The sequence below is a fragment of the Pleurodeles waltl genome, chromosome 5 (genome assembly GCF_031143425.1).
Source record: "Pleurodeles waltl isolate 20211129_DDA chromosome 5, aPleWal1.hap1.20221129, whole genome shotgun sequence".
In the NCBI taxonomy this organism is placed as follows: domain Eukaryota; kingdom Metazoa; phylum Chordata; class Amphibia; order Caudata; family Salamandridae; genus Pleurodeles; species Pleurodeles waltl.
In genome coordinates, this window is record NC_090444.1 from 43,650,642 (window position 1) to 43,938,999 (window position 288,358).

Here is a 288,358-nt window from a genome sequence, read left to right on the forward strand (position 1 = left end):
GGTGCACAGGGGTACCATCACTCTCAGGGAAGGCAAGGTATAACCTCCTCCAAATTGCATCATCAGGACTTAAGAACAGTCTATGTCGATGGAGTCCACCCTCTGTGTTTCTAGGAGCATGCTCGTCGCTGTGAGAGGAGTCCAGGAGTACCATTGTCGTCGACTTGGAAGGTGTCTGCGTGAGCAGGGGAGAGACTCTGTCACCCCACAGAAGATTTCTTTGGCCTTCTGTAGCAGGATGAAGACAGGGAGTCCCCAGAGCGTGCACACTGTGGAAACTGTTGCAGTTGCTGACTTGAAGCTGAGGTTGCAGAAGAAAACTATCTCTTGGGGATACCTTGTTGCAGTTACAACATTTCTTGGAACAGGCAGCGGTTGATCCGATGTCAGAGGATGCTGAAGTAGTTGCAGAGGATTCCTGAAGGAAACTTGCAAGCAGAATCTGAAGAGAACCCACAGGAGAGACCCTAAATAGCCCTGCGAGGAGGATTGGCTACCTTATCAGCTAAGGACCTATCAGGAGGGACATCACCTGCTGGCACTGGCCACTCAGAGCCCTCCAGAGTGCCCCCACACCTTGCAAAGCAAGATGGCTGAAGTCTGGGACACACTGGAGGAGTTCTGGGCACCACCCCTGGGGTGGTGATGGACAGGGGAGTGGTCACTCCCCTTTCCTTTGTCCAGTTTCGTACCAGAGCAGGGGACAAGGGGTCCCTGAACCAGTGTAAAATGGTTTATGCAAGGAGGGCACCATCTGTGCCGTTCAAAGCATTTCCAGAGGCTGGAGGAGGCTACCCCTCCCCAGCCTGTAACACCTATTTCCAAAGGGAAAGGGTGTAACACCCTGCTCTCAGAGGAAATGCTTTGTTCTGCCTTCCTGGGACTGGGCTGCCCAGATCCCAGGAGGGCAGAACCCTGTCTGTGAGGTGGCAGAAGCTGTAGCTGCAGTGCAAGCCTCAGAGAGCTGGTTTGGCAGTACTGGGGGTCCATGCTGGAGACCCCAGGATGCATGGAATTGGCTCCCCAATACCAGATTTGGAATGTGGGGACAATTCCATGATCTTAGACAGGTTACATGGCCATATTCAGAGTTAACATTGTGAAGCTACATATAGGTATTGACCTATATGTAGTGCACGTGTGTAATGGTGTCACCGCACTCAAAAAGTCCCGGGAAATGGCCCTGAACTATGTGAGGGCACCTTTGCTAGTGCAAGGGTGCCCTCACACTTAGTAACTTTACACCTAACCTTCAGCAAGTGAAGGTTAGACATATAGGTGACTCATAAGTTACTTACGTGCAGTGAAAATGGCTGTGAAATAGTGTGTGCACTATTTCACGCAGGCTGCAATGGCAGGCGGGGGAAGGGTTTGTCTGAGCTCCCTTTCGGTAGCAAAAGAAATGCTGCAGCCCATATGGATCTCCTGGAACCCCAATGCCCTGGGTACCTAGGTACCACATACTAGGGACTTATAAGGGGTGTCCAGTGTGCAAATTGAAATTGGTAAATGTAGTCACTAGCCTATAGTGACAAATTTAAAAGAAGAGAGAGCATAAGCACTGGGGTTCTGGTTAGCAGAGCCTCAGTGACACAGTCAAGCACTACTGACAACACATACATTAGGCCACAAACTATGAGCACTGGGGTCCTGGCTAGCAGGATCCCAGTGAGACAGGCAAAACACAGTGACATATAGGTTTTTATCTGTGAGCACTGGGGTCCTGGCTAGCAGAATTACAGTGACACAGTAAAAACACACTGGCACACTCACAAACAGGCCAAATGTGGGGGTAACCGTGCTAGAAAGATACTACTTTCTCACAGTACTGTTTCAACTAAGCGGAAAACACTCACAATAATATTTCAGTGCTAAAGACTGATGTTGTTTGCGAGTTGAAATGTGTCTTAGTCATACTTTCAAGTAGCTATTATTTGCTAATACAATGCCCCTTCCACTTGCATATAAATGAAAAGTCCTAATTGCCTATTTATATTGGGAGGGTTTCTAGAGTAATACTTTTTTATGTAATGCTACTTCTAAAATGTTTATTGGTTGTTAGCATGTAATTTTTGTTACTGTGCCCCATTGTTTAACTTCACACCATTCTCATTAAGCAATATATAATGTGGTGTCTTGGTTTGTTTGCCTCAGCTTTCCCCTTAGTCTTTTTCAGCAGTCTCTATGACAGATTCTTCTGAGGCATACTTGTTGGCAGTCTTCTTATTGATTTATACTATATCTTGATTTGTGATTCGGTGCTGAATTGAACTGAATAGCCATTTCCCTTTTGCCGTTCTGCAATGCAAATTTAACTTTAAATTTAAATGTATGTTTTGTACTTGGCCCCTGTGGGTTTTCCTGTGTGAGGTTTCCTTCAATTCTAAGGTCCGGATTTAGATTTTGGCAGGAACAGGTCCACTGGCACTTTTTTGATGGGAAACCCATCCACCAGTCTGTCAGTCCACCGCCCAATTTAATTGTTGGTGGTCCCATAGGCGAAGGACCACCCAAGTCCTGCAGACTTCACCAAGGATTGCCATTCGATGCGATGCACAATTGGAAATAGTGGCTGGCAGCCCATCAACAGTAAACATCATGCAGATTTGGATGTGCCTTACCACCAATCAAAAAGTGGAGGCCTAACCTCCACTTCTGAGTTAACAGATTGGGGGAGAATGAGGTAAAACACCTTTTTTCAAGAATCTACTTGTGTTTTCAACTGGTCAGGACCTTTTGTTGTTGCTGCCATTAGACCATGGAGAAAACACAACCTCTCCTTCAATGGACTCAAAAGTGGTGAACCAGCATTGACTGTGTACGTTGAGGGGTTACTGCACATGAGATTGGGATCACTGCAATCATATAGATGTCACAGTCAATTTTTTTAATTACTTTGACATGCATATGTCAGGACACGGATGAGGATACACTGGTACACAACACATATCGCACACATACAAAAATGTAATTATAGTGCCAGTTTTCTTGCCAAATAAATGCTGGTATGACAATGTTGATACAATCAAACTTTTCAACTATGTCTATGTGTGCATATTGCAAGGAGAGCAATACCGGTCTTTCATGCCAGAGCAGGGACTGGGGGTCCCTAAACCGGTGTAGACTGGATTATGCAAGGAGGGCACCATTTGTGCCCTTCAAAGCACTTCCAGAGGCTATGGGAGAATGCCCCTCCCATGCCTGTAACACCTATTACCAGAGGGAGAGGGTGTAACACCCCTCTCGTAAAGGAAATGCATTGTTCTGCCTTACTGGTATTGAGCTGCTCAAGCCCCAGGAGGGCAGAAGCCTGTTTGCGAGGTGGCAGCAGCTGGGGCTGCAGTGAAAACCTCAGAAGGCTGGCATGGCATTACTGGAGGTCAACTGTGGAGTCCCCAAAGTGCATGGGATTGTGCAACCAATACTGGAATCAGACACAGAGGTACTTTGCACCCAGCCTTCAGGGTCTGAAAGCAGGACATATAAGTGAGTTATTAGTTACCTGGTGCAGTGAAAATGGCTGTGAAATACTGCATGCACTATTTCACACAGGCTGCAATGGCAGTCCTGTAGAAGCCTTTGTATGGGCTCCTTATGGGTGGCAAAAGAAATGCTGCAGCCCATAGGGATCCCCCGATACCCCAATGCCCTGGGTACCTAGGTACCACATACTAGGGGCTTATAAGGGGGACCAATAATTCAATTTGGAGTGACATACTGAGTTAACAGTATGTAGTGACAAATTTAGAAACAGAGAGAGCATGAGCACTGGAGTTCTGATTAGCAGGACTCAAGTGACAATTTAGAAAACAGTGAAACACACTGACAAGTAGGCCATAAACCATAAGCACTGGGGTCCTGACTAGCAGGATCCCAGTGACACAGTCAAAAACACACTGACATCAGGCAGAAATTGGGGTAACATTCCAAGAAAGATGGTACTTTCCTACACAACCCTCCCCCAAACGAGGGACAATAAGGCTAACATTGCCCAGATGAGTCTTCATTGTTTAAGTGGAAATATCTGGAGAGTCCTTCTGCATTGGAGTGGTTACTCCTAGGTCTATGTTCCACTGTAAAGGCCATACCCTGTAAAGAAATGGACCACCTCAACAATTTAGGGTATTCTCCTTTCATCTGTTTTAGCCATAAGAGAGGTTTTTGGTCTGTCTGAACTATGAAGTGAGTCCCAAACAAGTAGGGTCTTAGCTTCTTCAGGGCCGAGACCACAGCAAAGGCCTCCCTCTCTATGGCTGGTCAACACTTTTCTCTAGGAGTCAACCTCCTACAAATGAAAGCACCAGGTTGATCCTGGCTCTCTGAGTTTAGTTGTGGTAACACTGTCCCAACCCCTACCTCAGAAGCATCTATCTGGACAATGAACTTCTTTGAATAGTTTGGGCTTTTCAGGACAGCTGCAGTACACATAGCCTGCTAAGCTCCTCAAAAGCTTTCTGACAGATGGCTGTCCATAATACCTTCTTGGGCATTTTCTTTGAAGTGGGGTCATTAAGAGGGGCAACAATGGAGCCATTGTTCTTAATGAACCATATGTAATATCGAGTGAGACCTGGGTCTGAGTGATGAGGGAGCCCAGTCTAAAATAGTCTGATCTTCCCCTGTAGTGGATCAATCTGTTCCCCACCAATTGGGTGTCCCAGATAAACCACCTTCCCCTGCCCTATCTGGCACTTTCAAGCCTTGATAGTGAGGCCTTCCTTTTGTACGGCCTCCAAAACCTTCCACAGGTGTACCAGAAGGTCATCCCAGGTGGAGCTGAATACAGCAATATCGTATAGATATGCTGCACTGAAAGCTTCCAGACTTTGGAGGACTGTATTGGTAATGCATCTTCTGATAGCTTAATCTGCCAGTACCTTGCAGTCAAGTCAAAAGTGCTGAGTTACTGGACAGATACCAGTGTATAAATAAGCTCATCTGCCTTGGGTATAGGGTGAGCATCACTCTTTGTGACTACATGACTACATTGAGCCCTCTGTAGTCTACAAAAAACCTAATTTCCCTTTTACCATTTTGACAATGAGGTTTGGGTACAAGCACCACTGGGCTGGCCTAGGGCCTATTTGAGTGCTTATTCACTCCTAAGTCCAACATCTTCTGAACTTCAGATTTAATACAGTCTCTGACATGGTCAGGCTGCCTATAAATCTTACTTTTGTCTCTAGTATCAATGGTATGCTCACCCCAAGTAGTTTGACCAGGTGTAAGTGAAAAGAGTTCAGAGGATTGGCCTAGGAGGATCTTGCAGTCCTCCTTCTGCTCTTCTGTGAGGCAGTCTGCAAGAACAACTCTCTCCATTGAGCTATCAGCTGCAGTGTTAGAGAAGAGGTCAGGGAGAGGGCCACTCTCTTCTTCCTGCTCCTCGTCAGTGGCCATGAGTAGGGTTACGTCAGCCCTGTAGGGTTTCAAGCGGTTTACATGAAGCACCCTAAGGGGGCTCCTTGCAGTGCCAAGGTCCATCAGGTAGGTGGCCTCACCCTTCTTTTCCACTTTGAGGTGTGGACCACTCCATTTGTCCTGGAATGATCTTGGTGCCACAGGCTCCAGTACCTCACTTTCCGTCCTGGGTGGTACTCAGTCAGGACAGCCTTCTGGTCATGGCACTGGTTTTGTAACTCCTGGCTTGCCTGAAAGTTTTTTGGGGATTTTTCCATGTACTCAGCCATTCAGGATGTTAGGCCAAGTACATAGTCCACAATGACTTTTTTAGGGAGACTTCAAGGGTTGTTCCCATCTCTCTTTAACAAGAGCAAGTGGACCCCTAAGAGGGTCACCATAAAGGGTCTGTAGCCCACTCCTTTCTGGGGTACCTCCCTGTAGGTAAAAAGGAGGCATGACAGTAGGACATCCTATCTCCTTCTGAGTTTTTCAGAGAGTCCCATTATCATGCCCTTGAGAGTTTTGTTAAAACTCTCAACCAGTCCATTTGTCTGTGGATGAGAGGGTGTGGTAAAATTATAGGTTACACCACACTCCTTTCACATTGCCTTTAAGTATGCAGATATGAAGTTGCTACCCCTGTGGGGTGCTATCACTTTGGGGAAGCCCACCCTGGAAAATATTCCCAGTAGGGCCTTTGCCACTGCAGGTGCTGTAGTGGTCCTTAGAGAGATGGCTTCTGGTTATCTAGTGGCATGGTCTACTACCACTGAGATGAATCTATTTCCAGAAGCAGTTGGAGGGTCAATGGGGCCACAAATGTCAAACCCAACCCTCTCAAAGGGCACCCCAACCACTGGTAGTGGAATTAAGGGGGCCTTTGGAGTGCCACCAGTCTTGCCACTGGCTTGGCAAGTGACACAAGAGGGACAAAACTCTTTAGTGTCCTCTGACATGTGAGACCAGTGAAAAGTGAGGGACCAGTCTGTCCCAGGTTTTGCTTTGCCGCAGATGTTCAGCAAGGGGAATGACATGTGCCAGTGTTAGGAGGAATTCCCTATACTGCAAGGGAATGACCAGTCTCCTGGTAGCACCAGGTTTTGGGTCCCTTGCCTCCGTATAAAGGACTTTGTTCTCCCAGTACACTCTGTGAAAGTCACTAACATCCCCTGCTTCTTGTTTGACAGCTTGCTGTCTCAAACCCTCTAATGTTTGACAGGTCTGCTGTGCCACACACAGTTCCTCCCTGGCAGGCCCCCCTGCACCCAAGAGTTCAGCTGTGTCAGCCTGAAGTTCCTCTGGTGGAGGTTCTGCACAAGGAGTGGACTCTTCCTCAATAAAAGGGGAATCTTCTGGAGAGGGAGGAATAGTCAGTCAGTAGGCCACACACAGGTCAGTGGATACCACTACTTTCTTTGGACCAGTAACCGACCCCCCCCCCCCAGTTGAGATTCACAACAGCCATGGGGTTACTAATAGTGTTGTTATGGACTTCAGCCACTTGGTACTGATAACCAAGTAGTTGTTGCTCAGGGGCTACCAGATTTTCCATCACCATAGTGACACTGACACCTGTGTCCCTGTAGGCCTCAACCGGAGCACCATTTATTAGGGGTGGATGCTGTATGTACCCATGTTAAGGGGACAAGCAACTAGGGTGGCAAGGTCAATGCCACCATCTGAGACTAAAACAGCCCCAGTGGCCCCCCTAACTAAACCATGCCCCACTACATTACCAAAAGTGAGCCCAGATACACCCTTAGATTGGCTATTAGTAGAGTTTTTTTCTCATCACCACTGGTATTACTAGGGGCACCAGTGTAAGCAGTGCGGGTTGTGGTGGTGGGAGGTTTGGTGTTTTTCTTTGAGCAAGCACTGTCACTTGCCCAATGGCCTTTGCTTTTACACAAATAGCACCAAGGCTTTTTCTGTCGGTTGGAAGAGGATTTGGACCCACCGCAGAGGTTTATTGTGGGCCTGATGAAGACTCTGACGTTTTATCTTTGTCCCCACCTTGTCATGTGACTTACCATCCTTCTTCTTGTCCTTGTCACCGCTTGTTTGAGCTTCTCTGCTTACCCTTGTTCTGACCCATTTGTCAGCCTTCCTTTTCAATTCTTGGGAAGACGTCAGATCTGAGTCTACCAAGTACTCGTGCAACAAGTCAGGCACCCAATTGTTAAGAATATGTACTCCCTGAATCAGATTATATAGACCCTCATAATCAGACACTTTGCTGCCATGTAATCAACCTTCTAAAACCTTCACTAAACAGTCCACAAAGTCTATCCAATCTTATGAAGATTCTTTTCTGGTTTATCTTAACTTGATCTTGTTTTGTTCAGTGGTGAAGCCGAATCCATCCTTGAGTGTTGTCTTCAAAACATTGTAATTATCTGAGTCCTCTTCTCTGACAGTAAGGAGTTTATTTCTCCCCTTGCCAGAGAAGGACAACCACAGAATAGCAGCCCACTGCATCTGAGGGACCCTTTGTACCTTACAGGCCCTCTCAAGTGCAGCAAGCCACTTGTAGATGTCAACCCCCTCCTTGTAAGGGGGAATAATTTTATGCAAGTTTCTTGAGTCAAATGTGTTCTCCCTAACACTATAGCTCCTGAAACTGTTATTGCTGCTGCCACCATGGGGAACTAACCCCAGCCCCTGCCTTTCCCTTTCCACAGCTAAGGCTTCCCTATCTAGGGCCAACTGTTGCTGTTGCAGTCTCAGTCTAGACTCCTCCAATCTCAGCTTTCTGAGTTCCCTGTCTAGGGTGTTATCCTCAGGATTCAATGTGTGGAACACTTCTGAGACAGAAGTGACATGGGAATGAGCATAGGGAGATCTTTCCCTAACTTAAGTAACCCTAGTGACCTGTCCTGTAGGTGTGAGGGGAGTTGTACCTGTGTGTGAACCCTTCCCACTGCTAGCTACACAAGGTGGTTTGTTAGGGGCAAGATCTTTGGCAGAGCCCTCCCCTGATTCTACAGGATGATCTCCTGACTCCAAGAGGTCAGAATCTCCCTCTACCTCCTCCTCCTGCTTTGTATGATCACCAGCATTCTCCTGATCATCCTGGAGGAGAGATTTAAAAGGAAATCCTTGTAAGGATTCTTCAGAATCCCTAGGCTTCTCTCTAAGCAAAGCCCCCTAAAACATTTAAAGTTTAGGTTCTCATAGGTAGTTTTGAGAACCGTAGGGGTGGCCTCAGACGAAGACATAGTGATAGAAAAGTTAGAGTAAAGTGAAAGGAAAGAACAGACCTACTTTATCTAACTTTTAGAATTAGAGTGCAAGTGAAATGACTAGGTATACTTTTTGTATAGCTCCAAGTATTAGAGTACACTTTCCTGTGTAAAGCACTGGTGACAGAGTGATAAGGTAATTGCAAGTACTTGTCCCACCGCTGCACCACCAAGGTAGGAGGCTGGCCTGGTTTGAAGTGGGTACCACAGGCACTTACACCTTATACCAGGTCCAGTTATCCTGTATTAGGGAAATGTAGGCAGTGTCTAGAAGGGAGGGCAGAAGCATGTCTGTGAGGTGGCAGCAGCTGGGGCTGCAGTGATAACCTCAGAAGGCTGGCATGGAAGTACTGGGGGTCCACTGTGGAGCCCCCAGAGTACATGGGATTGTACCCCAATACTGGAATCAGTATTGGGGTACAATTCCCAGCTGATATGCACCTTATTTGGCCATATTCAGAGTTACCATTATGTAGCTAGACATAAGTAGTGACCTATGTCTAGCACACATATAAAATGGCATCCCTTCACTTACAAAGTCTGGGGAAATGGGCCTGGACGACGTGGGGGCTCCTCTGCTAGTACAGGGGTGCCCTCACACACAGGTTCTTTGCACCCAGCCTTCAGGGTCTGAAGGCCTGACATATAGGTGACTTATAAGTTACCTGGTGCAGTGAAAATGGATGTGAAATAGTGCATGCACTATTTCACACAGGCTGCAATGGCAGTCCTGTAGAAGCCTTTGTCTGGGCTCCTTATGGGTGGCAAAAGAAATGCTGCAGCCCATATGGATCCCTTTGGAACCCCAATGAATCAGGAATAAAGGAGATGTGATTATGGTGCAAGTGATTCAATGGAACAGACAGAGTAAGTCACCTAAGACGGCTAATACTCAAAGCAAGGAATGAGGTCATTTAACAACACTAATTGCTAGCTATTGCATCCTTACTAGACAGACACCTTGATCCTGTTTTAGTCTACATTAAAACACATGCATACTCCTAGAAAAACATCCCAGCTAATGGAGGGCAACACAATGAGCTCCCACACCAACACATTTGTTTATGTCTGTCTCCAGCCAGGCCTGTCACCAGAACTAACTGTATGTCGGGCATATGCCATGCACAACAACATCTGGATGAGTGTTGAATGGACCAGGTGTAGGGCTTTTATATAAAGAAAAAAAACATAAAGAAAGAAGAAAAATTGGAATATGCTCTGAAAAATGATTTCTTTCTCTGTTATATCTTATATCTAAACATGGATGAGGGTGTGGCCTTAAAGAATTATGAGCTAGATAATGCCTCTTTACAGTATAGGAGCTCTGCAGTCATGTATCATAAGAGATGTGCTGCCTGCCAATACCCTGAAGTCCCTTGTCAGCTCTAACAAGGGACCAAAATACCAACAAGACCATCCGATGACTGCAGGAATATCTAAAAGAGACTCACATTTCATATTAGCATGCTAACATTTCCAAATGCCTGCCATCAAGAGGCAACCAGGGTGATTATAAGCACTGAGCGATGCTGGCTGTTGCGGGGCTGAGCAAGGGTACAGTTGAATTTGATTCCTTCAAAGTATCTAAAGATAGGCTGGCCCTCAGCGGAGGTTTTAGCAGGGGACCTCCATTGGAACTAAAACAACTGACTTGTGTACCAAAATAACAATTCACATTTTGCCTTAAATGACGATCTATCCACCTACACACGGACTGCATTGGACCAAGGAATGGAATTTTAGTTGCACCCCTAAAGAGTCTGTACAAGACTTGACCTGTGGACTGACCACTGTCAGATCAATGTGAATTGCACAACCTAATCCATAAGTAATGTAACCTATAATAGTGGGTTATTTGAAATCGATGACATTTGTTAACCGGAATGTCTGGTCTCATAGCCAAGCAGTAATATTCTAAAATAATGGAATACATGTTTTTGTTATTAAAAAATCTTCTTTTGTGCACTTCTACAATATTCCTGATTGCCAATTGGTCTGGGGTTGCTTTTGCTTCCATTCAAAGGTAATGTGGATAGTAAGGGACATAGTTATACTTGTTTTGCGCCAAATTTGCGTCATTTTTTAATGCAAATTCAGTGCAAAACTAACTCCATATTTATACTTTGGTGCTAGACGCATCTAGCACCAAATTTATGGAGTTAAAGTCATTTTTTGGACGTAGAAACCTACTTTGTATCAATGAGATGCAAGGTAGGCGTTCCCATGCAAAAAATTACTCTGTGGCCTTTGTGCCATATTTATCCCCCCGTACTAAAATCACACAGGAAGGGGAGGAGGGGTCACTTTGCACCATTATTTAACGACTGGGTCAGGGCAGGCATTAGGGAACCTGCGGGTCTATTTCCATGGTGGAACACCATGGAATAAGCTCACAGGTGCCCTCCCCAGGCCCCAGGGACACCCCCACCCACACCACAGACAACAGAGGACGGGGGGCCCCATCCCAGGTAAGTATAGGTAAGTGCAGGTAAGAATTTCATTTTATTTTTTAAAGTGCCATCTGGGGTCCTGAAATGGGCCCCTCTACATGGAACTGGGTGGAATGGCTATGCCCAGCGGACACTAGTCCCATTGGGGTGGTGGGCATGACTCCTGTCTTTTCTAAGACAGGAGTCATGTGGTATGGATGGTTTTGTGTCAGAAAATGACGCTAGGCTGGTTAGAGTCATTGATTTTACTCTAACCTGCCTAACGTCATTGTTGATGCAAAACCCCCTTCTCCCGTACTGCCAACCCCACCCGGCTAATGTCATTTTTTGTTTACGCTAGAGTACCCCTTGCGCCGGCTTGCACCATTCCATAAATATGGTGCCCGGCTGGCGCTCAAGAATGGTGCAAGCCGGTGCAAAATGTTTTGATGCAAAACTGCGTTAGTGCACCTTTGCACAAAAAGTATAAATATGCCCCTGCATTGTGCAGTTTTGCACCAAAACTATAAATATGCCCCTAAGTTTGGTCTGGGTTGTTCACAATGGAACAGAACAAAGGCTTATTTGCAAAAGTCTGGTCTTTGCCTGGAGTAGTACAGTGAACTTCCCAATGAACAGGAACCTGGCCCAGCATAATTCCCACTGGAGAAGATCGATTGTAGCACTCAACCCTTTACAGTTCTGTTTTCACAGTGAGACAGTCTAATTACTCCCAGACATGGGTCAGATGTACTCTATAAGCTAGGTCTCAGGCTTCAAGCCAAACATGATCCTGAACAAAGCTGAAAACCAGGGGTTGGTTTTGTTCCTCTTTAGTCTTTTGACTGGAGAGTCCCGATTGAACCAGGATCAAGGATGTTTTGCATAAGATTGGTACATGTACGAGTGGCATAATCAGAGATGAATTCAGTGGCCTGGAAGGTGGCCCAGAGGGAGTGCAAGCAACTAAGCTTAATTTAAATAATCTACTGACCATTGTTTGGATTTCTTCCTTGTAGACCAGGTCTGTTGTCACCTGTGCCATGGCTGTTATATCCTGTGTCAGCCTCTTTCACCCTCGTTATTCACTGAATAAAGAAGACCCTTTTTTTATTTTAAATGCACAAGTCCCTCAAATTATGTCTCACAAATTATGTAAATTATGTAATACATATCACCTGTTCACCTGTAAGAGGTGCTCCTTTTCTGTGTGGTAGTGATTTCTTGACTTTTGCTGGACGCCTATATTTTTGCTGGCTTTATAAATGTACTAATAGGTGATAACATGCCAGTGCTCCCTCTTTAAACATAGTCAAATTGGCACATTCTTAATGGGTATATTTAAACCAAATATAAGTCCATAGATTATGGTACCAAATGTACCCAGAGAATGTCAGTTAAATGACATTAGTGGACTGCAGCACCTATTGTGTCATCCACTGACAGTGTAAAATATGGATTCAGGCATACCAATGTAGCATGACTGTGGTACTTTAAACACTGCAATTTGATGAACCCTGCTTTGTCCAACCAGACTGCTGTCATTCAGTTTTACATATATCACTTAGGGCACATTTGAAAAGAAGGGAAACAGAATGCCAAATAAATTCTTGCATATGTACTGCTGGGTTGCTGGAAAAGCCTAATTTTTCTACTAGACTTTTGTCTATGGGTTTATAGTAAATGTGGGCATTGCCCTAACCTGGATTTTATGTTAGATGTGTCAGAACATTAGGACTACTATAGTACACTCCCAAGAATACACCTCAGCCCCCAATGCCCAAGTCTAGGGAGGCTGAAGACGTTTGTCAACTTATGAGTGCCAAAGTAGGTGGGGTTGGCCCTAGGAACTTTTACACTATTTGTTAGGACATGCACAGGAGCCATTCCCACACACTAGCTTATGTCTGGCATCTTTTCAGGCTCCCAGTTCAGAACACTCCTGGATCTGATGAGAATTGTACCTGCTGTCTGTGGGCTGAGAGGAGCCCTGAAAAACTGGACCTACTCCCTCGTGTACCTTGAATGGATGAATGGACTCCAAGTGTCATAAGGCTAACATCCTGTTCAAGCCACAGTGATACAACAAGCTATAGCAGAACTTTATTTTAAGGGGCCAGCTAACAAGTGGCAACTGTACCTGGACAGTGCCCAGCTGTTGGCCTCTGCCAAATGCCCTGTGAGCCTCTAAGGTCTTCTCCCGAGGTCCTGGGGAATTTTGGAGGTGTACTCCTGTAGTGGATTGGGACTTAGATAAATTATTTTACCACGACTACCCTGGTTGGTGTACTCAACTCTCTTTCCAACATGGCCAGCCTCAAACTAGGCAGGTTCCCAGGCCCAACTCTCCACCTACCTCTGTTAGCCCTTAATCAGCTCCAGGATCTGTGTTCTTCCAGGCCCTCTCTCCTCTGCTGCATTCTTCTTCTGCTCCCTGTTTCTGCACCACTCTTTTCTCAAGCCTCTTTCTGCTTTCTTTCCTGCCCTTTTTGCTGCGGCTGTTCTCTTTTCTGCCCTGCTCTCTTTCCCATCCTTTTAGCTGCTCCTGCTCTTAGCTGCCCTTTTTGCTTCTCCTGTTTTCTTTCCTGACCTTGTTGCTTCTGCTCCCACCCATTTTCCTCCCTTTTTCTTGCTCTGCACATCAGTGTTTTCTCTACTGCTTCGTTCTTACCTTATTCCTTCATTCTCTTCTGCTCTCTTGTTGCTTCTTTCCTCTCTTTTAGTCCCGTTTGCTGATACCCATTTCCCACTCCTTTCTCCCACCTACTCAACCCTCTGTTAACCAGACCTCAGTGTCAATGTTTTAACCCAATACAAATTACATGTTGAATTGGATACACCCTATTGGCAAGGCCTGATTTGTTCATACGGACCCGGTATATGGTACCCAGGCACCCCACCAATGAATTTAACCCCAAGCGTGGTGCATGCTGACTAGTAGCCCAGCACAGATTGGACAGCTACTACGACGTAGAGGACTTTGATGGGCCCCTGACCTCTGAGGTCAAGTTTGTTCCCCATCTCCTGTGGACCGATAAATCACCACAAAGGAACCCATGTTGACCACAAGACAACCAGTGCATCCTTTGAGCATATTTTGTGCCTGCAACCCACACCATTGATGTTTATGGAATTCATCCTGTAAAGTGTAGCTCTTGCCTTAAAACACTATGGTGGCCAAGTAACTATCGAAACTATCCTTTCTGGTCACCTAGACCTCTGTCCAGGAAACCCGGGCAGGGAATGCCAAACTAACTTTTACACACTTTTTTAACATTTTCCAAACTTTCTGTTGACTAAGGCTGTGATTGATTTAAAAGTTATTTATTGCTTTCAAAATCTATATCTCCAGAACACTCCAGTGGAGTTTGGGCCATATTTATACATTTTGACACACAACTGCGCTAACGCAGACTATTATCTTAGGCACATATTTCTACTTTTTAGCACTGCATTTGTGTTATTTCTTTACGCAAAAGTAGCGCAAACTTGCAACATACAAATAATTTTTGCAAATTTGCACAGCTTTTGCATCAAGAAATTATGCAAATGCGGCACTAAAAAAAATATACATCTGGGCCTAAGTTCCCTGTATCCGTGTGTTTATGTCAGGACAAATAATCATTCACATGGACAAACCCAAATGGGCCATTCTGCTACCAGATTGCACTATCACAAAACAGGGTCTTCTAGTGACATTTAGGATTAGGCGTTGAAATCCTATCATTGAGTAGCATGCCCCTACGACATTGTTTTCTTGGGCACAATTGCCGGGACTGAGCTATTGCAGTTAACATCTGTGTCACATTGGTGCCAACTGTTGGAAAATGGGTTATTGGTAAGGGCAGGTAAGTACCTACACTTAGCAATAGGCAACTAACCTCCACTTAGGTCCAGTTAGGTCTCAGTAAATTAAACCCAGGTCAACCCTTGGTAGCGTGGCAACAAGCGACAAGGCTTAACTTAGGAGACTGAGTTTAAAGCATTAAAATATTACAAAACAGTAATTAAATAAAACACAGGAAACAGTTTAAAAATCCCAAACCAATTTATAAAAATAGATAAAAATGTTATCTTTAAAATGACACAAAAATGAATTAAATTGGATAAGCGGAACCGGAGATATGAATTTTTAAAGAATGTTTTTTAGCACCTAGAAACAAAAAGTGCCAATCGGGTCATCTGGTTGCACCTCGACCGGGGCAAGTCAAAGTTTAAGGCCGACCGCGATGGAGCCCTGCTCGGCTACAGCTCGTGGGAGGCCTTGGTCAAAAGTTTATCTTCGGACTTAGGGGGTGATTCTGACCCTGGCGGTCATGGACCGCCAGGGCCAACGACCGTGGGAGCATCGCCAACAGGCTGGCGGTGCTCCCATGGGCATTCTGACCGCGGCGGTACAGCCGCGGTCAGAAACGGGAAACCGGCGGTGTCCCGCCGGTTTCCCGCTGCCCAAGGGAATCCTCCATGGCGGCGCTGCTGGATTCCGACCCCCTTACCGCCAGCCTGGTTCTGGCGGTCTTGACCGCCAGAACCTGGCTGGTGGTAAAGGGTGTCGTGGGGCCCCTGGGGGCCCCTGCAGTGCCCATGCCAATGGCATGGGCACTGCAGGGGCCCCCTAACAGGGCCCCACCAAGATTTTCAGTGTCTGCCAAGTCGCACCCCTTCCACTCCGCCGGCTCCATTCGGAGCCGGCATCCTCATGGAAGGGGGTTTCCCGCTGGGCTGGCGGGCGGCCTTCTGGCGGGAAACTCAGAATTACCGCGGCGGTCTTTTGACCGCGCAGCGGTATTCTGCCGGCGGAACTTTGGCGGGCGGCCTCCGCCGCCCGCCAAAGTCAGAATGACCCCCTTAGTCTCTTTTCTGAAGATTTTCCTCAGCGTGACGAACCTGCCAGTCCAATCCAACCTCCTGGAGCCCTTCTCCGGATGCGCATCACGGGAATCCTCGGTGGAGATTTTAACCTTCGGACTTAGTCGTTTTTTCAAGGTAAAAATCCTTCGACCGGTGTAAACCTGGATCTTGATCCGACGTCCCTGGAGCCCTCCTCGGATGCGCTGGCTGGGAGGTCCCGGTCAACTTTTTACCTTCGGACTTTTTTGGAGATTTTATTCACTGGGACGAACCTGCAAATCATGCCGGGTCGTGCTTGAGGCAAGCCAGCTAGAGTTGCTGCGGCGGGTCGGTCCCTCTATGGAGCTTTTTTTCAAAACTTCTCCAAACTTCTGGGGCTTCTCCCAGATGTTCTTTTCAGGTTCTTTTGGGGTCCACAGCTCACCCCAAGGGTCCAGAAACTCTGAGATGATCCTTGGGGGTGTGGACTACAACTCCCAAGATGGCGTCTAAGTAAGACGCGGACCCGGCAACACGCTGCCGTTTCTCGGAAGAGAAAGATAACATGGTATTTGGACCATTTGATCAAAATGATGTGATGTCATAATATTGAATACTGCATTGCCTTGAGAAAGCCCCAGGTAAATTTACCGCAAGGGGCGAAACACGTGTTGGCTGCTACATTTGGATATATCTATACGCCAGTGATTATTTAACCATCAATTATCATGACAGGAATGGATTTGTATACATTTTGAATAAAGACCTTCTGGATATATAAAATAACTCCTTTTGGCCACTGGGTAGTGGTCATCTGGTTGATTTCTTCAGGGGTTGGTGCAGAGGACACTGGTTAGCAATTTGTCACCTGTAGAAAACAGGAAGTGCCTCCCTGAACCAGTTGAAGCCAGGCAAAGTCCTTCTTGTGGTGAAGCCCAAGTGTGCAGCTGGTGCAGTACTTCTGAGTGCAGGTTCAAGGTGCAGGCCAGGGGTCCAGCAGGGCAGTCCTTCTTCTTCTGTAGTTCTTCCTGGTAGGGATGTGGTAGGGAACTCAAGTGTGGGTGCAGGTCTGCCAGTTTTATCCTTGCTCCTGGGTGAAAAACATGGGGTTCCTGATTCTCCAATCAGGTGCAGGGTCCTTCCCCCTGTGATGACCACTTCCTGGGAAGTGTGGCAAAAATCAATCCCAGGAGGCAACATTCTTCAAAAATCCATCATGGCTGAATCAGATTTTTGGAGGTTACATCTGGCTGAGCCCACCCACTGGTGTGGCTAAAAATCATAAACACACCCCTCTCCTGCCCTCTCCTAATCTAATCAAGGGGGCACCTAGGTGTCTGGGGTTGGAGGATGTGAGGGTGTTGCTGGGGTGCTCCAAATGTCCTTCTCTGCCTTTGAAGACCAGTTTGGCAGCCATCCCCTTTCCTGCCTCACCATCTGCTGAGGGGTAATTCCCTCCCACAGTCACATCTCTTTGTGTGAAACCAGGCCACTTCACACCTCATGAAGGCAGCCTGGCCGGGCTGCCAGAGGCTGGCCAATCAGAGCACAGCAGTAAAAACAATGCAGGGCTGAAATTGGCAACTTTTCAGGTAAAGTTTAAAACTCTTTACCTGAACAAGTTATATTAAATCCCACAACTGGAAGCTGTGGGATTTATTATAACAATTAATTTTATACCAAACTCTTGGTATCCATTACTTAAGGGGACTTTAAAAATTAAAATAAAGTCTCCCCGTTCTTGCCTATGAAGGCCATTCACTACAATGAGGGAAACATGAATTTTGCTGTTTTTACCTCACCAGGGCTTATAAAACTACATTTATAAGGTCCCTGCTTATAGTTACATGGCACCCAGTCCTAGGGGCACATAGGGCACATCTTACTGGTGACCTATATGTAAAAATAAGGTAGTTTAAGACTTTGGAACCACTTTTAATTCCAAAGTCGAATTTGCATATAACTTTAATTTAAAACCAACCAGCAAGACAGGCATGCCTTTAAAATGACACTGGGCACCTCAGCAGTGCTGGGTGCACTACCTATGGTGTGGTCCCTAAACCTACATGCCCTACCATATACTAGGGACATATAGGTAGGTTAACTTAGCCAATTATAATTTGTCTAATTTGCATATTGATTTTACACAGAGCACAGGCGATGGGACTGGTTAGCAGTACCCAGGGCACCATCAGAGTCAGGAAAACACCAGAAAAAGTGGAAAATGGGGGCAAAAAGTTAGGGGGCCCCTGCAATCAGCCCTGTTTTCTCAAACCAACACATTTTCAATAGGAAAAGGGTCAGCATGGGATCCCTCCTCTTTGTGAATTCATGGTCACAAACTATTTCTGAGCATGACGTTGTGCAAGGAACCACTGACTGTTTCATTAATACTATTTTAGTGACCATCACACCTAGCTACATATATTTTCTCCCCCTAACCCTGTGCCTCAGGGGGGATGGACATGCAACCACAAAGCTTTGTCCAGCTGTACATGGATTTAGTCAGTGTAACACAGGTAAGGAGGCCTGCTAACTAGTAGTGAGTCAACCATTGGTCAATCACATCTACATGAGGCACAGGGTTAGGGGGAGAAAATATATGTAGCTAGGTGTGATGGTCACAGTGTAGATGACAGACATGTAATTCAAGCTTTCATGTGTGCCAAACTACACAGACCCCTTATGATTAGCAACTGCATACCATCCTGCTAGTTCCATATACAAATCACAGGTCTTGTGTGCCTTGAAGTTAATCCCAATGATAGGGATTAGGTGGCCTGGCACATGTTCAGTACTTGCAGCATTTGTAATGTGACCAATAGCACTACATATATGCACAGATCAGTTAATTTGGTACACACCTTGTTGTGCATTGCTGTGCTGTTAGATAGTTTATGGGTTGGCTGCATTGGCATGTCATTCCTCAGGGACATTCTATCATCTGTACTGTGATTTGGACTGCATGTGCTATTTGCGAGGAAGTGTTAGATTATCATCTGTACATGCATCACACAATGATGACACTAATGTTTGCCTATCTCTTTTTTACAGCTACCCACATGAATGCCCAGGAAATTTGTGAGTTTCAGAGGGGGGCAGTGCAGTATAGGCACATCCTCGATGTGGACGCTGGGTATCGCATGATGGGAAGGTGCTATCGTCAAGAAAGAGCCACAGGAGCATGGAGGGCTTTTAGCCAAGAGGGGCCAGCATTGGCCACAACTGGTGTCACTACCACCCCGACTGCAGGCACAGTGGACACTGGAATCTCAGCCACTCTAACTGGACCCTCAACATCAGCAGCACAAGGCACAACTGCTGCACCATCTATACCACCACACCCAAACACGCACCAGCACCTGCAACATCCAGTGTGACACAAACCACCACAGCAGGTGGTATGGACATGGCCGCATTGCGCCACCTATAACAGGACATGTGAAGGATGATTAGGCGCATGGACAGTCTCCAGCAAGAGGTGTCCAGCAACAGCAGGAGACTGAAGTCTATAAAAAAAACTCTGAGGAGGGCAAACCTCTGAGTACAGTTTTCCCTCACCCCTAATTCTGTCCCCTCCCTCCTCTTTCCTCATGCTGTTTTTTAGTGGGTTTAGGGGGTTTAGTGATAGGTTAGAGTAGACTATTAGTTTAGATAGGAAAGGTGGGTTGTGGGGAGTTATATTATTCTATGTTGGTTCATTTTGTTGATGTTGGGGTTTATGTGTATTCCAGAAAAAAATTAAATAGAAAAAAATAAAAAAAAATATATATTTATTTAGCATTAGTTAGTATGTGTTTAGGTAAGTATTTGTTGTCCTACACGTGTCCCGTCATATAAGGGGGTGGAGGGTTGATATTTTGAGTGTTTAGTTACATGTGGTAAGTAAGTTTAGCATAATGTAGTTAGGGCCAGTTGTGGGAAATGTATAGTTAGGACAGGTTAGGTTAGTGTATGTGTTTGACATAGTTTAAGTTTTCTTTCATACATATGTAATAAAGGTTTAGGTACTCCTTTACGGTATGTGTCATATGCTTGGGGATCTGGGCCTTTGCATGACTGTACAGTGGGTCCTGTGTTGGAATCTTGGGCACTGTGGGATGTCTGCCTGCTGCCTGATGTTCATGTGAACCCTGATGAACTGAGTGGTGTCATAATCTTATGAAGTTCAGTATACATAAATCAGACCTATGAGTTGTTTCATTGTACTCCCAGGTGACATTATTGTCCAAACACTCTTACACATCCATTCCTGCAGTATGGTGTGGTTGTGGGATTTAAGTTTAGAGTCATATGTCACATACACAATAATTGTCTTGTAGGGGATGTGGGCAGCATTGAGTTTCATCTTGTAGATACCTTGGGTCTGACATATACCATTTTTACACAGCATTATACTGTTTGGGATACTTTATCTTCAGAAATAAGCCACATGCAGCACAGATGATTGTAAAATCCAGACCCTTGTGTATAGATATCAGCCCACAGTCTTTCTACACTATTGTATTGACATTCTTTGGCCATTCACATGTTACTTGCATCACAAAACTCCTGCACGGTAGATGTGTCACATTACACAGAGACAAAGTCGTTGTGTAGGTGCTGCTTATTTTAAAGTGCTGTAGTGCAATATTTACATAGTCCAGGATTCTAAGTCCATTAGTGTGACGCATTTTATTGTGATGCAACACAAGTGCAATGTTGAGGGATATGTCATTGGACATGCTGCGATGGAGTGTCATTTAGTGCAGAGGAACATGAATTGCCAATTAGGCAGTGAGAGATAATAGTGAAGGTTATGAAGAGCTTGGTACATATGGCCCTGAATACTGTTCGGACATGGCTCAACAAAACTGTGGACTGTTTTGTTACCATGTATTACCATATCTAATACATCACATTCCTGGTACAGTTACAGTTTGTTCAACGTGCATTCCACATGCCCACAAACATTGCATGCAGCATCTCACGTCATTTGCTACTGTCACTCCAGAGCATTGAACTGTACACATTTCTCAATTTGGTACTCACCAACAGGGCCACCAATCACCACACCCAGGTGGTCCAGCAAGTCCTGCTCTTGGCCCACCAGGTCAGCCCAGTGATGCTTCAGCTGGTGCTTATTGCGTGCGGTGTTAAAAATCCTCCTCAGGTGGAACAGTACCTTTGCCCACCGCAGCCGTCTTGCCTCCATGATACCCCTGTATCACACAGCCCCCAGCCTCCAACATCATGGGGAAGAAGTGGCACACCAGCCACAAAAATGCCCAAAGCTCCTCCTCACCCATGCTCCCCAGCCGTGCCCTTCCCAACATCATACAAAACCCTACTTATTAAAGTAAATAGGGAAAAACAGGGAAAGTAGGTAGAAAAAAGGAAACTTATATAACCCAATTAAAGCCCCAAACTACCCCAACTAATCCTACCCACAAACAGATTCCCAACAGTACAAATACAAATCTAACTACAATAAAAGACACAAAACACTTACACAGGCACAAAAAACAGTTACTAAACACCAAAAGACAAAATATAGACCACACAAGAGACAAAATTACAAAATCCACAGAGAAACAATCCAACACGCAGCCACACAGCCTAGAAAAATCACAGACTGCAAAGTGAAGGTGAAAGTACACCCACTGTCTCATTTCTGTAAAAGGATATCCTATTACATCACTTCCTGTCTCATTTGCGGCCGTTTTTTTGTCTTGCGTGTACATTTTTGATGCTTACGTAGTTTTTTTTACGCATATGCATCAAAAACCCACTCATTGATGGATCAATACATTTTTAATGGTATCCACATTCCTGGGGTGCGCTGGTGGAATTAACGCTTGGGACCCATTGATGTATATTGTGCGTTTGTGTAATTTTTAACACGTTTGCGTCAATATTTCTGACTCAAGCTGTGTTTGCGTCATTTTTCATATTTTAACATGCATGCAGCGTATAACTAGACAAAGATAGGATGGTATGATCTGCAGTGTGTGTTCCAGTGTTTGGCCACATGCGGCAGACCATGCTACTGCAGCCCACAATACTCATATCGGTCTGCAGGATTAGCTTTCTTAACTGACGCAACAGCAGCGCAAACTTTGGAAATTAAAATCGAAATTTTAAGTTTACGCAGGTGTTGTGTCAATAGAAGACAGCAAGGCTATGCTACAAAAATATGAATCATGGCCTGTGTGTTTTGTGTGTGAATTGACTGTTAAAACTTTTTGTGTGCTTCTGTTGGAACGGCATGCAATACATTTGACATAATGTTCATGTATGAATTTGTTACTAATAGATATCACCTTCAGATGACAATCAATAAGGTACAACATTCATGATACATGTTTGTAATAACTGTTGCCTCCTTTGCTGTGTGTAGTTGCTTGCCTTTGGGAACAATACATTTCCCATGACAAACAATACACATGAAAGATCGAGGATGGCTGATGAGGGCTATGTCTGATATGTTACCCCTCACATGTCATGAATTGTTGGCTACCACTTCATGGTCACTTGTGTGTATACTACAAATGAGTCAGGCATTGGAACATGTTTGGTAGGTACAGTGTTTGTGACACAGAGCCTCAAATCCAATCATAACATTGTTATGTACACCACAGTTTGACTAATGTAAATGACCTATGTTCCTCCTGTGGCTGTGGTGGACCAGCTGCCCAGGCTGCATGTGTTCACATATTTCCAGTGGTTCATTGCACAAAAGTGTCCAGTTCAAGTGTGTGCCCATGTGTACCCTGTGTCAGTATTAGCTCCATGGTTATGTTCAGGTCTAGTCAGGAGTCTGTGGAGCCAACCCTTGAGTTAACAGAGTATCTTTCAAAGCAGATTTGACCTAAAGCCAAAGATCACCTAAAGGCATGCAAGGAGATAGGGCAGATAAGGTACAGCAGAAATTACAGAAGAGTGACGACAGGGCAACCTTGTTGTGGTCAAATATGTTAAGGATCATTAATAGACAAACATGCAGGTGTCATCACCACATTTGTACACAGGGTAGGGATCTGAACTTCCCACAGCAACAGGGAACATCAGTGCCTCTGTGCAGATTAATCTCACAGCTAGTCACCACGCAAGCCCCATCCAAAGGTGGGGGCAGAAGTGAATCTGTGTCTGGACCGCCAGGGCACAAACATGTATTGTCCTTACATACAGATTACCAGCCCTTGTTTGTTGGGCAGGAGGTACAGTACCAAATCCAGGCATACAGCCATAGCACACTGTCACTGTTTGGCACTAATGAATACATGCAAAACCTGACAAAAGATGAGGGCTGGATTCGCCCCCTGGAAAACATGTCCCAGTACAAAATAATAAGTAAATTAAACCATCCTCTACAGTTGAGGACTGATCGTAGACTTACCAGACACAATACCCCAAGAGGAAATGGAGGGTTTGGAAACCAACTATGAGGGGAATGTAGGCACAGGAAACAGCTCTGGTTAACGCAAAAACTGGAACCAGTCTGGCTAACAGGAAGCATGCTCTGTCAGAACAAACATGAACAAGGCAGAAGAACAGGGAGCAGAGTCTGACGGGAACAAGCAGGAACAACACTGTGGAAACAAAGAGCAGGTTCAGGAGCAAGGGCAAGGCAGAGTCAAATGACTTGGCTGCATGAGAGAGCTCACAGGTGTGTGCAGCTTCAGTCTCTCAAAAGTCCTGGAGTAGATAATCCAGTATAAGGGGCCAACCGGACTTTTCCCATGGGAAGCAATGGACAGAAGATTACAGGTCTTACTGACTACCAGGCAGTGCATTATGGGACCTGAAGTCAATGCAGGTTGATGAAGTTGAACTATGGCATGCCATACTGAAAAGGGAAGCACACAGGAGTCAGAATGGGAGTCTGGATAAGTGTAGATGATGATTCCCAGGGTACAGATAGTCCATTTACAGCACCCCCTAGAGAAGGGTGGGCAGAGACTTAAAACATGGCAGGACGTATTCCCTGGGATGGACTGTGCAGGGCATGTCTTGTGAGCATTGCTTGTCATACCTGAGACACTCGTGCTATCTGTTTTCAGGATTGATGCACTTCTTGTCACACATGCTCCTTGCAAAGATAGATGATGTCACACTTACTGATGTCAAGGGTCTGGTCATACATTCCTGTTGCCAATGCTATTTCACATCAACTGCCTCATGTATGCTTCATTTTTTTACCTTATGAATGATGCAAACCATTTCTGGGGAATATAGGAGGCTGCTTCCGGTGATGTCCAGGCACCTGAATCTGGACTTCAGGATGCCAAAAGTCCATTCAACTATGGTGCCTGTCCACCGATGTGCCTCATTATAGGCACCCTCTGCTGCTGCACTTGGGTTGGCATGGCTGAATCCCGTAACCCTGATCAGCTGAAAGGTAAAATAGGGGTAAGTATTTTGTGGTTGTTTGCACCAGGAATGTCATTTTGCATGGCAGTTGTTATCTTGTGTCGTCTGTGACTCATATATGTTTGTGGTATTGTGTGGGATCCTGGGCTTCTGTGAGGTTCTTTATGCATTGGGTTGTTTGACTTGAAAAACTTGTGTTTGGCTAATTGACCTAAGATCTCTGGTATATTTTCAAACTTACAGTTCAGTGTGTAACTCCCATGCGTTATGTAGTGAGCAAGATGTTTTAGTGTGCGTTCACTGGAGGTGACATGATACTTCCACATGCAAAATAGATTCCACTGTGGTGGCGACATGGTTGCACTACATGGCCTGGACATCCCATCCAATTAGACATATGTCATTGCAGAAGAAATGCAACAGTGAGGCCCTTTGATGAGGCTTGGTGACAATGCACAACACATCTCCATAAGTTGGCAGCACTGAGGTGTTCAGTATTGGCAATGCACAATTGTCCCATGTGTGACTAGTTTTATGCAAATATTTTTTGTTTCCTTTTCCACTTGGCTCATGTGCAACCGTGCACCTACACAACTGAACTTGCTCCAGGTGAGCTGGCTAACTTGGTTGTGGAGGTGGATGTATTTGTGGAGGAAGGTCCATCTCCCTGTACATTTGTTATGTAAAGTGGGCATTGTCTCTTTCAGTATGTGCAGCAGTGTGCACTTTACATTAGTGTCACATCAATATGTTTTCATAGCACAGTCCACTTCCTTATTGCTAGCTGGCAATGTCACCCCAGGTGATGTGTGATGTTGGGACTGCCTCAGTAATTCCATGTCACCTTCATTTGAGTCAGCCTCATCATGGTATGTGTTGCATGGTGTTTGACCTGCAGCAACAAACATTGCACACCCCTTACACAGTACATATTGCTTGGAAGGGTGTGGGATTGACTATGTGGCCTTATGTGATATTGAATGGTTAATCTTCCACGTTGTACTGCAAGTGCAGGCCATGTCATTGTCACTGTGTGGTTTTAAAATGGTCCCTTGTGGCTCTAGAGTGGCGTCTATTGTTATTGGCAGCCGTCATTTGTCCATAGGTGTGAATCCCATTGGGTTAGGATATCAGACATAACTACCAGTGCCACACCTCAGTGTCTTCCTGGCCATGTGTCAATGTACTGGTGTATGTCTTGTGAGGCCTACAGGGTTGCTGTGCTGTGTGTATATTACTAGGTTTCTGGACATACCGACAAGCAGGCCATTGCCATAGCGTCCATCCTGGAAGTGCCAATTGATGGCGCTGTGGCAGAAGATGGAGGAATCATGTACACTCCCTGGATACTTTGCCATGATGTTGGTGAACAATCCCTGGTGATCAACAATGGCCTGCACATTGATAGAGTGGGTGTGTTTTCTGTTGCGGTATTGGTGCTCGTTGCAGCAGGTGGTACAATCCGGACATATGTGCAGTCAACACCACCAAGCACATGCAGGAAGCCATTTATTTGATAAAACCCCTGTTTGGTCTCCTGCTGCTTCTGCTGTGTGTTGGGGAAGCTGATGTGGTGGGGTGTGAGGGAGATGATGGCATCAAGAACCTTGGGAAGAAAGGCAGAGAATGAAGGCTGGGAGACCCCAGCAACCAGTGCACCAGTAGTTTGAAATGAGCCACTTGCCAACATGTGCAGGACAGCTAGCAGCTGGGTCTCCGGTGGAATAATGTGGGGTGTCTGCAGGCTGGCTGTTAACTGTTGCTGAATTCAGCACAGCAGCTGCTGTATGGTTGTCCAGTTGAGTCTGTACCTCGGGATGATATCCTGTTCCCTGAGGCCCAGGCGGGTTGTCCTGGTCCTGAATAGCCTCTCCTGCCTTCTGCGTTGCCTTTGGGGTCCAGGTTGGTGTGGTGGTAGTTGCTGCTGTTGTTCCTGTGCTCTACGTCGTCTGGCATGCTGCATGAGTAGCACCTCCATGTCATCCTTCTTGAGCAATGATGTTACTTTTGGGAGTTTTCCTTAAGTAGTGGTGTGCTTGCCCCATTTTAACGCCTGCCCTGACCCAGGCATTAAAATTTGACGCAAATCGGGCTTTGCTTCATTTTTCGGGTCCGCTTCCCAGCTGTGCGTCATTTTTGCCCGGTTGGATAAATATGGCGCACAGGTGTTTGAGTCATTTTTTGGATGGGAACGCCTATCCTGCATCTCATTGACGCAAGGCGGTTTAACGCATCCAGAAAATGATGCACACTGAAAGTTTGATGCTAGGCCGGTCTAGCGTCGCAAAATAAATATGTTGGTAAGTTTGTGCCGGATTAGCGTAAAAACAAATGATGCTAATCCGGCGCAAAGGGAGTATTAATATGGGCCTTTGATTGTAAAGGTCTCTAAAATTCATAGAAATATAAGCGATTTTTATAAATTGGTATAGTGTTACTTTCTTATTCTATTGTTTGGTGCTGTTAAATGCTTTACACATTGCTCCTTTGCTAAGCCTTACTGCTCACAGCTACATCTACCTACCCAGGATTGAGCTTAAGGTTATTTAAACATACCTGACTGGACCCAAGATGGTGTTTGCAAGTGTACTGCACAATAAGGTCTCCCAGCCATATCATATAGTACACACAAATCCTCATGCCCCCTCACCTCAAAAACGCAGCTGGCTCCCAGTTCAGAAGAGATGCCAGTTGGAAATCCTCACCTACACATTCAAGGCCATGCATGACTCTGGACCCACCTATATCAACCACCGCCTGAGATTTCACAAACCCTATAAACCCTTCCTCTCTGCTTCCCTTACGCCGGCCCATACCCCTGCATACAACGCAGCAGTGCCAGAGGACACTTCTTCTCCTACCTTGCAGCAAAAGCCTGAAACAACCTCTCCGTGTCCCTGAGGGCCTCCCAACACTACAGGAATTCCATAGGGTACAGAAAACCTGGCTCTTTGGCTGAGTTCCCGGTCCCTGCCAGGGCCTGGATACCACCCAAAAGACAAGTCATGCTCTACAAGTTGACTGATTGATTAATTGATTGTAATTGCACCTAAGACCTGCTGTACCTCGTTCATTATCATATGGATTTTGTGGTTATGGATACTATCTCTACCTACAACTTAAAAAATTCCAATGTCCTGCTCTCCATATTTGTATTTTGCATATTTTTCTAATTTGCTATGGTATTTGTATTGTTTTACATTTCAACTTTCTTACTATTTTGGTACGGAATAAATGCCTTATATATTGCCCTTAGTTAAGCGTGCCTGCTCTGTGCCATAGCTACCAGAGGTTGAGCTCAAATTAATTTAGTGATTTTGACGATTTACCCTGAGAATGGTCATGTTTATTCCTTGAGATGGATAGTCATTCCCCCTGAATAATGATCCCACCATCATACTGCATTACATCATCTATCCATACTTCCAAGTGTTATGTTTACAAATCAATGAATCTACACTGCATTGTAAAGGACTTGCAACACCGGCAGGCAGAACACAAAGTACAATCATACTGAAGCATATAAAAGATATTTAATAACAGGATGACACACCATCCACATATGAATAAGCCTACACATCATGCTCTTAAAATACCAGTACAAATCTAGACCAAAACGGCCTGCATAGTTACCAATTTAAGTACACTAATCAGCATACTTATAATTTCTTCTATTCAGCATGATTTACATCTTGCACACATGATGGTAGGAGGTAATGGTAATATGCTACCTTAAAAAGGTCTATTTAAGGTTATTGTGTGTGTGCATGTTCTAGACAACATTTGCCTACTACCTCAACTAAACTTCAACAAACGTTTTTCTTTCAGTGAACATCAATGCAATATTTATATATAGCTTAATGGTTACCTTGATGTGTAGATAGACGGGTGGATAAATAGATAGATAGATCTTATTTTTTACACTGTTTTAAGTGACTTCAGTTGGTCAGATTCCTATACCACAGCCACTGCGTCATTTCCTAGACCTGGGTTACCGAGACGTAGGAATATTGATGCATTACAGACTTAACACAGTCTAAAAGATGTGTCACATATTGCCAAGCTCATAAATATCATAGTGTCAGTTGTAAGTCAGATTTTATGAAGGAACACCTACCTGCATACATCAAAATCTGTGTGGTTTTAGCGAAGGGATTTTCCGACACAGGTCTACAAAAACTGACACATTTGGCCAAAAGGGTTGCCTTGTAAATATGGAGTGAGGAATGCGCTGCCCCAGCATTAAAAATGATAATGCAGCAGTATGCAAGCTCTTTGTAAAAATGCCCCATAATTCCACAATCAATGCCTTGACCATGACCATACATATCATCACAAATTAGGCTATAAATGACACCACTGCTAACATTGCGACACCAGTGACATCATCTGGGTCATCACTGAATTGGAATGTGAGTTCTGATTGCAAGTTCTTGTTGAATGCTGGGTATGGTGTCTAAGGTTTACTAACCTAGCCAAAGGAGGAGGCCTGTGGGTTCTAGAAGAAGGTGTACTGAGCTTATGGCATTGTCAAAGGTGAGACCTATAACTCGATATTTCCAACAAAAATGCATGAATGAAACCATCTACACTCTTTTCAATACAATGGAAATAAAACAAATGAATAACCCAACACACTCAAAAGGCAGCACACAGAGCCAGTCACCTATGGCGCTGAACTAGATCAACTACTTTGTCATCCTCTTTACCTTTGCACATACCACACCTCAGTATGTAGAGCAACTATCCACAAAGACATTCATCACAAAGGAAACAAGAAATAATCAACCTGCCAACCAGAACACTTTCTTTGACATCTACAACACCACTCAGAACACCATGCTCACTGCAAATCGAATCCATCAAGCCAAAGCTCTCAGAACCATGGAAACACTCAAGCCCTTAACAAAAATAAATGTACCTTGTAAAAATAGGAGAAGATCAAATCTCCTGGATGACTTTGCAGTACTCAAAACATTCCACTCTAGTCTCCAAGGTCTTATTTTCACAGCCCAAACCTCTTAGTACAAGACCATCGCCATTGATGGCTCTCAAAACTGGACCTATCCTCTTATGCAATGCATGATGCCTGTATGCCATCCATCATCATCAAGAAGACTGGCAACATCAGATCCACCATTGTAGTACTACAAAATGTACAAAATGTGCAGTCTTTGAATCAGGTCCTTTCAGGGCCCTGCGTCTCTTTTGGACATGGCATATGGAGGGAAGAATAACTCTTAGGAATTCTAGCTACCTCAGACTACCTAGAATTGTAATTGTAGTTATGGCTTACTTTTGGCTTCAATTAGTTCTGATAGAAAGGTAAAATGTGTAAATTGCCACTGCTCTCATATAATTATCAGGGATACAGGGATATTCCTGATATGGTGGATAGACAAAGAGGCATGCCTTCACTTACTTTTACTCCTTTGAGTCCATTCAGGGTCTCACTACTGCACACTCCTCAAAGGTGTCCACCTCCAGTAGAAATTATACTCAAAGAAAAAGCATGTAATACCCATTTGACTACCCCACTCCACCTTTGAACGCTGTCTGTCACCTGACTTTTTCCTTGTTCCAGGTACTACCATGCCACTGTCCCCGATTATATTCTACACCTAGACTCACTTTCTGCATCTATACCTCCCTCTTTACCCCTACCTTGCCTATAGCTATAACTGTCCATCTTAATATTTACTAGCGATATCCACATGGTGCTGCCCAATGCCTCTCACACCATCCTTTTTTCAGTCACACAGGCAGCACTCATTTGTCCACCACATCCACCATATTCACCACCATACTACCTTCCATTATATCTGAACTATGCCCACATAGCAAGGTTCAACAACCAGTGACCCCACTCCTCAACTACCATCCTCACAGATCTTTCCTAAGGCACAAGGGACTAATAGTCCAAAATCTCTACAACATCAAATCCTGTTCCCATTATCTTCAAAAGCAAAAGTTTCTGCTGCTGCAAAAGTGGAAACCTCATCTAACTTAAAAGACACTACTTTAGCAAATGGCAAATGAGCCCTTCCATTCATATTTCATTGTAATCCTCATTGAAATGTTAGAATTATAGAGGGGGCTAACAACTTTTTATTTAAGCATTGTTCTGAAGAACATTTAGTAAATTGTGCTCAGAATATCACCCATGCCTATTAATTTGTTTTTTGGGCAATTGATGTACTAAACAAAGCAATTAAAAAAAATACTTTAGCTGTCTAACATTGCATTAGTAATGGTTCATTGTCTTTGACTTCTGCTTTGCCTTCTTCTGCTATCCACATAGAAAACCAATGGCATTTCTCATTCACTTATGGGAGGGCTCCAACAGTTTTACAGAATATCCTTCTAACTTTTTTTTAGATCCTCAAAAAATAATCAACAACCTAGTTTTTGAAGAACAGATCTGCCTTTTTTCAATATGTTGATAACCTGATATTTGTTTTTGTCACTCAGGACCAATGCAAAGTCGACTCAATCTATCTGCTAACTGAATTGGCTAAGACAGGGCTTAAGGCTTCAAAGCAGAAATTAAATCTCCGCTGAGTAGAGCCACCTGTCTGCACATTGCATCAAAGCAATCCATAGGTTTTTCAAGGTAGGTGTCTCTGAAAGGGTTTTGTCAATGAGACTGCTAAGAACACTGCTTTGTCTTCAAACCATGAAACTACAATGTTCCTTGTAAGCCCTGACAGATATCTTGTGCCTATATTGAAATACATGTATCCATTACAGGAGAAGTCACCTGAGAATGAAAATAGTAATTGTAAAAAGAACCCTGATGAGGTATGGAGCAATGAATCAGGGAGAGTGGTGGGTACTTCTTGCTCCCTAAATGTAACCATATCTACCATGGCTATATTGGAAGAGATGGTATGAGTTGTGCTTCAACAAATCACTGGCTTTCCCTTTTCATTGCCCACAAATTTGGAAAAGGGATTAAGACCACTTTTGGGTCCCTTTGCCCCTTTGCAGGTGGACTTTCTTCAGATGCCCAAACATTGGTCCTACTTCTTTGTATTATGGATTGTATTGATATTATCTTGTTGGATCAAAATGTGCTCTTACTCTCCCAAAGGCACTATTACCGAAGGTCAAAAAGCTCCTTAGGAACTTCTTTTACTGTTTGGAGATTCCATTAAGGCTTACCAATGAGCAAGGGGCCCACATTGGCTCCTCTGTAGTGCAGGCATTTTGCAAGGCTCTAGCAATGAAGTAGTATTACTACTGTGTTTGCCACTCTAACTGGAAAAGTTCAGCACTAGAATTATATGTTAAAAAAAACACTGGACTAATCAAAACTGATATCCACCTTCATTGACCGGAAGCACTGCCTTTAGCACTCAAGTGAATCTGAGTCATTCTACCCAAGAAAATCAAGCTGACTCCCTATAAAGTATTCATGGACTGTCCCATATTACTACCCTTAAATCCTCCAATCTCTTTATCTGCTTGTGAATTACCTTTGGATAATGACTCTTTAATACTGCAGATAACTGTTTCACTGTCTGCACTTTCTGTTGTCAGGTACATGAAGCCTTGCCAGAGTGCCCGACTGAATCCTGTCATGATCTTTAGTCTGGTGGGTGGATCTATATAAAGGTCAACCAACAAAATGTCTTAAAAATTTAGAGGTCGTGCTCCTGGGGGGTCTAATTTATGGATGCAGGGCTAATTCACCAATCTTGAAAGGACACAACAATAAGTGGGTTATACCCCTAAAAGCCTGTGATATAGCAAAATGAATTGACCAGGAGTGTAGGGTAGTCCTACACAATATACAAATAAACCCCAGATGGGTTGTTGTCAACCTAAATAGGGCCAGACTGCCAAAGGTAAACTGGCTATAAGTAGTATGATTATGTCTGCACTTGGGGCGGAATGTCTGCTCTTAAGTACAGGTGCTATCAGATCGGTATGGTGAAGTGTCTGTCGGATTCAACCTGAGATTTTTACATAAACACACAGACAAAAGCACACACTCTCTTCTTTCTGTTTTGAAGGTGTTAAAACATGTTGGTTGTTTTACAAAATAATTAATTTTAACTATCCCTAACAATCCACACTCATTTCCCTTTCTATTTCTGCTTAAGTCCTCCTCATGTCCTGCTTAAATGTATTTAATTGATATTTAGGCATTTTACAAACTTGCGGAGCTGATGCTAACTTCTTATTGAAAAGTTGGAAATAAAGGGTTTGAAGACATTTTATTAGATATATCACATGGCATGTGAGACGCAGTGCAATGATTACACATCCCATTTCCTTGGATGGAGTTCACCACTCTTCAGCGAGTGATTGCAGGGTAGACTGCCAAACTGACTTAACAGAAGGACATGTCCATTAAGTGGTTCCATCATAACTGTATGGTATGCTTTCACAGAAATGCATATTCTCCAGATTACTGTGTATCAAAGAGCTACTCCAGAACTCGGATATGGTGTCCCAGCACTACACTCCTGGTACTGAATAAAATTACTACTCAGGTTTAGCCACAGTGGGTTAAATTGACAATTGTCATGATAAAGCTATGTTTACTCAAATGTGTGAATCACAGCCGCACATTACTGCATCTTTTGCTTGAATGTGAATTTACCTTGAAAAAATAAAAGACAAGAGGCGTTTGGCAAAACAGAAACAGTTGGTTTCTGTTAAAAATGGGGTCTCTGGTTGGCAGTGAGTTTGCACTCTGTCCAAGCAGGGACCCCACTCTGGTCACGACAATGGAGATACACACTTAGATAAACCCTGCTCACCCACCTTGGTAGCTTGGCACAAGCAGTCAGGCTTATCTACAAAGGCAATGTGTAAAGTATTAGTACCAACACACAAGTAATACAGTAAAAACACTACAAAATGGACACCACACCAGTTTCGAAAAATAGGCAATATTTATCTAAATCAGACAAGACAAAAACAACAAAAATCCAACATACACAAGTAAAGTTATGAATTTTCAAAATAATAGAGTTTTACTCCACACCCACACACTTTTTGGACCGGTACTGGTGGTTACTGACTCTTGGCTGTGCCCTGGGTACTGCATATCAGTCCCAGGGCCAGTGTTCTGTGTAAAATGGATATGCAAATTAGGCTAATTATAATTGGCTATGTTAACCTACCTATAAGTCCCTAGTATGTGGTAGGGCATGTCGATTTAGGGACCACAGCATAGGTGGTGCACTGCTGAGGTGCCCATTATCATTTTGCCTTACTGGCTGCTTTTAAATTAAAGTTATATGCAAATTCGACTTTGGAATTAAAAGTAGTTCCAAAGTCTTTAACTACCTTATTTTTACATATAAGTCATCCCTAAGATGTGCCCTATGTGCCCCTAGGGCTGGGTGCCATGTAACTATAAGCAGGGACCTTATAAAAATAGTTTTATAAGCCCTGGTGAGGAAAAAACAGCCACATTCATTTTTCCCTCATTGTAGTGAATGGCCTCCATAGGCTAGTATGGGGAGACTTTATTTTGGTTTTAAATGTCCCCTTAAGTAATGGATACCAAGAGTTTGGCAGTTTCCAGTTGTGGGATTTATTATAACTTGTTCAGGAGTTTTAAACTTTATCTGAAAAGTTGCCAATGTCAGCCCTGCATTTTTTTTACTGCTGTGCTCTGATTGGCCAGGCTGCCTTGATGAGGTGTGAAGTGGCCTGGCTTCACACAAAGAGATGTGCCTGTGGGAGTGAATTTCCCCTCAGAAGATGGTGAGGCAGGAAGGGGGAGGGCTGCCAAACTGGTCTTTCAAAGGCAGAGAAGGACATTTGGAACAACCCAGCAACACCCCCACACCCTGCAACCCCAGACAACTAGGTGCCCCCTTGATTAGATTAGGAGAGGGCAGGAGAAGGGTGTGTTTATGATTTTTAGCCACACCAGTGGGTGGGTTCAGCCAGATGTAACCTCCAAAAATCAGATTCAGCCATGATGAATTTTTGAAGAATGTTGCCTCCTGGGATTGATTTTTGCCACACTTCCCAGGAAGTGGTCATCACAGGGAGAAGGACCCTGCACCTGATTGGAGAACCAGGACCCCCTGTTTTTGACCCAGGAGCAAGGGTAAAACTGGCAGACCTGCACCCACACCTCAGATCCCCATCAGATTCCAACAAGGAAGAACCAAAGGAGAAGAAGGACTGCCCTGCTGGAGCCCTGGCCTGCACCTGGAACCTGCACTCAGAAGGACTGCACCAGCTGCACACTTGGGCTTCACCACACGAAGGCTTCAACTGGCACAAGGAGGGACTCCCTGATGCTACAGGTGAAAAATTGCTAACCAGAGTCCTCTGCACCAACTCCTGAAGAAATCAACCAGCTGACCACTGCCCAGTGGCTAAAAAGGAGTTTGCGCCAGGTGCATTCTGGGAGTTGTAGTCCGCACCCCCAAGGACCATCTCAGAATTTCTGGACCCTTATGGTGAGCTGTGGACCTCAAAAGAACCTTAAAAGGACATCTGGGAGAAGCCCCAGAAGTTTGGAGAACTTTTGAAAAAAAGCTCCGTAGAGGGACCGACCCGCCATGGCAACTCTAGCCGACTTACCTCAACCGCGACCCAGCCTGATTTGCTGGTTCATCCCGGTAAAGAAAATCTCCGAAAAAGAGACTAAGGGGCATATTTATACTCCGTTTGCGCCGCAATTCCGACGCAAAACTAACTCCATATTTATACTTTGGCGTTAGACGCGTCTAGCGCCAAAGTCCATGGAGTTTGCGTCATTTTTTTGCGTGGACACCTACTTTGCGTTAATGAGATGCAAGGTAGGCGTTCACGTCTAAAAAATCGACTCCGAGGCATGTGCGTCGGATTTATACTCCCGGGCAAAATTCATGCCCGGGAGTGGGCGGGTCAAAAAAAATGACGTACGGCCGCTTTTGCACCGTTTTTTTGCGCCTGCAAAAGGCAGGCGTTAAGGGACCTGTGGCCTGATTTGTGCCCCCCTACATGCACTATGACAGAAGTCCCCTGGGCATGGCCATTGGGCAAGGGGGCATGACTCCTGTCTTTGCTAAGACAGGAGTCATTTCTATGGGGGTTGGGAGTCGAAAAAAATGGCGCAAATCGTGTTGAGGCGAAAAAATTGCCTCAACCTGACTTGCCCCATTTCTTGACGCCCAAGCCCCATATCCCCCTACGCCGGCGCTGCCTGGTGTATGTCGTTTTTTTCCACGCACACCAGGCAGCGCCGGCGGCTAACGCCGGCTAACGTCATTGATTAAATACGGCGCCCGCATGGCGCTTTAGAATGGCGTTAGCCGGCGCTAATTATTTTGTCGCAAAACTGCGTTAGCGCAGTTTTGCGTCAAAAAGTATAAATATGGCCCTAAGTCCGAAGGTAAAAAGTCGACCTGGACCTCCCAGCCAATGTATCCAAGGAGGGCTCCAGGGATGTCCGATCAAGATCCAGGTTTACCCCGGTCGAAGGATTTTCACCTCGAAAAAACAACTAATCCTAAGGTGAAAATCTCCACGGAGGATTCCCGTGACGCGTATCCGGAGAAGGGCTCCAGAAGGTCGGATTGGACTGGCAGGTTCTTCCCGCTGAAGAAAATCTTCAAAAAAGAGACTAAGGGGGTAATTCCGACCTCGGCGGGCGGCAGCCGCCCTCCGCCGCGCGGAGACCACCAAAAGACCGCACCTCGGTCAAATGACCGCGGGGGTCATTCTGACTTTCCCGCTGGGCGGGCGGGCGACCGCCAAAAGGCCGCCCGCCCGCCCAGTGGGAAAGACCCAGCAACAATGAAGCCGGCTCCGAATGGAGCCGGCGGAGTTGCTGGGGTGCGACGGGTGCAGTGGCACCCGTCGCGATTTTCAGTGTCTGCTTTGCAGACACTGAAAATCATTATGCCAGTGGCATGGGCAGTGCAGGGGCCCCACGACACCCGTTCCCGCCATCCTGTTCCTGGCGGTAAAAACCGCCAGGAACGGGATGGCGGGAAGGGGGTCAGAATCCCCATGGAGGATTCCCTGGGCCAGGGGTAAACCGGCGGGAAACCGCCGGTTCCCCTTTTCTGACCGCGGCTTTACCGCCGCGGTCAGAATGGCCCAGGAAGCACCGCCAGCCTGTTGGCGGTGCTTCCGCGGTCGTTGGCCCTGGCGGTCCAAGACCGCCAGGGTCAGAATGACCCCCTAAGTGTGAAGGTAAACTTTTAACCGAGGCCTCCCGCGACCTGTAGCCCAGCAGGGCTCCATCGCGGTCGGCCTTAAACTTTGACTTTGCCACGGTCGAGTTGCAACCAGATGACCCGATTGACGCTTTTTGTTTCTAGGCGCTAAAAAAGCAATAATTCTTTAAAAATTCATATCTCCAGTTCCCCTTATCCGATTTTATTTGTTTTTGTGTCATTTTAAAGATAATAATATAATCTATTTTTATAAATTGGTTTTGGATTTTTAAACTGTTTACTGTGTTTTATTTATTTGCTGTTTTGTGATATTTGAATGCTTTACACTCTGTCTCCTAAGTTAAGCCTTCTCGCTCGTTGCCAAGCTACCAAGGGGTGAACTGGGTATAATTTACTGAGACCTAACTGGACCTAAGTGAAGGTTAGTGGCCTATTGCTAAGTGTAGGTACTTACCTGCCCTTACCAATAAGCCATTTTCCGACAATAGAAAACAGTGGGAACATCGTTGTTACACAAAGTACCTGGTTTGCATCAAAAATAAAGCTGCCCGGGTGAGTGTGCGTCAAATAAGTCAGCGAAGCATCGATTCCTTGCTCTTAAGTGAAGTCGTGCATCGTTTCTTCTCCAGTCGGGCAGGCGATGCATCGTTTTTCTCTCCCGCAAGAGAGCAATGCATTGATTTCCAGACAGGGCACCTCGGATCCACGCAGGTTCATAATGAGTTTGACGCCCAGCAATGTTGCATGAGAAATCTGGCTGCACAGTGATGGAAAACCACGCTGTGTGAGGTTTGCATCATTATCAGCAGCCTCAAGTAGGTATTACTAAAAGTTATATTTTTAAATTGTGAGTTAAGAGATACCAAACTCCACATCGCTATCTGCTCCTGAAAGGAAAGTGCACTTAAAAGTTAATTAAAGGCAGCCCCCATGTTAACCTAGGAGAGAGATAGGCCTTGCAACAGTGAAAAACAAATTTGGCAGTATTTCACAGTTAGGACATGTAAAAACATACCAGTTACCTAGGGCCTACCTTAAGGGTGCCTTACATGTATAAAAAGGGAGGATTTGAGCCTGGCAAGGGGGTTCACTTGCCAGGTCGAATTGGCAGTTTAAAACTGCTCACACAGATACTGCGTGGCAGGTCTGAGCAGTGTTTACAGGGCTACACATGTGGGTGACACAATCAGTGCTGTAGGCCCACTAGTAGCATTTGATTTACATGCCCTGGGCACCTCTAATGCACTTCACTAGGGACTTAGTAGTAAATCAAATATGCCAATCCTGGAAAAGCCAAATACCAATACGATTTATACAGAGAGCATATACACTTTAGCACTGGTCGGCAGTAGTAAAGTGCCCAGAGTCCTAAATCAACAAAAACTGGTCAGAAACAAATAGAAGGAAGGGGGTAAAAAGTTTGGGGATGACCCTGCAAAAAGCCACAGGTCCAATAGTGTCATTAAACACTGCAGCATGGAGAACAGAGACAGAAACGGGGTCTGAGAACTGTCTCAAAGTGCAATTGATTGGAGCAGTGTTTTATACATTTCTCTGTGCACCTTATAACAATTTTGGCATTCTTTTTTAGGTGAAGAATGTGAGCAGTGTTCTTAGAGTCATAAATAGGGTCTCTGATAACAAATGCAGGTGGGCCTCAACCTTGCTTGGACACGAGGGCCACTGGGCAAGATGTTCAGATGTCCAGGATGATGGGCATGTGGTTGGCATGTGTTACTGTGCCAGCAGTATTCAGATTGGCTAAAAGATTCTAACTTCCTGTGGCATCTGAATTTATGTGATCACCCCTCCGGCCATGTGTGCTTTTTTGCGGCCAGTCTCCTGGGATCGTTATGGTGTCACTGCACCTAACTGTGGGATTGATCTGAGCTTCCTATTCCTGTTGTACTGAACCTAGCCAAAATAATCAGCAGTTATTTTCTCTCAAGCCGGATGCTGCAGAGACATCTTCTTTTTTAGTGGGTGTTGGTACAATTCTGACAGATCTTCTCTGGGAATGACCATGGCAGGGGTATGTATGGTGATGAGGGAATAGAGGCCACATCATCCTGGGAAAAGCTGAGTGTAGGCAAACTTGCTACATTATCAGTAAGTATCCAACAGCTTGGGGGTTCCCTATTGCATGTCTGGAAAGTGTAGGGCTGTGGCACAGATTTTATTTGTTCTGAGTGGAATTGTTCCTTTACCTTTGAAACACAAGAAATACAATGTGAGTTTCCATGCAACTAGAGATTGCCCTTTCCCTTCTATCTACATATATCTATCCACGTGAGTATCCCAGATTTCTCAACATGAGGTATCTATGCTGTTATTCAACCCTCCCCTACGGGACTCATTTCCCTTTGTATTATCGAGATGGATGGTCCTAAACTGAAACTTCATGTCTGGGGTCAATTTGCTATTAAAGAAGACAGCCCCAGACATGCTGAGGGCCACCCTGGGACCACAGATGGAAGCAGAAGAGGATGTGTTTGTGCTTTGGTTTGGGCATTTTGCTACCTCTAAGTATCTCTTTACTAGGAAGTCTTGGAGCCAAACAGTATTTCCCCCTATGGTGCCCCTCCTGCTTCTCCTATCTAGCTCCATTTGAATATCGCTAGGCTCAGTGAAAAGGTACAGTGCTGTGGGATTGGTCTCATATAGGGTCAAATTTGCTACTACTCCATGGGGTTCTACTCTGTTGGGTTGTATTTTGACCCTCATCCTACATAGGTGTAGGTAGAGCAGGGCTTGGTTTTGTGGATGGAGATTTTGCGGGAACTGACCCAGGCTCATCAACCTCTTTTTGTGATATGCCTTTAGCCATTATCTCTAGGTCATGTAGCCCATTCTGTGGCAATAGTGACATTCTCTAAGGTCTGGCTGCTGCCAACCTCCATGGTGTCTGCCATTGTTGCTAGGTTTGTTTCAGTGGTTCTCCTTTCAGAACTGGTGCTCACGGACAATGTGGCCCCCCAAGGGTGGTCTTTTTCAATTTGTGTTGGACCAACTTAGAGTTGTATCTCTGGGATTGCCCCCTCTTTCCATTTTACTTTTCTTGTTTCTTTTTGTGATAGTGAAATATATGAGCTTTATCTCCTTCCAGTGTTTGGTGTCTAGCCCGAGCTACACTGTCCAATCCACTTTGTATCTCAGTGGGCAGTCCCTTATTGAAGACATTGTAAAAGAATATGAGCTGGGGGCTCGTATTGGTCCATTGCTGTCCTGTCTCTTATCCCCATCGTTCCCTCAGTCAATCCAGAAACTTGGTTATGGTCTCCCTAGGTTTCATAGTTACTGCCATTAACCTTCCTACATCTGGGCCGTCAGGGAACATTGCCCCCAGGGCGTCTATATTTGGTACTTGTACAAATTGAATGTGGCCCGTGTCATACTTGGAGGTTGTCAGCATGATTGCTGGGATGCGAGCTCAGGCAACATTGTGTTAGTCTGCTCTTTGATAAGACTACTTAGCAGACTTTTGACATCTCTTATCGCTAGGTTTATTCCTGCAGTGTTCTTCTGGAAACATGAGATCCATTTCCCCACCCTATCCAACAATGGGGGCAATTTGTTTTTTGCCCTACATTATCTATCCGTGGTACATAGATGGTCGCTGATATGCCCTTCTTCACTACCAAGTACATTTAGGTTTTGGGTAGCTCCACTGGTTTCTCCCTAACATAGCATTAACATCTTCTTAAACAATACTGCATGTAAGTGAAGTTCCACTTGGGATCTCTCCCACCATGCCAGATGAAGTCTTCTACAACGTCCATGCATTCTGGTTCAAAGGGTCCTTTCTCTAGCCAGTGTCTATCATACTGATTTCTTCCTCAGTCCAGTGGGCTTGCAGGTGACAAAATGGCCACGCAAAGGTTTCAGCCCGCTATTAGTTGAGATCAGTTTGTCTGTCCTGCAAATTCAGGAGGAGCATTAGACATCTTCATCGCTGCTCTCCTCATGCAAGTGCAAAGGTGCCATCTTGGTTCTCCTGAGTCTAAGTTTAGTTTGCACCAGGCTACCCTGGTGTCTTATTTCCTGGTCAGCCCATACCCTACATTGATGACCTGTTGTGACTCAGATCACAGCCAAAAGCCGGTCCACTAGTTCTGCCTTATTCCTGCTCTCCTCAGGTAGAAGGTGCGTCGCTCTACTTTTTCATTGTGCTTTCTGGGTTTCTCCCTCTCTCTCTCTCTCTTTCTATATTTTGCTAGTTCACGCCTTTACTCCCAGTCCTACCTAGGTTGCCTCCTTTGTTCTGAGCTATGCACTGTTCTTTATGGTCGGTCGGGACTTTCCCTCAAACTAGCTTTCTGTTGTTTCTTTGGCTACCTGTGCAAACCCTGTGTCTTCCCCCTCGTCATTGGATCCCAGAGGACTGGGACCCCTTCCCTTACCCCTCTAATTGTGTCACTATTCAGAACTGCTATTTATCTCCGTGTCATTTGAGTTTGTTCTCCGGAACAAGTGGGAATGCATGTTCTCTGTGCCACTGAGAGTTTGATAAGCTGATCGCGACAGACAGGGGGATGAACTTCGGGAAGCTCTAGCGCTGACTGCGGTGGTGCTGACATTGCCTGGGCCCTCTGGTCTGTTAGATTGTAATGCCTGGACCTAAAAGTTTTTTGTTTGGTAGGGGATCCTCCGGCTCCCTGTACCAGTAAATTGGTATAACCTAATGCGGGAAAGGCAGACTTCAGAAAGACCACCTCCATTCCTGTAAATGGCAGGGGAGATGCGGACACCTTGCTTGCTTGCTGGCTGTGGGATAACATTATGAGTCTGGGCCTCCTTGAAGATGGCCCATAGTTCTAATAGTGCTTCTAACCTGTCCATCTTTTGCCCTATGTACTTGGAGGCTAATTTACAAGCCCCTAGCACCACTGGAGCATCACTTTCTGTGACACTCTGGTGCCCATTTCCAAATTTACAAGGCAGTGCTAAGTCACTTTTTGGGTAAATGCCGCCTTGTGAATATGGGCCCCTGATGCAGTTGTCTGCCTTGCTGTGGGCAACACCCATTTCTTTTGACACTGCCTCAGATTTACGAGAAATTGTAAACGTGAGGTAGTGCCAAAAACTATTGCCACTCCAAGGGTTGAGTTAGAGTGGTGCGATGAGTAAAAATATATGGAGGTGATTTTAACCTATTATAAAGTTTAGCATTAGATACTATTACCTCACATAAGAAACAAGTTAAGCCCAAGGAACTAAGGGTCAGATTTAACAGCCCTTAGCACCACCAGAACATCGCTTTTCATGACGCTCTGGTGGCGCTCACCATTGCTCCATATTTCCAAGGAGGTATAACGCCACATTTTGTGGTGTTACGCCTCCTTGTAAATATGAACCCCTCTAATGTGGTTTTCTGCGTCAGAGGGTCGTGCAATGGTTGTTGCAGTGGGCGTTCCACTGTTACACCCATTGCTTTTGACGCTGCTTCAGATTTACAAGAGGTGGCGTTAGCATGGCAAAACGAGGAGGAATGCTTTTATTCCTCCTCGTTTTTTGCTTTTTCTGTGTTTTTTGCTTTTTTGCGTTTTTTGCTTTTTCTTTGTTTGCTGCATTCTGCAGCACTCATAGAAAAAGCAAAATGCCATGGATAATTGCTTATGTGCAGGAAGGTGCCCCTTCCTACACATAAACAATCATTCCGAAATGACGTTTTGGCATTTTGCAGTACACATAGAAGTGCCAATTCTCCATAATAGATTGTTTATGTGCAGGTTGGGACACCTTCCTGCACATAAACAATCACACCCCTCAATGCATATACACTTGCACTACAGTGCAAGGATGACTGCATTGGAGCAGCACCGTGCAGTGCCACTTTGGCTTAAATCAAGGCAAGAGAGATGGTGTACTCATTGAAGCTTGGAGAGACTGATGTCCTAGTAAAAGAGAGTATACATGATTCTCAGCTAGGTTCAAGGAATGATTCCTTGATGGTTTTATCCAATGGCTGTTCTGATCATGCAGCTTTGATGGAGTCAATACAGGGGTTTGATACACCTCAGATACCCAGGGGATAGAGCTTCCATGAAACTTATTTGGAATCTCAAGGCTGGGTAGACAAAATAAGAAAGGAAATCACACAATTTTGTATTGTTAAAAAGGGCTATATTAGCCCAATGGAAGTCACTATCATTTACTAAACTTGGAAGAAAAGCTTTGATAAAAATGACTGTACTGCCAATACAAAATGTGTACTTCTCAGCTCCCCTTTGTGTTTTATGCCTCTTTATTTCAGAATTCTGATTTTCTGTAATCTGATTTTCGACACTATTAAGAAAGCATTCATAATACAAATTCCCTGTAATCCATGTATACCTTTGGCATGTTTTTTTTCATGTGCAGAGGGCAGAGTTTAGATTCCCAAATTTATATGGCAGTGGTGGTGGTCTGATTGTCAGTATTGCAGCATTGGAAACCTCAAGCAGGACTCACTTTTAAGTATTCCTCTTGGTCTGTATGTGTGTCCTCATGTGTTCAATTATGTTAGTGTCAAAGGTTTCTTCCTTTGGCCAGGAAAACACGTGTGTTAGTGTATTAATGCCATTTGTGGCAACACTGCTTATGTTTTTTAGCCTATGTGGGGTACATGGTTTGCATGTGTTTTAGTGACAACTCCATGATAAGTTGGGCAGTTTTTAGGGGGCAGACACTCCTCTCGCTTTTATGGTTTTAGGGAACCTTAAGTTCTACTCTGGTCATGGGGAAATTTATACAAGGGGGATGCTAGTTCTCACTACGTTACTATTGGCTCAGCATTATTTACGAATGCATCAACATGAACATTTCACAAATAGCATGCATATGATGGGTCACAACCTAGAAGAAAGTGCAATTTTGAATTCAATCATCCTGAAATTCGACATCAAAATAGCGAGCCTTACTTTGGTATCAAATAGCAATTTGTGAGGGTTAGCAGCACCTTTATTCTACATCTACACATTGAGTCATTGATAAAATGTAATACTCAAAACAAAACACAGTTGCATTAATTTACCAGCTCCACAATATCAAAAAGATATCATGTTTCGACTGGAACAAAGAAAACCTGACAAAGCACTAAAGAGTGATGAATTTGTCAAAAATATCTTAGCCCGCTCCAAGTGCATGCTATCCTGTGACTAGGGGAAGCTCTGCACCGTTTCGGGCTAATTCAGCCTTATAGTCTGTCAATGGTGGCTCTGAGGCAAACGTAATAATAATTTATGCCGAAGAAAGTAGTAACTCCACAGCCAATAGGCGTCTCCTAGATCCAAATCTTTTTCTTCGCTAACATCCAAATTACTCTCGGGGGTCCTGTGTAGCATCTGCCTCATGCCCAGTGGTCCAAGCAAACAACACTTCTCAAATACCAAAAGTGTTGAGAAACAGGTAGCACTGAGGAAACTCTTTGAGACTAAAAAAAGCAAGATCAAGGTGCCAGCCCTATACCACACCCAGGGCCCATGCATACCATTTGTGTCACCCCCAGCAGTCCAAGCGGTGAGGATTCAACCCTGTATCGTACTCAGGGCCCATGCATACCATATGTGTCATACCTAGCGGTCCAAGCAGACAACAACTCTCACTTATTAAGGTGCCAGCCCTGTATCATAACTAGAGTCCATACGTACCATCTATGCCATGCCCAGGGGCCTAGGCGACAAGAACAGTCACCCTTCCTAGCATTCTGACTACAAAACAAAAGTGACCTCTGCTGGAACGCCTCCGAGGCTACCCTGCGAATACTTAGTTTGAACACATGAAATAGGTAACATGTCAGATTTCTGGCAGTGTCAGGGTGCACACGTTACATTTTTATGCCTCTTCCTAGCTTGCTATATGCCAAATGCTCTGAACTAAGGCTCTGATGTAGTCTTTACCATCTGATGGCGGCTTCAGGTTGTAACTCAACGCCATTAATTCAGCAGAACGTCCAAGCAATTGTGGCATCTGCTCACCTTCCTTGTTGCACAAATGTGAATCCGTCAGGGCGGGGTCCTCTTCAGCTCCAGTCGGGACCGGGGTACCAATCAGCAACACAATGGGCCCAGGAGATTGACCACAACAAGGCACACATGGCCGGAGGGTTTTGAACATTCCCAAAACACCATAAAATCATGTGGTAACTGACTTTATGGTGTTTTGGGAATGTGATCACCCCTCCGGCCATGTGTATTTTATTGGGGCCATTCTACTGGGACCATTGAGGTGTCGCTGCGCCTATCTGTGGGATTGATCTGAGAATACAGGGGAACAAGGCTGAGCTACTTAAAAAATGTATGTAACGCCAAGGGGCCGTGCACTATTCTTATTGTGTACACCGGGGGTACTTTATCCCACATGATACATGGTCACACATTCACCTTTCTCACAAACTACTTAAAACCTTGGTCCCTAGCTCTCTCATGTGGAAGAGCGAAGAAATTTGCAAACATGAATAAAAATAAAACCTCTAGTGCAAAATTAAACACATGAAAACTTGTGAAATGCTTTTTCTAAACAGATGCTAGACACAGCCTTTAACCGATTCTGTGCCGCGAACGTAATGGTTACGTCCTGCGGCACAGTGCTGCTGTGCAGAGGACGTAACCATTACGTCCTCGGCACACAGCCCAGAAGGAGCGCTCTCGCTCCCTCTGTGTGCTTCCCCCCACCCCCCCAAAGGCAGGGGGCAGATGGGCCTATTTTTTTAGGCCCACCTGCCCCCAAGGGGGGCAGAAGCCACTTAGACACCAGGGATAGTGTGTGTGTGTGTTAGTGGATGGGGGGGGGCCTTGGGCAAGGGTCACCCCCCCTTTGGGGGCACATGTACCAAGGCCATTTCTGCACCCCTTGGAGACAGATTGGCCTATTATTTTTAGGCTGATCTGCCCCCAAGGGGGGCAGAAACCACTAGAACGCCAGGGATATTTTTAAATTTGTTTATTTTTGTGGGGGGCGTCCCCTTGGGCACGGGGCGCCCCTCCCAGGGGGGCATTCACCTGTTGGCTATTTCTGCCCCCCTTGGGGGCAGATTGGCCTATTTTTTTAGGCCCATCTGGCCCCAAGGGTGGCAGAAGCCACTTAGACACCAGGGATAGTGTGTGTGTGTGTGTTAGTGGATGGGGCAGGGGGGCACCAGGGATAGTGTTGTGTGTGTTTTTTTGTTTTTTTTGTTTGGGGGCTGCCCCCTTGGGATAGGCCTATTTGTTTAGTAGGCCCATCTGCCCCTATGGCAGAATCCACTTAGGCACCAATTTCTAAATGTTTGATGGTGGGGTGTTTGTCAACTGATGAAGTATTTGCATTTGTGATAACAAATGTTTTCCTCCTTTTTGTTCTAGTTCAAAGCTTTTGCTTTATTTGCTGTGGCTCCTTGTGGTTTTGGCGGTGGTTGACCTGCGGTTTGCATAGTTGCATGTTTTAGGTAAGTAAAAACAATTTACTCCAAAGGAGTATTGTTGCCATGCATGAATGACATGTTTGTAGGGGGTGTACAAAATGCAGGATTGTGTGTGAAATTGTCCTTAGATTTGTGCACAATGATATTTGTTTTGTCTTATTTCTAATTTGCTTTTCTTTCAATCTTTTTAGTGGGATATCATTGGTGATTGCTGTGTCTGTGCAGAGTAGTTGCTGGTGAATCAAGCTTTTTCAGGCAAGTGAGCGGTATAGTTTTTGAGTTTATAACTCTTACTAATAAAGCTACACTTTGTTACTTATCTTACACAGTGCTGGTTGTTGGTGGTGAATTTGTCCAGTTAATTTTAGTAGGAAAGATCATGGCTAGCCACAGGATGACCACTCAGCAGGTGGTTGGTATGCTTTTTGAGTCATTTTCTGATCATGATTATGAGACGGACTCTGCATCTGAGGCAGAGGAGGAAGTGAGAGATTCTGGCAGTGATGTTTCTGTTGGAGAGGAATCTTTTGATGAGGAAGCCACACTCAGTGCAGATGAAGGGCCTGTTTTAGAGGAGGACACTGATGTGCCATTAGTGCAGCAACCTGGGGCTGAAAGGTTTCCCGTTATAAGACCTGATCTCTGGGTTGCCCCAAACATGGAGCAGCCAGAGTTGCCTGCCTTTACTGGTCTCCCGGGGTGTAGCGCCAATACAGAGAACTTTTTGCCTGTCAATTTCTTTGAGTTATTCATGGATGATGTGTTTTTGGAAGAGATTGTTGAGCAGACTAATTTGTATGCGGAGCAGCATTTGAGGGACAACGCTGCTAGACTTAGGCCACACTCTAGAGTTGCCCAGTGGATTCCCACAAATTTGGAGGAGATGAAAAGGTTTTTGGGTTTGACTTTTTTGTTGGGGTTGATAAGGAAGCCGTCACTGGCTTTTTATTGGTCTACTAGTCCCTTGATGGCAACAGCTATATTTCCTGCGACCATGAGTCGTAATCGGTATTTGCTTCTTCTTAGGATGCTGCATTTTGTTGACAATGCATTAGCCTTGCCATGAGATCACCCAGATTCTGACCGTCTTTTTAAGATTAGGCCTGTCCTTGATCATTTTGTAGATCGGTTTTCGGAGGTCTATGTTCCAGGCAAAGAGATAAGTGTGGACGAGTCTTTGGTCCTCTTCAAGGGTCGTTTGGTTTTTAGGCAGTACATTCCTAGCAAAAGGGCACGATATGGAATTAAATTGTATATGCTGTCTGAAAGTAGTACAGGATATGTGTATAGTTTCCGTGTCTACACTGGTAGGGATTCCAATATTGACCCACCTGGTTGTCCTCCCACTTTTGGAGCCACTGAGAAAATTGTGTGGGATCTTGGTAGACGCCTGTTTAACAAAGGTCACCATTTGTATGTAGATAACTTCTACACTGGAGTGCAGTTGTTCGAGGAATTGTTTAAAGTGGACACTGTTGCTTGTGGCACAATTCGTTGTAACCGGAAAGGCTATCTAAGGGAGCTTGCTTGTAAAAAACTTGAGAGGGGACAGTGCTGTGCCTTGCGGAATGATGAGCTGCTAGCTTTGAAATTTTCAGACAAGAGGGATGCCGACATGCTAAGTACCATCCACGATGAGAGTACTTCCCCCGTGACTGTTTGGGGCCAGGTTGCTGAAGTGCGCAAACCTGTGTGCATTTTAGATTATAATAAGCACATGGGAGGTGTAGATAGAGTTGATCAGAGGTTGGAACCTTATACTGCTATTCATAAGTCTTACGTTTGGTATAAGAAGTTAGCAATTCACCTCTTCCACTTAGCAACCTTTAATGTTTTTATTGTGTTTAGGGATAGGTCTCCAGAGTCAAAGATGACATTTGTGAAATTTCAGGAGTCAGTGATAGGGAGCCTTATTGTGGTGGAACAGGCCAGAGTTCCTAGAGAAGCAGTGGTGGAGGATGTGGCTAGATTGAAAGATCGCCACTTTGCTGAGCACATTCCTCCCACACCCAAAAAAGACTTTCCAGCTAAGAAATGTAGAGTGTGTTTTCGAAGAGGTATCCGGAGGGAGACTCGAATGTACTGCCCAGATTGTCCTTCAAAGCCTGGGCTGTGTGTGGGTGGTTGTTTTAAGAATTACCACACCCAGAAGAATTTCTGGGAACAACCATGAGTGTAAACTCATGTCTGTTTTGTATTTTCATGTGTTCAGTTTCATGGTTAGCATTTCTGTCATGTACTTAGTTAGAGCTTTTGTGTTTGCAGTTTTGTAATTCTTTCTACTTAGTTAGGGGTTCCTCTGTTTAAACAAAAAAAATAAAAATAAAATGATGCCATTGTGTGTGGAGTGGGGCTTGGCTGAGGGTGTACTTAGTGTACATATTGACTTGCTGTTGGCTACTGCAACACACTGACAGCCAAACACCAGTCCACACACTCCCATCAGCTGGTATGATTGTTGTATCAGGCATGTGGGCGTATGTAAGTGATGGGCCCTTGAGTGGCGCTGTCTGTCGATGTGAGTGTTGTAATGTGCTGGGCCCGTGGCTGGCGGTGTTAATGGTCTTGTGCGTGTCATGTATGAAAGGTGTGTGAATGGACTGTAAGGTGGTTGGTGCCTTGTCGCGGCTTTACAGCTCACGAGCTGTGAGTCATTGGTTCAGTTTTTTGCCTTTCAGTTATTAACAGTGCATTTCATTTTTGTGAAATCTCTTGTTAATAAAATTTGATCCACTGAACAATCACTCACCCTCGTGCCAAATCCAACCAGTATGTGTGGTAAAAATGACAAAACCTGCTCCGCTGTAATCAGGCGTCGCAGCACACCTGTGACACGCTAGGTGCCTCGGGTGGGACCCCGATGATGAAGCATGCCACCAACTTGGTTGTGGGTGAGGGGTCTTTTTCACATAACCTAAGTGCGTTTCTTTTCACAATTTTAGTGTTTGGCACATCACAGACGTATGTGGACACGTCAAAATGATATATTACAAAACTACCTGTGTTTGGGGGGGAGGGGGCACCTATGTTTTTGGTCCTACCAAACCCAGACATTTTTTAAAACTAGACAGCCCAAGGAGTCCAGGGATGTGTGGCTTGCGTGGATCCCCCAACATTTTCTTACCCAGACTCCTCTGTAAACCTCAAAATGTGCTTAAAAAAGCATATTTTCCTGACTCAGTCTCCAAAGTAAAATTACACCTCACTTATGTGGGTCCCCAAAGCAGAGTCAGCCTAGAGATGTATAAAAGAAGAATATGTCCTTATAAACTCGCTGTGCTATCCCTTCTATCTCTACAAGTTTTGGGCCTTATTCTGTTGCAGGCACCTGGCCCACCCACACAAGTGAGGTATCATTTTTATCGGGAGACTTGGGGGAACGCTGGGTAGAAGGAAATTTGTGGCTCCTCTCAGATTCCAGAACTTTCTGTCACCGAAATGTGAGGAAACTGTGTTTTGTTAGCCAAATTTTGAGGTTTGCAAAGGATTCTGGGTAACAGAACCTGGTCAGAGCCCCACAAGTCACCCCATCTTGGATTCCCCTAGGTCTCTAGTTTTCAAAAATGCACAGGTTTGTTAGGTTTCCTTAGGTGCCGCTGAGCTAGAGGCCAAAATCTACAGGTAGGCACTTTGCAAAAAACAGCTCTGTTTTCTGTCAAAAAATGGGATGTGCCCACGTTGTGTTTTGGGATATTTCCTGTCGCGGGCGCTAGGACTACCCACACAAGTGAGGTATCATTTTTATCGGCAGACTTGGGGGAATACTGGGTGGAAGGAAATTTGTGGCTCCTCCCAGATTCCAGAACCTTCTGTCACCGAAATGACAGGAAAACATGATTTTTTAGCCAAATTTTAAGGTTTGCAAAGGATTCTGAGTAACAGAACCTGGTCAGAGCCCCACAAGTCACCCCATCTTGGATTCCCCTACGTGTCTAGTTTTCAAAAATGCGCAGGTTTGCTAGGTTTCCCCAGGTGCCGGCTGAGCTAGAGGCCAAAATCCACAGCTCTGTGTTCTTTCTGAAAATGTGATGTGTCCACGTCGTGTTTTGGGGCATATCCTGTCGCGGGCGCTAGGCCTACCCACACAAGTGAGGTACCATTTTATCGGGAGACTTTGGGGAACGCTGGGTGGAAGGAAATTTGTGGCTCCTCTCAGATTCCAGAACTTTCTGTCACCGAAATGACAGGAAAAAGTGTTTTTTTAGCCAGATTTTGAGGTTTGCAAAGGATTCTGGGTAACAGAACCTGGTCAGAGCCCCACAAGTCACCCCATCTTGGATTCGCCTAGGTGTCTAGTTTTCAAAAATGCGCAGGTTTGCTAGGTTTTCCCAGGTGCCGGTTGAGCTAGAGGCCAAAATCCACAGCTAGGCACTTTGTAAAAAAACAGCTCTTTTTTCTTTCTGAAAATGTGATGTGTCCACGTTGTGTTTTGGGGCATATCCTGTCGCGGGCGCTAGGCCTACCCACACAAGTGATGTATCATTTTAATCGGGAGACTTGGGGGAACATAGAATAGCAAAACAAGTGTTATTGCCCTTTGTCTTTCTCTACATTTTTTCCTTCCAAATGTAAGACAGTGTGTAAAAAAGACGTCTATTTGAGAAATGCCCTGTAATTCACATGCTAGTATGGGCACCCCGGAATTCAGAGATGTGCAAATAACCACTGCTCCTCAACACCTTATCTTGTGCCCATTTAGGAAATACAAAGGTTTTCTTGATAGCTATTTTTTACTCTTTATAATTCAGCAAATTAATTGCTGCATGCCCGGTATAGAATGAAAACCCACTGCAGGGTGCAGGTCATTTATTGGCTCTGGGTACTTAGAGTTATTGATGAACCTACAAGCCCTATATATCCCCACAACCAGAAGAGTCCAGCAGACGTAAGGGTATATTGCTTTCAAGAATCTGACATTGCAGGACAAAGTTACAGAGTAAAACGCAGAGAAAAATTGCTGATTTTTTCACCTCAATTTCAATTTTTGTTTTTTTCAGTTGTTATTTTCTGTAGGAAACCCTTGTAGGATCTACACAAATTACCCCTTGCTGAATTCAGAATTTTGTCTACATTTCAGAAATATTGCGGTTTCTGGGATCCAGCATTGGTTTCATGCCCATTTCTGTCACTGAATGGAAGGAGGCTGAAAGCACAAAAAATCTTTAAAATGGGATATGTCCCAGTAAAATGCCAAAATTGTGTTGAAAAATTGGGTTTTCTGATTCAAGTCTGCCTGTTCCTGTAAGCTGGGAAGCTGGTGATTTTAGCACCCCAAACCCTTTGTTGATGCCATTTTCAGGGAAAAAACCACAAGCCTTCTTCTGCAGCCCCTTTTTCCATTTTATGAAAAAAACGAAATTTTCACTGTATTTTGGCTAATTTCTTGACCTCCTTCTGGGGAACCCACAAAGTCTGGGTACCTCTAGAATCCCTAGGATGTTGGGAAAAAAAGAACGCAAATTTGGCGTGGGTAGCTTATGTGAACAAAAAGTTTTGAGGGCCTAAGCGCAAACTGCCCCAAATAGCCAAAAAAAGGCTCGGCACAGGAGGGGGAAAAGGCCTGGCAGCGAAGGGGTTAATCTTGGCTGCTGGCTCTGGCACCAGGCACTGTGACGTCAGAAATTCATGTCAATAACATTGTAATAGATGAGTTATGAAGTCTTTTCTTTATAAGGGCCGATTTGTTGCATCACAAGCTGCGGGTTATAAAGAAATCAGTGACTGTTGTTTATACACACGTTACATAATCATATGTATTATAACTAATGCAGTTTGTGTATCTTTACACTGTCTATAGTTCTGATAAATAAATATAAAATTATTCTGAAGATGGGGACTCATTTCCCTTTGTCCATGCTCAGTGTTTGCTGGGACCATGTCTATGTCTGCTATTCTCACAGCATTGTGAGCATCATTCTGTGAGGGTGACCTTATCTCCTCAAGCATTAGTAATACGTTTATGATTCCGGGAGCGGCCTTCCAAGAAATACGTTCAACATGTCCAGGTAGCCATAACTAGTACATTTTGTACATCAAAAATATCTAAAAAGATATGTTTATTTAAATCCAATCTGCCAGCCAACTTTTTTGTAGCTCTTTGCTGAATGTGTCAGTCGAGCACGGCACAAAGATGAAAGTTAAAATAATTCACATTATCCAGTTTCATTGATGTTCATGAGGCAGAATTCCTTCTGCTACCAGCTGCAAAGGCTGACATGGGAACCTGCAAGAGGAAACACATTTGATATTTTAATTCCTGATACAAACCTTATAGGGACAGGGCTGCAATTCCTAAAAGTGGCAGATTGTGAAAGGAGCTCCATGGCACAGTTGCTGGATCACCTGATGACCACATCAGTGGCTTGTACTGTGGAAGAGTCCCTGCAAAGAGCCCCTCCAACACAACATTCAGGAGGGGTGCATGCATCTCTTCTTTTAAATCTGCAGGGAAGGGAGCATGCACACCTTCTTTCAGAACTTCAGAGAGGAGTTTATGCACCTCTTCTTTCTGGTAATCTTCATTACTCCTGGTCCTGTAGTCCTTGTCCCATTCATTATGAAATGGAGAGAAATCTCGAAATGACAGAAAAAAAAGAACACGAGGAATGCTGTGTACCCACCCCGCTCCCACTGGGGAGTACACAACCATGTACTTACCCAGCGTTCCTCCTGAACTACCAAACCCCCGACTGGAAGGCCGGCCGTCCGGGAGGGAGGGTGGGGCGTAATGAATGGAACCAGGACTACAGGACCAGGAGTAATGAAGATTACCAGTAAGTAACTAGACATTATCCCCAGGTCCAACCGTCCTCGTCCCCTTCATTACGAAATGGAGACTACCCAAGCCGAAAATGAACGGCCTGAGAAACAAAACCATCAAATAACCACAGAGACGAACAACAGGTACATGCCAAAAAGTCATTTAAGGAAAACTGCCTGAAGAACCCCTAACCCAAAATTAGGGTTATCCCCCAACACATTCTGAAGACGATAGTGAGAAACAAAGGTATCAGCAACAGCCCAAGTTGCCGCCAGACAAATCTCAGAGATGAAGACCCCCTTAATTTCCGCCCAAGAGGCAGCTGTCCCTCTGGTAGAGTGAGCCTGCAGACCTCCGACCAATGGAAAGAGAGGATGGCCTTTACCCCATAGAAGAGGATCCAAAGGAAAGAAAGAGAGAGTCAGATTTTCGAAAAGGGAGAGTCCTGTCAAGATAGACCAAAAGAGCCCTACGGACATCCAGCAAAGACCAATCCAGATCCCCTGCCCTAGGAGACCCCACCTGCAAGGAAGGGAGGACAATCTCCTGGGAACAATGGAATTGAGAAGCCACTGTGGGAACAAAGGATGAATTTATACGCAATAAAACGCAATCCTTGGAAAAAGACAAAAAGGGTTCCCGAGCGATCAAAGCACCCAACTCCTCAAAATGCCTAACTCAGATGATAGCAACCAAAAACAGAACTTTCAAAGTTAAAAACTTAATATCAGTGGTTTTCAGAGGTTTAAAAGGAGAGGACACCTAGGAACGAAGCACCAGAGGTAAATCCCATAAAGGAAAAAGAGGTTTCACCAGAGGTCGGGAAAGAGAAAAGTCTTTCAATAGACGAGAAACCAAATCTTCTAAATCTGCGAGATTACCCCATGGAGCCCGAAAAGCCTTAATAGCTGCCCACTGAGCACACAAGGTAGAGACAGACAGGCGCTTCTCAAAACCTTCCCACAAAAATTGAAGAACCGTAGGCAAGGAACAATCCAATGGAGGCAAACCAAGAGAAGAACTTCATTTCTGAAAATTACTCCAATGGCGAGCATAGGATTTCAAAGTAGATGGCCTACGGGATTGTTGAATGGCCACCGCTCAATGCCTGGGAAAGCCCTTGTGATGCAGCCCTTGCCTTTCAACTTCCCCACTGCACTGCATGACGTGGCCATAAATATGGTCCCCAGAGTCAAGAGAAAATAAGTGGCTTTGTCTGACATTGGGTGCTCTGCAGCTCTCTCCCAGTGCTGGTACACGTGTGACTGACTAGTGCACTATGCCATGTAGGTCAAACATGACCAATAAAACACAGGTAAAATGTACAGTTAGAATCCCTATAGGAATTCCAGACAACTTCTACATTTTCTGTAAGTGAAACAGGAATACAGGTCAAGTGATTATGGCACTAATCAATCAAGCATTTTTTAAAGCGCACTACTCACCCGTGAGGGTCTCAAGGCGCTGAGGGTGGGCTGCTACTTCTCGAACAGCTAGGTCTTGAGGTGTCTCCTGAAGGTTAGCAGGTCCTGTGTCTGTCGCAGGTGGATAGGAAGGGTGTTCCAAGTCTTGGTGGCGAGGTCCGAAAACAATCTGCCACCAGCGGTCATTCTATGGATGGGTGGAACGCTGGCGAGGGCAAGGTCAGCGGAGCGAAGCTGGTGAAGGTGGCGAGTCGGGGTGTAGGAGGTGAGTCATCTGTTGAGGTATTCTGGTCCGGAGTTGTGCAGTGCTTTGTGAGCGTGGGTGAGGAGCTTGAACGTGATTCTCTTGTTGACAGGGAGCCAGTGCAGGTCCCTCACGTGGGCTGTGATGTGGCTGTGGCAGTGGATGTCCAGAATGAGGCATGCGGAGGTGTTCTGTATGAGCTGCAGTCTTTTCTGGAGCGTGGCTGTGGTTCCTGCATAGAGGGCATTGCCGTAGTCCAATTTGCTGCTTACGAGGGCTTGGGTGACCATCCTTCTGGTTCCAGTGGGGATCCATCTGTAGATCTTCAAAGCAAGCGAGGGTGTTGAAGCAGGAGGAAGAGACAGTGTTGACTTGCTAGGTCATTGATAGCGATGAGTCCAGGATGAACTCCGGGTTGCGTGCGTGGTCAGTGGGTGTTGGTGCGGTTCCCAGTGTGGCAGGCTACTCCTGCAGGCAACATAGGGGGCCTATTGTATTCAATGGCATTCCCTCTTTCAATGCCTGGTCTGAGCAGGCGTTAAAAGTGGCAAAAAAATGACGGAAGGAAATCTGTTGCATTTCCTTGCGCCATTAGTTTGGCCCTTATAACGATAGAAGGCCCCCTTTCCATACATTATGCCTGGCACAGGCATAATGTAGCGCAAAGCGTTACAAAGTGGTGTAATGCATGAATTGTGCCACCTTGTAAATATGACATGGTCTTTTTGGCCTTCTAACGCCACATTAAAGTAAAAAAATTACACTAATGTGACATTAGAATGGTGATAGGGGCTCTTAAATGTAGCTCTATGTCTTTTCTTCTGATTTCAAAACGGTCATACAGACCAGCCTCTTGATAAACACTGCAGGACCATGTTTCTCACCTGAACATAAACGATGTGCTGCCTGTCACAACACGTTTTTCTTTCTTTTCTTTTTTTTTGTTTCTTTTTATCTTTTAATTTTGTGGGCCCCCCAATCCCAACCGGGGTACCCACAGCCTCCTTCTTTTTTTAAATGGAGCACTGGGAGGCAAGGCAGCTCTTTGCTAGCCAGTGAATTCCCTAGCTGGAGCAGAAGCTGGCAGTTTTTCTTTGCCTACCTATGCGATACGGTATGGTGTGCAGCTTCAATGTGTGCCCCAATCTAGTCACACTTCCATACGGGAGTGTCCTAAAGTATGCAAAAAAAGTGATGGATGGAATGCTTGAATACATCTCGATTATTGGTAATTACTCAGGCTGCACCCCAACTCACCATTATGTTGCACACTATGCAATCTCATTTTAGACCCATCTATACAAATCAATCTGGATCCTGCTCCAGTGGGAACAGTCCAGCTCAAACTGCCAAGTGATGTTTTTTCTTAACCAGAACACAAGTAACCCAGGACCAACTCTACCCTACTTAGGGCTCATCAGCCAGGTATAGCTTAGCTCTAGTGACACAGTGTGCATGGGACACAAAACTGTGCATACCCTTGCCTTTCAGGGCGACATACAAAAGTATACAAAAAAGTGATGGAATGAATGTCAGTCACTAGTAATTAATCAGGCTGCACCAGCCAGGTGTAGCTGGGTTCTAGTGGCACAGTGTGCACATGACCCCCAGCTGTGCATACCCGGCCCATTTCCGATGACACCCTTAACTAAAAAAAAAAGTGATTGATAAAATGCTTGAATTAATCTCAGCCACTGATAATTTCTCCGGTCCGTCATCCCAATCCATTTTAACTTTCCACACCATGGCATCTTAGTTTGGACTGAGCTTTACGCAAATAAGTCTTAACCCTACACCAATGGGAACAGTCTAGCCCAAACTGCCATGCCAGGTCCTCCCTGAGCTGGATCACAAACAAATCAGAACCATTTTCACCCTACTTAAGGCTCATCAATCAGGTATATCTTGGTCCCAGCTGTAGCCCCCTCTTCTGACTTTGGGGCCTCAGCGATGGACTCCAAGGGATGGGATCACAGCACATCATAAAACTCACAAAATGCACCCCTAAGCTAGTAGCCAGATTTTAATGAAAGAGGTGTCCACTCTTTTTTAAATTTATTTTTACCCTGGTACTGTGGTATTACTAAGGCAACAAGAAGCCAACATTTTTAAAAATGTTAGCTCCAGGACCCTCACAAGGTTAGCGGGTCACGATATCCCTACCTTGGCCCCTTATATTTATTTTAATTTTTATCCAGGACAAGCGGACTGAGTCCTGAATGACTGCCAACATCTTTGTTGATGTGGATGGCAGCAAATCATATTTAGCATTTTGATATGTCAGTCCTGTGTGAGTTCCTCAACACTGTCGGGCACATTTAGTAAAAGTGGCACTACACCCCTTAGCGCCACCCTAATGCCACCACATGTGAACCGTGGTAAAAAAATGGCACACCATAGTGGTAGTTAGGGGATTAGCGTAAGAAATTGTTATGCTAGTTCAGAGGTTTGCAAATATTAGCATCAACTATTTTGATGCTAATCCATCAAAGCTCTTTGAGCCCTATTGTAATCAATGGTGTGCCTTCTTTTAAAGCCTGCTCTGAGCAGGCGTTAAAAGTGCCATAAAGAATGGCAAAAAGAAATCTGGCACAGGCATAATGTAGCGCAAAGGGTTACAAAGCAAATGCATGCATTGCACCACTTTGTAAATATGGAGCAGGGATTTTGGCCTCATTGGGCCACATTAGCGTAAAATAAAATATGCTGATGTGGTGCCGGGAGCCGCTAGGGGCTCTTAAATATATACATATCTATACATTTGAACTTTAACATAAGTAACTACTATAGTGTGACCCAATTCTGAAATACATAAGCCCCTTCCTCCTTAGTGGTGTGCACTGCATTTTCTAGGTGTGTATTCGCTACATCTAAAAGACAGAACTACAATTGTAAATTCCTGAGAACCCAGCAATATAAATACACATACAAAGCAATGTGTTTCTATTAAGTGCTAATTGTCTAGCACCCACCTATATTTTCTAATGGCAGTGGCCTCAATTTATTATAAGTCCCAATTGAAACAAAATCCATGTCCTACTGGAAAGCAAAATATTTTGATATTTAACAATATTTTTACTGTACTGTTCAAAATCATATTCAAAGTTTTACTCAATTCCTTGTTTTATTAGCCACTTAGAAGCTCATAATATGTCCTTATATTAACCATGCTTTGTTGTTTCTGATTTCTTTCGGATTTACTGCTGGTATTGGCACCACCAGTTTTCATCTACAAGTTCAACCACTTTCATGCATAAGTTCAATAGTTCCCATCTGCTAGATTTTCAGATAAGTATTTAAATTATATAGTACAAGCACCTTCAACATGTTACCCCAAGTGATGCGATAACAGTTTAAGTTTTGTTAGTTTGTTTTTGCAGGTAGTTGTAGCGTCCACAATGAATACCGTGAAGAGCAACTAAACCCTACGGATCTGACATCTAAGCACAAACCCATCGTGAATACCGACCAGAGATCGCCAAGCATCCGAGCCACGGTATGCAGGAGAAGGACGTCAGAGCAGAACATCAGCATCAGCAGCTTAACAGGACACTGGAGCAGTACACCAACAGCAGCAGGTAAGCAGGATGCTAGAGCATGATGCCAACAGTTGCAGGTATGAGGAACACCAGAGCAGGACGCCAGTAGAAACAGGTGAGTACGATGGCAGACTCTCAGAATGACCAGCAGTCGTTCACAGTGCAGCACACAGCCTTAAAAGCTACGTGCTCCACTGATTAAATAAACCGCTCAGTCAGGTCGCTGCAATCAGTCAACCCTGCTACTGTGAAAATAGCTTGCAGTGCGTTTTCATGGTAAAGACATGTTTAACAATAAACATTAAGGTGGTCATTACGAGTTTGGTGGTCTTTTTATTAAGACCGCCGCAGTGGTGGCCGCCGAAAGACTGCCATGACGGTGAAAACGAGACCACTGTATATTGAGTTACAAAAGAAAAACCAACAAAAAATAGCCACAAATCCAACACCGCCAGGCTGAATGATGGAGGGAGAGAGGCAGTCCTACCCCCCACACCGCCTGCCATATTCCATTCTACAAATCAGCACAGTGGTCTCTGTACGGCAGTGAACCATTGGCGGTTCGCACTACCATGCAACCACACATTGGGTACTATTGCTTCCTATGGGAGACTGGGGCCCATGATGAACGATGCTGGGGGTCATCACCGCCTTCATCTGCCCCCTAACTCATATGTCTCCTGACGATCTCCATGACGTGGGCTGCTGTGAACTTTGTGCATGTGTGCAGGCATGTGTGTGCGTTGGTATGGGTGTGTGTAAGTGTGGGGCTGTGGTTGCATGTGACAGGAATGCTTTTTTACTGTCCTGGGGTGCTTTACCACCAGGGTTTTAGTGGAGGGGCGACCGCCATGCAAACCCTGGCGGTGTGCAGCTTCGTAATCCGGTTGGTAGTGCCATGCTTCCCACCAACCTAGAGAAGGGACTGCAGCGGTGAGCCTGCCACCTTCACTGCAGCAGTCCTTGCACCACCAAACTCGTAATGACCACCAATATGTCTAACTTTGGAATAACATGCACCTTGCCTTTCGGTCTGTGATTCCTACTTCAGGATGGCTTACTAATATTTAAAAGGAGAGTTTCGGCCTGTCAAAAGGGGTTAAAATGTTCAGTTTAAATGTGCATGGTTGTGCTACACATGGCAGGCCTGATGTCATGTTTGCATTGTCACTGTAATGGGTAGCACAATGGGTGCTGCAGACCACTGGTGACATTTAACTTACTAGCCCTGAGTACCAACTAGATGTATGCCAATGTCATCATGTTGAGAGGAGGCACTGGTAATTAGGGGTAAGGTGAGTTATACAACCAGCAGAACAAAAGTCAAGCCAAAAATCTGTTGGTACTCCAAACAAAAGATGGTTCATTTCCAACATGCACCCTCGTTGGCTAGATGGCCTTTCATGCACAATCAGTGTGAAAGCATTGGCTAAGTCTCTACAATGTATAATCTTCGCTTTATACAGAAGTATTCACAGAGAGCCCACTCCCTACATACATTCAAGCCGCATTACATGGCCAAGTCTAAAATACATGCCTTTGCTCTGTTGCATACTCTTTGCAGGTATGCAACAACTCATGCTCAGTCAATAAGACACGGTTGGCGAAGCCTCTACAATACACAGCTTTTACTTTCAATGGAAGACTTCAGAGATAATCCCCTCCCTCCAGACATTCAAGTCCCATTAGGTGGCTAAACCCATACTAAGCACAGCCTTCACTCTGTTCTGGATAACCTTGGGATAGGCAACCTCTAGTGTCCAATAAATGAGATGCAAATGGCCAAGACCCTACAATTAAAGCCATCATTTTGCAGAGAACCATCCCCCAGCAGACAGTCAAGTCCTATTAGGTGGCAAAGTACCTACTAAACACAGCCATCACTTTGTACAGAAGTCTTCACGGAGGTCCCGCTCCAGCCAGACACACAACCCTAACTAAGTGACCAATTCCCTACTATGTATGTCCCTTGCCATGTACAGGATCCTTTGTAGGAGACTGATCTCTCATATACAATCAATGAGCTGCAGGTGGCCAATCCCCTACTATACACAGCCTTCACTCTGATCCTTTCCTCCATGTCCTTTGCAGGAGGAGGTTATAGACAGGTCTAGAAATATGGAGTTAAGTTTTCGCTGAATTAGCATAAAAAATGACGCTAATTCAGCGCACACAGAGTATTAATATGGGCCAGACTGTGTTAGGTCCTGCTATTTGTGGACCAACTAATTGATTCTGATATTATCTCCCTATGTTTCTTTGTTTACATTATACAGCGTCTTTATATGTTTGTGAAGTGGAAAATAGGGAGCCATTATTGCATCTTTGTCAGAAATTATTAAATAATTTTGATTCTTTTGCACAATTCTGTGTTTTGGCACAGTTTCCTTTTTTATATATAGTTTTCATTAATTTATGGAACATTTGAATATTTTCTCCCGGAACCATTGTTGTTGCTATAAGGTTTAATTGCCCAGGGTCTGGGTTAGCATGGTTGCCCCAGTTGTTTTAAAACCACTCTTAGAAAGTTGGCATTTTCGTGGCCTTATCCCTCTGTGCCTTCAGCCTGCCCTAGGTCACATGAATTGGTGTAATGGACAGTTAGGGCTTTGTGAATTCATCCTTGACAGTCCCAAAGTAGAAGGATTAGCACAGCCTAAATAGCCATAAAGTTGCTTGAGGAGGGGTGGAACTGCACCCTATCTCCTCAAAATAGGTTTAACATCCCTGTGTTGGCAACGTAGCCAGCAAGGAGACAGGGCCTGGGAGAACTTTAAAGAACCTTCTAGGAGAAGGGTGCCAGGGTATAAAAATTGGTCTCTCAGAACCACACTTCAGTTCAGTACTGGACCTGCAGAAGGCAGAGAGAAAGACCCACACCTGAACCCAGCCTGAGTGAGTCCTGAACTCCAAAGAGGTCTCCATACAGCCCATGGTCCAAAAAGTGACCAGATGCATACCTGCGGCTCTACCTATTGGATGTTTGTTGATTTGGTATCAAATAATGTGTTATAATGTACTCTTTTTTTCTAAATTTGTTTAGGAATTTTATTGTGTTGTGTTTTCACATTGTTACTGTTTGTGTGCTACATAAATACTTTACACATTGCCTCTGAGTTACCTTGGCTGCTGCAGGGATTGTGGTTGTTCCTTGACCAGGGCTCACATCCCAGTCAACTGACAACCCAGTTTCTCTTAGGGGGCAGTACAGTTTTTTTGAGGATGTTAACTTTGTCATGCTGTTCTCCAGCATGACCAATTAAGTACACCTAAAAAGTGCTTTTTCAACTAGTATGGTACCCTTGATACTTAAAACAGTAAAATAGGTTATGACAAATAATTTGTGGTATTGGGAGGATGTGTGGCTCTGAGAAAGAGCCATTGTGTTAAAGGTGTGTTGTGCACATGAACTAGAGAGAGCACAACAGGACAATAGATACCCAAGACGTGCCACAGTTCTGTTCTCTAACCCTGGGCTAGCACACTTTCTGGAGCCATAAACCAATGCAGTCACACTTGCAACATATTGCAAAGGTTTCTGCGTAGTATTCAAGGAGATTTTTGCACAAGAAGGGGTCCCTTATATCTCAGAAACTATACTGAAAGGTAATGTACTGTTTGCAAGTGTACTACAGAAAATATTTTCTCTTTTTTATGCCAGCCTCAGTAAGGTGTAGGATTTTGGTGCAAATCTATGTTTGCCACTCTTTTCAGATATGGATTTGAGTCAAATCCATGTTTGGATGCACTGGAATGCCACACAGCACCCATGGATTGCCCCTTGACGATCCATGTCAAGGGGAAGCACATTTGAATGCATTCCATTAGTTTCAGTTACAAACCAATACTGATTGTGATTTTTGTTGCTTTATGAATACCAATATGAATTTTGTGTTGGGTCTGCATTAATAAGTAATGTAAAAATGAAGCTATATCTTTGAAAACCTGGCAGAAATCTACTGTTAGATGTGCTTGTTTTGTACTTATACCAGTAAAAATAGTAGACTTAAGGCCTGATTTAAGAGGCCCTAGCGCCACCTTAGCACCGCCATAGCGCCTTTTTCTTATGCCAAGGCAGTGCTATAGTGGCTTTTTTGCACGGGCCATATTTACAAAGTGGTGCAATGCATGCATTGTACCACCTTGTAAACCGCTGTGCCACATAATGCTTGTGCCAGACATTATTTTTGCAAGGGGGGGTGTTCCCCAGTTAGGGGGGCTTAAAAAATGGCACAATCTAGGAGAGTTCCTTGCACCATTTTTTAGGCCCTTTTAACACCTGCTCAGAGCAGGCATTAAAAGAGGGCATGTCATTGAATACAATGAGCCCTAAGTACTCTGCAGGAGTAGCGCCAAATGTTGGCGTTACTTCTGCAGAATACACCAATAGCATCAGAAATTCTGCTGCTATTGCCCCCTACGCTGCACCATGGATTGCTGAGATTTCCTTGAGCGATAGTTTGGGCACTTTTAACGCATACTCATTGCAGGCATTAAAAGGGGGCATGCCATTCAAAAGAATGGGCCCCACGTACTCTGCATGGGTGCCGCCAAAAACTCTGACACTATTACCCCCTTCCCTGAGCCATTGTGCACTGTATTTTATATACGGTGCACACAGGATGGTGGGAGGGGACGCCAAGGGGTGCGAAGAAAGTGCCACTACACTGGGTGCAGCGCCACTTTTCTTAAATCAGGCCCTTTCTTTATTGGATATATAGACTGCTCTACTGATCTTTATGATACACTAACATAAAGAGATACACATACACGTTTTTCTATTTTTTTAATAAAAAACAGGTGGTTCTAAAAAGATCCTTTTCTTTGGATTTAAAACGTTTTAAACTTGTTTTATATTTTTTAACTTGTTTGGGGTTCAGATAAAAAAACACGGGATCTGAAGAAGAAGATTAAAAAAACTATTTCTTCCTGGGGAACTGGTGTTCCAAGAACAACATGCCCCTCTTTGGTACACTTTGGTTCCCAGCAACTAGCAACCATGACCAGAAATAAATGACCATGTGCCAGTAAGCACTATTCAAATCCGACTACTTTGCAGCACTTGGAATGGCACAATATCCCCAGTCCAAAGGAGGGCCCAATAATGGAAGTAGATGCCTCTTGAGGTGCTTCACTCTTACAAGGAATATGGGTTGCCAAGCTAGCATCTACATGCACAATCTGAAATGCCATATGAGTTTTCTGTAGATACCCCTCAAAAAAAGTGAATGTGATAGTTATGCAGGATAGGGAATCCCTGATGACCCTATGAGTCTCCTGTTGCTCCACATCCATCTCTTCTTCTATCATCTTCGGGGCCATAAACATAAAAGATGAGAGTTTTTTTGTGTTTTTCTATGTTGTAGTTGATTTTCATATTTTCTGTGGTTTCTCTCAATTTGAAGTTTGTGGTGGAAACAGGTGTAAAACTGAAAGGATAACCCAGAATGCTATACATTTCTGAAAAGTAAGGACGATTTGGAATGTGCAATGACCATATTTACAAGAAAGTGGTGTATCACTAGTGATGCCCACTTTTCTTGCGGCCCCCTTGCGTCCACTAGCACCACCACGATAGAGCCGTATTTACAATACAGCACACCATGGTGCATGTTAGCGGCAATAGCATAATTTTTTTGACGATATTGTAACGTTATACTGTATTAGCATTTAAAAAAACAACGCTAAACCAGTAGGGTGTTTAGAGGCCTATTGAAATCAATGGGAGCTTCATTTTAATGCCTGTTTCAAGCAGGTGTTAAAAATGACGCTAGAAATGGCGCAATGGAATCTTGTAGATTCCATTGTGCCATTTGTAGCAACCCTTTAACAAGGGAATACCCTCTTTGCACATGTCATGCATATATTATGCATGATGTGGTGCAAAGGGTTCACAAGGTGGCACAGACCTGGTTTGCGCCACCTTGTAAATATGGCGCTATGGTAGTGGCCAATTACGTCACATTTGTGGCAAAAACTTTGCTGAAAATGTGGCGCTAAATTTCATGATAGAGATTCCACAACCCATAGACCCAAATGGACCGGGGAACTAATAGTTATAATCAGCAATGTTCATGTCGATTTCAATACTTTACAGAAACGATTATGTTAATTCTCACAGAGTATTCTAATGACAATGCATGTAATATCCAAAGAAAATGTTTAAGGACATTTCCAGGTTTAAATATAATAAGCAGCCTATTTAGAAAATTGGTGCATGATATAACATTGAAGTGAATTAATTTGTATTGAATAAATGAAAAAAACATGGTCTCAGTGAATGGAGTGGACACGTGGTGCTAATGGTGAAAAGTGGCCAAAAAAAGTGATCAATTTTTAAGCTACTTGAGAAAACGAGTCTTCAACCGGAACAAGGAGATATTTATGAACACAAGTAGACAAGAAGGCTGTAATTTAGAGAATGGTAGTAATGACAATCGAACATTTGGAAAGAAAGAAAAAAAATAGAAACACCAGGTGGGAAGAATGAATACAAAATGAAAAGTTGATGAAATATTCACATTTAAATTGGTTAAAAGGGGGCTCAGAGATGCAGCGATACTTGAGGGTCCAAAGCCAGCCCAGTTGATTCCTAGGTAAGTATGGGAAAAAGAAGTGGGGTAGACCACCACTGCTGGGGGCAGAGAAGGGATACAGTTCACAGGAATTATATGTACAAGATCAGAGTGAACCTGGGCTCCACCGGTATGAGATGTCAGCATCTGTCTGTTGTCAGAAAGAACAACCATTTGCAATGCAATAAGTCTTGCATCAGTGAGAGTTAGAGCTGTTGGTATTAAAAATGATAATGACAACCTTGCATTTGGGAACTTGTAAATATTTAGCCATGCAGTGCATTAATCATTTATGAGAAATGACCTGTGTTTCGTGCATTCATTCATACACTTGGCATTAGACTGTAATGGTCTGAACAACCCCTACAGAGCACCATAGTAAAGGTGCATTTGGAAGAAACATGGTCATGTAACCATGTATTCAACCCCTAAACGGCATAATCACATAACTAATAATGATAAAGAACATTGCAGCGTAAACATATAATCAGCCCATTGAGGGCATAGTGTAACACACATTTTCAGGTCTAGCAGGCCTTTTAAATATAATTTAACTGTGGAGTCAGTGGCACAAGGATGCAGTGCAGCAGGTTGTTACTAGATGTCCCTTTAGAGTCAACAGCAGAAGTTGTAGTACCACTGGTCGTGGCTAGATGTCCCTGTAGTGTCAACAGAAGATGGTACAGTACCACTCGTCTTGGCTAGATGTCCCTGTGTAGCCAAAGGCACTCAGTGTCACAGAACTCTGCCAGAAGGTCAGAATTTCCCTCAAACCCCAAAAAGACTTGAGAAGTGCACATTCCTCAGTTACATGGATGAAATATTTAGCCATGCTGTATTAAACCTGCATCAGAAATAAAGTCTGTTTGTGCACACATTAAACCTTTATCAGTAATAAACTGTGTTTGTGCATTAGCAGAAGGTGCAACACCACTGGTCATGGCTAGATGTCCTCGTGGAGCCTACTAAGTTAGTAATGCCATGGGACAATTAACTTCCTCCTGTCCTTGGAGAGCATAGTGTATTACACACTTGCAACCAAAAAAAGGCTGTCAGCATAAAGCGCTTATTACACAAATTACTCTCAGCTGTGAGAACAAAAGTTCCAGATATAAGCAAGTAAAAAAAAAAAACACTGAATGGTGGAAGAGGTTATGATTTTTGGGCCCCCTTTAACCTAGTGTGACCCACAAGATGGCCTGGACAGAAAGAACACATCGTTTTGAATGTGTTGGTGGTGGTCCAATTCCCCTAGGACCACCACAGGCGGAGGTATGGTCAAAAATGTTTTGTAAAAGGAATGCCTGCAAAGCATTATGGGGTGAGTGATGTGAATATTGTAGTAACGCCTCTCCCGCTGTGCGGGGAGAGCCCCTGTTGAGGATTAATTTCTGAGTCAATTTCATGCTATAAAAAGCCACAAAAAATTAACAAAACCCATGCACAACACAACTACTTATAATTACTGATTATGTAAATTAAGCACCAAGTTAAAGGCAAACGCGGAAAGCGAACTGCACGCGTGAACACTACTGCTTACTGACAAACAGGAGAAACAGGGAACAAAGAACAAGAGTTCTTCCAAACAACAGAAAAACATTCCAGGCGTAATTAAACTGTACCTGGCCGGTGCTCCTTAGCCAAGTGCAGGAAGTGACGTATCGGCTGCCAAACTAGTTAGGAGGCCGAAAAACAAGAGCAACACTGCCTTCAACTGATGGTAAGCGACAGGCAGCTGCAGTTGGGATCAAAGTCCTATACTCCTTCCAACAGGTGTTTCAGACAGCACATGCCCGTTGTCTAGGCTTGACCTAAAAAGGACATGTCCGAGAGTCAGGGTGAAAATGGGCTTAAGAAGGCAGTGAAGGGAAGAGAAGTGGGGAAGTCATCCATCTGGCACCATGCAAGATTAGAATAGTGGTGGATTACCACTTTCAGAACGTTAACTATATATATCTAACAGTGAATGAGATTTAAACATTTTTTACCAGCTTAATTGTTACAAATCCAGGGCCGTATTTACCGAAAATTCATGCAACACAATGCAGCAAGTCACCTTGCTGCACTGCACTACGTGAATGTAACATTGCACAGCGCCTGCACACTTGTGGCTGCTTAGCACCAATGCAAGCACTCTTGCGCCGTTGTGTAAAGGTGCCTGAACTTCATGGAAAAGCACCTCTATTCGTGGGTGTCGCTGGGGATTCTCCGCTTCCCCTCTGGTGCCTCTTGTCTGCAGTGGTTCCTGGGGGGTGAAGGCACTGTCAGTCCCCTGGCCATGGTGTCTGTTGGGCTTCTTTCCCCCGGTGGCTTTGCTGCCATCTTTCTGCTTTGCATCTCCGGGTGATGTTGCTTGTTTGTGGTTTTACTCCGGTGGTCGTGGTTTTATGTTCCCCTGGGGTTGCTTGTGGGCAGCCTTCGTGGTTCTACTCCGGTGGCGGCTCTCTGTCTCATCTTGTCTGGCATGGGCTGCTGTGCTTGGGCTTCCTGGGGTTCTGACTGTCACTGTGTGGTGTTTTAGTCTGCTTGCCTTTGGTTCAGCTCCTGTGTTTCTCTGGGGGTTACTGCTGTTCCCCTTTTCTCTGTTTTGTTGGCTCTCTCTTCGTTAGGGGGGTGGCTGGGGGTCCTTGGCACTCGTGGGCCTTGGGTCCACGTCTTGTCTTTTTACGGCTCTTTTTGTGACTCCTTTTTTATTCCGTTAATTACAAGGCATCCTTTCCTGCCTTTCGTTTTCTGGGTCAGGATGCATTACATGGGGTACATTATTTATTGCATGCAATAAATAACACATATTACAAGTTTATGGAGATTAACATGCAGATTCTGCAGTTTAATGGACTGCCTGATGTGCACCCTGCCAAAATTGAACAATGGTTGAGTTATTTAACATATCTGATAAATATCGGATGCCTTAAATACCTTCAAACTTTTAATTTCAACCTATGCATAAACCTATGCCTGCAAAACATCTGTCTCATTTATTAGCCCGCAAAGAGATGTACAACAATAATGTATACAATTTGTTAAGCTTCCCAAGATATAGCAGTCCCAGCTCAGTGTGACAGACATAATGAGAACATCCAAAGGGAACTGATAGTTGTCTTCCTTGAAAGGTATTTTCCGCCCTCTGAAAAAATTTCCACTTCTGAGTGGCCCCAATGCCTAGCTCTACGTGTGACCACAGAAACCTACTCTTGTAGAAAGCAGTTTTTTCATGTTTTAGGCCTACATATGTAGGAAAGTACCATCTTGCCTGGCATGTTACCCCCATATTTCACTGTATATATGTTGTTTTAGTTGTATGTGTCACTGGGACCCTGCCAGCCAGGGCCCCAGTGCTCATAAGTCTGCCCTGTATGTGTTCCCTGTGTGATGACTAACTGTCTCACTGAGGCTCTGCTAACCAGAACCTCAGTGGTTATGCTCTCTCTTTGCTTTCCAAATTGTCACTAACAGGCTAGTGACCAATTTCACCAATTCACATTGGCATACTGGAACACCCTTATAATTCCCTAGTATATGGTACTGAGGTACCCAGGGTATTTGGGTTCCAGGAGATCCCTTTGGGCTGCAGCATTTCTTTTTCCACCCATAGGGAGCTCTGACAATTCATACACAGGCCTGCCACTGCAGCCTGAGTGAAATAACGTCCATGTTATTTCACAGCCATTTACCACTGCACTTAAGTAACTTATAAGTCACCTATATGTCTAACCTTTACCTGGTAAAGGTTGGGTGCTAAGTTACTTAGTGTGTGGGCACCTTGGCTAGTGCCAGGTGCCCACCTGGCACTAGCCAAGGTGCCCCCACATTGTTCAGGGCAAATTCCCCGGACTTTGGGAGTGCGGGGACACCACGCGTGCACTATACATAGGTCACTACCTATGTATAGCGTCACAATGGTAACTCCGAACATGGCCATGTAACATGTCTAAGATCATGGAATTGTCACCGCATTGGGGAGACAATTCCATGATCCCCCGAGTCTCTAGCACAGACCCGGGTACTGCCAAACTGCCTTTCCCGGGGTTTCACTGCAGCTGCTGCTGCTGCCAGCCCCTCAGACAGGTTTCTGCCCTCCTGGGGTACAGCCAGGCTTGGCCCAGGAAGGCAGAACAAAGGACTTCCTCAGAGAGAGGGTGTTACACCCTCTCCCTTTGGAAAAAGGTGTCAGGGCTGGGGAGGAGTAGCCTCCCCCAGCCTCTGGAAATGCTTTGATGGGCACAGATGGTGCCCATCTCTGCATAAGCCAGTCTACACCGGTTCAGGGATCCCCCAGCCCTGCTCTGGCGTGAAACTGGACAAAGGAAAGGGGAGTGACCACTCCCCTGACCTGCACCTCCCAGGGGAGGTGCCCAGAGCTCCTCCAGTGTGCTCCAGACCTCTGCCATCTTGGAAACAGAGGTGCTGCTGGCACACTGGACTGCTCTGAGTGGCCAGGGCCAGCAGGTGACGTCAGAGACCCCTTCTGATAGGCTCTTACCTGTGTTGCTAGCCTATCCTTCTTCCTAAGTAGCCAAACCTCTTTTTCTGGCTATTTAGGGTCTCTGCTTTGGGGAATTCTTTAGATAACGAATGCAAGAGCTCATCAGAGTTCCTCTGCATCTCTCTCTTCACCTTCTGCCAAGGAATCGACCGCTGACTGCTCAGGACGCCTGCAAAACCGCAACAAAGTAGCAAAGACGACTACTGCAACCTTGTATCGCTGATCCTGCCGCCTTCTTGACTGTTTTCCTGGTGGTGCATGCTGTGGGGGTAGTCTGCCTCCTCTCTGCACTAGAAGCTCCGAAGAAATCTCCTGTGGGTCGACGGAATCTTCCCCCTGCAACCGCAGGCAAGGTCCCCTCTCAGCACGATGAGCGTGGTCCCTGGAACTCAGCAACTCTGTCCAAGTGACTCTCACAGTCCAGTGACTCTTCAGTCCAAGTTTGTTGGAGGTAAGTCCTTGCCTCCCCACGCTAGACTGCATTGCTGTGTACCGCGTGATTTGCAGCTGCTCCGGCTCCTGTGCACTCTTCCAGGATTTCCTTTGTGCACAGCCAAACCTGGGTCCCCGACACTCTAACCTGCAGTGCACAACCTCCTGAGTTGTCCTCTGGCATCGTGGGATCTTATTTTGTGACTTCGTTGAGCTCCGGTTCACTCCTCTTCGTAGTGCCTGTTCCGGCACTTCTGCGGGTGCTGCCTGCTTCTGTGAGGGCTCCTTGTCTTGCTGGGCACCCCCTCTGTCTCCTCACGCAATTGGCGACATCCTGGTCCCTCCTGGGCCACAGCAGCATCCAAAAACCCTAACCGTGACCCTTGCAGCTAGCAAGGCTTGTTTGTGGTCTTTCTGCGTGGGAACACCTCTGCAAGCTTCTTCACGACATGGGACATCCATCCTCCAAAGGGGAAGTTCCTAGTCCTCTTCGTTCTTGCAGAATCCACAGCTTCTACCATCCGGTGGCAGCTCCTTTGCACCTCCTGGGCATCTGCCCAATCTCGACTTTGTTGCGACAGGTACTCTCGTACGGAAATCCACTTTGGTTGCATTGCTGGTGTTGGTCTTCCTTGCAGAATTCCCCTATCACGACTTCTGTGCTCTCTGGGAAACATAGGTGCACTTTACACCTACTTTTCAGGGTCTTGGGGTGGGCTATTTTTCTAACCCTCACTGTTTTCTTACAGTCCCAGCGACCCTCTACAAGCTCACATAGGTTTGGGGTCCATATGTTATTCGCATTCCACTTTTGGAGTATATGGTTTGTGTTGCCCCTATACCTATGTGCTCTCATTGCAATCTATTGTGACTGTACATTGCTTGCATTACTTTCTATTGCTATTACTGCATATTTATGGTATTGTGTACATATATCTTGTGTATATTTAGCATCCTCATACTGAGGGTACTCACTGAGATACTTTTGGCATATTGTCATAAAAATAAAGTACCTTTATTTTTAGTATATCTGGGTATTGTGTTTTCTTATGATATTGTGCATATGACACCCGTGGTATAGTAGGAGCTTTGCATGTCTCCTAGTTCAGCCTAAGCTGCTTTGCCATAGCTACCTTCTATCAGCCTAAGCTGCTAGAAACACCTCTTCTACACTAATAAGGGATAACTGGACCTGGTACAGAGTGTAAGTACCCATTTGTGCCCACTACAAGCCAGGCCAGCCTCCTAAAACATATTATTGTGAATAAATTTGTGTCAAATCCAAGTCCCTCATAAAATAATTAAAGCAATTCAAGAGACCCTAAACGCTATTAACAGTCCTGGCCAGCAGGACTGAATCATCTGCATGCATCATGGGGATATGGTGTTTGTCTAACTTGCATATGTGTTTCCAATTGCTCACTAAGGGGCATATTTAAAAGAAAGTGGCGCATCGGTCCTGATGCCTCACTTTTCTTGCATCTCCCCATCCTACCTAGCAACACCATGGTTATGGTTGCGCAGTATTTACAATACAGCGCACCATGTGAGTCGTTAGTACAATAGCATCAAAAAATTTTACGCTATTGTAGTGCTTTGCTGCAGCAGTATCAAAAATGTGGACACTAGTGCACCAAAGCACAGGGAGTCCCATTGTTAAAAATGACAGTAAATAATGCACAGTGAAATGTTGTACATTTCACCATTTTGTTGGCAATGTGAGTTCTCTATCACTTCCAGGATGTAAACCAGTTTTAAGTTTTCAAACTAAAGGGATTGATTTAGTGGTTATCAACTTATTAAAGTGCATTAGGCTGTAATACATTTGTGATACAGAGGGTGGGATATCAGTCTCAGTTTTGATGGCGTTCCCATCCAACAAACTCTGAATCAGTGAACAAGTCATGGGTGATGCATATCTGTTCAGGCTTTTAGTTTGCTTCTCACATCAATGCCCTGATATTGATGAGGTGTTTTGCTCTTGTAGTTTACAGTTGGGAAGAAAGAACGATGCACTGGTAATGCTGGGTTTGCTACCTGGTGCTTTCCTTTATGTAAACACCTGATATTCTTTTGTAAGTACTCAAACGATTCTGGTGTCATCTCCTCTTGAAATGTAGTTCTTAGGACTGTTTGGCATAGGTTATCAGTCATGCAAACTGGAATTTATTCAATAACTTTGCCACACTTCACAAAACATCTTATTGTTTTCAACAACATTTCAGGAATTATATGTAACAACACTTCTAGGGGAAAACACAGAACATTAAAATTACAATTTTCAACATAAATATCAGAATTCATTATTAAATGTATTCATTTCTAATTACATGTTTCAAATATACTTTCTGGGGGGCGGGGTTTGCCTGAAAATATATATTTTGCTGTATTTCCCTTATTTAAAAACTTTGCAAATGCCACATGTCCAAAAATCATGAACTATATCCAAATGTTAAACAAAACCATTGCTCACTCTTTAACCTGTAGAAAAGGGTCAGTTTATAACAGTTTTCTGAATGGATCAGATTGTAAACTGCCATGTAGCATGGAAAAGAGGGGTTGCTTTGTTCAGCACATTGGCTGGAATGGTGTACCTGTCCCAAGACATAAATAGGACTGATAAAGTTAATAGCCAGGGACAGAAGAGAGAACACAGGAATGATCAATTACTCATCTCTTCATGGGTTTTTGCAAAGCCATAGTGATATCCTTGTTCCTCAGGCTGTAAACGATGGGGTTCCATAGTGGAGGTCCTATAGTGTAAAAAACAGCAATTATTTTTTCCTGATTTTCAGAGTTTTTTTGCATGGGTTTCATGTACAAAAAAATAGCAACACCATACATTAGAGAGATATTAATCAGGTGAGAAGAACAGGTGGAGAAAGCTTTCTTTCTTCCTTCTGAAGAGCGGATTCTAAGGATGGCCATAATTATGTTGACGTAGGAGAGAAAAATGATAAGTAGTGGTATCACTCCAGCAAGGGCTCCGACCAAGAGATTTATTGCCCGAATAATGGAGGTGTCAGCGCATGCCATCTTTATGAGAGTCATTACATCACAAAAAAAATGGTTAAAAACATTGCGACCACACAGTGGCAACTGCAGTGCCACAGCTGTTACTGGGATTGGGAACAGAAGGGCATTTACCCAGCAAACAACTACCAATTTACAGCATGTCAATGTATTCATAATGCTTGAATAATGTAATGGAAGGCAAATAGCCACATAGCGATCAAAAGCCATGACTGACAGAAGGACACTCTCCACACATGCTAGTGCCATGTAAGCAAACATCTGTGTGGCACATCCAGAGAAGCTGATGCTCCATCTCTCCATAAAGAGATGGATCAGAATATTGGGGACAAAGACAGATGAGTAAAGAGTATCCAGGAAGGAAAGGTTGCAGATGAAGAAGTACATTGGAGTGTGAAGATGAGGCTCAATGACACACAACGTGATCAGGATCACATTCCCACTGACAGTGAACAAATATACAACCAGGAAAGTCACAAAGATGACTATCTTTACTTGTGGGTCATCAGTGAGTCCCAACATAAAGAAGCCGGTCACATGACTGCTGTTCCATGTCTCCATTGTGTTATTTTTCTCTTACCTGTGGGAAAACAAACATGGAAACTCAAAGATCAGTGCACCAAAGGTTTGATGGCAACTATCATTTGCCATATAGCCCCTTCTTCTCCCATGCCTCAAACTTACCTCTCCATGCCCTTCTTGAATAGAAAAATATTGACAGAGCAGTATGATTGTGCAAGATTAATTCAATATGAGCAATTATTTAAAAACATATATACTTCACATTTAGGCCCAATTGTATGAGATGTTGGCTCAGAGCAGTGCAGCAGTGTTCCTTGCTGTGCTGCTCGGCAAGTGAAAGGGCAGCAGCCTGGTTCCAATGCAGCCACCCTTGTACCATGGAGCACCATGGTGCAAGGGTGCCTGTGTTAGATGCAGGATTGTTTTTGTGCAGGAAGGGACACCCTTCTGGCACAAAGACAATCCTGGGAGGCTTTTTCCTCTTTTATTGTGTGCTGCAGCACACATAGAGGAAAGAATGAAGAGAAATAGTGACATTTCACCTCATTTTGCCTCCCTTAAGGAGGTGTAAGGTTATCAAGCATGCCCAGGTTTACAAGGTATTGTCAATTTGGGGATGCGTCAAAGTCTATGGGTGTTGCGTCTTGTACTGCTGTGTCTTACTCCATATTTATTAGCCCTTTCAACTCCACACAAAGTGGCTTTTCATGGCCTCATAAATATGATTTGGCAGCACAATGCCTCATAAATGTGGGTGCTGATATTTTTTGGTTTTAGAAACCCCTGCATAATACTGACAGTGCATAGCAATCTACTTACATATCAGGGGAGTTCCATAAAGGCTCCAGCACTCAAGTTTGCTAAGAAACATAGGCTCATTATCATTTCAACCGTTCACCATTGGAGTGTTTGGCATTTCCATTCAGCAGCATTAAAAAATATATATATTTTTAAGTGGTTCAAGCACATATGTTTTGTCTTTTTGTGCACCCTAGCAAAAGATGTGTTTTGTTTTGGCACATTCAGGGCTAGGTACAGCTGCAAATCCCACATCAAACTCATTCCGGTATGAAGATATCAGGAACAATGTGAAGATTTTATAATTTTCTTCATAACAAATTTGATCAATATTTTGATTAACTTCTCATTTAAAGAAACATAAATCCTAATATCTGGAGCCTGTCAAGACCAAAAATATGTGGGTTTTTCTTATGAAATGCAGATCACAAAGTCGTGGCAGTCTACTGTTTATGTTGTTTTGTAGTTGGCACTAGCCTTGCAAAGAATGTAGTTCTTTGGTTTCTTCACTCGAGCAGTAGACCTTCTGATTGATCAGAAGCAAGAGGCAGACTCATTATTTGAGGAAACAAAGGCAACAATTCACTCAAGAAATCAGAACTTTAGGCAGAGGGTAGTGCACTTAGACCCTAAGCACAGTTGATATCAGTTGGAAAAAAATGGACTTTAGGGTCAGAACTTGGGGCCCAAGTTACATATTGGTGGGATGTATACTCTGTTGCGACATGCCACCAATATCAAGGTCTACCAGCATGATTTAATTGTTTGTGGACCTTCAGTTTGGCCATGGTGGAGATTGCTCAGCTTGCTCTGTGGCCAAACTTCTGTGATTGCCTTAGGGCCATTGGAAAAAGGGATACATGTCCGCCCACTCAATTTAGATGGGCATACATGTAGTCAGTTTCTTCTGTTCCATCCCACCAGGTAAAACCTGGTGGCATGGACCAGTAAAATCATTATAATGCTTCCTTGCCAGGGAAGAAGATTCCCATGATGGGGGGAGCATTGTATTTTTTCTTTTCAAAAAGAAAATTGCATTCTGGGTTTTTCTTTTTGAAATGATAAAAAATACTATTTGATATAACGCTGCTTCCTCTCTTTAGCAAAGAGTAAAATGCATTGATAGGAACCACTGTGACACAATATATACAAAAAAAGGTAAGTAAACAGTTAGAAAACAGTGCAATTAGTGAAAATCACAATAGTTAGAAATGGGCCTGGGGGAACACAAACCATATACTAAAAAAGTGGACTGCGAATGTCGGTTTCCCACCTAGGCAAGTGTAGTGTGAAGAGGGGCACTGGGAGTATTAGAAAACGCCAAAGGTAAGTAATAGAAATCACCCCAGAGCCCAAGAAAGTAGGAATAAATCACAGGAACTTTCCTAGAACACACAAGAAAATGAAAACGAAGATAATGCAAGAACCAGAAGAGACTACAAGACACCAACAGTGGATTCCTGGACCTGAAGACGTTTGGAAGCCCAAGAAGCACAGAAAAGTCCAGGAAGAACAGGAGTCCTGCAAACCTGGTTGAAGGTGCTAAAGAAGAACCACCAGTGGAGTGCTGAACCCAAGAAGATGGATGCGGGTTCCTGATTGGTGCAGATGATATCCCACGCCGGATGGATGATTGCAGTCTGGTTTTCATTGCTGGATTCCACCAACAGGCCTTGGTAAATGCAAAGTTTGTGTTTAGCAGTAAATGGCGCTGCCCGGGACCGGGAAGGACCAGGTTGACTCCATGCAGGAGTGGGAGTCAGAGGGGGCTCCAGCAGTTCACAGAGCCCAAAGAAGACCAGACAGCATGCACAGGAGTCCCACAGCATGGGGACAAAGAAGGTGCAAAAGGGAGGCCAATGCAGCACTACACAAAGGGATGCCACGCCGCCGGAGAACCACTCAGGAAGCTGTGTGTCACAGGAAGGAGTGATGGGGGCCGGAGCTGCATGGTGCATGAAGAACTTCGTAGAAGGATGCCAACAAGCTTTGGCAACTGCAAAACACTTGGTGCATGGATGTGCTGTCTTGTGTGGTGAGGCAAGCTCTTACCTCCACCAAAGTTGGAAAGAAGGACGTCAGGATCATCAGGACCACTTCAGTCTACCACCTGTGATGCTGGATCCATGCACTTCTTCAGGAAAGGGGACCCATGCCACAGGTCATCGCTATAGAGGGGTGCCTGTTGAAGCAAGGGAGATTCCTTTATTTTTCTTGTGCAGGCTGAAGACAGGCAGTCCTCGGAGGATGCATGACCTGGAAACAGTTGCAGTTGCTGGCAGGAGCTGAAGATACAATGTTGTAAAAGTCGTCTTCGCTTTTTTGTTTGTTCAGATGCAGTTTCTTCATGAGAGGGCGAAGTAAAGAATGCAGAGGATTCCTGCTGGAGTTCTGCAATCCTAATCTGAAGAACCACCCAAGAGAGAGACCCTAAATAGCCCTGAAAGGGGGATTGGTCAGCTAAACAGGTAAGCACTTTCAGGGGAGGGCTCTGGCCACTCAGATGCGCCCAGATTTCCCTGCCAACTTGGAATCCAAGATGGCAAAACCCAGGGACCCTCTGGAGGAGCTCTGAGCACTACCCCTGGGGGTGGTGATGGACAGGGGAGTGGTCACTCTCCTGTCCTTTGTCCAATTTCACGCCAGAGCAGTGACTGGGGGTCCCTGAACCGGTGTAGACTGGATTATGGAAGGAGGGCACCAAATGTGCCCTTCAAAGCATTTCCAGTGGCTTGGGGAGGCTACCCCTCCCAAGCCTGTAACACCTATTTCCAAATGGAAAGGGTGTAACACCACTCTCCCAAAATAAATCCTTTATTCTGCCTTCCTGGGCTTGAGCTTCTCAAGCAATAGGAGGGCAGAAACCTGTCTGAGAGGTGACAGCCGCAGTGGCTGCCCGGAAAACCTCAGAAGGCTGGAATGGCAAAGGAGCCCCCAGAGTGCACGGGATCATACAACCAATGCTTACAAAAGCCTTATGGTATGATTCCAACATGTTTGATACTAAACATGCCTATGTTTGAGATACCATTATGTAGCTGGACATAGGTAGTGAGCTATGTCCAGTATACGTGTAAAATAGCGTCCTCGCGCTCACGAAGTCTGTGAAAATGGTCTCGGGGGTTGTGGGGGCACCTCTGCTAGTGCAGGGGTGCCCTCACACACAGGTACTCTTCACCCTGCCCTCAGGGCTGGAGGGCCTGCTATAGGGTGACTTATAAGTGACCAGGTGCAGTGCAAATGGCAGTGAAAGGGTGCATGCACCTTTTCACGCAGCCTGAAATGGCAGTCCTGCAGAGGTCTTTCCATGGGCACCCTATAGGTGGCAGAATATATGCTGCAGCCTATAGGGATGCCTTGGAACCCCAATGTCCTGGGTACCTAGGTACCATATACTGGGGACTTATAAGGGGGTACCAGTATGCCAATTGTGGGTGAAATACTGAGTTACCAGTATGCACAACCAAATTTAGAGGAGAGAGAGCATAGTCACTGGGGTTCGGGTTAGCAGGATCCCAGTGAACACAGTAAAACACACTGACATCAGGCAGAAAATATGGGTAACACTGGCAAAAAGAGGGCACTTTCCTAAACCTATGAGTCTTTATTATAAGAAGTAAGATCTTCAGGTGTATAATGAGGAGGTGGGGGCCCACCCCGTTTTATTGATGGGAATCTGGTGCCTGGATGCCATGTGCGTGGATGGGTGCCCACTGACTTGACCTTGTGAACGACCCTACACCATAACTCCATTTTGCTGGCTATCGAGGTTGATGGATCTAAGATTCGATGAGTTGTGGCTCTACTCTGAATATTTAATCTACCATAGCCATCAAATCATCTGTGAAATGTGGGTGCTTCTGATGGAGCATGGTGGTTGTGTTGTGGGTGGAGGTGTGTGTTGTGTGTGTAGGGTGCAGTGTATGGTGGTTGGTGTGGTGGGGTTTTGTTGTGTGTGCTGATGGTATCTGGTGTATGTGTGCAGTGGTGATGTCTGAATTGTGTTGCTGGTTCAGTTGTGTGCTGTGTGATGGTTGAGTAGTGTGTTGGTGCCTATGGTGTCGACATGCAGTGTCCTCCGTAGGTGCGCTCCTCAATGTCACTTTTGGTAGTTGTGGTTGCAAAGGATTGTGGGAGTGTGTGAGGGTGTGTTATATACTTCAGTGTGTAGGTGTGTGTGGTGTGTGTCAGGTGTGGGGTATTCAGACTGTCCAATGTGATGTCGGGTTCTCGTGAAGGTGATTTTTTGCCCACAGCATTTTCGCACTGCCAATGGTTTCCTGCCGTGCAATGACTACTGTGCTGATTGGTGGGCCGTAATATGGATGGCAGGGTGTAGTCGGCGTGGTGGTGCTGGTGGTGGGACCATCTCTCTCCCGCCCTCGGTCGACCTGGCAGTCTGGGATTGTGGCTGTATTTTGAGGGGCTTCAGTTTGTGACTCGTAATGAGTCCCAAAGCCTCAAATTACAAAACCTTTTCTTAGTTAGGACAATTGGTTACACCCACTCAGACGAATCTGTGGTTAAAATCACACCTTCAGCTGTGAGTTTTTGCAGAAGATTTTTTAATTATCCCTTCCAGTCAAAGGTAGAGGTCTTACCTTATGTAAAATGGGAACAGCATTTCTTTTTCAGTTTTAAACTATGCTCAAAGCCTTTAACATTACCTATAGTATTTGTGAACACACTAGGAAATGGTTCAATTATTTCAGATCATTATCATTGTTGAGGTTCAGAATAGGCATTTCACCAAGCACAACAGGTCCATAATGACTAGGACACAAATATATACCTAACTTTGCCAAATCTCTCCATTTCAAAATGTCCTGTTCATTAACAGCAACATAACGTTTTGTGCTAGTTTCCCTACCAAGACACTCAAGAGAAGACATAAAATATCCTAGTAAATCTACATCCTATTCTCTGAATGGTTTCGGGTTAAAATCAGCAGGTATCAGTTCTGTATCTTTCGGCTACCATTTGTAAAAGGTGTTATCACTTAGAATAGTGACTGGTGCACCTGAGTCTGCCATCACAGTTATAGTTTAACCATTGATTATCACTTGACAATGTGCTCCTTTAATATTTTTACCTTCAGCAACACTTAACAGATGCCTTTTATTAGAATCTATTGTTAGCAATACATTGGTAAACATTCACTCATTCTTGCAGATTCTCCTCCTCATTAGCTAATATAGCATTGTTGATCCTCATTTTGTTAGGAGCTCCAGCAGATTCCCTACAAACAGACTGAAAGTGACCATTATTACGGCGCCGGTTATATTTTTTTTCCTTGTGAAGGACATGACAAAGAATTCCCCATGTGATTTCTAGATCCACACCTGTAAAAGTTGCTGCTGTTTTTTCTGAATTTATTTTCTTACCTCAAAGCGCATATAGAAGCTTCTTCTGAAATGCAATTAACTGGTGACAAACCTACTTGATTAGAATTATAATCTCCACCATGGTTCAACATCACTTGTGTGGTTACAATAGACCTCTCAATACCTTTGGCTATGTCTATGGTCTCTGACAATGAAGGATTCCTGCATGTTAAAAGCCTTTCTTGTATTTTTTTTTAATAGCAATTGAACACAAATTGTATTCTTATGTAGATGTTGACATTGTTCTGAAATTCAAATTTGTACGCTAGAACTCTCACTATAACAAAGTACTCCTCAACCGTTCCATTATTAGATTGTTTGCATTTGAAAGAAGTTATGTCTTCCCAGAAGAACACTTGGTTCTTCTGAGTACTGCCTGTGCATACGTTCTTTTGCCTCTAAGTATACGTTCCAAGGTGTATTTTTAGTAGTTGGTTCTGGTATAATAGGAAGATTATCAAAAACTCTCTGTTCAGCAATACCCAAATGATTGAAAAGTAGGGCCATCTTCCTGACTGGTGAATAAATATTATGTATATTATATGTATATTATATTATGTAAATAAAGTTATGTAGTTCTCAAATATGCACAGTCACTCTTTCCATTTATTATCAGGTTTACCATGTTTTTGTAAGAAATTACTCCCTGTGAAGTGACCATGAAAAATTAAATAGTATACTGTAGCAAAATGCTTAAATTATATGCACCCAACTGTATTTAAAAAGAAAGACAGTATAGAAGGAGAAATGCTAGTTGCCTTTAGACGTGTGACACAACAAAAGATAAATCTATCTATACAGAACGCTTTTTTTACATTTTTCTTCTGGAAGGTTAACAAAAAAATTGCTGTTTCAAATAAGTTGCACCAGGAACTCTTAATGAATGTCCACCAATATTAAAGAAAATCACATGAGCAGGACATCGTACTATAATTTAAAGATCCTGATCCAAGATGGCTGCTGTCGTAAACATGATGACTGAGCATCAGATAAAGAAACAAAACACTCTCTGATGGAGTACTGGCGGAGACAGACAGGCACGTCACAGGACACTACAGCGGATGTCGCTCTCTCCAATAAACAATGCAGCAATTTAAATGCGCACTCTCCATAAACAAGGCATTAGTTTAAAGAAAAAAAATAAAACTGCTTCCGCAGAATCCATAAAGCGCAGGTTGAACCAGAAAAAAATAAGGTGGCGATTTTCACCCACTCCTGGTACCAGATGAACTATTGGCAACAGGAATGAAATCAATCCACTTGAATCGTTTATCCATGAAGGTACTTTATTATGCCTCAGAGGAAACAGCAAACTCATGATGAGGTACATCGGATCAGTCCGGAAGCAACTGCTGTTACAATACATGGACCTCACAAAATGCTCCTCACATAAGATTCCTATTACATCTCAATACAAATATAATGCATGTTAAAGAAACAACACAATATAGATGCCTATCTAATGCCTATGTACTGCAGAGGGGCACGTGACCCCTACCCTAAGTAATTAGGAGGCCCCATGTCCCCATCCCCAAGGCTGCATCACATTAAATGGGTAAGGTCTTGCAGTCTCTTTCTCCGTGTCATTTTTTGAGGGCCTTTGGACCCAATCCTTTGGGGATGTATGATGGAACGACCATGCATGCCTGAACAACGTGGTCGGAACAGCTGATTTTTCGTTGTAAAAGCATGCCTAGTAAAGGCATGTGTGGAACGGCATGCAAGGTTTTTGCATGCCTCCCCCCACCCACCTTATAAACACAACTACTCCGACCCGCCCTAAAAATACAACTACCCAACCCCCAACATGCCCTAAAAATAAAACGAACCCAACCCCCTACCTGACCCAAAAATAAAACTACCATGATAACCCCCACCCACCCTGAGCCCTAAAACCTACCCCAAACCCCTACCCGCCCTAAAAACAACTGACCCTCACCCCTAAAAACAATAGTACACCGACCCTCGCCCTAAATACAAAACTACCCTGACCCCCCAACCCGCCCCTTAAAAAAATAACCCAATCATCCCCGCCCCTACCCCTAAAAACTACTCTACCCCTAAAACTACCCTCAATCCTCTTCCAGCCCCACTTACCTGACCGTGTCCTACCCCGACCCCCACCCTTAAAAACAAAACTACCCTGACCCCCACCCCTTAAAACCTAACCCCCCACCCACCCTAAACACAAAATTACCCGGACTCCCCAAGCCTGACCCTAAAAACCCACCCCCCACCCGCCCTAAATACAAAATTACCCCAACCCCCACCCCTAAAAACAAAATTACCCGACCCTCACCCCTGACCCAAAACCCCCCTGCCCTAAATACAATATTACCCTGACCCTTCCACCTCACCCCTAAAAACAAAATTACCCCAACCCCACCTAAAAACAAAACTACCCTAAAAACTACCCCCAGGCCCCCTTACCTGACCACGTCCTCTCCTGATGCTGACTCCCTTTTCCTCTGCCTTAACCATGCATGTGCATTGTTTAGCACATGCGTGGTTAAGGCAGAGAAAAAGTGAGTTGTTGTACGGTAAGCATGGTGATGGCATTGTGGTAAATGCATCTTGTTGTATTTGCCACGTTGTAAGTGATGTTTCCACTCTTTGGGAGCAATTTACTTTTTGAGGAGCGGGGGTAGTGCAACCCCCCTCCTCGAGCCATAACATGGTCCCAGGTACCCTATCATCCACGGCTAAATCAATTTTTGGTTGATGTGGGTTCCCAGGTCCCACCCAATGAGAGCCATCGGGCTCCCCAACAACAGTAAGGGACCTTGGGCTCCCCTGCTTGCACCTATCCCGGGTCTGGCGTGAACCGGCTAAATTTGTTTGCTTTCACCGAGAGAAGGCTCTTTTCTTTCCTTTCACCACCTGGGCAATTACTCTACTGCAGGCATTTGACCTTGATTTTATGCTCAGGCACTTGAGCTTCAAACAGTCTTCCCCAGCCCATCTCACCTGCCATCTTAGACAGCCAGCAACTGAGTCTAAAATGCTAATATTCTGTTTGGTGCCTGTCTCAAACAGCCACTCCTGGATTCCAACAGGTTTTAAAATTAATTCCACCAATGACACTGGGTAAGCTCAATATCAATCATCTCAGTAACATTTGCCTTCAATATTTATTATTGAATGTGAGGTATGTAGCTCTAGGTGACTGAGAAAAATACAATTTCAGCCCAGTTCTCTAAGGGGTACTTTTAGTGAATATTGATCTACAAGTTGGTGGCAAATAGGACGTTTAAACTGTGGGATGTCGACAGAGGGATGTCAAGGTTATAGACGTGTAAGAAAGCACTTTAACTCAACCACTGTTTCACTAAAATGTTGTTGTTTTTTAGAAAAGATCAACATGGAGTGCGGATGAGTATTTTCTTTCTCCACATGTTCTGGTGTCATTAGCATTCTGCCTTTTTCTTTCATAAATAGATGTTTGTCTAAAATGTAAAGTATGTTCTTATGGTGACATGGGTGATTGGAGTAGTTATTGTATGGTTTTAGGGTATATTTTCTGGCTATTAATGTTTTGAATGTTAAAGGTCTCTGCTTCCTGTAGTGCTTCTAAAATCTGATATTAACTTTGGGCCTGATTTAGAGTTTGGCAGATGGGCAGTTCGGGCTGGACTGTTCCCATGGGGAACAGGGTCAAGGCTGATTTGCATATGCCTGGGTCCAAACTGGAACGGCATGGGTAGCAAAAAAACAATGGACTTAAGCCCAGATCTCTGTACTGGGGGTGAATGTTTGACATTGTTCAGCATTCTGTCCATCACTTGTTCTTTTTTGCATTTGCTGCCCCAAGTGGGAAGGGTATTCCCAGACGTGGGTCCCATGCTCCCCATGCCACTGGAATCAAGCTAGCCTGGCTGGTGAAGGGTGATATCCTGAAACTAATCCTAGGATGCTTTTTTTTCCAGTCCAGGGAGGACCTGGCTTGGCATTTTGGGATGGACTGTTCAAATGGGTAACATGGTCAAGACTGATTTGCATATGGCTGGATCCAAACTGGAACGGCATGGGTAGCAAAAAAACAATGCATTTAGGCCCAGCAGTCTGTACTGGGGATGAATGTTTGACATTGTTCAGCATTCCGTCCATCACTTGTTCTTTTTTTGTATCTGTCACAAACGTGACCAGCATACCAACACTACTTTACAATCTAAATGTGTAGGAGGCTGGTCTGGCTTATAGTGGGTACCTGATGGTAGTTACACCTTGTGCCAGGTCCAGTTAGCCCTTATTAGTAGATTAGTAGTGTTCTAGCAGCTTAGGCTGATAAAGGTAGCAATAGCAGAGCAGCTTAGGCTGAACTAGGAGACATGCAAAGTTCCTACTATACCATTTATATCATATAGCACTATATTATAAGAATCACAATACCCAGAGTTACTCAAAATAAAGGTACTTTATTTTAGTGATAATGTGCCAAAAATATCTCAGAGGATATACTCCCTTAGGAGGTAAGTAAACACATAAAATATATACACAAACCAAAATCAGGTAAGTAAACAGTTAGAAAAGTAGTGCAAACACTGTAGAATACAATAGGATGCACTAGGCCTAGGGGCAACACAAACCATATACTAAGAAAGTGGAATGCGAACCACTTAGGGACCCCAGGCCTAATGTAGTGTGTAGAGGGTCGCTGGGAGTGTAAGAAAACAATAAGGCCCATATTTATACTTTTTGAAGCAAACCAGCACCGGCGCTGGTTTGCGGCAAAAAATGTACCGCCGGCTAGCGCCATTCCAACGCATCAGGCGGGTGCCTTATTTATGGATTGACGTTAGCCGGCGCTGCGAGCTGGTCAGAGTAAAAAAAAATGACTCTAACCAGGCAGCGCTGGCGTAGGGGAAAATGGGGGTTGTCCGTCAATAAAAAGGTGCAGGTCAGGTTAGAGTAAAAAATCATGGCTCTAACTGGACTTGTGCCATTTTTTGACGCACAACCCCCATTGAAATGCTCCTGTCTTAGCAAAGACAGGAGTCATGCCCCCCTGCCAATTGGCCATGCCCAGGGGATTTCTGTCCTCTGGGCATTGCCATTGGGCACAGTGGCATGTAGGGGGGCCTAAGTTAGGCCCCCATGCCACTAAAAAAATAAAAAATAAATACCTTCCTCAACTTACCTGTACTTACCTGGGATTGGTCCCCCCATCCATGGGTGCCTCCAGGGGGGTGGGGGTGGCAGGGGGTGTCCCTGGGGGCAGAGAAGGGCATCTGTGGACTGCTTCCATGAACAGAGACTACGGAAATTAGCCCACAGGTCTCTTAACGCCTGCCCTCACCCAGGCGTTAAAAAACGGCACACATCAGGCTGGGCGCCATTTTTTGAGGCCCGCCCCCTCCTGTGTGTCAAAATGACACACAACTATAAATAAGGCGCACAGGCCTTAAAGTCATTTTTTGGATGGGATTGCCTACCTTGTATGTCATTAACGCAAGGCGGTTTCCCACATCTAGAAAATGACGCACACAGAGGAATTTTGACGTTCGTGGGGTTGTGCGTCATAGTATAAATATGGTGTAAGGTTTGCACTGAATGTGCGTCAAATTTTTGAGTATAAATATGCCCCTAAGGGTGTCAAGATACCCCACCCCAAGACCCTGAAAAGGAGGAGTAAAGTGACGCTACTTCCCCAGAAACACACTAAAGTTGTAGTAGGAGATTCTGCAAAGACCACAACAGACTGCAAAGCACTGAAGACGGATTCCTGGACCTGAGAACCTGTAAAGGAAGGGGACCAAGTCCACGAGTCACAAAAGTGTCCAGGGGGTGCAGGAGCCCACTAAACCCCAAATGAAGTTGCAAAAAGGCTGCCTCTGGGTGGAAGAAGCTGAAGATTCTGCAATAACAGAAGGTGTCAAGAACTTCACCTTTCCACAGAAGATGTCCCATGCGTGCTGGAGGATGCCGAGTTGTTTCTTTGGAGAAAGATCACAAACAAGCCTTGCTAGCTGCAAGGATTGCAGTTGCAGAAAATGGGTGCTGCGGGGGCCCAGGAAGTACGAGGAGATCGCCACTTGGAAGTGGAGACAGAGGGGGCCTTCAGCAACTCAGAGAGCTCATGCAGAAGAAGGTAGCACCTGTAGAAGTACTTGAACAGGGGTTCAAGAAAACTGAGCATGGTAGTCATCTCAACACTACAAAGGAGGGTCCCACGAAGCCGATGGTCAACTCAGTGAGTTGAGCAATGCAGGACGGAGTGCTGGGGACCTGGGCTGTGCTGTGCATCAAGGATTCCTTGCAAAAGTGCACAGAAGCCCTAGCAGCTGCAGTTCATGCAGTACACAGGATTACTGTCTGGCGAGGGGAGGCAAGGACTTACCTCCTCCAAATTTGGACAGATGGACCACTGGACTGTCGGGGTCACTTGGGTCTAGCACCTGTGTTCCAGGGGACCCAGAGGACTGGTGAAGCTGAAGTTTGGTGCCTGCGGTAGCAGGGGGAAGATTCCGTAGACCCACAGGAGATTTCTTCTTTGCTTCCAGTGCAGGGTGAAGGCAGACAGCCCCCAGAGCATGCACCACCAGGAAACAGTCGAGAAAGCCGGCAGGATTAGGCGTTACAATGGTGCTGGTAGTCTTCTTGCTACTTTTTTGCAGTTTTGCAGGCATCCTGGAGCAGTCAGCGGTCGATCCTTGGCAGAAGTTAAAGAGGGAGATGCAGAGGAAGTCTGGTGAGCTCTTGCATTCGTTACCTGAAGAGAAACCCACAGGAGAAACCCTAAATAGCCCTCAGAAGAGGATTGGCCACCTAGTCAGGTAAGCACCTATCAGGAGGGGTCTCTGACATCACCTGCTGGCAATGGCCACTCAGAGGCCTCCATTGTGCCCTCACACCTCTGCATTCAAGATGGCAGAGGTCTGAGACACACTGGAGGAGCTCTGGGCACCATGTCCAGGGGTGGTAATGGACAGGGGAGTGGTCACTCCCCTCTCTTTTGTCCAGTTTCGCGCCAGAGCAGGGTTTGGGGGATCCCTGAACCGGTGTAGACTGGCTTATGCAAGGAGGGCACCATCTGTGACCTTCAAAGCATTTCCAGAGGCTGGGGCAGGCTACTCCCCCCAGTTCTTAACACCTATTTCCAAAGGGAGAGGGTGTAACACCCTCTCTCAGAGGAAATCCTTTGTTCTGCCTTTCTGAGACTGTGCTGCCTAGACCCCAGGAGGGCAGAAGCCTGTCTGTGGGTTGGCAGCAGCGGTAGCTGCAGTGAAAACCCCAGAGAGCTAGTTTGGCAGTACCCGGGGTCCATGCCGGAGCCCCGGGGTGCATGGGATTGGCACCCCAATACCAGATTTGGTATGGGGGGACAGTTCCATGATCTCAGACATGTTACATGGCCATATTCGGAGTTACCATTGTGAAGCTACATATAGGTATTGACCTATATGTAGTGCACGCGTGTAATGGTGTCCCCGCACTCACAAAGTCTGGGGAAATTGCCCTGAACTATGTGGGGGCACCTTGGCTAGTGCCAGGGTACCCTCACACTTAGTAACTTTGCACCTAACCTTCACTAAGTGAGAGTTAGACCTATAGGTGACTTATACGTTACTTAAGTGTAGTGTAAAATGGCTGTGAAATAACGTGGACGTTATTTCACTCAGGCTGCAGTGGCAGTCCTGTGTAAGAATTGTCTGAGCTCCCTATGAGTGGCAAAAGAAATGCTGCAGCCCATAGGGATCTCCTGGAGCCCCAATACCCTGGTTACCTAGGTACCATACACTAGGATTATAAGAGTGTTCCAGTGTGCCAATTAGAATTGGTGAAAATGGTAATTAGCCTATACTGACAATTTTAAAGGCAGAGAGAGCATAGGCACTGAGGTTCTGATTAGTAAGCCTCATTGACACAGTTAGTCACTACACAGGGACACACATTCAGGCCACAAACTATGGGCACTGGGGTCCTGGCTAGCAGGATCCCAGTGAGACAGGTAAAAACAAACTGACATACAAGTAAATTTGGGGGTAACATGCCAGGCAAGATGGTATTTTCCTACACATTGTCAAACACTTAGGTATCCTGGAAGATGGTGTAGAAAAAGTAGATGAACACAAAGGTTTTGCCATTCAAGGTCTGCTCACCCTTCTCCAGTGCACCTTTGATTGCACCCAGTGCATAGTGTTTAGGTCTTAAATCATCCATTAGCCATTTAAATCATATAAACTCTCACTGTCTCTTAACCTCATACCTAAACATACCACTGCCTCAACCTTCATTCAGTGAGTTATAACACCGAGGCCCTCATTATGACCATGGCGGTGGGTGATAAAGTGGTAGTAATACCGCCAACAGGCCGGCGGTAAGTACCGCCAAATTATGACCATGGCGGTGATAAGTCCCATGGACAGCCAATGTACCACACTAACCGCCACGGTGGAGACAACAGCCACCATGGCATTAACCGCCAACAGCCAGGCGGAAGACAAAGTACCGCCCACCATATTTTGACCCTGCAATCCTCCACCTTTTCCTAGGCAGTACCAACGCCAGCAAAAGCTTGGTGGAAACAGAGCTCAGAAGTGAAAGAACTCACCATTGGAGACTCAGGGAAGAACCACGCCGCCATGGAACCCGAACTGCATGTTTTCCTTATGATCTTCTACGTTATGTTCCACCTGGAACGCCGACGAAGATGATAATGGTGAGTACAGCTGCCTAGCACACAAGGGAGGGTGGAAGGAAAACAAGAGTGACACCCACACGTACAACACACACCCGACACATACACACCATACACACAACCAGCTGCACAAGAAAAAAAAATTGTCCCCGAAAAATGGGAAAATAATGCAAGGACAACAGGAATTGACTAAAGTGATTGTAATCAGATCAACATCAAAATTAATAATTCGATTTGTCAATGAAACAGATATGTGCGCATATACACAAAGGGACACTGCTCAATCCAATGTTCAAAGGGCCCACATGGCCACAGGGCACAGTCTAAGGCCCAACTCGAATCCTGACCACATCCGAATAGTACACTGCAGGAGCATTAGTTTGCAAATAGGCAGGCACCTTGGGGGGCACCTCAGCCGGATGCAGGAACAAGCCCACTGGTTCTGGAGGAGGCAACATGCCCATTGCTTTGTCCTGGGGAGTGCATGGCCCCAGTCTCAGGAGTGGGTGTCTTGCCCACTGGTTCTGGAGGGGGCAACATGCCCACTGCTTTGTCCTGGGAAGTGCAAGGACACAGTCTCTGGATTGGGTGTCTTTCCCACCGGTTCTGGAGGGGGCAACATGCCTATTGCTTTGTCTGAGGGAGTACAAGGCCACAGTCTCTGGAGTGTGTGTCTTGCCCACTGGTTCTGGAGGGGGCAGCCCACACAGTAGCCCCTGGAAGGTGGACTACATCTCGTCCGTTGGAGGTGATGGCTACATGGTGGTGGTTGTTGGAAGAGGCTCCTGGGCAGCTCCTGCACACACTGATGGCTGCATGGTGGTGGTTGTTGGAGGAGGCTCCTGGGCAGCCCCTGCACTCCCTGATGGCTGCATTGTGGTGGTTGTTGGAGGAGACTCCTGGGCAGCCCCTGCAGTCCCTGATGGCTGCACATTCACAGTGGCGGTGGGGGTCCTGTGACAGCTGGTGGTGGTGTTAGCCTGACAGCTTCCGCTGGCATAGAGTGCCTCGCCTCCTCCTGTTCATGGGTCTGGGATCCCTTACCCTTCCTGGCAGGGGTGGATGGGCTATTCCCCTCTCTGCCTGGTGGTGCAGGCTCCTTCCCCTTCTTCACAGCTGGTGCAGTCTCCTTCCCCTTCCTCACAGCTGGTGCAGGCTCCTTCCCCTTCCTCACAGGTGGTGCAGGCTCCTTCCCCTTCCTCACAGCTGGTGCAGGCCCCTTCCCCTTCCTCACAGCTGGTGCAGGACTCTTCCCTTTCATTCCTGGTGGTGCTGGCTCCTTTCCCTTCAGTGTTGTAGTATCCTTACCAGCATGAGTAGGTGTGCTACCACTGTCCCCGTGGACTATTTGGCTGAGGTGCTGGGCTGTGTCCTTGGTACCCTACCCATACATGCAGGATGGGGGAGGGAAGAGGTTAACCTGGTTAAGGAATAGCTTTTTAGGGCCATTGGGGAGGCACAAGGAGGAGTAATGGGAGTGGAGGATGAGGGAGTGGTTGTTTGAGGTGTATGTCTGCTGGATTTGGGTGCAGGTGCATGGTCTGTATGCTGATGTGAGGTAGATGGCTGTTGGGTGTCTGAGTGCTTGCGTTTCTGTCCTGGAGGAGGCGGGGACAGACACGGTGGAAGTGGACAAAGGGCACGCGTGCATGGATGTTGTGGAGGTGTCTGCCAGTGTGGTGTGTGTTCTGCTTGGTGTGGTGATGCTGATAGTGGATGTAGATGTAGTGCATGCAGGTGTGAGTGTGGACGTAACTGGGAGGGAGGTGGAGAAAGAGGAGGAGGGGAGACAGTGGAGGCTGTGAATGCTGTTGTGTCTGCAACGGTATGGGGTTTGTGTGAGTGCCTGTGGGATGAAGTGTGGTGATTGTGTTTGCCTGTGCCACTCTTGTGTTTTGCCTTGTGTGCATGCTCATCTGTCTGTGTGCTTGGGATGGGTTGGGGTTGAGGAGAATGGGACTGGGAAGTGGAAGTTGGAGGGGGGACGGTGGAAACACGGACAATGGCTGCCATCAGAGAGGAGGCCAGAGCCTGAATCGATCTCTGTTGGGCTTCCAAACCACCATGAATGCCCTCCAGGAATGAATTGCATTGCTGCATCTGGGATGCAACCCCCTGGATGGCATTCACAATGGTTGACTGCCCTACAGAGATGGATTTCAGGAGGTCAATAGCCTCCACACTCAAGGCAGCGGGGCTCCCTGGGGCAGGGCCTGGGGCAAATGAGATGCCTGCCCTCCTTGGTGAGCGGGCACAGGCAACTCGCTCAGGGGCTACTGGGAGGGCAGCGCTGGTACGGGGGTGGCAGCTGTACCTGCAGCTGGGGTGGTCAAAGAGGTGTCTGCCACCACCAGGGAGCTCCCATCAGAGGAGGTATCAGAGTCTGTGTTGTACCCTCCAGTCTCTGCGTGGTGCACCCCTCACCCTCTGTCCCACTTGTTCCCTCGATGTCGGTGGACTCTGCCTCCAGGGTCCTGTGGGATGCAGCTCCCTCTGTCCCCTGTGCCTCTGCTCCTCCGCCAGATGATGCTAATGCACACAAGGACAGGATGACAAAACAAGAAAGGGGGAGAGAGAGAGACAAAGGATACACTGTGCCAATGACTGCACCAACACCACCGTTGGCGCACACAGCACCCTCACACACAGGGAACAGGTCTACACACTATGCATTGCATTACCAGTGAAATGGCTAGTCACCAAGCCATGAGGAGGAGCACACACCGCCAACTGCAGCACAGCTGGGACCCACGCAGCCCTACCTAGAAGTGAATACTTACAAGCTAGGTTACCTGTATTTGCCATGCAACCATCACCCTTCAGAGGACCTACGTTGCTATGTCAGGCCTGGCCTTAGGGGCGCCCACTAACATACAACCACCACCCGGATACTACCCCAGCAGCCATAAGTTGTAATGATACCCATGTAATCACACCCTTGTGGCTGCTGTGATTCCCTCAAGCTCCCATCCAGCTCAGGGTACGCCACCGCCAGTATGCGGGCCATCAGGTTGGTCAGGGTCCGACGGGCACCCCTTCCTCGTTGGGAGGCCATCCCCAGCTGGGCCTTCGCGATCTTCCGTGCCCAGCGTCTCAGGTCCTCCCACCGTTTCTGACAGTGGATGCTCCACTTTCCATAGACCCCCAGGGTCCTTTGCGATGTCACGCCATAATCCCTTCTTTTGATGAGCGCTGACCTGCAGAGGTAATACATACAGGAGAACACCATTAAACAAACACTCCAGCCTGTCACACACATGGCCCACCATACCCGATCCCATCACCATTTCAACACACATAGGCCAGCTCACAACATGTACACCGCCAACAGACAATTCCCCCACCCCCCTCCCACCCTTAAATGATGCCTTCACACACATCTCCATGCATTCATGCCACATGCATCATGCCCACAGTGTACTCACCTGTTGGTCTGGAGGCCCATACAGCAGTCCGTACTGAGGTAGGACCCCATCCACCAGTCACTCCAACTCCTCGGAAGTGAAGGCTGGGGCATGCTAGCATTACCCACTTGTTTCCTCTACTTACTGTCACCTATGGATTATCATTTTACAGATGTTGGTGATATGACAACAAAGTTGTGATGTGATCACAACAGCTAGCAAAAGGTCATCCATTCATGCTCTCACTATGTACAGTTCATTTGCAATGGATGTAGCTGTTTCAATCAATACAAATTTGTAATACTTGAAATACTAGTAGTCGAGTTTTATCCAAGGGTGTTTATTGTAGTGCTAATAAATTGAGGGGAAAGTGCAATGGAATGGGGTGATGATGGAGGAAAGTCCAGGGTATTGTTGAAGTCTGTTTGTAGCACAGGTGCAGTGTCTAAGGGGACATAGGAAGTGGAGCAATGGCAGTTCAAGGTGGACAAGGTGAGGGAGTGGGACACAAGGGGGGCCGTCAGGAGAGTCTAATTTCCTGGCGGTGGTCTTGGCAAGTGTCTCTGGCTTCTGTCTGGGTCACTGGCAACGTTTGCGGGGTGGTTCACCTTCTGCAGGGGGAGGGATGCTGGTGTGACACTGCCTCCCTCATGATGTTGGCCTGTCTGCCAGCACCCCTGCAATAGAGATCAGGGTGGTATAATGGCCTGCAAGTCCTCCCTGATCCCCTGCTCCTGTCCATCCTGCAGCCGCCTGTTCTCCTGCATGTTGTCAAGGATCTGGCCCATCATTTCCTGGGAATGTTCGTAGGCTCCAAGGATCTCTGAAAGTGCCTCCTGGAGATTTGGTTCCCTGCTCCTGTCCTCCCCCTGGCGCAAAGCAGTCTTCCCAGTTTCCCTGTTGGCGTGTGCCCCTTTCCCCTGAACGGTATGCCCACTGCCACTGACCCCAGGTCCCTGATTGTCCTTGGGGCAAGGTGTGGCCTGGGGTCCCCGTACAGGTGGGCACACTGCTGATTGACTTGTCCTGGGGACAGAGGTGTGGGTACGCTGGCTGGGTGCTGTGGTGTTGGTTCCTGATGGGGTGGTCTGTGAGTGGGCTTGGGTGACAGGCTGTCCAGTGGTCCCTGATGGGCCAGGTAGGTCCTCCAGATCCAGAAGTCCAGAGTTACTGTCATCACTGTGGGCCTCTTCTGTTGGAGGACTGGATAGTGGTGGCACATCCTCTCCACTGACATTGACTCGGGTACCTGTGGGGATGTAAATGATGTATTATGCTTCAAGTGTCTGACATTTGTAGTTCCGTAGCTTCCCCTCTATGGTTGGTGTTGGCCGCCAGCTTTTGCTTGTGTATAGTGATGTATCGTGGGATTGTTAGTTTCCCTATGCTGTGCATGCTTTAGGGATGGGTGTCCATGCAGGGCTGGGAGGGCTGTCCATGCAATCGTATAGCATGCAGGACTTGGCATTGTTGTTAGTCTTATGTGTAGGCAGTGGTGGGATGGTGTGGAATGATGGGAGTGAGGGTGAGGGTGTGTGATGGCATGCAGGTATGGGAGTGATAAGTAGTAAATATTGATTTACCCATGTCCAGTCCTCCGGCAACTCCAGCGAGTCCCTCAAGATGCAGTATTGCCAGTACCTGCTCCTCCCGTGCTGTGAACTGTGGGGGTCCACCGCCAGTCCTCTGTATGGTGAGCTGGTGTCTTGCTGCTAAGGAACGTATCTTCCCCCGTGGATCGTTCCACCTCTTCCTGATGTTGTACCTTGTTCTTGGGTGCTGTCCCACGGCGTTAACCCTGTCCATGATTCTCCGCCAAAACTCCATCTTCCTTGCTATAGAAATCTGCTGTACCTGTGCTCCAAATAGCTGTGGCTCTACCCTGACAATTTCCTCCACCATAACCCTTAACTCCTCCTCAGTGAAACGTGGGTGCCTTTGCGGTGCCACAGGTGTTGTGTCATGTGTGTTTGTGAGGGTGTGTTGGGTGGTGTGGTGGGTTGTGTGATGTGGAGTGTGTGAGGGGTATATGGGTGTATGTGGTGTGTGTCTAGTTGTCTCTGTGCTCTTCTTCTCAGTCTTCTGGCAGGAATTGTTGTTTATTAAGGATTGTGGGTATTGTGGGTGGGTGTTTTATAGTGCTGTGGGTGAGTGGATATGGTGTGTGTATGGTTGGCAGGTGAGTGTCTTTAGTATTGGCCAATGTAGTGTTGTTTTGTATATGGATGTCCAGTCCGAGCGCAGCGGTATGTACCGCTAACGGTTTACCGCCGTTGAATGTCCGCCATGGTGATTCATGGGTCAAAATGTGGTGGGTGTTGACACTCATGTGTCAATGCAAGAAAGTGCTGTGCTCTCCCTGAGCTCCTGCATCACATCACCTCTGGCTGTAGCTGCACTGATGCAGACCCCCTATCCACTGGCTTTGGAATTCTTAAGAGGCATATTCAATCAATCAGGATTTCTAAAACTCATAAAAACACCTGAGAGAGTCTCAAGTCACTGGAGTTGCTAGTTGTTTCACAGTGATCTGTTTCTTCAAACAGCCAGGTCGTAAGTCCTTTCCTAAATTCCAGGAGAGATGCAGCATTCCTAAGGTGCAGGCAAAGACTGTTCTAGGCTTTGGCAGCCAGATGAGAGAATGAGTGTCCTCCAATGTTGGTTAGGTGGATCAGAGGGGTGTCTACGAGAAAAAGGGAGGCAGATTGCAGGTGTCTGGCAGGTTGGTGGAAGGTCATTCGTTTGTTGATATCCGCTGGTCCTTTGTTGTGAAGGGCTTTGTATGCATGGGTCAGCATCTTGAACTGGCATCTCTTCTGGATTGGAAAGGCAGTGTAGTAGTCTTGACATGCGGGTGATGTGAGTCCATCTGGTGATGTCAAGGATAAATCTTGCCACTGAGTTTTGTTTCAACGCAATCAAAAGTGCAGCCAGGCAGAGGGAAATCTAACCTCATTGATAAGTATAATGGTGAGATTTTTTTTAAATGAAAGGCTGAACATTGTGTAAAAAATAGCAGCAGTGAACAGTTTTCATACCAGAGACTACATAAACATCACTCTTTCGATAGGGGCAAAAGTGGCCACTTAGAGTCACCAGTGAGCGCCTATGCAAAATAACAGGCTGCCATATAGGGCCCTCCACATGAGGCACTAATGTTGTATCTCAACTGAGTTTAAAACACTGAGGGGCATATTTATACTTTTTCACGCAAAACTGCGCTAACACAGTTTCACATGAAAAAGTATATAGTCGGCTAGCGCCATTCCAAGATGCGAGCCGGGCGTCATGTTTATGGAATGACGGTAGCTGGCGGTAAGGCCCGACTGTCCTAACAAAGGACACTAGCCGGGTGGGGGAGACATAGGAGGAACAGGAGGTTGTGTGTCAAAGGATGATGCTAGTATGGGCAAAAACATAAAAAATGCCTCTAACCAGACTTGTGTCATTTTTTGTCGCAAACCCCCCATGGACATGACTCCTGTCTTAGTAAAGACAGGAGTCATGCCCACTACCCCAGTGGCCATGCCCAGGGTACCCCTGGGCATGGCCATTGGTCCCAGTGACATGTAGGGGGGCCCAAGTGAGGGCCCCCATTGGTACTTTAAAAATAAATAAACAATACTTACCTGTACTTTCCTTATTTACCTGGGATGGGGTCCCCCCATCCTCTGGCATCCCTCTGGTGTGGGTGGGGGTGTCCTGGGACTAGGGAAGGGCACCTGTGAGCCCATTCCATGGTCTCTGACCATGGAAATAGGCCCACAGATCCCCTAACGCCTGCCCTCACCCAGGACTTAATTAATGGCACTAAGGAAGCTTAGCACCATTATTTAAGGTCCCCTTACCCCCGTGCGCCATTTTATCATGAGGGATAAAAATGGCGCTAAGGCCATATTGTCATGTTTTGCACGGGAACACCTACCTTGCATCTCATTGACGCATGGTAGTTTCCAGCAAAAAAATACATTAATTCAAAAACTTTGGTGCTAGATGGGTCTAGCGCCAAAGTATAAATTTGGAGTTAGGTTTGCACCGAATTTCCATAGAAAAAAAAATATGCAAAGCAAGTACAAATATGGGGGTGAATGTTAGTGAAATCACAGCGATTTAGATAGCATTAGGCCACCTGGCTGTCTGTCCTCACCGCTAGGTTCAGATGTTCTAGGTGTGAGTGGAATATATAAATCTCTTGCCAGCTACCGTTGGCGTACATACCACTCTCACACACAGGGAACAGTCCTAGGCACTATGCAATGGACTACCAGTAACAATTCTAGCCACCAGGGCATGGGAAGGGACACATACTGCCAACTGCAGCACACCTGGGACCCACACATCCCTGCTCAGTAGTGGATGCCTACAAGCTAGGTAGCAGGATTCTCACTTCAGAACCCTGACCAACATGGGACCTACTCTGCAATGTCAGGCCTGGCCTAGGGGCGCCCACTGACACACATCCCCCACCCGGGTACCCCCCTACCATGCGTTAGTTGTAATGATGGGAAATTTACTCACCCCCTTGTGGCTGCTGTGATGCCCTCAAACGCCCACCAGCTCCGGATAGGCCACCACCAGTATGCAGGGGGGTCAGGGTTCGAGGGGCACCCCTTCCTCATTGGGAGGCCATCCCCAGCTGGGCCTCCGCCATTTTCCGTGCCCAGCGTCTCAGGCCCTCCCATCGTTTCTGACAGTGGGTGCTCCACTTGCCGTAGACCCCCATGGTTTGCACGTCCTTGGCGATGGGACGCAATATACCCTTCTTTTGATGGGCGCTGACCTTCAGAGAAATACACACAGGGAAAGGTATTAGTCAGACCGTCCTGCCTGTTACACTTATGACCCACCATACCTCTTCACATCGCCATTTGCACACACAGGGCCCAGCAGACAAGCTGCTTGCCACCCAGGGGCTATCCACCAACCCCCCCACACGAGGCCTTCACACACACCACTCCATGCATTTATGCCCCATGCATTGTGCTCCCAGTGTACTCACCTGTTGGTCTGGAGGCCCATACAGCAGTCCGTACTGGGGTAGGACCCCATCCACCAGTCGCTCCAGCTCTGCTGAAGTGAAGGCAGGGGCCCTTTCCCCAGTCACACGGGCCATGTTAGGTTCCAGACACAGGTCACAGCAGCACATGCAGTGTAGGTCCTCTCCTGTTGAAGGTCAGGTAGCAAGTGAGTGATCAGTTAGAAAATGGCGGTCACGTCCATGGCGGTGCGTACCGTCACCACCAGCGTACATCACCATTGGCCACTGTACCCCATAGGGGCCAATATTATCCAATGAGGCGTTGCATGGCAGTTCCCGACCACCTCCTGCAACTGCTCACAATGTCAGCAGAATTACCTCACTTCCACCTATCCCTCCACACAGGACTGGCGGATGCCATTTTGGGGAGGGGCATCAGGCCCTGGATCATAACTGCGCCACAGTTCACAATTGGACAAACAGGACAATTGCCAATTATACATTAAACATTAACATCATGCATTGTATTGGTGTGGCTACGATGCACAGTTTGTGACCGGCTCTTCACTCTTTGCCCCATAGATTGCTACCTCTGAGGATGAATAGGAGATGGAGACATAACCCCGTGTACAGACCCCTGGTGGACTTGGCAATAATGGAGGACATGCACATTATCCTCACCTATAGACTTGACACGGCCACAATCATGGAGCTGTGTGCCCAACTGGAGCCTGACCTAATATCTGCTATCCGTCACCCCATTGGGATCCCCCCCTCTTGTGCAAGTCCTATCTGTGCTTCATTTCTTGGCAACTGGTTCACTCCAAGTTACAGTAGGCTTGCAGACAATGTTCTCAATAGTGCTGACCAGAGTATTGTCTGCCCTGATTAAACACATGGGCAGCTACATTGTTTTCCCCCAGGTGGAGGGTTTGGCCACAGTGAAGGCTGACTTCTAGGCAATGGGACATATCCCCAACATCATTGGGGCAATTGATGGTACACATATTGCATTTGTCCCTCCCCTGGCAAAATGAACAGGTCTTTAGAAATCGAAAGAGTTTTCATTCCATGAATGTCCAGATGGTGTGCCTGGCGGACCAGTACATCTCCCATGTCAATGCTACGTATCCTGGGTCTGTGCATGATGCCTTTATCCTGAAGAATAGCAGCATCCCAAATGTGATGGCCCAACTACAGAGGCATAGGGTGTGGCTAACAGGTGAGCCCTGGTTCCCACCCAGTGGAGGTTGGTGTATGGGTATGGTGTGGGCCATATGGGATAGTGTGTGGTTAAATGATGTCTCAGGTGACTCTGGCTTACCCCAACCTATCATAGCTACTGACCCCTGTGAGGAATGACAGGTCAAGGGCAGAAGAACGTTATAATGAAGCACATGGGCATACAAGAGGGATTACAGAACCTACCTTTGGCCTCCTGAAGGCCAGGTTTTGGTGCCTTCATCTAACAGGTTGATCCCTGTGCTTCTCACCCAAGAAGGTCTGCCAGATAATCGTGACATGCTGTATGTTGCACAACCTTGCCTTGAGATGCCATGTGCCTTTTCTGTAGGAGGAGGAGGCTGGAGAAGGCAGTGTGGCAGCAGTGGACCCTGTGGACAGTGACGATGAGGAGGCAGAGGATGAGGACAACAGAACTGCAGTGATTATACAATACTTCCAATGACACACAGGTAGGACAGTGTTACTTCATCTTTCATTGACATTTTCTTGTTTATCTTTGTCCTTGGCATGCTGTTATTGCCCACTTTTATGCCCACTCACTGTACCCTTTGGCAACTCATTTTGCAGATGTTGATGCCCCACTATCGCTCCTGATGTGATCACTGCTGACAACTACAAGTCATTCCTATGTGAACATTACTGTACGATGAATTGCAATGTTTGAACCTGATTAAACAAATACATACTTAAATCATTTGACATACTCCATACTTGTATTTATTCAAAGGGTCTTTATTGAAGTGCTAAGGAGGAGTGGGGAAAGTGTATTGGGATGGGGTGATGATGGAGGAAAGTCCAGGGTATAGTTCCAGTCTATTGGTAGCACAGGTGCATTGTCCGAGGGGACATAGGAAGGGGAGCAATGGCAGTTCAAGGTGGACAGGGTGACAGAGTGGGACACAAGGGTGACAATCAGGAGAGTCTTATTTCCTGGCAGGGGTCTTGGCAATAGTCTCTGGCTTCTGCCTGGATCGCAGGGAATGTTTGCGTGGTGGTTCACCTTTTGTAGGGGGAGGGGTGCTGGTGGCCTGTTGGTCCTGTGGGGGGGGGCCTCCTGTCCACTAGCGGCTGCTGAGGTGGAAGGCAGTTCAGATGTCTGGCTAGTGGCAGGGGCCCGCTGTTGTGAGGCTGCCTCCCTCATAATGTTGGCCATGTTTGCCAGCACCCCTGCAATGGAAACCAGGGTGGTGTTAATGGCCTGAAAGTCCTCCCTGATCCCCTGGTAATGTCCCTCCTGTAGCCGCCTGTTCTCCTGCACGTTGGCAAGGATCTGGCCCAGAGTATCCTGGGAATGTTGGTATGCTCCCAGGATCTCGGTGAGTGTCTCCTGGATAGTAAGTTCCCTGGGTCTGTCCTCCCCCTGGCGCACAGCACTCCTCCCAGTTTCCCTGTTATCCTGTTTCTCTGTCCCCTGAACCGTGTACCCACTGCCATTGACCCCAAGTCCCTGATTGTCTTGGGTGCGAGGTGTGCCCTGGGGTCCCTGTAGTGGTAGACACACTGCTGATTGACGTGTCCTGGGGACAGAGGTATGGGTACGCTGGGTGGGTGCTGTGGTGGTGTTTCCTGATGGGGGAGGCTCTGTGGTGGTGTGTGTCTGTGGCTGTGTAACCGACTGTCCAGAGGCCCCTGATGGGCCAGGTTGGTCATCCAGATCCAGGCAACCAGAGTCGCTGTCATCACTGTGGGCCTCTTCTGTGGGGGGACTGGATACTGCTGGCACCTCTTCTCTGCTGACATTGGCTGGGGTACCTGTGGGGATGTAAATGCAGTGATATTGTTTCTCTGTGTGACATATTGTGCATCAGCGGGTTGCCCCCTTTGGTTGTTTTCGCCCTGGCAGCTTTCACTTGTGTGAGTTGGTATGTGGTGGGCTAGCTGATTCTTACTAGTGTGCATGCTTTAGTGATAGGTGTCCATGCAGGGCTGTGAGTTGTGTCCATGCGTTGGTGGTGCATGCAGGGCTTGGCATCGGGATGGGTGAGATGTGATGGCATGCAGGTAGGCGGGTACTAGTAGTATAGAGTTGACTTACCAAAACCCAGTCCTCCTGCTACTCCTGCCAGGCCCTCTGGATGCATGATTACCAAGACTTGCCCCTCCCATGTTGTTAGTTATGGGGAGGAGGTGGGGGTCCACCGCCAGTCCTCTGTATAGCGAGTTGGTGTCTTGCTGCAATGGAACATACCTTCCCCTGTAGGTCGTTCCACCTCTTCCTGATATCATCCCTTGTTCTTGGGTGCGGTCCCACGGCGTTGACCCTGTCCACGATCCTCTGCCATAGCTCCATCTTCCTTGCAATGGATATCTGCTGCACCTGTGCACCAAATAGCTGTGGCTCTACCCTGATGATTGCCTCCACCATGACCCTTAGCTCCTTCTCTGAGAATCTGGGGTGTCTTAGTGGTGCCATGGGTGTTGTATGAGTAGTGTGGGGGAGGGTGTGTAGCGTGATGTGTTGGGGTGTGTGATGTAAGGTGCGTGTGTGGTATATAGGTGATGGTGGTGTGTGGCTCTGGTCTTGTTGGTGGTCTTGCTGTCTCTCTCTGGTGGCAATGGTTTGTAAAGTTAAAGGGTTGTGGGTAATGTAGGTCTGTGTTTTATAGTGGTGTGGGTGTGTGGGTGTGGTGTGTGTATGGGTGTCAGGCATGTGTTATTTAAATTGACCAATGTAATGTTGTTTTGTATGTGTGAGTGAATTTTGAGCACGGTGCTATGCAACACCAATGGTTTATCGCCACTGAGTGTCCGCTGTGTGATTCGTGGGTCATAATGTGGTGGGCGTTGTTCTGTTGGCGTAACGTTGTGGGTTTGGATACTGCCAGTTTATCACTGACCTTTGGTGTGGCAGAATTGTGTTTGTGGCTGAATAGTGACGGATTGGTGTTTGTGTGTCATAATATGGTGAATGGATGTATGCCGCTGCGGTGGTATGTTGGCAGTCAGCGTGGCCATAAGCGGGATTTACCGTCAATGTCATAATGAGGGCTTTAATAATCTGACTGGATGGTAATTACGACAAATAAAATAAGCGATAAATAGGCTCAAATGCGTTTGTGACTATTAACACCTCACAGAACTAAATGGTGACTGGGAACTTTAGTAGTATGTCTGTCACTATGGTTGACATGGCACAATGTGTATGTAATAATTTTATGACTTCATTTTGACTCCATTTGACGTATCGGGTGGTGTATAGAGTGATATATTAACCCCTTCACTGCTAAGCATTTTCCCCCTCCTGTGCTAAGCCTCTTTTTGGCTATTTCAGATAGTTTGTGATTAGGCCCCCATAACTTTTTGTCCACATAAGCTACCCATGCCAAATGTGTATCTTTTTTTTCAACATCCTGGGAATTCTAACGGTACCCAGAGATTGTGGGTTTCTCTGATGGAAACTGAGAAATCAACCAAAATAGCATCTGGTTTTTGTCACTGCAAATGGGATCAATGAAGGATTTGTGGGGCTAAAATCACCATTTTACCAGCTTTCCGTAACAGACAGACCTTAGCACCACCATAGCATAATTCTTTTTATGCTAATGCAGCACTAAAGTGGCATTTTCCTTGCATCATATTAGCCAAAATATCATCTGGTTTTTGTCCCTGCAAATGGGATCAAGGAAGGCTTTGTGGTGCTAAAATCACCATCTTATCAGCTTTCAGAAGCAGACAGACCTTAGCACCACCAGTGTATTTCTTTTTATGCTAGTGCGGCGCTAAAGTGGCCTTTTCCTTGCAGCATTTTTACAAAGTGCCGCAATGCATGCACCACTTAGGGAAACCTATCAAGCCTGTACATTTTTAAAAACTAGACAATGAGGGGAACCCATAATGGGGTGACTTGTGGGGCTCTCACCAGGTTCCGTCACCCCGATTCCTTTGCAAACTTCAAAATTTGTCAGAAAATACAACTTTTCCTCACTTGTCTGTTATGGAAAGTTCTGGAATCTGAGGAGAGCCACAAACTTCCTTCCAAGCAGCATTTCCCCAAGTCTCCTCATAAAAATGCTATCTTTCTTTTGTGGGTTGGCCTAGTAGCCGTTACAGGAAATGCCCCAAAGAGTAACCTGGACACATCACATTTTACCACTGAAACCTGCAGTGTTTTTTTAAAGTATCTAGCTGGCACCAGGCTCTGGGGCTATCTGGGGAAACCTACCGAACCCAGACATTTCTGAAAACTAGACACCTGGGGGAGTACAGGGAGATGTGGCTTGCTTTGATCCCCTAAAGTTTTCTTACCCAGAACCCACTGAAAACCTCAACTTTACATAACAAGTCACACTTGCCTCACATGTCTGTGTGGAAAAGTTGCAGGATCACTGTCCCAGCACAAATTTCCTATCACCCAGAATTTTCTGTGGTTTCCCGATAAAATTGATACCTAACATGTGTGGGTGCCCAAAGCAGACTCAGCCTAAAAACGTATAAAATGAAAAACCTAAGGGGGAACCAAAGCTGTTCCAAAAGGGAAGGATTGTTTTTAGCCTGACTCTGCTTTGGGCACCTACACAAGTGGGGCAGAATTTTAATTGGTCCAGATGGGGCAATGCTAGGTGGTAGGAATTTTGTGGAGTCACATAGATTACAGAAGTTTCCATCACACAAAAATATAGGGAATATGATGATTTCAGGCAAAGTTGGAGGTTTGCAGGGCACTGTGGGTAAGAAACTGATGCAGGGTGCATGTGAAGTACACAATCTTGGACTCCCCAAGACGTTTTCAGAAGTGTCTGGATCTGGTAGTTTTTTCCAGGTACCAGCCTACCCAAGCCCAACAAGTTCAGCCACACAACATTAGAAGTGGGATGATAGTGGGAGTTAGCCAAGCTCTCTTGACCCATATGTAAAATCAGACCCCCAATGAGTCAAATGCCCTCTTGTTTGCCTTTGGGATGAAATGATTTAGTCTGCCGGGGAGGCAGAAAAACTGTTACCTCCTTTAGTTGGGATTGGAGGCATAACCATGCACATGGTGGTGATGGGCCCCTACCCCTCTATTTTTTTTAATTCCCTGTTATATTTTGGGCTGTCCTCCCCCTGGGAGGCAGATCAGGGGTAGTTACCCCATCTGCCCCCAAAAGGGGCAGAAAGACTTTGTCCTCATTTATTTTGGGGGGGGGGCAGAAAGACTTTGGTCCCCATGTATCCCCCACCCCTCTTTTATTTAAAAAAAAGTGGCTGGTGACTAGTGGGCTTCCCGGGGAGCAGAAAGACTGTGCCACTAATTGGGAGGGCCGGGGACATTTTAATGCCAATTTAGGGCAGTCCCCATCCCTAGAAACATATAAAAATAATCCCTGGTGACTAATGGGGTTTCTGCCCCCAGGGGGGACAGATCAGGGGCTACTGCCCCCATCTGCCTTTTGGAGAGCGGAAAGACTGAAATAACCCATATAAATATAGGAGGAAGCAAAAGCCCTTGCTCAAGGGGCCACTCCCCTCTTCTTGGTACCTAGTGTGGGGATCTCTGCTTGGGGATCACCCTCCTGTAGCGATCGCCAAGCAGTGATCCAATTAGAATGAGTATCATTGGAAAGGGGAGATTCTCCCCTTTCCAACATTACCTTTCCCATCTAGCTTGCTGCTCAGGGGGCTGAGATAGCTTACTGAGCACTGATGCAGAGAAAGTGAAATGAGCCTATCGCCTTGCGTTAATGTGATTTCCCTGTAAACAAAAGAAACAGCATCTGGAGGCATGGAAGCTTTCTCCCACTTCCCGAGGCTGTTTTTTTAAAGGAAATCCCTCTGGTGCGTGCAGCAGAGGGATTTCCAGGGCTCTGCACGTCAGACCTCACACAAGCATCACTGCATCAGACTGCCGAAGACAGTCTGATGCATGGAATGGGTTAAAAGGTCTTGCGTATATAATGTGTTCATTTAAAAATTATATTAGATGGGAATAAATATATTTGTAAGTAAGGGCCAGATGTAGCAAAACTAGGTTTTGCGACTCGGAAATTGCGACTCGGAGCGACTCGCAATTTCCGAGTCGCAAAACCATATGCAGAATGGTGTCTCAGACACCTTCTGCGAGCCGCTATGGGGTCGCAAAGACCCACATCATTAATATTAATGAGGTGGGTGCATTTTGCGACCCCCATAGTGAGTCCCTGCACTCACAGGGATGGTGGCCTGCTGAAGTCAGCAGACCTCCATGTCTGTGACTGCTTTTTAAATAAAGCAGTTTTTTTTTTATTTTGCAGCCCGTTTTCCTTAAAGGAAAACGAGTTGCAAAATAAAAAAAATAACGAAACCTTTTGGTTTCGGTTTTTCAGAGTAGGCAGTGGTCCATTGGACCACAGCCTGCTCTGAAAAACCCTTTTTGGCAACATTCACAAAGGAGAAGGGGTCCCATGGGGACCCCTTCCCTTTTGCGAATGGGTTACCACAAGTGTGACACTGGTGGTAACTGTGAATTGCTTTGTGACCGCATTCACGGTCACAAAGCAATTTAGCATAGCGATGCGAGTCGCAAATAGGAAGGGAACACCCCTTCCTATTTGCGAGTCGCATTCACAATTTGCGAGTCAGTACTGACTCACAAACTGTGAATGAGCATCGCAAACAGCATTTTGCATGGCGCAAACTGCGATTTGCGCAGTTTGCACCATGCAAAATGCTTGCTACATCTGGCCCCATGACTCCAATGGGATGTTTTCCTGTAAAAATAGAATCCAAGAAATTGATAAAGCTATTGACAGACTTCATATGCAAACAATTCAGACCACCTTTATTGATAATGGAGAGATTAGTGCATTGTATGTGAAATACTTAAATGAGTCATAATGCCAATAATACTTGGTGAACCTCTCATGTTATTTGGAAACAGAGGCTTACAAAATAGGCAGAGCCCCTAGTTGAAATGTTATTAACTTCTAAAATTAGATATCTAAATTAAGAAGAAAGAACAGAAGGATGGATTATCTCTTAATCAATGAAAGCCAGAAAGAATTATCCATATAAGTTGTCAAAGCTATGGAATAGTTTACATTGAAAATAGGAGGGAAAGGTAATCTCACAGACAAACAACAATGATAGTCATTACATTTGACCTAAGTTCAACAATGGTCATAATTTGGCAAAAGCAGAAACTGTTGGAATAATTTCTAGTATGTTTAAATAGATTACTTATTCAAATAGAGAAAACTGCATACCTTCTAATTCAGCCAAGGCGAAACAGCAAAACATCCATGCCATGGGAGTAGGCTACTTCTTTGTTGAAATATAGTAGACAAAACCTATTTAAGAGACAGCATCCAAGGAACGCATGAAAGGAAAGAGAATAATGTTACAATATGGAAGAAAGCTCTAGCATCGATCTCAGCATGGTAGAAAGCACCATAATATTTCACAGCAGAAGAGAATATCAAGTGGTTATCCAGACCTGTCAGGGTCTGTTGATGGCCAGTGTATGAGTGGTTGCTTGAACCCATGATTCCTCTCCAATCATAGATCGCTGATCCAGAGTAAATACCTGGACACAGAAGACCAGAGTGTCAGGGAAAATGGGATAAAGTAAGTCCTTAGAATGTGGGTGTAGAAAAAGGATGGTGTCAAACACTGGACACTTCAAAAGCACCCCTGATTCTTTATTGGTGACAGGTGAAGGAAGGATAGAGATAGGAGGAGTCCAGCCTGAAGAAACAGTGACAGAAGGACGCAGGAGGAGGAAGAGATCAGCCTGAGGAAAACAAAACTCACATCTAACACACAAATGGAATCTGAAGATGAGAGATTACCTAGAAGATACAGTACAACATGACAAATGTTAAACTGGAAAACCCTGAGGACTAACCATCAATATCACTGTAATTTAAAGACAAATGAACTGGGAGGATGCGTATCAGTCTGAACCGAGAGTGAGCCATGTTCAAATGCGGAGTCAAAAGACAATTATCCCTTTACCATTCTACGTTAGATAATCCAAGGCTATTGCACATCTCAATTCTTTGTTAACCTTCCTAATCTTTCCCAAATATCTCAGAAACTGAAATATCTGATCTCTTCAGCATTTCTTTGAATCACCATGCCATTGGTAGAGCAGGTGGTGTCTGCTGAGCGCAGTACTAATATTCCACCTTATCCACCAGGACAGAGACTCTCCTGTTCTAGGATGGCTAGAATGTAGTTCTTTAACTACAAACTCTAGAGACCTTTCCCTGTCCTAACATTTTCAGCATTGCTGTATGCGAGACAACCATTATAATAAGCACAATTACATGTCTTCTCTGTCTATCCTTGGTATGGTACGTTTATAAAGAAGACGCTCTTTGTAAGTCATCTTTCTACTTCATTGAGCAATGACTGCCCATCCCCTTGCCCTACTCATAATTCTGGTGTGCACATACATTGCTGTTTGAAATGCCAAGAATTAGAATTGTACAGATCATGGGTAGGGAGAGAAGGGATATGTTGTACTGTATTGAAGAATCAGACTAGTAGCAATGAAGAATATCAGTTAGTAATTGAGTGAATAACTCTACACAAATCTTCCTTGTTAAAATCCTAGTGTTTTGAGGATTTACCAAGCAATATAAAAGTTTCATTAGTTACACATTATATAATTTATTTTGAAAACTTATGAAACAACATTAAATGATAATACATGTTGAATCAGCTCCTTGTACACTTGATTAACATCATCAAACTCTGCTTGATGTTTTGACTTACTGCCCTCCTAATTATATGACTGATTTCCCTCAACAATTTTACAATATCATATGCCCACTGTTGGGCGATTGCTCCCAGTTATTTCTAATCAGAGATTTTAATTATTCGGTGTGAGAAATTGGATTGTTGTCTTACTGGGGTGTGAGCTCTGGTCAGGCAACAGCCACAATTCCGTGTAGGGTAAACCACAAAAAGTCACTATATTGACCTGTGCTTAACCCTGGATAGTTTGGCACAAAAAGCAGTTGGGCTTAACTTAGAGGCAATGTATGCATGTAGCACACAAACAGTCATAAAGTGAAAACACAGCACAAAAAAAATCACAAACTAAATCAGAAATATAAAGTACATCATATAAAGTGAAAACACAGCGCAAGAAAAATCCCAAACCAAATCAGAAAAATAGAGTAAATTATAATATTAGTATATTATTATAATACAAAAATCCAATCAGTTAAATTGGAATTTTGAGTTTTTGAAGTTTAAGGTTCAAAATAGCACCTAAAAGATAAAAGCACCAACCGCAGACTGGGTCAAGGTCGAAAGTTAATGCCAATGACTATGGAGCGCTGTTCGGATACAAGCAGTAGATTGGGCTGGGTCAGCGCTTACCTTTGGACTTGAACACATTTTGAGAAAAAATAGCTGAGCAGGTACACATTCATTGTGGCAAGGCTGCAGGAGTGTTTGAGAAGGGAGCATCGTTATCTGATCGCTGTGTAGTGAAACTGTGTTGAATATTTTAACCTTTGGACTTAGCTGCCAAAATGGCATGTCGAAAATCTCCAGCAGGCTGAAGCAGAGGGCTGTATCTAAAGATAGTTCCACAAGGTTGGATACCCCTTTGGCAAAGGAGCGCTAAAGCAGCAAGCAGAAGCTGCAAAGTCAGTCTGGCTGGTGATGCACCTCGGGTGGATAAGAGTGTAGGTTGTCCCTATCTCCTACTGGTTCTCAGAGCACTTCATGCCAAATTTTGTCTAAGTCCTCAGTTTTGAAAAATGGCAACCTGGGTACCGCAACCAAGGGTCGAGGAGTGGATAAAGACCCCTTGGGGGTTCAGACTGGGTAGAGGTGCAGTTTCAATATGGTGGGAGCCTGTGATGTTTCCGTGGCTCTAAACAAGAGGCCAGTAAACTAGTCCCTGGAGTCACTGGTAATCTTTTGACCAGGTGTCAATGCAGGGCTTGCCTGTGAGGGTTTAAGGAAGGTTCCAGGCAGCGAAGTAGTCCTTTCAAATAGAGCATCAGTCTGGTAGAGTAAACAGCAGGTCATAGCAGCATGCAGTCCTCTGAGAGTCCTTCTGCAGGTCCAGTAGTGAATTGAATAGTGGGTCTGCTGGTCCTATTTTTACACCCTGGTCCCCTTCTACTGGAAGGAGAGAGAAGTTTCTGGAAAGTGTCTTTGATGTGCATGGGCCTCCCTGCTTCCCCGCCTCTGGCACTGACACCAAGCTGGCTGCAGTGACAATATAGGGTTGATAATCCTTTTGTGAGGAGATAGGACAAAGCATATTCAGATGCAAGTGGCTCTGTGCTCATCTCCACCCACCTCATGCCAGTTGATAGTCCATCGAGGTACACCTAATCACACTATATTTTAACTGTCTGAGAGGAATTCACTAAGTCTAACTGTCAGCTAAACCCAGTCATGTGACCCAAGACAGACTGCAGGCAACAAGGGCTAAGGGCAGGAAAATGGCAACTTTCTAAAAGTGGCATTTTCAATATCGTAATGAAGAATCCAATTTTATAATTAGGTTTCTGGTTTTCACTACCAGACCATGTAAAACTCAAATGTACATGTCCTACCTTTACATTAGACAGCACCCTGTCCTATGGGCTACCTCAGGCCTACCTTAGGGGTGACATATGTAATACAAGGGGAGCTTAATGATTGGCAAGTGGGGGTTTGAATGTCATATCCATGAGGCATTGTGATACTGCATTCAGGCTTTAATGGCAGGCCTGGGATATGTTTTAGAGGTATACTTGGGTGGGTTGCAGAATACGTGCTGCAGGCCCACTGGTAACATTTAATTTACAGAAACCTGGGTGTACAATATACAACTCTACAAGGGACTTACAAGTAAATTAAATATGACAATTAGGTATGTATCAATCAGCTCATGTTTAGGGGACTGAGCACAAGCATTTTAGCACTGGTTTATAGTAGTAAAGTGCACAGAGTCCGAAGGGCAACAGAAGCAAAGATCCAGCAAAATTAAAAGACAAGTAGGCAAATGTTTAGAGGAAGACCACCTTAAGGCAGACAGGTCTGACATCAGGCTAATGAAGAATTCAGGGACCGGGAATGCAGGGAACTGCTGGATTTAATGGACAGCTGATAGATTCATCAGCATATCTCTGATCCCACCACATTGAGGGTAATTCATTGGATCTATTGTGTACGTTCAACGTCCAGGTGCAAAATCTTGAAGCTGCTCTTTGTATCTGGTCTGACTATTATATCAATAAATTCAAGCTGCCTATCTCTTTGTAATGATCCACGTGGAGATTGACACTTACCACCTGCCGGAAGTGCCACTTAGTAATTGCTGAGAGTATGAGTAACACTATACTCAACTCTACTCTCTGTGTGAATCATGAGGTCAGCATAGCCGCTCGTAATTTTAATAGTTGGCTGAATGCTGGAGCAAATTATATGCCACACCAGTAAAGCTAAAACAAAAATCTATAGACAAGATTGTATGCTTGGTTTTCCTATGAATTTAAGGAGGCAAACCTTAGGTTACATCAACTGTCACTTTGTTGGCAGACAGATTACATCATGGAATCTAGAGTGAGGTTTAAGATAGGAATGACTGAGTATGAAACTTTATTAATTCAAAGTAATGTCTCCTTTTCTACTAACAAAAATCATGGCATCTACCAACTGACAAGAAATATTTAAAACAGTAAATTAAATACCTTTGTTTAAAAGAATAGCCCACCTGATTGTATTCACTCCGGAGTTTTGCTATTTTCTGAATGGCTACTTCATAGAAAAACAAAATGAAGAATAATATTCCTAACATTCCAACAGAACCCCATGATGTCATATCCTCTATCATCAGGAATCCTATTACTCTGTATAGATTCTCTCCAATTGTCCAAAAACTCTTAAGGCCTCAGTTACAAGAATCTGACGCATCACCATGGATGCGTCAGATTTCTTGTGCTTCTACCAAATCCCTTAATGACGCCATGGATACACTGCATTTACTAAACAGTGCGCCATGGTGCACATTTTGAAAGATGCATCAGAAATTCTGATGCTTCTGTTGGTGCTAAACTCACCCATTGCTGGTGTACCGTTGTTAAACTGATGAAACTTCAGCAGTGCAAGGAGTCTCCCATAGGAAAAAGCCCTGTATCAATTTTACAACTGCTCTGAGCAGGTGGTAAATTTTGATGCAGTGAATTTGCAGAATGATGCAGTGAAATGTAAATTTCACTGTGTCAGTTCTGCAAGGTTTTTCCCGTAGGAACGCTTACTCTGCATACATTATACCTGGCACAGGTATAACATGATACAGGACTTTACAAACTGACACTTTGGATACAATGCATCAGTTTGTAAATATGTAGCAGTATAGTGCACAGCTAGTTCCACTGCTGGGTCAAAAAAAAAGTATGCTGTAGTGGTACAAAGGGCTCATAAATGGAGCCCTTAGATTCTTTGATGTCCAAGGTGAAAGCTGACTGCCTTTTGGATTCCTGCCCTCCTTATATTCTAAAACATTTTTTAATCAGAAATTGCTGGTACTTTTGTGGAAGGCTGGGCCACCATGTAGTGTGCAAAGCTAGGCACACTGTGCAGGTGGTCCAGGCAACCACACATTGGTTTACAGAGGTAAAAAGTAGACCACTTAATGCACTAATTTTTATGGTAGTTTTTTCGAGCAGTTAGGTTAACCTTAGAGAAGTGCAAAATGTTTGTTGTACCCACAGTATCAATAAATGAGATGACACACTCAAAAGAACAACTCAGTAGCAATTTATAAGAACTCTTCAGATTGTCAGAATTGGGTGAGTACTTTTTAAGGTATGAATTTTCAAAGTTTATTAAAAACAATCTTTCTGTGCGTAATCACGCACCATGTAAATAATCGACAAAGTACTTTGAAAAATCACAGTAAATCAGGCTGTGCATTTACCAGTGTCTCCTTTTGCAGGTATGTTGAGATCATCTGTGGGTACATTGGACCAGCTGGAGAAGTACGGGCAACTCCTGGTTCCAGTGGGAGCAGCCACAGAAAGTTGATGAAGGTGGTGCCAGGCCACTGTGGGGGACCACTTGCAAAAGCGCTGAAATGGTGGACTTAAAGGTAAGTCAGGTGGGACCCCCTTGGAGTGTCGAGGTCGCAAGGGGTAAGGGATCCATAGGGCACAGTTGGATCTTTAGAGAAGACACAGGGCAGCCAGGTACAGAGCGAATCAGTGAGCCAGGAGCTGTGCACAAAGGTGAACTTGGAAGCAGGAGGAAGGTAACTTGGAGGGTCGCTTACAGGTCAGCAGGGTCACTCTGGTGGTAGGTCCAGGTGGTTCCTGAAGTCCCTCAACCAGAGTTTCCTCCTAGTCCTTTTTCAGTCCAGAATGGACTATCCTTCTGGGTGTCTCACATGAGGTGACCAGAACTAGGAGCTATTATACAATCTGTCCACTGGAGGGTGCAGTACCACCAATCTTGGCACACTGGTATGTGTTGTCCTCACAGTCTGACAGGTGAATTTTGTTCTGGCTATGGTATCTGGTTCCTTTGTCAGCAGCCCATCAGTGAAGTAGTCTTCAATGGGACTTTGGTTTCTTGGTGTTGCAGAGTGATGCCTTCACTCTGGAGGGAGATCTTTGGTGATTTTTGAAGAGTGAAGGTCTTCTGGAGGATTGTAGAGTCCATCTGATGTCCAAGCAACCCCCCCTAAGCGGTGTTTGTCGTGTCCTGGGTGCAGCAGGCATGGTTTGGTGCCTTTTCTTTGTGCAGCAGGTCTTCAGTTCTCGGGCTTTGGGTTTTCTTTGTTGCTGGTCTTATTTTGTCCATGGAATCAGATTTCTTGGTCTATGGGTGCCCACTAAATATGGTATTTGGTGGGCATTTTAGGGGGGGCTAGTAGTGGCCAGTGGGCCATCTACCTTAGGGTGGCTACACCCACTAAGTGACCACTTCCTGTGGGTAGAGGTCACTTCCCTACACCTGAATGTCTATTTCCATCCCTATCTGGTGGAGGTAAATGAAGTAGAGGGGTCACCTCGCATCAAAAACACCTAAGGGGTGGTGCAAGCCAGGACTGACACCTGTTCCTACCCTGTCTCTATTTTCCCGCCGTTGCTCCCCTCAAAAGTGGGGGTTTGCAACTAGGGTGGCCATTTACTGCTAGTAGCAGGCCTGGGGTCATGTTTTAAGGTCAGTAGGCCCTTTGAAGCTCACCATCATGGCAGCGCACATTCCTGAGGTGGGGTGTTAGCACCTTGACCCAGTTCACTTTAACAGGGGGTATCTGTGTACCCCCTGGGTACTGTTGGAAAATGGGTTATTGGTAGGGCAGGTAGGTACCTACTCCTAGCAACAAGCCACAAACCTCCACAAAAGTACAGTTAGGTCTCAGTAAATTAATCCCAGCTCTACCCTTGGTAGCTTGGCATCGAGCGTCAAGGCTTAACTTAGGAGACAAAGTGTAAAGCATTCAAATATCACAAAACAGTAATTAAATAAAACACAGGAAACAGTTTAAAAATCCAAAACCAATTTATAAAAATAGCTTATATTTTTATCTTTAAAATGACACAAAAACGATTAAAATCGGTTCAGGGGAACCGGAGATATGAATTTTTAAAGTATTATTATTTTCTAGCGCATAGAAACAAAAAGCGCCAATCGGGTCATCTGGTTGCACCAGGACCGGGACAAGGTCAAACTTTCAGGCCGACCGCGATGGAGCCCTGCTCGGATACAGGTCGCGGGAAGCCTCGGTTAAAAAGTTACCTTCTGACTTAGTCTTTATTTTGAAGTTTTTCTTCACCGGGACGAACCTGCCAGTTGGATCCGACCTCCTGGAGCCCTTGTCCGGATACGCGAAGTCGGTTTCCTCGGTGGTGATTTCTACCTTCGGACTTAGTCGTTTTTTCGAGATGAAAATCCTTCGACCGGGGTAAACCTGGATCTTGATCCGACGTCCGTGGAGCCCTTCTCGGAACTTTTTACGTTCGGACTTAGTCTTTTTTTCTGATGTTTTTCTTGACCGGGACGAACCACGAAGTCAGGCCGGGTCGCGGTTGAGGCAAGCCGGCTAGAATTTCCGCGTCGAGTCGGTCACTTTATGGAGCTTTTTTCTAAAATTTCTCCAATCTTTTCCAAACTTCTGGGGCTTCACCCAGATGTTCTTTTAAGGTTCTTTTGGGGTCCACAGCTCACCCCAAGGGTCCAGAAGTTCTGTGATGGTCCTTGGGAAGTGCGGACTTCAACTCCCAGAGTGCACCTGGCGCAAACTCCTTTTTGGCCACTGGGCAGTGGTCAGCTGGTCACTTTTTCAGGAGTTGGTGCAGAGGACTCTGGTTAGCAATTTTTCACCTGTAGCAAACAGGGAGTCCCTCCTTGAACCAGTGGAAGCCAGGCAAAGTCCTTCTTGTGGTGAAGCCCAAGTGTGCAGCTGGTGCAGTCTTTCTGAGTGCAGGGTCCAGGTGCAGGCCAGGGGTCCAGCAGGGCAGTCCTTCTTCTCCTTGTAGTTCTTTCTTCTTGAAATTTGGTGGGGATCTGAGGCGTGGGTGCAGGTCTGCCAGTTTTATCCTTACTCCTGGGTGAAAAGCAGGGGGGGCCCTGGTTCTCCAATCAGGGACAGGGTCGTCCCCCTGTGATGACCACTTCCTGGGAAGTGTGGCAAAAATCCATCCCAGAAGGCAACAGTCTCTAAAAATCCAAAATGGATGAATCTGATTTTTGGAGGAGAGATCTGGCTGAGCCCACCCACTGGTGTGGCTAAAAATCATAAACACACCCCTCTCCTGCCCTCTCCTAATCTAATCAAGGGGGCACCTAATTGTCTGGGGTTGCAGGATGTGGGGGTGTTGCTGGGTGCTGCAAATGTCCTTCTCTGCCTTTGAAGACCAGTTTGGCAGCCCTCCCCCTTCCTGCCTCACCATCTGCTGAGGGGAGATTCTCTCCCCCAAGCACATTCCTTTGTGTGAAGTCAGGCCACTTCACACCTCATTAAAGTAGCCTGGCAGAAGCTGCTGCAGGCTGGCCAATCAGAGCACAGCAGCAAAAACAATGCAGAGCTGAAATTGGCAACTTTTTAGGTAAAGTCTAAACTTTTTACCTGCACTAGTTATATTAAATCCAACAACTGGAAGTGGTGGGATTTATTATAACAATCAATTTGATACCAAATTCTTGGTATGTAACATTTAAGGAGACTTTAAAATTTAAAATAAAGTCTGCCCATTCTAGCCTATGAAGGCCATTTACTTCCATGAGGGAAAAACGAATTTGGCTGTTTTTACCTCACCAGGGCTTATAAATCTATTTTTATAAAGTCCCTGCTTATAGTTACATGGCACCCAGCCCTAGGGGAACATAGGGCACACCTTAGGGGTGACTTATATGTAAAAATAAGGTAGTTTAAGACTTTGGAAGTACCTTTAATTCCAAAGTCGAATTTGCATATAACTTTAATTTAAAAGCAGCCAACAAGGCAGGCTTGCTTTTAAAATGACACTGGGCACCTCAGCAATGCACCTAGGTGTGCACCACCTATGCTGTGGTCCCTAAACCTACATGCCCTACCATATACTAGGGACTTATAGGTAGGTTTACTTAGCCAATTATAATTAGCCTAATTTGCATATCCATTTTACACAGAGCACAGGCCCTGGGACTGGTTAGCAGTACCCAGGGCACCATCAGAGTCAGGAAAACACCAGCATAAAGTGGAAAATGGGGGCAAAAAGTTATGGGGCCTCTGCAATCAGCCCCAGTTTCTCACACAACCCCCCCCCAGCCCACACGCCCAGGAGACTCAGCCCAACCCTGGGAGAGTCTTCTTGGCTTGTTAGGCGAGGAAGACAGTGAAGAAAACTGGCTGTCCCTTTGCAGGGCCTACTCTGCCTTATATCCTCCTGTCAGGGTCACTCCCTCTGGGTAGTGAAGCCATCCCAACAGTAAAAGGACCCAACCCAAACTGAAACTTCCCTCTAGGGGGGTCTTCCTCCTCTCTCTCTGCCAACTTGGGTAGTGAGGTGCCCACCTCCCCTACTCCTAACTTTGCTAGGGCAAGACCTAGCTTACCCAAAGAGGTCACCCAACACTTGAGCAACCCCACCATGACCAACAGGGTCAGGGGGCCTACTTTGCTATTGGCCTTGGGGTCTGCCTCCCAGGCCAAGTACAGTGCTGCCAGGAAGGCTAGCACCCAGCAGAGGCTACTGACAGCTGTCAGTACCCAGAACCACACCCTAAGCTCTCCACTGACAGGTGGCTGAGCTGCTTTAGGGACAACTTTGGGGTCCTGGCACCCCTCTTGCTGTCTAGAGTGGGGGGCTACCACCTCCTGTGGCGGACACCCTCCTTCCACTCTCCCTTCTGTCAGTGCAAGGGCAACACCTTGCATCTGGACAGCTGCCTGACTACTCAGGACTTCCTTGGGGTCAGGTGAGGCCTCACCAGTGCCAACTCTGGGCTCCCCCCTTACTGGGGCAGAAGGCCTTTGGCTTCCTGGAACTCTCTTTAAGAGTGGCCTACCCTTCCTTTTCTTCTTTCCTTTTCTTGGGGACCCCTGTCTTCTAACTGTAGGGACTGGCTCCCCAGGACTTTGGGTTGGGGGGGCGCCCTGGGCGACCACCCCATCTGTGACCAGACTCACCTCTGGGAGGTCATTGCCCAGGATACAATCTAGGGGAAGGTCAGCACTGACTACCACCCTAATCCAGTCAAGGATACCCTCCCTCTCTAGGGGCACTATGGCTACAGGTTTGGAGGTGACCTCCCCTGTGGCTATCCTGACTTTCTTTGTCTTTCCTGGGACATACATGTCTGGGGTCACTAACCGGTCACTCACTATAGTGTGACTGGCACCGGTGTCTCTCAGGCCAGTGGTAGGGATCCCATTCACTTGAATGTGGTGGAAGTGCCTACTCCCACCCTCAGGGATCACCAGCTTACCATCTGGTCCTGTCTCCCAGCACAAAGCTAGGAGGACTTCATCATCTGAGGAATCCTCCTCTATGGCTACACTGGACAGCCCAGTGCTAACCACCTTCCTTGGACAGGCTGCATCTCCTCTGAAGTGACCTGTCTGCTGACAGTCAACGCAAGCCCTACTGTCCAAGAGTTTTTTTAACCCTGGGTCTCCCTGTCTCTGCTTGTCAGAGTGGGAGTGGGATTTTCTCTCCTCCTCCTTAGGGTTCTGGGGTACAGAGGGAGTCTCTGTGGTGGGCTTACCACCTCCCTCCTTAGGTTTTTGGGGACCTGACCCCCCCTTCTTGGAGTCTCCCCCCTGGGACTTGACAACCACCCTGGTTCTCAACCACTCATCAGCTGCCTCCCCTAGCTCTCTAGGGTTGGTCTGCTTAGAGTCCACTAGATGCTGGCGTAACCTTTCTTGGATACAATTGGTCAAGATGTGCTCTCTCATGATCAGATTGTATAACCCCTCATAAGTATTTACTTTGTTGCCAATAATCCAGCCCTCTAGTGCCTTTAGTGAGGTGTCCACAAAGTCAACCCAAGACTGGGTACTGACCTTCTGGGTGTCCCTGAACTTCATTCTATATTGCTCTGGGGTCAGACCAAACTTCTTGGCTAAGCACCTTTTCATACTAGGGTATGAATCTGCCTCCTCCCCCCTTAAGGTCAGAAGCCTATCCCTCCCTGAGTTGGGGACCAACTCCCACAAAAGGGAACCCCAGTATTGAGGCCTAACCTTTCTCATTTGGAGTGCCCTCTCAAAGGCCTCCAGCCACTTATCTATGTCATCCCCCTCTACATAAGCAGGGACCACCCCCTTGGGTAATCTGGGGCAAACTCCCCCACCCATGGACACCTCAGCTTCTTTATCGCTGCTTCCATCTTTGTTTTCTTTGCTTGCCCACTTTTTCTTTTCTAGGGCCAGCTTCTCTGCTTCCAAAGCTATGTAGGCTAGCTGGGCTTCCAGCTCTCTTTCCCTGATGGATGGGTTCTCTCCTCCTGAAAGGACCCTCTTCCTACCACTAGCTTTGGGTCTGCCCCTAGTGACTGTATCCATTGAGGACCGTTCCTCCTCTCCCTCACTTGGGGTCTGATGCCTTCCCTCCCCTGAGTGGTTAGAGTTAGCATCTTCCTCTTTTTCTTCCTCCTCTGGAGCTTCCTCTGTCTCTACCTCTTGGGCCTCAGCCCATGCTGTCAGGGATTTAATCAGGATTTGCTTCCTGAGATCAGGGGTTGCAGGCAACCCCCTCTCAATACACAACCCCCTAAGCTGGACTACTGTCAGTGTGGGTAGGCTAGCCAGATCAAGCTCCATGGTTCCCTAGTTTTGTGTCAACAAAAACTTTTTGCAAAAATTGGTAACAAGAATTTAGAAAAATTACAAAAATTCAATAATTGAAATTAATCCAAATTAATTAATCCAAAAAAATTAAAATAAAAAATTAAAAACAATTTTTGCACTAGGACAATTTAAAGGATTTTTAATTTGTTTTATCTAAAACTGTAACGCGATATTGAACACAAGTACAGGATCCCGTCGCTGCTTCCAATTATGTTGGAAAATGGGTTATTGGTAGGGCAGGTAGGTACCTACTCCTAGCAACAAGCCACAAACCTCCACAAAAGTACAGTTAGGTCTCAGTAAATTAATCCCAGCTCTACCCTTGGTAGCTTGGCATCGAGCGTCAAGGCTTAACTTAGGAGACAAAGTGTAAAGCATTCAAATATCACAAAACAGTAATTAAATAAAACACAGGAAACAGTTTAAAAATCCAAAACCAATTTATAAAAATAGCTTATATTTTTATCTTTAAAATGACACAAAAACGATTAAAATCGGTTCAGGGGAACCGGAGATATGAATTTTTAAAGTATTATTATTTTCTAGCGCATAGAAACAAAAAGCGCCAATCGGGTCATCTGGTTGCACCAGGACCGGGACAAGGTCAAACTTTCAGGCCGACCGCGATGGAGCCCTGCTCGGATACAGGTCGCGGGAAGCCTCGGTTAAAAAGTTACCTTCTGACTTAGTCTTTATTTTGAAGTTTTTCTTCACCGGGACGAACCTGCCAGTTGGATCCGACCTCCTGGAGCCCTTGTCCGGATACGCGAAGTCGGTTTCCTCGGTGGTGATTTCTACCTTCGGACTTAGTCGTTTTTTCGAGATGAAAATCCTTCGACCGGGGTAAACCTGGATCTTGATCCGACGTCCGTGGAGCCCTTCTCGGATACGATGGCTGGAAGGTCCCGGTCAACTTTTTACGTTCGGACTTAGTCTTTTTTTCTGATGTTTTTCTTGACCGGGACGAACCACGAAGTCAGGCCGGGTCGCGGTTGAGGCAAGCCGGCTAGAATTTCCGCGTCGAGTCGGTCACTTTATGGAGCTTTTTTCTAAAATTTCTCCAATCTTTTCCAAACTTCTGGGGCTTCACCCAGATGTTCTTTTAAGGTTCTTTTGGGGTCCACAGCTCACCCCAAGGGTCCAGAAGTTCTGTGATGGTCCTTGGGAAGTGCGGACTTCAACTCCCAGAGTGCACCTGGCGCAAACTCCTTTTTGGCCACTGGGCAGTGGTCAGCTGGTCACTTTTTCAGGAGTTGGTGCAGAGGACTCTGGTTAGCAATTTTTCACCTGTAGCAAACAGGGAGTCCCTCCTTGAACCAGTGGAAGCCAGGCAAAGTCCTTCTTGTGGTGAAGCCCAAGTGTGCAGCTGGTGCAGTCTTTCTGAGTGCAGGGTCCAGGTGCAGGCCAGGGGTCCAGCAGGGCAGTCCTTCTTCTCCTTGTAGTTCTTTCTTCTTGAAATTTGGTGGGGATCTGAGGCGTGGGTGCAGGTCTGCCAGTTTTATCCTTACTCCTGGGTGAAAAGCAGGGGGGGCCCTGGTTCTCCAATCAGGGACAGGGTCGTCCCCCTGTGATGACCACTTCCTGGGAAGTGTGGCAAAAATCCATCCCAGAAGGCAACAGTCTCTAAAAATCCAAAATGGATGAATCTGATTTTTGGAGGAGAGATCTGGCTGAGCCCACCCACTGGTGTGGCTAAAAATCATAAACACACCCCTCTCCTGCCCTCTCCTAATCTAATCAAGGGGGCACCTAATTGTCTGGGGTTGCAGGATGTGGGGGTGTTGCTGGGTGCTGCAAATGTCCTTCTCTGCCTTTGAAGACCAGTTTGGCAGCCCTCCCCCTTCCTGCCTCACCATCTGCTGAGGGGAGATTCTCTCCCCCAAGCACATTCCTTTGTGTGAAGTCAGGCCACTTCACACCTCATTAAAGTAGCCTGGCAGAAGCTGCTGCAGGCTGGCCAATCAGAGCACAGCAGCAAAAACAATGCAGAGCTGAAATTGGCAACTTTTTAGGTAAAGTCTAAACTTTTTACCTGCACTAGTTATATTAAATCCAACAACTGGAAGTGGTGGGATTTATTATAACAATCAATTTGATACCAAATTCTTGGTATGTAACATTTAAGGAGACTTTAAAATGTAAAATAAAGTCTGCCCATTCTAGCCTATGAAGGCCATTTACTTCCATGAGGGAAAAACGAATTTGGCTGTTTTTACCTCACCAGGGCTTATAAATCTATTTTTATAAAGTCCCTGCTTATAGTTACATGGCACCCAGCCCTAGGGGAACATAGGGCACACCTTAGGGGTGACTTATATGTAAAAATAAGGTAGTTTAAGACTTTGGAAGTACCTTTAATTCCAAAGTCGAATTTGCATATAACTTTAATTTAAAAGCAGCCAACAAGGCAGGCTTGCTTTTAAAATGACACTGGGCACCTCAGCAATGCACCTAGGTGTGCACCACCTATGCTGTGGTCCCTAAACCTACATGCCCTACCATATACTAGGGACTTATAGGTAGGTTTACTTAGCCAATTATAATTAGCCTAATTTGCATATCCATTTTACACAGAGCACAGGCCCTGGGACTGGTTAGCAGTACCCAGGGCACCATCAGAGTCAGGAAAACACCAGCATAAAGTGGAAAATGGGGGCAAAAAGTTATGGGGCCTCTGCAATCAGCCCCAGTTTCTCACAGGTACATTCTGAAATAAATCCAATAGTGGTACCAGTTTGGATTTATCATTCTGAGTTATTTGATACTAAACAACCCCAGGTTCAGAGCGGCCATTATGTAGCTATGAAAGTCGTATTGACCAGTGTCCAGTAGATACATTTAAAATGGATGCTCTTTTCACTCACTATGTCCCAGATTTGGCAAGAACACAGTGGGGGTATAATCCTCATGAAGCTATGCCCTCATAACAGTGTGTTGCACCCTACCTTAGGATTTGAAGGCCTGCCAGAGGGGTGTCTTAACTATACTGCATGCAGTGGGTAGTGTACAGGGCACACAGGCAGTGTGCCATGTCAAGTTTGTCTTCAGGACTCTCAGCCTGCAATGGCAGTGCTGGGTGCATCTGAGTGCATGGCCCTAGAGGGTGGCACAATCAGTGTTGCTTCTCTCAGGGGCTTACCCTTAGTGCCCCTTTCCCCGGGTACCTAAGTAACAATTACCATGGACTTAAACTGGCAGCTGAAGTTGTTGACAATTGTATCAACACCTTTGCAATGTTTAGGGAAAGAACAGTGGCACTGGACACCTAGTTAGCAGGATCCCAGTGCACGTTGCATCGAGAAACCAGGCACAAAGTAGGGGGGTACTTCAACTGGGTGCCAGTTTCCCCCAATGTTACTATCCTTTTTAAATGATTCCCTTTCTCAGAATATGGTATCTAGATATTTTAAAGAGGCCATTGTAATGCCAATACAAAAAAACAGTGCAAATATCCCCTGCCCTTAACAGTTATCTCCCAATATCCATGCGACCATTGCCTTTTACAGTGTTGGAAGCATATGCAGCTCATGAATTGTCACCATTTAGAGTCAGCTAATGTTTCTGTCCTTTTTCAGGCAAGTATTTTAGCCAGCCCATAATGCTGATATGTTCTCTGTTCTTAGAGTAGATTTAGATTTATAGAGCCCATAAAACCAGAATGGCACCAAAGCACCAGCTTAGTCAGAGACAGCGTGGTTGAGAAAGCAAATGGTTGCAGGAATAACCACGTTTTCAGGTGCATGTGAAACACAGAATAAGAATTCAGACTCAAAATTTGTATGGGGAGGATGTTCCACAGCCTGGTTGCTGCAACAGAAAATGTGCGGTCTTCCCATCTAGCCTTCTGGAACCTAGGAGCAATCACATTTTTCTCAGCACTGCAGATCTTAACTGTCTACTTGGTGAGTACCAGTTGAAGGTGATTCTCTGTACCATTGGCCCTATTGGTGAAGAGCCTCATAGACCAAGCATGGGGCTTTTGAAATAACCTGCTTCCTCACTGATAACCAATGGAATATGGCCAATCTCTCTCGCACAGAGAGATGTTATGGAACACCTAGGGCTAGCTGAGCAACCGCATTTTGAATGATCTGGAGTTTATCGAGAGAGTACTGGTGGGTGTTTAAATATAAAGCGTTACAATAGTCAATGCGACATGTAATAAAAAACAATGACCACAAAAACTCTTAAATCTCCAGGTAGAAAGGGAAAAATCTTCTTCATGATCTTAATAATGAAGAAGCAGGGGATCAATGTTATGTTGACCTGAAAATCAAGTCAGGGTATTGTCAAAAAACATTTTAAGATTTCTAGCGGCTGCCACGGGGGTAGGTACAGGGTCGCATGTCTCAGGTCACCAGAGCTCAGTACACACAGTTTTATCCACCCCAAAGACCACAAACCCAGTCTTCTCAGTGTACATTTTAAGTAAGATCTCCCTCATTCAGGTACTAACTCCAGCCATACAGGGCGTGAACTTATCTGCCACCAGTGAACATTTGACAGCTACAGAGATACTAATGTTGATGTTGTTTACATAGGACAGCAGCTGGAACCCACAGGATTGCACCAATCTTGCAAAAGGGGCCACATAAAGATTAAACAAAGTGTTCTTGATAGCAGGTGGCATTGGACAAATAGTAGACGTGGGCCTGCTGGACCTTTCTGTGGCATTCAACAGGATCAATAATAAAAATGTGTATGCTCCTTTGGAAACAGCTGTCACATAAGGCTCTGTTTTAAAATGTATTAAATCTTTCCTTGACAATCATACCCAAGTTGTTCATCTTGGCTCATTTAAAGCCAAGGCAATCCAGGACAAATGTGGAGTGTCTCATGCATCTTCTCCTTTCCCTATCTCTTTAATCTTTATGTGAGGTCTCTCATCAAAAAACTTGGGAAGAGAAACCACATTTTACAGAGGATGATTTTTTTCTGACTGGAGGATTCTACTGCCCCCCCACCCCCCCAAAAAAAAGTTCAAACCGTTACGCGGTACATCTGGGAGTGGATGCAGAATAACGATTTGAAATTCAATGCTTATAAGTCAGAAACTGTAATTCTACAAAATATGGTCAGAGCATGCAGACATTTATATTGGTCCACTGAATTGGGACAGGCTTCCACTACTAAGCATAAAACAAGAAGTCTTTGAGTCATTGATGGTGACATGGTGACATTTCCTTAAAACAACAAACGATTGGGGTGATCACTACTTGCACATCAACACAGAGACAGATTTAATCACATATGGTGTCTTTATTAACCCTTCAATTTTCTTGTCTACCAGGTCGGATGGTAATGAATCCTCAATAGCCAAAGAAAAAGTCAAACAAGCCTTAACATTCACATTTCGAGGGAAATCATTTTCACAATGTAACTCAGGAAACCCTGATTTCTCTGTATCTTTATCCATTTTATTACATGCAATGAGGAAGTTGTTTATTAGTTGAACTGGATTAGCATCCCCCCACAAATAATAAAGCCACCAACATACTAGGTCCAGTCAAAGGATGCAAAAAAAATGTCCTGGTATTCTGTTTACTAAACTTTTCCATGTACTTTATACAGTCCTGGAGTGCAAGGTTTTACAATGCAGTGTCAATAGGAGGGGCAAAACCCCATCCTCCATATTCTACTGACATCAGAGGAGTCATCTCTGTCCATTCACATCAGCCTGTTGTATGGTCTTGGGGCAAATTTCCCACCTCATTCACACCTCTACCCGGGCTGAGCACTGGCTGGATGTTGGCAGAGGCTAATGCTAAAGGGCCTTCTGAAACTTCAGGCACATAAAGGGTAACATTATAAATGTTACTTTTCGGGGGCGTGGCCGGGCCACGAAGAAAGATGGCCGCCTAATACGAGAGCTCCGCGTCGCGGTGAACACGGGGGAGGCGGGGGCGCTGAGATGGCAAGAAAACAAACTGTGCACAGCGACACCCGCTCCGATAACCGTTGTGCCCCGGTCCGAAGCCTGGAGACACAGTGAGGGCGACCGGGGAGCCAATATCTCGCGACCGGCCCAAGTCCCTTCCTTACCGACAGAGAGGGCCTGGCTGGAGGGGCGGAGGAGCCTAAAAGGAGAGCCGCACATGGTGCGGCCGTGGAACAGACTGTTGAGCCGCGGGACCGTGAGGAGTAGTCTGCACGAGACACTTAGATCTCCTGAAGAGATCCGCCGAGGCGTCAAAGACCCGCACCCTACGCGACTGTCCTGCAGAAGAGCCGGGACGATTGTAACAGCGCAAACCAACGGAGACGAAGGTGCGATCTGTTTTCCACCTCCATCGTCACCCTCCCCCCCTGCTCTCCATAAACCGAAAACCACCAGACGATCGGAACACCCCACCCCCACGGGGATATCAAGCGCAATTACCTCTCCTGTTCCCCCCAATAATCCTTGAAGGAATAAGAGAGGACAGAGGAGACGCCAGAGGGGAAGAGGGGAATAAATGGGGACGAACAAGATGAGGTGGAGAGACAAAAAGATGAGGCACAGTGGAAACGAAAGGAAAGCGTAAGGTGGAGAAAAAAAAGGGGCAGAGAGACAAACGAGGAGCAGAGAGGTGGCGACAAGCACATATACCACATTTAACCCTCTCCCCACAGGAACGAAGCCACGTGCAATCCCGACCAACCCAGACGACAGACAAAGGGCTCAGAGAAGGCCACACTCCCCCACCGCTCCCTGCACTTAACAACAACCACAAAAGAGTCAGGTACAGGGGAAAGCGACCAAACCCCCATAAATACTCTGGGCTGTGACAACCCCCACACCAGTTCTACCATAGCGGAACCGACAAAGATGTAACCAAAAACAAAGTCAGATCACTGAACTTTGGCACAGCAGTTAAAGGGTGAAAAGGCAAAAAAGAAATCGCTCAGAGGAGGGCAAGGAGACGGGAAAAAAAAAAAAAAAGGGGGAATAAAAAGGAAGTGATAGAATAGAAGTAAGAACCAATGGCCAAAGAAAAGCCCACGCCCCAGCTGGACTTAGAGGAGGGAGAACAGTACACTAAGCAGAAGACTCGGGCGGATTATCGCGGCGATGCCCGGTAACAAACTGAATCAAAAATCGGCCAGTAAACCCTAACAACAGTTATTATTCTCGGAAGCAGTCCAACACAAACGCTTAGCCTCTACCTCAACCAACCCCCAAACATCATCACCTCCAACTGAATCCACCACAATGCTAGAAAAGAGCCACTCCACAACAATGGATAGGATATTACAGGAAATCACCACTGTCAGTCGCCGCATAGAGGGGATGGACGCCTCTATAACTTCACTAACGCTAGAGACTAAATCCATGCGAGCTGAAATTGCAGGCTTTAAATCCAGAGTGACTGGACCAACGCATGGGATTGGTAGAGGCACAGACCACGATGTCCCGGGACCGAGACCAAGACCTCATCTATCTGAGGAGTAAGCTAACGGACATGGAAGATAGGAGCCGGAGAGATAACATACGTCTACATGGAATACCGGAAAATGAAGAAGGCGTGGACGTGCAATCCTTCCTGAGATCTATCCTTCCAAAACTGACCTCATTGGACTTTGACCCACCGATAGAATTCCAACGGGCGCACCGAGTAGGACCAAAGCGCCCGGCAACTCCTCAAGACCTCGACCAACCATTGCGTGCTTACTACGGCACAACCAGACTCGTCAAATACTTCAAGCGGCATGCAAACATGGACCCTTCCAACTGGATCAGTATGACATCCGCATAACCGGCGACTACTCTAAGGAAACAAATGACCGGAGAAAGGCCTTCCTAGCCCTACGACCCGACTGCGCCAATTGGAGATAAAATACGGCCTCTTCGATCCCGCAAGAATGTGGGTCACTAAAAACGGAGTGTCTAAGGATTTCTACAACCCCGAAGAACTGCAACTATTCCTAGACTCCTTCCAACCCCAATCAATGGACTCTACCAGCACAAGCGACTCACATGACAACGGAGGCGACAATGAAGGAAACCTACCCCCAGGACAGGAAAAGACAGACACAGCCCAATGTGACACTGGAGTCGGGCAAAGAGGCAGAGACATAGAGAGAATGGTCAGATCTCATGATGACAGGGGCCAAGTATTGCACGCAGTGGTAACTCACACCCAGCTGTCGGAAAGGGACAAATCTCGTTCTCCATTGAAACCAACGACTATGCCCCCCTGAGAAGAAGACATTATCCCACACACAAAAAAGACATTTGCCTAAACCAAGGCAATCGTAGAAGCTCCTGAACTTGGAGACGGATGAGTACCCAATTAGTTCATACAAATGTGTGCCTTCTTTATAATTGTTTATAATTGCTTATGATCGTTAATATATTTGTCTACACTTGACATTCCAAAGCACACATACACTGTAACCCGGTATAAAGTCTTACAATGGATACAAACTGTTACTCGCCCTGGGTGTATGACAAGAACACACGTACTTACGTAAGGACTAGACTCCCTCCCCTTCTCTCGGACTCCATAAGAGCCTAGACCATGATCTACGGGACCACGACTGGGATATAAAAGGATATTCCAATTTATCCCTCGAGACACATGTAACATAATACGACCCATTGGATATCAATAGACCTGTTAGCTCCACACACCAAACACACACAACAAAAAGACGCAAAAGAGCATAGTACAACTACACGGGATCCCATGCATCAAGGTATCGCAACACATATAAGGTACATACCCCCCCATCCAGGATGCACTCAATCGCTCACAGATCATTCACTATGAATGCCTGCGAACCCCTTCTAGAAAGAACAACCATAAGGGCAATAAGCACCACACTACTAAACGGTCGGCACCCGTTTACCATACACCCCATAACAGTATTATGAAGTAATAATACCTGACAGAACATCAGCAAGGAGGCAGGCCACACAATGCTCTTGTACGCCACGGAACTATGCTGCATTCACTGCCCACCGCACGACACATAGACCGATACTCAGATCCACAGCTCATAACATAACAAAGTAATAAGAGCCACAAGGATATGTAATGTTAATAAGAATCAAAAGGTTATAAAAATGTTGAAGCAGATAAAAATGTGATGTTGGGGCGAGGGAGAGGGACCCGGTGTAAACTGTGTACCTGAAACTCTCTGCACCTCTATCCACAAAGGTACTAATGCTACATAACTCCACCCGTCCCCACTTGCTGCTTCCACTCCCTCCCCGCCCCAATCTTCCTAATTGAATACCCTCTCCCCCCTGTAAACCCTATCCTCGTCTGACAATACCACCGCAGGACCCCTCCCCCCCCATTACACCATTCATGTACACCCTCACCTCCCCCTATTTCCAGAACCATCAGAAATCATGTAATATGCACCGAGCCCCACCCTGTACAAACTTTTCCCATCCATCCCTTCCTCCTCCCCTCCAGCCAGCTGCCACCTTTCACAAACAGATAACCGTAACCTACAGCAATACCACCTAGCCATAAGATAACTCACTACCTTTCCACTCTCCTTACCCCCAATACCACATATCCTAGTCATATAAACGATCAAACATAACATGACAATCATCACAACCCAATGGCAACATGCGTTAGACTTGCCCCCCTGACCCTCAATACACAGCCAAGATCCCTACGCACCCCATCGTCATTAACAGGCGGACAACCGACTGTCAATTGCCCTTCCCATCCCAGTGCTCCCCTCCACCCCCCGATAGGGACCATCCCGTCGACGCGTGAGCCCCGAGAGGAACCTGACCCGCAGTCTACAGAACTAAGCTAAGGAGGCAGGTCCTCCAGCCTTTCCTCCCTTTCTTTTCTTTTCTCTTTTCTTTTCTTCTCTCTTCCCTTTCTTTCTATTTCCCTCTTCTCCTACATATATCGCCTCTTCCCCCCTCCAACCTTTACCTTTTCTCTCATTTCCTCTTCCATAGAGTACATCTCCGACCCCCCCCAGCTGCACCTCCTCCTCCCACAACCCATTGTATCATAACAAACACAACTCTTATTCGAACAAAAGAGTTAGGTGACATTTGCCCCTCCCCTCCCCTGCTAGGGTTGACACTGAAATAAGCGTGACCTGGTACACCTGTTCAAAGATGTCGAGAAGAACTCTCCAAGGGATACGGCCACTGCGAATCCTCTCATGGAACGTACATGGCATGAAGAGCTATGTTAAACGGAAAAAAATACTATCTTACCTTCAATCCAAAAAAGCAGACATTGCCTTAATACAGGAGACCCACCTTGATACTTTAGAATCCGACAAGCTTAAACGGGACTGGGTAGGGAGGGTCGTTCATAGTTGCTGCCAGGCGAGCCAAGAACCTAGGAGCAGTACACCTCGCAAGTGCGGGGTGGCGATATTAATACGAAAATCTCTCCTCATTACAATCATTAAAACATGGAGCGATACAGAAGGAAGATACACATTCGTTAAACTAAAAATAAGGAACACTTTCTTATGCTTGGGCTCCGTCTATGCACCAACCGGTTCAAAACGCAAATTTTTCCTACAACTAAATCACATCTTGACAGAAATTGGGACAGCCCGGTATATAATCGGGGGAGACTGGAACCTAGCCCAAGACGCAATACTGGACAGGACAGGTCCCATTGATATAGGCAACAACCATGAAAGAGCTCTCCTGACAGACATAACGACGGACGTCGGCCTAGTGGACTGTTGGAGAATACAACACCCGAAAGACAAGGAATACACTTTTTTGTCGGCCGTCCACGGCACCCAATCACGCCTGGACTATTTTCTGGTGTCACACACTGTAATCCCCGGAGTGCTGGATTCCAGTATTTTGGACAGTGGCCTGTCAGATCACTCCCCAGTACTAACTCTGATTCAGATAGGCTTGTCCCCTCAGGGCCAAAAACCGTGGCGCCTGGCTGTGCGCAGATATCACTCCCCCCAAGGGAAGGAACAATTAAGAGCACACGTATCCACATATATGACAGAGAACAAAGATACAGTGACCTCCAAAAGGATCTTATGGGCAGCTGCAAAGGCGACACTGAGAGGCAATATGATACGAGAGACAGCATTGGCCAACAAACACAGAATTGCCCGTCATACCATTCTGGGGACCACAATCCAGAATCTCACTAAACAGTACACTACCCAACCGTCCTCTAGACTACGCCGCTCCTTAGAACAAGCCAGAATAGCACACAATGAACTCTTCATGTCCCAGGCAGAATTTGCACTACAAAAACTGCGAGACCGTCATTATGAACAAGGAGAGAAAGCAGGACGCCTCCTAGCGGCCCAGCTCCGACAAAGAGAGGCAGCTTCTGCCATTTTGGCCATAACATCCCCATCGGGGGCAGTGCTAACTCGTCCACAAGATATCGTAAACGTATTTGCTAAATACTACCGCCACCTTTACACGCCGGAAACATCGTCCGATCAGACACAGATAGAGACATTTCTTAGGACAGCCAATCTACCCCGCTTGTCCGAAGTAGGCAGAACCCTCTTAGACGGTGATATAAGCAGAGAGGAGATAACACAAGTTGTAACAAACCTCCCCTATCATAAATCTCCAGGAGAGGACGGATTCCCTGCGGAATTCTGTAAGTGGGCCGGAGAAGAGGCAATCAACACAGTCCATGGAGCACTAAACGAAGCATGTCAGGAAGGCTCCCTGGACGCTTTATCCAACAGGGCCACAATTGTCGTACTACCTAAACCAGGGAAAGACCCCCTTCTTTGTGGCAGCTATCGCCCCATTTCCCTCTTGAATGGAGACGTCAAACTCCTAGCTAGCATTCTAGCAGCACGCCTGCGTAAAGTGATACCATCTTTGATCCATAACACCCAAGTGGGGTTCGTACCCGGCCGCTCCTCCAGAAACAATATGCGCACTCTCTATCATACACTACTGGAATCTCTAAATATGCCCAACGAAGCCCTTGCATTATCCCTAGACGCAGAGAAAGCATTCGACCGCATCGAATGACCCTATTTATTCGCCACCATGAAACACTTTGGCCTAGGAGAACAATTCATCTCTAAAGTACGCTTATTATATGACCACCCTTCAGCACAGGTTAACTGTGGAGGTTTCTTATCAGACCCCTTCCCCATAGGAAGAGGCACTCGTCAGGGCTGGCCCCTGTCACCACTCCTATTCCTACTAGCCATGGAACCCTTGGCAGCTACTATACGGAACTCCCAACAGATAAAAGGTATCCAAATAACCGGGGCCTTATCTGAAATTTATCTCTACGCAGACGACATCCTACTAACCCTGACTGACATCCTTACCCACACTGCTTTCCACCATAGAGGAATTTGCACCTATATCTGGATACCGGGTAAACTGGGACAAAAGTGAAGCACTGCCTCTATCCCGCATGACAACGAGAGCAGCAGTGCATGGTCTGCCATTCCAATGGACGCTGGCTCGCCTTAAATACCTAGGAACGTATATCAACGAGGCCTGGAACATATAGTTAGAGATAACCTAGATCCCCTTATATCAAAAATGAAACTGGATTTTGCTAAATGGTCATTACTGGGTCTTTCGATGTGGGGAAGGACTCAAGCAGTTAGAATGACTACATTACCACGCTTTACATACGTCTTGGGCATGCTCCCCTGCAGGTACCCCTCCCGATACTCCGTTCGATTGACGCATCTATGAGGGCCTTTGCGTGGGGCTCCCTCCGCCCAAGACTGAAGCCGGCAACCATTCTAGCCCGACGCCCCTATGGAGGTTTAGGCCTACCCTCAATAGAACAATACTCACTAGCTTTACAACTTTCACAGTTAGCATACACTCTCCCAAATACGCCGGATCCACCACAATGGGTGGTCACAGAGAGACTCCTAAGAGGGCAGCACACGATGGGAGGGGTATACACCGACCATCCTTCCCCGCCTAACCCCATCCTCAAAGCTACAGACACAGCACGGCGCAGAGCCCATCGCCTGTTGGACATACATCCCTCTCTACACGCCCAGGCCCCTATAGCGGGGAATAAAAACATAAAAATAGGAGGGAGACCCCTCTCGTGGCCCAATGGACTGAGGCAGGAATCCATAACATATCCCATATAATAGACGGAAATAACTTACGAACTTTCGCCTCTCTCCAGGAAGAGTTTGGTATCCATAGTAATCAAGAATGGAGATACCTGCAGCTCAAACATTGTATGCTCAGCTCACTAGGGGCTCCCCCATGGACGTGTAAAACCTCACCCATTGTTACTTATCTTCAGAAATGGGGCCGACACAAAGGCGTTATGGCGGGCCTTTACGCCGAACTAACAAATCATCTCTACTCGCAACCCCTCCTTGAACGTTTACGGTTAGAATGGCAGGATAGACTAGGGTTAACCTACACAGAAGAAGAATGGTCAGACATAGTAGAAGCCCTTGATAGGGGAGTACGTGAAGCCCGACTAAAATTCTGCCTATTTAAAGTTCTACAAGATTGGTACTGGACCACCGTCAAACTTTTTAGGGCTGGATTGCTAACACATGCAAAGTGCTAGAGAAGCATAGAACCCCATTGCGACTTACTCCACATCCTATGTCACTGTCCGACAATTCAGCCCTTATGGGATGCAGTACGTCATACCCTGCTGGATATTATCCAGATCCCAAACCCGACTCCTCCATCACTTATTCTCCTACATGATATACGCCTATTCCCCTCCCTAACACGTACCCAGAAAAGGTTACTACACACCGCATTTGCCACAGCCAAAATATGTGTACTCCGGCACTGGAGGGCTAGCACTGCCCCCACGCCGACAGAATGGATGACTGCCATGTATCAAACAGCCACCCATGAACGAGTGATCTATAACTTACAGGACCAAACAGAACAATTTGAGGAAGTCTGGCATCCAATTTTGACAAAGTCATAAAACAGCTGGCGGAGGGCCAATGACCAAAGGTTTGAGAGAAATAATGATCCTCCCTTATAACCTATATCGTTCACTTCCTCACACCTCCCTCCTCTATTCTTTCCCTCTCCTATATGACTGTTCGGCCCACTCTCTCCCCTCTCTTTTTTCACTTCCCAGCTGTCCCACTTAGATAACCACATTAGACTCAGGATCGAGCAAGCAAACATCTTCTCCCGGGCCCCCCATATAACCTATTCCAGAACACCAAAATACGCAAGAAGAACGTAAAACTTAAAATAAGACTTTGTAGTAATGAACAGTCCGCTACGGACGGCCTCACCACCCTCTCTCCTATGCAGTCGCTTCTCAGCACCAATCCCCAATAGAGGCAAGAACCCTTACCCTCATGTCATCCTATATAAAAAAAAAAGGGAGCACAAACCTTAAAACCGATCGTCCTCAAGAGAGAAGCCACGACGGATGGAGCATAACGACTGACACGGGGACAATAAAACCCCCTCTCCTATACATCCAATAGTCCTCACACTCAGCAACCCCCCTCCCTCCCCTAACCCTCCTAATCCCCCCCTTTTCTCCCCCTTTTCTCTTTATCTCCCACCACTCTTAACCCATAAGACACCCCCTATTCATCGCTCCTTTGATGCAAGACTACCATCCCGAATGTGCTTATGATGTCACACTTGATGGGCTAGAAATTGTTGTTAGATTGCATTCGTGTATGTACCCATTACAGAAATATTTAATGTGAAAAAGGAAAAATTGCGAAAATATTCACTATATATTTGTACTGTTTTTACCTTTAATAAAATAAATACAAACATAAACAAAAAAAATTACAAAATTTTACTTTTCCCTAATATTTATTGAAAATCCAAATTGGATTTTCAATAACTACTAAAATAGTAGTTTAATTATTTTTCCAGCTGACCCATTTTAGAGATATAAGGACAGCTAGGCCTGCCACAGTGAAAATAGGTTTTAAAATCTTGCCACTGTAATTTCTGACATGTTCCAGTTTTAAATACCACACACCCTACCTAGTGAGAAAAACAGCTTACATGGGGGAGTTTTAAAATTATTAGAAAAGTGCATTCTTAGCTGTCTGAAAGGGTTATTTGAACAGGTCACATTGCAGATTTAAAAGGCATCTGGTATGCCACAATGGTTGTCACATTAGTGGATAGTGCAAGAAGTGCTTCAGTCTACCGGGGACATTTAACCTTCAATGCCATCTGTGTATTTTCTACACCATATAATTTGGCCTTATAACAATTTGAAATATGGCAGTAATGCCCCAGTGCCCATAGTCTACAATGAAGCAATAAAATTGAGCAAACAAATGGGGCATTTTCTCATAGTGATGTGCTGCATTACATTCTCATTGTGAGGTCTTTGAATTTATTAACCCATTTGTGTGTCATTTCAGAAGCGTCATCATCATCATCAGAATTGAAAACTGATGTTTGGCAGCTTTTTGTGGAGCATCATTAACCACTGTATAACTAATGGAGTTCAGATCATTTTGGGTCAGACACACAATCTTGGCAGTAAACTGAAATCTCGCCCATCAGGTGGGCTTAATTACCTACAGGTCTGATTTCACTATTGCTATAAACGAAAACAAAAAATGACAAAAAATCAACCACACAACACGCCTGCTCACTGGAGCACATTCTAGAAAGGACTCATATCAGAGACTCTTGGTTAGTACTAACTTTAAGTTTGAAATTAGGAAGTGCTTACCTTAACATCGAAAATGGCACCTTTCTTGTGACAGGAATATTTTCAGGAAGTGATGTACAAGAACACCAGTATTATGGGCAGTGGCTCGAAATGGGTAGTCTTTGCTTGATGACATCTCTTTTATCTTTATGTGAGGCTCCTCACCAAATAACTTGGGAGGAGACAGAGGGCTAAGGATTATAACAAACCTATTACCATTACCATTAGAAATCTTTTATTTCAGCCACCAGGACCTTAAAAAGAACAAATGCAATAAAAAATACATAATAATGATTAAAAGCATAATTTTCAGGAAAGGAGAGTGAGTGTGCAACAATTCAGTAGAGTAAAACTTTAAAATATCAACTGACACATACAAAAGCAATTAAAATACAAAGAAGGACACAAAATAGTGCTGTTGTTCAAAATGTAAACACAAATGTATAGCACAAAGTTCACCCTAAATATGCCATGCAGCTCCTAAGAACCTGGGGCCAGATGTACAAAGCATTTTTCAAGTCGCAAAGGGGCCGATTTGCAGAATCAGCCCGTTTGCCACTTGAAAAATACTTTTAGGGATGTACAAAGCCAAAGCTGCGATTTGGTAACTTGTTACCGAATCACAGTTTGGGTTTTGTAATTCGGAAGGGGCATGACAAGGGCGTCCCTCCCTAATACTGAATCAAAATGGTAAATATGATTGTTTTGTGACCACGAATGCGGTCGCAAAACAATCACAGTTAGCACAGACCATTGTCTGCTCTGAAAAAATGAAAAGAAAACTTTTCATTTTTGATTTTGGAATGCATCTCGTTTTCCTTTAGGGAAAACGGGCTTCATTTAAAAAAAAAAATTGCGACCCACCTCATGAATATTCATGAGGTAGGTCATTTGTGACCCCATTGGGAATCGCAAACAGTGTTAAGTACACTGTTGTACATCAGGTTTTGCGACTCGAAACTGCGAGTCACTAAGACTCGCAGTTTGCGAGTCGCAAAACCGGATCTTTGTACATGTGACCCTTAGTTACAGGAATTGCACTGTTCTAACTACGTGCAAGCCAATGGAGCGCCTCCTTCTAGAGCCCATAGCATCAGGCTCTCATTAAATAAAAAACAATGTTGTGCACATCATGAGACCAGCTACAACACGCACCAAGAATCAGGGTTCATATCAGCCCACAGCCCTCTTCCTTAAGCACCATATCTTGAATAAATAGCTAGAGACAATCCCCATAACGTCTGAGAACAACTAGAGAATCCTAGATTACGACAGACTGGGATTATCCAAACAGATCGAAGCCTCCTGTAGATTGGACAAAAGAAGAGAACATGCGCCTTTGTCTCTTCCTCCTGACCACATGATGGGCACAGACTATCCACTAACAATTGTCCCTTCCAACTCCACTTACCTGTGAAGGGACCAATTGGAAGAGTACCATGCCTAAACTGGAGGTGTTCTCGCCAGGGGCAGCTGAATTATGTCAAGGCAACTTTGCAAACAATAGGAATCCTTAAAACATAGGAATCGTGGGGACAGATTGCTTTGAGAATTCGACATGGACAAGATGGAATGCGAGATGGAATGACAAGCTTCACCCGGATTGTCCCACAATTGGCACTTCCCTATTTGTTTCCAAGTCATCTTGATGAAACTCAGTGAAGGTAATCAATTGCTTTGGCTATCCCTAGAACTTCCTCGAGGGCAGATCTGTAGGAATTTAACTCCAGAGTTGCACATATTCTCTGCCAAAAGAGTAAAGGCCTGAGTCTGCTATCCTCTTCTAGAGGTCTCAATCCCAGATCCAAGTGAAGGGGCAGCAATGGGGTGCTGGCTGTGAAGCTCAACAACTGTTTCAAAAACTGGTTCTCGATACTCATAAATTCGGCCAGAGGCTTATGTTCCCAAAGCTCAGCTCCATGTGTGGTTGCACCTACAGGTTGCCATTTATAAATCTCCATTATGAGGCTAACTGTCTTAAACAACGGCCCTCTGTGGATCTTCGTAAGCCCACTCACAAACTGGCCCAACCTCAATCTGTGTCTTTCCATATGAAAAAGCCAGTCCATGCACTCACTGAGGGAAGTCCCTAGCTATTTAAAGGTTGAAACCCTCTCTAATGTAAACCTGTGCAAAGAGCGTGTGGTCTTTGCAGGGTCGAAAATCATAAATTTTGTCTTGCTCCCATTAATTTCTATTCCCCTATCTTACCTGAAACTATCAAGTGCCCCTTGACTTCCCATGAGGGACTTTGAGATTAAAAGGGTATCATCCGTGAACATAAGAGCAGGTACCTTAGGGTATCTTAACGTTCTCTAACTTAGGGGCATCATTCTATATTGTTGAAAGACAGTTAACTAACCCATTAAGGGGCAAGGAAAATGATATAGGTGTCAGCACACAGCCCTTTCAGACCCCTTTTAGAATGGGGAATGGATCTGAGAGCTCTCCTAGTTGGCCACAGCGAACCTGAGCAAAGTTCCCTTTATGAAGTCTTTGTAAAATGGGGCACAGATAAGGGGGAGCCTCTAGGTCAGCCTAAACACATCAGAGCTTGTCCCTAGGGACCAAATCAAAAGCAGAGGGTAGATGAACAAAGATCAGATACAAGCTGCCCCCCTGAGAACAACGTACTTCCAGTATAATAACTGTACCTAAAAATGTGATCAATGATTGAGGTACGCTTGCAAAAGCCTTCTTGAAGTGGGATAAGAACATCCAGTTCCTCCATCCAGTCGTGCAGTCTCTCTAGAACCACTTTAGAAAACAATTGCCGGACACCAAAGAGGCTAATAGGCCTGTAGTTGCAAGGTAGCAGAGATGAACCTTTTTAAAAAAAAATAGGGATAATCGCCACAACTAACCAAGCGTATAGAATCAAAATCCCCTCCATGATAGCATTAAACACAATGGCTAGATACAGACCCCAAACTTCAGGTGCTGCCCAAATGAGATCTCTTGGTATGTTATCCAAACCTGGTGCCTTCCCTGGGGCAATAGAATTGATGGCCCTCTCAACTTCCTCTAGGGTTATTGGGGTTGGAGTCCCCGAGGCCCTGGCAAAAGGGGACCCTTTCATACCTTGCTATTTTGGGGTATCTTCCTCCACAGTCTTCCTGCACATTCCTCTCTCCATATAAGGAGCAAACGTGTTCTTTCCACATTTCTGCTCGATTCGGGGGAATACCTCTGGGTGGAGGATAGCTAAAATGCTCAAATTTTTTTAAATTATTTTTTATGAGCTGTGAGCAGAGACTCCCACTTGTCTTGCTCCCAATCTCTTTTGGCACTGTTGACAGCATGTTTATAGTCTGTCCTGGCTAAGCAGATTTTGCCACTATCTTTGGATCTTAAAGCTTTTAGAAGTGAGCACTTGGCTATACAACACTGGCTAATAAACCAGGCAGAGCTTCTTTTTTGCGGCCCCTGGGGCGATACTCAGCCATAAAAAAAGTTGCCCAGAGTGCCTATCAACCTCTGATAGACAGCAGAAACCTTTGCCCCTTGGGCTGTATCACCTATAGTTCCCTCAAATTATCCAACACAATTCCTACTGAATTATACAGTACCTTGATAGTAACAGATGATTTCTCAGATTCGCTCCATTTGACTCTCTGCTGGTTAGGGACTAGTGTGAGCCGAGAATCCAGTGGGACTGGTAGCACACCTGTGGCCTTATTGAAGGGAAGCCCACCCTCTAGGGAGAGAACATTGTGATCACTATCTTGTTTAGTTTTGACCTCCATGTCCACTATAAAAGGCCACAGCCTTCTGTTCACCAATATGTAGTCTATCAAGGAGGTCTGCCCTACCCAATTAAAAGTATGTGACCCAGGGCGGTTGGACTTGGTACCCCCATTACAGTCATGAAGTGCGCAGTTTAGTATAAGCGCGTTAATTGGGGTCCACTTTTTGATTAGGGAGATCAGGAGCATTAGGGTAACCCAGGACTCACCTTCCATACCTGATATGTCATCTCTCTCCATACCTAGAGGTTCGAATTGGCAATTAAAGTCACCAGAGACCACCTTATAAGCACTCACAGGAAGAGTAGTAAGAAGTTCTTCTAGCTGTTCCACCACATCACACATACAATTCAGCCTAACCAGTCTTGAGTAGGCATTAATCAACTACAATTTGAAACTTGGTGGAAAAGTAAGTATACGACATGGAATATCTTTGGAACAAACTTCCACTGGGGCAACTTTACAACCCAGATGGATGGCCACCAAGGTAGAAATATCCCCAGATGGTCTACCTGTCCTTCCCCTGCTACCGCAAATCCTGGGCGCTGAAACTCCTGAGTCATCCAAGTTTCTTGTTAAAATCAGAATTCTTACTGATCTATAAAATTACCCCAAATGGGGGCAGGTCAGCTTATTCATTAGGCTTGCAACATTCCATCAAGCTATTTTGAGAGGCATTGTAGGCTTTTTCCTGATCACCTGGACCGAATCTGCCAGAATCAATGGATGGTCGTTGGTCCTGAGGCAGTTCCTCTGCCTCCAGACTATGGCCCTCATTATGAACACAGAGGTAAACACTGTCGACCGCCGTGGCGACGACAAACAGTAAAGCGCCATTGGTGGTTAACAGAAACCCACCATATAATGAAGAAAAAATCAGAATCTGACAAAAATCTCTCTGCCACGAGTCACCGCCAGGAACTTGTCGGTGGAAATTCCCACACCGCCACCCCTGAGCACACAAACACTCCTCCCTCCAAATAACGAAGCACAATCACCGCAGTGTTCAGTGGAAGCCGAACGACCACTGGCGGTACAGACCACCACGGGCGGCAAGTGGACCCAACAGCAAGAAATGCATACATTTGCAAGTTTGAAACCCACACATCTGACACACATCCACAACACTATACAACACTCACAGACATACCCCACAATCCTTTGCAACTAAATTAGGCCAACTAATAGAGAGAACCCCAGAAGCAGACACCAAACGCCACAATACACAATACATACACCCAACCACACAAAAGCACCCTTACCTAGATCCACACAAGACACCATTCACAACACTCACCATGGCACCCCTCAAACACCCACGCTTCACAGAAAGGGAGCTAAGGACCATGGTGGACGAGATCCTGAAGGTGGAGCCACAATTATGCTGGGCACAGGTCCAGCACACACCCATCGCCAGGAAGATGGAGCTATGGCAGACAATAGTCAACAAGGTCAATGCAGTGGCACACCATCCACGCACCAGGGACGACATCCACAAGAGATGGAACGACCTGCGTGGGAAGGTCAGGTCCATGGCATCGAGGCACCACATTGCAGTCCAGAAGACTGGGGGAGGACCTCCACCAACACCACCCGACTTCACTGACTGGGAGGAAAATGTACTGGCCATCTTGCACCCTGAGGAACTCACTGGACTCACTGGAGGAATGGACTTGGGTAAGTCATCTACAATTACCCCATATCCATCACACTTGGAATGCATGCACCACCTCACCCCTCCAACTACCACCAGGACCACAACCCCACCCAAGCCACAATCACTACATCCAGTCACCCTGCATGCCCACAAACCCACTAACAGGTCCACATTCCTCCCCCTGTGCACAGCCACCTACCCCTGTAAGGAATCACAATGGCCTACAGCACCCACAATGCACCTCCACATCCTAAGCAAATAGCCATGCTAACCTCACGAAAGCATTCTGCATGTCCCCAAAGTGTGAAAACCTGCACAAAACCGCCCAGTCCTGGTCACCCCATCCGATCATGCAAATGTAACAGACATGTCCATTCCCCCCAACAGGCACCGCCACCCATGCCACCCTGATGGACAGGACAAGGAGTGGCAGTGTCCCACAGGGAGACAGAGGCACCTCCCAGGACTCTGGGGATGGAACCCTGGACACTGACGATCACCCTGGCCCCTCACACAGTCCTGGACTGTCACCATCAAGCAGCCCCACCCAAGATACCACTGACACCCCTACCACCCAGCCAACAACATCAGCCCGGGGCAACCATCCCCACACCTGTGTATCCAGGCCACAGACTGGTGGAACACATGGACAGAGGCCACAGTCACCCCCTGCCAACAGGCATGAAGATGATGGCCCCAGTACAAGTGGTACCACCAGACCTGTGCAGGGGACACAGGCACAGGGGGCTAGGCCCAGTGGGAGGGTATCAGTGGCCCAGGGAGGAGACTACAGGATGGATGCTGCAGCCCAGGACGTGATCTCTGAGGTCCTAGGAGCATATCACCATACCCAGGACAGATTGGCCCAGATAGTATCCACCCTGGAGCAGAGTCAGAGGATGCAGCTAGCACACCACAAAAAGGCCATGGAACAGTGGAAACTGCACAATGCCACAATGGCCAGCATGGCAGGTGCGCTACTGCAGCTTGTCCAAACACATCCTGAGGCCCCTACTACAGCACAGCATACAGACCGGACAACAAGAGCATCATCAGCAACTTCACATGTACCACCCTTTGAGGACACACAGGGGACATCCATCTCTACCCGTACCGGCCAACACCAGGCATCCAAACAGGCCCTCATGCCCAGATATGGGACAGGAACACCTGCCAAGACCAAGGCCCCCTCAAAGAAGTGACTCTGGCAAGAACTGCCCTCCAAGTGTCCCACTGAATCAATGACCAACCCGGGTGAAAACTACAACAAACTCTAGTAAACATTGATGGACCTACCACTACTGCCAACAAATGCTGCGATCATGCTGCCATATTGTACAACCACCAGTAGCCACTCCCATCACTGTAATTTGCACGATTTAATCCCTGCACCAAATAAAACACCATTTCACCTGTTACAATGTCCCCTGTCATTAAGTTGAAACAAAGTGAAGGATGAATGCAACTGTATGATAAATCATTTATTATTAACTGAGTAGCAGGAAATACACCACATGCATTACATGTTCTTGTGCCTACAGATGTGTTGAACTATTATAATATATTGTAACCTGTCCTATGTAGTCCTGGTCACAGTGGCAATGAGTATTGACCCAACACCCCGCTAGATGACAAGACACACTAACAGTATGCTACACAGACAGCAATCACATCCAATTGTCCCACAGAGTTACTGGAAATAGAGTTGTATCAGTTGGGTCCTGGTATTTACATCTCCCCCCTCCTCATCATCACCATCACTCTAATCCCCTCTCTGAGGAAGCTGGTCTGGATATACAGTACCCTCCTCCTCCAAGAGGTGGATATAATTTCTCACAGCCACGTTGTGCAGCAGGCCACCACTATTCTACACACCTTTTCAGGCCCACAGGCTAGGAGACCTATTGTGCGCTCTATCACCCTCCTAGTACGTCCATGGGCCCCATTGTAATTCCTCTCTGCATTTGTTCAAGGATTCCTCACTGGTGTCAGGAGCCAACGCAAGTTGGGATAACCAGAATCACCTAAAAAATGGTGCAAAACAGGACTGTCATTCGTAACCCTCAGAGGCAGACAGCCTGGCTGTCTGCTATGTGGCAATAAGTGACAGAAACACCTACCTATGAGCCACCCTCTGTCCTCTTGTAGCTGTCCCATCTTGTGTGGCACACTACTGTTCCTCAGCACAAAGGAATCATGGACTGATCCAGGGAACATGGCATTCACATGTGAGATGTACTGGTCTGCAGTACACACCAATTGAATGTTCATGGAATGAAAGTTCTTCCTGTTTCTGTACACCTGTTCACTAACTCTTGGGGGGATGATAGCTGTGTGGGTGCCATCAATGGCACCTATCACATGGGGTATGTTGGCAAAGGCATAGAAGACAGACTTGATGCCAGGAAGGTCAACACTTTGGGGAAACCTCCCATAGGACTGCAGGAGTCGTACAAATGCATTCAGGAATCTGGACAGTATAATGCTAAACATTGGCTGTGAAAAACCTGCACCCATGCCCACTGTCACTTGAAATGAGCCCGTGGCCAGGAAATGGAGTGCAGAGAGCACCTGCACTTCAGTAGGGATGGCATGCTGATTACAATTAGCCAGTCTCAGTGCTGGATCCAGTAATGCAAGTTCATGAATAGTTACACAAGTGAGTCTGTAATTGATAATGATGTGACAGGCCACCATGGTCCGCAAATCAACAAGGGGTCTGTACACCGATGGGGCCCTCCCTCACCACGAGGTCTATACCTAGGAGGAGTTGAAAACACGTGTGAGCACTGCTGGCATGATTGTGGACGACACAAACGCTTAGTGTGTGTGACATTACAGCAACAGGACCACAATGATATATCAGGACTGGTCAGGTTAGGTAATGTATATTGTTACATGCCTATGGGTGTTTAGGGGACAATAGGGCCTGCATTGTGCTGATGAGGGTTTTACAACTGCGTAGTTAAGGCCAAAATGTCTGCCCCCTGTGATCCAGAAGTGTTGTGGTGGAAGTGACCTGATACCACTAGCGGTTGACGTAATAGCGTAAGGCGGTGTTTACCGCTGTGCGCAAATTAATTAGTTAACATGGTTGTCAATGGGCATTCTCAGCGTATCATGATCGCCTCTGGCGGTGACGGTGCACACCGCCACGGTGTGTGCGCGAACTCATCACCCCAACTTCACTTGACTCCCTGATCTCACGCATGCAGGTAATCCACTGAGTGTACTGCTGTGTCCTGCCTATGGTCATGGAAATGGCACGTGTTGCAGGGGAAAGGGACCCGGCCTTCACCAATGAGGAATTGGAGAAGCTCGTGGAGGGGGTCCTGCACCTGTACGCCAAGCTTTATGGTCGGCCAGAGGTACAGGTGAGTAGGAGGATTGGGGTGCATGGATGTGTGTAGTGGTGGGTGTTGGCTGCATACATGTTTCCCCTTGTGACACTGTATGGTCCAGGGTTCCTGACATGCTGCATGTGTGTGTGCTGTTAGGCTGTTTGAAACATCCATCCCATAGTGGACGTATAGCCAGCTGTGTATGATTGGCCAGTGTCTGACCTCAGTGTTACTTTTCTGTGTGTCCCTTATAGGTAAGTGCCCACCAGAAGAGGGGACTTTGGCAGGCCATCGCGAAGGAGGTGCAGACCCTGGGGATCTACAACCTGTGGAGCACCCACTGCAGGAAGAGGTGGGAGAACCTGCGGCGCTGGGCGAGGAAGATCTGTGAGGCCCAGCAGGGGAAGTCCTCCCAACGAGGAAGGGGTGCCCATCGGGCACTGACCACCCTTATGCAACGCATCCTGGCAGTGGCGTACCCGGACCGGCGCTTGAAGGCTGCACAGCAGTCACAAGGGAGTGAGTACATATACCATATTTTGGCCCCTTGATGGATGTGTGTGTGTGTGCATTTGAATTTATGCTGTCTAGTAGCAGGGACTATGACTGATGTCCATCTACATAATGGCCCCCGTGGGGAGTAGGGGTGTTTGGGTCATGTCTGCCATACGTCAGGTCTTTGAGTTAGTTGGGGAATGACTGTAGAGCAGGGTTCTGGCCACTAGTTAGGAGCATAGCCATGTGTATAGTGGTAGGTGCTGCCTGGTGGAATATTTTCTGGGTGGGTGTATGTGTGAACTACTAATTTACATCCATTCAGCTATTTATAAGTGTCTCTCCTGTTTTGTCTCCCCATCCCTGTTCTCTTGTGTTGTCTGTGTACATCAGCATCATCTGGTGAGGGAGCTGAGGCAGCGGCCCACGGATCCTCAGAGGCAGAGTCTTCCGACACCAAGGGGACCAGTGGGTTGGAGGGCGAGGGGAGTACTCCCTGGCGGTGGCAGACCCTAGTGGGCCCACCCCTACTGTGTCATCTTCCACCACCCCCCATACCATCACCTCCCTCCCAGTTGCTCCTCACTGAGTTGCCCGTGCCCGCTCACCCAGAAGGGTGGGCGTCTCCTTCGCCCCAGGCACTTCCTCCCCTGCCCCAGTCAGCCCTGCTGCCCTCACAGAGTAGGCTATTGACTTCCTGAGAACCATCTCTGTAGGACAGACAATGATCGTCAGTGCCATCCAGGGGCTAGCATCAGAGGTGCAGCAGACAAATGCCTATCTGGATGGCATTCAGGGTGCCGTGTCTGGCCTACAGAGATCTTTTCAGTCTCTGGCCTCCTCTTGGACGGCAGCCAGTGTCCCTGGTCATTCCGTCCCTCCACCAACCACCTCTACCCCTTCCAGCACCCCACTCCCTTCACCCGTCCACAGCACACATTCTGACACGCAGGCACACACCTCAACACACAAGAAGCACACTTCAAAACACAAGCACCACACCTCCCACCACAAGCATACACACAGCCAACATACACATGCACACACACCAACATCCACTTCCCCCAGTGTGTCCACCTCTTCCACCTCCCTGTCTGTCTCCTGTACATGCACACCCACAGGCACTGCACCCTCATTCAATGTTGCTGGCCCTATTCCTGCAGTCACCACAATAGCACACATCCATTCATGCACCCCAGACACCACACCTGCACTCATCACAACGACTTTAGTTGACACATGCAGCACACTCACCAGACTTGCAGACACCCAGACAACATCCATTTACACTGGCAGCCTGTCTTGTCCCACTGTGTCCCCCCTCCTCCCAAAACACATCCACAACACCTCAGCATACTGTCCAGTCACCTGCACCCACGTTACGCACACCTACACCTATCACAACCACTCCCTCTACCTCCACTCCCACGCCTTCCTCCAGGTCCACCCAATTGCACCTAAGAAACTTTTCCTATCCTGTGTTGACCTATTTGAACCCACTGGCTCACCCCGTCTCATCCCTAAACGTGTTCACCTCCTTGCCCTGTCCCTTCCTCCCAAGTCACAGTCCGTCCCTGTCTGGCCTTCCCATTCCAGTGCTACCTCCCCTGTGAGGAAGAGATCCCGTGCTGGCCCAGGCCCAGGAACATCTGCCGCACATCTGCCGCACCCCAGGCCAAGTATGTTCCACCAGCTGCTGTGACTACACCTAAGCCCCCTCCACCTTCCAAACGGAAATCTAAGCCCCCCTCCCAGTCGTAAATTCCCATCCCCACCTCCCCCTGCCCCTGTTCCCTGAGGTGCCTGCATGCCGCATTGTTGCCCCCCTGAGGTGGAATACCGTTGCACTTGTGGGAGTCAAGTTGGGGCCATTGTGGCTTATTGGACTTCTGTCACTATGGACTGCCCATTGTTCTCCTATGCACATCTGTTGCTCTGTGAGCTGATTAAAAGTTAATGTGTGGCCGGTGTTGTTTGAGGCACACTCTGGATCCGTGGTGTCTCGTTTCATTGTTTGGGGGTGTTGGGCACATGTGTGTACTTTGGGCAGGTTGGATTTGCCTTGTGTCGGGTAAGTACCTCTTTCTGTGGGGTGTATGGCTTGTGCTGCTGTGAAGGGTTGTGGGAGCATTGCAGGGTGGGTATGGTGGGTGGCTGACTGTGCCCTTTCTTCCCTTGTTTAGTAGGTTGCGGTACTTACCATCGTCGTCTTCGTCGGTGGTCTCGGTCGTGGAGGTATATGGCAAGGAGCAGGGCTGGCATAATCTGCAACTCTCTCTCCATGTCTGCTTCGGCGTGTTGTCTGAGTCTCCGGTGAGTGTTTCCTTATATTTGGTTCATTTCCGCCTGGGTTTACGTGGCGGTGGTTCCTGGCCCAGAACTGATGGTGGTGTAGTGCTTCATTATTTGATGGGCGGCAAGGGTTTTTCTATCGGCCTGTGGGTGAGCTCTGCCGTCATTGTCGGCACTCCTCTGCTGGTGGTGAGTGGTTTTCAGGATGCCTGTGTTTCGGTTAGTTCATTAATTGGCAGTTCGGACCGGACGTCTGTTGGCGGTTGTTACCACCACCACCAGTGGTGCAGTGTTTACTGCTATGTTCATAATGAGGGCCTATTTCTGGTGGGAGCCCCTGGGGAAAGCTTTTTTTCCACATCCACCTTATCTCCTGCCACCAATTTGGAGGCCATAGTTATGTTGGAGGTAGATACACACTAATTTGGGCACCCAGCTAAATCTGCAACAGCAATGCTGGAAGTCAGGATGGAAATACCAAGCTACTTCTGGCCCTTATTCTGTGGGTTATGGTAGTTGGCCTCAGGCACATCCGTCCCTTCCTTGAGTCTTCCCAACTTAGCACTTTCTTTTGGCTATACCCTCAAGTCAATCCACCTCATCCAAAGCCAAATACTGGTTAGAAGATGGCATCAGAGGTTTGGAGAGGCATGGCTGTGTTGGTGGAGAGAGGATTCCCCTGTAAACTCTGCCTATGTGGGTGGTCCTATAAAAGTATTCCAAAGGAAGAACTCTAATACATGAACCTAACTCCTGCACCCTGCAACCAATTGTAAGAATTTTATAGACCAGCACCGGATCTCTAAAGTTTATAATTACACAGTTACCGGGTCGGTGGGCCGGACCCAGCCCAATCCAACTGACAATTCTGATCATAATTATATTGCTGGCCATGTCCAATGGAAGATAACCGGTCTTGGTAAGCCAGTGTAGGCACTTGTTGTGTAACGTTTGATGTGACTCCCGTTGACTCTCTTTCAATTTAGGAACCCCTGCCAAGATCACAACGTAGGGACAGGAGAAAGGTGGGAGGTTAATAATAGGGAAAAGCATACCTTATACTCAGAGTCCGAATGAGCAATTGCTGGCCTAAACAAATCATGGACACTCCTCTGATGCTGAGACAGGCTCCCCTCCCCGACCCTTGTTTTCTAAAATTGAGTGGCAAACAACCAAACCCTCCCGCCTCCCCCTTCCCTTCTTCTTAGTTGTCGGACACTTAGGCCCTTCCACGGTGGCAACCCTGGAGAGATCTACCTGTGTCCCCTTGTCCTTTTTATCCCCCCTCTCCTCGGAGCAAGGTGTGTTTCAATCCTGCTGTCAGTTTCCAATGATGATATCAGTCCCACCAATGCCAGTAACTCAGCAACCAAAATAACCAAAATGTCACTCAAAAGCACTTTAGCTCACTGAGGTGGCTGAGCCCCCCCGGTATTCCCCTCTTCCTCTCTGGCGTCTGGGTCTGTAAAGTAATGCTCCTTGGGGCCGGCGCCTCCCTTCCTGCCTGACTCATGGCGATTAGTTGTCTGAGACTTTCTTATTCCCCTGGGAGTCTGAACTCAGCCAGAGGCCTTTAGTAGACAGTTAGTGTTGATATCCAGTCTCAATGGATCTGTGTCACTTAGTACCTCTTCCTGTAATTTCCCACTGTCTGGAGTGTCCAGACTGATGGAAACGGGGGAGTGTATACCAGGGGATGCATAGATCACCTCTTGGCTGAGGGACAGGCCTCTTTCATTAAGTTTGATTTCAGAAGCAACCACCCTCTAGCCCTTTTTAGCATCAGGTTAATTGATGTTGGTTTTGGCGCAGATTGCAGGGGCTCCCCTTTTCCAGGACATTTGTGCTTTCCCATTGTTAATGGCACAACCCCCTGTAATGTGGATCACTGAGCAAACACACAGACCGGCCACTTCCCACCTACTTCTCAACTAACTAGTTATGGAAAGAGGTGCTGCGGAGAATGGAGGTGGCTGCACTGATTTTGAGATAGAGTCAGGGTGTAGGCCACAAGGACACAATTACTGGTGGGCCCAAAAACAGAAGTCAAACAGGGAAGGGGAAAGAGACTAGGCCCAGCCCAGCCTCATCCAGGTTCTGACGGGCACAAACTGTCCCGCTTTTAGCCCGGTCTTCGCTTGGGCCATGCCCAGGCACGTCCTGCACGCGTCCTGTGCTGCAGGGGAGAGGCAGCGCTATGGGGGTCATTCCGACCCCGGCGGGCGGCGGGCGGCGCCCGGCGGGCGGAAACCGCCAAAAGACCGCACCGCGGGCAAATGACCGCGGGGGTCATTACAACTTTCCTGCTGGGCCGGCGGGCGATCTCCAAAAGATCGCCCGCCGACCCAGCGGGAAAGCCCCTGCAAAGAGGAAGCCGGCTCCGAATGGAGCCGGCGGATTTGCAGGGGTGCGACGGGTGCAGTGGCACCTGTCGCGATTTTCACTGTCTGCTGAGCACCCGTTCCCGCCAGCCTCTTCCTGGCGGTGTAAACCGCCAGGAACAGGCTGGCGGGAAGGGGGTCGGAATCCCCATGGCGGCGCTGCAAGCCGCGCCGCCATGGAGGATTCCCTGGGCCAGGGGAAAACCGTCGGGAAACCGCTGGTTCCCCTTTTCTGACCGCGGCTTTACCGCCACGGTCATAATGGCCCGGGAAGCACCGCCAGCCTGTTGGCGGTGCTTCCTCTGCCCTCCACCCTGGCGGTTTGAAACCGCCAGGGTCGGAATGAGGGCCTATATATTGTGATGTGGCTGCCTCCCCCTATCAGCAGCCGCAGCCAGAACGCTGTGCAGCAAATAACCCTGGGACACCAAGTCCCACCAGGGCAACTAGCAGACACCACCACAGAGTCAAGAATCCCCATGCTGCGGGGGAGAGGCAGCGCTATATAGTGCGATGTTGGCACCTCTCCCTATCAGCAGCTGGGCCCAGAACGCTGTGAAGCAAAGAACCCTGGGACACTGAGTCCCACCAGGGCAGTCAGGAGGCATCACCACAGAGTCAAGAATCTAACAAAACCAACTAATTGGAAGGAAAATCAAATAACACTCACAATTGGGTACCTATTTAAAATGCATTCCTCTTTTAGTGTGAGTGTGTCTGTGTGTGTGCATGTGTGTGTGTGTGTGTGTATGTGCATTTTGAAATACACAAATGCTACAAATATATAACCACAATTAATATTTTAGATTTACAGTAGCTGTAATATTGTTTTATGGTATGGAAAGATGCATTCTGCATCAGTAAACTGTAATAAATTGAGGTTCAAACATAACTATACAGTGAATATAGTCTAGCTCGTATAACTAAACTGCAAAAGAGCTGAAACATTAATATATTGCTGATTCCATGAGTGTTTTATACAGTAATATAAGCACATTTTACAGCTTCACTGTGCACACCTTTTAGGATCAAAGTACAAAACATTTTTGTCTGCCACTATTTCCAGTCTTTGGTGAAAAATTTATGGTGCAAACACCTTTTACAACCATATTATGGAAGCAGGTCCTTGGATGTGGTTATATGTGATATGGGTGTTTGAGCATATTTTTCATGTGGCATTTTGCTGTGGCATTTTGCTGTGGCAGTATTTTTTTTTTATTTTCTGCTGCTGATTTTGTTCTGAATTTTTGCAATGTGATGTGGAGTACTGTAGTTGTTGCGTGTTTGGTGCCTTAACAGTTTTGTTGTGTCTAGTGATATTGTGCACGATCAAGAGTTCGGTGGACGGTTTAGCCCATCTGTCGAACTTCAAACGGGGAGGTTGGCACCATAGTGGCTGCCTCCCCACCGGGCCCATTAAGAGTTTCCTGGTAGGTCGGCGGGCGGAATCCTGAGTTTCTGCCTGCCGGCCTAGCGGGAAACACCCTGGCAGCAATGCTGTAGGATGCAGGGGAGCACCTGCACCCTTGCAATGTTCACTGTCTGTTTATTGCAACAGGGCTGACCAAGGGGGTCCCTGCACTGCCCATGTCAAGACTATACTTCCTTAGGAGGTAAGTAATACACAAATTATATACATTAGTATACAGAAATAGCAAATAGTGAATATCACAATAGATAAAATGGGCCTTGGGGAACACAAACCATATACTAAGAAAGTGGAATGCAAAAGTTGGTTTTCCATCTAGGCAAGGGTAGTGTGTAGAGGGGTGCTGGAGTATTAGAAAAAAAACAAGGTAAGTAATAGAACCCACCCCAGAACCCAGGGAGCAGGATTAAATCACAGTAACTTTCCTAGAACACACAAGAACACGAGAAAGAAGATAATGCAAGTACCAGAAGAGACTGCAAGACACCAAAGATGGATTCTTGGACCTGAAGACCTGTGGAAGAAGGTGACCAAATCCAAGAAGGACTGAAGAGTCCAGGGAGAACAGGAGCCCCTGCTAACCCAGATGAAGGTGCAAAAGAAGAACCACCAGTGAAAAAAAACAGTCAGTACTGTACCCAAGAAGACGGATGCAGGTTCCTGGTTGGTGCAGATGATGTCCCAAGCCGGATGGATGAATGCAGTCTGGTTTGCGATGTTGGATTCCGCCAACAAGCCTCAGCACATGCAAACCTTGCGGATAGCTGAAAATGGAACTTCCTGGGACCTGGAGGGACCTGGTGGACTCTACCCAGGAGAGGGAGTCAGAGGGGGCTCTCAGCAACTCAGAAGACCAGGTAGCACGCACAGGAGTCCCATAGCATGGGGACAAACAAGGTAAAAAAGGAGGCCAATGCAGCACTGCAACAAAGGATCCCACGCCGCTGAAGAATCACTCAGGAAGCTGTGCATCGTAGGATAGAGTGCTGGGGGCCGGAGCGGCAAGGTGCACGAAGCACTTCATGGAAGGATGCCAACAAGACTTGGCAACTGGAAAACACGTGGTGCAAGGGGGTACTGTCTTGTGTGGGGCATCAAGCACTTACCTCCACCAAAGCTAGAAAGTTGGACGTCAGGAACGTCGGGACCACTTCAATCTACCACCCTTGATGTAGGATCCATGCAGCTCATCAGGAGAGCGGTCCCACACAACTGGTCATCATTGAAGAGAGGTGCCTGCTAAAGCAGGGGAGTGACTCCTTCACTCCAAGGGAGATTTCTTCGTTCTTCTGGTGCAGGCTGAAGACAGGCTGTCCTCTGAGGATGCACAAGCTAAAAAGGTAAGCACCTATCAGGGGAGGGCTCTGACATCCCCTGCTGGCACTGGCCACTCAGATGCTGCCAGAGAGCCCAGCCAACTTGGAATCCAAGATGGCAGAACCCAGGGACCCTCTAAAGGAGCTCTGAGCATCCCTCCTGGGGTGGTGATGGACAGGGGAGGGGTCACTCCCCTTTCCTTTGTACAGTTTTGTGCCAGAGCAGAGACTGTGGGTGACTGGATTATGCAAGGAAGGCACCATCTGTGCCCTTGAAAGCGTTTCCTGAGGCCTGGGGAGGCTACCCCTTCCAAGCCTGTAACACCTATTTCCAAAGGGAGGGGATGTAAAACCCCTCTCCCAAAGGAAATCCTTTGTTCTGTCTTCCTGGCTTCAGCTGCTCAAGCAACAGGAGGGCAGAAACCTGTCTTAGAGCTGGCAGCAGCTGGGTCTGCCTGGAAAATCTCAGAAGGCTGAAATGGCAATACTGGGGGTCCTCTAAGGAACTCCCAGATTGCATAGAATCATACAACCAATACTTGTAAAAGCATTGGTGTATGATTCCAACATGTGTGATACCAAATATGCCTATGTTCGGAGTTACCATTATGTTGCTAGACATAGGTAGTGACCTATGTACAGTACACGTGTAAAATGGTGTCCCTGCACTCACAAAGTCCGGGAAAATGGTCCTGGAGGTCGTGGGGGCACCTCTGCTAGTGCAGGGGTGCCCTCACACACAGGTACTCTGCACCCTGCCCTTAGGGCTGAAGGGCCTGCTATAGGGGTGACTTATAAGTCACCTGGTGCAGTGTAAATGGCAATAAAACGGCGCATGCACCTTTTCACGCAGGCTGCAATGGCAGTCCTGCAGAAGCCTTTGCATGGGCTCCCTATGGGCGGCAAAAGAAATGCTGCAGCTCATAGGGATCCCTAGTGCCCTGGGCACCTAGGTACCATATACTAGGGACTTACAAGGGGGCACCAGTATGGAACTGTGGGTGAAACCATAATTTAAGGGAGAGAGCATAACTACTGGGGTCCTGATTAGCAGGATCCCAGTAAACACAGTCAAACACACTGACAAGCAGGCCAAAAGTCGGGGTAACCATGCTAGAAAGAGGCCACTTTCCTACACTTGTGCTCACCAAGATAAGGCTTAATCACTTTCCCACAGTATTATTGGCTTCCTGCCCCCTTTTTGATTTGGTTATGCAACGTCATCAAAAAGGCACAGGAAAGGCAGTATTTTACAATGCTGTTCAGAATAGGAATCTAAGCAGTAACTGAGGCTCCTCTTTTCAGTATATGAGATCAGAAATCAATGGGATTTTTCCATCATACCTAATATCAGTATTCTCCTTGTGACAACATAACTTTTATTGAGAAGTGCATGGAAAAGATTATCAACCTAGTTATTATCTTCACGCAAACATCTTTCCTGAGCATTTGACCATTCATTAGGGTGATTCCAATGACACTGCAGTTAATCAGACTTCTTAATTTGTGTCCAGAAATTATCTTTCGCAACACTTCCATAAGCCTACCAATACTGAAGGCTCTATGTTGAACCTTATAATCTCAAAGGATGGCTTGCTTATCTATGACTATACATTTCCTGCATATCCCTTTTTCAATGATATTCACACAGAGGAAACCATTTGCCAATCTTAAATGGAATTACCAGGTTTCTTGATATAGAAAATCTTGATCTTAATAATTGTGCTGTGCTGGTTTTCAACAAGCTCTTCCTCATCGGTCCCAATAGAGATGTCAATGTCTCACAATGTAGCTCCCCTTAAGAGGGAAAACAAACTCTTCTGCTTCCTGATTACCCAAAAATCTATTCAAGGAAAGGAAATCTTATAGTATGATGGACAAGCCAGGGAAACAGCTACCATCCACTTCCACTTTGGACTACCTTTGGGTTGCTGGGTGTCTTTATTCATGCAACAAAGTTTCAAAGCTACTCCCACCCAAATCAAATCTCTTATCTGAGTGGCTAAAAAACACCCTCAAACTATTTGATTATTTTCCTGCTGAATCTGAAGAGTATGCATTATTCTTTGAATAAAAAAAGCAAAGTTGTTGTATCATCATCTGGACTCCCATTAGAAACAAATTCTCATATGTAAATCCAAGGAGATGTGGCTATAATTTTATTAAGTTTCTGAAGATGATTCACTGAAATCCATCACTAAGATAAAACTTCTAGCCAACTCATTGGCCCAGATCTAGGTTAAGGCCTTTTTAAACAAACTTTTGTCTCATCCAACCAAGATATGAAACCTCTCAGTGTTCACAGACTGCCTAAGAGATGGCTGCAGTGGATGTGGGAGAGCCCAGTAACCTTTGTTGCATCATTACTTAAATAACACACCCCGGATAATAATCTATTTCAAGAGTTTTGCTTTGGTTGCAGCCAATGGTGCCACACTGATACTGCTTTTATTCATCACATCCTCAATCCTGGCATTTCCTGTCTTCTTCTCCTTCTCAATGTATGTGCTGCATTTGATAGAGTGAACCATTCTACACTTGTATGGATTTTTAGTGAAGGCATGGGAATTGATGGTGTTGTCCTTAAATGATTTTGCCCTTTATCCGTTAATCTGTCACAGAAGGATAACAAATGCTTTTCTAAGTGCTTTAATGCTGGGGGTCATGTGATGTAGGATTCTGCTCTTTATTCTTCTCAAGCTTTTTCTTGGAGTCTGACTTAAGAAGTTTGGGATTATATATCATTGATATGTGGATGATTATTTTGAGATTTCCACTCCCAGTGAAGTTTTACAACTTATGTAAACTTTGCAAAGTAAGAGTAGGGGTGGGTGGAACTTCTGGAACTTCACTCCATGAAATTCCACAGAAATGCATAAAAACTCAGCAGAGTTCTGACAATGGGCAGAAATATAAATGTTGTGCTTGAGCTGAAATTTAGAGCCATTAGTATGAGCAGCGCTGAAAAATCAGCACAAACAACACCATGCAGTGCAAGAGCAGGCAGCCATTGGAGTTTATTTTGTTGTTGCTCAAGTAGGAAATCTACCCGAGCGGCAGCAAATTTGCTCGAGAAGCAGCCCTCTGACTGCCACCGCTCGCAACTGCCTGAGACTGCCCATGTTAGAAAATGTTAACAGAAAATGCCAAATCTTGCTCGTAACTCTAAACTCCTTCAGGAAAAATCCTGCAACGCAGCAATTGGCAGAATTTGGCTGGAACTCTGGGTTGCAAGAGCAATGCGGAGTCGCCAAATTGCACCAACTCTGCAGGCAGAAAGAAACATTCCATCCACATCTATTCAAGATTGGATCACCACTTAAAATTCAGTCCTTTAAAAACTGATTATCTCCTTCACACAGTTGCTGTTTTAAATTCAGTCCCCTACTGACTCATTTGGGGTCCTCCATTACAAACCTTTTATCACTGATAGCACTGAATTACTCAGTGTCATTCTTGATCAAAGGCTCAGCCTTCAAATACAATCAACTCCATGCAAAAGTGTGCCTATTCACTTGTGATGTCAAGAAGTGACTCTGACAACAATCTTTTACCGGAGGTCCCAAAGTTCACCTCTCTCACTGAAGGCAGTTTCGCAGTGCAGCATGGTTCATCCCTTGAACTCAAAGATGTGACCATGTTACACCAGAAATATTAACATTCCAGTGAATTGCCATAGATATGGTTCTCCACATCTCTATGCATTGATATCTTGCATAGATCTTCTGGCTTTCAAAAGAGGATAATGAACCACCACTTTATTGCCCACCTTCAAAACTGCGCTGACACTTCTAGTTCGGACCTACTTAAAGTTTTCTTCTAATTTTTGTTGCCTTCTCAGACTCTTTCTTAACTCACCACCCATTCTCTTCTAGCTTACAGCCACTGCCCCCTCCTTTCTCTCTTCTGTGTCTCCCTTGTACTCTAGTAAATTGTTCCAGGGTCAGCAATAGTCAACCCAATGTCTTGCTTTCACCAAATCACATAAATCAGACACAAATGTGACTCTCTGCATAGAATAATTTCCCTTTTGCATGGAGACAGCTACTGCTTCTATCTGGGGATCCAAATACATGTTAAAGAGCGCGGGTGTCAAGATGGTAGCTGGGGCACTAGACTGAGTATAGTAAAATCCATGATGGTACTTCCAAGTTGCCAACTCAACCTACCTAAGTACTCTCAGAAGAAAAAGTAGAAACCAGTCAAGCATGCTTCATTGTTGACCAGACGCAAAGTCACACCCAAAGATCGTGCATAATTAGCAAGCAAGAGTTCCCATCCTCAGCAACTGAATGCACTTGATTATTTCTTGAAAACTGGTGAAAACTAATAGGCAGGTCACAAATAAAGGGCATGACGTTTTGCAACCTGTCTGTATTTTTGTGATGTGACCCAGGTATTAAACTATAAAACAACTTTCCAGTGCAAAGGGTTGCAGAAAAAACCTAACTAATCATTGTTAATTAGGCATGTTGATAATTATGAACTGGGATTGACTATAAACACCAGAATGGAATGCTAAAGAAACCAGTGCTACTTAATGAAAGAAGAGGCCAACTAAAATGCTGTAGTATTTCAGGCCCCTGGTGTTTCTGCATTATCTTTCAGGCAAAAGATGAACTGTAATGGACACGGAAAGCAATATCTTTCCATCTTATTATGAAATTGGCTGAGACTCTTCCTTTTCTAAACATTAAATCAGTAATTGGCTGAAAGGTATAAAGAACCAGGGTTGCACTGGGGCAAAATATAAGCCAGAGCAACAAAATAAAAGTGACCTCATTAGCAAACCAGATAGCTAAAACAGTTGCCAGCATGTGTAAGGTAGGTCGGTTTTGAGCTCGTAAGGGCACCATGTATCAGTATTTTGGAATGGCAGACCACATGCCTTTGTATGTGCTGCAGGCAATGTTTGCAATATTATCAGGATAATCAACTGAAAAATTGGCCTAGCAGCCCATAAAACAGGCCCATACATTGTTAACAGTCCATCAACTTATATGTGAGACCAGCCCATCTGGCACTGCCTGATTGCTCTACAGGCCAGTCTGACTCTTTAAATAACCCACCACACACACTGTTCTTTTACAAACGTTGCTTGAGTTTTGATGACAACACCCAGGCAGTGATTTTATCATAATCAAGAATGACCAAGAATCAAGGCTGTAGAAGCAGGTGGAGGTCACTGTGTTTACCTTGGCTGTCGTGTCAAGTTCATCATCTAGAACAGGGGTCTCTAACATTTTTTGTAGTAAAAGCCACTTGTGTTGAAGAAAATCATCCAGAGCTACAAATATTATTAGAATTTTATACTGACCACTTTAGAAAAGTTTACATGTTTGTTTTAAATGTAAACCTTCCAGTTTGCTAGGCTGGGCTACACACAGGAGACCTATTTATGAGTACTAGTAGCTCACAAGCTACTCGTTGGAGACCCCTGATCTAGAATGTTTCCCAGGTTTCTTCCTTTGGTGGTGGGATGAGTGAATGTCCAAGGTTTGTAAGTCACGAGGTGGAGTCCCAGGAGGGTGTTCTCTTTATGATGATCACTACTTCTAGTGTTGAGTTTGTGGTAGTTACTTTAAATTCATTAGATTACAGTGATCATGCATGTGCTGAAGTTGTTTTTCATGGTATGGTATTGTCAGAGAAGTTGATGTTGTAGGATCTGCCGAAGTCCATCTGTGGGGTCATGCAGATGTTGAATAATGTTGAGCTGAGGGATAATCCTTGAGATACTTCACAGATGAGTCTAGTCTCCTTTGATATGTAGGGTCATAGTTTTATTCTTTGTGTCTTTTCTGTGAGGAAGGAACAGATCTAGTTTCGGGCAAGTCCTTGTGTTCCTACCTCCTGTACCCTTTAGATTAGTGTGGCATGGGAGACTATGTCAAAGTTAGTGGATATGTCAAGTAGTATGCGGGCTGCTGTGGCTCCACAGCCTAGTATAATCTTGATGTAATTGGTTGCTTTAATGAGGGCAGGTTCAGTGCTGATTGCCACTTGTCAATGAGCTGCGGTGGCTGGGTCATTGAGGTGGTAGGAGAGCTGTGTATTTTTGCCTTTTTTTATTACTCTTGTTGGGTAGGGAGATGTGAGACTGGGGGAAGGATTGCTAGTTGTGTGGGGTCTGCCAAGGATTTCCTGAGCAATGCATTGACCATTGCATGTTTCTAGGCATTGGCAGAAGGTTGGAGACAATGGTATAGGGGTTTAGTTTGAGGTTGTTGTATCTGATTTTGATTTTGTCACTGAAGAAGTTGGAGAGATTATTGTCACATAATTCCTGTGATGGGTGAGGCAGTTAGTGGTGGCAGTTGGAGAGGTGAAGTCTTTGATGTATTAGCTGTTGTCTATGCATCCTGCCATGGCCTTCTTTTCTGTTTGTTGATGATAGCATCTCAGGGCTGTCTTGTAAGACTTATCGTCATTTGTTAATTTCCCAGGTGGTTCATTCTCCATTTCCTTTTCAGTTGCTTGTGTCTTAGCTGGCTCACTTCCCTTTTCTTCTCTGTGCTTGTCTTTTTTTTGCGTTTTGTGAATCAATTCTCCAGGTTTTTGGTGTCATTGTTTAGGTTGTTGTTGGAGTTCAGTTGATTGTGGCAAAGGGTGTCCATCCAGTTGGAAACCTGGATGTTGTTTTAGCTTTATTTAGTCATGTGTGTGGTGGTGAGTCCTGTTAAGCAGAGAATGCTGTTGCAGAATTGAATGATGGGGTGGTCGGTCAAGGTGATTGGTGTGGTTGCTGTGATTTTTATGTGATTAAATGTGGTGAAGACAGGGTCAAGGGTGTCTCCTGCAGAGTGTGTGGAACCAGTGATATGTTGTGACAGCCCCAGGTTCTCTAGGCTTTCAAGGAGTTTAGTGGTATTGGAGTCTCCTACTAGAATGTAGTTGCTGGAGTCAATAGCAAAAAGGGGAATTAGGACAGCTAAGTTATCTGAGAAAATGGCTCACGATATATGAGGGTTCCTCTTAGCATGTATGTTGCTGATGTAGACGCTTCATGGAAGGGGTTGGGGCTTCAGTGGTTGTATGAGTCTTTAGAAATGATTGTGAAACCTCCATCGAGTCTGTGTTGGTGGTATTTGAGCATGAGTCCGTATGCTGCAGGGATAGCCATGGAGATGTCAGGTGCTGACACAGGGGTCAGCCATGCTTCCATGAGGACGTGGAGATCTGGAGCATTGCTGTTTAGGATGTCCCATAATCCCATAGTTTGCTTGCTGAGCAAGCAGGTGTTAAGGAGCATGCATGAAAGCATGTCTTGGGGTGCTTGGTTGTAGGATCTGCAAAAGGTGGTGTGTGGTTTAAGCATGAGAGGTGTTGTGGTATAATGAATTGGCAGTGTGTGCAGGCAAATGCTCATTTCATGGGGTACAGCATGGTGAGGTAGCAATGCATGGATGGGTGTCCCTGGTTCAGGTATTAGAGGTGTGCTGCAGAGTAGCATGCTGGGGTGGTAGAGCTAGGGTTTGTGATGCTGGCAATAGTCCAGGCATGGACTGGCACATATGGGTTTTCCTTTGGTGTGCCTTCTGCGTGTCAGCAGTGTTTCTACTGCCTTCACCTGATGCATGTCCCCCTCCATTAAGTAGGCCCCTGGGTGAGGGGATTATCGTAGGAGGCAGGGGGTAGTGGGCATGGCTAGGGTAGAGTACACAAAGGGATGGCAGCATGGGAGGAGCATGTAAGGAATGTGAGGAGGACAGAGGGTACACGGAAGGTGGGAAAAAGGGTGAGAAACAAATTAAAATAGTGAAAAAATGTAAAAACGAGCAAAAAGAGGCACAAAAGAGGACAGAAGAGAGATGCACAAAAGAAAGCAGCATAGATGAAAGAGCAAGGAAAGAAGAGGTACAAAATATAAAAAAGGTGAACATGCAACAGTGCCAGATACAAAGGGTGGCCAAAAGCAACAGGGACCAAACTGCAACTGCAGTGTGAGAGAGAGTGTGAAACAAAAGAGCAGGATGAAAAAAGAAAGGCAGAAGGCATAAGTGGCACAATAGGCAAGAAATGCAAAAGGCGGATGTCCAGCAGAGATGAGGTCTAGTACAGAGGCACAGGCATGAAAGGGAACATGCTCAAGCGAGGAGGCTGAAGCCTCAAGACATTGAAGTTGGAGGACTGGTCCAGGTAAATCCTGGAAAGCTAGTCTGCACTGCTGCTACTATTAAGTAGCTCCTGGGAGGTAAGACTAGCACAGGGACAGTGGGCAGGGTTCTAGAGCACAGTAAGGAGGAGCTGCAGTACAGGAGTAACAGGTAAGGAATGGGGGAGGAAAGAGAGAGCACTAGAGGTAGGAGGTGAGAAGGAGGGTGAGAAATGAGTGAAAAAGTGGGAAACCAAACAAGGGGAACAAAAGAGGCATATAAATGAGAGGTGCCAATTAAGTTGATAAAGAAGAAAGTACAGGGAAAGAGTGAAGGGGTACAAAATAAAGAGAAGGAAAGAGCAAACAAAATGCCAGATGAGAAGGGGTGAGAATCAAAATAGGCAAGAAAAGCAGCGGGCAGACATCCAGGAGAGGTGAGGTCTTGGATAGGGGCACGGTCCCAAGAATTAACGTTCACATTAGAGGAGATGGGAGCCTCAAGGCACTGAAGCCAGGTCCACGAGGGTCATGACCAGTCTGCTGACTGGTCCAGGAAAGTCAGGGCCCTAGGCACCTTGCTTTGCTATGCTGCGGACACCATTAATAGCCACTCGGAGCGGGGAGAGCAGGGGGTAGGGCACGCCACCATGAGTGCGGACATAAAGATGGTACTCATAAATGCCCTTTGTGAATTCTCAAAGTCATAAACTCAGAATTTTAGTCTAGGTTTAGACCAAAAGTATAAGGGGCATATTTATGAGGCCCCTAGCGTGACCTTGCACTACATTTGTATATTTTTATTACACAATGTGGTGTTAAGGTGGCATTTACAACACACCTTATTTAAAAAGTGGCGAATTTCAAGCATTGCTCAACTTTATAAATCCTACGGCCACTTTTTGCCTGAGCAAGGCATAATATATTCAAGGAGGCCTAAAAAAAATGGTGCAGTCAAATTTACTAGATTTCACTGTGCCAATTTTAACCTCATTATTGATCCAGCCTAAGGCAGGCTTTAAGATGACGCTCCCATTGAGAACGATGGGCTTCTCTGTGCTTTGCTGCATTAGCGACATCAATTATGTTGCTAATCCAGCAAAACATCACATTAGCGCCATAAATTATAACAGTAATATGGACATGACCACCATGGTGCGCCATATTGTACACATGAGGCACACACGGTATAGTTATTGGGATGCAATGGGGTGCTAGAAAAGTGGTACATCATGACTGATGTGCCACTTTTCTATAAATATGCCCCTAAATTCAGACCAAAGGTCTAAGTTTACCTTTGTGAATCGGGCCCTATTACGTAATGCTCATTGGGTTGCCGGAAGATGCAGTCAATCAAGCTCTCTGTCTCATATTGGTATATTCACTAAGTCCTTGTTGCTGAGGGTCTACAGAACCATTTCTTGGTCTATGTTCTGGGGAGAATTCCAGATAATGTATCACAATGTGAGCTGATGAGCCAATGAGTGTCTTGAGATGGTGGAGCCCTCACACAAGGTTTTGTCCTCCGATTACGAACAGTCCACTACATTACACCCAGGAACAGAGGTGGTATGCTTCATGCTGCATATGGATTGAATTCAAGACCTGGAAGGATATCTGCTTGAAATCTAATTAGCATCTCAAGCACTTACTCTAGGGTTAGGCCAACAAGAAGTCTGTAACCAAAATCTTGGTTAGCTGAGGCAAGGAACAGTGAAAAACAAACTGACATATTAAGTGTCATTCAGTGACACAACAATCTTCCAACTGACGTCAGCCTCAGCTGGTAAGTGTCCATGGAATTTCTGAGAAAGAACTTAAATTGCTGGAATGAGATGTGTGATACTAGGCAGGTCTGAAACATCCTCCCCAGCTCACCCTCTACACACAGAGCTCTCATCATCTACATCAAGGAATATTGATCTATAGCTTTCAAAAAGATCTAACAATGTTCCTCCATCCTGAGTCCTGTAGAGCTCTGCTTGTCTGTCAATGTCCTCAACACCCACAACGACGTCTGCCACCTAGTGCAACGTCTGCAATAAAAACATTTCGTTAATTCTAAATGTTCTTTGAGTATGAGACCCCTTCTGATGGCACTTAAAGTTACCTCTCCTCTGAGTTACGCAAACATACCTAAAGGTGATCTAAATTGGGAGGTTCTGCCCACCTGATCTTTGTTAATGTACATAGGTCTTCAGTTCCACATCTGCCAGTGTGGCACCATACAAGATACCATGTCGGTTCCTCTAGTGGCAGGTAGAGCATTGCAATTAGTATTCAGAGTTTTGCTCCCTGCATGGCTGCATAATGTTTACTCTAAAGACAATTATTCTTTAAACTATACTTTTATATGGCGTTAAAGACGAAATTAAAATGAATGTTAATTTGGTTTGTGAAACTCACACACTCCTGCAAAGGCAGACTTCTCACTTTTAGCAGCTCCATACAGAACTGTTTGTCTTGGCCAGTTCTGGTGGCTGGTTGATGTAGGCTGGCTCTACATACTGGACCACTCCCCATCATCCCTGTCCCTATGAAGCCATTGTTTATTTTATGGCTTAAACCTGTGAACTTCAATTGAACTCCGAGGATGTAGGGGTTACGTTTCAGTCTACAGGATGGTGCAGTGGATGTGACAATAACACCAAAGTAGATGAATTATGTTGAATTATGATTTATGCAGTTAATTAGTAAAGTAGACAGCAGTTAGGACAAGACAAAACAACATTGTCTGCGGAGCACAGAGTCCCTCCACACAATATCATGACAGATCCTGCCTTTGTGGTCTCCTGCTGTATAGTGCAGTGTTTGTTTATGCAGTGTGAAACGTGCCTGTAATCGTTTTCCACTCAGGAGCTGTGTCTGCATTCTCAGGCCAGAGTCTGTGGCTCTGTGTAATATTTGAGATAATCAACTCTTTGAAACCATACTATACAGGTGGTTTTTGCATCAGTATGTGAGTGTCTCCCTGCTGCCTCCTCCTGTGTACCACCTGTAACACTTGGGTCATACATATAACATATTCTGTTGGATGGTGTGTGCAGTATATTGTGAGAGGCTCTCTGGCCCAGTGCCATCAAAATAGTCTAAAGGAGACAGAAAGGGTACTCAATTGCATTTACCTTTCATTGCATTTTTCTTACACCAGCAGAGACTCACAACCCCTCAGTGTGTCACTCAGGAACCCCCTTCACACAATACGTCCATGAGATCCACTCGTTATGAGTGCAGTGCTACTTGGTATAAACACATCTCGTTTGGTACCAACACATGGGGCATGTGTCCAGCTTTTGCAAACTGATACAGTTAGTTAAACAGGGTCAGATGTATCAAAGCTTTTTGCATTTGCAAATGGTGCGAATGCCTGTTTGCGAATGCAAAACGAGATTTCAGAATGTATCAAAGGCATTCTGAATGCAATTTTAAGGAATCGCTAAAATAGAGATTCCTTAAAATTGCGACACTGTTTAGAGAGTCGCAAATTGCGACTCTCTAAATAAGAAATCGCAAATAAGAAATCCTTATTTGCGATTTCTAAAGCACATGTAAGAAGCAATTCCTTAATGCGAATTGGGCATTAAGGAATCGCTATATACCACCTAGTTGAACTTGGTGGTAACCATGTGCAAGTTTTTTAAATGCATTTAAAATGCATTTTTAAAATTGACATGTAAAGCACACATGCCCTTTTGGCATGTGTGCACCTTACATGTCCCCAAAAACTTTTTGGGGTGCAGCAGAGGGGGCCTTAGACCCCCAGCACCCTGGGGTTTTGTATTTCCAAAATTGCGAATTCCAGTTAGGAATTCGCAATTTTTGAAATGCAAACAATACGCAAATATGGGCCTACAGGCCCATAGGTGCGAATGGGGCCGGTATCGCAATTTGCGATTCAGTAATAGCATTTGCGAATTTTAAGAAATCGCTATTACCGAATCGCAAATGTGATACATTGCATTTTGCGAATCAGAAATAGCGATTTCTTAAACATCGCTATTTCCGACTCGCAAAATGCATTCTTGATACATCTGGCCCACAGTGTTTTTCAAAGTACCTCCCAAAGCATATGTTGCCATGAGGCACAATACTATAACCAGACTCCTAATATGACGAGCTATAATGAGTGAATTGTTAAATAGTATTTTCAAAAAAGGATGTTTCATCGGAATGCAGTAATATGCCATTGCTCATTGGGTTCTGCACCTGTATGAGAAGTCTAGTTTCCAATTCAAGAAGCAATGGGGACATCAATACAAGTGCGGAGCTGGGAACCAACACAAGTGATCATGTGTCCAAGATAATTATTGTTGTGCTAGAAGCTTTATAAATATTATGATCAAGGGTCAATAAAGAATAACAAATTCTGCAATGATAAGTACACACATAGGATTACCTTAGTTGAAGATACACAAAACATCACTTGCCACTACCTGCACATGATTGGGGTAATGTTACATTTGCTCACATCCAGCTCACCTTATCTACTTTGATTGTTCGCTTGTTTATTACTTCTCTAGGATAAATAATGCATCGAAAGGATGCCAGTCATAGAGAGAAAATAAATTCTCTTGTCTATTTGGTCAGTGCCTTTTTCTCCTACATGCCTGAGCTGCATACCCTCCTTCCTCACTTATATCAGAGGACAAAAGCTCAAACTCACCTGCTCCAAGGACTATTGAGAGATGCCAGAAAGAGCTGTGGAACTTCTTTAACAAGTTATACTGAAGAGAGCTCACACATAATTCAGTAATTGAAATCACTCTTCAAAGTTGGGTTAGTTTCTGCCTATGTGGCAAAATAGAACCCAATTTATCAAGTAAGTTAGAGACTCTTTACCCACTCATGGTGGGTGAGAGTCTAGTTCAGCATGAGTTCTACATCTTCCATTGAAAAGATCACCGCTGTGAGAGTCAGAGGCTCTATGAATGGAGTGTTGTATCCTTTATAAAGGTTTCAAGTGTGTGCCATCTAGAGCAGATATCAGACCTGGCACTACCCCAAGGAGCTACAATTCTCTGTAGCTTGCTTTGCAAGTGAACACTGAATTAATCCCAGGTCAATTATTATTAGTAATTAATGTGAATCATAATATACATGCTGCATAAGAATAGACTTACACAACTGCCACGATTTTTCTCTTGGGCTCCTCTTCTCCAGAGCTGACACATTATTAAGTGTAAGAGGGCAATTATGTGGAAGGTAAACTAAATGCTGCACTCTTGGGATTCATTATTTGGTAGTGAGAATGTTGTTCAATGCACAAAATATTGACTCTTCCTATTTACATTTCTTTGAGTAGAAGATTAATAGTCAGTTATGGAAAAGTAAGGGCCACAAGTGCTCAACAGAATGTCGTAAACGTGCAATACCAACAGAAACCCTTCTCTTGACACCAGGCATGTAAGGAGAAGCAGGGCAAATTTATGTGTGAAATAGATGCAAACAAACTTCACTTACAAATCCATGTGGGAGGCTTTGGTGGAATAGCAATAGTATTTGTATTGCTGAGGTCATCCTCATAGGACAGGCATGAAGGCAAAGAGAATATTTCTTTCTGGGTTGAAATTGAAGCCCTACTGTTAGGAAGAGTTTGATGATGCTCAGCTGGCAAATAAAACACACTATGTAAACAGTGGAAGAGAATTCTGGTCAAGATGGCAATCAAAGTGGGCTCTCACCTGCAGGTCCCCTACTGTCAATTCTAACAGAGATGACTTCAGAGCAAATGGGAAGCACTTACCAGATGCTGGACACAGAAAGTCACGAAATCCAACCAGATCAACACATCTCTGGAGATTAAGGAGCACCCTCCATGTTAGTACAGTGTTTAGGTAGTATTTGCTCTCCGGTGCTGATATCTGCTACCAACAAGTAAAACCGGACAACATGTACTCTACATCAATTGCTAATGCCATCTGCTCATGTAAGTCCGTCATCACTTTTACAGAGTACTGGTGCCAACACAGGCTTCAACGCTAAGTGAGGGGATACAACCATCGTGATAAGGATGTACTGGCAGACCTGCCCTTCTAGCTGGGAGACAGCACTGGAGATTTTTTTATGAAGGAGATTGGGAAGGCCCAGCCCAATTGCCTGGCAGAAGAGATGATCTGAGGAAGGACTGAAGGCATTCAATGGGTGAAATTTTCACCTTGATTCCTGGGGGCAAAGAAAGGTGGGACCGTATACCTCTGCTGGCAGAGTGCATGTCCTGGCTACCCCATTGACATCATTTTTCCATTCTTATTTAACCTGCATGAGCTTGGTGGGGTTATTATTGTAGAATTAAACTGTTTAGGGTCAGAAGAGAACATCATCGGTGAGGCATGCAGCCAGTTCATGACCTAAAATGTGTTGTTTGGTGTTCAGCACCTGTTAATAGGATGAAAAGGCAGACACAATGCCCAACTCCAAGTCTATGAAGTCATCTAGGAGTGATATCTCTACAGAATGTTTGGCAGGTGGCTAACTAGTATATAAACTTCTAAGACTAGATTTCCAACTCCAACAACGATGGGCTGAGTCTACCCAAGTTTGCCTAGACTCCTTCACATAATGCTTCCTATGAGACTCTCTATCATTTTATAGCTGTAATTCCCCATTGGTGACCCAGAATGTGTACTTTGGCCTCACGATCAGAAATTCTGTTTTAAACAATCTTTTACTCTGCCTTGGATAATGGCCTTACCTGTGGCCCATAACCTTCATTGATCTCATAGTATGATACAACCTCAGATTGTAGAAATAAGCTAACCTGCTTGTCTGTGAACTATCAAATGCTGTGCTGTCACATGACACACTGTCCTTCCTTGGGGGCAACCTATACTTAGCTGTCAAGCTGAATGGTTTAACATGCCTTTAGAAAGAATATGAGTTTCTGTTGCATGTAGTGTGGCTAGAGCAGGCAGAAGAAATCATCAATCTTGGATATGCATTTATGTTTGTCAGAGATATGGGTATATTCTCTTGCATGTGTATGCCAAACTCACAAAACATTGCATAACCTCAAAGATTAAGCCCATTCTACAAGTGCTATGTATCCATGTGTGCCTATTGCACAAGTGGAACAGGCACATATTTGCCCAAGTCAAAATTCATAATTGCGCCAAAATCCTTACCAGCGGGTGTGAGGCCCTGTGGAAGCCCAACCAACAACAGTTCAAAGTCATTGAGGGCCTTTTTGGTTAGATGTAGAGAGATATATGCTGCAATGTTTGCCTTTCATCCTGCTCACCAGTGACACATAGCAGCCCAGTGATTGGTTTACGTCTGTAAAAATGTTGAGGAAAGTGATCTGGGTACCAATATGGTCGTACTCCTCCACAGGTCTTACTGCATCCATCGATCATTCCCGATGATGTTACAGGTTCTTTGTCTTCACCACTAATCTGTTGTGGCTTGCAGAGAGGCAAAAAAGATAATTTGAGATTTAAAGATGACCTTGAACCAAGCTGCTAATAGGAGCATTTATTTAATGCTTTTTCTGTCATTGAAAAAGGTAGTATAGTTAGGAAAGATCAGTGCCTATATGAACTGCAATTAAAATGTCTCCACACATACAGGAACATTTCAAAAGAGTAAACCCAGCAAGTCTTTCCTTTATGCAGATGACATGTTGATGACCAGCTCCAAATCACAGATGCCTATTTCCACACAGATAGCCCTGTTAATACCTTCTCAGAGTTCTGCAATATCAGGTGAACTGGAGAAAGTGCAAGGCTATGCTGATATCCATAGTCACAAACAGGTTCAAGGACATGGGAATGAGGTGGGCCCTGATAGGCAATGAGTTATTTAAGAATACACCTAAATACAGCACTAATAAATAAGGCCAAGGACAATCTATTACCCTTGCTGGCTTCTACACAATTCGATTTTACAAAATGTTCCTATATCCAGCTTTCCCTGTGGGTTCTTACACAAGCAGTGAAGATAGTGATACGTTTATTATGTAATTACATGATGGGGGTGTTATCAATCTCAATCCCATGGTCCATTCTCTAAACTATAGAACTTGAAATTAAGGGCTTTGTATGGGGAGGGAGTAAACCTTGACTTTGAATGCCCAAATTGTATGCACACTTGGAGGCCATTGACTATGTTTGCCCCATATAAGTACTTACCACTTGGTCAATCACATTTCCCAAACTGCTTACTTGTATGTAGCAATTAAGGACTGCTAATGTGATGCCAGGTAGAACAAAACATTTTAAGATGTGGGGCTAAGCTTGATTCCATTTATGTCACAAAGCCTGAGTGTTAGTTAATCCTATACTATTGACCATATTTTGTACTTGGAAACAGGCGCATTCATCCCTCAAAATTTAACCCATGGCTTCATGAGGTGGTGCAATCTGGAATAATACCAAAGTATATATAGGTGGCTGGATGGTTGATTGGCCAAACCTGAAGGGGTGTGGTAGTCACACAATGAACCAGATGTTCCTGGGATTCTCGTTAAAATCTTCCACTGATCTGTTTTCTGAATAAGCATCTCGAGGTCAATATGTCCAACTCCGATGCTGTCTTTGGGTACAGTTGGATAGAGGTTACTATCAACTTCTCCCTCGCCGATTTGCTACCATTTAGACAAATGGAGTATTGCTATAGGGGCAATTTTTGGAATGTATATTATCCTGGTTGAGGCCACCTTCTCACAGCTTATACTGGAATTGACAATGACCTCCTGGTTGGGGGTTATTGGTCATGAATTTTCCAATGACCTGGACCTGTTTGCTTGGTTAAAGTTTGCATACTTCAGAATATTTTTGAATTGCTACTGTTCCCCAGCTTGTTCCCGTACCATGATTGCTTTTGGTGTGGGATGTGTTGCTGCAACATGCCACATGTTCTGTGGAACTCTCCCAAACTTATTGGCAGAAGTCTGGTTGATTTTTTGTGAACTGGAGGATGTTTAGATTACCCCCTCTTCTCATCTGGCTCTTTTAAATTAGGTTGTGCACTTGCTGTGCTAGCCTGATCATTCATAGGGCAGGGGCACAGATAGGTACCAAGAAAGAAGCCCACACTCCTTAAAATAATCCTCTAGTGGGTGCAGCGGGACAGCAAGGCCAGTCAGCACTGTCAGGCATAATTGCTTCAGAGAGGGGCACATAGTTTGGTTGGGCTAGTATGGCATACATAAATTGGTACCATATCCTCATCCTCTTAATATTGTGGCAATCATCTGCCAAACTTAGGGTATATCTACGTTGGGCACACTTGATTGTTCAGCAAAAGTACAGCAGTAGTACAGCAGTAGCAGTCAACCCCATAGAGTAAGGTAAAGTCAGTCTGTATCAGGCTAACTCACAGTCTCAGCAGTGACCATATCATCACAAGTCTGGTAAAGAAATGAGAAGAAAAGTAAAAAAATCTGAATGGGTAGATATTGCACTAGAGCTATGAAGTATTCAACAGAAAGAATCAATCAATCAATCAATCAATCATAATACTTGTACACGCAACTGGTCACCGACTAGGGTCTCAAGGCTCTGTGGGGGTGGCAGTAAGTGAAAGGTCATCGAAAAACAGAGGAGATCAGGTGAAAAGCCAAGTTTTGAGGTCCTTTCTGAATTGCGATAGGGAGGGAGATCTTCTGAGGTGAATGGAAAGGGATTTCCAGGTCTTGGCAGCGTGGTGGGAGAAGGATCTTTCTCCTGCTGTGGCCTTCTGGACGTGTGGAAAGGTGGCGAGTGCGAGGTCGGCGGAGCAGAGCTGTCTGGTGGGCGTTTAGAAATTGAGTCTTTGGCAGAGGTATTCTGGTCAGCGTTGAGAACTTTGTAGGCGTACGTGAGAAATTTAAATGTGATTCTCTTGTCTATTGAGAACCAGTGTAGGTCTCCCAGTAGAGCGGCGGTGTGGCTGTGTTTTGGGGTATTCATGATGAGAAGGCCGTTGCAGTCTTTTCTGTACCTTGGTGATCGTTCTGGCGTAGAGTGCATTGCTGTAGTCTAGGCAGCTGCTGACGAGGGCCTGGGTGACTGTTCTTTTGGATTCAGTTGGGATCCATTTGAAGATCTTCCGGAGCATGCGTGTCAAGAGATTACTCATTAAATCAAACTTCCACAGGAGCAGGTGCCTTTTACCCAACTCCCTTCAACATATGTGTGCTCAGACTTTACTGATTATCTGAACCCTGCATCCGCTAGGGGAAAAGGGGAATGGGACTAGAAAAAGAGATACCGCCTCCAGATCCAGTTCTGTGTTTCCCACTTGAAGATAGGCTATTCAGTGTGTGCTTCTGTAACCTACACCTTTCTTCCTATTGGGATTCCTTTAAAAGAAGGACCTGCAGTCGGGTGATAAGAGTATAGATAAGTACATCCCTACTGTGCATTCAACTGTTCAGCCATTCACATTCACCCAATTCTGTTGTTCTCCTAACCTGGATCTTTTGAGAGACTAGCCTCTCTCTAAGAGAACAATGTTAACTTAATATCTTCTTTTCTCCAGGAGTCAGAGGTATTTAAAGTTCTCTAGATAACAGTTCAAAGGTTCACAAATATACAATCTACTAATATATTTTACCGGAAACAAAAACTCCTTCTCAAGGTTCAGTTTTCTCAATTTACAGTCTCTAGGAATTATTCTGAATACTGAGGTTTGTCTCTAAGACTGGCAAGTCTGCAAGGCGAAGAGTTTGTGAATATATATGTACATATATATATGTTGGCAAATCTGGAAATCATACAAAAGGATTCCTTGCTGCAGTTGATTGAAGTTCTGTTAAGCCAAATCAAATTCTCCTCAGAAAGCCGCTAGCCAGTTGTTGGAAGAAGGAAGAAATTCAGCTTCTCCAAAAAGGAAAAAGTAGCTGATGTGCACACGGTAACAAGAAAAAGGATTAATTACTCAAAACTGGAAGAATTCTCTATGAAATGAAGTGCCTCAGGAACATTCCCTATTCTCTTCAGGATGAAAGTTGAAGTGCACAGCTCTCAGAGAGAAACAGCTGGAGGGAGACTAAGGTACAAACACTAGAGCGCTGACCTCACACAGAAAGATTTACGGCCACCATCTTGAGTGGCAGTTAAACCTGAAGAAGCTAGTTCTAAGAACAGCCTACCGCCACCGGGAGTGAGGACTCCCCTGCAACCAACATAAGTACAAGGAAAAGGGGAATGTTTTTTGATGAGGAAAGAACTTAACAACACTAGCAATAGTTTTCCTGACAATGTGCATGGTGTTGAAACAGGCGGAGGAGACTGCGCTGACTTGATGGTTCATCGAGAGTGCTGAGTCCAGGATGAAGCCGAGGTTGCGGGCATGGTCGGTAGGGGTCGTAGTGCTTCCGACGGCAGTGGGCCACAAGGAGATGTCCCAGGATGAGGGATTGTTGCCAATAAGGCTGAGGTGTTGCTTATTTGATTGGTACTGGACAATCAATCAATCATGAAATTTGTAAAGCGCGCTACGTACCCGTTAGGGTTTCAAGGCGCTGGGGGGGGGTGCTATTGGTCGAAGAGCCAGGTCTTGAGGAATCTCCTGAAGGTGAGAAGGTCTTGGGTCTCCCGCAGGGGGGTGGGGAGGGTGTTCCAGGTCTTGGCTGCGAGGTAGGAGAAGGATCTGCCACTGGAGGTCTTGCGTTGAAAGCGGGGAACGATGGCGTGGGAAAGGTTGGCAGAGCGGAGTTGGCGGGAGGGGACGTAGAAGTTGATTCTGTTGTTCAGGTAGGCAGGTCCGCCGTTGTAGAGTGCCTTGTGAGCGTGGGTGAGGAGCTTGAAGGTGATCCTCTTGTCCACGGGGAGCCAGTGGAGGTCTTTCAGGTGGTGGGAGATGTGGCATCGGCGGGGTACGTCGAAGATCAGTCGGGAGGAGGCGTTTTGGATGCGGTGAAGTCATCGGATGTCCTTTGCTGGGAAGCCTGCGTAGAGTGTGTTGCCGTAGTCTAGTCTACTGCTGACGAGGGCCTCGGTCACCGTTTTTCTGGTTTCCGTTGGGATCCATTTGTAGACTCTATCGAGCATGCGGAGGGTGTTGTAGCAAGAGGAGAAAACTGCGTTGACCTGCTTGGACATGGTGAGGGCGGAGTCGAGGATGAAGCCGAGGTTGCATGCGTGGTTGGCTGGCTTAGGAGCGGGTTCCAGTGCGGTGGGCCACCAGGAGTCGTCCCAGGCCGAGGGGGTGCGTCCGAGGATGAGGACTTCCGTCTTGTCGGAGTTCAGCTTCAGGCGGCTGTTTCTCATCCATTCGGCAACGGAATTCAGTCCTTCGTGGAGGTTGGCTTTGGCGGTGAGAGGCTGTTTAGTGAGGGAGAGGATGAGCTGGGTGTCGTCGGCGTAGGAGAGAATGTTGAGGTTGTGCTGGCGGGCCAGTTGTGCAAGGTGGGCCATGTAGACGTTGAACAGCGTTGGGCTTAGAGAGGAGCCTTGGGGTACGCTGCAGATGATGTTGGTGGCTTTGGAGCAGAAGGGTGCGAGTCAGACTCTCTGGGTTCTGCCGGAGAGAAAAGAGGAGATCCAGTTGAGGGCTTTGTCTTGTAATCCAGCTTTGTGGAGGCGTGTAAGTAGGGTGCGGTAGCAAACTGTGTCGAAGGCTGCGGAGAGGTCCAGGAGAATGAGGGCAGATGTTTTGCCTTTGTCCATTTTTTGTCTGATGTCATCTGTGGCACCGAGGAGAGCTGTCTCGGTGCTGTGGTTGCGTCTAAAGCCGGACTGGGAGGGGTCCAGGATGGAGTTGTCCTCGAGGTGGTGGGTGAGCTGTGCGTTGACGATCTTCTCGATGACCTTCGCCGGGAAGGGGAGGAGGGAGATCGGGCGGAAGTTTTTGAGGTCGTTGGGGTCTGCCTTGGGTTTCTTGAGGAGGGCGTGGATTTCGGCGTGCTTCCAGCTGTCCGGGAAGGTTGCGGTATCGAAGGATAAGTTGATGACCTTTCGAAGTTGGGGTGCGATGGTAGAGTCGGCTTTATTGTAAACGTGGTGTGGGCATGGGTCTGAAGGGGATCCTGAGTGAATGGAGTTCATGGTCTTGCAGGTTTCGGCGTCGTCTACGTGGGTCCAGGCGGTAAGGCGGTTGGCGCTGGAGGAGTTGTCGGGGTGGGGTCTGGCAGAGGCGTGGTGTTGAGGCTGTTGTGGATGTCGGCGATCTTCTGATGGAAGAAGGTGGACAGGGCGTTGCAGAGTTCTTGGGAAGGAGGGATGTCGTTGACGTTGGCGCTGGGGTTGGAGAGCTCTTTCACGATGCAGAAGAATTATTTGCTGTAGTGTGCTTTGTTGTTTAGGCGTTCTGTGAAATGGGAGCGTTTGGCAGCACATCATCTCAACATAAAACTTAGAATAGATTTATTCAAGGTAAGGAGGTGCAGGGGACAATGGAATATACATGTTGGTCATTCACTGCAATGTAACTTGTGTTAAAAAATATACCCAGTCTTATTCTACACATCTTGGGTTAATAAATACCAAGGAAAGGTTGTCCCACAGTTGAGATACAGGAGAGTGCAGAGTCTGTCAAACATTGTCATGAAATCCTTGGTTTCTCTGGCACCCCCTCTTTAGGTTTTGGGGTTCTTCAAAGTTGGCAACACCCACACCATCTGCAGACTTCATTTTGGAGAGTTTCCTGGAAGCAGAGGGTTCTCAAAATGGCAGCCGCTGAGAGTCCTGGTTGCCGCTCTAGTGTTGGGGCTGGAGGAGCTCTTGTGGACAGTGATGTGAAGTGCGCATGCAGCCTCTGAAGCGAAGGGACTTCACTGAGGAGATTTTGAGAGACAGAAGCCTTTCTGGAGAAGTCGTACCTTGTTTTCTTGAGTCAGCTGTTTCAGTCACACAAGTGTGCTGAAACAGAGAGAGAAAATTAATTCTTAAGAGTTCCAGTTTCAAGACATAGAAACCTTTACTTCCTAGAACATTCGTTTTAGTCATGAGAACATGGGAAGAACACTATTTTCTAGAACATTCATTTTCTGTCATATTGAAAATAGTGTAGAGCAATTATTCCAAGAACACTCGTTTAGTCCTGCGAAAACAGTACGGAGCAGGAAGAACATTTATTTCAAGAAAACTCGTTTTCTGTCATATGCAAAAGGTGAAGAGCAGTAATTCCTAGAATATTCATTTTAGTCATGAGAAAACTGTAAAAAACAGGAAGAGCAGTTATTTCAAGAACATTTGTTTTAATCATGAGAAAACTGTAATGAACAGGAAGAGCAGTTATTTAAAGAACATTCATTTTCTGTCATGTGAAAATTGTGGAGAACAGGTTTTCTCCTACACTACTCGTTTTCAATCAAATCCAGTGTGCTAAAGAAGAGGAAAAGAATAAGATAAAAGAAGTTTTAAAATCTCATACGAAAACAACTCCAAAAGTAAAATTGCATAGCAATCTTTACCATTAATTGCAAAGAAGAGATGCTAATGTCGCTCTACACTGGGGTAGGTCACACTAAAATTTACCTTTATAAAGAAAAGATTATCCCTACTTAAAAGGAACAGAGAAGGTATGATTTAGTGAGAGAGACTATTAATGTTTTGCTTTATCTTACAGCTCGAGTAACAAAACCATGGAGTCCTTAAAAACAACAGACAAAGTGATAGAGGAGCACAGAGTAGAGGGCGAGGCAGTCTCTTCTTTCATCCCCAACCCCTTTCCCTGTTAAGAGTTTTTTTAGTCTCCGGATAAGAATATAGTTCGGACCTGAGAACTTTAGAGAGGCATTTGGGTTCAAGGTATGATTTTGCTCCTGTGAAGATTTGCAATAGATACCGTTTGTGACAAATATTTGTGATGAGTTGTTGCTTCATCATTTGGGAACCGTGAAAGAGCATGCACAGTTCTTGTCTATGCTAAGGTCATTCCAAACATTCATTCTGGGGAAATTGACCAGACATTTTAATTACCAGTTCTGACGGCAAAAATATGGTGGCTTAGTCACAAATTAATTTTGTAGTATGTTTAGTAATACTACTGCAGCACTACTAAAGTACTTCATGGTGCTATTGAAAAACCCACAAGTGTAAATCTCCACCTCTCATATCTTTTCTATGGAGAGAACCTCATGCATGTACATTTACTCCTTAGTGGTAACTGTGGGGGGGACAGTGGGAGTGGCTGAAAAAGTGGCATACTTACTACTAAATGGCAGGGGATTTATTGAGGAATAACCAAGGGTATAAAGAAGGTTGCACAGGGGTGATGATACTGACATTCACCCGCCCAAAAAAAATTACTATTGTTATTGACAAACACAACCTCTAAAATTGCTACATTGAAAAAGGAACCCAAAACAGTAGTAACTTAAACCAGCTTAGCAGTTGAGTGAGTTCTGCACCACACATGGCCAATCGCTGGTACTGCAACAACCTTACAAGGAAAAGAATGGCAGATGTTACAGTAAATTCAAATATTTAGAATAATTAAAAATATATGATTTAATGTTAATGAAGATGTTTGAAAATAAATCATATTTTTTAAAATGTAAAAAAAAAAAACTTTTTGGAATACATAGAACAATGTACCATTCATTTTCATAAAATATAATTACATTGCTTTTACTTCATTTATATATCACTTTTAATAATTTTTAATAAAGAAGTGGAGATGTTTTTTTATTTAAACTTAGGAAAAATAATTGTTATTTAACTTGATATATTAAAATAATGAAAGATGTGATTCCAAATTGAGATAGTAGTCCTATAACATTTTGTATATTTTGTTAAGCATTTGAAATACATATAGAAAATTAATTCACGTCAGTATTTAACATAACAATAAGTATACCATTTTTTTTGTTAATTAAACTTTTATACAATTGCCTATACTTTTCCATAGGGAGACTCCACAGTCAGGGTGCAAATCCTCCTAAATTATTGAAACAATTATTAAACTTTATTATAAATAGATAAGCGTATTTTATGCTAAACAGTGTTTGACCATGTGTGGCACTGAACTTACTACACTTCTTTTTTGGCAGTAGTAATTTAAGCTAATACAATTTAGCTCCGCCCCCTTTTTCAGGAATGAAGACTTGTAAGTCTACTCTTGTGAATAGCCCCGCTGGTGTCCACATGCTGGGGCCCATAAACCTAATGGTGATAATATGCTTTGTAAAATTCCAATAATGTACAAACTATGACTCGAGTATACACAATACAAATTTTTCGCCCATCCTATCTAAACATTCTAGAACTGTTCTCTTCTCTTTGAGGATGTAGAGACAGAAGTACCAGTTTATTATTTTTGTTTTTATTTAAATCATTTGTAAAGCACAAGCTGTTGCCTAACAGGCATCTAGCACTAACGAGGAGACGCAACAGAGAAAGGAGACACAACAGGGGTGATGATCGTCTCCTGAACCACAACAGAACAAAATTACCAAGAGCAAACAAAGAGCGAAAGATGGTCCTGCAAGTAATATTCAGATTTGAGGAAACAGCCAAGTCTTCAATGCCTTATGAAAGCACCTAAAATCAAGTATGTACCTCAAAGAATCTGGGAGGTGATTCCACCGAAGAGTTGCCTTAATCATAAAAGCACGCCCCCTTGTTCCAGGCTTCCTAAATCTGATCATCTTTCTCTAAGTGGGAGCCAATGAAAGTATTTCAGTGCTAATGAAGGCACCAATTTTCTGGCCCTACTCAGGGTCAGTTAGCCACCACCTCTATGGAGCCTATTGAGCAGGTACTCAGGAGTATCCATAGTCCAACCTGATCAAGATCACACTACAGACTACCAGCACCTTGGAGGATGGAAGCAACAGTGCTCGAATTAGGGAAAAACCTGTGAAAGCAGTCTTATTTACATGAGCTTCAAAGATCAACTTCTGATCAAACAGACCACCCCCAGAATTTTGACCTTCTCTGCCAGAACTTGAGACTCATCAGGGGAGGCAGGCCAGAAGTTTGGTAACAAAGTAACTGGAGACTTGTTTGCCGAGCGGCAAGAACACTCAGACTTGTCCCCCTTGAATTTCAAAGCATTAGCACTGAGACACTCCAGGATATCTTTCATGCAGGCATCAAAAGTCTCCATTGACATCCTGTGAGTACCCTCCAAAGAAATAATTAATTGGGTGTTGTCTGCATAATTCACCAGACACACCCCATAAGATTTAATGAGTGAAATTAGAGGACTCATACATATTAAAAAGGAAAGGACTGATAGAGGAGCCCTAAGGGATCCCATGTTTAATAGTCCAAAATTCGGAGCAAAATGGTAAAAGGGTCACAGCCAGCTGCCTTGTAAAGGGGATGCCAAAGGGGGTGAGTGTGGCATTTTTACTTTAACACAGTCTTCATTGCTGACCTTCAAATGTGTGGAAGGACAGGAGGAATGGAGGATTATTTGTCTTCGTTATGTATGTGTTTCATTCTTTAAGGATTTGGCTAAGATTTGTCTCCTTTCTGCATATCAACAAACTCAATGTTTGGGAAAAACAGCAAAAGAATGAATAATGTATGACCTCAAACAAGTATAATAATGATATAAATAAATGCATTCACCAATAGTGACAAAAAGTGAGCAGCACGATAAAGTAAAAAGTACAATATAACCCAACCAGTCTAAAATCAATGTGACCAATTTAACACATTTTTTGTGGAAGTGAATGTAAATCTAGGGGATGAATACTTAACAATGAATAAGCAAGTGAACAGCTGCCTTGTAAGAAGATCCCAAGTCGCCTGAATGTCAGTAAAGTGAATAGCTGAAAGGACCTGTTGTATTGCTGTTATGGCTGTTCTGACTACAGATGAAACATGTGAATGGCACTACAAGTGAAAAGTGGCTGAAAGGACTTGCTAGACCTGACATCCTTGGTGTGGTGCTCTCTCGAACCTCTTTCTTTCACTATTACTTTCACTATTTATGTTTTATGTATGACCCCGGCGGTCGGTGGTAATGTGGCAACAGGCTGGCGGTACATACCACCACATTATGACATTGGCACGTTGGCTGAAGCCACCTGCCAATTTACCACTCTGACTGCCATGGTGGTAGCAGCCGCTGGGCTGGAGATAAGAATCTCCAGGCCGGCAGCTGCTATTGTACCACCTCAGGTATTTTGACCCTGCCTACCGCCAGGGTTTTTGTGGCGTTCGAAATGCCATGAAAACCATGGTGGTAGGCCCTATCAGTGACAAGGAATTCCTTTCCTGTCACTGATAGGAGGCCCCCTCCCCCCAAATAAAATGCTGCAAGCACATACTGTGCCACCCACTAAAACATCACTTTAAAACAATTCTCAAGCCTGACATTGTGCCATTGTGGCCTGTATTGCAGCTTCAAACTACCAATTCAACCTGGAAAGTAACCTCTCAGGCCTGTCATTGCAGAGTCTGTGGGTGCAGTTATAAACTGCTATATTGACCTGTCAAAATAATCCTTTTGACAGGCCCAAACTTTCCTTTCTAATACATATGTCACTCCTAAGGCAGGCCCTAAACAGCCCACTTCGAAAGGTATATTATATTTAAAAGGCAGAGCATTTTTTTTATTTTTTTTACATGTCCTGCTAGAAAAAAAAGTTTTTTAAATAATTCTCATTACTACACAGCCAAACCCTTCCATAGGATATCATTGGGTTCCCATATAATAGGTTTTGAGGGGCAGATTTATCAAACTTTCATACAGCACTGTGCAGCTAGCCACCTTGCTGTGCTGTGTAAAATGGAAAGGGCAGGAATGCACTGTATTTGCCATTACACGGTACATTCCTGTCCTTACCTTCCACCCTTGTGGCTGCCTAGAGCCAACTCAGGCACCCTTGATCAGTGGATACCTTCATGTATAGAATCAATCATCAGAGGCACCTTTCTCTTTCATATGTGTGCTGCACAATGCAGGAAAAAATTAGAAGAAATAAGGCAATGCTCCTCGGTACATCTCGCCTGGAGAAATGTAGCATTTTGACATAATCCTAGGTCTACCAGTCTTGTTAAGTCTGGTAATACTCCAAACTCCATGGGTGGATGCAAGGGGATACCCAAGCTCCACCCGTGGAAAGTCTCTCCGGGGCAGAGGAACCAATACAGCAATTTGTGCTCTAATGAGTTACTCTAGATTAATCAAGCCATGTAGGGCCATGGAAGGTAATCTTGCAGTGCTTGATACATCTAACTTAGTAACTGCAATACCCTTGCACTTCTTTGTAATGATGAACCAACTCAATGATAAATATCCCCCCTACATCTGATTGAGAACAGTTAGAAATATCATGTTTGATCTCTAATTGTAATTTAAACTATTCTTTAATGGTAAGATTAGAATTTAAGGCATACATCTGAATTTGACACTTTTAGAAGTTTGGCATTTTCTTACACTAACTATTTGGTTGTTGCTGCCAGTTCTCTGGGTCACATGATCTTGCTGTTCTTCTTTGTGTATTCCTCCCATACAGTTAGACAACAGGGCTTAGATGTGAGCAGGAGAGACCATCCCGATAGGATGAGTGGTGGGGGTGCTGTTTCCTGCCTGTTTGCACTTCATAGGGGTTGACACTACCATGAACAAAGAAACCTAACACCAGTATTTAGTCACCCTAGACTTCTTGGAGACTTGGCAGAGGAAGGAAGGAACTTTTCAGAACCAGATATGGGAATAACCTAGAGGTTCCTCCAATTTCAATGGGTGGCACCAGGTATAAATTTTAAATACCTAGACCAACTGTTAAAAAACTGTAAAAAAAACTGTGAAAATCTGTAGTTGACAGATGGGCTTTCTGTATTCCTCTGTATTCCTCCTGCCCTGGTTCCAAGCTGGCTGACATGACAATGCACGGTCTTTAGGCCCTTTGTGTGGAGACTGGACACAGCCTATTCAGGTTTATTTAGACTCGGTCGAGCTCCCCCCCTAAGCTACAATTGTGTCTGGCTATCTAGGAGGAATACAGAAAGCCCATCTGTGAACTACACCCAGTCATGTGACCAGAGACAGGCTGCAGACACCAAATGGCTAATGCAAGAAAATGCCAGATGTTCTTCTTTAATGATCTTAAAGTGGCACAGGACTGCATGGAGGAACAAAGAGCTGATAGAGGACTGAAGAGACAAAAAAGGTTGTTTGATCTGATGACATCCTCCAAGTTTTGTTTGTACAAATTGCGATGTAAGCAAATACAGCATTAGGGCTATGAAGTGCAATATAGCTCTAAATAATATGAAACACCATTACTACTATCATTCATGCAGTTTCTGTTCAATACAAAGATTTCTAAAGTGATCAATACCTCTACCTACCTATGGTGCATTACGAGAACATGTGTTTTGTGAACACTTACACCGATTAGCTGGACACAGGATGTACAAAACTAAGTGGGAAAGTAATATGGTAGTTTCCAACCATTATGTAAACTATAAAACAAACTAATATACTCATTGAATTATATCATCAGCAATACCATCTGTGATGTCCTCAGTGGTGTCATTTGAGATATCAATGATGTTACAAATGGTGTCATAGAACATGTCATGAGTGGCGTAATATGTGAGGTTATAAGCAGTGCATGGCGGGTGCACAAGTTATAGTTGAATTTTTGTGTTTTCCCTAGTTCAAATTGTTAATGTTGTCACTGACATAGTCATCTAACTATAATGTTACTTTAACCTGTTGTTTCAGTCAATTTATATGTTTTTTTTATTTAGTTTACCAAAAACAGATGTTTTATCATATCTAACATTACTTTACATTATGTGAATGTCCAGGGCTTTTTAACATATTGTAATATTTTATTATCAAACATTATGTCAACCCACCTCTGTGATGTTGGCCACAGGACATTATGTTTTTTGAAGGGGAGGGAGCACATGGCCTCATCCCCAGGGCCCTTTTATTTATTTTAAAGGGATGGAAAGCCACATGCCCCCCAACCTTGAGCCTTCTTAGGCCCTCTGCATCAGCAGTGCAGGCAGGGAAACATATTAAAAGTCTGCCCCCACCTGGCAGGATCACATTCAAAGCTCCTGTCAGCTCTGAGCAGGCTTTGTGTTTGTTTGGCGGGAGATTCAAAAATGCACTCTCCAAGTTAGAGCAAACAGGCTTCCTGCTTGTGTTGTTGTGGGCAGGGAAACTCTTATGTCTTGGGGGTCGGCTCCCCGGCACTTAGCTAGTGAGCAAGACCCAGAGGATGGGACCTCCAGGGCCTTTGCTAACTCCAGGAGGGACCTGTACAGGACCTGTGCAGCCCCTCCTTATTTTATTTCTTAAGCAGACCGAGGGGATGTGCAAGATTTTGCTATTGCATGATCGAGCCAGTGCTTACAGACTATGCAAATACGATACTTCCACGTTGATAGTAAGCTCAGTCTCTAAATATTTGTCTGCAGCTTGGGCCATTCGTAGTAGAACTATTTTAGACCCTAGTCTACTGGTTGAAAAGAGGTCCAGCAGCTAATGGACGAGGATTTTAAATGGTTATGGAATCCAAATACGATTACTTGTGTTGCTCTACCTATGGATTAACTCCAAAGATATTAGGTTTTATTCTTGTTTGTGTTTTTTATCGGGTTTTCTTACCTAATTGATTTATAGTACTGTAGCACATAGCACTTTGCAAATAACAAGATTTAACTCCTATGAGTAATTTATTCGAGAAATGAGGTTAACTCTATGGTACCCTTTTTAATGTCTGGTTTATAATTGCCGCAATTATGAAGTATTTTAAGAAGTACTATGAACTACTTTGTATGAATAATCTATATCAGAATAGTTTTTTTTTTAATCTATTTTTTTTTACAAAAAATATGTATTTATGTATGTTTAGATTAAAATACACGGCATTCTAAAGTTTTTATAGGCAATATCAGAAAAGATTTAGCATGTAATTCGTTTTTTTTTATTTTATTTTTTTATTATCTTGGTAAATGGTATCCAATAAGCTAGGAGGCACCAACTAAGGAGTATCATTTAACATTTGTCCTGTTAGACATGGAGTGTATTAATTGTATTTGTTCCTTTCCCTTTTTCCTTTTTGTGATGGCTATGATCTCTGTTTTATTTTTTACGTATGGTTGTTTTTATACATTTTAATGGTCTAATTTTAGACCGAATAAATAAATAATAATTATATATATATATATATATATATATATATATATATATATATATATATATATATATATCACAACCTTCGAATGCTCGAAAGGAACTCAAATGGCCCAAGAGGGGTGGTGCAAAGACCGGCACGAGAAAGCCGGTATTTATAAATCCAACAAAAAGAAAAATTATATATATTGCACGCTCAGGATTCAGGGAAAGTGAGAAACAGGTTTAATCAAAGCACAACGCGTTTCGGCTGACACAGCAGCCTTGATCACGTGGTATTCACCACCCAGTCACCATTGTTTAAATACTAACCCGTCATAAACATAAAAATAGGACAAACAGCAGATACCAGATAGAAGAAAGAAAAACAACCTTAAAATCACAGTCTCAAAGAGAATTACATCTGAATTCCAATGACTAGTCACATCTATACCAATACACAGTTGTCATATAAATAAATAAATATATATATATAAATATATAAACATATAAATATACAAATATATAAATATAAAATACCTAGTTATACAACCGTGTAACCATATAAAAGGGAAATATAATGGGGAAATTAAACGAGCAGAGACGGAAGGCAAAAATAGGCCAAGTAATGGAAGTCCACCAGACTGATATATCATAATAAAATATTGTTACTTATAGATCAAACGGTGAACTAAAGCCATACGATGTAAAAATTAATTAGTAACCTTAACCATACTACCTACAATAGTAATACCCCTATACCACTTCTTAGGACCGCACCGCTGACAACATGACCGCCCTCAAGAACGCTACCCGCGAACACCACCACCTGATCCGCGCTGCCAAAAGGAACTTTTTCACCGACAGACTGGACAAAAACAGACACAACAGCAGAGAACTCTTCAGCATCGTCAAGGAGTTCTCCAACCCCAGCGCCAACGCCAACGCTGTCACGCCCTCACAGGATCTGTGCGAATCCCTCGCCACTTTCTTCCATCGCAAGATTAGCGACCTCCACAACAGCTTCGGACACCAGACCCAACCATACACCACCGAACCGGCATCCACGGCCCATCACCCTCAACAACTGGTCCCACATCAACACGGAAGAAACCAAATCCATCATGAACTCTATCCACTCCGGCGCCCCTTCGGACCCCTGCCCGCACTTCATCTTTAACAAAGCCGACGACATCATCGCCCCGCACCTCCAGACCGTCATCAACTCTTCTTTTTCTTCTGCTACCTTCCCCGAATGCTGGAAACACGCCGAAGTCAACGCCCTACTAAAGAAACTTACGGCTGACCCGAGCGACCTAAAAAACTTCCGCCCCATCTCTGTTCTGCCTTTCCCAGCCAAAGTAATAGAGAAGACCGTCAACAAACAGCTGACCACCTTCCTGGAAGACAACAACCTGCTCGACCCCTCACAAACCGGATTCCGAACCAACCGCAGCACTGAAACCGCCCTCATCTCAGTCACTGACGACATCAGAACCCTGATGGACAACGGTGAAACAGTCGCCCTCATTCTGCTCGACCTCTCGGCTGCCTTTGACACCGTCTGTCACCGCACCCTAATCACCCGCCTCCGCTCCACCGGGATCCAAGGCCAGGCCCTGGACTGGATCGCCTCCTTCCTCTCAAACCGTTCCCAAAGAGTTTACCTCCCTCCGTTTCGCTCAGAACCCACCCAGATCATCTGCGGCGTACCCCAAGGCTCATCACTCAGCCGACACTCTTCAATGTCTACATGAGCCCCCTCGCCAACATCGTACGCAAGCACGACATCATCATCACCTCCTACGCCGACGACACCCAACTTATACTCTCCCTCACCAAGGACCCCGCCAGCGCCAAGACCAACCTACAAGAGGGTATGAAGGACGTCGCAGATTGGATGAGGCTCAGCTGCCTAAAGCTGAACTCTGAAAAAACGGAAGTCCTCATCCTCGGCAACACCCCGTCCGCCTGGGACGACTCCTGGTGGCCCACGGCCCTCGGCACTGCACCGACCCCCACAGACCACGCCCGCAACCTCGGCTTCATCTTGGACCCTCTTCTCACCATGACCAAGCAAGTCAACGCCGTGTCCTCCGCCTGCTTCCTCACCCTCCGCATGCTCCGCAAGATCTTCCGCTGGATCCCCGCCGACACCAGAAAAACCGCGACCCACGCCCTCGTCATGAGCCGCCTGGACTACGGCAACACCCTCTACGCCGGGACCACAGCCAAACTCCAAAATCGCCTGCAACGCATTCAAAACGCCTCGGCCCGCCTCATCCTCGACATACCCCGCAGCAGCCACATCTCCGCACACCTGAGACACCTGCATTGGCTCCCTCTCAGCAAAAGGATCACCTTCCGACTTCTCACCCACGCACACAAAGCCCTCTACGACAAGGGACCGGAATACCTCAACAGACGCCTCAGCTTCTACGTCCCCACCCGCCTCCTCCGCTCCTCTGGCCTCGCACTCGCTGCTGTCCCTCGCATCCGCCGCTCCACGGCGGGTGGGAGATCTTTCTCCTTCCAGGCGGCCAAGACCTGGAACTCCCTCCCCACCAGCCTCAGGACCACCCAGGACCACTCCGCTTTCCGGAGACTCCTAAAGACCTGGCTGTTCGAACAGCGATAACCCCCCCCCTTTTTCCCCTAGCGCCTTGAGACCCGCACGGGTGAGTAGCGCGCTTTATAAATGTTAATGATTTGATTTGATTCTTATACAGTTAGTTATACTGGGACAGATCAGCAAAATAAACAAATTAATTAGGCATTTTCTTATCTCATAATCTGTACTGACAACACCCAATATCGTGTAGTGTAGGAAGAAGCGGTGGCAGGTGGAAAACAGCATTAATTCCATCCGACACATTAAATCTGAAAAGACATATAAATACACTTAATAAATAACCCTATATACCCAAATCTAAGAAAACATCATTTTAAAACTGTACCAATTATAGAAAAATGAAATAAAGGTGCATCTCCTACTAACACTCTCTATTAGCACTCAAGACAGTTATTAGGTTCTTTAAAAATACTATTAAATCTTTGGAGTTCACTACATACAGACTTATTTACAGCAAAATGCCCAATTATGAATTATCGTATAAGTGAGTTTTTAATTCTTCCCCAATATTCAATCCTTTGGGTATCTTAGTCTCCAAATCTAAAATGTATTTTGACTCTTTTTTCCTCAGTATTAGTTCCCTATTGCCCCCTCTATGGAATGGAGGGACATGTTCAATGCCAAAGTAAGCCAACTTAGTCCAATCGGAGTTATGTTTTTCTTTGAAATGTCTTGCTACAGGATAATGATCATCAACTGAAGTAATGGCTTGCATATGTTCCATAATCCGTTTCTTAACATTAAGTTTGGTACTACCAACGTACCATCTTTGGCAAGGACACTCCAATATATAGATAACAAACGGAGTACTACATGTTATAAATTGGTTAATTAACCTGTTTTTACCGGGTTTACATAGTGCATACTGTTTCCGCATAACACTGTTCCGGCATGCTTTACAATGCCCACAGGGAAAGAAACCTTGTAAGCCATGTTGTTTAAGTTGAGACCTAGTAGTGATATCATTAGATCTTAACATGTCCTGTAAGCTACGTCCTCTTCTATATGGGATCTGAGGTTTATTTAATATTGAATCACCAATAACAGAATCACTTTTTAGTATCTTCCAATTTTTAGCAATGATATTCCTCACTTGTTTCGTATCATCATTATATGTCATAATAAGTCTGATGTCATCATTACTGTCCATCTTTTGCTTGGGAGTATTGTCAAATAAGATGGGCCATTTGAGTTCCTTTCGAGCATTCGAAGGTTGTGACAGTACGAAGAACTCTCCGGCCGGCCGCCAGAAACAAACGCGGTATTTCGCTTAACAAGCGCCATCTGTTTTCCTGACTTCTGAGTTTGGCAGCAATTGCGAGGTAAAACAGAAGCGGCGTTTCATCTGTACCGTCCTTTGTATTCTCGGGCTACCCTGCAGTTGGGTAGCGCTTCGCTGTGGAACATTTACTTTGATGATAATATCACGTGTTAATTCCTTCGGTTTTCTTTTTATACGTGGACAGCTCCTGTGTTATTTACTGCCGCGTTTGATTTTTAAGACGTGCTTTGTTGGAACTGTACTTTAACCACGGCTGATTGTGAAACGGAAATACAGTACTTAGATCTGCTTTTTCTTTCCGTTCGTTTGGAGCATTTATTTGGATCGTTTACCCGATATTGGCCTATGCGGATTAAACACATGTGATCTCACCGTTTATTGTTGCTGGAGGGTCTTGGAAGGACCTATATGTACGGTTGAGGTATGTTATTCTCCTCGCAATTTTCTAAAAATAACTTTTTTTGAATCAATACTCGGTGTTTCCTCCTGTTCCTTTTTGATTGCGCAATATAATACAGCTACAACGTATACTGACTTTCAGAGACAGATGAATATTCTCTGGCTTATTTAGGCAAGGGGAACTAGGAACTTTCCTAGGGGATTCATGGGACTTGTGATTTTCAGCTTTTGATCTTATCCTTTGCAGTAACCCTGCATAATGGAGGATGACATAGAGAATGAGAGGCGGTTGGCAGCACAAACATTATTTTCCAAAGACACAATTAGGAGAAATCCTCACATATATTCTCAGGAAATTAATAATGATCTTAATGCTACGCTACATAAATTGGAGAAACTGAGTAAAACTGAAATATCCAAATGGTGGGATGCCACATCTTTGCAAAATTATGTCGATCAGCAAATGGTTCCGAGGGGCCTACGTATTTTTATTACACCATCATAAGAGACACCCAATCCAGAGATGCTAAAGGAATGGGCAGAAAATTCAGCTATGAGCTCCAGACATATGCTCCAGATACTGATAAAATATGCGTGGCAGGATCAGAAAACCCTATTAGGGGATATCAAGAGAATAAAAGATGATTTGAACTTACGTTCTGAGAAGGAGATGATATCCAAATTTATGGAGACAATGAACATTAGATTGAAGAAATATGAGGAGGAAATTAAAACTAAAAAACAACAAAAACTACATAGAGACATAGGGGATTATGAAAGCGGAAGAATTTTGACCTTTAATAGGAAATACGATCATTTATATAAATCATCCCCAGTCCGCCAACCTATGATGGAGAGACATTTTTCTTTGGAAACTGACGCTGAAAGTGCAAAGGAATCTGATATTCCCAGTTCTACTGAGAGTGAGAAGTCTATTGAAGAAGTCACTAACAAACCTGCAACTTTTTTAGACGAATACCGCCTGCTGAGACATGGCAGGCAGGTATCCAAGAACCAACAAGGACAAAATTCCAATTACAAAGGCAGGGCTTCAGGTCGAAGAGGAAGACGGGGCGGAATCAGAAGAGGCGAGAGAGAGTCAGAAATCGCAACAAGAACAAATTTCGATGTGGGGCAAGTGGGAAAATCAATAAAAAGCTCCAACTTACAAACCTAATGGATGAAAATATGGTGAACAAAACTATTGTAAATGTATCTAATTTTGTGTTATCTGATAGTGATAAATCTACATTATGTTTAGGCCTTTCCTTTTGCCCCACAGAACGCTTTAACTATGCCGAGACAAGGATTGATTTCTTCAAATTCATTAGAAAATTTAAGTTAAAAAAAAATTTCAAACAAAAAAATTCCCCTGACGTGGGGGTTGATGGTTCCCATAGGGATGCTTCCCATGATGTGCTTAATATTAGTGATGTAGATTCTTTGATTGCCTTGTATGAATTGGAGAATAACGTTGCAGACTCCATTGCAACTAGGAGTGTTTATCAAATTCTTGATGATTTAAATATTACGTATGATCTGTCTGTTCCCACTGGTTTCAAGCCGAGATCTACATTCTTCCCTATCATGAACCACAATAATATTGATACATTTTATGATTATGGGTAGCTTTGTCTACTGTGGTTGTTCCTTTCTTCCTTTTTCTGGTCATGTGGCTCACATTTCTATGCATGTAAACCCCTTTTGAAGTGTATGAATCTTTACTCAAGGCATGTGGATGGCTGACATTAATTCAACAATCTGTTGTATGTACTCAGGTGTGTCTTCCCTTCATCTGCCCTACTAGGGACCTGTGTCTTGGTGCATGTGGTGTAAATTTAGAATTACTGAACATGCTTTGAGTAGGGCACAACTTATAGCTCCTCTTCTTAATATTTTATTTCATGTTTCTTTATGAGATACCCTTTACCACCCAGCATGTTAGTGTACCTAACATAGGACATTAACAATTTGGGTGCGTTTGTATATTAGTGCTCTAGTTCAGCTGTTCCCAATCAATGGTCTGTGAGCCCCCCCGGGGTCCATTACACATTCCGAGGGGTTCCGCAGGCCTGAGCCAGCAAGACACAATTTCTCTAGCTGGGGCCTCTGACAGAAAAGTGCATATTTTTATATTTACTACTTCTTTTGTGCAGCATTTTCAAAAGCACTGCAAAGTCCCTTGTACATCCAACATCGTATCAAATAAAAGCATCAAGATAACTCTGGTGATTAATGTACCTGCTGGAGAGAGATGGGAGTATTGTCTAGTGGCAGTTTTGACTCATCTAAGGTAGCACAGATAGTTAATATGCCTGCTGTATCAAATGGGTTTCATGTAAAGAATAGTATTTTATGTGCATAGCACAGTGGGTTAATTCTTTTATTACAGAGAATCTATTGTTACTGAGCAGTTCATAAGTCACAATCATAATCTAGTACAGTGAGCTATAAACTGCTAACAAAGAGCTGCATGCAAACTGCATGGCACAAATTGAAAAGTTATGCTTTTTTATTAGCCTTTTATTTTCCTTATGCTGCTAAAAAAGGTTTCTTTCGTAGAAATACATTATTATTATTAAAGTCATTGCTAACCACTGTGGTGTGCTCTGAATCCTGAGTTTGTGCTTCTCTTAGAAAATGCCTACCAGAGTGGATGATGTGAATCTTAAACCTTGCAGTCCCCTGTAAAGTACTCTAATACCCTAGACTGGTATGAGAGGTGCTAAAAAACAAATGAATTACATGTGACAGAGAGGCTATGGAGAGATTAGAGGCCCTTTTGGTTTTACTTTCATTCCCCACCACATACTTATGTGAAAAGGCTTTCTAAGATCTTATGTACCTAAAAAATAGAAATAGGAATCGCTTGGGAAATGTAAAATCTGACCTGAGGATTGAGTGTTCCTAACTAAAACCAATATTTGAAACGTTAGTCACTGAGATGCAGCGCTAGACTTCCCATTCAAATGTTTTGATTTTTACATAATTTGTTAATATAAAATAATTATATCTTTGGTCATTAGAGTATTTGTTTGCTGTGTACTTGTTTGTGTATTTTTTACGCATTACTGTTTTAATGTTTGAAATTTAAATCATACAAATTGCTTGGGGATCCCCAGGCTTCCAGTAATGATTCAGCAGGGGTCCTTAGGAATAAAAAGGCTGGTAACCACTGCTCTTGTTATGTCTGTGTAGACTAAGAACCGCAGGAAGAAGGGCTGTGCACCCTTCAGTTCATGGGACTCATATGTGTATTACCTAACTTGTGTCTGTCTGCTGGAAAAGCGTTCCTGGTCATGGTGTGTGCAGATACTTTTGCATTTTGTTTGACTGCACTGCATGTTTGGCAAATTATGTACATGGGTAACTTTCAAATCCCCCTATGCTTTCATACCTAGTTACTATGTTCCTCTATTTCATTGCTCTGCTACTTCATAGTTGATACAGCATCATACAAAGCCCATGCATACCAATAACAGAACAAACAACAATGATATTCATTTATATATATATATATTTATAGATGTAAATATGTATATGCAAAAAATAATATATATATATATAATCACTGAATCAGAATTTGTAGAGCGCACTACTCACGCGGAAGGATTTCAAGGCACTGTGTGGGTCCTCTGTGCTTCAGTCAAAGAGCCAGGTCTTGAGGTCCTTCCTGCATTGTGATAACAATGGGGACTGCCTGAGGTAAAGAGGCAATGTGTTGCAACTATTTGCTGAAATGTAGATGAAGGACCTTCCTACAGCTGAGGTATTCCGTATGCGGTGTACCGTGGCTAGTGTCTATTGAGCAGAGAGGTCTGGTGGGGGAATAGAAGGTGATGCAGTGGTTGAGGTAGGTGGGTCCTTGATCATGGAGAGCCTTGCATGCGTGGACAAGGAGTTTGAAGTTGATTCTTTTTTCAATGGGGAGCCTGTGGAGGTCTCTTAGGTGTCCGGTGATGAGTTCACAGCAGCAGACATCCAGGATGAGTCTGGTGGAGACGTTTTGGATATGCTGTCGTTTCTTCAGGCTCATCTGGGTGGTGCCAGCGTAGAGGGCGTTGCCAAAGTCGAGTCTGATGGTGACCAGGGCGTGGGTTACTGTCTTGCAGCAGTCTTTAGGGATCCATTTGAAGATCTTCCGGAGGAGTTGGAGTGTGTGGAAAAAGGAAGATGCAACAGAGTTGACTTGGCTGGTCATGGCGAGCAACAAAGCCAAGGTTACATGCATGGTTTTTTGGGGAGGGGGGTGCTGAGTGTCGCAGGCCACCAGGAGTCATCCTAGGCTGATGTGTAGGGTCCCAGGATGAGGCTCTCGGTCTTGTCAGAGTTGAGCTTGAAGCGGCTCTCCTTAATCCAAATGACAATGGTTTCCAACTAGTTGTGGAAATTCTTCTTGGCAGTTGTAGGGTTTTTGGTCATTCAGATGATCAGCTGTATGTTCAATCTTTGGTTTGTGATGATATACGTGAGAGGGGCAATGTAAATGTTAAAGAGTGTGGGGCTCAGGGAGGAGTCCAGGGGTACCCTACAGCTGAACTCCGTGGGTTCTCATAGGTGTGGTTGGAGTCTGACTTTCTGTTTTTTGCCAGGTCAGGAAGAAGTGTATGCACTGTAGGACCTTTCTGTGTATTCCGGCTGCATACAATCTGGACCAGAAGGTGTGATGGAAGACTGTATCAAAGGTGGCTGAAAGGTCAAGTAGGACAAGGGCTGCTGTTTGGCCACAGTTGAGAAGCGAGCAGATGTCATCTGTAGCAGCAAGCTGTCTTCATGCTGTGGTTGCCCCTGAAGTCTGATTGTGAAATGTCCAGAATGTTGTTATCCTCAATGTGTTTGTGGAGCTGTGCATTGATGGCCTTTTAGATGACCTGGGCTTGGAAAGGCAGCTGAGAAATGGGGTGATAGTTCTTGAGGTCCAGGGAGTTGGCCTTGTTTTTCTTCAGGGGCGGCCTGATCTTGGTGTGCTTTCAGTCCTTAGGGAAGGTAGTGCTCTCCATGGAGCAGTTCAGAGTGTGCCAGTGCTCAGGAGTGATGGAGGCGTTAGCTTTGTTGAAGATGTGGTGAGGACAGGGATCAGTAGGGGCTCCAGAGTGGATGCTGCTCATGATCGAGCGGGTCTCATACGTGGTGAGGGTGGTCAGGCAGTTCAGGAGTTGGAGGGGTTCGGGGAATCCAAGCTGGAGGGTTGTTGATGGGCTCTGAAATTCTTGGGGTCTGAAGCTGTCATAGATGTCCTTGATTGTTTTGATGGAAGAAGGTGGGTAGTCTTTAAAAGAGGTCCTGAGATGGAGGGATGTTTGCCTTTCCCGATTGGGGTTTGGCAAACGCTTTACCCATGGCAAAAAGCTATTTGGTGTTGTGTGTAGTGGCACTGATACGGTCCTTCAGGGTGGCTTTCCTAGTAGATCTGATGATGTGGTGGTAGGATTTGATGGTGGATTTGAAGGCTGTGAGGTCTTCCAGGGATTTGCTGTTTCTCCATCATTTCTCTAGCCAACTGCAAGTTTGCCTGGAGACCTGGGGTGTGGGGAGATTGTAGGAGGCTGGCCTGGCTTGTAGTGGGCACCAAGGGGCACTTACACCTTGCACCAGGTCCAGGTATCCCTTATTAGTGTAGAGGGGTGTCTAGCAGCTTAGGCTGATAGAAAAGGTAGCTTAGCAGAGCAGCTTAGGCTGAACTAGGAGACGTGTAAAGCTCCTACTATACCACTGGTGTCATGCACAATATCATAAGAAAACACAATACACAGATATACTAAAAATAAAGGCACTTTATTTTTATGACAATATGCCAAAGTATCTCAGAGAGTACCCTCAGTATGAGGATAGCAAATATACACAAGATATATGTACACAATACCAAAATATGCAGTAATAGCAATAGAAAACAGTGCAAACAATGTATAGTCACAATAGAATGCAATGGGAGCACATAGGGATAGGGGCAACACAAACCATATACTCTAGAAGTGGAATGTGAACCACAAATGGACCCCAAACCTATGTGACCTTGTAGAGGGTCACTGGGACTGTAAGAAAACAGTGAGGGTTAGAAAAATAGCCCACACCAAGAACCTGAAAAGTGGGTTCAAAGTGCACCTAAGTTCCCCAGCGAGCACAGAAGTCGTGATAGGGGAATTCTGCAAGAAAGACCAACACCAGCAATGCAACAACGATGGATTTCCAGACGAGAGTACCTGTGGAACAAGGGGACCAAGTCCCAGAGTCACGATCACGTCGGGAGTGGGCAGATGCCCAGGAAATGCCAGCTGTGGGTGCAAAGAAGCTGCCACTGGATGGTAGAAGCTGTAGATTCTGCAAGAACAAAGAGGGCTAGAAACTTCCCCTTTAGAGGATGGATGTCCCACGTCGTGAAGAAGCTTGCAGAGGTGTTTTCGTGCAGAAAGACCGCAAACAAGCCTCGCTAGCTGCAAGGGTCGCGGTTAGGGTTTTTGGATGCTGCTGTAGCCCAGGAGGGACCAGGATGTCGCCAATTGCGTGAGGAGACAGAGGGGCGTCCAGCAAGACAAAGATCCCTCTCAGAAGCAAGCAGCACCCACAGAAGTGCTGGAACAGGCACTCCGAAGTGGAGTGAACCGGAGCTCACCCAAAGTCACAAATGAAGGTCCCACGATGCCGGAGGACAACTCAAGAGGTCGTGCACTGCAGGTTAGAGTGCCGGGGACCCAGGCCTGGTTGTGCACAAACGAAATCCTGGAAGAGTGCACGGGAGCCGGAGCAGCTGCAAATCACGCAGTACCCAGCAATGCAGTCTAGCGTGGGGAGGCAAGGACTTACCTCCACCAAACTTGGACTGAAGAGTCACTGGACTGTGGAAGTCACTTGGACAGAGTTGCTGAGTTCAAGGGACCTCGCTCGTCGTGCTGAGAGGAGACCCAGAGGACGGGTGGAGCAGTTCTTTGGTGCCTGCGGTTGCAGGGGGAAGATTCCGTCGACCCACGGAGATTTCTTCGGAGCTTCTAGTGCAGAGAGGAGGCAGACTACCCCCACAGCATGCACCACCAGGAAAACAGTCGAGAAGGCGGCAGGATCAGCGTTACAAGGTCGCAGTATTCGTCTTTGCTACTTTGTTGCAGTTTTGCAGGCTTCCAGCGCAGTCAGCAGTTGATTCCTTGGCAGAAGGTGAAGGGAGAGATGCAGAGGAACTCTGATGAGCTCTTGCATTCGTTATCTACCGAATTCCCCAAAGCAGAGACCCTAAATAGCCAGAAAAGGAGGTTTGGCTACTTAAGAGAGAGGATAGGCTAGCATCACCTGGAGGAGCCTATCAGAAGGAGTCTCTGATGTCACCTGCTGGCACTGGCCACTCAGAGCAGTCCAGTGTGCCAGCAGCACCTCTGTTTCCAAGATGGCAGAGGTCTGGAGCACACTGGAGGAGCTCTGGGCAACTCCCACGGGAGGTACAGGTCAGGGGAGTGGTCACTCCCCTTTCCTTTGTCCAGTTTCGCGCCAGAGCAGGGCTGGGGGATCCCTGAACCGATGTAGACTGGCTTATGCAGAGATGGGCACCATCTGTGCCCATCAAAGCATTTCCAGAGGCTGGGGGAGGCTACTCCTCCCCAGCCCTGACACCTTTTTCCAAAGGGAGAGGGTGTAACACCCTCTCTCTGAGGAAGTCCTTTATTCTGCCTTCCTGGGCCAAGCCTGGCTGGACCCCAGGAGGGCAGAAACCTGTCTGAGGGGTTGGCAGCAGCAGTAGCTGCAGTGAAACCCCGGGAAAGGTGGTTTGGCAGTACCCGGGTCTGTGCTAGAGACTCGCGGGATCATGGAATTGTCTCCCCAATGCCAGGATGGCATTGGGGTGGCAATTCCATGATCTTAGACATATTACATGGCCATGTTCGGAGTTACCATTGTGAAGCTATACATAGGTAGTGACCTATGTATAGTGCACGCGTGTAATGGTGTCCCCGCACTCACAAAGTCCGGGGAATTTGCCCTGAACCATGTGGGGGCACCTTGGCTAGTGCCAGGGTGCCCACACACTAAGTAACTTGGCACCCAACCTTTACAAGGTAAAGGTTAGACCTATAGGTGAATTTTAAGTTACTTAAGTGCAGTGGTAAATGGCTGTAAAATAACGTGGACGTTATTTCACTCAGGCTGCAGTGGCAGGCCTGTGTAAGAATTGTCAGAGCTCCCTATGGGTGGCAAAAGAAATGCTGCAGCCCATAGGGATCTCCTGGAACCCCATTGCCCTGGGTACCTCACTACCATATACTAGGGAATTATAAGGGTGTTCCAGTATGCCAATGTAAATTGGTAAAATTGGTCACTAGCCTGTTAGTGACAATTTGGAAAGAAAATGAGAGAGCATAACCACTGAGGTTCTGGATAGCAGAGCCTTAGTGAGACAGTTAGTCATAACACAGGTAACACATACAGGGCATACTTATGAGCACTGGGGCCCTGGCTGGCAGGGTCCCAGTGACACATACAACTAAAACAACATACATACAGTGAAATATGGGGGTAACATGCCAGGCAAGATGGTACTTTCCTACACAACCACCCCCCCCAAACGAAGGACAATAAGACTAGCCATGACCTGATGAGTCTTCATTGTCTAAGTGGAAATATCTGGAGAGTCCATCTGCATTGGAGTGGGTACTCCCAGGTCTATGTTCCACTGTATAGTCCATTCCCTATAGGGAGATGGACCACCTCAACAATTTAGGGTTTTCACCTTTCATTTGTTTTAGCCAAAGTAGAGGTTTGTGGTCTGTCTGAACAATGAAGTGAGTGCCAAACAGATATGGCCTCAACTTCTTCAGTGCCCAGACCACAGCAAAGGCCTCCCTCTCTATGGCAGACCAACGCTTTTCTCTAGGGGTCAACCTCCTGCTGATAAAAGCAACAGGTTGATCCTGGCCCTCAGAATTAAGTTGTGATAAGACTGCCCCTACCCCTAATTCAGATGCATCAGTTTGGACAATGAATTTTTGGGAGTAACAGGGGCTTTTCAGGACAGGTGCAGAGCACATGGCCTGCTTCAGATCCTCAAAAGCTTTCTGACAGTTTGCTGTCCATAATACCATTTTAGGCATTTTCTTAGATGTGAGGTTATTAAGAGGGGCTGCAATGGAGCCATAGTTCTTTATGAACCTCCTGTAGTACCCAGTGAGGCCTAAAAAGGCTCTCACCTGAGTCTGGGTTGTAGGGGGAACCCAATCTATAATAGTTTGGATTTTCCCCTGAAGTGGTTCAATCTGTTCTCCACCTACCAGGTGTCCCAGATAAACCACTTTCCCCTGCCCTATCTGGCACTTTGAAGCCTTGATAGTGAGGCCTGCCTTTTGCAGGGCCTCCAAAACTTTCCATAGGTGGACAAGGTGATCATCCCAGCTGGAGCTAAAGACAGCTATATCATCTAGATATGCTGCACTAAAAGCTTCCAGCCCTTGCAGGACTGTGTTCACCAACCTTTGAAACGTGGCAGGTGCATTTTTCAATCCAAAAGGCATTAATGTGAATTGGTAGTGCCCTCCAATGGTTGAAAAATCCAGTTTTTGCTTTAGCATCCTCTGATAACTTGATCTGCCAATACCCTGCAGTCAAATCAAAGGTGCTTAGATACTTGGCAGATGCCAGTGTATCTATCAGCTCATCTGCCCTGGGTATAGGGTGAGCATCAGTTTTAGTTACCTGGTTGAGACCTCTGTAGACAAAATCTCATTTCCCTTTTACCATCTTTGGAATGAGGTTTTGGTACAAGTACCACAGGAGAGGCCCATGGACTTTCAGAGTGCTCAACCACTCCCAGTTCAAGCATTTTCTGAACCTCTTGTTTTTTGCAGTCCCTGACATGGTCAGACTGCCTATGGATCTTACTTTTGACAGGCAAGCTGTCTCCAGTATCTATAGTGTGCTCACACCAAGAAGTGGTACCTGGCACAGTAGAAACGAGTTCAGAAAACTGACCCAGGAGATTTATGCAGTGGTCTTTCTGCTCAGCAGTAAGACAGTCTGCCAAAACTACACCTTCTACTAGAGCATCTTGTTCTGTAGAAGAGAAGAGATCAGGGAGAGGGTCACTCTCTTCTTCCTGTCCTTCATCTGTTGCCATGAGCAGGGTGAGATCAGCCCTGTCATAGTAGGGTTTTAGGCGATTGACATGGAGCACCCTAAGGGGACTCCTGGCAGTGCCTAAGTCAACTAAGTAGGTGACTTCTCCCTTTTTCTCAACAATAATGTGGGGACCACTCCATTTGTCTTGGAGTGCTCCTGGGGCCACAGGCTCCAAGACCCACACTTTATGCCCTGGTTGGTACTGAATCAGAACAGCCTTCTGGCCATGCCATTGCTTTTGGAGCTCTCGGCTGGCCTGAAGGTTTTTACTGGCCTTTTTCATGTACTCAGCCATTCTGGATCTTAGGCCAAGTACATAGTCCACTATGTCTTGCTTAGGAGCTTTTAAAGGTTGTTCCCAACCCTCCTTCACAAGTGTTAGAGGACCTCTTACAGGGTGTCCAAATAGGAGTTCAAAGGGGCTGAAGCCCACTCCTTTTTGGGGTACCTCCCTGCAAGCAAAAAGGAGGCAAGGTAACAGGATATCCCATCTCCTGCGGAGTTGTTCAGGAAGTCCCATTATCATTCCTTTGAGAGTTTTATTAAACCTCTCAACCAGTCCATTTGTTTGTGGATGATAGGGTGTGGTGAACTTGTATGTCACACCACATTCCTTCCACATGGCCTTTAAGTAAGCAGACATGAAATTGCTTCCCCTGTCTGATACCACCTCTTTTGGGAAGCCCACCCTGGAAAAGATTCCCAGGAGGGCCTTTGCAACTGCAGGAGCTGTAGTGGTCCTTAGAGGAATTGCTTCAGGATATCTGGTGGCATGGTCCACTACCACCAAAATAAACCTATTGCCTGAAGCAGTAGGAGGGTCAAGGGGGCCAACTATGTCAACCCCTACCCTTTCAAAGGGGACCCCAACCACAGGCAGTGGAATAAGGGGTGCCTTTGGAGTGCCACCTGTTTTGCCACTGGCTTGACAGGTTTCACAGGACTTACAAAATTCCTTTGTGTCCTCTGACATTCTAGGCCAATGAAACAAGGGGACAAGCCTGTCCCAAGTTTTCATTTGCCCCAAATGTCCAGCTAAGGGAATGTTGTGGGCTAGAGTTAGGAGGAACTCTCTGTATTGCTGAGGAATCACCAATCTCCTGGCAGCTCCAGGTTTTGGATCCCTTGTTTCAGTATACAAGAGGTTATCCTCTCAGTAAACTCTGTGAGAGTCACTGACATCCCAATTTGCTTGTTTGACAGCTTGGTGTCTTAGACCCTCTAGTGTGGGACAGGTCTGCTGTGCCACACTCAGCTCCTCCCTGGCACGCCCCCCTCCACCCAAAAGCTCAGCAGTGTCTGCTTCCAGCTCCTCTGGTGTAGGTTCTGCACAGGGTGGAAATTCTTCTTCCTCAGAAGTTGAATCCACTGTAGAGGGAGGGATAGTGGGTAGTGTTTTACCTTTACTAACCCTAGTTTTAGGGAGCACTTGGTCCATTCTTCCACGATCCAAGTCGCCCTGTCCTTTTTGCTTTTTGGCCAGAGCCCTTTTCAAAGCAAAAATATGCCCAGGAATGCCCAGCATTGCTGCATGAGCCTCCAACTCCACTTCTGCCCAAGCTGATGTCTCTAAATCATTCCCTAGTAGACAGTCTACAGGTAAATCTGAGGCAACCACAACTTTCTTTGGACCAGTAACCCCCCCAGTTGAGATTCACAACAGCCATGGGGTGGCTAAGAGTGTTGTTATGAGCATCAGTCACTTGGTACTGGTGACCAAGTAGGTGTTGTTCAGGGTGGACCAGTTTCTCTATTACCATGGTAACACTGGCACCTGTGTCCCTGTAGGCCTGAACCTCAACACCATTTATTAGGGGAAGTTGCTTGTACTTATCCATATTAAGGGGACAAGCAACCAAGGTGGCCAAATCAATGGCCCCCTCAGAGACTAACACAGCCTCTGTGGTCTCCCTAACAAGACCAACCCCAACTAAGTTACCAAAAGTGAGCCCAGCTACTCCCTTGGATTGGCTATTAGTAGGTTTGCTCCCACCACCACTGCTATTACTAGGGGCACTAGGTGTAGCAGTAGGGGTTGTGGTAGTGGGAGGCTTGGTGCTTTTCTTTAGACAACTGGGATCAGTTGTCCAATGGCCTTTTATTTTACATAAATAGCACCATGGCTTCTTTTCTTTATTTTGATTTGAAGAGGATTTGGGCCCACCACCCACACCAGAGTGTTTTTGTGGGCCTGATGAAGACTCATTTTTAGATTTGTCCCCACCCTTGTCAGAAGACTTACCATCCTTCTTCTTGCCATCCTTGTCACCCCCTGTATGAACTTTTCTGTTCACCCTTGTTCTGACCCATTTGTCTGCCTTCTTTCCCAATTCCTGGGGAAAGATCAGATCAGAGTCTACCACGTACTGGTGCAACAAATCAGACACACAATTATTAAGAATATGCTCTCTCAGGATTAAGTTATACAGGCTTTCATAGTCAGAAACTTTACTGCCATGTAACCACCCCTCCAAGGCCTTCACTGAATGGTCAACAAAGTCTACCCAGTCTTGTGAAGACTCCTTTTTGGTTTCTCTGAACTTGATCCTGTACTGTTCAGTGGTTAAGCCATAACCATCTAGGAGTGCATTCTTAAGAACTGTAAAATTATTGGCATCACTTTCCTTTACAGTAAGGAGCCTATCCCTACCCTTTCCACTGAAAGATAGCCATAGGATAGCAGCCCACTGCCTTTGAGGGACCTCCTGCACAACACAGGCCCTCTCAAGTGCAGCAAACCACTTGTTAATGTCAGCCCCCTCCTTATAAGGGGGAACTATCTTGTGCAGATTCCTAGAATCATGCTCTTTTACAGGATGACTATTTGGAATACTGCTGCTGCCACCATGGGGTCCAAACCCCAACCTCTGTCTTTCTTTTTCTAAGTCAAATGCTGCCCTGTCTAGATCCAGCTGTTGCTTTTTAAGCTTCAGCCTGGACTCTTCCACTCTCAATCTATTGAGTTCCCTTTCTAACATTCTGTCTTCAGGGAGGGTGGGTTGGGCATGCCTTGACACAAAAGAATGGTGTGAATGAACAGAGGGAGACCTGTCCCTAACAGATGGCACTCTAAGACTCTGGCCTACAGAAGTAACACTCCTACTGTGATGAGAGCCGACATTAGTACCAGCCATGCTAGGTGGCCTGCTAAGGGGCAGGTTGGGAAGGTTCCCTTCTAACACTTTTACTGGGGCTACCTCAGAATCAGAGTGTGAACCATCAGCTAATCTCTCACCAGAGGTGCCAACTAAGGTCTTATCCTGTTCAATGAGCATATTAACTAACAATTCTCTTGAGGGATTCTTCCCTACCCCTAAACCTCTTTCAATGCAGAGATTCCTTGCTCCTTTCCAGCTAATGTGATCATAAGCAACTCTGGTCAGATCAACAGTTTGACCTGTGCCAGACATGATAGAAAAGGTTTAAGGGACAGAAAAAGAAAGAAAAGGTTATAGAACGTTTTAGGGAACAGGAAAAAAAAATCTTTTGCAACTTTTAAGAACTTTTTGAAAGTTTTAGATGTACTTTTCATCACTTAGCAAAGGAGTAAGATAAGAAAAGCAAAACTTTTTGGTTAGGTGTACATACACTGAACTTGTTTTGTATATTTTTCTCTTATGAAAAGTACAAAATGACAAAGTGGTAAGTAGTTGCAAGTACTTATCCCACCGCTGCACAACCAATGTAGGAGGCTGGCCTGGCTTGTAGTGGGTACCAAAGGGTACTTACACCTTGCACCAGGTCCAGGTATCCCTTATTAGTGTAGAGGGGTGTCTAGCAGCTTAGGCTGATAGAAAAGGTAGCTTAGCAGAGCAGCTTAGGCTGAACTAGGAGACGTGTAAAGCTCCTACTATACCACTGGTGTCATATGCACAATATCATAAGAAAACACAATACACAGATATACTAAAAATAAAGGCACTTTATTTTTATGACAATATGCCAAAGTATCTCAGTGAGTACCCTCAGTATGAGGATAGCAAATATACACAAGATATATGTACACAATACCAAAATATGCAGTAATAGCAATAGAAAACAGTGCAAACAATGTATAGTCACAATAGAATGCAATGGGAGCACATAGGGATAGGGGCAACACAAACCATATACTCTAGAAGTGGAATGCGAACCACGAATGGACCCCAAACCTATGTCACCTTCTAGAGGGTCGCTGGGACTGTAAGAAAACAGTGAGGGTTAGAAAAATAGCCCACCCCAAGACCCTGAAAAGTGGGTGCAAAGTGCACCTAAGTTCCCCAGCGAGCACAGAAGTCGTGATAGGGGAATTCTGCAAGAAAGACCAACACCAGCAATGCAACAATGATGGATTTCCAGACGAGAGTACCTGTGGAACAAGGGGACCAAGTCCAAGAGTCACAATCAAGTCGGGAGTGGGCAGATGCCCAGGAAATGCCAGCTGTGGGTGCAAAGAAGCTGCCACTGGATGGTAGAAGCTGTGGATTCTGCAAGAACGAAGAGGGCTAGAAACTTCCCCTTTGGAGGATGGATGTCACACGTCGAGAAAAAGCTTGCAGAGATGTTTTCATGCAGAAGGACCACAAACAAGCCTTGCTAGCTGCAAGGGTCGCGGTTAGGGTTTTTGGATGCTTCTGTGGCCCAGGAGGGACCAGGATGTCGCCAATTGCGTGAGGAGAGAGAGGGGGCGTCCAGCAAGACAAAGAGCCCACTCAGAAGCAAGCAGCACCCTCAGAAGTGCTGGAACACACACTACAAAGTGGAGTGAACCAGAGCTCACCCGAAGTCACAAAGGAAGGTCCCACGATGCCGAAGGAAAACTCAGGAGGTCGTGCATTGCAGGTTAGAGTGCCGGGGACCCAGGCCTGGCTGTGCACAAAGGAAATCCTGGAAGAGTGCACAGGAGCCGGAGCAGCTGCAAATCACGCAGTACCCAGCAATGCAGTCTAGCGTGGGGAGGCAAGGACTTACCTCCACCAAACTTGGATTGAAGAGACACTGGACTGTGGGAGTCACTTGGACAGAGTTGCTGAGTTCAAGGGACCTCGCACGTCGTGCTGTGAGGAGACCCAGAGGACCGGTGGAGCAGTTCTTTGGTGCCTGCGGTTGCAGGGGGAAGATTCCGTCGACCCACGGGAGATTTCTTCGGAGCTTCTAGTGCAGAGAGGAGGCAGACTACCCCCACAGCATGCACCACCAGGAAAACAGTCGAGAAGGCGGCAGGATCAGCGTTACAAGGTTGCAGTAGTTGTCTTTGCTACTTTGTTGCAGTTTTGCAGGCTTCCAGCGCGGTCAGCAGTCGATTCCTTGGCAGAAGGTGAATAGAGAGATGCAGAGGAACTCTGATGAGCTCTTGCATTTGTTATCTACCAAATTCCCCAAAGCAGAGACCCTAAATAGCCAGAAAAGGAGGTTTGGCTACTTAGGAGAGAGGATAGGCTAGCAACACCTGGAGGAGCCTATCAGAAGGAGTCTCTGTCGTCACCTGCTGGCACTGGCCACTCAGAGCAAACCAGTGTGCCAGCAGCACCTCTGTTTCCAAGATGGCAGAGGTCTGGAGCACACTGGAGGAGCTCTGGGCACCTCCCAGGGGAGGTGCAGGTCAGGGGAGTGGTCACTCCCCTTTCCTTTGTCCAGTTTCGCGCCAGAGCAGGGCTGGGGGATCCCTGAACCGGTGTAGACTGGCTTATGCAGAGATGGGCACCATCTGTGCCCATCAAAGCATTTCCAGAGGCTGGGGGAGGCTACTCCTCCCAGCCCTGACACCTTTTTCCAAAGGGAGAGGGTGTAACACCCTCTCTCTGAGGAAGTCCTTTGTTCTGCCTTCCTGGGCCAAGCCTGGCTGGACCCCAGGAGGGCAGAAACCTGTCTAAGGGGTTGGCAGCAGCTGCAGTGAAACCCCGGGAAAGGTGGTTTGGCAGTACCCGGGTCTGTACTAGAGACTCGGAGGATCATGGAATTGTCTCCCCAATGCCAGGATGGCATTGGGGTGGCAATTCCATGATCTTAGACATATTACATAGCCATGTTCGGAGTTACCATTGTGAAGCTATACATACTGTAGGTAGTGACCTATGTATAGTGCATGCGTGTAATGGTGTCCCCGCACTCACAAAGTCCGGGGAATTTGCTCTGAACCATGTGGGGGCACCTTCGCTAGTGCCAGGGTGCCCACACACTAAGTAACTTGGCACCCAACCTTTACCAGGTAAAGGTTAGACCCATAGGTGACTTATAAGTTACTTAAGTGCAGTGGTAAATGGCTGTGAAATAACGTGGACGTTATTTCACTCAGGCTGCAGTGGCAGGCCTGTGTAAGAATTGTCAGAGCTCCCTATGGGTGGCAAAAGAAATGCTGCAGCCCATAGGGATCTCCTGGAACCCCAGGGTACCTCAGTACCATATACTAGGGAATTATATGGGCGTACCAGAATGCCAATGTGAATTGGTAAATTTAGTCACTGGCCTGTTAGTGACAAATTTGGAAAGCAGAGAGAGCATAACCACTGAGGTTCTGGTTAGCAGAGCCTCAGTGAGACAGTTAGTCATAACACAGGTAACACATACAGGGCACACTTATGAGCACTGGGGCCCTGGCTGGCAGGGTCCCAGTGACACATACAACTAAAACAACATATATACAGTGAAAATGGGGGTACCATGCCAGACAAGATGGTACTTTCCTACAGAGATCCATCTGTTTTTTTTTTAGGCTGTGTTTAGCATAGGTCGTTCGGAGTGGTGCTAGGGTATAGGCACATTCAGAGATCCATAAGTGGAAGTTCTGTGCTGAGATGTTTGCATCTGTGGAGAAGGGATGAGGTGACATGCTGAGTGTGTTGGTGATCTCTTCCTTGGTGATCTGGTTCTATTTCCTACATGGGGAGTGGAGGGTGTAGAGGTGGAGGGTAGGTGTAGTGATGAAGAAATTAATGCAGTGGTGGCCGGTCCATTGTAGCTTGGAGGTTTTGTCAACAGTGATGTTGTTGCTGACAGAGAAAATTGGTTTGACTGTGTGATTGTGGCTTGGTTTTATATCTACATACTCAAATACCAGTACAGATGTTCACTGGCCGAATGTCACCTTCAGCCCAGCAAGTCAGGTATGAACCAAGAACCCAGAATTTCCAGGAAGTCCTATGATAAAGCATATTAAAACCATATCCATCAGTGTGTTATAGTAGAGTAACAATCTTCTCCTTTTTGGCCTAACATACATTAGTCTCCAAAGAACCCCACATGCTGTGGGGGGCCACAGCAAATCTCAAAGGCCAGAGTGGGAGGGTTGGGGGACAGGGAAAATAATAAAAAAGCATACCTACCTGCCTGCAGCTGCCTTGCTTCTTTTCACCCCTGATGGTGTACCAGCAGTCCCTGGGACACCATTCTATAATTGAAAACAAAATTATGCCCTAGCATAGAAAATAGTGAATAATAGAACATCATATCTAGATTATACAGGTAAACCCAAGATGGACTTATTCTTTAAGAAAAGGAATACATACAGAAATCTGTTTCAACTAGGACATAAAGAAAGTATGAAGGAAAGGTGTAGGAAAGTCCTCCTTTTTTCCCTGGTCACCCCCAAACTTTTTGGACAGACACTGGTGGTTACTGACTCTTGGCTGTGCCTTGGGTACTGCTTACCGGTCTCAGGGCCAGTGCTCTGTGTAAAGTGGATATGCAAATTAGGCTAATTATAATTGACAATATTTACCTACCTATAAGTCCCTAGTATATGGTAGGGCATGTAGGTTTAGAGACCCCAGCATAGGTATTGCACCCATAGGTTCACTGCTGAGGTGCCCAGTGTCATTCTAAAGGCAGGCCTGCCTTGCTGGCTGCTTTTAAATTAAAGTTACATGCAAATTCGACTTTTGAATTTAAAGTACTTCCAAAGTCTTAAACTACCTTATTTTTACACATAAGTCACCCCTAAGGTGTGGCTTATATGCACCTAGGGCTTGGTGCCATGTAACTAGCAGGGACCTTATACAAATAGTTTTATAGGCCCTGGTGAGGTAAAACAGCCAAATTAGTTTTTCCCTCATTGTAGTGAATGGCCTCCATAGGCTAGAATGGGGAGACTTTATTTTAATTTGTAAAGTCCCCTTAAGTGTCAGATACATTAAGTTTGGTAGCAAAATAATTGTTATAATAAATCCCAATACTTACAATTGTTGGATTTAATATAACTTGTTCAGGTAAAGAGTTTAAAACTTTACCTAAAAAGTTACCAACTTCAGCCCTAAAGTGTTTTGCTGCTTTGCTCTGATTGCCCAGCCTCTGGCAGCCTGGGTGTGAAGTGGCCTGGGTTCAACACAAAGAGATGTGCCTGGGGGAGGAGATCTTCATTCAGTAGATGGGGAAGCAGGAAAGGGGGAGGGCTGCCAAAATGGTCTTCAAAGGCAGGGAAGGACATTTGGAGCAACCCAGCACCTGCCTCACATCTTGCAAATCCAGACAATTAGGTCCCTATGATTAGATCACGAGAGGGCAGGAGCGGGGTGTGTTTAGGATTTTTAGCCACACCAGGGGGTAGACTCAGCCAGATGTAACCTCCAAAAAATAATTTACAGCCATGATGGATTTTTGAGGAATGTTGCTCCCTGTGATTGATTTTTACCACACTTCCCAGGAAGTGGTCATCAAACCAGGACCTCCCTGTTTTTCACGCAGGAGCAAGGATAAAACTGGCAGACGTGCACCCACACCTCAGATCCCTACCAGATTCCAACAAGGTAGAACTACAGGAGAAGAAGGACTGCCCTGCTGGACCCCTGACCCTCACCTGGACACTGCACTCTGGAGGACTGCTTCAGCTGTACACTTGGGCTTCACCACAAGGACTTTGCCTGGCTTTCACTGGTTCAAGGAGGGACTCCCTGTTTCCTACAGGTGAAAAATTGCTAACCAGAGTCCCCTGCACCAACTCCTGAAGAAATCAACCAGCTGACCACTGCCCAGTGGAATCTGGGAGTTGTAGTCCACACCCCCAAGGATCATCTCAGAGCTTCTGGACCCTTGGGGTGAGCTGTGGACCCCAAAAGAACCTTAAAAGAACATCTGGGAGAAGACCCAGAAGTTTGGAGAAGTTTGGAGAACTTTTGAAAAAATAAGCTTCATAGAGGGACCGACCCGCCGTGGCAACTCTAGCAGGCTTGCCTCAACCACGACCCGGCCTGATTTGCAGGTTGCGTCCTGGTGAAGAAAATCTCCAAAAAAGAGACTAAGGGCCTGATTCTAACTTTGGAGGACGGTGTTAAACCGTCCCAAAAGTGGCGGATATACCACCTACCGTATTACGAGTCCATTATATCCTATGGAACTCGTCCGAACTTACAAAGTTGACCGGGATCTCCCAGCCAGCGTATCCGAGAGAAGAAAATCTTCAGAAAAGCGAAGGTAAACTTTTGACCAAGGCCTCCCGCAGGCTGTAGCCGAGTCAAGCTCCATCGCGGTCGGCCTTAAACTTTGACTTTGCCCCGGTCGAGGTGCAACCAGATGACCCGATTGGCGCTTTTTGTTTCTAGGCGCTAAAAAACAATAATTCTTTAAAAATTCATATCTCCGGTTCCCCTTATCCGATTTTATTCGTTTTTGTGTAATTTTAAAGATAAAAATATAATCTATTGTTATAAATTGGTTTTGGATTTTTAAACTGTTTCCCGTGTTTTATTTAATTACTGTTTTGTGATATTTGAATGCTTTACACTCTGTCTCCTAAATTAAGCCTTGTCGCTCGTTGCCAAGCTACCAAGGGTTGAGCTGGGTTTAGTTTACTGAGACCTAACTGGACTTAAGTGGAGGTTAGTGGCCTATTGCTAAGTGTAGGTACCTACCTGCCCTTACCAATAACCCATTTTCAACAGCACCTGACTGCCATTGTATATTTGACCACCCCCAACAGCACAGGTGGTAGTGGAAAATGTTGTCAATGTGGAATGCCCCATGGGCCAATGGCCTGGCACTGGAAGGTTTCCAGCAGCTGACGGACTGACTATGGCATCTGTTTCTGTGACACCAGACCTGTATTAGGTTCAACACTACCCTCCAGGTCTGTTTCTCATTTCCACCAGGCTTTGCATGGCGGTGAGACCCCCATGCAAAGGTTGTTGGTGATGTGGTGTGGTACTGGGTGCCCCTGCACAGCCCATGCACTTGGCATGGGCAGTGCAGGGGGTCCCATGCCCTGGCCCTTTGCCTTTTCCACTGCCTGATTTGCAGGTCTGAGTGCAGCGTGCCCTGTCACACATATGCATCACATAAGTGGCACTGAGTCTATTTGCCCCATCAAGAATGATGTGCTAAGTGCCCCGCAGAGCTACCATGAGCAGATAGATTTCTAGCCGCCATCCCAACCTGTGACTCATACTGCCAACCACAAAGGGTACACTGCATTGGCAGTCTTAGCAACACTGGACTTGCCCATGCACCATCCCCTGCCCGTGGTAGTGGAATTATATGCCATTATGTTCACAGTCATACCCCATGTGTTATATGTGTGTGTTTCCCCATTCCCATGTGTCTGACATGGTTGTGTCAGATTAGTTGTGGGCTCAGCCTGTGACTGTTCTGATCTACTGTTTGCTATCTGTGGTACATATTTTCTGTGGTGGCACATTTTAGTTCAGCATCAAGATGTGTGGTTCAACACCACTTCAGTTTAGTTGGTATGTGGTAGTGGCGTGTTACCAGTGATACAGGTCCAGCCTGCTATTCCCCCAGCGCCTGTTCAGTTCATTATTCCATGCACCCAGGGGACACCCTGACTGCATGGTGGAGTGGTGGCTGCCTCATGTGGATGTGTTGTCTATGTGCAGTGTGGTGGTGCGATGCAGCACACATGCTTTTGGGCAATGAGGGACGGCAGTTGCAAGGTGCTACTGCAAGGGACACCACTATGACGTAAACCCAGGAATAGGAATAGTGTTGACTGACTACCTGGTCTCTGAGGTCTTGGTCGTGTTGGTGGTGTTAATATGACTACATGCAAGGGATGTTGTGATGACACAACCAGTGGCACAGTGATTATACATCCGATCCATCCCATGTGCTGCATATGTACATGCAGGTATTTAGGCCTGGTGTTCAACGTATGTCAAGGTTGTGTATGTGTCATGGTGCTTGGCACGACCAAGGCATATGTACATGTGTAGCTTAAGTCAGCATGGTGCAACCTGCTTAATGTGCTTAATGTGCATTGTGTCACTCTGCGTTCCTTTGACATACATTCTATGAGTCCTCTGTGCCTCCAACTTACCCTGCATTTGTGGTGTTTCCTGATAGTCTGCGCTGTCCTGTGATTCCTGTGACAATTTCCTCGGGATGACCGCTGCAGCCATCCCCTCTATCTAGTTCAAGTCCTCTTGTGGTGCTAGACTCCCACCTCCAGTTTGCAGTGCTGCCTTCCTGTCCCTTGCCACTATTTTCCTTTGTCCTTCCCTTGCAGTCATGCCAGCGTATCTTGAAGTCAGTTACAGTTCTCCTGACCTCTGCCAAACTGTTTATCTTATCAACTATCTGCTGCCAGTCCTTCCAATTGGCAATTTGGAGGTGACGAAGAGTTGATTTTGATGCTCCGTCACGTCTCTTACCAGTATTTCATGCTCCTTCGCGCTGAAACGACACTTTCTGTTTTTCTTCTCCCTTCCCTGGTTGTTGTTTGTGTTCTCCTGGCTGGTTCCTGGTTGAATGGGGTCTCCCTGGGGTCTCTCCTTGCTCGATTTTGGCTCCTCTCCTTTGCACCGTTTTCTCCTTTTTGGCCTGTATTTGACGCTATTGTGGGCAAAAAAGGTGCATTTCCGGTTTGCGATGTGTTTACATGCCGTAAACCGGATTAAAGTCATTTTTCCTCCATGCCTTACGACAAGGCGCAATGGTTAATGTTGGAAAAAATTACTCTAAACAAGCACCACCCAGCATCATAGTATAAATATGACGCCCGGGTGGCGTTAAAAAATGGAGCTAGTCAGCGCTAACCTTTTTGACGTAAAACTGCGTTATCGCAATTTTGCGTCAAAAAGTATAAATCAGGGACTTTCTGTTCCAAATCTAACTTTACAACATTGAGAAAAGTGTTAGATTTTGGGGAAGGTAGGTTAGATTTACTGTTTCCATGACAATCTTTAGTAAATTGGGAAACATGCTAGAATTGTATTGTACATATATAACTACACAGTCAAAAAATATTATCACACTATAATTAATTATTTCAGGAAGCCATTTTAATTATCACAAGTAAGTAAGCCACCTGACATAAGTATGGGAAACTGGAAGTAATACCAAAAAACATATATTTACAATCACTTTATAATATATAAGTATAAATAATTTAAGATAACAATGCATTTATGTTTGAATAAAAACACATTTTAAAAACTAATAATGTTGTACATTTGAAAATCGGATTATGTAAATGTGTATTTCCTAATCACAAAACCAAACACTACAAATATAATTTATTTAAAAACTAAAAAATAGAAAGAAAAAGGAATAAAAACTACATTAACTTTTCAAAATAAAAGTTTTAAAAATAAAAATGTATTTTAAATAACAAGGAAAACTTTGTTTACAGAATTCAGTTCATAAAAACAAACTTATTACAAATGTTAAAAACAATAAAAATATAAAGATATTTTAAATGTATTACATATCAAAATTAACTTTACATTATTTAAAAATCCCAATGTTGGAAAATGGGTTATTGGTAAGGGCAGGTAAGTACCTACATTCAGCAATAGGCCACTAAACCCCACCAGGTTCAGTTAGGTCTCAGTAAATTAACCCCAACTCAATTCTTGGTAGCTTGGCAACAAGCAACAAGGCTTAATTTAGAAGACATAGGGCAAGATGTATCATACAACCGATTTGCGATTCTCAAATAGCGATTTTTAAGAAATCACTATTTCAGAAATGCAAAAAGGTATTTATGATTTTTGCGATTCTGTAATAGCGATTTCTTAAAAATCGCAAATGCTATTACCGAATCGCAAATAGAGAATCTGTCCCCATTTGCACCCACATCTGCGAATTTTTTGCATTTCCAAAATTGCGATTTCTTAACCAGAAATCGCAATTTTGGAAATGCAAAACCCCAGGGTGCTGGGGGCCTAAGGCCCCCTCTGCTGCACCCCCAATTTTTTTGGGGGGACATGTAAGGTGCACACATGCCAAAAAGGCATGTGTGCTTTACATGTACATTTTAAAAATGCATTTTAAATGCATTTTTTTATTTTGAACATGGTTACCACCTGGCTCAACCTGGTGGTAAATAGTGATTGCTAAATGCCCATGTGCTAAGAAATCGCAAATAAGGAATCCTTATTTGCGATTTCTTATTTAGAGAGTTACAATTTGCAACTCTCTAAACAGGGTCGCAATTTTAAGGAAAGGCTATTTTTGCGATTCCTTAAAATTGCGTTCAGAATGTCTTTCATACATTCTGAACTGGCTTTTTGCATCTGGCCCATAGTGTAAAGCATTCAAGTATCACAAAACAGTAATTAAATAAAACACAGGAAACAGTTTAAAAATCCAAAACTAATTTATAACAATAGAGAATATTGTTATATTTAAAATGACACCAAAATTAATACAATCGTATAAAAGGAACCGAAGATATGAATTTTAAAGAATGAATGCTTTTTAGCACATAGAAATGAATAGCGCCAATCTGGTCATCTGGTCGCACCTCGACCGGGGGAAAGTCAAAGTTTAAGGCCGACTGCTATGGATCCCTGCTCAGCTACAGCAAGAGGCAGGCCTCGGTCAAAAGTTTACCTTCGGACTTAGTCATCTTCTTGAAGATTTTCTTCAGAAGGACCGAGTCGCCAGTCCAGTCCGACCTCCTGGAGCCCTTCCTCGGATACGTGTCTCAGAAGCCCTCTTTGGACATTTCTACGTTCGGACTTAGATGATTTTTCAAGATGAAAATCTGAATCTTGATCCGACATCCCTGGAGCCCTCTTTGGATACACTGCCTGGAAGGTCCCCGTCAGCTTTCTACTTTCAGACCTAGTCACTTTTTCTGAGATTTTCTTCACTGGGACGAACCTGCAACTCAGGCCCGTTCACGGTTGAGGCAAGCTGGCTAGAGAGGGTCGGTCCCTTTATGGAGTTTTCTTTTCAAAAGTTCTCCAAACTTCTGGATCTTCTTTCAGATGCTCTTTTAAGGTTCTTTTGGTGTCCACAGCTCACCTCAAGGTTCCAGAAGCTCTGAGTTGCTCCTTGAAGGTACGGACTACAACTCTCAGAATGCACCTGGCGCAAACTCCAAATTGGCCACTGGACTGTGGTCAGCTGTTCAGTTTCTTCAGAAGTTGGTTCTTGTGGTGAAGCCCAATTGTGCAGTCCTCCAGAGTGCAATGTCCATGTGCAGGTCAGGTGTCCAGGAGGGCAGTCCTGCTAGTTTTATCCTTGCTCCTGTGTAAAAAACAGGGGGGTCCTGTTTCTCCAATCAGGTGCAGGGTCCTTCCCCCTGTGATCACCACTTCCTGGGAATTGTGGCAAAAATCAATCCCAGGGAGCAACATTCCTCAAAAATCCATCATGGCTGAAACTGATTTTTGGAGGTTACATCTGGCTGAACCAACCCAAAGGTGTGATTAAAAATCCTAAACACAGCTGTCTCCTGCCCTCTCCTAACCTAATCAAGGGGCACCTAATTGTCTTGGTTTGCAGGATTTGAGGGAGGTGCTGGGTTGCTGCAAATGTCCTTTCCTGCCTTAGAAGACCAGTTTGGCAGCTCACCTCTCTTCCTGCTTCTCCAACTGCTGAGGGAAGTTTTCCTCCCCCAGTCACATCTCTTTGTGTTCAACCCAAGTCACTTCACACCTCATAAAGGCAGCCTGCCAGAGGCTGACCAATCAGAGAAGGGCACTGAAGGGCTGAAGTTGGCAACTTTGTAGGTAGAGTATAAAGCTCTTTACCTGAACAAGTTATATTAAATCCAACAATTGTATGTTGTGGGATTTATTCTAACAATTATTTGATACCAAACTTGACATATCTGACTCTTAAAGGGACTTAATAAATTAAAATAAAGTCTCCCCATTCTAGCCTAAGGAGGGGATTCACTACAATTTGGGGAAAACAAATTTGGCTGTATTACCTCACCAGGGCTTATAAAACTATTTTATAAGGTCCCCGCTTATAGTTACATGGCACCCAACCCTAGGTGAATAAGTGGCACACCTTATGGATGACATGTAAAAATAAGTTAGTTTAAGACTTTTAATTCCAAAGTCGAATTTGCATATATCTTTAGTTTAAAAGCAACCAGCAAGGCAGGCCTGCCTTTAAGATGACACACAAAGGCTTCTACAGGACTGCCATTGCAGCCTGCGTGAAATGGTGCATGCGCCCTTTCTCAGCCATTTTCACTACACCAGGTCACTTATACGTCACCTATATGTCAGACCTTCCCACCCTGAAGGCTGGGTGAAAAGTACCTGTGTGTGAGGGCACCCCTGCATTAGCATAGGTACCCCCACGTCATCCAGGACCATTTTTCCAGACTGCATGAGTGCGGGATGCCATTTTACACGTGTACTGGACATAGGTCACTACCTATGTCCACCTACATAATGGTAACTCCAAACATAGGGATGTTTGGTATCAAACATTTTGGAATCACACCCCAATGCTTTTGCAAGCATTGGGTGTATGATTCCATGCACTCTGGAGGCTCCTTAGAGGATCCCCAGTATTGCCGTTCCAACCTTCTGAGGTTTTCCAGGCAGCCCCAGCTGCTGCCACCTCTCATACAGGTTTCTACTCATCTGAGTGGCCAGTGCCAGCAGGTGACGTCAAAGCTCTCCCCTAATAGGTGCTTACCTGTGTAGCTGACCAATCCCCCTTTCAGGGCAATTTAGGGTCTCTCTCTTGGGTGGTTCTTTAGATTCAGTCTGCAAGACTCCTGCAGGAGTCCTCTCAATAGAGAAAGATGGCTAAAACACGGAATTGGGAGTTCTTGTGGTTGCAGAATAGTATTTATAACTCCCAGACCAGATTGGTGTTGAATTCAGGGCTGATAGACTGCATGTCCTAGCAGCTAGAGGATGATGTGTTCTCTTGGTAATGAGTGTAAGTATAAGAGCTTTAGAAAAAGGGAAGAGTGGATAACACTATTATAACAATAAGCCTTTAGAACACAGTCTAAACATTGACAATGATACTATCTCCAGTATGTCAAAGAGCAGTTCATTTTACACAACAGACCGACACATATTGAAAAACAGAGGAAGAATGGCAAACATAAGACTAAACGGGACCCAAATAAGGAAGAACACAATAAACCAATTGGGATGGTAAGTCAAGTGGACGAACTGTACAGGACCAGAGAACCAATGCAACTATGAGATGCCGTCAGGCATTAGGCTTCCCCAAACCATGTTGATGTACCACCTTAAGTGGCAAGGGTATCCCCAGACATAGATCTCATGCTCAATGGACCACTGGAACCAAGCTATACCTAGTTCACTTATCAGAGAAAATGCAGTCCTAGGCTGCTTGTATTCCAATTCAGTGGGGACCTAACCTGGAAGTTTGATCTGGACTGTTCCCATAAGGAGCAGGGTCAAGACTAATGTGTATATGGGTGGGTCCAAACTGAGGTGGCATGGTGAGCAAAAAGACAATGGGTTGGGATGCTACCCCAAGCAATTGCCAGTGGTTAGACACATTGCAAGTGTTAGAAATTGGGTTGTTGGTTGACTGAGGTGTGAGCCCTGGTCAAACAACAACCACAATCCTTTGTAAGGTGAACCACAAAAAAACACTAAATTAACAGGTGCTTAACCCTGGGTAGCTATGCACAAAAAGCAGTTAGGCTTAACTTAGAAGCAATGTGTAAAGTATTTATGCAGCACACAGTGATAAAGTCCCAAACCAATTTAGAAATATACAATAAAATGTAATAAATTATATGGCACCAAAATGAAAAAAATCCAAACAGTAAAACTAGAGCCGTCATTGTTTAAGGGTATTAGTAAAAATTAGAGCTTAGAATATCAAAGCGCCAACATCTAGTCATAGGAGACCAGTTCAAAGTCGAAACATATTGCAAACCGTGATAGAGTGTGGCTCCGATACAAGAATCGGATTGGGCCCGGTTATCACTTACCTTTCTTGAGAAAAATGGTCTGAGAAGGTAAAATTCAGTGGGGAAAAACTACAGGAAGTGTCCAATGAAGAATCATCATCTCTTGATAGCCTTGGGTTGAAGCCACAGTGAAGATTTTTTATTTCGGACTTAGACCCATATTTTTACTTTTTGACACAAAACTGTGCTAACGCAGGTTTGCATCAAATAGTTTTGCGCGGACTAGTGCCATTTTTTTATGCCAGCCATGCATCATATTTATACTATGACGCTGGGTGGGGCTAAAATAGGCAAGAGTAATTTTTCCTGGCGCTAACCATTGCGCCTTGTGGTACGGCAAAATGACGTTACCTGAGGAAAAATTACTCCAATCAAGTTTACGACATGTAAATACATCGCAAAACGGACATGTGACATTTTTGCCCGCAATAGCGTCAAAAAGAGACCTGAATGGAGTAAGCAGTGTAAAGGAGAAGCAAGATGGACCCAGAAAGCCAGAAGAGACCCCAGGGAGACCCCAGACAACCAGGAACCAGCCAGGAGGACCTTGGCAAGACCCAGGGGAGAGACAAGAAAAAGAGGAAGTATCATTTCAGCGAACAGGAGCATACAATACTGGTGAGAGAGGTGACGGAGCACCAACATCAACTCTTCATCACCTCAAAATTGCCAATTGGAAAGAAAGAGCTAATTTGGCAGCAGATAGTGGACAAGATTAACAGTGTGGCAGAGGTCAGGAGAACAGTCACTGAGTGCGAGAAACGCTGGCATGACTGAAAGTGGAGGACAAAGGAAAAATGGCAAGGAAGGTAGCACTGCAGACCGGAGGTGGGAGTCCAGCACCACAAAAGGACCTGGACGAGATGGAGGAGATAGTTGCAGCGGTCATCATGGAAGAACTGGTCACTAGTATTGCAGGACAGCGCAGACTAACAGGAAACAACACATAAGCAGGGTAAGTTGCATGGGGGAAAAATATGCTAAAATGTCAGGTGCAAGAAGGAGGAGGCACATAGCTTATACACAATTCTTGTCAGCCCTGCAAAACAGGCAGTGGAAAGGGCAAAGAGCCAGGGCATGGGACCCCCTGCACTGCCCATGCCAGGTGCATGGGCTGTGCAGGGGCACCCAGGGGTACACCACCACACAACACCGACAACCTCTGCACGGGGGTTCACTGCCATGCCAAGGCTGGTGGAAATGCTGAAACAAACCAGGAGGGTAGCGTTGAATGTAAAACTGATCTGGTGTCACAGGACAGCTGGTATTGCCAGTATGTAAACTGCAGGAAACTGCCCAGGCCATTGGCCAAATTCCCCATTTACAACAGTTGCCAGTATCACCTGTTCTGTTGGCGCTGGTCATTTAGGAAATGTCAGTTAGGTGCCCATAGAAGAAACACACTCGAAATGAGGGTTCAATATGACTACGTGATCAATCTCCATCAATCCCTATCCAATTGCAACTCCTGTCAACTAGTTATGTCATAGACTCAATAACCATCAGGCACTGTCACATACATAATACTGTACACAGCAGTAATCTCATACACATGCTGGCTATCCCTAGGTGTACCCCTGTGCCTATGTCACATTAGCTGTAGTGCCACCATGCAGCATCTCAAATATCATAGTGCAAGGAGGACTGCATGGTGGGGGGCATATGTGTGCAGAAAGGCGAACACATCCACACCGTCAAAAGAGGAAATGTAACTCTGCCAGGTCCAGCAGTGCAATGCAATGTAGCACACATGCACAAACATCAACATGAGGAACTAGCAATGGTAACAAGAGCATTGTGTCTTGGCAATGCCATGCATGGGGTGGTGCTAGGTCTGAGCACCACATAGGTGTATGTGAAACATGAAAGAATGGGACAAGGGACTATTGTCATGTGTGGTGCTGTGGCATCAGCACAGCACAGCAACACCCATTGCAAGGCCTCACCATGCAAATGGAAGCATATGGAGGGTTGATGTGGACAAGAAGGTACCAAGCCACAAATAGGAGATAACTCACACCTAGAAGATGTGATGCACACAATTTTACAAAATGCCCTTCCATACATGTGACATGCAGGTGGAGCATAGGGCTGAGAGACCTCAACCACTAATTACAGAAACAATGAATGGGAACCATGATGACAATGAGCCACCAATAGGAAGTCAGTAACGTCACATATCAACTGCCACAACCACAGACACACTAATTGTACATTATCTCATTTGAGGGCGATGGCTCTCCGGCGGATCAGCCTGTACTGGACTACCCTGATGACCTGGATGACCAGCTGACAACCAGCAGCCAGGAAACCCTCCAAGATGTCCTGAGAACCCTCCAGACACCACTTCTAGTTGCAAGAAGGAGCATTCATGTAGCAGCCATCCAAGAGGCCTCATCCTCCACCCCAATAGTACGACCTGCCAGCTCCAACACATCTAAGGACCCCGAGGTCACAGGGACCACCTTTGAGAGGACAGTAGTGGAGTCCAGCAGGCACTGGCCAAGGAGGTGCAGGTGAGGATGCAAAGTATGGCAGCCAGCCTTGAGGGTATGTGCACGTGCATCATGACGGCCACTGAACATACAGCAGCCAAACAAGGCACACAATCCCCACTGCATGGAGTACAGCAGTGTCTGAGGGACCTAACCACTGTCATGAGGGATTTGCCACAACACCTGCCCTCACAATCTTGCTGCAGCATGCATGACAACAAGCAGGACTCCATGCACCATGAACTGGCCTCCCTCAGGGCAGACATGGCTGTCTTCCACAGGGATGTTGCTGTGAAACTCAAAAATCAGCAGCTCCTTGTTGCTGCAGTGTTGCATAAGTAGTTCCACAGATGGCAGCTGCCGGGAATTTGGTGTCCACTTCTCCAACCACTGAAGTGTGTGTGGCCCCCTTTACCCTACCACCACCTCCACCAGGTGCAGAGGAGACAAAACACACATCAGACGATGAAGATGTGGAACAGATCATCTTCACCCGTAGGAGTTCCCGGTAGCACCAGCATATGCCACATGGTCACTGATTTCCCTTTGTCCTGTGCTTGACATCATGCCAGTGTTGCTATAGTTGATGACATGCACTCTTCACCAACACACTGTTAACCTTTCCACTATGGACTGCAATTTTCTCTCACTACTCACTACTCAATTGGCAATTCATGTTCCCCTGCACTGAACAACATTCTACTCAAGCCTGCCCAATGACATGTCTCTCAGCCCTGGACTTGTGTTGTGTCACAATAGATTGGTTTTCACTAATGGGGTCACAGACCTGGACAATGTAAATATTGTACTACAGTACTTGTAAATAAACAGCACCTACACAACCACAGTGTCTCTGTGTAATGTGACACATCTAAGTTGCTGTAGATTTGTGATGCATGTAATATATCTATAGTCACAGAGTGTCAGTACAAGAGTACAGAAATATTGGGGGCACATATCTCTGCACAAGGTACCTACATGATGAACATCAATGTTGTACACATCCCCTACGAGCAAGTCACTGTGTGTGTGAAATATGTTGAACACATGTATGCCTCATCCACTACATACAGCAGGAATGGCTGTGTAAGAGTGTTCAGGCAATAACAACAGCTGGGAGAACCAGTGAAACACTCTGGTGTGAAATAGATATACTTAACCTCATCTGAAATTGGCACTGCTCCGTTTAACAGTGTTTACATGAACTGAAGGCTGTAGTCAGACATCCCGCAGTGCCCAACATTCTGACACAGGACCCAAACAATGACAATGAAGGGGACTTCCTAAATTAAAATAAAATCTCCCCCTTCTAGCCTATGAAGGCCTTTCACTACAAAGAGGGAAAAACAAATTTGGCTGTTTTACCTCACTAGGGCTCATAAAACTATTTTTATAAGTTACATAGTTTCATAGTTACATGGCGCCCAACCCTATGGGCACTTAGGGCACACCTTAGGGGTGACTTATATGTAACAATAAGGTTGTTTAAATCTTTGGAAGTACTTTCAATTCCAAAGTCAAATTTGCAAGTAACTTTAATTTAAAAGCAGCCAGCAAGGCAGGCCTGCCTTTAAGATGACACTGGGCACCTCAGCAGTGCACTTATGGGTGCACTACCTATGCTGGGGTCCCTAAACCTACATGCCCTACCATATACTAGAGACTTATATACTGATTTTCCACAGAGCACAGGCCCTGGGACTGGTTTGCAGTACCCAGGGCACCATCAGAGTCTGGAAAACACCAGCGAAAAGTGAAAATTGGGAGCAAAAGTCTTTGCAATCAGTCCTGTTTTCTCACACCCCTCTGTTTGTAACCTAAAAATCTGAACTGTATCACTTGACAGTTCCTTGTGCATGTGTCCTGCAGAATTCCCAAACTATCCTACATCTCTTGTTTTATGTGTAACATTACCATAAAGCCAATGGCACAGCTATTGGAGCAGTGCACAGATGATACTCAACTTCAGGTTACACAACAGACCAAGCAATCCTACCAATAACACCTCTTTTGTTTAACCATGTGCTCTACTGGATGAAATAGCTACTTTTTCATATGACTGGAACTAAGATTGGGATTTTTTTCTGGAGGCGAACTGGACTGTCTCACTAACCTTTAGCTGCCCCTGGTCTTCGAACTTTCCATATAATCCTAGCTATAAACCAGGAATTTAGGGATACTTTCTGACTCAACTTTTTTTGTTCCCTAAGTCAACACAGTGTTCATGAGTGTCATTAACAGATTCCCTATACTATTCTTTCCAAGTCTCCAAAACAACCAACAAGATTTGTTCACAAGAGCCCTTTCCTTAAGATGCCTGTAATTCTGTAATTTTATCAATACTGCTCTCCCATAGAAACTAATTGCTAGGCTTCAAAGGCAACAAAGCGTGGGGGCAAAAACCTGTCTTGGCATGACCACATTAAGCCTGCCCTCAAAGCTCTTGAATGGCATCAAGTAGATGCAAGGAACACACATTGTTGGATTCAAAGTTCAAAATGGTCTGCTCTGTGCATGAAGTACACTGGCACAACAACCGGAATTACCTTCAAATTATTGCCAGGAATCTCTGAGCCTCGTCCCCCAAACGGATCCATCAACAATCACTCAAGAGGATGAAACATGAGGCTGTACCAAAGGAATGGAAGGCCCCGGGCTTTGAAGCACACTCAACACCACAGTGAGGTAAGAACCCAACTACAAGCCAAACAGAAACCTCAGAGCATCCTCTGGAAAACTGATCCATCAACAATTATCCAAGAGGATGAAACACAAGGCAAAACCTTGGGACTGCAAGGCCCCCCCACCACTACAGTGAGATCGCAATCCAATGACAAACCAGACAGAAATGTCTGAGCATCATCCACAAAACTGACCCATCAACAATCATTCAAGAGGATGAAACACAAGGCAGAACCCTAAAACCTTAAGGCCCCGGACTTTGAAGCACACTCAATACCACTGTGAGACAAGAACCCAACTACAAGCCAGGCAGAAACCCCAGCGCATCATCTGGAAAACTGATCCATCACCAATTATCCAAGAGGATGAATACAAGGCAAAACCTTGGTAATGCAAAGCCCTCCCCCCCCACTAATACCATGAGTTTGGAATCCAATGACAAACCAGCCAGAACTGTCTGAGCATCATCCACAAAACTGACCTATCAACAATTGTTCTATAGGATGAAACACAAGGCAGAACCCTAAGACTTTAAGGCTCCAGACTTTGAAGCGCACTCAACAATACTGTGATATGTAAACCCAGCTGAAGCCAGTCTATAACCTCTGAGCACTGTCCACCAAACTGATCCAGAAACAAACATTCATGAGGATGAAACACAAGGCAGCACCTTCAGAGTGCAAGGTATAAGATCTGAAAACTTTTGTTTTCTTATTTGTTTAATTACACACTGGAACATTCAGGCATTGAAAGTATTGAGCACTGATACTCACCTTGACTGGAGTTCAACTGTTACTCTAATCAAACTGCACCTTTGTTACTATTAAGTAACAAAAAGCTGGTGATATTTTATTAAACTTAAAAAAAAAGTAATAAATAAATGTCAATTCCTTGCCAAGACCGTAATCCTTATCCTTACTAAACAAAACTAGAGCCTAATGGCTAAAGCTAACCCTATCCCATTTGTACCCGAATCATGATTCCAAAGAGTGCCAAAGATCACATTTTTCCTTCAACAAGTAATCTCTGAGAGAAAAAGTAAACACGCATTTCAAAGTCCTGCACACATAGAATAAGGGAAAAGAGAAGTTGGCAGGGTGGACCCCCCTTTAAAAAAGAAAAAGAATAGAGGGATTAAAGGGGTGACCCTCCTCAGAAAAGCCAAAAAAGAAACCAAACATGAAGAATCAAATCTTTCTTCATGAATGTTTTCCACCAGCTTGGTTTCATAGAACACTTAAAAGCCATTCTTAAAGAATTATTTGTTAATAATGGTTCAATAGAAAAAAAACACATCAATGCCCTTTTTGTCAGGTTAGAATTTCTTCAAAAACACAACCCATTAAAAGTTTCATATTGATAGGAATTTTTGTCATTTCTAAATGCATCTGTCTCATAAATGGTATTTTGACTATCATTACTATTTTATCACAGCATTAATAGAGCCAGAGAAAATGTGTTACATAGTAATACTGTGGCAGAATAAATACATCTCAGTACATCACAGTGCTTCCCATCAATATAGTACTATTAAACATAATGTCCCCCAGAATCCCGCATCTGGCTTAGCAGCATTTTTAACTGTGCTAAAGAAAATGCCACTGGGGTTCTTCTTGTACACCAGGATACTATGTTATATTGCTTCAGCCTCAGTCTACTATACAAGACGAAAAGAGCAGTAAACGGAGAAAGTCAGTACAATATATTGTATGAAATGCTTGCAAGGAAGGCCTCTTCGCCATGACCAAACTAGTCTGTGGACTAAGAGACTTGAGCACATCACCCAATTCTGATCCCTCAAACCCAATCAAAACCATAAGTTAATTAAACTGCTGTATATAATTCATGAAAGTTCCCATTCTGGGATAATGTACTCTCTGTCGTCATTTCTTCATGCTCCCCATGAAAGCCCAATTTTCAAAACTAAAGAAAAACTGTTTTGGCACTCTTTTTCAGGGAACACGTAAAAAAAAAGCTCTACTCTTTTTTTGACTGAATGTTCCTATATCTTTACTCTACACTTACAATGCACCCATTGCATCTACTCTTTTTTTGATCACTGCTACAGGTACCTGATGGGGAAGAGGATTTGTACGGGTGATTGGAATAAAGAAATAATATCCTAAATTTCAGACACTCAACTGATCAGGAAATATTTCAATTGGAGTTTGGAGAAACAGCTATGAGTACTCTAGCTGACGAGACATATCTTATACTTTCTACACATCAAATGCGAGCAAGCCTTACAAAGGTAAGCCTAGTTTAGAGTACTTCCCAACTGGAGTGTAAAGTATTTGAATACTGTCAATCTCTATTTTTTGGATACAGTGTTTGGACAGATCACACCCAGATAAAGCTTAGTATACTCATTATAAAATATTAGGCAAAGCAACTTCAGCTATGATATATGATATATATATATATGATATATCTCTATGTACTACAAGAAAGAGCTTATTGTTGGGAATATTACGCTATGTTCCAGTCTCCCAAAGACAACAGGGTCCCATATTCATTGCTTCCATTTTGTAGCTTAAACTGTATGAAGTCTGACTTTAGAGCTAAAGGAATCATGGAAACAATTGGCCTATATGGATGAGGCAGGGGCTCCACAAGCCCTGTGAGAAGTGTTGAATTTACTAAAAAAGGGACAGGCCACTTAGGGGCCTATTTATGAGAATGTGCATGTCACCTTGCTACTCTGCGCTGTGCTACAGGGAAAGGTCAGGAATGAGCTATATTTGAGACAATACAGTGCATTCCTGTTCTTTACCCTGCACTGACACAATATGGGCTGCCTAGAGCCAACAATCACCCGTGCACCATGGTGCAAGGGTGCCTGTATTACATGCAGATTTGTTTTAGTACAGGAAGGGATACCTTCCTGCACAAACTCATTCCTAAGAGGCATTTGTGTGCTGCAGATTGCAGCACAGTAGAAAGAGAAACTAAAAAAGAGAAATAAATATATTTCTCCTTGTTATACCTCCCCTGAGAAGGCGTATCTTTATGGCGCATTTCCAGGTGTACCACTTCGAGGTAATCTGGGAATGTCCATAAACTACAGGAGTTGTGTGGGAACACCCATGCAACCTCTATGGAATGCCTTCACAGTGCATATTAAGGCAATGCAGTGATTTGTGCCAGGTTGCCTTACTCTAGATTTATGGAGCCACTCAGGGCTATGCAAAGTGGCCTTGGATGGCTTCATCAGTCTCTATTTTAAGTTGTGTCATGCTGCCATGCTTGCATCACATTGTGTGGTGCAAGCTCAATACAAAGGAGCTCATCCATATCCCCCTTAGTCTTTACCTTTGCAGTGTTCCTACAGCAAAACTTGAAAATTACAACACACTTTCAACAAGACAGAGGGCCTCATTCCGACCCGGACGGGCGGCGGACGCCGCCCGCCGGGCGGAAACCGCCCAAACACCGCCCCGCGGTCAGAAGACCGCGGGGGGCATTTCAACTTTCCCGCTGGGCCGGCGGGCGATCTGCAAAAGATCGCCCGCCGGCCCAGCGGGAAAGCGCCTTCCACGAGGAAGCCGGCTCCGAATGGAGCCGGCGGAGTGGAAGGTGTGCGACGGGTGCTGTGGCACCCGTCGCGCTTTTCAGTGTCTGCTAAGCAGACACTGAAAAGCAATGTGGGGCCCTGTTAGGGGGCCCCACGACACCCGTTCCCGCCAGCCAGGTTCTGGCGGTGTAAACCGCCAGAACCAGGCTGGCGGGAAGGGGGTCGGAATCCCCATGGCGGCGCAGCTTGCTGCGCCGCCATGGAGGATTCCCATGGGTAGCGGGAAACCGGCGGGAGACCGCTGGTTTCCCGTTTCTGACCGCGGCGTTACCGCCGCGGTCAGAATGCCCATGAATGCACCGCCAGCCTGTTGGCGGTGCATTCGCTGCCCTCGGCCCTGGCGGATTCAATCCGCCAGGGTCAGAATGAGGGCCAGAGTGTATTAACTTACTAACTGTTGTTAACACCAACACATATACATGTTCTATGGAGAATAATGTATGAATGAACCATCCAGCAGCCAAGTAAGAGCTTCCTAACTCTTTACACAGCATTGCTGATTTACTTGCCAATATTATCTATTTGTGTTTACCGTACATCCCCCAGGTGAAGAACCAAGACAGTCCAAATGCATTGTAGGCATGGTTTACTGTTTGGAACTCAGTAGACTGATTACGAACATGCCTTGGCTGGATGAATTATGATTCATGGGAGATCCTTAATGTCTGCAGCAATATTACATTTCTGAGGATTTCAGACCCATCGTCTAAAGGATTGAAAAATATCAATTGAATAATACATATTTGAAGTTCAAAAGACATGGGTCCTGGTGTATACGATTTATATGATTTATAAGCACCCCATTAGCTCACAAGGTGACTGTGTGCTCTGGGACCAAATTTCATGGTTGGCAACAGCTATTACTTCTTTAATTATTAATGGGCCATTAGAGTTTATCTTAGTGTTGAGGATCAGGGAAAGCCCTAGAGATGCAGCCTTAGAGGTTAGAGATGCTGTGGGATAGTGCCTGCTTTGGCATTAGTTGCAGATTATGCACACTGCCATCCTTTATAAAGGACACATCGCTCAGTGAGTAGAGACTCCTGCTCTGGCTTCATGTCCATTAACAGGAAGATGTAGGGTTATACACTACAAGACCTTCAGCCCACTGTGAGTGGGCAGTGAGTCATTCTTACATTTCATAAATGTAGGAGTCTGGGGGCTAATCATTACCTAATATCTATTTGAGAGGAGTGATTTGCGGGTAGAGCCTCCCTGTTAAATTGAACCTCTCTTTTGGTAAAGTGTGGAAAAACAGTGTTTCCATCATCTTTAAATCTTTCAACGAGGGTGAGCCTCTGATGTGAGTGCGTAAATAGGATCTATGACTCAAATAGTGTCAGTAGAAAGCATCCTGACGCGAAACAGGACATCCTCCCTGTCCATTCCAGAAACAGATGCTCAGAGAATTGGCCATCTCCTGCTCTAGAGTGATTCCCAAAGTGTCTGGTCGAAGAAGAGCTTCTAGGACAGAGACAGAGCCACAGGACAGCACAACTTTCAGCTGCAAATCATGGTAAATTCTATATTTAGCAATCTACACTGCATGCTTCTTCTGAGCTGTGCTTATGACAAGTAAATACATTTCATCAATTATGCTAGATGCCTCTTTTTTCTTTCTGAAATGCCTGATTAGGAGCCTAAGTATCTCTTTTGAATTATGCATATATGCTCAGGTTGGAGCTTCCCAAATGTTGTTTTTTTATCAGACTTCATCAATCTCATAAGAAAATCATCTATTTATTCTTAGAGTCCAGAGATCCACCTGGGGTAGCACACAACTTCCAAAGCTCAGGCATGTATTACGTAAGAGGGTGCAAGAGCAACAGAGTGCACAATTCGGTATTATTCTCCTGTTATTGGCAAGGCAGCAGATGTCCCTGGAAAGAATGCACAGGTCATCCTTTAATGAGCAGCTATGGATTAGTGCCTTACATCTGTCTCATATACGTCTTGTGATGTGGCCTGGTACCTCTTGCAAAACACTACTCAGCACCTTCTCCAGGACCAGATGTCCAGTAGGGGCTGGTGAACTATCTTCTATAGAGGGCTACAATTGAAATGATCTTCAATCTTCATAAAAGGCACAGGCCAGAGATTATATTTCAAACTACCTATATATTACTCCATTAATGGAATGCTGATCCATGCTCAGGAAATCAGTGGATACCATTAATTAGCAGAAACGATGCACCACACTACTCTTTCTACCCTTGCTGTCTCCTTCACTAGTCTTTGAAGAATGTGCAGGGGGATCTTGTGAAATCCAAGGCTTCTTTCATAGCTTGTGAGTACTTTTTTCTGCTGCAGTTGGATCTTTTCCTAGTCATGTGGCTCACATTACTAGGCATAATGATCCCTTTCACAAAAACGCAGGCTCTCATTGTAGCATGTGGGTGGTTCAACTTTATGAATCAGTGTGTCCTTTGCAGTGAGGTGTGTCTTCCTTTCACGTGCTCTACCATGTACCTGCCTAATGGCACATGTCATGTACATTTGGAATTACTGAACTTTTATAGTTCCTCCACTTCTTATTTTCCTTCATTTATGTGTTTTATGATTTATTAAAGATTCCCTCATAGACTTGGAGAACTTTCAAATCACTCCCATCCTTCCATACCTGGTTTGTAAAATCCTCTAGTTGATTTCCATACTGCTTCGACACTGATACCACACTATTCAAACTCCAAAAGACAGCCATAAAAGAACAATAATAATACTAATAAACGTAGACATACACAAGAACAGCTGTTGATTGGTCCAACATCATGTTTCTCAGCCTCAGTTAATCAGTTGTGTATCTGTAATTTATATGAAGTCCTATGAAAAAGTAAATTAAATCCACCCCATCAGTGCCTTTAAAAACCATAACGATCTGCTCCTTTTTTTCCTAACTGCCATTAGTTTCCACAGACATCACACTACTTATTTACACTCAAGAGAAACATTTGGGAATACATATGGAAAAGATGGTAGCTATTTGTTTTGGTCTCATAAATTTATAAAAGGTAGCATGACCAATAGAAAAAGGACTATACCACACTAAAATGGGCAGAGGTTTACAGAGTACTCAATTACAATCAGAGTGTTTGATTAATTTTGGAATTGGGGCAACATTGAAAAGAGTCACACAAACTTACTGACTCTTATATTCAGATTTTCCTTCAGAATGGTGTACAGGAAGTCTTGTTTGCTGAGGTTGACAGATGTAACAGAGATGGTCCAACCTCTCCCAGACCTCTTGCTGCTCTAGCCTATCATTGTTCTGTCACCTGTAGGCACAATCTCTTTTCATGGCACACTAGCTCCTATCTTACCAGCATTGCCACCCTGGCTCCTGGAAGATACGTCATATCCTCTATCAAGTTCCTGTAGTTGCCAACCACCGTTGAAGAGTTAAGAAAAACTCTCCTTATCTGTAGCCTTGCCTGTGCAGAACCCTCTTTATCCCCATTGCTCTTCACCTCCTGGCCCACTGTGTTCAGACGTTCACTCTCAAGCAGCAGACTAAAGTAGAGAAGAAACATGAGCTCAATTCGCTCATGAATTCGTTTCCACTCATCAAAGTCTGCTGATTTGCTTCACCTTATGAAAATGCTAGCCCTGCTTAAGAGTATCTGGCAGTTAATATATACATTTTGGGGCTGATTGTTCCTATCTATGCCAATATATGTGAGATTTTCATTCACAAAACCAGGAATGATGGATTGTTGCGGGCTCACTTACAACAGAAGGAAACACAGCAGGTTACCTCGAGCTTCTGCTGTCCTGACTGGCAAAGTAGGAAAGATGGGTGCACCAATAGGGCTTATGGTGGGGTGTGTAAGCATGGAGGGATGGTCATTGCATTTGTTAGGAAGACTGATAAAGTAATAACTTTGCAGAGATTTTAAAAATGATGGTGCTTTTTGCTCCAGAAATCTACTTCTGAACAAGGGAAACGTACAAAAATTCCAATTGCATATTTCCTCTATTTGATTGCCTTGGGGTGAGGCAAAATTAGCGTAGACCCAGCAAATGACATATTGAATTGATTTCTGGGTGCTTGCCTGGGTGATTACAGGATTAATAAATTATGGGAAGCTGAACAAATCATGACACAGACCTACAAATAGGTTTCGTTTCTAATGTTTCAATCAACAGACTGGCACTGCTACAGCGTATTCTTCCATGCGGTATATCTACATAGATATCCCTGCCGTTTGCTGATATGCTATGATTTATTCTGCTGTTTTAAGTATGTTTTTTTCCCCTGATGTTTTCTCCCATGAAGAGATTGTTGTATTTTTCAATTTTGTTAATACATTTGTCTTTTTCCATGGTAGCAATTTTTGAATTTTTCTATACAGAAAATATTGATGCAAATGTACCTATATTTTATCCTTAAGCTCAAAGAAAGATAAAAAAAATGGAAATACTTTACAATGCACATCAAAACTGTATATTGCTTTGTAGTATTCTCTCCCCCAATTTTTCTACCCCAAACCTCAGATTTTTACATACCAATAGTAAATAGTTACTGTCTGAAAAAATAGTTTCACCATGTAACTGCACTACCTAGGCTTCGTAAAATGGCTGGCCTTGCATTATAATCAAACTATTTTATCTACTTTGATAAGTTTTAAGTCTTGATGAGCAGTTCATTATGAGAGGTGTCAATTTTGCTAACTTATCATTGTTAGTATCATAATGTATTTTCAAAATTGAAATAGGTATTGAGTTTTCTGAGCAGTTCCTATTTTAGTTGGTGCATAATGTAAAGTATCAGGGGTTGAGAGCCCAAGGACCCCAGATCTTGATGCTGTGACCCTTTATGATGACCCAGGAAATGCCATGAATGTGGAGTGTGTAGTGTTCACCATTTCCGGCGGAACCCAAATGTACGCTACGGGACAGGGTCGACTAAGGTCACACCCCTCACCATGACAGGCAATGATGGGGGCAGCATGGCCTTACCTCAGTCTCAGCGTGTATTCATAGTGCCTTTCAGGCCCTACAGAGTGGAAGATGTCATGCTCACAGGAGAACGAGAGGTTGAGGGCACCAAGTTCTACGAGACTAAGCCAAGGGCTTATTAATCAAGGTTCAAAGAGAGACATGTGACCAGTGCCCATGAACCTCCTAAGGTGGAGCTTCACAGAAAGAGGAGAGTGAAGAGGCCGGGGAACGGGTTTGGATGGACAACTGTTTGGGTGCACTAGACATTTCAGGTAACAACATTATACTGTGATAGGAATGGAAGTACATGCATTTGCACAACACAGAGCATTTGTTACCATACACCCCACACCTTGAGCAGAACACAGGGTAAGGCAAAAGAGAAGGAGATAATGCCACTGGAGTGAAAGAGACCTTTCAGCAGTGAGAGAAAGCAAGGTAGCCTCATTATCACGTGGTCAAGAAAGGGAGATTTGTAGCTTATTGAGTACCCCCACTGCTCATTCTCCTATGTATGGCTAATGGGAGAGAAAACATGACAGTGATATCTGTGTCACAAGTTCCCAGATCAACTAGCCCCTTATTTGGCAATCTAATTGACATTCCCATTTAGCCATCTGTGATGAGACGCTAACCCTGCAAATATGGTGACAGGACTGGTACACCCCGAGGCCTGCAAAGCTGACAGAGCAGACTGCACAGCACAGTGACAGAAAAAAGGTAAACACTGGACAAATGGAGCCATCACCATGACAGAACATATTAAATCAAGAGAGTTTACCGCTTGCATGGCCCTCCAGGCAAATGCAATTACTCTAACATAAAAGGAGCAATTGCTAAAGGACCTAGGGCCTTAGGACCCCCTGACGCCACCATGTATGTCCCATATCAAAGATATGGTGCACCATGGCAGTATTTAGGGGGACTAGCATCAAACTCTTTGACACTAGTTCTGAGCTTTGCAGGATTAGAATACAAAATTATGATGCTAATCCTGCAAAGCCCATTGAGGCCCATTTTAAATAATTTTGTACCTCAGTTTAACACCTGCTCTGAGCAGGCGTAAAAACTGCTGAAAAGATTGACGCAAAGAAATCTCTTAGATTTCTTTGTGCCATTTTTTTGGCCCCCTTAGCATACATTATACTTGGCACAGGCATAATGTAGCACAAAGGGTTATGAAGTTGGGCAATGCATGGATTGCGTCACTTTTTTAATATGGTGCAGCGTGTTTAGCCATGTATCATTAGGATGACACTAGGGGCTTTTAAATCAGTCCCATAGTTCTAAAATTACCACAGCACAAAGCAGTAACTTCTATTAGGATAGAGCAGACAATCCCGATGAGATTCACATACCCTAATAGTGTGACCAGGAAGCTGACACTAACACATCATTAGACAATTCTTGGAGGCAGTGTTCCAAAGACTGAAAAATTGCTAATGGATGATCTGAAACAGGGGATTAATGACATCAAAAGTGGGGTACATTTCTTAGGAGAATGGGTGATGTCCTTTGAAGAATTGGGGACAACTGCTCTGAGGACATGGAGTTCCTGAGTCCAGAGGTTCTGCCACTGTAAGAGCACAATGTCATAATTGAAGAACACACTGAATACATTGAAAATCACTCCTGAAGGAACAATATCAGGATTAAAGGGATACCAACTTGGGAGAAAAGTAGTGACATTGAAGGATGTCTGTGAAGGATGCTCGGTGTGCATGGATGATGAAAAGATTACCAAACTAACAGAACCCAAAGAAAATAAACATCGGAAGTGTACACCAACAAGTGGCCAGAGGCCCTGACCAGGGTACACTTTTTCCAACAAAAGAAATGCATTGACTACCACTAGGGCAACTATTCCACGTCATCTTCCAACTGTGGGACTAGACCCACCATGCGAAATTGCTTGCTAAGGCAAAAAGACTTTCACAGTAACTCAATGGTCAGGAAGCACAACCTAAGGAAACTGATCATGGAGATGGACCCCAAACCAGCAAAAAATGGAAGAAAGAGGAAGAAACTATTCAGAATGTGGGGCAGCCCTAAACCGAACTCAGATGGCATAGGGAGATAAAGGCAAGCAGTTCTCTAGTGTAACAAATCTATCATTTATGCTTGGTCACCTTAGATTTTGTGTCTTTTTCTAAAACCGGCTTTAGCTGGCATTAGCAATATTTGCACCTTACCCCTGCTCTCCATTTAAAAATTGTCAAACTGGCTTATTCTTGATTGACATATTTAACCTGCCCACTATATGGTTTAAAAAATGCTCTGTAAGTGAAATGTCACCTGTAGATTGCAGAGCCAGCCAGCCACAGTGTTGGGTAAAACAAAGCTTCGGAGTTTCAGATGTACTATGTTTAGCCTGAATGCAACAGCCTAAAAAGACACTTTCAAACTTGTCAAAAAAGTATTTTTAACAGGTGGGAAACCCTGCTTTTAAATATGTATACGTCACCCCTAATTGTTCCTTGTCAGTCACAAGGTAGGATCATGTTAGACCTTTCAGCCTTAGAGTGTTCTTCCCCCAAACTTTTTGCCTGCTTGTCTTTATTTTGTCTGAAATTTTGCTTTGTTGGGCCTAGGACTCTGTGCACCTATATAACTCCTTTCTGTTGCATTGGCATGTTGATTAAACCTATACACTTGAGCTGGCTGTTTCATACATATGACAGGGGATAACAGACCTCACCTACATTTACCAATCAATCTATGACTATGGATTAAATGGTGTATGGCTTTGTTTACCTGCTGCTCAATATTGATAACAAGTCATGCAGCCGCTGACATAATCAAAGGTATGTGTAATATTTTTGATTTTGGCATAAATGTCCCCATTCCAAAATGTTGCATTTTCATCTACATTATAAGTATGTAGGAATATATGTTGTAATTATACAAAGGAAAATGTTTAATTTCTTTATTTTAAAAGAAACTGTGTAAGCAAACACTTACCATAGAAAATGTATTATTAGTACAACAGTATATATCAGTTTTGCTTCCATCTATTAATATATTTTGTCTTTTTGCTGTTCATATTCTTCAATATGATAAAAGCACACACCATTTAATTTATTTTGTTTATACTATTTTACTGATACTAAAGGAAAGTATGTCAATCTAGCTATGTAAACACTTGTATGACACATACATGTATATATCTATAACATTGCAAACACATATTTTAGTAGCAGTTTCAAGTCTTTCACATGTTATCATATACAATTAGAACATATGATGATATTCTGTAGGCTATCCAAAATATAAATCAACCTTATTGTTTTCCTTTCTTTTACCTTTATTCTACTCCTTCTTTAAATTGTAATTGTCTTTATATTGAGGTTACTACCCCTGACAAGGTGTCGACGTGCTTTTTGGTGAGTAGCACACTACTCAGGAACACAAAAGAATAAGTGGTAGATTAATATAGGGGAATATGAGTTAATTTGAGCGGTGGACCTGTGAGTCTGTTATTTGGATTGAATAGAATAATGGAGGGATAGAAGAGGTAAGAATCTAGAAAGCTTTAATTCAGAGATCATTGTAGTAAGATGAGGTTTGGGATGAGTAAAAGGAGGGATGGCAAATGGAAAAGTATTTAGAAAGGGATTAGGGAGACCACAGTGGTAAAGTGAGGTTTGGGATGAGTCAAAGGAGAGATACTTGAGGAAAAAATGTAGTAGGGTTGTTTGGGAGATATATTAGTGAACTGAGGTTGGGGGTGAGCCAGGAGGGATAGCTTCCTTGCGTTTCTCACTTTTTGCCCTTCTTGGTTGTCAGTCTCATTTCCAGGGAGTTGGAGGTTCGCCTGTAAAACTAGAGAATTCTTCTGGCTGAAAACCTTCTTCTTCTACAGTCAACTATTTCATTTTATAGCATGTATTTTTTCTGAATTCACATGCTGTGCATTGATTATGTAGAGGTATTGTCCCCTGCTGTGAGGATGGGTTAGAAGGATTTAGAGGATGCAAACAGCTGACTTAGCACTTTCTGTCCCACCTGTGTCTCTGTGCGCTTGGACATCCACACTGTTTTTGTGAATGTGAGTATGGAGTACCATATGGCTGCCATAGCAGTTGTATGATTAACTTGTGCATTTACTAGCTTGCTTCCCTATAATTCCAGCAGCAAAACAGTTAAGCACTGACTGCCCCCAAGCACTGCCCTCAAACATGCAATAACAGCCATTTTAGAAGCTTTGGGCCATCCCAGGTGCTCTTGTAGGAGTTTGGAATATGCCATCTTCACTGATATGTAATACATATGATGTCTGCCAGTTTTTGGGATAGTAACCATATGCTGTACAAAACCATGGGTATGTTACGTTTACAACATATAGATTTTTTAAATTTATGTATCTTTTGCACAATCCTAAATAAAGCTGCTTGGCTAACAGCAATGCAACCAAACATGAGCACAGAGACGCCATGTGCTAATAAGAAGACTATGAACTCTGTTCCTTCAGGGTCTTTTTTTTAGGAGGCATACAGGGGCATATTTGTACTTGTTTTGTGCCGATTTTGAATCATTTTTTTAATGCAAATTTGGTGCAAAACTAACTCCATATTTACACTTTGGCACTAGACCCGTCTAGCGCCAAAGTTATGGAGTTAAAGTCATTTTTGGACGTGGAAACCTACCTTGCGCCAATGAGATGCAATGTAGGCTTTCCTGTGCAAAAAATGACTCTATGGCCTCAGCGACATATTTATCCCGTGCGAAAATCACGCACGGGGGGAGGATGGGTCAAATAATGTGCAAAGCTTGCTTTGCACCATTATCTAATGCCAGGGCACGCTTTAGGGGACCTGGGGCCTATTTCTATTATGGAACACAATGGAATAAGCCCACAGGTGCCCTCTCCAGGCCCCAGGGACACTGCCACCCACACCAGAGGGACAGCAGAGGATGGGGGACCACATCCCCGGTAAGTACAGGTAAGGTTTTTTTTTTTTTTTTTTGTTTGTTTTTGCACTGGGTGCAATGGCCATGCCAAGGAAACCCAAGTCCCCTTTGCTGGCTATTGGGGTGGTGGGCATGTGGTATGTGGTATGGATGGCTTTGTGCCAGAGAAGGACGCTAGGCTAGTTAGAGTCATTTTTTTTTACTCTAACCTGCCTAATATCATTTTTTGGTGCAAAACCCCCTTCTCCCATACCGCCGCCTTTACCCAGCTAACGTATTTTTTTTTTTACGCTGGCCTACCCTTTGCACCGGTTTGCACCATTCCATAAATATGGTGCCCGACTGGTGCTCAAGAATGGTGCAAGCAGGTGCAAAACTTTTTGATGCAAAACTGCATTAGTGCGTTTTGCACCAAAAAGTATAAATATGCCCACAGTTCCAAGTATTGAGTAGACCCTTCACACAGCTAGGGTCAAAGCTCATTGACAGTTGTACCTAGGATCAGGAAAACAGACTATTGCAAACTAAACATAGGCTTGATGCTTTTTTCCTGTAATGTATGCCTACTCAGTCCCTCTTTGTTTCTTAGACTAGGAATTCAAAAGGGTTCCTGCTAATAAGTAAGACTATACTTAAAAACAAAACTTTTTGGGAAAGCCTTGTGCACAAAAACATTGTGGAACTGACCCACTCTGAAGTCAACCAAGCAGTTTTTAACTTGCACAAAGGAATGTGTTATTTCTTATGTTTGGTCTCTGTCTTGGTGTAACAAAAGATTAGAAAACTTTTTGGAGTTGAATAATTCAATGTATGTTGGTTCTGATTAATTATTTAAAACATTCATTTGATCAGTGTTTTATAAAAAATCGAATGTTTTCCATGTAAGGTCAATTACTTAACAAGAGGCACCAGCTAGAAAGAGGATCGTCTCCCCTTTTCAATTGTACTCTTACGGTTCTTCTTATCTAGGGGTCGGTGTTATGGCACTTGAGGAGGACTGTAAATAAACAAATTATGAATCCTTTTAACCCCTTCACTGCCAGGCCTTTTCTCCCTCAGGTGCCAGGCCTTTTTTTGGCTATTTGGGGCAGTTTGCGCTTAGGCCCTCATACCTTTTTGCCCACATAAGCTACCCATGCCACATTTGCGTCCTCTTTTTCCAACATCTTAGAGATTCTAGAGGTACCCAGAGTTTGTGGGTTCCCTGAAGGAGACCAATAAATTAGTCAAAAGATAACAAAAATGTAGGTTTTTTCAAAACAATTAGAAAAAAGGGCTGCAGAAGAAGGCTTGTGTTTTTTTCCCTGAAAATGGCATCAACAAAGCGTTTGCGGTGCTAAAATCACCATCTTTCCAGCTTTCAGGAACAGGCAGGCTTTAATCAGAAAAAACACATTTTTCAACACAATTTTGGCATTTTACTGGGACGGCCCAATTTTTACTATTTTTTGTACTTTTACCCTCCTTCCAGTTAGTCACAGAAATGGGTGTGAAACCAATGCTGGATAGCTAAACAGTTATGTAACGTAGACAAAATTCTGAATTCACCAAGGGGTCATTAATGTAGATCCTACAAGGTTTTAGTACACAAAATAACAGCTGAAATAACATAATATTGAAATTGAGGTAAAAAAACAGCCATTTTTCTCCATGTTTTACTCTGTAACTTTTTCCTGCGATGTCAGATTTTTTAAAGCAATATACCGTTACGTCTGCTGGTCTCCTCTGGTTGTGGAGATATATAGGGCTTGTAGGTTTATCAAGAACCCTAGGTTACCAGAGCCAATGAAGGAGCTGCATCTTGCAATGGGTTTTCCTTGTATACCTGGTATACAGCAATTCATTTGTTGAAATAAAAAGAGTGAAAAATAGGTATCAAGGTAACCTTTGTATTTCCAAAATGGGCACAAGTTAAGGTGTTGAGAAGCAGTGGTTATTGGCATATCTCTGAATTCCGGGGTCCCCATACTAGCATCTGAATTACACGCCATTTCTCAAATAGTTGTCTTTTTTACACACTGTCTTACATTTGGAAGGACAAAATGTAGAGAAAGACAAGGGGCAATAACATTTGTTCTGCTATTCTGTGTTTCCCCAAGTCTCCCAATAAAAATGGTACCTCACTTGCATGGGTAAGCTTAATGCCCGCGACCGGAAACACAACATGAAACACATCACATTTTACATTGAAATATAACATGTTTTTTTTAAAGTGCCGAGCTGTGGATTTTGGCCTTTAGCTCAACCGGCACCTAGGGAAACCTAGCAAACCTATACATTTTTGAAAAATAGACACCTAGAGGAATTCAGAATGGGGTGGATTGTGGGGCTCTCACCAGGTTCTGTTACCCAGAATCCTTTACAAACCTTGAAAATTGGCCAAAAAACTGTTTTTCCTCACATTTCGGTGACAGAAAGTTCTGGAATCTGAGAGGAGCCACAAATTTCCTTCCACCCAGCATTCCCCCCAAGTCTCCCAATAAAAATGGTACCTCACTTGTGTGGGTAGACCTAGTGCCTGCGATAGGATATGCCCCAAAACACGATGTGGACACATCACATTTTCCCAATGAAAACAGAGCTGTTTTTTGCAAGGTGCCTAGCTGTGGATTTTGCCCTCTAGCTCAGCCGGCACCTAGGGAACCTACCAAACCTTTGCATTATTGAAAACTAGACACCTAGAGGAATTTTCTGTTTCCCAGAATCCTTTGCAAACCTTAAAATTTGGCCAAAAAAATACTTTTTCCTCTCATTTTGGTGGCAGAAAGTTCTGCATTCTGAGAGGAGCCACACATTTCCTTGTGGGGCTCTTACCAGGTACTGTTACCCAGAACCCTTTGCAAACCTCACAATTTGGCCAAAAAACACTTTTACCTCACATTTTGGTGACAGAAAGTTCTGGAATCTGAGAGACAAAACTCAACGTGGACTCATCACATTTTCCCAAAGAAAACAGACCTGTTTTTTCAATAAAGTGCCTAGCTGTGGATTTTGGCCTCTAGCTCAGCCGGGACCTTGGGAAACCTACCAAACCTGTGCATTTATGAAAACTAGACACCCAGGGGAATCAAGGATGGGGTGACTTGTGGGGCTCTTACCAGGTACTGTTACCGAGAACCCTTTGCAAACCTCACAATTTGGCCCAAAAACATTTTTTCCTCACATTTTGGTGACAGAAAGTTCTCGAATCTGAGAGAAGCCACAAATTTTCTTCCACCCAGTGTTCCCCTAAGTCTCCCAATAAAAATGATACCTCATTTGTGTGGGTAGGCCTAGTGCCTGTGACAGGAAATGCCCCAAAACACCATGTTGACACATCTCATTCACCCAAAGAAAACAGAGCTGTTTTTTGCAAAGTGCCTAGCTGTGGATTTTGACCTCTAGCTCAGCCGCACCTAGGGAAACCTACCAAACCTGTGCATTTTTGAAAACTAGACACCTAGGGGAATCCAGGATCGGGTGACATGTGGGGCTCTCACCAGGTTCTGTTACCCAGAATCCTTTGCAAACCTCAAAATTTGGCCACAAAACACTTTTTCCTCACAGTTCGGTGATAGAAAGTTCTGGAATCTAAGAGCATTCCCCCAAGTCTCCCGATACAAATGGCATCTCACTTGTGTGGGTAGGAATAGTGCCCGCAAAAGGAAATGTCCCAAAACACTATGTGGACACATCAAAATTATCAAATACAAAACTATCTGTTTTTGCGGGGGGCACCTGCGTTTTTGGTCCTGGGATCAGCAGCCATATAGGGAAACCTACCAAACCCAAACATTTCTGAAAACTAGACACCCAAGGGAGTCCAGGGGTGTGTGACTTGCGTGGAACCCCCATTGTTTTCTTACCCAGCATCCTCAGCAAATCTCAAATTTAGCTAAAAAATCACATTTTCCCACATTTCTGTTTGGGATTACCGCACGGGGACAAATTTCCTACCACCCAACGTTCCCCTCAGTCTCCCTGTAAAAATGACACCTCACTTGCGTTGATGGGCCAAGTGCCTGTGACAGGGAAGAGCCAAAAACATGTCTAAACTTTGGGGGGAACCAAAGCTGGTCCAAAAGGGCAGTTTGAAACAAAACATTTTTAGGATGACAAGTGGGGCTGAATTTTTATCGGTATGGATGCAACAATGCTGGGTGCTAGGAATACTGTGGATTCCTGCAGATTCCGGAAGGTTCCATCACAACAATTTGTGATTTCCAGCAAAGTTTGAGGTTTGCATGGCATTGTAGATAAGAAAATGGTGCGGGTGCATGTGAAGCACACCACCCAGGACTCACCCAGATGTTTAGTTTTCAGATGTATCTAGGTCTTGTGGATTTTTCTACATGGCAGCGTCCCAAAGTCCAAAAAGTGCAGACCTCTCCATTCCAAGTGGACGATTTTGATAGTTAGACAAGCTCTCATGACTCAAATGTAAAACCAAAAGCCAAAAATATTCAAATGTCCTCTTGCTTGCCATGGGATAAGATGTTTTAGTGTGCGGGGGAGAGCTGAAAGACTCTTACCCCCTTCAGTTGGGGTGGGGGCATAACCCATACTGGTTGATAGCCACCACCCCACTATTTTTTGTTTTTTTCTGAATTCCCTGGCATCTAGTAGGCTTTCTGCCAGCCCTGGGGAGTGGATCGGGGGTAATTGTCCCATCTGCCCACCTGTGAGCAGAACAACTTTGTCCCCATTTATTTGGGATGGGGGTATGGCCATAACCCCTCCCTCTTTTTTTGAAAAACAAAACTTCCCTGGTCTCTGGTGGACTTTTTGCCCCCCTTGGGGGCAGATGGGCCTTCCAAAAATAGGCCGATCTGGCAGATATGGCCAACAGTAATGTACCCCCCCGGGGAGCGACACTTGCCCAAGGGTTCCCCCCCAAACAAAACACACACATACACACAAACACCAATCCCTGGTGACTAAGTGGTTTCTGCCCCCCCGGGGCAGATCAGCCTAATAGAAATAGGCTGATCTGCCCCCAAGGGGAGCAGAAATGGCCTAAAATAAATGTGCCCACCCAGGGGAGATGACCCTTGCTAAAGGGGTCACTTCCCTTGCGTGAAATTGGCGCAAAAAAATGAAAATCCCTTGTGTCTAGTGGTTTCTGCCCCCCCTTGGGGGCAGATTGGCCTAATAAAAATAGGCCAATCTGCCCCCAAGGGGGGCAGAAAGGGCCTAAAGACAATTTGCCCCCATGGGAGCGACCCTTGCCCAAGGGGTCGCTCCCAACATATAAAAAAAAATAAAGTAAACAAAAAAAAAAATCCCTAGTGTCTAGGGGTTTCTGCTCCCCCTGGGGGCAGATCGGCCTAATTATAATAGGCCGCTCTGCCCCCGGGGGAGCAGATATGGCCTTAAATTAATTTGCCCTCCTAAGGAGCGACCCATGCCCAAGGGGTCGTTCTCTCATGACAATAACCTAAAAAGAAAGAATTCCCTGGTGTCTAGTGGGCATTTCTGCTGCCCTATTGCATTGCGATCGGGCAGCACAAATGCAGTGAGAGACATGAAAGGAGAGGAGCTTCCAGCGCAGAGGGGGAAGCCTCTGATGACGTCACCGTGCAATCACGCGCTGATGTCATCAGAGGCCACAGGGGTGCCTGAGGTGCGGGGGTGGAAGGGGAAGCGATTCCCCTTCCATCCCTGCCCAGGGGAGGGGGGTGACAGGCCCTCGGGTGGAGCACTAGCGCTCCCCCGATGGCCCATTGCAGGACGAGCTGGTTTCATCCACGGCACCCGAGTGCCGTGGACGAGGGCGAGACCAGCTCGTCCTAGGCACCCAAGGGGTTAAAAAAAATCACAAAAATATTATGTGGTTTACAGGCATGGACCTTTCTTCCAGGGATGGATAATGACATGAGAGGCACAGCGGGAAAGGGGTTTATTTTCCCTTTTCAATTATGCCACCCCAAAGGGACTGCTTATTGGCAACCCTCCCTGTTTTCTTTTTTTTTCTTTTTTTGGGGGGTACAAATAATAAAGAAGCCTTACTCCTTATTTTCCAAAATGTCATCCAGAAAATATTGGCCCAGATCAGCAATGTCTACCCAAGCTAAATTACTTCATTAATGATCCAAGAATACAAATAAATAACATCTCCGGACATTTTTTACAGTGGTATATATCTGCACCCAAAATGGGTTTTCAGCACAATCATAAACATGACTCAAGTAAAAATCCCTTTCACCCCTCTAGTTCCAGCAACATAATCATTTTGCACATTGCTCTAACTCACGGGGCACCTAGAATACCAATATGCTCACTCATGGGCATATTTAAGAAAAGTGGCACTGCACACAGTTTTTGGCTCTACTCCTGTGGAGTACATAGGGGCCCATTGTAGTCAATGGCATGCCCTCTTTTAACTCCGGCTCCGAGTAGGCATGAAAAGCGCCGAACAAAATTATGCAAGGAAATCTGTTTTGTAGCGCAAAGGGTTACAAAGTGGTGCAATGCATGCACTGTGCCACTTTGTAAACATGGTGCAGGGTTTTTGGCCTTTTAACACCACATTAGCATCAAAAAGTGACACTAATGTGGCGTTGGAATGGTGCTAGGGGTGTCATACACCACATTATTAGCACATTAAGTATGCCCTTAGGCCCAGATTTATACTAGTTTTAAGCTAAATTATCGTCATTTTTTTAATGCTAATTCAGTGCAAACCTAACTCCATATTTATACTTTGGCGCTAGACCTGTCTAGCTCCAAAATTATGGAGTTAAAGTAATTTTTTGCTAGCTGGAAACTACCTTGCGTCAATGAGATGCAAGATAGGCGTTCCCGGGCAATAAATGACTCTAAGGCCCAAGCTGCTTTATTTATCCTCCCGTGCAAAAATGGTGCATGGGAGGGAGGCAGGCCTAAATAATGGCACTGAGCTTGCTTAGTGCCATTATTTAACGTCTGGGTCAGAGCAGGCATTAGGGGACCTGTGGGCCCATTTCCATGGTGGAACACCATGGAATAAGTCCACAGATGCCCTCCCAAGGCCCCAGGGACACCCCCACCCACACCATAGGGACAGCAGAGGATGGGGTACCCCATCCCATGTAAGTATATATAAGTAGATTTAGGTATTTAGCATTATTTTTTTAAATGCCATTGCGGGCCCTGAAATGGGCCCACCTACATGGCACTGGGTGCAGTGGCCATGCCCAGGGCACCCTTCTCCCCTGTGCTGGCCATTGGGGTGGTGAGCATGACTCCTGTCTTTTCTAAGACAGGAGTTATGTGGCATGGTAGGTTTTGTATCAAGAAATGACGCTGCGCTGGTTAGAGTCATACATTTTTACTCTAACCAGCCTAACAGCATTTTTTGGTGCAAAACTCCCTTCTCCCATACTGCCACCCCCACCTGGCTAATGTCATTTTCCTTTACATTAGCCCACCCTTTGCTCCGGATTGTGTCATTCCATAAATAAGACGGCCGGCCACCATCTTGGAATGGCGCTAACCGGCAGTAAAATTCTGGTATCCAAGTAGGCATCCAAGTAGGCAGGTAGTAGCTTTTCTGAGAAAATAAAGGCTTTGTAAACCTTGTCCTCAAAAATGAATAATTTTTAGTGGTGGTACAAAGATGTCCCTTTCCAACACTGCTGCTCCCCATACTTATTTCTCTTTGAGGTGCTATGCTGCAATCTTTGCCTCTAAATAGTGTCAATATTTCCCCGGTACTTGGTCACCTGGTGCACAGTGGTACAGAAGGAAAGGCAGCAATGACACACCCCCCTCCCAAATGTTTTGCTGATTTGACACTAATACAAGACACCCAGTCCCCACTCTTCTTTATTCTCCATAGCTGGTTAAAAATCTGTTGAAAATAGCCACTTTTCTTTCATGTGAGAAAGGAACAATGTAATGAAATTTGCATTGGCTTGTCTGAACACCTACTACAATTTCTATCTGTCATGTTCTCAATACTATGGCATGCCATGCTCACGTCTTAATGTAAAGCTGGTTATGAATGAACAGGGCAACCGCTTCAAATTCTAGTTTTGTATTTGAATTTTGATATTTAGACTTGCACATTAGTGAAAGGAAAAAATACAAATAGATTTTGACACAGGGCATTCCGAGAGCTTTTCAGGTATAGTTTAGCTAGATGCTTCTTGCAGGATTTTTATACTCTTAACTGAATTTCAGTACGCCTTTTTTGATGTGTTTGTTTCAAGTATCATTTTTTCCCTGTGGGTTTTTTTCTAGTGAACACGGCTGTATTTTTCCAGCCAAACTTTAGTTTTTTTGCCTACTAACTTGGCGGATAACCAAACACTTTGTGGTTGCTTTTGCTGACTTTTACTTCCATTTTTTTCCTTCCATCCTCACTTGCACTGCTAAGCATTCTTACTTTCAGCTCATATCATTCTGACACTTTTGATTCACGCTACATACGCATTACTGCAGGTTCCCCTACATAGCAGACAGGACTTGGGGTAGAAAAATTAGAAGAAAATGGATATCACTGCTTACGATCTGTTGCTGATGCCTTAAAAAATCCATTAATGGAGGAGGGTTATGGGGCTGGATCAGATCCTACTAAATCTAAGGATGAGGATCATGAAGCAATCAATTAATCAACCAATCAAGAACTTGTAAAGCACGTCTTATCACCCATGGGGTCTCAAGGCACTTTTGTGAGTGTGCTGCTCACTCAAAAAGCCAGGTCTTGAAATCCTTCCTGAACTGCTTCTATGCTGTGGCCTGTCTGAGGTTGAGTGGGAGTGTGTTCCATGCTTGGGCTGCGAGTTAAGAGAAGGATATGCCTCCAGCTGTGCTCTTCCTGATTCTGGGGATGGTGGCCAGTGTGAGTTGGGAGGATCAGAGCTGCCTGTTGGGGGTGTAGAAGGTTAGGCGGTGGTTGAGGTAGGCCGGTCCTATGTTGTGCAGTGCCTTGTTGTTGTGCATCAGTAGCTTGTAGGTGATGCGTTTGTCGACCAGGAGCCAGTGCAGGTCTCTGAGGTGGGCAGTGATGTGGCTGTGGCAGGGTATGTCTGGGATGAGTCTGGCTGCTGCGTTCTGGATTCTCTGTAGTCTTGTTTGAAGCTTCTTTGGGGTGCCATCGTAGAGTGCATTGCCATACTCCAGCTATCTGCTGACAAGCACATGGGTGACCATCCTTCCAAAGTAGGCACAGGTTGTGGAAGCAAGACGATGAGACGGCTTTGAGTTGGCGGGTCATGGAGACCGTGGAGTCCAGGATGATGCCCAGGTTGCGTGCGTGATCGGTGGGGGTGGGGGGTTTCCAAAGCGGTTGGCCACCAGGAGTCATCCCAAGTTAATGGGTGGAGATGATCACGATGATCTCTGTCTTGTCTGAGTGAGGTGAAGCAGATTCTGGAAGTGAATTTTCCATTGGTGGAGTTCAATGAGATATCTCCAACTGAACCTAAAGAATACAGATGCACACAGGTGCTCTACAGAACAGTGGTGTCTAAGCACAATTCACAGCCCATATAGGTGCTCTGTAGGGCAAGGCTACTCACATGGCAACCCCCTGATAGCTTCTAGTCTATTTCATCTGTTTTCTATCATTGCTGGATGTAAGTCAATACTGCAATATATTTGCTCATTGATTTCTATCAACATTTTGTGGGCAAAATGATCCTTGAAGAAACTGTACAGCAAACTAATACATAAGCCAGTCTTGTGGAGCATGAATGTACTCCTACATCTCATTCCAGGGCACACTGGTGGTCTTGCATGTTACTTAGGGGAGTTGAAAGATTACATTACTCACAGAAACACCTCACAAGAATCTGTACAATCTCACTGGGCTGCGACCTCAATATGTGCAGCGGCCTGCTTTTCATCTTTCAAGTGTCTAGGTATTTTTTTGATTTTGCAATATGTCTTTTATTACAGTAATTGCTGCATTGCCATGAAACCACCCAAATCATAAGGGTTTTTGGTTTGAGGAGGAAAAGCCAACGTCTGGGGAGGTATGCAGTACACAGTCATCTTGCAAGAGATTCCCATCATCATGGTGCTTAATGTCATCATTGTTGTGAGACATAGGTCATTGATCTACAAATATCATACATCTGCACCTGTTCAAGGACATACCTACAGATTCACTGTTGTGACGTTCTTAAAAAACTGGGCACTCCATGTTTTCATGTTGACCATAATGGTTTTAAACAGAACCTCCATTATAATGTTATTGTTTTTTTAAATTGGCATGCTTCAAACCTGTTTCACTATATCATGCTTCAGAAATGCTATTTAAGGCTGCACAAAACAACCCCCAATGTTGCATTGTTTTTGTACATTTTATTTTGAAAGCAAACAATGTTTAATCTTGCTTTCATGCTTCAGGGAGCATTTTGTATGCAATAGCCTCAGCGTGTTACATTACACAAACAAGTAACACATTTTTATATTGGAACTACAAAAATAAAGTAAAGCAAGCAGAGCTTACAGCATTTGCCAAAATAGTAAATATCTTAGTATTAATCAGTCATAATTACAATTTGGAACAACTTCTACACATGGATTCAAACGTTGTCATTTGTGCCAAGCAATTTTCTTTCAAAGATCCATATTGTGGCAACCAAATAGTTTGCACTACGGGGACTTAAACCTCCTTGCCTAGTAGAGAAAATAAACATAAAAAATGGATGCTCTTTACCCCTAGAAATATGTTCTGAGAAATGGGCAACAAGAATACCACACACCTGAACAAAGAAATAAGGTTTTCTCTCAAAGAACTGACATAATCAGTAACAGTTTTCCTCACTTTTGACTCACGTAAATGTTTACAGTTTGGTACTTGTCACTTGCTTACTAACATGAGGCTAAATCTTTCTGGAACAAAGTTTTTTATAGATTTTAGTAAAGTTTGCCCAAGGTTGTCTACCTCAAAGTGTAATTATTCTCACAGCTTGGGCCCCACAGATATCCTCAACAACTTTGTATCATAGTCAAAAGAGTTTGATTTTGGCAACTTTTGAGTGGATTTCTGGCAGTCACAAGGACAGACTGGTGCCTAATTTACCAAAGGGAGGGCTTTTGGAAACACAGTTAGCATTCTAAAGGGGTAAGAAAAATAAGTCCCTGCTCAGCCTGTATAGACTGCCTTCTAGAGACATTAGTAAAGGTTCCATGCCCACCAACACAGTTTTAGGGAGGAGACAAAGGCAAGAAGAGATAGGCAAGAGTTTAGCATAGACTTGTTAACAAAGGGATCATATGTGTAGGCAGAAGAGGTTTGCCAAGGTAGGAGTGACACAGCATACCCACCGCTACACACATAGCTTATATTGCAACCAATCACTTCTCCACTGCACTTCAAGGTCCACCTGTAATCACTCCACACTAGCAACGGTTGTGCACAGTAATAATACTAGACAATGCAGCAAAAAGAAGTACTGTAGTGCTATATGGAAGCATATGATGAATCATCCAATAGAATGCCCTGCCAATGTCAAAACTATGTCTACACAAAACCTAATGACCTCTCTGTTACCATGAAGGATGGATGTAGTATTTGGATATTTGGTCAGGCAGCTCCCAGGAAAACCAACAAAAAGAAGACATTTTTGAAAACCAAACACTGTGGGAGTCAAAGATGCTGTGGCATGTGTGGTTTGCCCTGCAAATGTCAAGTATGGGTGTATTTTTTGTCTGCACAATTATGTGACAAAAACTCAGCAACACGCAAACAATGGCCTTTCCATCTAGAAATCAGACATTTCTCTGGATGAAACCTGCACACCACATCTGGGGGTCAAGACATAAAGCTGAAAACTGCCAGGTGCAACAATATTCAACAGAATAAGGAATAGTGGTGAGAGTTGGCTGGTGAGTAAGGTAGCAGAGCTGCTGTGCTTATGCTTTGCACACAAAAAGTTAAATCTAACTGTGCATGCTATGTTCACAAATCTGAAAGTTTGGGAGAGTGCAAACAAGATTGTCTAGTAAGAGCAGGACATTAAGCAACTCATCAAATGTGCATAGCCAGTGAACGTAGGCTCACGACTGCCTAGGCTTTAACAGAAGGTAAAAATGTTAATAAAGGTGTAGTAAATGGCATGTGTATAGTGTCCTGGGTTGGAAATTAAACAGAATTTAGCTTGAGATGGAGTAAGACAAAATCACACAGGGTGGATCGAGACAGGTGAAATAAATGTTGAAGTGAGTAGTACAAGTGTGCCATGATTTAATGCAATAAGATGAGTTCTAGACCACAGAATCTTGTGGTGCTGAAGAGCTGTACAAGAATGATAAATAAAAATATATTACCCTAGAAAAAAACAAGTTAAGGTAGAGCAATTAACATACATCCCACATAACCAAACATATATTCAAGTGGTTATTAATGCAGCAAACAACACTTCTACCACCACCTGGAAACACAGAAACTCACCGGACCATGCCCAGACCAACTGATTTGTTTCATAAGTTATATGGTACAGTCATTGGTCTCTTACATCAAACACTTGCTGGAATATTCACCTAAGAGATATATGATCAGAATATATGACGAAACAACAACTGCAAAAACAACTACTGCCTTAACAACGAGGTCGGAACACCGACCACGTTGCTACTACTAACGATTTTACCACGAACGCCTTCACAACAATATTTCGTTGTAAAGGCATTCCTGATAAAATCATTAGCAATAGGCACCATTCACCCTACATCCCTCACCCCACCCCCCCAACCCCACCCCAAAACCTAAAACCCCCTGACCCCCCACCCACTCCCCAAAACCAAAAACGCCCCACCCCCCCAAACCCACCCCAAAACCGAAAACCCCGTGACCCCCCACACACTCCCCAAAACCAAAAACGCCCCACCCCCCCAACCCCACCCTAAAACCTAAAACCCCCTGACCCCCCACCCACTCCCCAAAACCAAAAACGCCCCACCCCCCAACCCCACCCCAAAACCTAAAACCCCCTGACCCCACTCCCCAAAACCAAAAACGCCCCACCCCCCAACCCCACCCTAAAACCTAAAACCCCCTGACCCCCCACCCACTCCCCAAAACCAAAAACGCCCCACCCCCCAACCCCACCCCTAAACCTAAAACCCCCTGACCCCCCACCCCCTCCCCAAAACCTAAACCCACCACTTACCTTCGCCAAGTCCCTTCTTTGTACCTTAACCACGCATGTTCGTTGTTCAGAACATACGTAGTTAAGGCACAAAAAACCAAAGTCGTGGTTAAAAAAAGCGTTGTTGCGCTTTCGTTAACCACGACCTTCGTAAAAAAAAAGTCGTAAAAAAGGATGTTTCCCACATGATCATTCACTAAACTGCCCTCACATTTCCACCAACCTAACTGAACTCCAGTCTCTTTTGCAAACTTTGGAACCATCTGGGAAAAAAACACTTTGAACTACTGAGAAGCGTTGTAACACCATACCAACGGCAGATTATGTGCTGCACAAATGCCCCAAAAATAAATGAGCCCTGCATTGTAAAGAAGAAATGAATCCCTGCAAAAGACCACATTAGTTGTACAACCACAATAATATTCAAACTGGTCTACATAAACATGTAATGGCATGAGGCCTCATTACGACTTTACGACCACCAAAGCCTTGGAAAGGTGGTTGCCGTAATAACAGCGGCATCCCCCTCAGTTGTATTACAATGTTTCCACCAGGCTGAGTGGTGGAAACATCACATTACCATGTTTTTGCCAGTCAGATCAGTGGAAACAGTGTCACAGAAGATAGTGCGCATTCTGAGGGTGCTGGCAGGAGGGCCCCCGCAATGACCATTTGAAAGTTGTGTCACATTCCGTTGGAAAAAGCTTGTCCCTCAAATAGACTACCATAGCAAGGAAATAAATGAAGGATGGAAATATTAGCACTAGTTAGTAGGTCAGGCTGTCATCATAGTTGAGGAAACTATTTTCACTTGTTTATGATCCTGAAGAAGGAAAAAGAGCATGCCATAGCTGATATAACACCTTACCAGCACAAGTGACTTGTAATTAAGATTTACAACCTAAGCAATAAGTAAAAGTATTACTGTCATTCACCATTGTTTGTTGCTGTTGGCACATACCATTAATTCCAGTTCCAGAACCCAATGGCATACATTAAATCCATTATCATTAAGTAACAGGACAATGCTCTTGTCTCTCATTCTGTGTTTAGGGACATGCTGGCCTACACTCCTCACAGGTCTATATTTGTATTTCAAATATTTTTTTTTGCTTTTCCAAATTGCAGCAATATGTTAACTAAGCACATAAAATTAAAGCAAAGTACAATAGAAAGCCAATCTTCCCCACAAGTTACCACAACGCCCTGGCAGTCCGACCGAATAACTTAATTACAATAATGGCCAAGGTATTTGGCCCTTATGTAATGTGTTAGGCATTAGAGATTAGAGGTCCTAGTTTTGAAGTGATGCCGTAATCTTCACCACCCCAAATATCTGCCAAAGTCTGTTGTACCACTTCTAATAGAAGATTGCAGTGGCCTGCCCCACAGGGCCAGCACACACTGCTTCGGTGCCAGCATCAAGATGTGTATTAAGTGGAACTACATTCCCTTCTATTTTCTGTCATTGGCATCTAACCTAGTAAAATGCTAATAATTATGTCCTTAAAATCCATCAGCACTTTCATCCAGATCAGTGATAGGACCAGACACTCTCCTAATCGGTGTCAATTGTCCCATCCCCCTACAACAGCGATCTGTATTCTCACCATTCATAAGATGAAGTCTAGAAAGGGTAATGAGTTCTAAATGTCAACACAAGAAGACAACGTCCTGACAATTTGCAAGTGTTTTAGGAGCAACATTGACAGTCATCTACTAAGGAAAATTTCAAACTTCATCCAGAAAGTCACAGTTTCTGCAAAATGAAGACATTACTTACCTTCCGTAATGCTCCTTCTGTTACAGGCTATCTGGATTCCTCCCCTTTTGAATATTACCCAGAAGTCACACATGATTCAGAAACATTTGAGCAGTATCTCTGCATGCCGGTTGATGGCTCCATGCAGCTCTGCACTGACGCCAATTTGATTCCCGCTAATGAAGTGAGGTGCCACTCCCATGTAAGGTTGGTTGCTTTTAAGGCTGTCAGAATTCTCAGATGTAGAGCCTCAACAACAAATTGGCTGTGACCAGTGTGCAAATTCCTAGGCTTGGGATGTTATTAATGGAAGAGACCAATTCACAGTATGGGGAGGATGGGAGGGTCTGTGAGGAATCTGCAGTTAGACAACCTCTCTGCCAGAAAGAGCATAATGTAAGGCAAGTAACTTCTTCTAATAGAAACTTTTAACTACAGATTTGAATGCAGTATGTATTTGGAAGTGGTAATGTGAATGTACTCAAACCAAGAAGTCCTGTAGGACAGGGCTGCAAAACACCCATGAGGATGCCTGAAGGATGTCCACAACAGACACTCAGAGTGTCAATGCAGTGGTAGATATTTAGGGCCTAGCAGAATGAGCTTGCAGGGTTCTGAAGGCTGCTTTTGCATCAGTTCACAGCAGACCTTGCTGTAGAGCACCATCCAGTGGGAGAAGGTCCTGTTCTGCATTTCCTTGGTTTTTGGCTGCAGTGAAAACCAAAAAGAACTGATCATCCTTTGCTCTCAGACAGACAGAAACAAAGGCTGTTCCGGCAGGGGTGTTAGCACACCTCTCCCAACTGGATGACCTGCAATTCTGTATTCAAAGGCAGGGGGCTTCAAAGAAGCTTATTGTACTCCATGAGATGGTGGAACTCAGGCACCTCAAATATTTAGGGGATGTGGAGATTAGCTGTATTATTGGAGGCATTTGGGGATTGGTGATGATTGTGCGTGTTGGTGTGAGTATGGTATCAAGTGTGGAGGTACTGGTTTGCGGTGTGTCTTTGGGTTTGGGTGAGCGTGTGGGTTTGGATGAATGTGTGGGTGTGGTTGGGGATTGGGGAGGGTTGGTTTTTGGGTGTATGTTTGGGTGAGAGTGTGGTTTCTGATTTGGGTGAGGGTTTTTTTGGGGTGTCTGAGTGAGAGTGAGAGTGTGGTTTCAGATTTTTGGATGAGGCAGTGGATGTGTCAGGGTGTTTGGTAGAGTGTAGGAGGCTGGCCCATGTAGTGTGCAAAAACGTTATACACTGTGCAGAGGGTCTTGGCAACCACACGTTGGTTTATAGGAGTTAAAACTAGACCACCTAATGCTCTAAGTTGTATGGTAGCTTGGTCGAGCAGGTAGGCTAATCTTGGAAGAGTGCAAAGCATTTTTTGTACTCACAGCATCAATAAATGAAAACACACACTCAAAAGAATAACTTGAGACCAATTTACAAGATACTTCAGATTTGTATTCAAATTTTTAGGACCAATATCATCACTGCAGGGGCAGCACCTCCAGAATGCGTGGAAGAGGTCTGGCACTGGACCAAACTCTGGGTGGTCATTTCCAAGGAGACATTCAAGGGAGAGGTCTGTATTGACTATCACCCTTCTCCAGCTAAGTGACCCAGCTACTACTGGCCTATCAGTGACTTTCCCTGGGACAACCCTTACTCTGGCAGTCTCTCCTGAGATATACTGGTTTGGGAGCACTTGACTGTCATGCTCAATTGTGTGACTGGCACAGCTGTCTCTCGGAGAAGTGGCTGGGATTCCACTTACCAGTAGGTGGTAGAAGTGTCTACTCCCCTCTGGAAGCTCCAACTCACCTGTGGGGCCCACTTTCCAGTTAAAGACTATGAGGACCTTCTCATCTTAGAAGTCATCCCCAGTGGCTACCCTGGCTACCCCCGGGGGTTTACTAGTGGGTTTGTTTTTAGGACAAGAAGTGTCCTTGGTGTGATGCCCTGTCTGTTGACAGTTATGGCACCATGCCTTCATGCAGGGTTCTGCAGAGTCGGTCCTGGAGAGCCGGGTCCATGCCAGATTTTTAGAATATCCACATTTAGAAAAATTTAGATTTTTGAAACATCTTTTTTCTAAATGTGGATATGCTAAAAACCTTGCATGAAGCCGGCTCTCCAGGGCCGACTTTGCAGAACCCTGCCTTAGTGGCACCCCAATTTTTACCCAGGTACCAAACTTTGTTTTGTGAGGTGTTTTTGGACCCACCCTCCTGGACAGATCACTGGGAGCCTAAGGACTTCTTTTCTTTATTTCTATGGTGATCCATTGTCGTTTTCTCTTGGGGGGTGGGGCTTCCCTGACTCTTTCTTTTGGTCACCCTCTCAAGTTCTGGTTTTGGACAACCTGGTTCTCACCCAATGATCAGCCTTCCTCCCAAACTCTTGGGGGGAGACCAGCCCCAAGTTTACTCGGGACTGGTGCAACTTTTCATGGACCCAATTACTTAAGAGGTGTTCTTTCATTATCAAATTATACAGCCCTTCATAATCATATACCTTATTGCCTTTTAAAAAAACACCTACCATCTTTACTAAGAAGTCCACAAATTCTGCCCAGGACTGCCTCTGTGATTTTTGAGTTCCCACAAATTTTATGCAGTATTTCTCAGTGGTAAATCCAAAGTCCTGAATCAGGTTACCCTTCATAAAGTCATAGGATTTAGCATGTTTCATTCATTGGCATAAGCCTATCCCTGCACTTCCCTGAGAATAATTCCCACAACAAAGTGCCCCAGTGCTTCTTTTTTTATTTCCCTCTCAATGCAGGCTCTTTCAGATGCAAAGAACTATGGCCCTCATTCTGACCTTGGCGGTCTTTTCGCGAGACCGCCGAGTTACCGCCGCGGTGAAGACCGCCGACCGCGGCGGTATGCCGCTGTGCGCATTCCGACCGCTGGGAGCGTTCCGCCGGGAAACCGCAAGCAGCCACACTGGCGGTCGGCGGAAAAGTGGAGACTGGTCAACCTCCACCGCCACGCCAGCAGAACACCGCCCACAGAATTACGACCCACATATCTGTGTGGCGGTCTTCTGTTGGCGGTGTTCTGTTGGCGGTCACCTCCCCATGGCTCCCGTCGCCTCCCGGAGGACCAACGCACAAGGTAAGTTGACCGTCCGTGAGGGGAGGGGGGGTGTTGTGTGATGTGGGCGTGTGTGGGGGTGTGCGTGTGAGTGTGTAGAGGGGGTGTGTGAGTGCGTGTATGCGGGCGGGGGGTGCTGCTGTGTCTATGGGTAATGTGTGCTGTTCGGCAGGTGCGCATGTCTGCATGTATGTGTGCGGGTATGTGTCCCCGTTGTGTATGTGTGTGTAGGGGGTGTGTATATGTGCATGTTGGGGGTGTGTGCATGTCGGGGTGCATGTATGTGCATGTCGGGCTGGGGGTGGGGAGGGGGTTCGTACCACCTCTGGGGGGTGGCAGGGGGGTGGAGGGTGTGGGGGGAGGACTCGGGTGGGTAGTGGGGGGTGGGGGAGACCCCTATCAGTGCCAGGGAAGGAATTCCCTGGCCCCGATAGTGCTTACCGCCATGGTTCGCATGGCGGTTCCCGACCGCAAGAAACCGCGGCGGTAGGCAGGGTCATGATACCGTTGGCGGTCTTGGGACGACCGCCGGGCCGGAGTGCGCAAAATCCAGCCCGGCGGTCATGACCGCCGTGGCGGTCGGAGTGGGGAAGTGGCGGGCGATCGCAGCGGTGACCGCCGCGGTCAGAATGCCATTTTTCTGACCGCCGGTCTGTTCGCGGTCCGACCGCCGCCTCTCCGCCGACCGCCAAGGTCCGAATGAGGGCCTATATCTGCATATCATCTCCTTCTTGATGGGGAAGACAACTCCTTTTGGGAGTCTTAGTTAGTAAGGCCTTTCTTCCGCCATATGTAATATTATGCTGCCACCATAGATGGGCGCTAAACCCAGCTCTCTTATTTTCATTTCTATTTCCAAAAGTTGAGCCCCTAAGGCCAACCTTTGGGATAACTTGTCTAGAGCCACATCCTCCTCTGAGGGGCCTCTTGGACTTGCGGCAGAGGAGCTACTTTCTTCCCCATTGTCCACTGCATTGTCATCTTTACCAGAAGCTTCACCAGCTACCTCATCTATGAAGGGGACTTTCTCATACTGGCCACCAGACGCCTAGGTTTGTCTGTGTTGACATTTTCCCAGTACAAATCTGGTATAGTTTACAGAGTTTACTTGACCGGTCATAGGTAGATGCCTGGTAATAGCCAGGACGAACTCCTGCCTCTGGTTCTCTGAAACTGTCATGTCGACTTTACTAAAGCAGGAACCTTTTTATAAACTTGGAGCACCTTTTTGGATAAGGCCAATTAAAGGAAGGACTTTTAAATTTTAAATATTGTTGTAGGGACTTAGCCACATTTAAAAAATGTGCTTAAGGTTTAGCCAATTGGAAAAAATGCAATTAAGCTGAAGACAATTTGGATAGTTATTCATATGCTCACAAACCGACAAAGTACTATCAGCAAATATAAAGTCTTAATGCCACTGCTGAGACAACAAATGAAAAACGCTGGCCATCTATGTAGGGTGTAAAATATTGTGCACTGTGCAGAGGGTCCGGGCAACCACACATTGGTTTACAGAAGTGAATGCTCTAAGTTTTATGGTAGCTTGGTCGAGCAGTTAGGCTAATCTTGGAGAAGTGCAAAGCATTTCTTGTACTCACAGTATCAATAAATGAAAACACACACTCAAATTAATAACTTGAGACCAATGTAAAGTTTATAAAGTTTTTAAGACCAGGACCATAAAAGTAAGTATCTTTATGAATTTTCAAAGTTTCTCACTTCTGTGTGTAATTATGCGCCAAATGAATCAATGGAGACATAATTTAAAAAAGCACATAAAATCAGGCAATGGTAGTGCTGGGTGCATCTGGATGCATGGCCCATGATGGTGGCACAATCTGTGCTGCTGCCCTCAGGAGCCTACCTTTAGTACCCTATGCCCTGGGAACCCAAGTACCATTTACTAGGGACCTATAGTGGCAGCTAAAGGTGTTGCCAATTGTATATATACATTTGCAATTTTAAGAAAAGAGCACTGGCACTGGGGACATGGTTAGCAGGTTCCCAGTGCACTCCAGTCCAAGTTGTATCCAGAAACCAGGCAAAAAGTATGAGGGGATACAGCAACAGGATGCCAGGCATCCACAAGAGTGTTATGGGGTGTTGGGTCAGTTTAGGTGAGAGTTAAGTATGAATGTGTGTGTGTCTGTGTGTTGCTGGTATCTATGAAGGTAGTTTGGATAATTGTGATTAGTGGTGGCTTCTTGCATATCTCTGAGTCAGTATGTGTGTTGGCTTTGTCTGTGGTGGAGATTGTGTTTTCTGTATTGTTAGTGTGTTTAGTTTTGTGTTTGTGAGTGTTTTTGCTTTTATGGGTGGCCAATGCTGTAGGTGAGTGCACATGTTTGCATTTTTCTGTGGGAGTGGGGTTGCGGGTGTGGGTCCAGTGCTGGGGTCTGGGATTGATGGTGTTGTTTCTGAGGAGGCAGTAGTGGGATGGTGGTAGGAAGAAGGGTTATGGAAAATGAAGTGGGGAAGAAGGTGATTATGCCCCTGGTAAGATGCAACCTGTGCCTAGAGGTAATATATTGTGGTACCAGGCAGCAATATTCTTTTGGCACTATGGGGATTAAAAAACACCTTGTGGCAATGCACTCCTAGTGATAGGGATGTGCTCAAAGAATGTAGGACAGGGAGCTAAAGGAGTTATCTGCAGAAACGTCATCTGTTGCAGCTGAAAGGGGGACTCAGCAAGACCATCAACCTCTGCTGACTCCAATGTACAACCGTTACTAGTGACTTCATCAGCTCCTGTTTCTGTCTCTGCTGCTGGAAGTACCATCCTGTGCACAGATTAAGACAGGACAGGGACATAGTGAGGCAGTATGGTAGTGCAGCTACTTTCTTTCTCCTGTGCCACATTGTCATTGTCGATGGTGAGAGCAATGAGAACATTGTGTGGCAAATTATCATTTCACAATTTTGCCCTCCCCAAAGTTTTCAATTTCCTATTTCCAACGTTTTCCATTGTATGTTTTACTTGGGGATTGTGTTTTCAAAAGTATGCACCCTGTCCATGTAGGAACCACATTCATAGTCAGGGGAAGTCTAACACACCCTAAATTATCCTGCGCTCCTCCCCTGGTAGTTTGGCACAGAGAAGTCAAACCTAACTTAAGAGGCTATAAACGTAAAGTATTAGTGCAATACTTCAAACAGTAACACAGTGAAAACACTACAAAATGACTCCACATCAGTTTAGGAGAATAAAGAATGATGTTATAAATAAAACAAGACCAAGACAACAAAAATCCAATAAGAAGAAGTTGAGATATGAATTTTAAAAGAATAAACATAAAATAGCCAATTTTTGTTGGTTGCTATATGTGGTCAAATATCTTTCAAACTTTCCATAAAAGGGTTTAACTAAAATTAGAATGTAGCACGTAGAATTGATAGGTAAGGGTCTTGAACATTTTTGGTCAGTTTGTGTTTAAATGTTAATTATTTTTTTTATCAGATTCTGGCCACTCTGTGTTGTTTTCAAAAATACTTCATAGTGTCCTGAGAATGTTTGCACTACAAGTAAAAGTACAACAAGATACCTTTTTTATACCTTACAAAAATTAACTGTATTTCCTATAGTTCATTGAAAGTCCTTATTCCACGTCTAAATTGTTGCTTAAAATAACCCAACAATTTGTTTAATGTACATCTAAGTCTTTTTGCAATCCTGATATGTGTGACAAAGATTTTTGTCATGTAATGTAATGTAATGAATTTCCACTGTATCTATTCAAGGTAAATGTATTTTTTATTTCTTCTTCTAGATATGGCATTTCCAAATTTAATTGAGAACATTCTTACAGAGTTGGCATGTCTATGAGTAATGGTGTTATAAGAAGATAATGCATTACTTTTGCTGCAGAATAAAGTTTTGGAAATAAAGTAGTAATACTTCATTTCAAAAGCATACTTTTAGTCTCTTCAATTCAAATTCCAAGGCAAATATTTACTAATATGTTTGCATCTTATTCATTATTGGCTATAACCATATTCTTGAGAGTTCACTATATAAGAAATTAAACCAAATGTTTACATTGCCAATACTTCTTAGTAAATTGTGAGTTTCTTTATGCAAAAGTGCTGACTTGAAAATTGGCTCACCTTTTACAGGAAAAGGTTGTGATAAGTCTTCAAAACAATCACACATTTCCCTCTAAAGAGAATGTCATGAGAATTCTTTAGTACATCTTGCATCCGTAAGTGCCGAACTCATCTGTAAATAAAAAGAATGAAGTTCTAGACAAGTATCACTACTTAATTTATTATCATGCACCACAGGCAGTGGTAAGAGACTATGGCCGCATTACGACCCATGCAGTCTGAAGACCGCCAGGGCCTCAGTGGCGGTCTCACTGCCGTCAAATTACAAGTTTGGCGGTTTGGTCAAAGCAAAACCCCTGATACTCCGCCTGTGTCACCACTTTTCCACAGTCCGCCAGGCTAATGGTGAGCACCTCCAGCACAGCGGATGCTGTAATACCGCTAGCAGTCACAGTGCCAGAAAGAGCTGGCGGTCTTGCATCCTGGTGACAGGAATAAGCATTCCTGTCACCAGGATACACTTGCACACACTTCTACATATCTGCACATATGCACTCACACACTGCTACATACAAACAAACATCCCCCACTCACCCACGCAAATGTGACGTACACACCCATTCACACTCACATACATACACAAACACTGCTGAGACGCATGCATTCACCCTCCCCACATTCTCCCCTCCGGTGCATACCCACATTCATGCTCCCTTCCTCTCTCACCTGCATACATCCATTGAAGTCCCCCTCTGTACCGCATAGACCCATTCACTCCCCCTTCCGCACAGCACATACGCACTCACCCCACCCATTTGCATGCACCAAAGTACACGCACCTGTCTCCCCCGCAGTCATGACACTCACACACGCATTCATACAAACACACTCCTATCCCCCTCCCCTGTTGGATGATCACTTACATCGTCTGCCGAGGAGGTCATCCGGGAGGGGATGGGTCCCAGCACTTCCACCGCTGGCAGCGCCCCACCATCAGGACACAGTGGAACTCCCTCTTTCCTGCCGACCGCCAGCATGACTGCTGTCAGATTTCCACCCAATTTCAGGCAAAAATCTGACGCGGTCTTTCGGTGCCCGTGGCTTTGCCGGTCTTGTAAAAAGAACGCCAAAGTCGTAATGAGGGCCTATATAATGTAATTCATTTTATAATATGTGGTGCTATTTGTTTTGGAGCAGTAACCACTTATGATAAATTTTCATTGGTAACTTATGGATGTACACAGTTATAACTTTTATTAGGAAGCTTTTGACAGTTTCAGGTTGTCCTGATAAATATTTCAGTGTAAGATCATAATTAATATGTTGGCATAGTCCATCTTCATGTTGAAGTCCATCATCTATACAGTGTTGAATTTGTTTGTATAATTGAAGTTGGTTTAATTTTAATATGATTTATTAGGATTTTTTACGTTCTTCAGAAATTCATCTGTAGCAATTTCACCCCCATTCATAGTAAGGCAAGTGTAACCTCATTATGAAGTTTCTATTCAGCAAATGGGCCTGCAGGTGTTGAAGTGGAAATGTTATTACATGTTCCACTGTTGAGTAATAGTCGTGCATTAATTTGCTTCTCTTCTGATATCTGAAATTGGAGAACAATAATTTGATTTTCATGTGCATCGTAAGCAGCTTCCTAGGACAGAAATGTTCCTATAATGTCTTCCTCTTTAGGTCACAGTTTATAAAGCTGTACAAATGCCAAGAAATAGAATTATTTTTTATCTCCATTCCCACAACTGAGTTTTAGTGATTAAGGAATGTAGGCTTTAAATAACATTAAACATCTATCTGTGCGTTCAACTGGAAATTTACTGCCATTGATATCTACTGCAAAATTATTTTAATAAATGTTGAATTAAGCAAATTCATTTAGTTAAACATTATCGCATTACCCGTCTGCCGGCCTGGCCTTCCATGCTCCCAATTTATATGCTGGTGGTCCCAAAGGCTACAGAATGCCCGAGTCCCACTGTCTCTGCCAGGAATCTCCAGCTGCGTCGACAGCGGCATTGGAAATAGTGGCTGGCGGTGGGACTCTAGCCACCCTTACCGTCCAACAGGTTGCGATGCACCTTCCTACCAAGTCAACTGTGGCAGTGCCACCTCCACACCTGAGTTGGCGGATTGGAGGGAAAGCATAGTAAAAACCTACCTTTTTCCCAACTCCACTTCCATTTTCAACTGGACATGATAGGGCAAGACCTTCTGTTGCTGCTGCCTCTAGGCCACAGAGAAAACACAACCCCCTCTTAGTCACTGGACTTGAAGGTAGGACCAGAGTTCAATGCATAGTCACTGCACATGAGCTCAGGACCACAGCAGTCATATATATGTCACAGCAATTATTTTAAATTACTGTGACATGCATATGTTGGGAACAAAATTGTGTCAGATATGGATGATGACACACTGGTACAAGACATATATTGCACACATACACAAATGTCATTATGGTGTCAGTAGTCATTGCCAAATAAATGCTGGCACCACAATGACGTGACAAGCACACTTGTCACCTGTGTCCATATGTAAACATTGCAAGGGGCATTTACCTGTCATGTTGTGCTTCCAACTGTGTATGTGAGTCAGTATGTGTATGTGTGGTTATGACTGGATTGGCTGGGAGAGGTGGAGGAAGCTGGAGGGGTGATGTGGTTGTGCACTTGCATTTGGACCTGATGTTGTGCATGTTTGGTTGAGTGTTGTGTTGCTTTGTGTAACATTCAGGTGAGTGTTGTGTGGTGGTTGTTGTTGTGATGTGTGTAGGTTTGCTCTTCTGTGACTGTGTATAGTGTGTATGTAGTGTGTTGTTTAATGTGTTGTGCAGGTGGACAAATATAGCCAAGGTACAGTGTGTGTGTGTGTGTGAGACTTACCTCTATTCCATAGCCACTGGCATTGTACGATATCCATTGGGTCCCGCAATAGCCTTCCCACATCAGCAATGCTCTGCCAGTATACCCGCTGCAGGACTGTAACATCTGAATATAGTGCATGTGAAAGCACCAGCCTGACAGCTAGGAAGAGCACTCAATTGTTGAGGTCGGCAGCTCAGCTGAATACATCTAAATACGGCAGTCAGAGCTCCATCAACTTGACGGAGTACTCAGAGCTAAATCAGTCCCTAAGTCATCTAATTGCTTGATATTTACTGTATAAACTAGAATTGCTCAGTTGGTCACAGGCTTCATAGAGACTGACCTCTCGATGAGAGAGCATTTGGAGGCCAAATCAGTCTACCCTTTTGGTTAAAGGTTGCACTGCAAATATTTGTTCCCATGCCACTTTCATATCAGTTTCTTCACTAGATACCTAGGATGTAACATATTGTGCTACCACTGTGGACTTATCTGAAACAAATTATATATCCATGTTAGAATTCCACATATACAGCATTATAGGGTAGTATTTGTTGATCTGCTATGATGTTTAGTCTTTTTTTAGATTATGGCCCTCATTATGACATTGTTGGTAAAAAAAGTCCCCTTACCACTGTGGTGACAGCCGCCAACATACCGCCATGGAGGTGAACATCCATTCGCCATATTATGACACACACACACTAAACTGACAGAATACTGCCACAAACACATATCTGACAGACCAAGGGTTAGTGGTAAACTGTTGGTACACACACCCATATATAACAACACAACATTGGCCAAAACTAAAATCACACACCTGACACTGATACACATACCACACCCACCCACCCACAACACTACAAAACACACAGCCACATTACCCACAACCCTTTATGAATGTGAAAAATAGCCAAGAGATAGCCATGCAAATCAGAGTCAAAACTACACACATACCACAAACACCTATCCATCCGTCACGCACCCCACATCCCACCACATTACTCACCACCCACTGCACAACACACACCACACAACACCCATGTCCCCACAAAGGCACCCCAGTTTCACAGATGAGGAGTTGTGGGTCATGGTGGAGGAAATAGTCAGGGTAGAGCTACAGCTGTTTGGAGCACAGGTACAGCAAATCTCGATTGCCAGGAAGATGGAGCTGTGACTGAGAATCGTGGATAGGGTAAATGCCGTGGGACAGCATCCAAGAACAAGGGACGGCATCAGGAAGATGTGGAACGACCTACGCGATACGGTACGTTCCATGGCAGTAAGGCACCAGCTCGCCATCCAGAAAACTAGCGAAAACTAGCGGTGGACCCCCACCCCTTTCCCTATAGCTGACAGCATGGGAGGAGCAAGTCTTGGCAATACTGCATCCTAAGGGACTCACTGGAGTTGCCAGAGGACTGGACACTGGTAAGTCAATATTTACTACCTATCTCCCCACATACCTGCATGCCACCACCATCCCTCACCCTGACACCCATCACTCCACTCTACCCCACATAGTGCACCACCACAATTGACTAACCTGAATGCCAAGCCCTGCATGCCATACCCACTGCATGAAAATCCCTCCCAGCCCTGCATATACACCCACCACCAATGCATGCACAGCATGGAGAACTAACAATCCCACAAGACATCACCATACACAAAAAAAGATGGCAGAGCAACAGCAATGACATTGGGGAAGCTAGGCATGGAGAAAATGTCCCAGACATGTAGCATAAGACACAACTTACATCCACAGAGGTGCACCAGCCAAACTCAGCGGGGAGGAGGTGCCACGGCTAGCCAATCCCCCATCAGAAGATGCCCTAGTAATGACAGTAACTCTGGACTTCTGGATCTGGATGAACTCCCTGGCCCATCAGGGACCACTGGTCAATCGGCTACCCCAGCCCACACCCAGTCCACCACCGAGCATCCTCCCTCAGTATCCAACACCACAGCAGCCACCCAACGTCCCCACACCTCTGTCCCCAGGACACGTCAATCAGCAGGCAGTGTGCCCACCTGTACAGGGACCCCAGTTCACACCTCACAGCTAAGACAATCAGGGACCTGGGGTCAGTGGCAGCGGGCAAACCGTTCAGGTGACACAGGCAATGGGGGACAGGGACACACGGCAGATAGCTGTGTGCCATGGGGAGGACAGGCCCAGGGAACCAACTGCCCGGGAGGCACTCACCAATGTCCTGGGGGCTTACCAACAATCCCAAGATAAGATGGGTCAGATGTTAAACATCATGCAGGAGAACCAGCGGCTGCAGGAGGAACACCACCAGGAGATCAGGAAAGATTTGCAGGCCCTCAACACCACCATGGTCTACATAGCAGGGGTGATGGGTGATATGGGCAAAACCATGAGGGACTACACAGCACACCAGCGAGCCCCTTCCACTAGCGAGTCAACTGAACAGCCCTGCACATCTTCTGCAGCTAGTGGACAGGTGGCCCTGCCACAGGACCCACTGGCCACCAGCACCCCTCCCCCTTCTGAAGGTGAACCATCCCACAAATGGTCCCTGTGACCCAGACAGACACCAGAGACACTTCCCAAGACCAAGCCCACTGCCAGAAAATTAGACCCTCCTGAATCTCCCCCTTGTGTTACACTCTGTTACCTTGTCCACTTTGAACTATCATTGCTCTCCTTCCTACGTCCCCTTGGACACTGGACCTGTGCTACAAACAGACTGGACCAATACCCTGGACTTACATCTACCATCACCCCATTCCATTGCACTATTGCTTCTATATTTTTCACTACAATAAACCCTTAAACAATCCTTGGGTGATAGTGCTTTATGTGACAAAAATGTGCAATAACAGTTTCATCTTGTGCATACAACTAATGGCCTGTAGTTGTCTGTAGTCATCACATCAGCATACAGCTGCTACCAACATCTGCAAAATGAGAATGCATAGGTGACAGTTGAACGAAAGTAGCCTCTTTCTAGCATGGTTACCCCCACTTTTGGCCTGTTTGTGAGTGTGTGTCAATGTTTTACTGTGTCACTGGGATCCTGCTAGCCAAAACTCCAGTGTTCATAGATAAAAACCTATGGGGGTTATTCTAACTTTGAAGGAGTGTTAATCCGTCCCAAAAGTGACTGTAAAGTGACGGATATACCACCAGCCGTATTACGAGTTCCATAGGATATATTGGACTCGTAATACGGCTGGTGGTAAATCCGTCACTTTTCCGTCACTTTTGGGACGGATTAACACCTCCTCCAAAGTTAGAATAACCCCCTATATGTCAGTATGTTTTGCCTCACTGGGACCTTGCTAGCCAGGACCCCAGTGGTCATAGTGTGTGGCCTAATGTGCATGCTTGTGTAGTGCCTAACTGTGTCACTGAGGCTCTGCTAACCAGAACCTCAGTGTTTATGCTCTCTCTGCTTTTTAATTTATCACTGTAGGCCAGTGACTTCATTTACCAATTTCAATTGCCATACTGGATCCCCCTTATAGGTCCCTACTATATGTTACCTAGGTACCCAGGGGATTGGGGTTCTAGGAGATCTATATGGGCTGCAGCATTTCTTTTGCCACCCATAGGGAGCTCAGACAATCCCTTACACAGGACTGCCATTGCAGCCTGCGTGAAATAGTGCACACAGCCATTTTCACTGCCCTTAAGTAACTTATGAGTCACCTATATGTCTAAACTTCACTTGCTAAAGGTTAGGTGCAAAGGTACAAAGTGTGAGGGCACACGTGCACTAGCAAAGGTGCCCCCACATACTTCAGGGCCATTTCCCCAAACTTTGTGAGTGGGGGGACGCCATTACATTTGTGCACTAGATATAGGTCAATACCTATATGTAGCTTCACAATGGTAACTCCGACTATGGTCATGTAACATGTTTAAGATCATGGAATTGTCCTGCATTCCAAATCTGGTATTGGGGGGCCAATTCCATGCATCCTGGGGGCTCCACCATGGACCCCCAGTACTGCCAAACCAGCTCTCTGAGGCTTGCACTGCAGATACAGCTGCTGCCACCTCACAGACAGTGTTCTGCCCTCTTGGGGTCTGGGCAGCCCAGTCCCAGGAAGGCAGAACAAAGCATTTCCGCTGGGAGCAGGGTGTTACACCCTCTCCCTTTGGAAATAGGTGTTACAGGCTGGGGAGGGGTAGCCTCCCACAGCCTCTGGAAATGTTTTGAAGGGCTTAGATGGTGCCCTTGTTGCATAAACCAGTCTACACCGGTTCAGGGTCTGCTTCTCCCCTGCTCTGGTGGGAATCTGGAAAAACGAAAGGGGAGTGACTACTTCCCTGTCCATCACCACCCCAGGGGTGGTGCCCAGAGCTCCTCCAGTGTGTCCCAGACTTCAGCCATCTTGCTTTGCAAGGTATGGGGGGCACTCTGGAGGTCTCTGAGTGGACAGTGCCAGCAGGTGACGTCAGAGAACCCTCCTGATAGGTCCTTAGCTGATAAGGTAGCCAATCCCCCTCTCAGGGCTATTTAGGATCTCTCCTGAGGGTTCTCTTCAGACTCTTCTGACCTCGGATCAACTGCAGCCTTCTCCAAGAAACGCTGTAACTGCAACAACGTATCCAGATAATATACTTTTCTTCAGCAACCTAAACTCCAAGTCAGCAACTGCAACAGTTTATACGGTGTGCATGCTGTGGGGACTCCCTGTCTTCATTTTGCACCAGAAGGACCGAAGAAATCTCCTGTGGAGTGACAGAGTCACTTCCCTGCTCCAAGCAGGCACCTTCCAAGGCAACAACTGGTACCCTGAGACTCTTCTTTCGGCGATGAGCTTGCTCTTAAGGAAACAGACGGTGGACATCATCGACATAGACTTTTCTGAGGTCCTGCAGACGCAATTTGGAGGAGGTACGACCTTGCCTTCCCCGAGAACGATGGTACCCCTGTGTATTGTGTATTCTTCGCCTCCTGAGGCCTCTGTGCACTCTTTGCAAAATTACTTCATGCGTAGCCTGGCCCAGGTCCCCAGCACTCTACCCTGTGATGCTCAGATCGCTGAGTTGTTCTCCAGCAGCGTGGGACTTTCTTTTGTTATGCTGCATCAACCACATTTTGCACCTCCTTTGAACCCTGATCCTGCGGCTTCTGGGGGTGCTGACTGGCATCCTGAGGTCTCTATAAAGTGCTGAGAGCCCCCTCTTCCTCCTCACACCAAGTTGAGGACCCCAGGTCACTCCTGGTTCCATCCAGCACCATTTTGATGAAAAATAAAATTTTGTCGTAGCCAAGGCTTGTTGGTGCCTTCCAACATGAAATCTCATCTGCAACAATCTTCACGCCATGGGACATCTTTTGCATCACACAGGAACCCAACTGGCATCTTCCTAGGGTGCATTTCTGCAGTCTTCTACTAACCAGTGTGTAGGAGGCTGGCCTGGCTTGTGGTGGGCATCAATGGTACTTACACCTTATACAGGGTACAGTTATTCCTTACTAGTAGAGTGTAGTAGTGTTCTAGCAGCTTAGGCTGATAGAGGTAGCTATAGCAGAGCACCCAAGGCTGAACTAGGAGACATGCAAAGATCATGCAATACCACTTATATCAGATAGGTGCTATATCATAAGAAAGACAATACTCATAGTTACTAAAAATAAAGGTACTTTATTTTAGTGACAATGTGGGTCATTTCAACATTTGCAGTAAAAGCCGCTTACCGCCGTGCAGAAGACCGCCAACACACCGCTGCGGCCGCGGAATTCCACCACAGCTATTATGACCCACATCTCTGAATCCGCCAAAATTCAGACACCCACACAAGTCCACCACACCAAAGGTCAGTGAGAAACTGGCGATAACAAAACCGACACCGTCACGCCAACAGAAATACGCCCACACTATCATGACACACGAATCCACGCGGCGGTCGTTCAACTGCGGTATTCCTTTGGCGGTACACACCGCCGCGCTCAAAATACACACACTCTTACAAAACACAGCCACATTGAACAATTTGAAATACACACACCTGATACACATACACACACCACTCCCACACACCCAAAACAATATAAAACACACACCCACATCACCCACAAACCCCTACGACCACAATTCTTGACCGAAGGCCAGAGAGAGACACCACCATCAACAAACTAGCATCCACAGGCACACAACACCATCACCCACACAACTTCCACGCACCTCACACAACACACCACTACATGTCACCACACTTATCACCACACACACCACCCCACACATCACCTACACCACCCCATGGCACGGCAAAGACACCCCAGGTTCTCGGAGGAGGAGTTCAGGGTCATGGTGGAGGAAATCGTCCGGGTAGAGCCACAGTTATTTGGATCCCAGGTGCAGCACACCTCAATTGCAAGGAAGATGGAGCTATGGCGCAGAATAGTCGACAGGGTCAACGCAGTGGGACAACACCCAAGAAATCAGGAGGACATCAGGAAAAGGTGGAACGACCTACGGGGGAAAATGCGTTCCGTGGTCTCAAGACACCACCAGGCGATTCAGCGGACTGGCAGCGGACCCCCACCTCCTCCCCCACAACTAACAACATGGGAGGAGCAGGTCTTGGCGATTCTGCATCCTGAGGGCCTTGCAGGAGTCGGTGGAGGAATGGACTCTGGTAAGTCACATATTAAATATTACAACCCCCACCCTACCTGCATGCCATCACATACCCCCACCCTCGCCCACACCCCTATCACTCCAACTCCTCACATATTTCCCAATATCACAAACGACACATCCCAACACCAAGCCCTGCATGCAACAACAACGCATGGACACCCATCACTAAAGCATGCCCAGTGCACATACCCATACACCCCCCTAAACCATCATCACACTAGCTCACACACAGGAATGCCAGCACTGGGGTACACGGACACCCATCCATTGCACACCATGACACACACAGATGCAATAATCATGCCTTTCCACCCCTGCAGGACCACTACCCAATGTCACCCGACAGGAGGGTCCAGACATGTCCACTCCACCCACCGGAGAGGCCCACAGTGATGACAGCACCTCTGTTCACCTGGATCTAGATGACCAGCCCGGACCATCAGGGGCCTCGGGACAGTCGGCTCTCCTCACACAGACACAGACCTCCCCCCCTCAGGAAACACTAGTACAGCACCCACCCAGCAGGCCCATACCTCCGTCCCCAGGACACGTCAATCAGCTGTGTGTCCATCACTACAGGGAACCCAGGATAACCCACCACCACAACAACAACAGGGACCTGGGGGCGGTGGCAGTGGGCACACGGTGCAGGGGAAGGAGGCCCAGGAACACTGGGGAACTGGGAAGGCTGCTGTGCGACAGGGGACAGGCCAAGGGAACGCACTCTCCACGAGGCCCTCTCCTCCATCATGGGAGCCTACCACCACTCCCAGGAGACGATGGCAACGGTACTGGCCAAGTTTCAGGAGACCCAGCGGATGCAGGAGGAACAGTATTTGGGGTTCAGGGAGGAACTCAGAACCATCAGCTCCACCCTGGGCACCATCGTACGGGTGTTGAAGGAAGTACTCAACACCAGGAGGGACACTGTGGCACTACAAGGGGCCCCTGACACTAGCATGGACGATGAACTGCCCACCACCTCCGCCGGCACTAGTGGACAGGAGGCACTGCCACAGGACCACCACACCAGCACCCCACCCCCTGCAGATAGAGAACCACCCCACAAATGGTCCCTGAGATCCAGAAACAAGACAGAGCACGATGCCAAGACCCCGCCAAGAAATTAGACCACCCTGATTGTCATCCCACTGTCCCACTTTGTCACCCTGTCCATATTGAAACTGCCCCAGCTCCACTTCCTATGCCCATATGGGCAATGCACCTGTGAGACTAATAGACTGGACTCTGCCATGAACACTCCTCCGGCATCACCCCTCACCATTTAACTTACCCCTCCAATATTTTGTATTGAAATAAACACACCTAAAGCACCAAAAGATCTGGAGTCTGTCTGTGATTTCGAAATAGTGTATTTGCAATTACAGTGACAAAATGATCTTAAAATAGTAATGTCAACATACCTATGTCACACAGCTCTAGTCCATGAGGAATCTAAGCAGATGTCACACAGTGGGACCCAAATCTGTGAAACCGTAAGGGAAAGTGACAACTCAGTGACCATACACTGGGTGAAAACGACAGACAGTAGAGGTAGTAGTGTTAAAGTGCATGTAGTAGGCAGGTTTTTATTCTTACCTGTGTCTCACTGGAAATATTGCAGGATCACTGAGTCCCTGTTGTGCATGTCTTCTTCCTCTGCTTCCTCCTCATCAATGTCCACAGGCTCAACAGCTGCAATAACACCTCCATCTGGACCATCCTCCTGCAGAAAAGGCACCTGGCGTCGCAAAGCCAAGTTGTGAAGCATACAGCAGGCCACGATGATCTGGCACACCTTCTTTGGTGAGTAGAATAGGGATCCACCTGTCATATGCAGACACCTGAACCTGGCCTTCAGGAGGCCGAAGGTCCGCTCGATCACCCTCTTAGTTCGCCCATGGGCTTCATTGTAGTGTTCCTCTGCCCTTGTCCTGGGATTCCTCACTGGGGTCAGTAGAGATGACGGGTTAGGGTAACCAGAGTCAACTAATAGCCACACACGGTGCCTCTGGAGTTGACCCATCACGTAAGGGATGCTGCTATTCCACAGGATGTAGGCGTCATGAACTGAGCCAGGGAACATGGCATTCACATGGGTGATGTACTGGTCTGCCAAAACATACCATCCGTACATTCATGGAATGATAACTCTTCCGGTTTCTGTACACCTGTTCACTCCTGTGGGGGGGGGGGAACAAAGCCACATGGGTCCCATCAATGGCACCTATGATGTTGGGGATATGTCCAAGGGCACAGAAGTCACCTTTCACTGTAGGCAAAATCCTCCACCTGAGGGAAAACGATGTAGCTCCGCATGTGTTTCAGCAGGGCAGACAACACTCTGAACAACACGTTGGAAAACATAGGCTGGGACATCCCTGATGCCATGGCCACAGTTGTTTGAAAAGACCCACTTGCAAGGAAATGGAGCACTGATAGCACCTGCACTTGAGGGGGGATTCCTGTGGGATGGCGGATTGCTGACATCAGGTCTGGCTCCAACTGTGTACACAGTTCCTGGACTGTGGCAGGGTCAAGCCTGTAGGTGATAATCATATTTCTTTCCTCCATTGTCGACAGGTCCACCAGTTGTTGGTACACCGGAGGATTCCGCCATCTCCTCACATGTCCCAGCGGACGGTGCCTATGAAGGACAACAGCGAGCACAGAGTCAAACAACTCAGAGGTATGTACCCACAGTCTAAACAGAACACCAATCATACACAAAATGTGGCCTGTATGTGTGGTGAGACTAGGCCTAGGTATGTGTGACGCATTTTGGAAATTAGGCCATGTGGGCCCCTGAAATGGCGGCTGCCTGACCTCTAAAGTGGGACAATGGGATGTGAGGTAACTGCGCTGGCGTTGTACACCATCACGGTAGGCGGTCGAAGACCGCGGCGCAATGCTGCATTGGTTAACATTGGACCCTATGGGTCCCAGGAGCCAATGACGATGTACGCCGGCGGTGATGGTACGCACCGCCGCGGACATGACCGCCAAGTGCTGCTGTGACCTCGGTCTGGAAGAGACAATGGCTTGTGCGTCTGGGGAAAGGGCCCCTGCCTTCACATCGGTGGAGTTGGAGAAGCTCGTCGATGGGGTCCCCCCCCGTACACGCTACTCTACGGTCCTCCAGACCAACAGGTAAATACACAGGGAGCATGTTGTATGGGCTATGCCTGTGTGGAGAGGGCTGGTTGTAAGTAGTAAGGGGGCAGAGTTCTGCGTGCATGAAAGACGGTGGGTGCATGTGCCACATGGCAAACTTAGGGATGGGTGCCACCAGAAGAAGCATATTTGGCGTGCCATCGCCAAGGACGTCCGAACCCTGGGGGTCCACCACAGACGGAGCACTCACTGCCGGAAAAGATGGGAGGACATTCGCTGCTGGAGCAAGAAGACGGCGGAGGCTCAGCTGGGGAGGGCCTCCCAACGTGGGAGGGTGCCCGTCGAACCATGACCCCCCTGATGTTCAGGATCCTGGCGGTGGCCTACCCGGAGTTAGATGGGCGCTTGAGGGCATCACAGCAGACACAAGGGGGTGAGTACACTCTCATTCTGCTGACTTTGCGCGCAGTGGAGGTGTCTCGGTGGGGGTGGAGGGCTGTGGGTTTCCCTAGGCCAGGGCGAGTTTCGTAGGCTAGGCCTCTCCGTAAGGCATGGCCCTGTGGCCCCCCACCCCACCTCTGTAGAGTGCCAAGTACACCTAGTCATGCACCTGTGTCATCTATGTGTGCAGATGTCGTCCATAGCCTGGTAGGCCATTTCCCATGAATTGCACTGTAGAGCCCAAGAACGCGACGTAGTGCAGGGGGCTTCTGTGTCTGTCTTGTCCGCCAATGGTAGCGGTAATCCATGCACTCATGTTTCCCCCCCCCTTTTTTGTGGTCTCCCTGTTCTTGTGTGCATTAGCATCATCAGGCGGAGGAGCAGTGGCACCAGAGCACGAGGGAGCTGCATCCCACATGGCCATGGAGGGCCACACTACGGACTCAGAATTCACCAGTGGGACGGAGGGCGAGGGGAGCTCCATGGCGGGGACAGGAGCTGAAACCAGCGACAAAGACTCGTCCTCTGATGGAAGCTCCCTTGTGGTGGTGGCAACATCTGTGCCCCCCGCATCTAAAGGTACAGCCACCACCCCCCCTACCAGCACCGCCCTCCCAGCAGCCCCTCAGCCCTCGCCCGTGCCCGCTCACCCAGGAGGGTGGGCATCACCTTCGCCCCATGCACCTCAGGCCCTGCCCCAGTCACCCCTCAGGTCCCTCACTGTTGGGCAGTCTACCATTTTGAATGCCATCCAGGGTGTAGAAAGGCAGTTGCAACAAACAAATGCATTCCTGGAGGGCATTCATTCTGGTCAGGCGGCCCTTCACCGAGACTTTCAAACTCTGGCCTCAGCACTGATGGCAGCCATTGTCCCTGTGTCTAGCCTCCCCCCTCCAACTTCCTCCACCCAGACCCAATTCCCTCTACCTCTGCCTATCCCAAGCACACCATCATACCAGCCTGCACACACCTCACCACACAAGGGAAGCTCAGGCAAACATAAGCACCACACATCCCACAGGCACTCACACAAGCATCACACACATACAGACACACCAACATCCACTGCCTCCACTGTGTCCCCCTCCTCATCGTCTCCCTCCTCCCTCCCAGTCTCGTCTACACTCACACCTGCATGCACTACCTCTAAAGCCACTACGTCCCTCACCAGCACACCCACCACCACACCCCGCTCACGTGCAGTCACCACCCCCACTACCATACACACGTCCCCTGTGTCCTCTCCCAGTGTGTCTGTGACGCCCCCTCCCAAGATACACAAACGCAGGCACACACCCACCCAACAGCCATCCTCCTCACGACAGCCTCCAGCGCATGCACCTGCACCCAAAGCCACTAAACGTACACCTCCTACAACCACCACCTCTTCCACCACTCCCAAACCCCCTCCAGCTACCCGTCCAGTGTATCCCAAAAACTTTTCCTGTCCAACCTTGACCTATTCCCCCCCGTCCAACTCATAGGTCCCGAAGTAGCACCTCAGCCACAACATCTCCGGGACCACTGGTGCCTGTCACAGGTATGTGGAGTGCACCGGCCACCAGGGCAGCCAGTGTGGCACGGAGCCACAGCACAGCCAGTCCCCCCCCTGTGAAGCACCAGAAGTTGGCCAGTGCCCGGCCGGAGAGGGGGAAGACTCCAGCCACCAAGCCGCTCCCAGGGGTCCCGGTGGGAGTGTGGACTCAGCTGTGACTCCTCCCAAGGTGGGGAAAGGGCACAAGAAACCCGGCAAGTCTGGGAGGAGCAGCACGGCGGAGAAGCCTGCCATATTCTCCGCTGCCTAGGAGGGCCCCGCCAGCCCCATCCTCGCTGCACAGGAGGCCACCGCCAGCCCCATCCCCGCTGCCCAGGAGGGCCCTGCCAGCCCCATCCTCGCTGCACAGGAAGCCACCACCAGCCCCATCCCTGCTGCCCAGGAGGCCACAGCCAGCCCCATCCTCGCTGCCCAGGAGGGCCCCGTCAGCCCCATCCTCGCTGCACAGGAGGTCACCGCCAGCCCCATCCTCGCTACCCAGGAGGCCAGCCACATCCTCGCTGCCCAGGAGGCCACCGCCAGCCCCATCCTCGCTGCCCAGGAGGGCCTAGCCAGCCCCATCCTCGCTGCCCAGGAGGGCCCTGCCAGCCATAGCCCAGCTGCCCAATGAAGGACCGCCAGCCCCAGCCCAGCTGGGCAATGAAGGACCGCCAACACAAGCACCCCTGAACAAGGCACCACCAACTCAAGCACCGCTGAACAAGGCACCGCCAACTCAAGCACTGCTGAACAAGGCACCGCCAAATCAAGCACCGCTGAACAGGGCACCACCAAATCAAGCACCGCTGAACAGGGCACCGCCAACTCAAGCACCGCTGAACAGGGCACCGCCAACTCAAGCACCGCTGTACAGAGCACCGCCAAATCAAGCACCGCTGAACAGGGCACCGCCAAATCAAGCACCGCTGAACAGGGCACCGTCAACTCAAGCACCGCTGAACAGGGCACTTCCAACTCAAGCACCGCTGTACAGGGCACCGCCAAATCAAGCACCGCTGAACAGGGCATCGCCAACTGAAGCACCGCTAGCCCATCAGCAGCAGGGGCACTGACGCAACTGGGACAGTGACAGGGTGCGTGATGCACTCTGGGCACCAGTCCCCCTCCAGAACCAGTGGAAACATGCATCCACTCCGTCTGTCCTTCACAGGATGAAGCACTCTGGGCACAATGCCCCCTCCAGAACCAGTGGAGACATGCATCCACTTCGTCTGTCCTTCACAGGATGAAGCACTCTGAGCATCAGTCCCCCTCCAGAACCAGTGGAGACATGCATCCACTCCATCTGTCCTTCACAGGATGAAGCACTCTGGGCACAATGCCCCCTCCAGAACCAGTGGAGACATGCATCCACTCCGTCTGTCCTTCACAGGATGAAGCACTCTGGGCACCAGTCCCCCTGCAGAACCAGTGGAGACATGCATCCACTCTGTCTGTCCTTCACAGGATGAAGCACTCTGGTCACAATGCCCCCTCCAGAACCAGTGGAGACATGCATCCACTCCGTCTGTCCTTCACAGGATGAAGCACTCTGGGCACCAGTCCCCCTCCAGAACCAGTGGAGACATGCATCCACACCGTCTGTCCTTCACAGGATGAAGCACTCTGGGCACAATGCCCTCTCCAGAACCAGTGGAGACATGCATCCAATCCGTCTGTCCTTCACAGGATGAAGCACTCTGGGCACCAGTCCCCCTCCAGAACCAGTGGAGACATGCATCCACTCCGTCTGTCCTTCACAGGATGAAGCACTCTGGGCACCAGTCCCCCTCCAGAACCAGTGGAGACATGCATCCACTCCGTCTGTCCTTCACAGGATGAAGCACTCTGGGCACAATACCCCCTCCAGAACCAGTGGAGACTGTCATCCACTTGTGAGACTGTGGCTTTGCACCTCCCGGGATTGAACAGTGGGCAAACCACCCACTGTAGAGACTTGAGAGACTGTGGCTTTGCACTCCCCAGGATAATGCAGTGGGCAAACCACCCACTTGGGGGACTTGAGAGACTGTGGCTTTGCACTCCCCAGGATAATGCAGTGGGCAAACCACTCACTGTAGAGACTTGAGAGACTGTGGCGTTGCATTCCCCAGGATTGAACAGTGGGCAAACCACTCACTGTAGAGGCTTGAGAGACTGTGGCTTTGCACTCCCCAGGATTGAACAGTGGGCAAACCACCCACTGTAGAGACTTGAGAGACTGTGGCTTTGCACTCCCCAGGATACATCAATGGGCATGGAGCCCCCTCGTTGATCTGGTGTTGTGCACTCATCCGGCTGAGGTGCCCCCCCTTCCCTTCCCCCTGAGGTGCCTGTTGTATTTCCATCTGATGCCCCTGCAGTGTTCTCTCTGTTTTGATCCGGTATCGTGTGTGGGCCTCGCCCATGCATTTTAGGCCCAGTGGTCCACGGACTATGAGTGGTACAATACCTGGACTACTATTCTTGGTGTATATTTTGTTGATAGTGTTCATATGTATATTTTTGCGTACTGCATTTTGATATATTACAATGGTTCCACTCATTTCCTTTTGTCTTTGCATTCTTCCGTGGGGCTGGGGGGTGTAACTATAATGTATAGATATGTATTAGTGTGTGTGTTGTAGTGGGTGAGGGTGGAGGTGGGGGTGTTGCGTGTGTGTGTCCCTGTTTTTTGCCTCCCCCTCCCCTGTGTCGTAGGTGCAGTACTCGCTGTGGTCTTCGCCCCCGGCGTTGGTGCTCCTGGTACAGGAGCAGGACAAATATAGCAGGTAGGATTTGGAGTTCCGGGTCCATGTTGTCCTCCTTCCTCATGGCGTGTGTAGAGGTGAGCGTTTTCCCTTCGAAATTCCTGTTTCCGCCATGTTTTAATCCGTTGTGTATCCGCCCCGGAAAAGGTGGCGGATTGGCCTGTCATAATAGTGTGGGCGGTACATTGTCCTTTGCCTTTCTGTTGGTGGTGACCGCCGCGCTGTTTGTTTGTACCGCCATGGCGGTCTGAGTGTGAAAGTGGCTGTCTTTGTTGGCGGTTTCCGCCACGGTCGTAATTCCAAAATTTTTAAAAATATTGACGCACAACCCCCATGGAAATGACTCCTGTCTTAGCAAAGACAGGAGTCATGTCCCCCATCCCAATGGCCATGCCCAGGGGACTTCTATCCCCTGGGTATGGCCATTGAGCACAGTGGCATGTAGGGGAGCCCAAGTTAGGCCCCCCTATGCCACTCAATTAAAAAAAAAAGTATACGTACCTGAACTCACAATGGATGGGTCCCCCCATTCATGGGTGTCCTCCAGGGGTTGGCGAGGGTGGCATGGAGTGTCCCTGGGCGCAAGGAAGGGCACCTGTGGACTGCTTCCATGGTTGGAGACCATGGAAATGAGCCCACAGGTCCCTTAACGCCTGCCCTGCCCCAGGCAATAAAAAATGGCGCAAATCTTGCTGTGGACCATTTTTTAAGGCACACCTCTTCCTGTGCGTCATTTTGACGCAGGACTATAAATAAGGCGCAAATGCCTTAGAGTCATTTTTTGGACAGGAATACCTACCTTGCATATCATTAGTGCAAGGTAGGTGTCCACGCTAAAAAATGACTCAAACTCCATGGATTTTGGCGTTAGACGGGTCTAGCGCCAAAGTATAAATATGGAGTTATGTTTGCGCCGGATTTGCGTGAAAGAAAATGACACAAATCTGGCACAAACAGAGTATAAATATGCCCCTAAGGGTGTAAAGGAGACCCCACCCCAGGGCCCAGGAAAGTAGGAGTAAAGTACTACTATTTTCCCCAAAACACACTAAAGTCATGATAAAGGATTTTGCAGGGACTGCAACAGACTGCAAAGCACTGAAGACGGATTCCTGGACCTGAAGACCTGCAAAGGAAGGGGACCAAGTCTAAGAGTCTCTAAATTGTCCGGGTGGACAGGAGCCCACTAAACCCCGGATGAAGGTGCAAAATGGCTGCCTCTGGTTGGAAGAAGATGCTAGTTTTGCACCAATGAAAGGAGGTAGGAGGTTCTGCTTTGTGCAGATGTCGCACGACATGCTGGGGGATGCAGAGTTGTTTCATTAGCAAAATACGGCAAAAAAGCCTTGCTACCTGCAAGATTCGTGGTTGGAGGAAAAGGGTGCTGCCCGAGCCCAGGAAGGACCAGGATGTCGCCACTCAAGTGAGGAGACAGAGGGTGCCCTCTGCCATGTAGAGAGCCCACTGGAAGAGGGAGGCACGCGCAGAAGTCATTGAACACGGGTTCAAGAAGACTGAGCACAGCAGTCATCTCATCACTGCAAAGAGAGGTCCCACGACACCGGAGGTCAACTCAGGGAGCTGAGCATCACTTGGTCCATTTTTCCAGGATCCAAGTTTCCTGTCCTCTTTCCTTCTGGGCCTGAGCCCTTGTGAGAGCAAAGATTTGCCCTGGAATGCTCAGCATTGCTGCATGAGCCTCCAACTCCATTTCAGCCCAAGCTGATGTTTCCAAATAATTTCCTAATAAGCAGTCTACAGGTAAATCAGTGGCTACCACAACTTTATCTGGACCAGTTACAAACCCCCTCCCCCCGCAGTTGAGATTCACAACAGCCATGGGGTGGCTAAGAGAGTTGTTGTGAGCATCAGTCACTTGGTACTGGTGACCAATTAGGTGTAGTTCAGGGGCATCCAGTTTCTCTATCACCATGTTGACACTGGCTCCTGTGTCCCTGTAGGCCTCAACCTCATCACCGTTTATTAGGAGTAGTTGCTTATACTTACAATATTAAGGGAACAAGTAACTAAGGTGGCAAAATCAATACGACCATCAGAGACTAAAACAGCCTCTGTGGTCTCCCTAACTAGACCAACCCCCACTACATTACCAATGGTGAGCCCAGCTCCACCCTCTGTCTGGCTATTTGTAGTTTTCTTCCCTCCACTACTGCTATTACTAAGGGCACTAGTGGACGCAGTTGGGGTTGTGTTGGTGGGAGCCTTGGTGTTAATCTTTGGGCAAGTGGGATCACTTGCCCAATGGCCTTTACTTTTACATAAATAATGCCATGGCTTCTTTTGATTGTGAGAAGAGGATTTGGACCCACCTCCCCCATAGGATTTTTATTGGCCTCATGAAGACTCAGAATTATTTTTGTCCATGTCCCCACCCTTCTCATGAGACTTACCATCCTTCTTCTTGCCATCCTTGTCACCCCCTGTATGAGCTTTTCTGCTCACTCTTGTTCTGACACATTTGTCTGCCTTCTTTCCCTCTTCTTGGGGAGAGGTCAGATCTGAGTCTACCAAGTACTGATGCAACAAGTCTGACACACAATTATTCAAGATATGCTCTCTCAGAATAACATTATATAGGCTTTCATAGTCAGTCACCTTACTGCCATGTAACCATCCCTCCAAGGCCTTCACTGAACAGTCTACAAAGTCTGTCCAGTTTTGAGAGGACTCTTTTCTGGTATCTCTGAACTTTATCCTGTATTGTTCAGTGGTTAAGACAAATCCATCCAAGAGTGCATCCTTCAAAACTTTGTAATTGTTGGCATCACTCTCCCTGACAGTAAGGAGTCTGTCCCTACCTTTGCCAGTGAAAGATAGCCACAATATAGCAGCCCACTGCCTTTGAGGGACCAACTGTACCATAAAGGCCCTCTCAAGTGCAGAAAACCAATTGTTAATGTCATCCCCCTCTTTGTAAGGGGGACAATCGTATGCAGGTTTCTTGAATCTGTTTCTCTAACAGGATGACTATCAAGATTGCTGCTGTTGCTGCCACCATGGGGAACTAACCCCAACTTCTGTAGTTCTCTCTCTACATCTAGGTATTCCCTATCTAAGGCCAACTGTTGCTGCTTTAGCCTCAGTCTGGCCTCTTCCAACCTCAGCTTTCTGAGTTCCCTGTATAGGGTGTTATCCTCAGGTTGGGAGGTTTGGGAAGTCTCTGATACAGAGGAAATGTGAGAATATGCAGAAGGGGACCTTTCTCAAACTGCCTGAACCCTAGTGACCTGGCCTTTAGGAGTGAAAGGTGTCCTACTGCTGTGTGAAACCCTCCCACTACTAGCTTCACTAGATGGCCTGTTAAGTGAAAGGTCTTTGGAAGTACCCTCCACAGAGTTTTCAGGACCCTCCCCTGAATCTGTCTGGGTACCCCCCTCCTCTACCTTCTGATCCTGGGTTTGACCAGTCTGATTCTGGTCACTTTCAAGGAGAAGGCTAAGAAGGAGATCTTTGGTAGGGTTCTTTCCAATCCCTAAACTTCTTTCTATACAGAGACCCCTCAAACTTTTAAAGTTAGTTGTTTTCCCAACTTGTGGAGTAGCCTCTACCATAGACATGGTGAAAAGAAAGAGGTTAGGGGAAAGAGAAACAGTTTTGAGCTTTCAAGACAGAGAGAAATTTGTGTTTCCAACTTTGTAAAAGTGAAAGTAAGACTACTAAGTTTACCTGTTTATATTTCTAAGTATTAGGAATATGATTGTCTTATGAAAAGCACTAATGACAAAGTGGTAAAGCAGTTACAAGTACTTATCCCACCGCTGCACCACCCATGTAGGAGGCTGGCCTGGCTTGTGATGGGTACCATGGTACTTACACCTTATACCAGTTCCAGTTATCCCTTATTAGTAGAGTGTAGTAGTGTTCTAGCAGCTCAGGCTGAGAGAGGGAGCTATAGCAGAGCAGCCAAGGTTGAACTAGGAGACATGCAAAGATTATGCAATACCACTTATCATATAGGTACTATATCGTAAGAAAGACAATACTCATAGGGCCAGATGTATCATCTGATTTTGCACTCACAAACAGCGAAATCGGCCGTTTGCGAGTGCAAAATCGGGGTCTGCAATGCATCAAATGCATTCGCAGACCAAATATCAAAAATCGCAAAAATTGCGATTTTCTGCGTTACGACCTGGATTTTGCGAATCGCAATTTGCGATTCGCAAAATCCAGGTCGCAATGCAATTCTGCAAAAAATCGCAAATTGCGATTTTTAGCAGAATGGTATTTTGCAAGTGCAAAATACCATGTCCAGCAACCAGGTGGTAACCTGGTGCAAAATGTAAAAATGCAGTAAAACTGCATTTTTAAATTTGGAATGTAAAGCACACATGCCCCCAGCACCCTGGCCCTTTGCTTTTCTCAAATTGCGATTTCTGTTTCAGAAATCGCAATTTGCGAAAATGCAAAAAATTTGCAGCTATGGGCCAATAGGCCCATAGCTGCGAATTGGGCCTGTATTGCAATTTGCGATTCGGTAATTGCATTTGCAATTTTTAGGAAATCGCAATTACCGAATCGCAAATGTGATACATGGCCCTTTGCGATTCGGTAATTGCGATTTCTTAAAAATCGCAATTACCGAATCGCACTGGGCCAGATTCATGCATCTGGCCCATAGTTACTAAAAATGAAGGTACTTTATTTTAGTGACAATGTACCAAAAATATCTCAGAGGATATACTCCCTTAGGAGGTAAGTAACATACACAAAATATACACAACTAACCAAATCAGGCAAGTAAAACAGTCAGAAAGTAGTGCAAACACTGTAAAACACAATAGAATGCAATAGGCCTAGGGGCAACACAAACCATATACTAAGTAAGTGGAATGCGAACCACAAATGCACCCCTAGGCAAGTGTACTGTGTAGAGGGTCGATGGGAGTGTGAGAAAACACTAAGGGTGTAAAGGAGACCCCACCCCAGGACCCAGGAAAGTAGGAGTAAAGTACTACTATTACCCCCAAAACACACTAAAGTTGTGATAAAGGATTTTGCAAGGACTACAACAGACTGCAATGCACTGAAGATGGATTCCTGGACCTGAATACCTGCAAAGAAAGGGGATCAAGTCCAAGAGTCGCTATAGTGTCCAAGGGGGGCAAGAGTCCACTAAACCCTGGATGAAGGTGCAAAATGGCTGCCTCTGGTTGGAAGAAGATGCTGGTTTTGCAGCAACGAAAGAAGGTAGGAGGTTCTGCTTTGTGCAGAAGATGTCCCACGGTGTGCTGGAGGATACAGAGTTGTTTCCTTGGCAAAATACCACAAACAAGCCTTGTTACCTGCAAGAGTCACGGTTGGAGGAAAAGGGTACTGCCCGGGCCCAGGAAGGACCAGGATGTCGCCACTCAGGTGAGGAGACAGAGGGGGCCCTCAGCCACGTAGCGAGCCCATTGTAAGAAGGGAAGCACCCACAGAAGTCCTTGAACAAAGGTTCAAGAAGACTGAGCACGGTGGTCATCTCAACACTGCAAAGAGCGGTCCTATGACACCGGAGGTCAACTCAGGGAGCTGAGCATCACAGGACGGAGTGCTGGGGACCTAGACTCAGCTGTGCATGCAGGATTTCTTGGAAATGGGCACAGAAGCCCTTGTAGCTGCAGATCACACAGTGCACAGGATTACCGGCTGGGGAGGGGAGGCAAGGACTTACCTCCTCCAAATTCGGACAGTTGGACCACTGGACATTCTGGGTCACTTGGGTCTACCACCTGTGTTCCAGAGGCCACGCTTGTCAGGATGAGAGTGGACCCTGAGTACCGGTGAGGCTGTAGTTTGGTGCCTGCTGAAGCAGGGGGAAGATTCAGTCGACCCACAGGAGATTTCTTCATGGCTTCCAGTACAGGGTGAAGGCAGGCAGCCCCAGAACATGCACCACCAGGAAACAGTCGAGAAAGCTGTCAGGATTAGGCGCTACAATGTCGCTGGTAGTCTTCTGCCTACCTTGTTGCATTTTTGCAGGTGTCCTGGAGCAGTCAGCGGTCGATCCTTGGCAAAAGTCGAAGTGCAGAGGAGTCCTGCTGGATTCTTGTGAATCGTAATCTGAAGAGAAGCCCACAGGAGGGAACCTAAAGAGCATTCAGAGAAGGATTGGCTACATAGTCAGGTATGCACTAATCAGGAGGGGTCTCTGATGTCACCTGCTGGCACTTGCCACTCAGAGGCCTCCAGAGTGCCCCCACACATCTGAAAACAAAATGGCAGAGGTCTGAGACACAGTGGAGGAGCTCTGCGCACCACCCCTGGGGTGGTGATGGACAGGGGAGTGGTCATTCCCCTTTCCTTTGTCCAGTTTCATGCCACAGCAGGGACTGGGGTTCCCTGAACCGGTGTAGACTGGCTTATGCAAGGAGGTCACCATTTGTGCCATTCAAAGCATTTCCACAGGTAGGGAGAGGCTACCCCTCCCCAGCCTTAACACCTATTACCAAAAGGAGAGGTTGTAACACCCTGCTCTCAGAGGAAATGCTTTGTTCTGCCTTCCTGGGACTGGGCTGCCCAGACCCCAGGAGGGCAGAACCCTGTATGTGAGGTGGCAGCAGCTGTAGCTGCAGTGCAAGCCTCAGAGAGCTGGTTTGGTAGTACTAGGGGTCCATATTGGAGCCCCCAGGATGCATGGAATTGGCTCCCCAATATCAGAGTTGCAATGGGTGGACAATTCCATGATCTTAGACATGTTACATGGCCATATTCGGAGTTACCATTGTGAAGCTACATATAGGTATTGACCTATATGTAGTGCAAGCATGTAATGGTGTCCCCGCACTCACAAAGTCTGGGAAAATGTCCCTGAACTATGTGGGGGCTCCTTTGCTAGTGCACGTGGGCCCTCAAACTTAGTAACTTTGCACCTAACCTTCAGCAAGTGAAGGTTAGACATATAGGTAACTTATAAGTTACTTAAGTGCAGTGAAAATGGCTGTGAAATAACGTGTGCGTTATTTCACGCAGGCTGAAGTGGCTGTCCTGTGTAAGGGTTTGTCTGAGCTCCCTATGGGTGGCAAAAGAAATGCTGCAGCCCATGTGGATCTCCTGAGACCCCAATGCCCTGGGTACCTAGTTACCATATACTAGGGACGTACAAGGGGCGTCCAGTATACCAATTGGAATTGGTGACTGTAGTCACTAGCCTATAGTGACAAATTTAAAGGCAGAGAGAGCATGAGCACTGAGGTTCTGATTAACAGAGCCTCAGTGACACAGTTAGGCACTACACGGGTATACACATTTAGGCCAGAATCTATGAGCACTGGGATCCTGGCTAGCAGGATACTAGTGAGACAGGCAAAAACATACTGACATACATGTAAAATTGGGGGAAACGTGCCAAGAAATACGGTACTTTCCTGCACGGGGACACTTCTTTTGCACCCTTTTCTGGGTTTGCAGGGTCTCCTGTCCTTGCTGGAACTTCTTTCGACTTCTGGACTTGGTCCTCTTCCTTTGCAGGTCTTCAGGTCCAGTAATCCAGCAGTTGTTGTTTGCAGACTTGGTTGGCTGCTGCAAAATCCCAAAAACGAGGTGTAGTGAGTCCTAAGGAAACTTGCAGTATGTTAGCCCTGCTTTTCTGGGCTCTGGGGTCGGGTAATTTACTTACCTTTACTGTATTCTTACTCTCCCAGTGATTCTGCACACACTACACTTGTCTTGGGGGGAATTAGTGATTCACATTCCACTTTTTTAGTATATGGTTTCTGTTGCCCCTAGACCAGTGGTTCCCAAACTTTTTCGACCCGTGGCTCCCTTGACCTATTGGCTGCGGCTCCCCACTGTGTTATTTTTTTTTGGACGAGTGGGAAGGGGAGGAGGGGGGCTTGTAAGCCGGCCTCTGGAGTTCTTCCATTTTATTCCCTCAAAAATACTTGGTATGAACTATGACTGTATTATAATCATAGATGTAGCAAAATAAAATAAAAATCGAACAGTTGTTTAATTAAAAAAAAACTTTCATTGGTTAAGACGGGAACAGTGCTCTTCAGCACTGTAGTCTATATATGAATTTTCTTTAAAACTATGTTATGTTCCTTAAAAATTGGCTCCAGCACAGGGAGCTCTCCTTCAGGTCATTCTAGTTGTCAAGGAGCCACTTTTGATATATAAGAATGCAGCTCCACTAATCAGCTCTACTATATTTCACTTTCAAGTACTTTACTAAAGTACTTTACTAAATGTTCCAACAGCCACCAATATCTTAACTCTGCTTCTGTCTATTCTAGCGTCTGATGGAGTCATTGCACTCTCCTGTCTCAGACCTCAGTATTTGTCTGCAGTCTCTGATGCCTTCTCACTATAGTCGTGTCACAGTTTGCGTCAATTCAATTCTTATTATGGTACAAAACTCCGATGGAGGTCCACATAACACCATATCAAAAAAGTAAAAATGCAGTTATGCATTAAACTTGTTGCATACTATCATAGTTATAAGAACTTATTCATACTACAAAAGATAAAAGTCTTCCCACCAACTAACATTAACAAGACTAAAAACAGCGCCCTTCAGGATTAAATAAAATATATTATTAAAACAATACCACAATTTCCTTTAAAGTGACACCGTACATACGTAAGTCCAACACGTGCCTGTGTTTATATCTCTGCATTGCTCATAGTTTGTGTTAACTGATCTGACAGATAGGAGCAATTCCTGTGCTATTTTGCATGTCACACTGCCATCTAGTGGTACTACAGGGAGTTTCATCTTACCAAAACATATTTTTGAATGCCGGCTTGAAAATTAAAGAAATTGCACTCGGAATATTGAGGCATTACGTTGTGGCGCCCCTGGGTAGTTTTAGAGGCGCACCAGGGTGCCGCGGAGCACAGATTGGGACCCTCTGCCCTAGACCTATTTTCTCCGATTGCATTCTATAGGATTTCCTACTGTTTGCATTGTTCTATGACTATTTCCTTAACTAATTTTGGTGACTAGTGTATATATTGTGTATAATACTTACCTCCAGAAGGAGTATTGTCTCTAAGATATTTTTGGTACTGTGTCACCCAAATAAATACCTTTATTTTTGGTAACACTGAGTATTGTCCTTACTTGTGTATAAGTACTGTGTAACTATAAGTGGTATTGCATGAGCTTTGCATGTCTCCTAGTTCAGCCTAAGCTGCTCTGCTATAGCTACCTCTATCAGCCCAAGCTGCTAGAACACTACTGCTTTCACTAACACGGGATAACTGGACCTGGTGTAAGGTGTAAGTACCCAAGGTACCCACTAGTAACCAGGCCAGCCTCCTACAACAGTCAGTTGAGATGGTAAGGCAGTGACTGCCATAATGCTACAGCCACAGTGAAAAGATAAATATTGGGTGGAATGATCAGTTCCACTGTCTTACCTGTGTAGTATTGGAAGTACTGCTATATGACTGATGTCCTGTTGTCCACATCCTCATCCTCTGCCTCTTCATCCTCACTGTCCTGAGAGTCCGCTGCTGCCACGGGAGGATTTTCACCCTCATCATTCTGCAGATTGGGCACATATCGTCTGATGACCAGGCTGTGCAACATGCAGCATACAACAACTTTCTGGCAGACCTTCTCAGGGGAGTAGCAGAGGGATCCACCTGTCAGATGGAGGCATCTGAACCTGGCCTTCAGGAGGCCGAAGGTCAGCTCAATTATTCTCCTGGTACGCCCATGAGCATCATTATACCTATTCTCATCCCCTGTCCTGGCATTCCTTACAGGAGTCAAGAGCCAGAGTCACCTGCAAAAATTGAGGAACAAACATTAGCCTTGCACAATGGTATGGGGGATGACAACTGAAAGCATACACTGACATGAATTGGGTGGGGACTCAGGCTCACTTATTAGCCACACCCCTTGCATTTGTAGTTGTGTCATCACATTTGGGATGCTGCTATTCCTCAAAACGAAGGCTTCATGAACAGACTCAGGATACTTGGCAGTGAAGTGGGCGATGTACTGGTCAGCCAGGAACACCGTTTGCACATTGAGTGAGTGGAAACTCTTCAGATTCCTGAACACCTGTGCATTGTGCTGGGGGGTGGGGACAAATGTTATATGGGTTCCGTCAATGGCGCCAATAATGTTTGGAATATGTCCCATTGCATAGAATCCAGCTTTCACGGTGGCAAAATCATCCACTTGAGGGAAAACAATGTAGCTGCACATGTGTTTGAGCAAGGCAGACAAAACCCTTGCCAGCACTATTGAGAACATTGGCTGTGGCATTCTTGCTGCCAAGCCCACTGTCACTTGGGAAAAGCCAGTTGCCAGGAAATGGAGCACAGTTAGAACCTGCACAAGAGGGGGAATCCCAGGAATCACAGTGGGATGACGGACAGCAGATATCAGATCAGGCTCCAATTGAGCACACAGCTCTGTGATTGTGGCCCTATCCAGTCTATAGGTGAGTATTATGTGCCTGTCCTCCAGTGTAGCCAGGTCCACAAGGGATCTGTACACGGGGGCTTGCCTCCTCTTCCTATTCCTCTGCAGTGGTAGGTACCTAAGGGACACAAGAATGAGAAGGGAGTAACAAACTGAACAATGGAAGGCAAGGAGCCCTCTCTACCAGCAGATGCACCCCCCAAGGAGCCCCCTCCACCAGCAGAGAGCAAGGAGCCCTCTCAACCAGCAGAGGCACCCAAGGAGCCCCCTCCACCAGCTGAGGGCATGTAGCCCAACCTCCAGAGACTATTGGGCAAGGATCCCCCTTCAGAACCAGTGGGCATGTTACCCATTCCAGAGACTGTGGCCTTTTACTCCCCTCCAGAAACTGTTGGGCAAGGAGCCCCCTCCAGAACCAGTGGGCATGTTACCCACTCCAGAGACTGTGGCCTTTCACTCCATTTCCAACATGATGCCCCAGAACAGTGGAGTCCGGATCATGTCAGGAGTCAAATTGGGCTTTGGACTGTGCCCTGTGGCCATGTGGCCCTTTGGTACTTTGGACTGGCCATTGGCCTAATCTGGACATTGACACCTGTATTTACATTTCATGTTTCATTATGGTGGCTGTCGGCAGCAAATTACAGTGTTCATACATCAGAATTGTTGTCCTTGCATTATTTTCACGTGGGTCCTGTGACATTTGTTTTACTCTGCAGCTGGTTCAGTGTATGGTGTGTGTGTGAATGGTGTGTGTTGTGCGTGTGTGTGTGTGTCACTCTCCTTTTCCTCCCTCCCTCCCTTGTGTGCTAGGCGGCTGTACTCACCATCGTCGTCTTCGTCTGCATTGGTGTTCCAGTACTGCCATGGCATAGTAGAGCATCAGGAAGACTTGGAGTTCCGGTTCCATGGTGACGGCGGTGTCGCCTGTGTCCCAGATAGTGAGTCTTTTATTTTCTGTACTGTGTTTCCACCAGGCTTTTGATGGTGTTGGTAACGCCCCAGAAATCCTGGAGGTTTGCTATGTCATAATATGGTGGGCAGTACCTTGTCTTCCACCTGGCTGTTGATGGCTACCGCCGTGGTCAGTGGTGTTTACGCAGTGGCGGTTGTTGTGGTACATTGGCTCTCTAAGGGAGGTATCACCGCCATGGTCATAATTTGGTGGTAATTATCACCAAGCTGCTGGACTATTACTGCTACCTTAACAGTCACCACCAATGTCATAATGAGGGCCTATATGTTTTTTTGGTGACTTCCTGTAACTGCATGTTTTAGAAAGGTCTCAATAAATTAATCCCAGTTCAATGTTTAGTACCTTGGCAAAAAGCAGTTAGACTTAACTTAGGAGACAGGTGTGTAAAACATTTTAAGATCACAAAATAGTGAATAAGTAAAACACAAAACACAATAAAAATCCAAGTTTAATTCATAAAAATAGATTATATTTAAAATGACACTAAAACAAAAAAAATCCAATAAAGGGAACCGGAAATATGAATTTTTCAAGATTATGGGGGACATTATAACTCTGGCGGTCTTTTGACTACCAGTGTTAATGTGTCGGTATCACCGCCAACAGGCTGGTGGTAATGACAGCCAAATTATGACCATGGCAGTGTTACCTCCCATAGACAGCCATTTTTCCACCCCAACCGCCAGTACGTTAACACCACCAGCCACGGCAGTAGCCACCTACAGGCAGGTGGAAGAAAAGTATCCACCCACCATATTATGACATAACACACTGCCAGGATTTCCAGGGGGTTTAGCAATGCCAACAAAAGCCTGGCGGAAACACATCATATAAAAGGAAACTCTCACCTCCAGGGACACAGAGGAGTCCGCGGCCTCCATGAAACCTGAACTGCAAGTCTTCCCGATGACTTTCAGTATTATGCCGTGGTCGTACTGGAGCACCAATGCTGACGAAGACGACGACAGTGAGTACAGTCGCATAGCACACAAGGGATGGAGGGAGGAGAGAGTGACACACACATGCACAACACACAACATACACACACACCACACACCCAGAACCAGCTGCAAAGTAAATTGACAGTAACAGGACCCATGAGCAAAGAAAGCCAGGACACGTTCCACTGTTCCAACCACTGTAATCATGTTGGATAAGAAGCCAAATGCAAAAATGTACACAACTGCATATTTACATGCAGGCCTAAAGGCCAGTTCAATGTCTCTAATGCCCACAGGGCAAAGTTCAAGCCCTAACTTGACTCCTGACAACATCGGGACTCCATTGTTCAGGGGCATAATGTTGGAAATGGGAAGGCACCTCAGGGGGCATTGGGGGGGGTAGGTGTAGGAGGCTAGACTGGCTTGTAGTGAGTACCAAGGGGTACTTGCACCTTGCACCAGGCCCAGTTATCCCTTATTAGTGTATAGGGTGTCTAGCAGCTTAGGCTGATAGATAATGGTAGCTTAGCAGAGCAGCTTAGGCTGAACTAGGAGACGGGTGAAGCTACTACAGTACCACTTAGTGTCATATGCACAATATCATAAGAAAACACAATACACAGTTATACTAAAAATAAAGGTACTTTATTTTTATGACAATATGTCAAAGTATCTTAGAGTGTACCCTCAGTGAGAGGATAGGAAATATACACAAGATATATATACACAATAGCAAAAATATGCAGTATAGTCTTAGAAAACAGTGCAAACAATGTATAGTTACAATAGGATGCAATGGGGAAACATAGGGATAGGGGCAACACAAACCATATACTCCAAAAGTGGAATGCGAACCACAAATGGACCCCAAACCTATGTGACCTTGTAGAGGGTCGCTGGGACTATTAGAAAATAGTGAGAGTTAGAAAAATAACCCTCCCCAAGACCCTGAAAAGTGAGTGCAAAGTGCACTAAAGTTCCCCTAAGGACAAAGAAGTCGTGTTAGAGGAATAATGCAGGAAAGACACAAACCAACAATGCAACAACTGTGGATTTCCAATCTAGGGTACCTGTGGAACAAGGGGACCAAGTCCAAAAGTCACAAGCAAGTCGGAGATGGGCAGATGCCCAGGAAATGCCAGCTGCGGGTGCAAAGAAGCTTCTACTGGACAGAATAAGCTGCGGTTTCTGCAGGAACGCAAAGGGCTAGAGACTTCCCCTTTAGAGGACGGATCCCTCTCGCCTTGTAGAGTCGTGCAGAAGTGTTTTCCCGCCGAAAGAACACCAACAAGCCTTGCTAGCTGCAAATCGTGCGGTTAGCGTTTTTGGACGCTGCTGTGGCCCTGGAGGGACCAGGAGGTCGCAAATTGGACCAGGAGAGAGAGGGGACGTCGAGCAAGACAAGGAGCCCTCTCAGCAGCAGGTAGCACCCATAGACGTGCCAGAAATAGGCACTACAAGGATGCGTGAAATGGTGCTCACCCGAAGTCGCACAAAGGAGTCCCACATCGCCGGAGACCAACTTAGAAAGTCGTGCAATGCAGGTTAGAGTGCCGTGGACCCAGGCTTGGCTGTGCACAAAGGATTTCTGCCGGAAGTGCACAGGGGCCGGAGTAGCTGCAAAAGTCGCGGTTCCCAGCAATGCAGCCCAGCGAGGTGAGGCAAGGACTTACCTCCACCAAACTTGGACTGAAGAGTCACTGGTCTGTGGGGGTCACTTGGACAGAGTCGCTGGATTCAAGGGACCTCACTCGTCATGCTGAGAGGAGACCCAAGGGACCGGTAATGCAGCTTTTTGGTGCCTGCGGTTGCAGGGGGAAGATTCAGTCGACCCACAGGAGATTTCTTCGGAGCTTCTGGTGCAGAGAGGAGGCAGACTACCCCCACAGCATGCACAAGCAGGAAAACAGTCGAGAAGGCGGCAGGATCAGCGTTACAGAGTTGCAGTAGTCGTCTTTGCTACTATGTTGCAGGTTTGCAGGCTTCCAGCCCGGTCAGCAGTCAATTCCTTGGCAGAAGGTGAAGAGAGAGATGCAGAGGAACTCGGATGAGCTCTTGCATTCGTTATCTAAAGTTTCCCCAGAGACAGAGACCCTAAATAGCCAGAAAAGAGGGTTTGGCTACTTAGGAGAGAGGATAGGCTAGCAACACCTGAAGGAGCCTATCACAAGGAGTCTCTGACGTCACCTGGTGGCACTGGCCACTCAGAGCAGTCCAGTGTGCCAGCAGCACCTCTGTTTCCAAGATGGCAGAGGTCTGGAGCACACTGGAGGAGCTCTGGACACCTCCCAGGGGAGGTGCAGGTCAGGGGAGTGGTCACTCCCCTTTCCTTTGTCCAGTTTCGCGCCAGAGCAGGGCTAAGGGGTCCCCTGAACCGGTGTAGACTGGCTTATGCAGAATTGGGCACATCTGTGCCCAAGAAAGCATTTCCAGAGGCTGGGGGAGGCTACTCCTCCCCTGCCTTCACACCATTTTCCAAAGGGAGAGGGTGTCACACCCTCTCTCAGAGGAAGTTCTTTGTTCTGCCATCCTGGGCCAGGCCTGGCTGGACCCCAGGAGGGCAGATGCCTGTCTGAGGGGTTGGCAGCAGCAGCAGCTGCAGTGAAACCCCAGGAAGGGCAGTTTGGCAGTACCAGGGTCTGTGCTACAGACCACTGGGATCATGGGATTGTGCCAACTATGCCAGGATGGTATAGAGGGGGCAATTCCATTATCCTAGACATGTTACATGGCCATATTCGGAGTTACCATTGTGAAGCTACATATAGGTAGTGACCTATGTGTAGTGCACGCGTGTAATGGTGTCCCCGCACTCACAAAGTCCGGGGAATTGGCCCTGAACAATGTGGGGGCACCTTGGCTAGTGCCAGGGTGCCCTCACACTAAGTAACTTTGCACCTAACCTTTACCAGGTGAAGGTTAGACATATAGGTGACTTATAAGTTACTTAAGTGCAGTGTAAAATGGCTGTGAAATAACGTGGACGTTATTTCACTCAGGCTGCAGTGGCAGGCCTGTGTCAGAATTGTCAGAGCTCCCTATGGGTGGCAAAAGAAATGCTGCAGCCCATAGGGATCTCCTGGAACCCCAATACCCTGGGTACCTCAGTACCATGTACTAGGGAATTATAAGGGTGTTCCAGTAAGCCAATGTAAATTGGTAAAATGGTCACTAGCCTGTTAGTGACAATTTGGAAAGAAATGAGAGAGCATAACCACTGAGGTTCTGATTAGCAGAGCCTCAGTGAGACAGTTAGTCACTACACAGGTAACACATTCAGGCACACTTATGAGCACTGGGGCCCTGGGTTACCAGGGTCCCAGTGACACATACAACTAAAACAACATATATACAGTGAAAAATGGGGGTAACATGCCAGGCAAGATGGTACTTTCCTACAGTGGGTGGGGGGGTTTAGCTTCTCATCTAGAGAGGGCTTCCTGCCCACTGGTACTGGGGTTGGCTTCCTGTCCACTTGTTCTGGAGGGGGCTTCCTGTCCACTGGTTCTGGAGGGGGCTTCCTGCCCACTGGTTATTGAGGGGACTCCTTGCCCTCTGTTGGTGGAGGGAGCTCCTTGCCCTCTGGTTCTGGAGGGGGCTCCTTGCCCACTGATTCGGGATGGGACTCCTTGGCCTCAGTCTTGGGAGGGACCTCCTTGGCCTCAGTCTTGGGAGGGGCCACTTTGGCCTTTGTCTTGGGAGGACCACCTTGGCCTTTGTCTTGAGAGGGATCTTTTTGGCCTTTGTTTTCGGAGGGGTTCCCTTGGCCTGGCCTTGGTCTTGGGAGGGGTCTCCTTGCCACTTTGTATTGGAGGTGGCTCCATGGTCTTGCTTGTCTGTTTGTGAGAGGGCAGCACTTTTTCCCTCTGTTTCAGGGGTGGAGGAGTGTCCTTGGTGCGGGGGGCCAGCGTCACACTCATGCGCCCCTTAGTGGCAGCTGGAGACTTTGGGGATCGAACAGTGTCAGCATGTGTGCTTGAAGTACTGGGCTGGGGGGGTGGGATCTTCCTTGTATGGGCAGAATGGGGGGAGGTGGAGGGAAGAGGTCAAGGCGGGAAAGGAAAAGCTTCTTAGGGCCAATAGGGCGGGATGTGGGAGGAAAGATGGGAGTAGAGGTAGAGGGAGTGGTTGTAGGAGGAGGAGGTGTGCTGGACTTGGGTGCAGGTGTGTGGACAGTGTGCGTGTGTGAGGTGGATGGCTGTTGGGGGCCTGAGTGCGAGCGTTTATGTGTCTGGAGGGGGGCAGACAGGGTGGGGGAGGTCAAACAGGACATGTGGATGGATGTTGTGGTGGTGTCTGCAAGTGATGTGGATGTGCTGCATGAGGTGGTGAGGGTGGTGGTGACTGCGCATGCAGTGTGTGGGGTGCATGTCTGAGGTGACTGTAAGGCTGTGCAGGTGGCAGGTTCAGGGACTTTTGATGCAGTGCATGCAGGTGTGAGTGTGGATGTGACTGTGAGGGAGGAAGAGGAAGGGGAGACAGTGGAGGCAGTGGATGATGTTGTGTGTACATCTGTGTTCTGGCTGTGTGAGTGCTTGTGGATTAAAGTGTGCTGCCTGTGTTTGACTGTACGAGTCTTGTGTGATTTTTTTGTGTGCATGCTTGTCTGAATCTGCGTGTGGAATGGGTTTGGGGTGAGGAGCCTGGGACTGGGAAGTGGCAGTAGGAGGGGGGATGGAAGAAACAGGGACACTGGCTGCTGTCAGTGTAGAGGTCAGAGCCTGAACAGATCTCTGTAGGGCTGCCAACCCACTGTGAATGCCCTCAGTGTAGGCATTGCATTGCTGCATCTGGGATGCCATCCCCTTGATGGCATTCACTATGGTTGACTGCCCAACAGAGATGGATCTCAGGAGGTCAATAGCCTCCTCACTGAGGGCAGCAGGGCTGACTGGGACAGGGCCTGAGTTGCCCGGGGTGAAGGTGATGCCCACCCTCCTGGGTGAGAAGGCACGAGCAACTTGGTGGGGGGCTACTGGGAGGGCGGTGCTGATAGGGGGGTGGCAGTAGAACCTGTAGCTGGGGTGGCCCCAGAGGGGTCTGCCACCACCACGGAGCTCCCATTGGGGAGGAATCAGTCAGTAGTATCAGCTCCTGTCCCTGCCATGGTGCTCCCCTCACCCTCCGTCCCACTGGTCCCCTCAGCATTGATGGACTCTGCCTCCGGGGTCCCATGGGCTGCAGCTCCCTCACCCTCCGGTGCCTCTGCCCCTTCACCAGCTGATGTTAATGCACACATGGACAGTATGTCAAAAGGAAAGGTGGGAAGAAAGAAAGGAATCACCGGGTCAATTACAGCACCAACACCACAGATTGGCATACACATCACTGTCACACACTTAGACTGAGAATGGGCAGTATGGACCACAGCAGCTCGGAGCCAAACACTGTCATATGAACGCCAACTGGGATCAACTAACCTCTGTCTGCCATGGAAAGCCAGCTACTTAGCAAATCAACACCATGCAATTCACCCAATTAACTTAAGTTGGACCATGCAGCAATGTCTGAGCTGGCATAATGCGGCATTCACTGACTAAAACCCTGCACCCAAATCCCATGCCTGGCAACAAAGATGGTTGTCACCCACACTGTCCTCACCCCATTTTGGCTGCTGTGATGCCCTCAAGCACCCATCCAGCTCTGGGAAAGCCACCACCAGTATGCGAGCCATGGGGGGGATCAGGCTCTGACGGGCACCCCTCTCGTTGAGAGGCTGTCCCCAGCTGCGCCTCCGTGATCTTCTGGGGCCCACATCTCAGGTCATCCCACTGTTTCTTGCAGTGGGTGCTCCGCCGGTTATGGAACACCAGGGTCTGCACGTCCTTGGTGGTGGCATGCCACAACTTTCTTCTGATGGGCACTGACCTGCAGAGGAACCATAGACAGAGGGACAGCATGAACCAGACTGTCCAGCCTGGCATACATATGGCCTGTATACTGCATTTGCCCCTCTTCAGGCACACACATGACCGGTACCACAGCATTAACACGGCTATCAGCCAAACCCCCCCAAGTGGCACACTGCCAGCACGCACACACATCTACATGGTGCTTGCAACATACACGTTATACACTCACCTGTTGGTCTGGAGGCCCCTACAGCTGCTCATACAGGGGTAGGACCCCATTCACAAGCATCTCCAGCTCCTCCGACGTGAAGGCTGGGGCAATTTCCCCTGTAGGATGAGCATCAGCAACTTCCAGGCACAGGTCACAGTAGCACACGCAGTGGAGATCTTGCCCTGTCGAAAGTCAGGAATCAAGTGAAGAGACAGACAAAAAATGGGAGTCACATCCGCGGTGATGTACACCCTCACCACTGGCTGTGATCACCATTGGTTCCTGTACTTCATTGAGCCCCATGTTAGCCAATGAGGAATGGCACAGATGTGCAGACGCCTACCGCCATGATGCCTAATGCCGGTGGAGTGAGGTCACTTTCACCTGTCCTTGCATACAGGACAGGTGGTTGCCATTTTCTAATGCCAGTACACATTTACTGAATTAAAAGTGTGTCATTGTGTGCACACCTAGACAATTTCAGTGTCCAATATACAAACATGCTCTGTGTACACTGATGTAGTTTGTCCATAGTTCCTGTTGTCATTCCCTTCTCATTTTGGGGTTCCTTAGGTACCAACTACTGCTGAGGAATAGGAGGAGCAGGCAGGCATCCGGGTACCGACCACTTGTGGACTTGGCTACACTGGAGGACAGGCACATTAAACTCACCTATCATCTGAACAGGACAACAGTCACAGAGCTGTGTGCACAATTGGAGCCTGACCTGCTATCCATTGCACCACAGTAATTCCCCATCTTGAGCAGGTACTCTCAGTGCTCCATTTCCTGGCAACAGGCTCATTCCAGGTGACAGTTGGTTTGGCTGCAGGGATGTCACAGACAATGTTCTCTCTTGTGCTTGCAAGGGTTTTGGCAGCCATGCTCAAACACATGTGCAGCTACATTGCATTCCCCCAAGTACATGATTTGCCCACTGTGAAAGGTGGATTCTATGCAATGGGACATATACCACATGTTATTGGAGCCACAGACAGGACCCATTTTACCTTAGTTCTCCCCGGGCCAATGAACAGGTGTACAAGAACAGGAAGAGTTTCCACTCACTCAATGTCCAGATGGTGTGCATTGCTGTCCAGTACATCTCCCACATCACTGCCGAGTATCCTGGGTCAGTGCATGATGCCTTTGTCCTTAGGAATAGCAGCATCCCACAGCTGATTGCACAACTACAGAGGAACAGAGTGTGGCTTATTGGTGAGCCTGAGTCCCCACCCAATGAATGTCAGCATATGCATACATGAGTCTTACCCCATGCCATTGTGCAAGGCTAATTGCATGTACCTCCCTTCTTGCAGGTGACTCTGGCTACCCTAACCTGCCCTGGCTTCTGACCCCTGTTAGGAATCCAAGTACAGGGGCTGAGAATAGGTACAATGATGCTCATTGGCGTACCAGGAGGATTGTTGAAAGGACCTTCAGTCACCTGAACAACAGGTTCAGGTACCTCCATCTGACAGGTGGATTTCTGTGCTGCTCCCCTGAGAAGGTCTGCCATATTGTTGTTGTGTGCTGCATGTTGCACAACTTGGCCCTCAGATGACATGTGCCCTATCTGCAGGAGGACGGGGATGACAGTGCACGTATGGCAGCAGTGTACACTGAGGACAGTGAGGAGGAGGAAGAGGTTGAGGATGTGGGCAACAGGACACTAATGATGCAGCAGTACTTCCAATGACACTCAGGTAAGACTGTGGAACTAAACATTTCTCCATTTAAGTGTTGTGCTGTGTGTCTGTGGCATTATGCCAGTCACTACCTTTGCATCCCAACTGACTGTCACCTATGCCTTCCCATTTTGCAGATGTTGGTGTGTTTACA